The sequence below is a fragment of the Bos indicus genome, chromosome 1, assembly GCF_029378745.1.
Source record: "Bos indicus isolate NIAB-ARS_2022 breed Sahiwal x Tharparkar chromosome 1, NIAB-ARS_B.indTharparkar_mat_pri_1.0, whole genome shotgun sequence".
Taxonomy (NCBI): Eukaryota; Metazoa; Chordata; class Mammalia; order Artiodactyla; family Bovidae; genus Bos; species Bos indicus.
In genome coordinates, this window is record NC_091760.1 from 105,284,835 (window position 1) to 105,573,192 (window position 288,358).

Below are 288,358 nucleotides of genomic sequence, written 5' to 3' on the forward strand. Positions count from 1 at the left end.
CCAGGAGATTAGTGAAGGACAGGGAAGCCTGGCATGGGGCAGTGCATGGGGTTGCAAAGAGCCAGACAGAACTGAGCACAATAACAATGGACTGTAGCCATTATGTTCCTCTGTCCATGGAATTTTCCAGGTAAGAATACTGGAGTGGGCTGCCATTTCCTTGTCCAGGGGATCTTCCAGACCCAGGGATCAAACCTGCATTTCCTTCTTGGGAGGCAGATTCTTTACCACCTAGCCATCTAGGAAGCCAATTAAGAGCACACTGGTATCCAAATATAAGACTTAAATACACACAAAGGATCAGTTAAATAATTAGTTTTCCTCTTGAAAAAGATCACAAAAAGGATGACTTCGTATCAGATCCACTAAAAAGTATATTATCTTAGCAATTTTTTTTCTATCCAAATTTTATAACATTTAAACTCTTTGAAACAACTTTCTTTTTGTTTACAACATAGTCCTTGGAGTAGCCATAGAAAGGAAGCATCATATAGAGGAACAGATACTGATCTATTCTTGATAATATTTTCAACATTTTTGTGCATCAAAAACTAAACAGCATTTGATGAATTTCTAAACAGCCTAATTTTGCTTCGAGTACTGGAATTCGTAGGAGTTGTGACAAGGTTTATGTAGATTATTATAATAGTGATGATAGTCCTCTAATATTACCCTTTTGTTTAAAGATTTATCAGATAGTTTTATTTTTTATAATTAACTCTTTATTAAGCACTATTTATATGTCTATCATTCAACTGAGTGTTTAAAAAAACTCATTCAATCTTTAGTACAACTGAGGCTCAGAAAGGTAGAACCTGAGAGTTTACCAAAACTAAATAGCTAATTAGAGTTGGCTACATCTGTTACAATCATATTTTCAACTGAGCTATCAACAACAATGGCAAACAAATAAAAATATATGTTCTATATTTAATAAACAAAAAAGTTAAAAAGTGCTGAAGCATTTAAATAAATAGGGTACACTTATATGATGCTTGTTGGGAGAAATATCAATAACCTCAGATATGCAGATGACACCAGCCTTATGGCAGAAAGTGAAGAGGAACTCAAAAGCCTCTTGATGAAAGTGAAAGAGGAGAGTGAAAAAGTTGGCTTAAAGCTCAACATTCAGAAAATGAAAATCATGACATCTGCTCCCATCACTTCATGGGAAATAGATGGGGAAACAGTGTCAGACTTTATTTTTTGGGCTCCAAAATCACTGCAGATGGTGACTGCAGCCATGAAATTAAAAGAGGCTTACTCCTTGGAAGGAAAGTTATGACCAACCTAGATAGCATATTCAAAAGCAGAGATATTACTTTGCCAACAAAGGTCAGTCTAGTCAAGGCTACGGTTTTTTCAGTAGTCATATATGGATGTGAGAGTTGGACTGTGAAGAAAGCTGAGCACCGAAGAATTGATGCTTTTGAACTGTGGTGCTGGAGAACACTCTTGTGAGTTCCTTGGATTGCAAGGAGATCCAACCAGTCCATTCTAAAGGAGACCAGTCCTGGGTGTTCATTGGAAGGAATGATGCTAAAGCTGAAACTCTAATACTTTGGCCACCTCATGCGTAGACTTGACTCATTGGAAAAGACCCTGATGCTGGGAGGGATTGAGGGTAGGAGGAGAAGGGGACGACAGAGGATGAGATGGCTGGATGGCATCACTGACTCAATGGATGTGAATTTGAGTGAACTCCAGGAGTTAGTGATGGACAGGGAGGCCTGCTGCTGCTGCTAAGTCGCTTCAGTCGTGTCCGACTCTGTGCAACCCCATAGATGGCAGCCCACCAGGCTCTGCCATCCTTGGGATTTTCCAAACAAGAACTGGCATGCTGCAATTCATGGGGTCACAAAGAGTCAGACACGACTGAGAGATTGAACTGAACTAAACTGATATGATGCTTGTGTAGCTTAAGTTACAGAATATAAATACTAATAGTGGTTTTCTTCAATTTCTTCCTAACAGTTAAATGAAATGCTATACTAGGTCCTTCTGCTCAATATCTCCTATTCTGAACATTTAAGTGGCATTGTTCATCCCTGAGCCTCTCAACATTACTTTGCTCCATTATTAAAACTGCTTTCCATTGGGTTTGGTTACTTCCTTTCACACTGTCCAATGTCTACAACTAAGACTGTAGCCAGAGTGGTGATGTTAGTGATATTTAAGATCCCAGAAACAGCACTGGTAATATTCTCATCTCATCTGTGACATGCCCATATCCTTTGCCTCTTTCCCCTTCAACATTTGTACAATCTTTCTGGGGGGGTATGTTTGTGAGATTAGAGATGGAGAGTAGTATCTCATGAATGTGGAATCCATAGTCTGTAAGTCTTGTAAAAGAAAAAAAAATGATTTATGTGCAGAAGCACATACACTGCTGTATGTCTTTCCAATAGACATTCAACACACTACAGACTCCAAACAGTACAGCAGGTGAGGAAGGAGTCTGACGGGCATATGGACTTCAAGTCTCTATTTGACACAGGGCCCTTGATAGCTATGGCAAATCTGGTTGCAGCTTACTATTTCAATGAACAAAAATCATGTCTTTTTATAAATTTCAAAAATTCTACTTTTATTTTTCCATCTTCTTTGGGCTCATCAGTCATCCCTGAGGACAGGAGACTATGGGGGGCATTCAAGTCTACAGAGCTTCTAAAGGTTCTGACCACCCATTTGATCTTTTTTTGGTAGCCAGTTTTCTCTAATAGAAAAAAGTAAGAAAGCTGTCTTTCAGTCTCCCTTGCTTTCACTCGCTTTCCCTTGATTCACACACATACACACACGTACACACTCAGATATATATTTCTGATGCAGTTTCTACAAGGTGGGGGGAAGAACATGTGATTCATTTAATTCACTTCTATTCAAAAGGACCAACGATACAATGTATTGAATGTCTGACTGTGCCTAGGGTCACGAAGTAAAGAAATAGAAAATGAATGCCATTTCTAACATGCCCATGCTTATATGTTATAATTGATTGGTTTGGAATCCCTCTGCACCTTGATCCCAACCACTGCAAGGTAAAAAGTGTCTGCCCTTCTAAAATTTCTAACACAAAAAGGTGAAATCACTTAACTATACACTTGAAAGATGAGAGAAAAGATATGCTTGTCTAACATTGCCCATCTTGCCTCTGGATATAATTCCATTAAGGCAACTGGAACCAACATATGCTCTCCTTCTCTTTCCATTCAAATTGGGAAAACAAAAACCCAAAGCTTCAAAGTGAACTTAAAAAAAAAGAAAGCCTGGAACAGAAAGACTGCTGTCTACTGTAGAAGTGTGATGTGTGCTTTGAGTTTCCCTCAATAGTTGCAAGCTCCTCTCTTATCTGGGAAGACTGGGATGGCATCGCACCCTGAGAGTGCATGCCAGAGAAGCATCCTGTATGCATTTATTCACTCTCTCCTTCTGGGGCCACTATATGGGCATCAATTGTGTGCCTTGATATTCAAGATAGAAAGGTGAGTAAGCAAGATCTCTGCCTTCACACTGCTCACAGTACTGGGTAGGGGACCCCAGGAGCAGAAAGAGATTATGGTTTCTCCAATCAGGAGAAGGGGAGGTGAGTCATAAAAATAGGAGTCCCCTAAAGGTCATATGAGCTGAACCATGTAAGTAAGAGTCATCCAATTGGAAAGGTGGGCAGTGCTAGGCCAATAAACACAGTGAAACTTCATGTGCATAGTCTCAGAGGACAGAAATACTGGGTATATAGGTAACAAGCAATTGGGGTTGGTACAGTCATTCCAACATTAATCTTCACAAGATCATATATTTTGGTTTAATTTGTTTTTTCTTACTATGTTTTCTCACTGGTATATTACTCTTTATATACCAGGGGCCTTATAGTGACTCTTAGTTTACATTTGGCAATTTAATACTGTTACAATCAGTTCAGTCGCTAAGTTGTGTCTGACTCTTTGCAACCCCATGGAATGCAGCACGCCAGGCTTCCCTGCCCATCACCAGCTCCAAGAGCTTACTCTATCATATGTCCATCAAATCAGTGATGCCATTCAACCATCTCAATCTTTCTTGTCCCCTTCTCCCCTTGCCTTCAATCTTTCCCAGCATCAGGGTCTTTTCCAATGAATCAGTTCTTGGTACCAGCTGGCCAAAGTATTGGAGTTTCAGCTTTAGCCTCAGTCCTTCAAATGAATATTCAGGACTGATTTCCTTAAAGATTGACTGATTGGATCTCCTTGCTGTCCAAGGGGCTCAAGAGTCTTCTCTAACACCACAGTTCAAAAGCATCAATTGTTTGGCATTCAGCTTTCTTTATGCTCCAACTCTCACATCTATACATGACTACTGGAAAAATTATAGCTTTGACTAGATGGACCTTTGTCAATAAAATAATGTCACTACTTTTCAAAATGCTATGTAGATTGGCCATAGCTTTTCTTCAAAGGAGCAAGATTCTTTTAATTTCATTGCTGCAGTCACCACCTGCAGTGATTTTAGAGCTCCCCAAAATAAGGTCTGTCACTGTTTCCATTGTTTCCCCATCTAATTGCCTTAGGAAATCAGCCCTGAATACTAATTGGAAGGACTGATGTTGAAGCTGAAACTCCAACACTTTGGCCACCTGAAATGAAGAGCTGACTCATTAGAAAAGACCCTGATGCTGGGAAAGATTGAAGGTGGAAGGAGAAGGGGATGACAGAGGATGAGATGGTTGGATGGAATCCCTGATTCAATGGGCATGAGTTTGAGTAAGCTCCAGGAGTTGGTGATGGACAGGGAGGTCTGGCATGCTGGAGTCCATGTGGTTGCAAAGAGTTGGAGATGAATGAGAGACTGAAATGAACTGAAGTGAATTAATGGGACTGGATGCCACAATCTTAGTTTTCTGAATGTTGAGTTTTAAGCCAACTTTTTCACTTTCTTCATTCACTTTCATCAAGAGGCTCTTTAGTTCTTCTTCACTTTCTGCCATAAGGATAGTATCATCTACATATCTGAGGTTATTGATATTTCTCCTGGCAATCTTGATTTCAGCTTGTGCTTCATCCAGCCCAGCATTTTGCATGATGTACTCTGCATATAAGTTAAATAAGCTGGGTGACAACATATAGCCTTGACCCACTCCTTTCCCAGTTTGGAACCAGTTTCTTGTTCCATGTCCAGTTCTAACTTTCTTCTTGACCTGCATACACATTTCTCAGGAGACAGGTGAGGTGGTCTGGTAGTTCTATAATTTTAAGAATTTTCCACAGTCTGTTGTGATCCACACAGTCAAATGTTTCGACTAGTCTATAAAGCAGAAATAGATGTTTTTCTGGAGCTCTTTTGCTTTTTCTATGATCCACTGGATTTTGACAATTTGATCTCTGGTTCCTCTACCTTTTCTAAAACCAGCTTGAACATCTGGAAGTTCACAGCTCACATACTGTTGAAGCCTGGCTTGGAGAATTTTGAGTATTACTTTGCTAGCATGTGAGATGAGTGCCATTGTGTGGTAGTTTTAACATTCTTTCCATTGCTTTCTTTGGGATTGGAATGAAAACTGACCTTTTCCAGTCTTATGGCCATTGCTGAGATTTCCAAATTTGCTGGCATATTAAGTGCAGCCCTTTCACAGCATCATCTTTTAGGATGTGAAATAGCTCAACTGGAATTCCACCACCTCCCCTAGGTTTGTTAGTAGTGATGCTTCCTAAGGCCCAGTTGACTTCACATTCCAGGATGTCTGGCTCTAGGTGAGTGATCACACCATCGTGATTATCTGGGATATTAAGATCTTTTTAGTATAGTTCTTCTGTGTATTCTTGCCATCTCTTCTTAATATTTTCTGCCTCTGTTAGGTCCAAACCATTTCTGTCCTTTATTGTGCCCATATTTGCATGAAATGTTCCCTTGGTATTTCTAATTTTCTTAGAGAGATCTCTTGTCTTTCCCATTCTATTGTTTTCCTTTATTTCTTTGCATTGATCACTGAGGAAGGCTTTCTTATCTCTCCTTGCCGTTCTTTGGAACTCTGCATTCAAATGGGTATAACTTTCCTTTTCTCCTTTGCCTTTTGCTTTTCGTCTTTTCTCAGCTATTTGTAAGGCCTCCTCAGACAATCATTGTGCTTTTTCCATTTCTTTTTCTTGGGGATGGTCTTGATCACTGCCTCCTGTACAATGCCACAAACCTCTGTCAATAGTTCTAAAGGCATTTGATTTCACTATTTTTACTCTTTTTTCAGCCACAAGATTATGATTTCCCACATCACTACCTGCTCCATGAAGCTATAGTGATAAAATGTCTGCAAAGAATACAGGGTACACAGAGGCCCATAAAACTGTCATAACCTAATTTATATCAAGTCGAGTACTGAGAATAAATTTCTTCACAACAGTTTCTTCCCTCAAATGACTGGAAGTAACTTAGAAGAACTTCTGTCTAATACTTGTAAACATCTGGGCTTAGCAGATTTCTAGATAAACACTTAGAATCATTTCTCATGAAAATGATCTGATGCATTTCTGCAGGCAAGAAGAGCAGTTAACCTCAGTTCAAAGATCTACTTCTTAGGTTATAGCAACTTTGAAGAAAAGTTTTAATGCTAGATCTGTTAACAGAGTATGTATTCCTAGTAATTTTTCCTTTTGAAATTATAAAAAGTGAATTTTGTAACTTAAGATGTCTGAATCCTTTTTAAGGTTTAGAATTGACAAAACCAATCCACAGATGGATATGTTTTTCTTTGACCATTTGTTAAATGGTTTCCCTGTGAAATTCAACTCTCCTGTCTCTCTCTCTCTCTCTCTCTCTCTCTCTATGTGTATGTATATGTATGTATGTGTGTATATATGCGGGGAGCCGGTGAGGCATTCTGCTCATGACAAAGGTCATGAGGAAGGAGGCTCAGCATACGCAAAGGCGGGATCGAGCCTCAGGAGTCCGCCCGGATATTCTCGAGCATTTTCCCCCAAAAAACCAGAGTCTGCCTACTTTATTGCTTTGTGCTCTCACCTCTGACTTTACTGGGGGCTGTCCCCTACCACCATCTCGCTCTCTCTCTGTCAAAGAGTTAACTTACAGCTCCAATTAATAAAGTTCCTGGGCAATTAGGAGTGTTTAAATCCAAACCCCTCAGATGGCTCTCTAACTCGCCTGACAAGTTTACCCGGACTCCTGCAGCTATGCATACAATTGTTTACAGTCTCCTAGCCTCCAGAGGCACGGGAAGCTTAAGATATTCAAATAGCTTAGAGCCTCTCAGAGAGTTAAAAACTGTCAGAATAAACTAGTAAAGGATTTCATTGATGAGTCAATGCTTGTTGCCAAGTTTTCACATCCCCTGAATTGTATCCTTGAATGTGTATTAATTAATAGTTGGTATATAGTAAAAAATAAGTAGTGGCCTTGGTGTTAGTAACTTTAGACCCTTAAGGTAATAAATTCTTTTCTTTGTTGTAAGCCCATTACACATCCGCCCTATAGGAATGCAATTTTATCTTTGGAAGATGGTGCCAAACCTTAAAATAATTACTCTTAGAGAAAATAAGTCTTTGTTGATAAGTCCTTGTCAAGAGTCATAAAATGTTAGTAGGCCTTCTGGCCAGAAGATGATGTAAATCACTTAAACCATTTGTATACGATAAATTTGCAGGAAAGAAACCTTGGTTTTTGATAAGGATCAAAGACTGCTGACTTTGCATCCCCTATTATCCTCTATGTGTAACTTAGGGTATAAAAGCCCCTGTTGAAAATAAAGCTACGGGCCTTGTTCACCAACGCTTGGTCTCCCCATGTCATTCTTCCCTTTAACTTCCAGCTGAGTCTCCATCTGGAGCGTGGAACCCACCACGCTTACTAATTATGCCTGGGCTTCTAAGACCCACTCGAGAAGGTGTCTAGGGTGAGGCACCTTCCGCTATTCGAGAGGGCGCCTGCGGCCTACGTAAGTGGTGCAAACTTCTTGTCTTGAAGTTTTATTGGTCTCCCGCGTAAACCAAGCTACTCAGCTTCTTTTCTCCACTGAATTTTCCTACTGAGCTATCCTCATTCTATTGTTCTCTATATCTCTAATTAGCATATAAATAGTCGCCTAGGCCGTCTCTCCTTCGAATACCCTGGATCAACTGGGGCTGGTCCCCAGCATATATATATATATATATATATTTGTTTGTTTTAGGGAAAAAAAAAAAACAATGTTTTCCTGAAAAATAGATTATATTATCAGAGTTCTATTTTAGTACTGTCATTTGAACTGAAATATGGCTAGTAACATCTCCCTTCTTACTGTACACTTAGTATTCCTGCAAAGTTCTAAATAAAAGTCATGTTCAGCTCATACATTGTTTCTCTGACAGCCTTTCTTTCTGCTTCTCATTCTGAAATATACATGTATACGAAAATTCATATTTTCATATTTTTCCCCTAAGACAGAATCACTTTTTATGAAGCTCACTCTTAAAGGGGAACTTAACAATATCCTAGTGTCATAATCATAAAAGAATAGATTGTTTGTCAAGAAAGAAATAATATAAAATCTTCCACCAAATGAAAAGTGAATATAATCTTTCCCACCACATTTTCAAACACTTTCTTCATGCTTGCTATCAAATATGCAGCCAACTTATTCTCTAGATTGTTTTGCAATCCTAATTTCAACATTACCCCATGATATGATATCAACTACTCATCGAGTGAATAACATGATCAAAAGTACTAAAGAATGTGAAAAATAAAATTCAAATCTGTTTTAGATATTTATACTGTCAAGTAATTAAAGATTTGAAAAATAATCAGTTGAGCATTCATATATCAAGTATTAAATATAATTATCCTAGCCCTTTGCTAAGGTAAACAGGTAACAGCTGTCATCTCATTGTAAAAATTACTTCTAAAATGGACTTCTTAAATAAAAAATAATAATTTGTTGTAATAAGAATTACTTATGTACTACACTATTTCATGGTTTGTTTTCCAAATTGTTAAGTCTACTTCTTGGGCAAAATGTTAGTGTGAAAGCTGATGATTGACTCAAATCTTGATATTGCTAATATTTTGTGCCATAAAACACACTTCAAATTTCAGAAGTGTATTATTGGTCTTGCCAGATATGTATTTTGTAAGATGTTAATAGAAGTATACCTCCTCAATTCCAAAGCATCCCATAAAATTCAACTTCAAATAAATGACATAGATCATGACAAATACATGTGAGACTTTCTATTATATGTCACCTCTGGTGGCACAGACAGTAAAGAATATACTTGCAATACAAGAGACCTGGGTTCAATTCCTGGATCAGAAAGATCTCCTGGAGAAGGCTACCCATTCCAGTAATCCTGCCTGGAGAATTCCATGGAGAGAGGAGCCTGGAGGGCTATAGGTCAATGGGATTGCAAAGAGTCGGACATGAATAACTAACATTTCTATTGTACAATGTCAGGGATTAACTGAGGCTATTCATATCAACACCCAGATGATCTAGACCAGTGGTGGGTACCTGAACTAAAGGGTTAGAGGAAATTCACCTGTGGCTTCAATTTAAGGATATTGTGAGCACGTGTGTCACACCAAAATCTTTATACATCTCCAGCCAATTGGCAAATATATACCCAAAGACAGAGCCATGAAATAACTAGAGGTAGTTTCTAGCTAGAGGCTAAGGAAAGAAAAATAATGAATGAAAGATGTCTCTCTAAAAATGAATGCCTGTATATGAAAAGATGATCATCATTGCTAATTATTAGAGAAATTCAAATCAAAACCACAATAAGGTACCATTTCACACTCGTCCAAATAGCCATCATCAAAAAATCTACAAATAGCAAATGTCGTAGAAGATATGGAGAAAAAGGAAACCCTCCTCCTCTGTTAGTGGGAATGCAAATTAGTCCAGCCATTAGGGAAATCATACAGAAGTCTCTCGAAAAACAAAAAATAGAGTTGCCATATGATCCAGCAATCTTGTTCCTGAATGTATATTTGGAAAAACTATAATTTGAAAAGATACATGCACTCAAATGTTCATAGAGGGACTGTTTACAATAGCCAAGACATGGAAGTAACCTAAATGTCCATCAGCTGACAAACATAAAGATGTGGTATATTTATATAAGGTAAGCTATATATATGCTGCTGCTGCTAAGTCGCTTCAGTCGTGTCCTACTCGGTGCGACCCCAGAGAAGGAAGCCCACCAGGCTCCCCTGTCCCTGGGATTCTCCAGGCAAGAACACTGGAGTGGGTTGCCATTTCCTTCTCCAATGCATGAAAGTGAAAAGTGAAAGTGAAGTTGCTCAGTTGTGTCTGACTCATAGCGACCCCACGAACTGCAGTCTACCAGGCTCCTCCATCCATGGGATTTTCCAGGCAAGAGTATTGGAGTGGGTTGCCATTGCCTTCTCCAAGCTATATATATAGGGTTGAGTATTTATACTCAACCATAAAAAATGAAACAATTCTACATATATATGCATGCATGCTAAGTCATTTCAGTCTTGTTTGACTATACAATCTTATGGTTTATAGCCTGCCAGGGTCCTCTGTCAATGGGATTTTCCAGGCAAGAATACTGGAGTGTGTTGCCATGCCTTCCTCCAGGGTATCTTCTTGACTCAGGGATAGAACCTCTGTCTCTTATATCTACTGTATTGACAGGCAGGTTCTTTACCACTAGTGCCACCTGGGAAGCCTCCACATATATATGTATGTATGTATGTGTGTGTGTGCATAACTGAATGACTTTACAGTATAGTAGAAATTAACACTATGTTGTAAAACACATTTTTAAAAAATCAAAAAGAAAATAAAAATGAGTACGTATAGGAACTTAGACAAAATTACTTAGAAAACTACTTTCAGAAAAGTAACTTTAGAAAAACAGTTATAAAAAAATGCAAAATCAAAAATCCAGCTATTCTTAAAATAGAATACAAGGAAAAACTAGAAACCAGAAGGAAAAATAAAAAAAGATGAAGTGGAGATATGAGTATTAAATTACATTTCTGAATGTATTCAGTTCAGTTCAGTTGCTCAGTCGTGTCCGACTCTTCCCGACCCCATGAATTGCCTCCCTGTCCGTCACCAACTCCCGGGGTTCACTCAGACTCACGTCCATCGAGTCAGTGATGACATCCAGCCATCTCATCCTCTGTCGTCCCCTTCTCCTCCTGCCCCCAATCCCTTCCAGCATCAGTCTTTTCCAATGAGTCAACTCTTCGCATGAGGTGGCCAAAGGACTGGAGTTTCAGCTTTAGCATCATTCCCTCCAAAGAAATCCCAGGCCTGATCTCCTTCAGAATGGACTGGTTGGATCTCTTTGCAGTCCAAGGGACTCTCAAGAGTCTTCTCCAGCACCACAGTTCAAAAGCATCAATTCTTTGGTGCTCAGCTTTCTTCACAGTCCAACTCTCACATCCATACATGACCACAGGAAAAACCATAGCCTTGACTAGAAGGACCTTTGTTGGTAATGTCTCTGCTTTTGAATATGCTATCTAGGTTGGTCATAACTTTCCTTCCAAGGAGCAAGTGTCTTTTAATTTCATGACTGCAGTCACCATCTGCAGTGATTTTGGAGCCCAGAAAAATAAAGTCTGACACTGTTTCCACTGTTTCCCCATCTATTTGCCATGAAGTGATGGGACCAGATGCCATGATCTTCGTTTTCTGAATGTGGAGCTTTAAGCCAACTTTTTCACTCTCCACTTTCACTTTCAAGAGGCTTTGTAGTTCCTCTTCACTTTCTACCATAAGGGTGGCGTCATCTGCATATCTGAGGTGATTGATATTTCTCCTGGAAATCTTGATTCCAGCTTGTGTTTCTTGTAGTCCAGCGTTTCTCATGATGTACTCTGCATATAAGTTAAATAAGCAGGGTGACAATATGCAGCCTTGACATACTCCTTTTCCTATTTGGAACCAGTCTGTTGTTCCATGTCCAGTTCTAACTGTTGCTTCCTGACCTGCATACAGATTTCTCAAGAAGCAGGTCAGGTGGTCTGGTATTCCCATCTCCTTCAGAATTTTCCACAGTTTATTGTGATCCACACAGTCAAAGGCTTTGGCATAGTCAATAAAGCAGAAATAGATGTTTTTCTGGAACTCTCTTGCTTTTTCTATGATCCAGTGGATGTTTTAGCTGCCTTCAAAAAGCACATTTGATGTGAAGTTTCCATTAAACAAAAAAGCAATGTTCTTTAGAACAGTAATTCCAAAATACTAGTTTATATTAGAATTAGCTGGGGTCTTCTTAAAAGACAACTTTGTGTCACTTTCCCTGTGATTTTGACTTCTGATTTACTCATTTAGAGCTTTTTGAAGGGTAATTTTATTAATTTTTATTCTTCAATTAAAATCATTCCTTGGTGAAATGTATTTTAAAGGTAATATGGTAATGAAATTATTGATTTTTAAGAATGTCTTTAAGGCTGGACTTTGAGGACAAGTGGGCAACTTTGGATTTCCCCAGAGATAAATGAATGCATTTATTTTGACAAGTTCTGTTTTGATAAGGAGCTATAACACACAGCAAAGTAGGGAATCTCAAGTGTCATGTGAAGTTAAAAACTATTTACTGTCATCATTATAACTATCATCTTGTAGAAAATTTCTTAACAACAACAAAAATCAACAGATTAAAAGGAGATATAGACACACAAAAATATGCATATAGATATCCACACATATCGAGATACACTCATAAAGAAAAGTACATAAAACTTCAGAGACATAGTCTTGCATAAATTAGATCAAATTAATAGTCACTTGTGGTAAAAAAAAAAAAAGCATAAATGTGTAATTTGATGCAATTTAGGCATTACTTTCTGATTTTGGAAATAATCGGAATTATAAGATAAGATTTATAGGGTATCTACATATCTAATAGTGATATTTCATCTATTTTGAGGTAAATATAGTATTAATAACAAATATTCAAATCATAATCAAGCCATAGATACTCGGATAGTTCCATGAGAAATATTATCTTATGGTTATTTCAAAAAAGTCACATTTCACAGTATGTTTTGGTTTCATTTTCATTAATTTACATTATTTACTTATTAAGGGTCATGGTTGAACTTTATATCATCATGAAAAATAGGAAAAAGAAAACTAGAAAATAAAAAATTCTTAACCATAAGTATAAAGGGAGAAATACCTATAATCCACTTTCCCCTTCATGACTCATACAGGAGGAACTGTTTTGTCATATGTGAAAAATTAATATTTCCTAATCTATTTATTTCATCTATCTAAACCAGATTCATAAAAAGTGAAACAAAATATACCAACAAAACACAGGTAAACAACAAGAATTAAACACAGTAGCTTAAAATATCTGTGTGTATCTTGGCATTAAAGCTATCTGGTTATAGGATGGTTTGGTTTTATGGAATATTATTTGCAAAAAATAGAAATTCAGCTACATACATTTTAAAAGTAATTTCTTTCTTATTTATAGGTAATACTATAAGACACCCTATATCAAGATTGATTTAATTATTTACTGAATAAATAGATGAACCAATAAAAAGTACCAATAACAGGAATCTTTGAAAATGCTGTTTTAAAAATCATCACTATTGGACATATCTATTACTTAGTAAGCTTTAAATTACCATGTAAGATTAATTTTCAAAGTTTTCCTGAAGTCAATTACTTTTCTAAAACATTTCACACGTGAATATTTAATATTCTAGCCATACCAACTTGATAAGAGAATGTTGGCCTTTAAATATAAATGGATTTTGAAACAGGTTATCTATTCAGTTATTGACCCAAGCCACTTTTTTTTAAACTTTTTTGACTATATTTGAAAATACATCATGATTTCTAACACCAATGATTAGTATTTAGGACAGAATCATCCTAATCTTTACTTCCTGGGTAGTTCTTGAATTTATTTTCGAATAATAATAGTTGTACCATTTCTTTTGTGAGAATAATTACCTTAGATGTGTTTCTTTCAGCTTTCTTTCTAATCCTGCCAAATGACACCCTACAGTATCTCCCTCTGAAGTGGAGTGACAGACTGACAGGTGTTGTCAGCAAGAAGTCTGATGACTGAGAGACGTGTTTGTCTCCTAATAGATTCAATAAAGCATAAATGGGAGGGAAGGCAACAGTGACTGCAGCCTGGGGAAGCCTTTGGCAAACCCCTTCTGAAAGATGTGACATCTCCCACTACTCTGATTGAGGCACAGATACTTACACGCTGCACTGTTGACTTTCTAAAATATTCAGCCAAGATGCCTGATGGCATGTTATTATCTAGAAAACCATGATACATATCATAATGAAGTCCAAATTCATGGGATTTTTTTTTGTATTTTCAAAAAATGCTGTGGTCGAGTGTTGTTAGAAAAATGACATAAAAATGTATCTTAAGGGTCCCTTATCTCTTGTTTCCTCTGCAACTTAGAAACTACGCTCTGAGCATCTTCTCAGCAGCAAACATCTTCAGCCTGCTGTGAGTCGTTATACCCTCAGCAAGACTTCCTCCCACCTTCATTTAGTTCCCCTAAGAAAACACTGTGTGCTGTGTATTCATTTTTTGCAGCCCTTGGATCCTAAGCATAGCTAAACGGAAACTGACCAATTCTGCAATAAGCAACCTCTTCAATTAGTCATACTGTCACCTGTGATAATGTAAGTTCTTTGTGATTCTAATCATCAGGTGTCATTCATATAATGCCAGGTGCCTGGTAAAGCACTCTGTGTAATTTTTCATCCATCTGTCCAGTCTTAGAAATGACCTTCTACCACTTTCCTTTGTATACATGTTGTCTTTAAATAGGGCATTTGCATAACAAAAGAATGCCTCTGACTACATTAGGAAGTTGCATGGTGAGAGAAGAAACTGTACTACATTCTTTGTAATCCATGTGACATTGAAGGCTATTTCCATTCAGCCTCGGGCCACCAACACTTCAGTGTATTTATTTAAGGGCAGCAAATGCTGTTAACAAGCATACATCTCTCTTTTATCAACTACAAATTTATTAGCAGCAGAAAAAAAAAATCTATAATACAAATAGATATTTGTATTGCAAATACTTAAAAGAGTAACTAATGAGGCCATTTATTGTCCAAATTTGACTAATTATTATGCTGAGAAACAGTCTACAAGCCAGTATGTGCTTCGAAATTAAGCATTTTCAGTAAATACATCAAAGCAGTTGGAACCAAACTAACAGCACAAACTTCAGAAATATCTCTATTCATATTGATCCTAGCTTGAAAACTAACTACAAACATTTTAAAATAAATGACCCACAGGCAAATATAAAGAAATGAACAGCCTCCCAAGGAGAAGTATTCTAACTAGACTGACCATAAAATTAATCCTCCAAACCAAAATACTTCTGAAAATGGAAAAGGCTATTATTAGTAATTACATCAGGACCACATGCATAATGCTGGACGTTCCCAGGCAAAACAAGATGTATGCTCTCTGTGCCTCAACTTCCATTGCTCCAAAGGCCTTAAATAAACACTTAAGTCTTTATCTATTGCATAAAGCATATGTTTCCTTAAATGCTTCCATGATATTGCCCCATCCACCATTCCATTCTTCCACTACATTATTCTAACATGAATCCCCTGTCTGAGAATATTGATCTACATGTGTTAGCTGGCCAGGCTCTTCTGAAATTCTTTACCCGGGGCTATATGTTCTGCTTGGGGAGAATATCCTGCAACTTACTCTATCAAAGGTAAATCACTCTTGTAACACAAGGTTGAATTAATTATGTCTTTTGAGGGCAAATGGCAGAGAGATTTTAGGTCCCTTTATGTTAGGGAATGGAATAAACCTTCCATAAGCAAGTTGGCTCTGAGGAATGGTTCCTTCATCTCTCTCTATTTTTTTCCTAAATAGAATTTTGTCTACAACTCCTTTCTTAGTGACAGTTCAACTATGTCAGGATTATTGTATTGGTCTAGGTCCTGGAGAAGTGCTGAACTTGGTTAATTATCATATGTCCTAGGAGCCTGAGATTTCATACTACACCATTCTTAGAAGTGTGTCATTGGACTGTAGAAAACACCTGTGTTCACTGAAAGAACAAACCACCTGTGGCTAACAGTGGGATCTCTTAGGTGGATTCTTTACCATCTGAGCCACCAGGGAAGCCCAAGAATACTGGAATGGGTAGCCTATCCCTTCTCCAGGGGATCTTCCTGACCCAGGAATCGAACTGGGTTCTCCTGCATTGGAGGTGGATTTTTTTTTTTTTTTAAACCAGCTGAGCTTCCCAGGAAACCCTTTACTCTGAAAAAGAACATGGCAAGCTGGGTGAAGAGTACGGAGCACTTTGAACCTCCCTTTCTTTGTGAATCCTTCCAAGAATCTTGACAGGTAAAATTCAGTTTTTCCTACAGAATACTTTCATATAATTTTGTGTTTCTCCTCATCACTGAGATATATTAAATCAGAACACTTTTGTTTCAGTTTCTATCCCCCACTGGTTCATGAACTTTTTTCCCCATCTTTGCTGAGATATAATTGACATAACATACTGTATAAGTTTAAGGTATACAATGTGATTTGATATACATATATTACAAAATGATTAACATCACAGCATCATCTAACACCTTCATCACATCACATAATTACCATTCTTTTTTGTGGTGAGAAAATTAATGATCTGTTCTCTTAGCAACTTTCAAGTATGGAATATAGCATTATTAACAATAATTACCATGATATAGACTAGATCCATAGAACTTATTCATCTTCCATAGAACTGGAAACTTATACTTTTTGATTAATATTTCACAACTTCTACCCCCTCCCCCAGCTGCTGGTAACTACTACTCTTTTCTGAGTTTAGAATTTTGCATTTTATTGACTCTCTCTATAAATGAAATCATAGAATATTTATCTATCACTTGCCATTTCACTTAGCATAATGCCCTCAAAGTCTATCCAAGTTGTCACAAATAACATAATTTTCTTCTTTCTCCTGCTGAATAATATTCCTTTGTGTGTGTGGGGGGGGAGGGATGTGTGTGTGGGTGCCATATTTTATTTATTTATTCATTCATCCATAGATGGATGCATAGGTTGTTTCCATTACTTAGCTATCATGAATAATGTTATGATGAACATGGGAGTGCAGATATCACTTGGAGACCCTGTTTTCATTTCCTTTGAAAAGAAATATACTATATAAGTATACTAAATATACTATATACTCAGAAGTAGAATTGCTGAATGGATCATGAACTTCTAAACTTTCCATTCCTTATGGTACAAGTAACATGGCACTCAGTGTATGGTCAATAAATGTTAATTGTATTGAACTGACAAATTAGTAATTAATATTATTCAAAATAACGTTAAAAATACATCATAAACAAGAGAAATCAACAGCTCTTTTATTCTAAGATGATGAGAAATAAGTTACTATTCATCTCATTTCTCATTGCTTCTTGCCTCTGTCATTCTTTCTTTTTTTTTTTTTTTTAGCTAAAATCAGCATATACTTTATTTTATTTATTTTTTTTAATTTTATTTTATTTTTAAACTTTACAATATTGTATTGGTTTTGCCAAATATCGAAATGAATCCACCACAGGTATACATGTGTTCCCCATCCTGAACCCTCCTACCTCCTCCCTCCCTATACCATCTCTCTGGGTCGTCCCAGTGCACCAGCCCCAAACATCCAGTATCGTGCATCAAGCCTGGACTGGTGACTCGTTTCATACATGATAGTATACATGTTTAAATGCCATCCTCCCAAATCTTCCCACCCTCTCCCTCTCCCACAGAATCCATAAGAATGTTCTATACATCAGTGTCTCTTTTGCTGTCTCGTACACAGGGTTATTGTTACCATCTTTCTAAATTCCATATACATGTGTTAGTATACTGTATTGGTGTTTTTCTTTCTGGCTTACTTCACTCTGTATAATAGGCTCCAGTTTCATCCATCTCATTAGAACTGATTCAAATGAATTCTTTTTAATGGCTGAGGAATACTCCATTGTGTATATGTACCACAGCTTGCTTATCCATTCATCTGCTGATGGACATCTAGGTTGCTTCCATGTCCTGGCTATTATAAACAGTGCTGCGATGAACATTGGGGTACACATGTCTCTTTCAATTCTGGTTTCCTCAGTGTGTATGCCCAGCAGTGGGATTGCCGGATCATAAGGCAGTTCTATTTCCAGTTTTTTAAGGAGTCTCCACACTGTTCTCCATAGTGGCTGTACTAGTTTGCATTCCCACCAACAGTGTAAGAGGGTTCCCTTTTCTCCACACCCTCTCCAGCATTTATTATTTGTAGACTTTTGGATCGCAGCCATTCTGACTGGCATGAAATGGTACCTCATAGTGGTTTTGATTTGCATTTCTCTGATAATGAGTAATGTTGAACATCTTTTCATGTATTTGTTAGCCATCTGTATGTCTTCTTTGGAGAAATGTCTATTTAGCTCTTTGGCCCATTTTTTGATTGGATCATTTATTTTTCTGGAGTTGAGCTGTAGGAGTTGCTTGTATATTTTTGAGATCAGTTGTTTGTCAGTTGCTTCATTTGATATTATTTTCTCACATTCTGAAGGCTGTCTTTTCACCTTGCTTATAGTTTCCTTTGTTGTGCAGAAGCTTTTAAGTTTAATTAGGTCCCATTTGTTTATTTTTGCTTTTATTTCCAATATTCTGGGAGGTGGGTCATAGAGGATCCTGCTGTGATATATGTCGGAGAGTGTTTTGCCTATGTTCTCCTCTAGGAGTTTTATAGTTTCTGGTCTTACGTTTAGATCTTTAATCCATTTTGAGTTTATTTTTGTGTATGGTGTTAGAAGTGTTCTAGTTTCATTCTTTTACAAGTGGTTGACCAGATTTCCCAGCACCACTTGTTAAAGAGATTGTCTTTAATCCATTGTATATTCTTGCCTCCTTTGTCAAAGATAAGGTGTCCATATATGTATGGATTTATCTCTGGGCTTTCTATTTTGTTCCATTGATCTATATTTCTGTCTTTGTGCCAGTACTATACTGTCTTGATGACTGTGGCTTTGTAGTAGAGCCTGAAGTCAGGTAGGTTGATTCCTCCAGTTCCATTCTTCTTTCTCAAGATCGCTTTGGCTAATCGAGGTTTTTTGTATTTCCATACAAATTGTGAAATTATTTGTTCTAGCTCTGTGAAGAATAGCGTTGGTAGCTTGATAGGCATTGCATTGAATCTATAAATTGCTTTGGGTAGTATACGCATTTTCACTATATTGATTCTTCCAATCCATGAACATGGTATATTTCTCCATCTATTAGTGTGCTCTTTGATTTCTTTCACCAGCGTTTTATAGTTTTCTATATATAGGTCTTTAGTTTCTTTAGGTAGATATATTCCTAAGTATTTTATTCTTTCCGTTGCAATGGTGAATGGAATTGTTTCCTTAATTTCTCTTTCTGTTTTCTCATTATTAGTGTATAGGAATGCAAGGGATTTCTGTGTGTTGATTTTATATCCTGCAACTTTACTATAATCATTGATTAGTTCTAGTAATTTTCTGGTGGAGTCTTTAGGGTTTTCTATGTAGAGGATCATGTCATCTGCAAATAGTGAGAGTTTTACTTCTTCTTTTCCAATTTGGATTCCTTTTATTTCTTTTTCTGCTCTGATTGCTGTGGCCAAAACTTCCAAAACTATGTTGAATAGTAATGGTGAAAGTGGGCACCCTTGTCTTGTTTCTGACTTTAGAGGAAATGCTTTCAGTTTTTCACCATTGAGGATAATGTTTGCTGTGGGTTTGTCATATATAGCTTTTATTATGTTGAGGTATGTTCCTTCTATTCCTGCTTTCTGGAGAGTCCCAAACAGGATAAACCCAAGGCGAAACACCCCAAGACATATATTAATCAAATTAACAAAGATCAAACACAAAGAACAAATATTAAAAGCAGCAAGGGAAAAACAACAAATAACACACAAGGGAATTCCCATAAGGATAACAGCTGATCTTTCCATAGAAACTCTTCAAGCCAGGAGGGAATGGCAAGACATTCTTAAAGTGATGAAAGAAAATAACCTACAGCCCAGATTATTGTACCCAGCAAGGATCTCATTCAAATATGAAGGAGAAATCAAAAGCTTTACAGACAAGCAAAAGCTGAGAGAATTCAGCACCACCAATCCAGCTCTCCACCAAATACTAAAGGATATTCTCTAGACAAGAAACACAAAAATGGTGTATAAATTCGAACCCAAAACTATAAAGTAAATGGCAACAGGATCATATTTATCAGTAATTACCTTAAACGTAAATGGGTTGAATGCCCCAACCAAAAGACAAAGACTGGCTGAATGGATACAAAAACAAGACCCCTACATATGTTGTCTACAAGAGACCCACCTCAAAACAGGGGACACATACAGACTGAAAGTGAAGGGCTAGAAAAAGATTTTCCATGCAAATAGGGACCAAAAGAAAGCAGGAGTATCTATACTTATATCAGATAAAATAAACATTAAAACAAAGGCTGTGAAAAGAGACAAAGATGGTCACTACATAATGATCAAAGGATCAATCCAAGAAGAAGCTATAACAATTATAAATATATATGCACCCAACACGGGAGCACTGCAATATGTAAGACAAATGCTAACAAGTATGAAAGGAGAAATTAACAATAACACAATAATAGTGGGAGACTTTAATACCCAATCTCACACCTATGGATAGATCAACTAAACAGAAAATTAACAAGGAAACACAAACTTTAAATGATACAATAGACCAGTTAGACTTAATTGATATCTATAGGACATTTCATCCCAAAACAATGAATTTCACCTTTTTCTCAGGTGCACATGGAACCTTCTCCAGGATAGATCACATCCTGGGCCATAAATCTAGCCTTGGTAAATTCAAAAAAATAAAAATAATTCCAAGTATCTTTTCTGACGACAATGCAGTAAGATTAGATCTCAATTACAGAAGAAAAACTATTAAAAATTCCAACATTTTTAATGGAGGCTGAACAACACGCTGCTGAATAACCAACAAATCACAGGAGAAATCAAAAAAGAAATCAAAATTTGCATAGAAATGAATGAAAATGAAAAGACAACAACCCAAAACCTGTGGGACACTGTAAAAGCAGTCCTAAGGGGAAAGTTCATAGCAATACAGGCATACCTCAAGAAACAAGAAAAAAGTCAAATAAATAACCTAAATCTACACCTAAAGCAACTAGAAAAGGAAGAAATGAAGAACCCCAGGGTTAGTAGAAGAAAAGAAATCTTAAAAATTAGGGCAGAAATAAATGCAAAAGAAACAAAAGAGACCGTAGCAAAAATCAACAAAGCCAAAAGCTGGTTCTTTGAAAGGATAAATAAAATTGACAAACCATTAGCCAGATTCATCAAGAAACAAAGGGAGAAAAATCAAATCAATAAAATTAGAAATGAAAATGGAGAGATCACAACAGACAACACGGAAATACAAAGGATCATAAGAGAATACTATCAACAATTATATGCCAATAAAATGGACAATGTGGAAGAAATGGAAAAATTCTTAGAAAAGTACAACTTTCCAAAACTGGACCAGGAAGAAATAGAAAATCTTAACAGACCCATCACAAGCACGGAAATTGAAACTGTAATCAAAAATCTTCCAGCAAACAAAAGCCCAGGTCCAGACGGCTTCACAGCTGAATTCTACCAAAAATTTAGAGAAGAGCTAACACCTATCCTACTCAAACTCTTCCAGAAAATTGCAGAGGAAGGTAAACTTCCAAACCATCATCACCCTAATGCCAAAACCTGACAAAGATCCCACAAAAAAAGAAAACTACAGGCCAGTATCACTGATGAACATAGATGCAAAAATCGTTAACAAAATTCTAGCAATCAGAATCCAACAACACATTAAAAAGATCATACACCATGACCAAGTGGGCTTTATCCCAGGGATGCAAGGATTCTTCAATATCTGCAAATCAATCAATGTAATACACCACATTAACAAATTGAAAAATAAAACCATATGATTATCTTAATAGATGCAGAGAAAGCCTTTGACAAAATTCAACAACCATTTATGATAAAAACTCGCCTCTGTCATTCTTATGCTAGACAGAAAAACAGAAGCAATAGATGTGTATTAGGTAAAATTATACAAAAAGTACTAATGAAGGCACAAGGAAATATAATTATTGGTATCATAAATCATATATTCTTAAAGAATTATGTGTCAAATTAATTTTAAGCCTTATCCTAGTTTTGAGTAAAAAATCAATTTTATACAGTCAACATAATATAGAACTAGCAAACTGTCATAAAGAATTAAATATAAGATCAAGAAAATAGAGGTGTGTAAGAAGCAGAAACAAACAAAAATTCAATGTCTTATCAACCTTTATATCATTTTAAATACAAGTAAGGTTTATGTGCTTCCCAAGTGGCTCTAGTGGTACAGAACCTGCCAGCTAATGCAGGAAACATTAAGAGGACAAGGTTTATGTAATGTTATGGCATTATATATATGCTTATATATATATGCTTACATATATATATATATGCTTATATCCTAAGGAAAAAAAAAAAAAACTTTGCATGAAAGGACTACTACCACAATATAACTGAAAACCCAAGAAATGCCAAGCACTGAAAAATCATTATACAGATGTACAAGGGAAATACATTGAGGTCGGGTCTAATCTGGCTCTGAGAGTTAATCATAAAGAGTAATGGAATTCAATTGGCAGTTAATCAGAAGTCAAATTGTGTCTTTCAGTTCAGTTCAGTTGCTCAGTCGTGTCCAATTCTTTGCAACCCCATGAATTGCAGCACGCCAGGCCTCCCTGTCCATCACCAACTCCCAGAGTTCACTCAGACTCATGTCTATCGAGCCAGTGATGCCATCCAGCCATCTCATCCTCTGTCATCCCCTTTTCCTGCTGCCCCCAATCCCTCCCAGCATTAGAGTCTTTTCCAATGAGTCAATTCTTTGCATGAGGTGGCCAAAGTACTGGAGTTTCAGCTTCAGCATCATTCCTTCTAAAGAACACCCAGGGCTGATTTCCTTTAGAATGGACTGGTTGGATCTCCTTGCAGTCCAAGGGACTCTCAAGAGTCTTCTCCAGCACCATACTTCAAAAGCATCAAATCTTCAGTGCTAAGCTTTCTTCACAGTCCAACTCTCACATCATACATGACCACTGGAAAAACCATAACCTTGACTATACAGAACTTTGTTGGCAAAGTAATGTCTCTGCTTTTGAATATGCTATCTAGGTTGGTCATAACTTTCCTTCCCAGGAGTAAGTGTCTTTTAATTACATGGCTGCAGTTACCATTTGCAGTCATTTTGGAGCCACGAAAAATAAAATCTGACACTGTTTCCACTGTTTCCCCATCTATTTCCCATGAAGTGATGGGACCAGATGCCATGATCTTCATTTTCTGAATGTTGAGCTTTAAGCCAAATTTTTCACTCTCCTCTTTCACTTTCATTAAGAGGCTTTTTAGTTCCTCTTCACTTTCTGCCATAAGGGTTTAGCATTATATAATTATTCTTACAGCTGCTGGCATTGCTAATTCTAGTCCCTGAAAACAAAATGGAACGAAACTTTTTCCCACCAAAATTATGATGGGGCCTAAATTCTTTACCTACTCCATTAAGATAGGTAGATTTTGGAGACTACTGTGCACAGTTTAATGCAACTGGATGATCTCTTTGCCTTTATTCTGCAGGCCCTAAGAAATGCTTTCAGAAGGTGATCGAGTTTGTATCTTCCCAAGTGAAAATCTTATTGGTTACTTGAAAGTACCATTTGTTTGTACATCTCTCTATTAGGAAAATAAATTTTGGAACCAAAGTCATGCATGGAGTAGTGGAGGGGGTAGAATCATTATATACAATTAGTTAAAAGGGGGAGGGAGTAAGGAGGGAAAAAAGGAAGACACTGAACATAAGAAACTCCACCATGGAATGTTTTAGTACTAATAGAATACAGATGATTCAATATTCATATAATTTTTATTTTCACTATAAGCAGTTTGATATAAAACATATAAACGATGTCTTAAACATGTTGTGAATCCCTTTTCTCTTAGGTTCAAGAATGAGTTAAGATTTCCAGCTAGGGAAATTTTGTTGTGTTAAATCTCTAGCTTATGGTAAATAGGATTAATTTTTTCACTGAACTTCTGTCCTGCTCTAAGCTGAAAAGAGAAATAAACACATCAGTGAACAGGGATTGGTATGAGGGTTATAGTAGCATGATAAATGCAGAGAAATATTTTTTCTTTCAATTCATTGCAGATATTGGTTAGCAGTTTATCTGTACAAAAATAAAATGTGACCCCTATAAAACAGCCAAGGTCAGTGAGCATCCGTCATGGAAGTTAAATTTCCCTCAGGCCTATTCAGTCTTTTACAAGATTTTTTCCCTTCTTCCTAAGATGAATAAGACCTTTATAAAGGGTTGTAGGGTCCATTGAATCTCTCATTCAACTTCCCAGATTTTGTATATGCTTTCTTTCAAAGCTGTTATTGAAGAACAAAATTTAACATCCTAGATTTTTTTTGAAAACTAAGGCAATCTTATGGTGTAAAAAAAGTCTTGTTTACTGCAAATTTTATGTTTCAACTACTCATGTTGCAACTAAGTAATTTTTTGGTGCAACTAATGGGGTCAGAAAGAGTTGGCCACCACTGAGCTCATAGGGAACAACTTCATTGAGTCCATTATGTCTAAATCTCTCCTTGGAATACGAAGAGATACATGAAACATATTACATATTTGAAGATCCTTTCTTGCTTGAAATTTATATTTATCAATAAATTGTTGTTAAGCTTGGCTATTTATTATAGCTTGATAATTAATTATTAGGTCCTTGTATTTAACAAGATATTATAACTAATAGTTTAAAAACACAGCTTTTTATGAAACAGGAAGGAAGGGGGCAGTGCACAACCTTGAAAAGAATGACATAGTCCTGTGACACAGGACATAAACTGATTAGAATCAAATAGGTCCAAGAGGGCAAACAAATGAATTTCTCCTAGACTCTGAGCCTCAGTATATGCTCATCATAACATATCAGCAAGCTGAATGACACACTGCAGGCACCATGACAGTTCCAAGGTCAACCATTAAGGTCAAAAATGGCTAATGGCCCAATCCCCACTCCTTCCCCCAAATATTGGGAACACTCCTCCCACTCATTAGCCTATGAAATTACTCATTCCTATTAAAATTGACATCATACTCTGGTGCATCTCTTGCATTCTTTGATGGCCCACACTCGTGGAACTATCTAAATAAATCTACTTCTTATTTATAACATTTGTCTCTCACTGAATTCTTTCTGCAATGAGCCATCAATAACTTGAACTTCTTGAAGTCCTAAGATAAGTATGTGACATCTTTCTCTCTCTCTACTGTGTATTGAGTGGCTAGAACCAACTGGCACATAGAACATCTCCAAAAAATATTTGTAAATGGATGAAAAATACATCAATGAATGAATAATTGACTCAGACACTGAACCTATACTACACAAAACAGCAAAGGCTTATTTCCAGAATATAAAGAAAACTGAATTCCAAATGATTTCCAAATTCCTCAAACCCAAAATTTCACATTTGGTGTATAGTATTCTTGAGGCTATGTGTGCATGCTAAGTTACTTCAGTCGTGTCTGACTCTGTGATCCTATGGATTATAGCCCACCAGGCTCCTCTGTCCATGGGATTGTTGCCATGTCTTCCTCCAGGGGATTTCCCTAACCCAGGGACTGGGTCTCCTGCACTGGCTGGCAGGTTCTTTTAGCTCTGGGCCAACCACGTAAGTATAATTTGTTCTTTAAGGATACTGTGGCTTGGCTTTTCTAAGCCTCCTCATGAAGAGGATGAGCACTTTAGGTGAAAAATAAGGAGTTTTTGGTGTTCATCTTTCTAGAAGTATCTCTAGCAGCACTTAGAGCCAATCTGGAAACCCATGACATTCATTTGCAAACAGATTTCTTAACTGACAAAGGAGAATCTCTGCCCTCTGAACTCAGGTGCTTTATTCACCTCAGTGTCAATAGTAGGGAGCTGATTATCAGGCTTTCTGCTAATTATTGGTTCCATTAGGTAGTTAGAATAGGGAAAAGGAGTCCAAAATGGTGGTGGCTAAAAGACAAGGAAGAGAAACGCCCGTGAAAATAGAACAAAGGAAGGTCAAAGAAAGGTCAGAGGACTGGAGTGAGGACTTCAGGTAGAACAGCACTCCTGGCTGAGCCCAATTTGCATAGCGTAGGCCCAGGGGTAAGAAAATATATAAAAGGAGGAGCCAAGCACTCTCGCTCTCTCCCTCCCCTGCATGCGTGCGCTTTTACTCTTTCTCTACCCTCCTCCCCCCGCCCGCCCCCCCCCGCCCCCCCCCCCCCCCCCCCCCCCCCCCCCCCCCGCCCACAGCATGCATATGCATACGCTCTTTCTCTCTCTCTCCTGCGTGGGTACACTCTCTCTCTCTCTCTCCCCCTCCCCTGTGTGTGTACACTCTCTCTCTCTCTCTCTCCCCACGCTACCCATCCCCCCACCCCCAACTGCATGCTGGCACGCTCCTCCACTCTCTTCTCTTCTTCTAGGATGGATTCTCCTGCTATCTTCTAAATAAAATAGAACTGTAACACTGATTTATCTAAGAGGTATGACACAGTTTGTTCAAGACCTGAGAGCTGTGACATGCCGAGGGCTTTAATGTCCGTCGCTCCAAATCATTGTTGTGAGGAGACAAAGAACCAAGGAGCATACACTCGCCTGATATCTGTGGTGCTGTGACTCGGATTTAACCTGACTGAAATAACCTCAGCGCAGAAGAGGCCAAGCACAGCTGGAGCCCAACTCAGCGAAGCTCCCGCGGTAGAAGCGGAACACGAAGAACACCCAGCACTGGGGAAGGCCCATTGTGCTGCGAACTGGAACAGTGAAAAAAGAACTCAGCAGAAAGCTCATTCAGCTCAGCCTCATATTCCAGAAGACCTCCGGTTAAGGTAGGAGATCCTCGCTCCTATGGCTGGAGGGACATGCCTAACAAAATCTTAATTCCTTTACCATCTCTGGTTTCTTGTTTCCTTGAAACCCCACCACCACCACCACCACTGCGAACAGGCGTGTGGCAATGGGTGCAATTGAGGGACTCTGGAGAACTTACTCTTCAGTATGTCCCAAAGGCAGTATCTGCTGGGCCCCAGTAGCAGTTACCCAAGCTGGTGGGGGTTCTTCAGTCCTTACTCTTCTCTGTGCCAAGAATCAGGCCAATGAAAACTGTGAGCACAGGTGAGGAATTTAGCAGATCCTTGGCACGTTTTTCACACTGCTTTTTCCTCCTGTCCTTCAACTTTCTCCCAGGACTCGAGCCCAGCCAAAACTCAGAATGTCTGGCTTCAGGTACCTAATAAAGCTCAGGCCCTGAGGTCTCACTGCAAAAATTCATTGAGAGTCAAAGCTATAAGTAAGAGGTGGATTTGTTAGGATTCAGAGAAGCCCACTCTTGGGGGTGTGGGCCATTGCCAAGGGCAAGGGCTGGGGCCATGGAATACAGCCAGGTTAGGTTTTGTGAGTGCAATTGTGCGGTAGTTTGAGCATCCTTTGGCATTGCCTTTCTTTGGGATTGGAATAAAAACTGACCTTTTCCAGTCCTGTGGCCACTGCTGAGTTTTCCAAATTTGCTGGCATATTGAGTGCAGCACTTTCGCAGCATCATCTTTCAGGATTTGAAATAGCTCAACTGCAATTCCATCACCTCCACTAGCTTTGTTCATAGTGATGCTTTCTAAGGCCCACTTGACTTCACATTCCAGGATGTCTGGCTCTAGGTCAGTGATCACACCATCATGATTATCTCGGTTGTGAAGATCTTTTTTGTACAGTTCTTCTGTGTATTCTTGCCAGCTCTTAATATCTTCTGCTTCTGTTAGGTCCATACCATTTCTGTCCTTTATCGAGCCCATCTTTGCATGAAATGTTCCCTTGGTATCTCTAATTTTCTTGAAGAGATCTCTGCTGCTGCTGCTAAGTCGCTTCGGTTGTGTCTGACTCTGTGCGACCCCATAGACAGCAGCCCACCACGCTTCCCCATCCCTGGGATTCTCCAGGCAAGAACACTGGAGTGGGTTACCATTGCCTTCTCCAATGCATGAAAGTGAAAAAATAAAGTGAAGTCACTCAGTCGTGTCCAACTCCTAGCAACTCCATGGACTGCAGCCCACAAGGCCCCTCCATCCATGGGATTTTCCAGGCAAGAATACTGGAGTGGGTTGCCATTGCCTTCTCCGCAAGAGATCTCTAGTCTTTCCCATTCTGTTGTTTTCCTCTATTTCTTTGCATTGATCGCTGAAGAAGACTTTCTTATCTCTTCTTGCTATTCTTTGGAACTCTGCATTCAGATGCTTATATCTTTCCTTTTCTCCTTGCTTTTCACTTCTCGTCTTTTCACAGCTATTTGTAAGGCCTCCCCAGACAGCCATTTTCCTTTTTTGCATTTCTTTTCCATGGGGATGGTCTTGATCCCTGTCTCCTGTACAATGTCATGAACCTCAGTCCACAGTTCATCAGGCACTCTATCTATCAGATCTAGGCCCTTAAATCTATTTCTCACTTCCACTGTATAATCATAAGGGATTTGATTTAGGTCATACCTGAATGGTCTGGTGGTTTTGCATATTTTCTTCAATTTCAGTCTGAATTTGGCAATAAGGAGCTCATGATCTGAGCCACAGTCAGCTCCTGGTCTTGTTTTTGTTGACTGTATAGAGCTTCTCCATCTTTGGCTGCAAAGAATAGAATCAATCTGATTTTGGTATTGACCATCTGGTGATGTCCATGTGTAGAGTCTTCTCTTGTGTTGTTGGAAGAGGGTGTTTGTTATGACCAGTGCATTTTCTTGGCAAAACTCTGTTAGTCTTAGCCATGCTTCATTCCATATTCCAAGGCCAAATTTGCCTGTTACTCCAGGTGTTTCTTGAGTTCCTACTTTTGCATTCCAGTCCCCTATAATGAAAAGGACATCTTTTTTGGTTGTTTGTTCTAAAAGGTCTTGTAGGTCTTCATAGAACCATTCAAATTCAGCTTCTTCAGTGTTACTAGTTGGGGCATAGACTTGGATTTCTGTGATATTGAATGGTTTGCCTTGGAAACGAACAGAGATCATTCTGTCGTTTTTGAGATTGCATCCAAGTACTGCATTTCAGACTCTTTTGTTGATCATCATGGCTACTCCATTTCTTCTGAGGGATTCCTGCCTGCAGTAGTAGATATAATGGTCATCTGAGTTAAATTCACCCATTCCAGTCCATTTTAGTTTGCTGATTTCTAGACTGTCAACGTTCACTCTTGCCATCTCTTGTTTGACCGCTTCCAATTTGCCTTGATTCATGGACCTGACATTCCAGGTTCCTATGCATTATTGCTCTTTACAGCATCGGACTTTGCTTCTATCACCAGTCACATCCACAACTGGGTATTGTTTTTGCTTTGGCTCCATCCTTTCATTCTTTTTGGAGTTATTTCTCCACTGATCTCCAGTAGTATATTGGGCCCCTACTGACCTGGGGAGTTCCTCTTTCAGTATCCTATCATTTTGCCTTTTCGCACTGTTCATGGGGTTCTCAAGGCAAGAATATTGAAGTGGTTTGCCATTCCCTTCTCCAGTGGACCACATTCTGTCAGACCTCTCCACGATGACCCGCCCGTCTTGGATGGCCCCATGGGCATGGCTTAGTTTCATTGAGTTAGACAAGGCTGTGGTCCTAGTGTGATTAGATTGACTAGTTTTCTGTGAGTATGGTTTCAGTGTGTATGCCCTCTGATGCCCTCTTGCAATACCTACCGTCTTATTTGGACTTCTCTTACCTTGGACGTGGGGTGTCTCTTCACGGCTGTTCCAGCAAAGCGCAGTAGCTGCTCCTTAGGTTGGACGAGACGTATCTCCTCATCACCTCCCCTTCTGACCTTGAACGTGGAATAGCCCCTCTAGGCCCTCCTGCGCCTGCGCAGCCACTGCTCCTTGGAGGTGGGGTTGCTTCTCCCGGCCGCTGCCCCTGACTTTGGACGTGGAATAGCTCCTCTCAGCTGCTCCTGTGCCGTCTCAGCCTGGCACTCTTGGCCACTGCTCCTGACCTCAGACGTGGGGTAACTCCTCTTGGCCGCCTCCTCTCAGGCATGGGGTCCTCTCGGTTTCTGCCCCTGACCTCAGACGTGGGGTAGTTGCCTGCGCTAAATGCGCTGGTTGCAGCCTCCCACGCTAGGTTTTGTGAGCCTGGTGAATTCATATGTTAATGAGTGGGAACATCATCCCAGCCATTGGGGAACCACCCACTTCTCCCTCTTTTTACAGTGCCTTAGAGCTGTCCTGCCACCTTTGGGTGTGCCTATTGGCTTATAGATTGGGAATTAAGGTTTACTTGAATTTAACTTGTCACCTTGGACCCAACTGATTTTAATTGGTTTATATTATACCCTTGTGCTATGTCATTCTTTCAAAGGTTGTGCTCTGCCTCCTTCCCTCCTGTTTTATGCTCCTTTCCTCAGCCCCATCTGGGCCCACAATGTTGCCTCTACAATCTTCTGGAGGGATAACCAGAAAATAGCTGGCCTTGGGAGGGAAATACTGTATAATATCCAACCCCTCTAGATATTCAGCCCTTCATCTTCCATGTTCCCTACCACACGTACAGCATCAGTGTCTCTCAGTGTATCTGCTAGGGTGGGCGACATGCACACAATGCCTGCTAGAAGTCCGTAAGTTTGCATCCCTTCAAAGGCAATTATGTTTCCAGGGATAATGTTTGCCACTTTGGGAGTTAGCTTTGCAGGCCGTTTGGGCCCAAACCCCTACCACCCTTCTCCTAAAGTTACAAACATACCCCTGGATCAAATCTCCACTCCACTTTTATGGAACATTTGGTCTGTTGCCTCTAAACAAATTGCTTCTTAAGCCAATTACCAACTCCTACAGTCAGGACCCTGCCCCCTTGTAGGCAATGCTGCTCCACTCAGCCTATTATTAAAATACTTTAATGCCCCTAACAGGGTCAGATAACCCACTCCTTTGTCACTACTTCTGTTATTACCTAAAGTGAGTCTATGACAATGAAATGCTTACCAGGGGAGACACCCTAACCTGCTCTTAAAGAGGACTAGGGGAAGAAATCAGTGACTTACAATCCCTTGGAGTAAGAGGACAAGGCTTATGACTGTTTCATTGTTTCCCAGTCTCAGGGTACAGGCTTGGATTGTTTTACATCATGATATCTATTCCCATCTGCGGTGAACAAACTAGCAATGAGTTACAACCCCTTAATCCTACCCAGCACTGGTCATGCTGGAGACCTTGGGGACACCCAAACTCCAGTCTGGGGGGTCCCAGGAGGTCATCACACCTTGACCTGCCTAGGGATCTGGTCCTCAAAATGTTGTCACGCCTCAAACTGCTCAGGGGTCCACCAGTCTCAGGGGTCCCAGGAGGTCATCATGCCTCTACCTGCCCAGGGACCCAATTCTCGGGAGGCATCATGCCTCGACCTGCCCGGGGATTCAATCTCTAGGAGGCTGTCACACCTTAGCCTGCCTGGGGATCTGCATCCGGACCTGGGGACGCCTGGCTCTCAGGTTGCAACAGTACTGGGTAGAATAAGCTTCAAAAAGATTCACCCCTAAGGAAGTCCACCCATGGAAAAAGAAGGAAGCTTATTACTTGTGGGACTGTATCCAGTCTCAGCAATAACTCAGGAGCCCAATTGAGAACCCATTGCCTTTCTGGAAAGGCTAAAAGAGGCTCTCCGAAAGTTTACCAATCTGGACTTACAACTCTTAAGAGGGACAGGTGATTGTAAAGGATAAATTCCTGTCCCAATGTGCATCAGATATTAGAATTAAGTTACAACAGCTACAGCAACAGGACCCTGCTACCTCTTTAGATGAGATGGTCCAGACAGCCACCAATACTTTTTATAACAGAGAATAGGAGAAGGAGGCCAATGCCCAGGATAGGGAGAGAAGGAAAGAGACAAGGCATGCTCAGATTCCGGCCGCCCTCCAGAGAAGACCTGTGGCAAGCCCCGAGTCCTTGAAGGACAAGGTACGAGACAAATGTCTAATCTGTAGACAGGCATTGGGCCAAAGAGTGTCCAAACCATGACGCGTCTCCTAAAATGGCTTGCGACAAATGCCATCAATTGGGGCGTTGGGCGGCACTCTGCCCTTGGGACCCAGGCTCTTGGGTCCTCAAGGTCAAGTGCCAAGCCTTCCCTCACGATGATTCAGGAGGACTGAAGCGGCCCACTCCAGCCAGCCCGCCTGTCACAGATAACCATCATGGGGCTGGAGCCAAGGGTGCAACTGGATGTGGCAGGTAGGTCCGAGAATTTCTTGGTTGACACAGGGGCTACCTACTCTGTCTTGATCTCCTACTCTGGAGCCTTCTCCTCCCAAACCCTGTACCATTTGGGGTGCTACAGGAAAAGCAACTACTAAAGATTCACCCAAGCACTTCTTTGTTGCCAGGATGGACAAATATTTTCCCACCAGTTTCTGGTGGTCCCTGAATGTCCTACTCCCTTATTGGGAAGAGATATACTCACTAAATTGGGGACCACCCTTGTGATGGGAAGTTTTTCAGCCCCTAGAGCTCTACAGGTCCTGGTTACTACTGAAGAATCCATTACACCTTCTTCAATAGAGAGGAACCAAAAACTATGGGAGGACAAAATTAACCCCCAGGTGTGGGACCAGGGAATTCCTGAACTAGCCCACCAAGCTGAACTGGTCATCATTGTCCTCTGAGATCCCACTCGGTTTCCTAACCGGGAACAATATCCCCTCAGAAGAGAGGCTTGGGAGGGACTATAGCCTTTAATAAATAAATTCCTTGCTTGTGGACTATTGGTCCCCACCAGTTCGCCATGTAACACCCCAATCCTCTCAGTAAAGAAAAAGGACAGAACCTGGTGAATGGTTCAAGATCTCTGGATCATAAATGAAGCTGTAGTCCCCCTCCATTCCACACTACCCAATCCCTACATAATCTTGGGAGAAATACCACCCAGTGTCAAGTGGTTTACAGTCTTGGATCTCAAAGATGCATTTTTCTTTGCATACCACTGGCTAAAGAATCCCAATATCTTTTTGCCTTTGAGTGGGAGGCCCCAGGAGAAAAACACCAACAGATGACTTAGACAGTATTACTTCAGGGGTTCAGAGATAGCCCTCACCTGTTTGGACAGGCCCTTAGCCGGGATCTCCTAGATCTGGATCTGGGACCTAATGGGAAAATATTACAATACATAGATGACCTACTAATCTGCTCTCCAGATGGGAAAATGCCCCAAAACATGCAATTCAGGTTCTAAACGTTTTGGCAGAAAGGGGATACAAAGTCTCCCATGCTAAGGACAGGTGGTCGAGACAAAAGTCACTTACCTGGGAGTTCAGATTACACAGGGGTCTAGGAGGCTGTCCTCTGATCGGGTACAAGGAATCCTCCAGTTGCCCTCCCCCACGATTCAAAAACAATTGCGAGTTTTCCTGGGGCTAACTGGGTATTGTAGAATCTGGATACCCAGCTATGGTCTAATTGTCCAGCCCTTATATGAAAGCTTAAAGGGATGAGATGATTCAATCCCACTGATGTGGGGAACTCCTCAAAAGAAGGCAAAAGCTACATTAAAACAAGCCTTAACTCAGGCACCTGCCTTGAGGTTGCCAAACTCAGAAACAGCATTCCAACTTTATGTCCATGAAAGAGAGGGAGTAACCTTGGGAGTGTTAACTCAAAGGTTGGGATCTGAGCCCCAGCCTGTAGCTTACTTATCCAAGAGACTCGATCCAACCACTCGAGGCTGCCCCCACGCCCCCCCCCCCCCCGCCCCCCACCGCCTTCGAAATCTTGCAGCTATTGCAATCATGATAGAAAATGCTTTAAAGCTCTCCTTTGGAGGCAAACGAACTATTTTTACCAACCACCAAGTAAAACAACTTCTAAATTGGAGAGGCTATTTATGGATGTCTGATCAAAGAATCCTCAGATATCAAGTAATGCTGATGGAAATTCCAGGCCTCACTATATCCCCTTGTGAGGTTCTTAACCCAGCCACCCTGCCTACCCCTGAAGGCTCTCTCCCCTTTTGCTTTTGTCTAGAAACCTTGGACCACTGGACAAAACAAACCCCAAGAGGGATTGTCAGAAGATCCTCTGACCAATCCTGAGGAGATCTGGAACATTGATGGAAGCAGCTTTGTCTTAGATGGAAAAAGAAGAGCTGGATATGCAGTAGTCTCCGATTTTGAGGTCATAGAGGCTAAGCCTCTGCCACTAGCTACTTCAGCCCAATTAGCTGAGCTCATATCCCTGATTTGAGCTGTAGAGCTGGGAAAAGGAAAAAGAATAGCCATTTACACTGACTCCAAGTATGCCTTTCTGGTGCTACATGCACATGCTGCTATTTGGAAAGAAAGGGGCCACTTGACCACCCAAGGGTCCCCAATCAAATATGGTGATCAAATTCTTAGACTCTTGGAGGCTGTCCATCTGCCCACGGAGGTTTTAGTCTCCCACTGTAAAGGACATCAAAAAGGGAGCATGGAAGTGGCACGAGGAAACCAAGCAGCTGATCAGACAGCTAAGAAAGCAGCATTACAGAACCATGACCTAATAGGGGTTGCCACCTTAGTTCCACAGACTAATTTGCCAGAAACTCCTTCATATACTGAAGGTGAGAAGCTAAGAGTGAGGGCTTTCAAGAAGATCATATGGGGTGGTTCCAAAAGAAGGGACTCCTTTTTTCTGCCTGGGAATCTCCAATGGAAGTTGGTTAACTCCTTACATGCCACCACTAATTTAGGGGAAAAAGCCCTCCAAAAATTACTAGAAAGGTCATTCAGAGGAACAGGTTTCCAAACAACTATAAGGCAAGTAGTGTCCTCTTGTCCCACTTGCCAATTAAACAACCCCCAATGAGCTCGAAAACCCCAGCTGGCCCAGCCCATCCAACGATGTGGGACCTATCCAGGAGAGGACTGGCAGATGGACTTCACCCAGATGCCAGTTTCTCAAGGGTGTAAATACCTATTAGTCATGATAGATACATTCACAGGATAGATTGAAGGGTTTCCCACCTGGACTGAGAAGCCTAAGGAGGTGGTAAAAAAAACTACTCCATGAAATCCTTCCAAAGTTTGGTCTGCCCAGGTCATTACAAAGTGACAATGGAACATCATTTACTTCTAAGGTCACCAAGAGGTCTCTAAAGCATTGGGCATTACTTATTATCTCCATTGTGCCTGGAGCCATCTTCAGGAAAAGTAGAAAGAGCCAACCAATTCTTTAAATCAGCGATAAAAAAGATAACCCAGGAGACCTCCATGGGATAGAAGGAGGCTTTACCAATAGGTCTCCTCCGCACCCATATTGTCCCTAAGGAACAGGTTGGTCTTAGCCCTTACGAGATGCTATATGGGAGACCTTTTGTTTATGTCAATGACTCCTTCCTAGATCCAGAGGTTCAGACCCTCCAGTCTTATACCATGGCCATTGGGCAATTCCAACAGGATATACACTTGTGGGGTATGAACCAGGACCCAAAAGATTCTAAGGAGTCACCACTATATGCTCCAGGGACTCAAGGCCTAATTAAAGTCTGGAAAGATGGGTCCCCAAAGGCTCAACTCCAGCCCACATGGAAGGGCCCCTACCCTGTAATACTTTCTGCCCCCACAGCAGTCAAGGTACCAGGACATGACTCCTGGATTCACTACTCATGAGTCAAGCAGTGGAAGAAAACACAAGAGGACACTCAATACACCTATCAACAAGCTACAATATGCAGTGCCAGTTCAACAAAGGTATAAAACTACAGCTGAGCACGGAAAATATCACTCACCCTTACATGGACACCACTATAAGGACTCTGAGGCTTGAGACTAGCAAGAGGGGGAGGCCCAATACCCTTCGCCAACCCAGTTCAGCCGGAAGTAGCCAGAAAGACCTCAACACCCCTATTCCCAAATAATTGGGCCTCCCATCTCTTGAGAGGGGAACCATTCTCAAAGAAAAAATGAGAGTGAAGGATTGCATCAGCACGGGCGGGGGGGGTGGGGGCCGGGGGGGGTGGGGATGGGCGGTGGGGTAAAGAGAGAGAGACAGAAAGAGCGTATGCACGTGGGAGAGAGAGAGAGAGCGAGAGAGCACTTGGTTCCACGTTTTACATGTTTTATTCCCCCTGGGCCTGCCCTATGCAAATTGGGCTCAGCCAGGAGTGCTGTTTTACCTGAAGTCCTCACTCTGGTCCTCGGACCTTTCTTTGACCTTCCTTTGTTCTATTTTCATGGGCTTTTCTCTTCCTTGTCTTTTAGCCACCACCATTTTGGACTCCTTTTTCCTATTCTAACTACTTAACAGTTCCAAGATAACCAGGGTCCCAGAAAATATCCCCAAATCACAGAGAATGTGTAGTAACTTGAGTGGCTTTACCTACCCTCTGTTCCTGGAGCACCTAGGCTCTTGATTACCAATGGCAGAGATGCAAGAGACATAGGTTCAGTCCCTGGATTGGGAAGACCCCCTGGCATAGGAAATGCCAATTCACTCTAGTATTCTTGTCTGGAAAATTCCATGGACAGAGGAGCCTGGCGGGCTACAGTCCATTGTGTAAAAGGGTTGGATATGACTTAGCAACTGAGCACACATACACATATCTACCCTATGATAAACCACTCCCTGCCCAATGCCACATTCTACCCATCAGAGTATTTCTGAGATTACTCTTTATCAGTCAGTTGCCAGACACTAAATCCAATAGATCTTAGCCATGATCCAAAATACAAACTTCCCCAGTCATTTATCTTCTCCTGAAAGTTTATCTTCAAATAATCTATAGTTCCTTCTCCCCAACCTAATCTCATTTCTTCTAAATCTTTAATGTGCTCCCTAAAATGTTTGTCTCCTTGTAAGAAAAATGCTTTTTATTTGTTTTTTATAATTAAAAATATAAAATCCTGCCTTGACTATTTAACTGAGAATACCCCTTCACCTTCTTGCTGTAACTGGATCCTGGTCCCTTCCTAGGGCCACTGATTTTCCCAGGGCTTCCCAGAGTGGAGACATTCATACCACTTGACTCAGATTTCAAAGAAAGGGTCAGTGTTCTACTTTTCCTGAGTGCTTTTTCCAGACTCTTCCGACATAACACTTATATTAAAATCTTCCTCCACTGACAATGAGGACAGCCTGAACTCCACTTCCTCACTGTCACTAGTGACCTCTTAATCATTCCTTCTCTTTCAGAGAACTTTCAGCTCTAGCTCATGACATTTCTACTACAGCTCTATTACTCATTCAGAGATGACTCAAACAATGGCCTACTTCCTTAGCTTCTTAAATTTCTCAATTTATGACCCTGTGATTTCCTCTGTTCCCTTTTATCCACCCAATCTCATGATCACATTAAGCACTTCAGCTAAGTCTAAATTATTCCATTTCTGAAAAGTTATATTAAGAACTACCTCTTTTCAAAAATTGTCTGCTGTTTGTCTTTTGGTCACTCTTATAGTCACCCCAAAAGACCTGCTCTTCAACCTCACAGGGATCCCAGGTTTTCAGTCCCTCCATGTTCTCTCAGACTCTCAGAACCTTCCAAACTCCATCTAGTCTAATCAATTTCATGGTATGTTATTTCAAGCCAGCTGTTCCTTTCTTTGACACAGCTACCCAGTAAAATCCAGTTTTTAATTACTCATTTAAAACTGAAAAATGATCATTCTTTTGACCTATGCTTGGGTTGTGCAGCAATTATTATAAGGAAAAATAATTGCAGTGCTACAGATCAACATCCTGTAAGGTCATTGACAAGTTTAGCCAAATTCTTTAAACCGGGATAAAGAAACTCAGGATGCACAACTGCATTTCTGAGTGTAAGAAGCAAGACTTTCCAAGGAATAGTAATGAAAAAAAAAAAAAAAAATCAAAAATTTAAACAAAGAACTGGTTTTAAGGTAAGTCTTCAAACTTCATATAGTTTAACTTTGATCTTTTTGAGAAATCTTCTGTTTTCTTAATAGCCTTTCATCTCACTTACAAAAGAAATGTCTATCACTCAATGAATTCGATCATACCATTCTCTTTCCATGAGAATATTTTCCAGGCTCTGAAAAAAGGGGAACTCTCTTTAATGACTGACCACAATGCTATAAACATTTTCAATGTTCTTTCTTGTCTTCAGTAACTTTTGTTATGGTTTAACATGCAAAAGGGGCATTTTGGTCTGCTTTGGTAAGTCTGGAGTACATATATATGATAGTGGGTGGTGTAATACAATTTTTATTTTAAAATATTTCCTTTTCCTTCTTCAGACACTTTTCAATAAATACTATAAGGAAGTATTTATTGGTCCTGTCTTCCTCCAGACAATTTTTAATAAGTATTCTTGAGGGAGAATTCCTATAAATGTAACGAGAGTATCGATGAGAAACTCTGAATGCTAAAAATGTTTGTCCCCAATCCCTATATTTTAATACAATAAATTATTTTCAGATATTCTTAATTCTCACTTCTAAAACAACTCAATATCTAGAAGGAAACAACATCTAAACAGCCTAAGTATGGATTGGTGATGTAGATTCTTTAACAGTAACTGTTACCAAAAGAATATGTTTCCAAAAATACTGAATTTTTCAAAACACATTAAACCTTAAGGAAAAAATTACTATACAATTTTTTGCATATTAAATGTAGCTGAGACTTATTTTATCAAATCATATTATATGGAATAAATATTCCAATTATAGCCAATCCTCATTCTACTTCAACTAGTGAAATGGTTTTTACCTTCAGCAACAAATGTATAAATATGTGTGTGTATGTACACTAACTGCTGAACTAATTTATTTTTAGTTATATACATTGCTCACATATTAAAAAGGCTTGAAAATGAAGTCCCATGAAATTGTTATTTTGACTTTTTATATTTATAATTTAGTCTTGATTAATTATTCTCAAGAACTAAAAATCAAATATAGATAGGTATGTGTGCATATACATACACACACAACATCACACATACATCTTTGCCAAAAGAATCCTATGACCTTTTTGTTAATCTTTATTTGTATATTTGTAATTTTTACTATATTATGTTATGTTACATTGTTATTTTACTGAAGCAAACGAATGAGAAGTAACACTTATACTGATACCTAACTTGTTATCAAATCTCAGTTAAAATAACTAATTTAATTAAACATTTGAATTGATTGGTTTTAGTTTTATATTTTGCAAGATAGTCTATAATGTATTCATTATTGTTTTTTATACTAATCCTAAGAATGTTTATTAATATATCTACTTCAATTGAAAGTACAATTTCCAGAAATTGAGAAAGGATTTGTTAGTCAGAATATAAGCAAAATTTGTCAACTACTATTCCATAATACACAGACATCAGAGGAAAAATCTCTGAGATTCTTTCTATGCAAAGTACTTGGAGGAGTGTAAACCTATTTTTATTTAGCTATCCAAGCTACTTATATAACCAATTAACTGAACTCAGGCTTTCCACTTTGTACTGAATCACGTGTTGAGAATTAATATGTCAATGAATCTCTAAAACGTGTTAGAGAATAAGATTCCTCCAACAAGTTTCCTAGAAGAGAAGAAAAACAGAACTGGAAAAAAGAGTTAAATTCTAATGAAGTTAAAATAAATCAGATAGGGACTCTGGTAATTCAGGAAACAGCTCCAAGTTTATTTATGTAATGTGTTGATTTGTAAGCTATTTGATTTTCTCTAATTATTTTTGTTACAATAATTTATATATTATTTTAGAAAGGTTTTATGTTTTGGACTATATTAAGGAAAAACAAGAAAAAAGATTTGATTATATTTAACAAATGGGGCATAGGCCTGGTCATAGTGCCAAGCCAAACAGGATGAAAACCAGATTTTGATTTTTTGGACTGTCAACTCCAGAGATTCTTTCAATGAAACTTTTTCCAGGGAGTAAGTTGAATGCATATTGTGATTTGGTTTGGAAAAAATGGAGACATTTCTTTTTAGTTTCCATTTGATGGATAAGACATTTAAGGTATAAAATCCATACCCAGTGTTAAATATTTAGTAATTGTACTGAGTTTAAATAGTGCTCCCTCCAAAAACAATAATCCATGTACACATGGAACCAATGAATATGGTCTTATTTTTAAAAAGTGTTCTCAGATATGATCAAATTAAGATGAGGCTATATTGAATAAGAGCATTGTGTGTGTATGTGTTCAGTTGCTTAGTCATGTCCAATTCTTTTGGGATCCCATGGACTGTAGCCTGCCAGGCTTATTTGTCCCTGGGATTTCCCAGGTAAGAATATTGGACAGGGTTTTCACTTCCTCTTCCAGGAGAATTTTCCCGACCCAGGGATCAAATCCCCATCTCTCGCGTTGGCAGGCAGATCCTTTACCACTGCGGTTGCCTAATTAAATAATTGCTATTCCTATAAGAAAAAGGAAATTTTGAAACAGACATACACAGAGTGAAGGTGATGTGAAGATGTACAGGGAGACCATGAAGTGAAGATGAAGGCAGAGACTACAATGATACATCTACCAATGAAGAAACTTGGACAGCTGCTCTCAACCATCACAATCTAGGAAGTATCCTTCCCTAGAACTTTCAGAGACAGTGTGTCCCTGCCTTTACTTTCATTGCAAATGACCAGCCTCCAGAAATGGGGGCCAAGAAATTCCTCTATTTTTAAGCTATCCAGTTTGTAGTTCTTTGCTACAGCAACCTTAGGAAACTAATACAATAACCAGATATGTGTATTCTCAGTTTCTCAGTTGTGTCTGACTCTTTGTGGTTCCATGGACTGTAGTCTGCCACTTCCTCTGTCCATGGGATTTCCCAGGCAAGAATACTGAAGCAGTTTGCCATTTCCTGCTTCAGGGGATCCTCCTGGCCCAGGGATCAAACCTGTGTCTCCTGCACTGGCAGGTGGACTCTTTGCCACTAGCGCCACCCAGAAACCAAATACACAGTCATGTCTTTTGGTAAATACAAGGATTTGGTCTCCAACGTCCCTTTACACACCAAAATTAGTGGATGCTCAAGTCTTTTCTATTAAATAATGTATCTTGTTTACTTAAAATACCTAACATAATGTAAAAGCTATGTAAATAGTTGCCTTTGTGCAGCAAGGCAAATTCAAGGTTAGCTTTTGGGAAATTCCTGGAATTTTTTTCTGAATATTTTTGACTGAAGGTTGGTTGAGTCTTGCAGATGTGGATACTATAGATACAGAAGGCCAACTCAATACATTTACATTCATGATTTTTCCAATGGAATATGTTACTTCCTAAATTTTGGACTTTTGAAAAATGTCATAATTTAATATGGTGCTCTCCTTATCTTTAATAACTTTATAAAAATAATAGACTGCAGTTGGAAAGCAAGTTTGCAACATATCTCAGGTGGTATTGAAGGCAGGAGGACAAGGGGACAACAGAGGATGAGATGGTTGCATGGCATCACCGACTCCATGGACATGAGTTTGAGCAAGCACCTGGAGTTGATGATGCACAGGAAGGCTTGGCGTGCTGCAGTGCATGTGGTCGCAAAGAGTCCAACACAACTGAGGGACTGAACTGAAATGATTGAACTATGTACTCAGGTGGTATAATCTGAAGTGTTAGCCTGTTGAGCATAGGGCAAGAAAAGGAGAACAGAGATTATGCATCTGAGGACCAAGGGACACGGCCATAATAACACAGAATCTGTTTAATAGTGTCAGCATATAAGTTGAGCTCAATGCAAGTTAGTTACACTTTCCTCTTCTTTTCCATAAATGGCAGACCATTTTTATAAATAGATGAACCATATATAATAGTTTGATAAACTTTAGCTGTATTTTCCAGATAAAGTTAAGCCTTTTAAAGCTTTGTAGTAACACATTGCATTCACAGCATGTAAATTAATATCAATTATTTCTTCATTCTTTTTCACTTAATTCGTTTTAAAAGTCAACTATTGGCTTTTAAGGTCATGCATTTAATACTATAATTTAAGTATTTCATGGGGTTTACTTGTTTTCAATTTCAAAACATTTTAGCTATTAGAAAAAAAAAGCATAAAATTATAGATTTCAATGTGTTTTAACCAAAGCCTCATGAATCAAACATATTAAAAGATGAGAATCTCCTTATATAATTTCTGGATTAGTTATGATACAAGTGGGAAAATAAAACGAACATAACAAGTACAAATAAGAAAAATGAAGACCGATCATTATGAGAGAGGGGTACACATCCAGTTGAAAGGGGCCTCACAACTCATTTCCAGCTGAATGTGGCCCTATTAGAATATGATTCCAGGTATTCATAAGTTCTAATCATCTTTTCCAAGTAATCACTAGAATTCAAATATTTATGTAAATGTAACCAGTTTTATCATATTATAAAATAACAAATGCTTAGTCTCAGAAATTTCAAAATGCAGGAACTGTGACTTTTTTTGCATATGAATTTTAAATGTGACTTGAGAGAAGACTCATATCATATATATATATGTGTGTGTGTGTGTGTGTGTGTGTGTGTCTTTGTTACAAAACAAGTCCTTTATGTCCTGTGATGTATTGCACCAAAGTTAAAACTAAAAATTTCAATTCATTTGGACCTGTATTTTTGATCGACTTCTCTTTTTTGATACAAGATAAAATTTTCAAGTTCAAAATTTAGATAATCATACATATATTGGAAGATTATGAAATATTATGAAGAGTATTAAAGAAGACTTCTTGTACTAGTAACATTTCACTACCTTATCACTTAGTATCAATCTTACAATCTAGACTTGTGAACCAAAAGAAAGTGCTTAGCATGTTTAAAATTTTCCTCTATGTCTAACTCGTACATACTGAAGGAAACACGCTAAGACAGGATGTGTTCCTTTACTTGTGCTGGAGCCACATGTACAGTGAGATGGACTATGGTATAATTTGATATGATTTCATCAGTGCTGTCACTGGATTTGTTCTTTGGTTGGAAATAGAACATGAAGTGTACTTTCAATGTTGTCATCCTTGATGGTACCACTGGATAGAATGATCTACCTAGAAAGTGTTCAAAATGCTTACCAGTAGTATTATAAAACTCTACAGGTGATCGGAACACTAGTCCACATTTCTGTTTATATTGTGGTTACTCAGTGCTTTAGTTGTGACTAACACCTCTTTGTCAGTTATTACTATTTAATAACTTGCCCCTCAGTCAGCTCTATTGTATTAAAACAGGACACATATCCCAAGGGAGATTCTTTCCAAACAAAACACTGAGGGAAAAAAATAATACGATGTTTTTGTTGCTTTCATTTGAAAGTTATTTTTCCTCATTTTGTAGTGGAAAGTGGTGTTACACTTCCTGTTACTCACTTAGAAAATGTATTTCTCCACTTTGTTTTGGCTATGAATAATTTGGCCAACTGTTCTGTCTGGATCAGGTAAGAATTCCCCCAAAATACTAGTCCGCTTAGCTAAAAATCTTCTCAATTAACATGTGAATACTGATAACAGACATGAGACTCAATAGGCTGAAAACCAACTGGACCACATTATACAGCCAAAAACCAACTGGACACTCAGTCATGTCCAACTCTTTGTTACCTCATGGACTGTAGCCCATTGGGCTCGTCTCTCTTTGGGATTCTCCAGGTAAGAATACTGGAGTGGGTTGCCATTCCCTTCTCCAGGGGATCTTCCCAATCCAGAGATCGAACTTGAGTCTGCTGCATTGTAGACAGATTGTTTACTGCCTGAGCCAGGGGAGCTCTCATATTATACAGAGAAACTTTCAAATATTTTATGATAACAATAAAAATTGAGATACTGTCTCTATTTTGGGTAGAGATAGCATAGAGGATGAACACAGTACTAAATTAAGAGCCTAAGAGGCTGATTCAAGTTCAGAGAATATCACTAAAGACTGTTTTGACTTTGGGCTTAACTACTCTGAGACTTCACTGTTAAATTCTCTATGTTATAAAATTAAATCTGTACTGCTTAGACCACAGGCTTATGGAAAAATATGTGCAAGTAAGACAAAAGAGGTGAAGAAATTTTATAACAATAAGATGCTATCTAAACACAGTGAATCACTACTATTGAACAGTAGTCTTATTTCTCCTCATCCAAGCTCTCCTAATTGTGGCTCTTCTGGATACAATTATGTTTCTAGAGGTCTCATTTCACAGGCTGAATTCTCAAGAACTGAACCTGAACTTAGAAGCCAACAATGCCAACAATAAACTCTAAAGCAGAGGTTGAAGATACCTTGAAATCTGTATTTTGGGCAAAGACAGACACTGAAGAAGTAGCTGATTCATATTAAGTAGAACTAGAAACCAGAACTTCTATAAGAAGCATGAAGGATGAGTACAACATCTTCAGAAGTCAGAATGTCAGGATTTTCTAAAACCTACAATTTTAGCAGGAGGAAATATTTGTGGGATACTTTCAGTGGGGACATTGAGAAGCTGGGAACAACTGGACATACTCCAGTGTAAGATAAGAATAAGATTCTGGACAGAATTTGGCTTTCATGTCCCAACTTAACTTCTACAACATTCCAACATAATGAATTTAGGTCTACCGTTGATTGGTCCATTTAGAAACAAGTATAACTTTTGTTAGCTGGTATCAATTTTCATCTAATAAACTGCCATTTGGATTTATGATTCTGTCAATTCTAACCAATGATAAATGAGAGGAAAGCATCAGAAGCAGAGTTAATATTTTAAAGTCTTTATATTAATTTGTAATGTAATGGTATTGAAATAAAACACTGTGGTCTGTTATTTATTATTTTTCAATTCCATCTTCCACTTAACTGCACCCTAAAGTGAGCTGTGTGCACAGATAGAAAATAGAGTCTTAAATATATATATGTAAGAGGTCTTAAAATATTATTCATGTTTATTTAAATAAATGTTTTGTTAAATGAAACAAAAGAAAAACAATAGAATGTTTTGACCCATTCAGGCCATAATGTTGAATTTACTTAAAAATATAGTTTTAAACAGAATGGTTACTTTTTGAAATAATTGACATGACTTCTAAAAATTATGAAGCATTAAAAATAAATGCATATTTATACTAAAGAAATCGCAAGAAAAAAAAAAAAAAGACAATTCGTTGCAGCCATAGGTTATACTGAAATTATTCTCAGTCCAAATTCTGCTATGCTTTCAAGTTTCTTTCTTAGGGAGATTACATTCTTAAATTTCTTTTTTCATAAATGTTGATATACCATGGAGAACTCTGATTCTCATAGATTAAGATTTGGATTTTTTACACACAGTTATCCATTTGCCGGAGAAGGCAATGGCACCCCACTCCAGTACTCTTGCCTGGCAAATCCCATGGAAGGAGGAACCTGGTAGGCTGCAGTCCATTGGGTCGCTAAGAGTGGGACATGACTGAGTGACTTCACTTTCACTTTTCACTTCATGCATTGGAGAAGGAAATGGCAATCCACTCCAGTGTTCTTGCCTGGAGAATCCCAGGGACAGCGGAGCCTGGTGGGCTACTGTCTATGGGGTTGCACAGAGTCGGACACGACTGAAGCGACTTAGCATCCATTTGCCACTACATCACAAATTGAACAATTTATCTTTTTCACAAGATGAATTGTTTATTCTACTTTCATTACAAGATATATAGTCCCTAAATATAGTAAATCTATTTTTACTTCATCCTTCCTACTTATTATTCTTACATTAGAGAAGGAAATGGCAACCCACTCCAGTAATCTTGCCTGGAGAATTCCGTGGACAGAGGAGCCTGGGGGGCTGCTGTCCATGGGGTCGCACATACATTGGAGAAGGAAACGGCAACCCACTCCAGTGTTCTTGCCTTGAGAATCCCAGGGACAGAGGAGCCTTGTGGGCTGCCGTCTTTGGATCACACAGAGTCGGACAGGACTGAAGCGACTTAGCAGCAGCAGCAACAGTACTATAATTTTGAAAACTACCATAGAGCTCATCTAGCATCTAGACCAAAGCTATCCAACAGAAATAATATCTGACCTACATATGTACTTTTAAATGTTCTAGTAGCCTCATAAAAAAGGGTTAAAAGGAGCTCAGTTCAGTTCAGTTCAGTCGCTCAGTCGTGTCCGACTCTTTGCGACCCCATGAATCACAGCATGCCAGGCCTCTCTGTCCATCACCAACTGCCGGAGTTCACTCAAACTCATGTCCATCGAGTCGATGATGCCCTCCAGCCATCTCATCCTCTGTCATCCCCTTCTCCTCCTGCCCCCAATCCCTCCCAGCATCAGGGTCTTTTCCAATGAGTCAACTCTTCGCATGAGGTGGCCAAAGGACTGGAGTTTCAGCTTTAGCATCAGTCCTTCCAATGACCACTCAGGACTGATCTCCCTTAGGATGGACTGGTTGGACCTCCTTGCAGTCCAAGGGGCTTTCAAGAGTCTTCTCCAACACCACAGTTCAAAAGCATCAATTATTGGGAGCTCAGCTTTCTTCACAGTCCAACTCTCACATCCATACACGACCACTGGAAAAACCATAGCCTTGACTAGATGGACCTTTGTTGGCAAAGTAATAGCTCTTCTTTTTAATATGCTATCTAGGTTGGTCATAACTCACCTTCCAAGGAGTAAGCATCTTTTAAAAGGAGCTAGTGACATTAATTTTGGTTATATATTTCATTTAACTCAGTATATTCAAAATGTTTTCGCCTGTAATTAATTACATTTCAAAATGTAATCAAATACAAAAATAATCATTAGTGAAATAAATATTCAAGATCTAGCATGTATTTTACCCTTAAAACAGATCTTAATTCAGAGGAGCCCCCATTCTAGTGTTCGAGAGCCATATGTGACTAGTGGCTACTTTTCTGGACAGTGCAAATATAGACAAGTAAATCCAAAAGAAGAACCAGTAACAGTCTTGAAATAAGATTATCTTTCTGAAAGATATTATAAAGAGCCATGCAATAGAAGCATTTATGAGATTTTTGGTATCAGAACGGCATTCAAGACTTATTTGGGGAAATAACTTTGAATAGAGTCAAATATATAACCCTACTAGCTAACAACTCAATCATCTCCTAATATAGCTACTTTTATTTTTTTAAGCTTAATTCTTCTCAAATCAAGCCCAAAAGCATGTAACAAATTTCACAGTTATCTCAATTTGTAATTATCTACAAAGTTTTGTAAATATTGTTTAATAAAAAGGTAAATTGCAATTCTATATTCACTAGAGTGTCAGCCTTGAAATGCATTTTACTCACTATAGATTTTATTCATCATCATAGGTATCTTTAGCAGATTGATGTGATTAATTTTTTTCCTAAACGATTTCCTACTTGTCTGCCATGTCAGTCATTCCCACAAGCCTCCTACCCCCAATCCTTACTCAAATCAATTCAGTCTGCACAGGGAGTAATCCTTCTAAAATGTAGTCTCACCAAGTTACTCTTCTGCTTAAAATCCTCCAAAGAAATCTTGCCCACTCATGGTCAAAAATACATAACCCTTTCTGTGGTCTACATGAGCCAACAGAGATGACCCCATTCTTAGACCTTATCTTCTATCATTCCCTTGACCTCTTGTCACTCTGTTGGGACACACTGGCATTATCACTGTTTCTGAAACAGCTCTTCATGTCTCCTTCTAGGTAAATGTGCTACCATAGATAATTACATGACTGTCCCTCAACTCCTTCAGGTCTTTTCTTTCTGACCATATTATGGAAAATTGCAGTGTCATCTCCCATCACCACTCATCCTTATTCTCTATTTTATTTTTCCTCATATACTTATTTTGTAGCCACACATTCCGGGAAACAAACTCACTCAGAAGGACAATGCAGATGGTGGAGTGCAGTTTCTTACACCAGCAGGCCTAAGGCAGAGTCTCTTCTTAGCCAAGGACCCCAACCAGGTTTTGTGAAAACCTTATATAGCCTAAATGTACGTGTCCAAACCTGCCTCCCCAAATTCCCTGAAACTAGTCTTAACAAAGGAAAAGAAAGATATAATCGAAGTTAACCCATGATTCACATGCCTTAATCCTAGGTATTTAACAGTGGACAATTATCAATAGGCCTGTGGTCATACCCCAATAAGCATAATACAATTTATGAGTATATTCAGTTACACAGATAATTAGGGTATTCTTTTAGGCGACAGAGTCTAGATATGAGCCTTGGGGCTCTTCCATCCGGGGGGTCTACTTTTCCAGTTGGTATGTCATTTCTGTAGATACTGGGCATATACCTCAAAGTCCACAGTCTGGCCCAAGATGGAGTCCTGCTTTCAAAATGGAGCCTGTTCTGTCTGTTTCCTCCTTCACTTATCACTATCTAAAATAGGCTATTTTTAATATTATTAAATTGGTTGATGTTTCTTCTTTTCTAGAATGTCAGCTCCAGAAGGACACAGGTCATATCCTATGTGATTTTCTACTATATCCCCAGTACCTATACTGGTTCCTGCAACATAGTTCATGAAGTTAGTATTTGTTGAATTGATATCTTTACATTTGTGAATTACAATAAATCTTTAAAATAATATGGTATAAAATGTACAAACGTATTTTTTAAATTTTCCCACTATAATCTAATTATTTTGATGGTCTAAATGATAAAAAGAATAAATTTTATATATTATTTAGAGACACAATTTCCAGAAAACAATCAATTAAACAAAATTGTGCATGAGAAATGCAGTTTCTTAATCCTTTTAGCACTTTATTGGTGAGTGACAGTGTAGAATTTGAAAAAAATAAAATGAGTATACTGTGCATGTCCACAGCTTTAATGGAGAGTTTTAAAAAATCAAACAGATTAAAAATAAATTCAAACTGACCTTAAAGATTTCTGAATTTAAATGTCATGTTTTCTTCCATATTACTATAAAGCTAATGTCAAACAAAAAAGAAAACTCTATTTAACCTTCTTGAAATTCTCAAAGATTTTTTCCTTTGTTTTTTAACAAGCAAATGTTTATATTTTTGACAGTTAATCTAAACCATTACTGTCACACTGTCTTTCAAAGAACCTCTGAAGTTTTAGAGAAATGTGAATTTCTACTGCCTAATTGTTAAGATTCATTACTCTGTAGTTGTTTCAATAGATAATATAATAGAGCATATAACTTTGAGGACTGAAAAAATTAAAAATATATATAAGACAATACTATATAAAATTTAAAGCTGTGTTCACAAAAGGACTGAATTAAATGTATTCTTAATAATCTGATGGATTAAATTTATTTTAGATACAACTTATAGTAGTTTTTATTTGGAGATGCCCATTGATACCTATAACAACAATTAAAATGAGCTATAAGTTTTGAGAATTTACTATATGCTAATCACAATACTAAGGATGCACATTCCAAAAATTCTGAGAACATACTTTCTCCTTTTGTAATAGTCTATGAAAAGCCTCTTGATGAAAGTGAAAGTGGAGAGTGAAAAAGTTGGCTTAAAGCTCAACATTCAGAAAACGAAGATCATGGCATCCGGTCCCAACACTTCATGGGAAATAGATGGGGAAACAGTGGAAACAGTGTCAGACTTTATTTTTCTGGGCTCCAAAATCACTGCAGATGGTGACTGCAGCCATGAAATTAAAAGACGCTTACTCCTTGGAAGGAAAGTTATGACCAACCTAGATAGCATGTTCAAAAGCAGAGACATTACTTTGCCAACAAAGGTTCGTCTAGTCAAGGCTATGGTTTTCCCTGTGGTCATGTATGGATGTGAGAGTTGGACTGTGAAGAAGGCTGAGTGCCGAAGAATTGGTGCTTTTGAACTGTGGTGTTGGAGAAGACTCTTGAGAGTCCCTTGGACAGCAAGGAGATCCAACCAGTCCATTCTGAAGGAGATCAGCCCTGGGATTTCTTTGGAGGGAATGATGCTAAAGCTGAAACTCTGGTACTTTGGCCACCTCATGTGAAGAGTTGACTCATTGGAAAAGACTCTGATGCTGGGAGGGATTGGGGGCAGGAGGAGAAGGGGATGACAGAGGATGAGATGGCTGCATCGCATCACTGACTGGATGGACGTGAGTCTGAGTGAACTCCGGGAGCTGGTGATGGACGGGGAGGCCTGGGGTGCTGCGATTCATGGGGTCGCAGAGAGTCGGACACGACTGAGCGACTGATCTGATCTGATCTGATGTTTAATTAAATGAGAACACCATATAGCCAGTTTGCCAAATCTGAACTTGACATATCTAGTAAAAGTTAAAATGGCCACCAAAAGATATCCAGTCCCAAATAGCCCTGTTCTCTTATAAAGAAACAGAAACTGTGTACTAAGAGCTGTATTTAAAGATCTTGATATATAGAGATTATATTGGATTATCCAGGTTGGTCCTAAATCCATCCTAAGTGTCTTCATAAGAGAGAGGTGGAGGGACATTATGCATACATAAGCAGAAGGCAATATGAAGATATAGTCAGATTGGAGTGACTTGGCCATAAGTTAAGTCACCAGAATTTAGAAGAAGTAAGACATATAGTCTTCCCTAAGTCTCCAATCAAAATGTAGACTTGTTGACATCTTGTTTCAGCACAATGAAATTGTTGGTATACTTCTAGTTTCCAGAACTGTGAGGAAATTAATTTCTATTGTTTTAAATCAATCAGTTTATGGCAATTTATAATGGAAGCCATAGGAAATTAACACAGATTTTGTTAGTAGGAAGTAGGGTATTGCTGTAACAAATACCAAACACTGTGGATGGCTTTGTAATTGGATAGTGGGCAGAGATGAAATATGCACCATTAGAATTGATAAAATAAAAATAATACTGGTAACTTATTCAGTTAAAAAAAAGAAAACTATTTAACCTACTAGAAATTCTCAAAAAATACTTCCTATCTTTTTTAACAAGCAAATGTTTATATTTTTGACAGCTTAACTAAACCATAATTACCACACTGTCTTTCAATATTTTAAATATAGAATTAATAAATAATAAATAATATATAAGTATATTTATAATATATGAAATTATAGTTTAACATGCAAGGAAACTAAAATATTGATTCATTGATGAGGGTGGGACATATAAAATGGTCATCTACCTGAAAAACAATTTGGCAGTTTCCAAAAAGCTAAAATAGATTTATGACACACAACATGCATAAATACATATATACATACACTCCAGCAATTCCACTTTGACATATTTACCCCCCAAATTAAAATGATTATCTATGATGTTATGAGCCAAATGTGTCTCCTTGTTGAAGCCCTAACTTCCAACATAAAGTTACTAGGAGGTGGGGCCTTTGGGAGATAATTAAGTTTCTAACAAGTTTAGATGAGGCGATGAGAGTGGAGCTCTCATGATGGGGTGAGTACCCTTTAAAAGAAGTGGAAACACACCAGAGCTTCCTGTCTTCCCACACACTAGCACCAAGGAAAGGACATGAGAGCACATGGTGAAAATGTGGCTGTCAACAAACCAGGAAGAGAGTCCTAATGAAGAACCTACCAAAACTTCCAGCACTTTGAACTTAGACTTCTCAGCCCCAGAACTGTGAAAAGTAATGCCTGTGGTTTAAAAACCACCCAGTCTGCAGTGTTTTATTTTCGCAGTCTTGAGTTGACTAAGATACACACAAATCTTTATATAATAATGCTCACAACAGTTTTATTCCTAATAGACAAAAACCTACAATACCCTAAATGCCCATCATCAAGTGAAAGTGCCGGGGACCAGCCCCGGCTGATCCAGGGTATTTGAAGCGGGGACGGCGTCGGCGACCTATTTATTTAAATATTTTATCAAAGATATAAAGAGTAATAGGATGAGGATAGCTCAGTGAAGAAATTTAGTGGAGAAAAGAGGCTGAATAAAATTCCAAAGCAGGGAATTTACGTCACCTACGAAGGCCGCAGGCGTCCTCCCGTTCTCCCAAAGGAGAGGAGACACTAAAGCCTCCCAGGTTGGATCTTAGAAGCCCAGGCAAAATTAGTAGGCTTGACGAGCTTCCCCGCCTCAGAGGAAAAATTCAGCTAGAAGGTGAAAGAAAGAACGACATGGGGAGACCAAGTTTCGGTGAACAAGGCCCGCACTTTATTTTCCAAAGTAGTTTTTATACCTTAAATTGTGCATAGAGGATAATGGAGGAAGGGGTAGAGTCATGCAAGGACAGCAGTTCCTGGTTCTAATCAAAGCCAGGCTTTCAAACTTATCATATGCAAAAGTTCAGGTGATTTACATCATCTTCTGGCCAGGAGGCCTGTTAACATTTTAAGGAACTTATTTTTCTCTAAAGGTGATTATTCCAAAGTCAGGCACCAGCCTCCAAAAAAGCATTGGACAAAGCTGCATTCCTATAGGGCAAAGGTGAGGTGGGCTCAATCAAGAAAATAATTAACTCAAGGGTCCAAGGTTACAAACATTGAGCTACTACTTACATTTCTATACACCCATTACATCAATCAATACACTGCTAAGGACACAGTAGGTAAGGGGTATGGAGACTTAGCAGCAAACATTGGCTCAATAAGTGAAAAACCCTTCACCAATACAATTTCTAATCAATCTTTTAACTACTCAAAGGAATCTGTGTTTAGACAGTTTAGAACATCTCCTGCCTCTCACAGTTGGGAGGCTCTGAACAATCACATGTGGCCGGAAAAACCTATTCAGGCAGGCTAGAGGATTTCCAAAGGAGTTTGTAGGTTAAACACTGTCACATCCAGGAATTATTAACTGGAGCTGTAAGCTAACTCTTTTTTCAGAGAGAGGTAGTGGGGGACAGCCCCCCGTAAAGTCAGAGGTGTAGGTGAAAGCACAAAGCAGAAAGTAGGCAGACTCTGGTTTGGGGGGTAGATGCTCGAGAATTTTCAGGGAGACTCCTGAGGCTCGATCCCGCCTTTGCGTATGCCAAGCCTCCTTCCTCATGACCTTTGCCATGGGCGGAGCTTGCTCCCCACATGAAAGGGTGAATAAATTGTGCTATATCTATTCAGTGGAATACTTATTCATAAAATGAAAGAAAATACAGATACATACACAGCCTTGACAAGTGTCAAAATCATTATGCTGAGAGAGAAGCCAAACACAAAAAAATACCTACTATAGGATACAATTGATACGGAACTCTAGTAAAAACAAATAAATTTGCTAGGGATAGGAAACAGTTCAGTGGTTGCCTGGGTCCTAGGTAGGAGTGTGAGGTGGGAAAATTTTGACTGACTAGGTCTGACTAAGGATGGGAGCAAGATAATCTTTTCGGTCTGAGGGTTTCTTGAAGGTGGAAATGGTTACATGGGGGCTACGTGTGTGTTTAACATGTGCTTGTCGTATCTCATTAAGCTATATACCTGAAATGGATATACCTGTTTTATATAAATTATACCTCAACTAGGGAACAAAATCAACGTTAAAATGTTAGATACATCTATAGGAAATGGAAAAAAAAAAGTGTAAAATTTCAAATATAAAAGAATAAGAACAACTAGATAGATTAATAAATCATACATTGAAATGGTAACCAAAGATCACCTTACACACCAAAAAGATATCCAGGTATAGTTTTATTGGTGAATTTTCCTGAAAGCATAAGGCATAGAGAATTTCTATCTTATATAAGTTATTACAGATCATATCAATCGCTCAGTCGTGTCCGACTCTCTGTGACCCCATGAATCGCAGCACGCCAGGCCTCCCCGTCCATCACAAGCTCCCGGAGTTCACTCAGACTCACATCCATCCAGTCAGTGATGCCATGCAGCCATCTCATCCTCTGTCGTCCCCTTCTCCTCCTGCCCCCAATCCCTCCCAGCATCAGAGTCTTTTCCAATGAGTCAACTCTTCGCATGAGGTGGCCAAAGTACCGGAGTTTCAGCTTTAGCATCATTCCCTCCAAAGAAATCCCAGGGCTGATCTCCTTCAGAATGGACTGGTTGGATCTCCTTGCTGTCCAAGGGACTCTCAAGAGTCTTCTCCAACACCACAGTTCAAAAGCACCAATTCTTCAGCACTCAGCCTTCTTCACAGTCCAACTCTCACATCCATACATGACCACAGGAAAAACCATAGCCTTGACTAGACGAACCTTTGTTGGCAAAGTAATGTCTCTGCTTTTGAACATGCTATCTAGGTTGGTCATAACTTTCCTTCCAAGGAGTAAGCGTCTTTTAATTTCATGGCTGCAGTCACCATCTGCAGTGATTTTGGAGCCCAGAAAAATAAAGTCTGACACTGTTTCCACTGTTTCCCCATCTACTTCCCATGAAATGGTGGGACCGGATGCCATGATCTTCGTTTTCTGAATGTTGAGCTTTAAGCCAACTTTTTCACTCTCCACTTTCACTTTCATCAAGAGGCTTTTTAGTTCCTCTTCACTTTCTGCCATAAGGGTGGTGTCATCTGCATATCTGAGGTTATTGATACTTCTCCCGGCAATCTTGATTCCAGCTTGTGTTTCTTCCAGTCCAGCGTTTCTCATGATGTACTCTGCATAGAAGTTAAATAAACAGGGTGACAATATACAGCCTTGACAGACTCCTTTTCCTATTTGGAACCAGTCTGTTGTTCCATGTCCAGTTCTAACTGTTGCTTCCTGACCTGCATACAGGTTTCTCAAGAGGCAGATCAGGTGGTCTGGTATTCCCATCTCTTTCAGAATTTTCCACAGTTTATTGTGATCCACACAGTCAAAGGCTTTGGCAGAGTCAATAAAGCAGAAATAGATGCCTTTCTGGAACTCTCTTGCTTTTTCCATGATCCAGCAGATGTTGGCAATTTGATCTCTGGTTCCTCTGCCTTTTCTAAAACCAGCTTGAACATCAAGAAGTTCACGGTTCACATATTGCTGAAGCCTGGCTTGGAGAATTTTGAGCATTACTTTACTAGCGTGTGAGATGAGTACAATTGTGCGGTAGTTTGAGCATTCTTTGGCATTGCCTTTCTTTGGGATTGGAATGTAAACTGACCTTTTCCAGTCCTGTGGCCACTGCTGAGTTTTCCAAATTTGCTGGCATATTGAGTGCAGCACTTTCACAGCATCATCTTTCAGGATTTGGAATAGCTCAACTGGAATTCCATCACCTCCACTAGCTTTGTTCGTAGTGATGCTTTCTAAGGCCCACTTGACTTCACATTCCAGGATATCTGGCTCTAGGTCAGTGATCATGCCATCATGATTATCTGGGTCATGAAGATCTTTTTTGTACAGTTCTTCTGTGTATTCTTGCCAGCTCTTAATATATTCTGCTTCTGTTAGGTCCATACCATTTCTGTCCTTTATCGAGCCCATCTTTGCATGAAATGTCCCCTTGGTATCTAATTTTCTTGAAGAGATCTCTAGTCTTTCCCATTCTATTGTTTTCCTTTATTTCTTTGCATTGATCGCTGAAGAAGGCTTTCTTATCTCTTCTTGCTATTCTTTGGAACTCTGCATTCAGATATTTATATCTTTCCTTTTTTCCTTTGCTTTTTGCTTCTCCTTTTCACAGCTATTTGTAAAGCCTCCCCAGACAGCCATTTTCCTCTTTTGCATTTCTTTTCCATAGGGATGGTCTTGATCCCTGTCTCCTGTACAATGTCATGAACCTCATTCCATAGTTCATCAGGCACTGTATCTATCAGATCTAGTCCCTTAAATCTATTTCTCACTTCCACTGTATAATCATAAGGGATTTGATTTAGGTCATACCTGAATGGCTTAATGGTTTTCCCTACTTTCTTCAATTTAAATCTGAATTTGGCAATAAGGATTTCATCATCTGAGCCAAAATCAGCTCCTGGTCTTGTTTTTGTTGACTGTATAGAGCTTCTCCATCTTTGGCTGCAAAGAACATAATCAATCTGATTTCGGTGTTGACCATCTGGTGATGTCCATGTGTAGAGTCTTCTCTTGTGTTGTTGGAAGAGGGTGTTTGTTATGACCAGTGCATTTTCTTGGCCAAACTCTATTAGTCTTTGCCCTGCTTCATTCTGTATTTCAAAGCCAAATTTGCCTGTTACTCCAGGTGTTTCTTGACTTCCTACTTTTGCATTCCAGTCCCCTATAATGAAAAGGACATCTTTTTTGGGTGTTAGTTATACAAGGTCTTGTAGGTCTCCATAGAACCATTCAACTTCAGCTTCTTCAGCGTTACTGGTTGGGGCATAGACTTGGATTACTGTGATATTGAATGGTTTGCCTTGGAAACGAGCAGAGATCGTTCCGTCATTTTTGAGATTGCATCCAAGTACTGCATTTCGGACTCTTTTGTTGACCATGATGGCTACTCCATGTCTTCTGAGGGATTCCTGCCTGCAGTAGTAGATAAAATGGTCATCTGAGTTAAATTCACCCATTCCAATCCATTTCAGTTCGCTGATTCCTAGAATGTCGACATTCACTCTTGCCATCTCTTTTTTGACCACTTCCAATTTGCCTTGATTCATGGACCTGACATTCCAAATTCCTATGCAATATTGCTCTTTACAGCATCGGACCTTGCTTTTATCACCAGTCACATCCACAGCTGGGTACTCTTTTTGCTTTGGCTCCATCCCTTCATTCTTTCTGGAGTTATTTCTCCACTGATCTCCAGTGGCATATTGGGCACCTACTGACCTAGGGAGTTTCTCTTTCAGCATCCTATCATTTTGCCTTTTCATACTGGTAATGGGGTTCTCAAGGCAAGAACACTGAAGTGGTTTGCCATTCCCTTCTCCAGCGGTTATTTTATAAACCTACTGTTACTTTGATTAGCAAAGTGGATTTGGAAAGTATCAATATAAAGAAGAAAAATCCACAGGCCAACTTCACTTAGAATTGCAGAGGTAAATAGCCTAAAGAAAATATCAGCTGATTTCCATTATATATAACAATAATAAAAATAATAAAAACCAGGATCAAAAAGGGTACATTTGCTCACAAGTATGGGGCTTTTCAGTCCTCCCTGAGGGCTCAGAAGATAAAGGATCTGCCTGCAATGCGAGAAACAAAGGTTAGCATCATCCTGGGTCAGGATGATCCCCTGGAGAAGGGAATGGCTACCCACTTTAGTATTCTTGCGTGGAGAATACTGAGAAGTGAAAACAGAGGAGACTGGCGGGCTACAGCCCACTGGGTTACAAGGAGTCGGACACCACTGGTGACTAACACTTTTCACATGGGGCTTTCCAGTCACCTTGTAGATTTTGGTTCAGTTTTCCCAGAACAACCTTACCCTGATCCTCAGAACAATGAGGAAGAGCTAGTGTTCCTATAAGAAAGTCTCCCTTTATTCAGTAGGCTATCCATATCAAATATAGCTTGACACTTAAGCACTATGGCTGCTTACTATATGGGCAGGGCTGTCATGTTCTTCCATGCCTTTCTGGTGGCTACTCTCCAACTGTTATAAGTCAGTTTTATGAGAAAAGACAGCAAAAGACCTGCAAGCCCAGTTAGCTGTGATCCAACTTCTGCTTGACACACAGATTTTTCTTTTTCAGCCCATTTTTCTGTCAGTCATCAATGTTGGGATTGAAATAGGCTGTTCATTGTCCTTCTTGAAGCATGATCGATTCTCATCACTCAACACTGATAAAAATTACTGGGACTATCTGAGTTACCTCATTTCCTGCTTCACTGCAATGTGCTCATAACTTCTTTATATGTCTCACAAACTCCCTTTCAATTTGATGCAAAGCCTTTCAGTTTGTGTTTCTGTGAGCGTTTGCTATCTGTAATGCACTCAGGACCCTTTGTTAGTTACAAAATGCACAATATTATTATGTCCACTGTTTTTGCTTTTTTTTTTTTTTTTTTTCGGTATGTATTCAGGTGGGTGATGGCATAAATCTCTATTTATGAACTTTTTTTTTCAGTCACTATTGATAGATTTGTTGTTGTGTAATTGCATTCGTAACTTTTATTAGGCTATGGGTAGTGTTTTGCCTCTTATTTAAACTAACTGCTGTTTTTCATACATATACATAATAATATTAATCCACCATCAACAGGTATTTCAATTTAGAGTTTTTCCCACGTCAAAAAGATGAATGGAAGTTAATCATTTAATTCTTAATCAAGTGCAGGCATTTACTAAATAGATGAATTGAATTTAGATGTACAACCTATTTCCATGAAATAAATTAGGGTTATGAAAATGATCTGACCCTCATGACCATAGACCTCTTAGAACAAATCAGATATACACAATATTTTTAAAATACATTTCCTACTACTCTACTAAAAATCCAACTTCTTAAATCAGAATAAGATTGTTCAACTTGAGCATAGCTATCTGTAGTAATGGAAGGTCTCAGTTCCCAGAAAAACGGAAAAAGTTAATGTTGTGACTGACAGTATTTATCTTTTACCAGTTATGCAGAATGAATAGGGAACCACAGATTTACAAGAGAATAGCAACCCACTGCAGTACCCTTGCCTGGAGAATCCCATGGAGGGAGGAGCCTGGTAGGCTACAGTCCATGGGGTCGCAAAGAGTCGGACACAACTGAGCAACTTTGCTTCATTTACTTTAGAAATAGATCTATTTCTCCAAAGAAGACATACAAATGGCAAACAAACACATGAAAAGATGCTCAACGTTACTCATTATCAGAGAAATGCAAATCAAAACCACAATGAGGTATCATTTCACGCCAGTCAGAATGGCTGCCATCCAAATGTCTACAAGCAATAAATGCTGGAGAGGGTGTGGAGAAAAGGGAACCCTCTTATACTGTTAGTGGGAATGCAAACTAGTACAGCCACTATGTAAAACAGTGTGGAGATTCCTTAAAAACTGGAAATAGAACTTCCTTATGACCCAGCAATCCCACTGCTGGGCATACACACTGAGAAAACCAGAAGGGAAAGAGACATGTGTACCCCAATGTTCATCGCAGCACTGTTTATAATAGCCAGGACATGGAAGCAACCTAGATGTCCATCAGCAGATGAATGGATAAGAAAGCTATGGTACATATACACAATGGAGTATTCCTCAGCCATTAAAAAGAATAAATTTGAATCAGTTCTAATGAGGTGGATGAAATTGGAGCCTATTATACAGAGTGAAGTAAGCCAGAAAGAATAACACCAATACAGTATACTAACACATATATATGGAATTTAGAAAGATGGTAACAATAACCCTGTATACGAGACAGCAAAAGAGACACAGGTGTATAGAACAGTCTTTTGGACTCTGTGGGAGAGGGAGAGGGTGGGATGATTTGGGAGAATGGCAGTGAAATGTATAATATCATATATGAAACGAATCACCAGTCCAGGTTTGATGTACGATACTGGATGCTTGGGGCTGGTGCACTGAGACGATCCAGAGGGATAGTATGGGGAAGGAGGTGGGAGGGGGGTTCAGGATGGGGAACACGTGTATACCTGTGGCGGATTCATGTTGATGTATGTCAAAACCAATACAATATTGTAAAGTAATTAACCTCCAGTTAAAATAAATAAATTTATATTAAGAAAAAAACTTACCAAATTAAAAAAAAAAAAAGAAATAGATCTAATCTCATGCTTTCCTCTCTGGTCAGAGTGACCTAGTTTCAAACATCTCTGTAACTTACAATAGGTGAGGATTCACTTTAATCTCCCTAAACTCCAGTTGTTGCTGTTGTTGTTTTTTCATCTTTAAAAATGGTAACTTTAAAATCCAACTCACACCTTTGGGAGGATTAAATGTTATATAAAGAAATTAGCGCAATGTGTGGTTTATAGAAAGCACTGAAGATATAATGGCTATGATTACCTGTATTAAAACATTTATTTCAGAGTGTTATTTAAGAAAGATAAAGTTTAAGCTGAACTTCAGTTTTCAAAATTGTAAAATGGTAATAATAACTGCCTCATAGGTTTCTTGAGAGGATAATAAGAATTTGAAAATGAGATGAGAAAGCCATAGTCTATTAGAAAGCTAGCAGTAAATACAAAGAAAAATAGCTGGGTATAGATCTGAATACTTTCTCTCTCATTTGCACATCAAACTGCTGCTTCATTTTTGAAATAAAATATCTTTAGAAGTCAGTTATCTCACTTTTAGAATGAGAAGTCTGTAGTTAATTTTTTTTTGCTTCTAACTTGAAAGTTGTATAGACTATTCTGGAAAATTTTCTTTGATTTATCCCACTTGCTCTCTCACAGATTTACACACCCATATAAATCTCTATCATAGAGACTATGTTGCATAGCATATAACATTCTCATTTGTATAAAATATTTTCATATAACAATCTTTAATAGTCTCAGAAATGTATACAAATAGAAAACAAAATTGTAATCAAAAAGTACTTTGTAAAAGTCAGCCAATATTTTTAAAAGTGGTACGTCAATGTACAACTGCATTCCTTGTTAATGAAAGAGCACAATTTATATACTACATTACTGATAATAATCTAAAGAAAGTCATCTTTTCATTCCTTGAAACTCTTCAAACCAAAGGCATTTTAATGGTGATTTAAAAATTAATGGCAATATATATGAGGATTTTAAAAGTATTTAAACATTATCTATGCTTGAATACATCTTTATTTTCTGAAAATTATTTTGAATTACCAAATCCTGCCTTAAAAAATATTTAAGCCATTGGCAATTCGTATTTTCCTTTTTTATGTTTTCAAATTTTTGCTCTATTTTAATTGCCTAGAAATTCATTGTTTTAGGACTTCAAATACATGCCTATTAATTTTATAGCTATTATTATTTTTTATTATTCACATTTTATATATCTTTGTAAATAACACCATTCTATTTGAATTCAACAGTTAATAAAATCAAGGTTTTAGTCATATTTTTATAATAGTCTATTATATGTATGTTTACTACTTGAGGACAAATAGCAGACATAATATAAATATTATAATGATTAGCACTGCTACATAAACTCTAAACATATTAAATAAAACGTAAGCTGTGTTGAACAATAAAATATATGTGTAAGAATATAACAAAATATAATTTCTTACATGAATTAAGACCTTCTGAAGGAAATGATACAAGCATTGAGAACATTTATGGAAATCAAAACAATGAATAAATATTCACATTTAAATTTCAACCTTAATATTAACTTGAAATTCTATGATAATTTTTGTATCCTCTCAAATCATGGACCTATTGTTTTTATGCAGATATTCTAAACTCTAGAATACCTCCTTGTGTTGAATTGTTTTATTTCAATACATCAGAAATCTTTTTTATTTCATATAAAGTATATAGTTTATATCTTTTTTAGTGTATACTATTAGAGAATAAGACTTTATTCTGCATTAGAGATCAGAAACATGATGTAAAACTCACCAGTATTTAAAATATCAAAATTCCATAATCTTGTTATACCTTTGAGACAAAAGAGAGAAGAGCATGTATTTCTGATGGATTAAGGGAAAGAGTAAAGTGTTGAAGTACAGAAAGCTTAGATTTGAGCTTAGACATGCCCTGGATTAACTGGCCATATCATTTAATACACCTAAGTCCTAAGCCCTCTCTTTGGGACCCTGAACAAACAAATTGAATTTCTTTCAGAAAGTCATCCATGTTGGTCATTATCTTAACCTGGAACAACCAAATGACCAGTCAAGACTGTTGATTTCTCTTTAAATTCAAACTGAAGATGAGACAATGTGATCTGTTCCCTTTGATTTCCTATCATTCACAATCCAGTCAGTTAATAGAGGCAGTTAGTATGAGCATCCAATCACAAAGGTGGAAGAAAAGAAAATCGACACCTCCCTGAGTAGAACCTGTGACATAAGAGAGCAAAACTCTTTGACAGAAGACGGGACCAAGGATCAAATGTAACTACTTGAGAAATTCTATCCAAGTCAAGAGAGGGAAAATTGTCCCGGCTTTTTCTTTCCTCACATCCTCCAATGCTTTGCTACTGACTTCAATGGTACCAGCGAGAAAGTAGCCTGGGAAAGATAGTGTGCATTGCTCAGTATTTGAGGATACAGAGATCAGACACCAGGGAAGATAAGAATGGATTTGAGAGCAAACAGGCAAATGTTCAGCACAGGTTTTAACTATATCTCTGGCCTTTTCTCAGATGATAGTAAGCGTTTCCGGATGGAAAGGGTATAAACTACTGAAATAACACTGATAAAATCTCTCCTCTCAGTCACAAATTTACCTAGTACTTGATCTATTATCCCATGAGCACTGCTCCTCCAATTCCAAGTACTTGCTTGAATGGAATGCATAGAACATTTCAGAAATAAGAATAAAACAAGAAGCATTGATATCAATGATTCCTTTCTTCTATCTTGTTATTCCTTTAGCTTTCCCTTACAGGAGGAGAGGGTGTATCAAAGCTTAGCTTCCTTTGTCAGGAAGGGATTAATACAATGGCTCTATGTGGTAGCATTAGACATATCCAGACAAAGGCTATAAATAATCCATCATAATCAGGCAGCTTGGCACCAAGAAAGTTTTCAATCCATACCCTTACTGTTTAAGCAGATAAAACTTTACTTTTAGGTTTGTTTGGTTAGATTAGAAAGCAGTGTAAGTATATCAGATCCCTATGGCTGCTATAATACTATTCTACAAACTGGGTAGCTTTAAATGAAAGAAATGTATTCTCCCCTCATTTTATGGAACCAGAAGTCTGAAATCAAGGACATCATGCAGCACTGTCCTCCCTCAGAAGGCTTCAGGGGAGCATGTTTCCTTCCCTCTTTCAGTTCCTGGTCAGTTCAGTTCAGTTGCTCAGTCCGTGTGTCTAATTCTTTACGACCCCATGAATCGCAGCACACCAGGCCTCCCTGTCCATCACCAACTTCCAGAGTTCAATGAGACTCACGTCCATTGTGTCAGTGATGCCATCCAGCCATCTCATCCTCTGTCATCCCCTTCTCCTCCTGCTCCCAATCCCTCCCAGCATCAGTCTTTTCAAATGAGTCAACTCTTCGCATGAGGTGGCCAAAGTACTAGAGTTTCAGCTTTAGCATCATTCCTTCCAAAGAAATCCCAGGGTTGATCTCCTTCAGAATGGACTGGTTGGATCTCCTTGCTGTCCAAGGGACTCTCAAGAGTCTTCTCCAACACCACAGTTCAAAAGCATCAGTTCTTTGGCGCTCAGCTTTCTTCACAGTCCAACTCTCACATCCATACATGACCACTGGAAAAACCATAGACTTGACTAGATGGACCTTTGTTGGCAAAGTAATGTCTCTGCTTTTGAACATGCTATCTAGGTTGGTCATAACTTTTCTTCCAAGGAGTAAGTGTCTTTTAATGTCATGGCTGCAGTCACCATCTGCAGTGATTTTGCAGCCCAGAAAAATAAAGTCTGACACTGTTTCCACTGTTTCCCCATCTATTTCCCATGAAGTGATGGGACCAGATGCCATGATCTTCGTTTTCTGAATGTTGAGTTTTAAGCCAACTTTTTCACTCTCCACTTTCACTTTCTTCAAGAGGCTTTTTAGTTCCTCTTCACTTTCTGCTTTCATTCCAATCCCAAAGAAAGGCAATGCCAAAGAATACTCAAACTACCGCACAATTGCACTCATCTCACAGGCTAGTAAAGTAATGCTCAAAATTCTCCAAGCCAGGCTTCAGCGATACATGAACCATGAACTGCCAGAGTTTCAAGCTGGTTTTAAAAAAGGCAGAGGAACCAGAGATCAAATTGCCAACATCTGCCGGATCATTGAAAAAGCAAGGGAGTTCCAGAAAAACATCTATTTCTGCTTTATTGACTATGCCAAAGCCTTTGACTGTGTGGATCACAATAAACTGTGGAAAATTCTGAAAGAGATGGGAATACCAGAGCATCTGACCTGCTTCTTGAGAAACCTATATGCAGGTCAGGAAGCAACAGTTAGAACTCGACATGGAACAACAGACTGGTTCCAAATAGGAAAAGGAGTATGTCAAGGCTGTATACTGTCACCGGGCTTATTTAACTTATATGCAGAGTACATCATGAGAAATGCTGGGCTGGAAGAAACACAAGCTGGAATCAAGATTGCCAGGAGAAATATCAATAACCTCAGATATGCAGTTCCTGGTAGCTGTCAGCATTCCTTGTTTTTTTTTTTTTTTTTGCTTGGGACCACATTACTTTTTCTCTTCCTCTCTCTTTTCTCCTATCTCTTCCTCTCTCTTCACAGAGTCTTTTTCTTCTTCTGTTTCTATTCCTAACTGTATCAAACTTCACTATACCTTTCTTTAATAAGGGTACTTGCCATTGAATTTAGGTCCCACCCTGTTCTTGCCTGGAGAATCTCAGGGACTGGGGAGCCTGTTGGGCTGCCATCTATGGGGTTGCACAGAGTCGGACACAACTGAAGTGACTTAGCAGCTTATAGTCCAGGAATATCACATCTCAGGATCCTTAACTGAAACACATCAGCAGAGATCCTTTTTTCAAGTACGCTAACATTCAGAGAAGGCAATGACAACCCACTCCAGTACGCTTGCCTGGAAAATCCCATGGATGGAGGAGCCTGGTAGGCTGCAGTCCATGGGGTCGCTAAGAGTTGGACACGACAGAGAGACTTCACTTTCACTTTCCACTTTCACGCATTGGAGAAGGAAATGGCAACCCACCCCAGTGTTCTTGCCTGGAGAATCCCAGGGATGGGGGAGCCTGGTGGGCTGCCGTCTATGGGGTCGCACAGAGTCAGACACAACTGAAGCGATTTAGCAGTAGCAGCAATATTCATGAGTTTCAAGGAGTTAATTTGGGTACCTCCTGGGGGGTCTTCTTGTAAGTCTACCAGAATCAGGGATCAGGTCTTGCAGTGGAATGTAGATTCCACTGCTGGCTCAGCTTCAACATTTCTTTGCAGGAAAATGGGAGGAATAAAAGGAATCCTACCTTCTCTTCCTTATTGATTTTTAGTTTATGTGAATTGCCAGGCCCTTTTCAGAACAAAGGTAATTTAAAAAATCAGGACCGTGTGCTCATTAGGAATTAACGACAGAGACCCCAAAGGGATGACTAGTGCATCAAATTACAGTGCAACAAATTGGGCTCAGAAGTCCTTTCTTAAATGAGGAACACACACATATAATGCAGTGCATGCTTATATGTCTCGAAGAGCATGATGGCGTTGCCCATACACCTAAGAAAATGACACCATGAAAGGATGCACAGTGCATTTTTGGTGGTGGTGGTTTAGTGGCTAAGCCATGTCTGACTATTTGCAACTCCATGGACTATAACCTGCCAGGCTCCTCTGCCCATGGGATTTCCCAGGCAAGAATACTGGAAGGGGTTGCCATTCCCTCCTGCAGGGAATTTTCCTGACCCAGGAATAGAACCTGGGTCTCCTGCATGGCAAGTGGATTTTTACTGACTTAGCCACAAGGGAAATTCAATGCATTTTTACAAAACCTTAATTCTTTTAATGAACTTAAGTCCCCTCTTCCCTTGCCCGCTCATGAGGAAATTATTATTACTGGTACGTTGGAATCACCAATCCCAGGCTTTCTCTACTGTGCAAAACCCAGCCAAGAGCTGACTTCACTATTTCACCTTATTTGAAATTAAAGAATCACAAGTAAATCACATATTCACTCTAACCTACAAATAAAAACATGAGTCATTCTGAATGATAATTTTCTAGCTGAGCACAGACTATAAACTAACCTCTGAAAACATCTAGAATCATAGTAGATAGGAATCAGTACCACAATACAACATCTGAGCACTCCCTCTATAATCCATGTCGTGATTGCATTTTTATGTTAATACTCATAAGAATGAGGCATTGAAAATTTTTTGAGGCCTTACAATCTGGAGAACATCTCTGATATTACTTACGTATCTCTGTGTGTATATACAGAGATATACACATACACTTCTGGAACAATTCAGTAGTCACATATATCTCCTTGTTTTGAGGGGATATATTTGATATAGTTACATTTAAATAAAATTCATATCCATGAAGGGAGAGAGAAACTCATATGGTCTGAAAGGAAGGAGCTAGTCCAAATGAAGAGGTTTAAAACTATCCTTTACCCACCAAGAAATGAACAGACATGCAACCCTAACAAATTATCACAGTAAATTTCTTGGGGACTAATGGCAAAATGCCTGTGACAGGGAAATTATTGCCAGCATTTTCATTTAAAAAGTAAGAAAACTGAGAGAGTAATTATCCCCCAGTGAGTGTCAGAGCCATGACTTGAGCCCAGGGTCTGTATACAAGGATCCTACATTCAGGGTGTCATTGGGTTTTTTGAATATACGATTTTCATTTAAATTTTTATATGCTGTAAGATCACGAGCACAAAATGACTACACTTTTATTATCTCTTAATAAAAATAGCCTTTTTCCCAAATCACCTGGGCATCTAAGATTTTCAGATGCAGAATAAAGCAATGGCAAAACTTGAAGTGCTTGATTTGAGCACATAGTTCAGTTCAGTTCAGTCGCTCAGTCATGTCTGACTCTTTGTGACCCAATGGACTGCAGCACACCAGGCTTCCCTGTCCATTAAGAAAGATCAGTAGGGACTTAAGCGGCAACAACAGAATAAAGGGAATAACAGAGAAGAATTATTATATGCTTACCACATATTAGATACCAGGCCTAGCACCTTGCATGTATTATCTCATTTAATGCTTAAAATGACAATGCAGTGGTCACTAAAAACCCCATTTTCAGTTCAATTCAGTTCAGTTGCTCAGTCGTGTCCAAGTCTTTGTGACCCCATGAACTGCAGCATGTCAGACCTCCCTGGCCATCACCAACTCCTGGAGTTTACCCAAACTCATGTCCATTGAGTCGGTGATGCCATCCAACCATATCACCCTCTGTCGTCCCTTTCTCCTCCTGCCTTCAATCTTTCCCAGCATCAGGGTCTTTTCAAATGAGTCAGCTCTTCGCGTCAGGTGGCCAAAGCACTGGGGTTTCAAGCTTCAACATCAGTCTTTCCAATGAACACCCAGGACTGATCTCCTTTAGGATGGACTGGTTGGATCTCCTTGCCATCCAAAGGACTCTCAAGAGTCTTCTCCATGACTACAGTTCAAAAGCATCAATTCTTCTGTGCTCAGCTTTCTTCACAGTCCAACTCTCACATCCATACATGATGACTGGAAAAACCATAGCCTTTACTAGATGGACCTTTGTTGACAAAGTAATGTCTCTGCTTTTGAATATGCTGTCTAGGTTAGTCATAACTTTCCTTCCAAGGAGTAAGCGTCTTTTGTTTTTTTTTTTATTTTTTTTTTTTTTAATTTTTTTTTAAATTTTATTTTATTTTTAAACTTTACAATACTGTATTAGTTTTGCCAAATATCGAAATGAATCCGCCACAGGTAAAGGAAACTTTAAGTAATTCATCCAGCTTCAGACAGCTAGCAGAATAAGAGACCTGATAAAAGTCACTGGGTTAAGATGCTATCAGCTACCTGGGTTGACAACAGAGCAACAAAGGAAGTGATTCTGGGTGAGAAGAGCTTTCAAGACAATGGCAGCATTATCCCATGAGATTAGCAGGAGCTAAGCTGTTTGCATGAGTGGCTGCTGCTGCTGCTGCTAAGTTGCTTCAGTCGTGTCCGACTCTGTGTGACCCCATAGACGGCAAACCACCAGGCTCCCCCATCCCTGGGGTTCTCCAGGCAAGAACACTGGAGTGGGGTCAACTATTTTAAAGACCATTTGTTTGTTTTCAATGACTCATTTCAGATTTTCTGACTTGAACCATGTAAAGAAACAAAAGCGACATTAATTACAACTACATCATAAGTACTAGTGGTGTGAGGATGAGTCTTTTTTTAACTATATGTCACTGTTTTAGAGGATTATGATCTTTTCTATACAAAACAAGTACTATGTTCTAGGTGGAAGTTAATTGAGATCATACTTGGCTTATTCTGCATGATTTTTCCTCAATAAAATGTACATCCATTGTAAGTATGTTTATATGCAGGCTACATGCAACATAGAAAACAAATTCAATAAAATAAGTTGTAATTATATGAAGGTTATCCAAAAATTACTTGAATAAAATTGAAGACATGAAGGAAATTAATTCTCTCAGAAGTTTGAAAATAGTGAAAGTGAAAGTCATTCAGTTGTGTCTGACTCTTTGCGACTCCATGGATTGTAGCCTGCCAGGCTCCTCTGTCTATGGAATTCTCCAGGCCAGAAAACTGGAATGCCCAACCCAGGGATTGAGCCCAGGTCTCCAGGATTGCAGCTGGATTCTTTACTGACTCAGCCACCAGGGAAGTTTACTTAATATTTATTACAAAACATGCTTTATTATAAAATAAGAAAGCCTATATTTTCTTAGAAGTTTAGACTTCAAGGGTAACAGAAAAGAAACATTTCATTGTTTAGATCTGGGTCAGCGATGTATGGCCCATTGCCTGTTTTAAGATAGCCCATGAATGAAGAGTGGTTTTGAATTTTTAAAGTGATTGAAATAATCCCCAAAAGAAAATATTTCATGACACATGGACATTTTATGAGATTCAAATGTTAGTGTCCATAAATAAGAGTTTTATTGGATACAGCCACTTATTTTTCATTTCCCATAGCTGCTTTCATGTCATAATAGCAGAGTTGAGCAGCTGTGACAGATGATATGGCCTACAGCACCTAAAATACTTATTACTTGGCCTTTTATAGAAAATTGTCTCTAAACTCTAATTGAACCAAACAATTTCCCCAAACAAACAAAAAAGATTACAGCTACCCATCATAATTTTTATAGTCTTTCTATAAGCCCCATCCTTCACCATCTCTATTTCTGTCTGTCTCTATTTCTCTAGTATTTTTCCATAACCAGAACATTAATGATTTTAGGGAAAAGTTTAAACTCCTAAATCTAACACTAAACAAACTTTCTAGTTGTTGCTCCTATGACATTAACTAGCAGCTCCTGACAAGTTGTTCTGCCGCTCATTGTCCTCACAAATCTAATGGGTTCACCCTTCTATTTCTGCCCCTGAAAACTCACCCACTTTCCTCCATCTCTGATTCAAAATTCTTTTATTGAATCACTGTATTGCACTTTCAGGCAGAATGCATCTCTCATCCATTTTTTTTTTTCTTTTAGCTCTTTTCATAGATGACATTTTGCCATGTATCATGATTGTCTCAATTTTTTTTTTTTAACATGACGGACTCTAAATTTTAATGAATATTTTGGAATATTTCACTACTTTTAAGATAGATATTCCTACTCTGCATGTTACAACATCTATCATCTATAATTAGGGGTCATTTATTTTATAACTTGTGCTCTTTTACTAATCCTCACAGTGTTTTTCAAGTTGTAAGTGCTTGATTTCTTTTTATTGTACCTAGAATACTTGGAAACAAAAACAGTGATTTAGAAATCAATGCATATTTTTTAAAAATTGCTGAATCATATCTATGTCTCAAAGTATGTAAGTTCTTTGTTTTTAATTTATGAAAGGTCCACGAGAACCAGGAAATGGAAATTGGTAAGGAAGGAAGGGAGAGCAAGAAAGAGAGAGAGAGAGAATGGCATTTAAAAGCGATACCAGCAAATACCAACAAAGCCCCTCCCTGGTCTGACATCTGCCTTCTAGCCCCAGTCTCCTGATTTGTGCTGAATGAAACAGTAGAATCAGTGCTGTGACCATCTGTACCAATTAACTGAACACTAATGTTCTTGCTGTAGCTGATAGCTGAGACCTCTGCAGCGTGATAAAGTGCCTGGGAATTCTGTTTGCCATTTTCTGGAAAGGGGTAGGCAATATTGATCAAGGTTATAAGAGCTCATTCAATTCAAAGCAATAGAGAGACATTAAGACAACAAATACTTTCAACTAAAGAATAAAAGGGTTGGTGATGCATCAGATATGCATAATTATAAACAATCACTGCCTTCTTAATTGGATGACTGGGAAAAGCTCTTTAGCTGTAGGCATACTACTGCTAGGGTCAAAAATGTTCATTGTGTACACTAGTGTCTAATGAACAGTCTTCATACCCATAGCTCTGGCTATCTATAAAAGTACTCGACCTTTAACTTTTCAGTAATAAAAGCAAACCAGCCTTAATTTGTAGCATGATGAGAAGTGGAAAAGGAACATGCTAGTACTAAATAAGGAAGATAACTTTTTCCTTAAAACCTATGGCAAATTCAAAACAGCTAATTAAGGCACAAAAAAGGTCATTTTATTTCCTGAAGCTAGAAGTTTCTGAATTTATATCTAATACAGTTCAAGCAAAAGTATGGACTTAATTTTAATGTCAATGGATTGGGAGTTATGTATATTTGTACAAAGATAAATTTTATTTAACTCTATACAGGGCTGATTGACTATTATGTAAGCTGATAAAAATATAGCTTGGCATCATTGTAGCAACAACAGCCAATGGAGCACTTGCTTTTGGAAATTGGACCGAAGCTAGTGATCCAGGAAGAGCACTGGTATTTTCATGGTCCTGTAGAACTGGTCTTCATTTTTTTTTTTCTGAAATTATCTGGATACTCCTAGTCAATTTCACACAGTCCACTGAGCAGCACATAGTTGCCTATGTCAGCCATCCTACATGATTTTTATAGCAACTTTCTGTAACAAACAAAGTAGATTTTATCCATCAAATATCTATCATAGAGTAGGGAAAAATGCAACCTTCAAAATGGGATGAAGAAGGCATTTCTTCCAATGTACTGCTACACTTAAAAAAGAAAGAAAGAAAAAAAAAAAAAAAAAACTAGGTTAAGATTTAGCTTATTTCCCAGATAATACACTGCAGCAAAATCAGCAGGGAATCCATGCCTGCCAGGGGGTAGTTATAGTGACAGATACAGATACTGCAATCTGGTTTATTTCTAATTGTTCTGTCATTCAAAACATATTTGTGTGAAGATTAAGTAAAAAAGAGATGATACTTAAGTATGTGTAAGGGTGAGATAGAAAGTGAAAAGAAACCTTATCCCCCAGTTGACTGTTTTCTACCTTCTTTCCTTTGTGTCTCTGAATTTCAATATTGTGTTAAGTACAACCATGTTGTGCTATAATAATAGAGTCTTTCAAAATACCACAGACTAGAACATGAGTTGAGCCTCCATGTTTTATGATGCTATTTCCCCAGGCAGCCTGGCTTACTATACCTCGTCTTGCCTCAGCTTTAGCATTAGAAGGAAATATTAACAGTTCCATCATTGCCTGTGAGGTGAAATACATCTTTGAAGGCTCCATAAAGGCAGGAATGGAAATATTATAAAGAACTTCACCAGGGAATTAAAAAGGCATTCCACATTTATTTTTAGGTTTAAGAGTAAATGCCTAAGACTCTATTCAGATAGTAAGTTTCAACAAAACATTACATGCAGTGGCTTTATATATAATCTGACAAGGCATACTATTTTTCCTAATTTCAATTTGCAAAGCAAAAAAACATGCGATAAACACATATAAAAGCAAGAGAAGAATTGCCAAATCCAAAACTAAATTATTAGAGTACATCTTTCATTATTTTACATCCTACTGAATATAATTTTCTTAAATAGCATGTGTACTAAAATCCTTTGTGTCAGTTGCAAAACAGCATGGGCAGTTGGTCTGTAGCGCCAGAATTTTAAACCCATTAAAATTCGTACATATTTTTCAATTTTAGCAAAACTCCAAAGCTTCAAAATTAGAGCAAATATTTGCTACCATACTGTAACATCCATCAGGGTAAAAACATTTTTGTATTTGCCACTTTAGCCCTACCACAGAGCCTGTCAACTCCAGGACTAGGCCACCTCAGGTCAAACAGCTAAGCACACCCTGACCCATTAGCAGAAAGCTGGATTAAAGATGTATGAGCATGGCCCTGCCCACCAGAGAAAGACCCAGTATTTCCCACAGTACCTCCCACCAAGAAGCTTGCCCAAACTTCTTATCCTCATTCATCAGAGTGCAGACAGAAAAAGCAAGAACTACAATCCCACAGCCTCCAAAATGAAAACCACAGTCACAGAAAGCTAAGCAGAATGATCACATGGGTCACAGTCTTGTATCACTCAATGAAGCTATGAACCATGCCATGTAGAGCCACCCAAGATGGACAGATAATAGAGAGCTCTGACAAAATGCAGTCCATTGGAGAATAGAATGGCAAATCACTTCAATATTCTTCCCTTGAGAATTCCATGAACACTATGAAAAGTCAAAAAGATATGATACTGCAAGATGAAACCCCAGGTTGGTAGGTGTCCAATAAGCTACAAGGGAAGAGTGCATAAATAGCTCTAGAAAGAATACAGTAGCTGGGACAAAGTGGAAACAGCACCCTGTTGTGTATGTATCTGTTGGTGAAAGTAAATTCTGATGCTATAAAGAACAATATTGCACAGGAACCTTGAATATTATATCCATGAATCAAGGCAAATTGGACATGATCAAGTAGGAGATGACAAGATTGAACATACATTTTAGGAATCAGTGAACTAAAATGGATGGGGATGGACAAATTTAATTCAGATGACCATTGTATTTACTACTGTAGGCAAGAATCCTTTAGAATAGGTGGAGTAGCCATCACAATCAACAACAGTCCAAAATGCAGTACTTGGGTGAAATCTCAAAAATGACAGAATGATCTCAGTTCGTTTCCAAGGCAAACAATTTACCATCACAGTAATCCCAGTCTATGCCCCAAACAGTAATGCCAAAGAAGCTGAATAGTCCTATGAAGACCTACAAGACTTTCTAAAAGGGAAAGATATACTCAACCAAATGCAGATTTCCAGAGAAGAGCAAGGCGAGATAAGAAAGCCTTCTTAAGTGAATAATGCAGAGAAATAGAGGAAAACAATAAAATCGGAAAGACTAGAGATCTCTTTAAGAAAACTGAAGTTACTAAGGGGACATTTAATGCAAAGAGGGATACAATAAAGGACAGAAACCGCAAGGACCTAACACAAGCAGAAGAAATTAAAAAGTGGTCACAAGAATACACATAAAAACTGCACAAAAAAGTTCTTAATGATTTGGATAACCACGATGGTGTAGCCACTCACCTAGAGCCAGATATCCTGGAGTGTGAAGTCAAGTGACCTTAGGAAGTTTAGGAACCATTATGATGAACAAAGCAAGTGGAGGTGATGGAATTCCAGTTGAGCTACTTAAAATCCTAAAAGATAATGCTGTTAAAGTGCTGTAGTCAATATGCCAGCAAATTTGGAAAACTCAGCAGTGGCCACAGGACTGGAAAAAGTCGGTTTTCATTCCAATCCCAAAGAAGGGCAATGCCATAGAATATTCAAACTATCATACAATTGTACTCATTTCATATGCCAGCAACGTAATGTTCAAAATCCTTCAAGCTAGGTTTCAGCAGTACTTGAATCAAGAACCTCCAGGTGTACAATCCAGATTTAGAAAATGCAGAGGAATCAGAGATTAAATTGTCAATATCTAGTGGATCATAAAAAAAAATGGAATTAAAAAAAAAAAACTACTTCTTCATTGACTGCATTAAAGCCACAATTTCTTGTGGATGACAACAAATTGTGGAAAAGTCTTAAACAGATGGGAATACCAGACCACTTTACCTGCCTCCTGAAATACCTGTATGCAGAACATGAATCAACAGAACTGGACATGGAACAAGGGATTTGTTCAAAACTGGGAAAGCAGTATGTCAAGGCTGTACATTGTCATCCTGCTTATTTAACTTATACGTAAAGTATATCATGTGAAGTGCCAGGCTGGATGAATCACAAGCTGGAATCAAGATTCCTGGGATAAATATCAGTGACCTCAAATGTGAAGATGATACCACTCTACTGCAGCAGGTGAAGAGGAACTAAAGAGCCTCTTGATGAGGGTGAAGTGAAAAAGGGACAGTGAAAAAGCTGACTCAACACTCAGTAAACTAAGATTGTGGCATAGAGTCTCATCACTTCATGGCAAATAGATGGGGAAAAGTGAAGGCAGTGGTGGATTTTATTTTCTTGGGCTCCAAAATCATTGCAGATGGTGACTATAACCACAAAATTAAAAGATGCTTGTTTCTTGGAAGAAAAGCTATGATAAACCTAGACAGTGTAGTAAAAGCAAGACATCACTCTGCTGACAATGGTGTGCATAGTCAAAGCCATGGTTTTTCCAGTAGGTCTTGTACAGATATGAGAGTTGGACCATAAAAAAAGGTGAGTGCTGAAGAATTGATCCTTTCAAACTGTGGTGCTGGAGAAGACTCTTGAGAGTCCCTTGGATAGCAAAGACATCAAACCTGTCAATCCTAAAGGAATCCAATCCTAAATATTCTTTGGAAAAACTGATGCTAAAGATGAAATTCCATTGCATCAGTGATCTGTTGTGAAGAGCCAGCATATTGGAAAAGACCCTGATGCTGGGAAAGACTGAAAGCAGGAAGAGAAGAGGGCAATGGAGGATGAGATGGTTGGATGGCATCAGAGACTCAGTGGGCATGAATTTGAGAGACTTCTGAAAGATAGTAAAGGAGAAAGAATCCTGGTATGCTGCAGTCCAAGAATTTGCAGAGTCAGCCATGACTTAGTGAGTGAACAATGAACATCAACAAAGTACCAAAAACTGTTCATGATACAAAGCAAATGCTCAAAAATATTTTTAACTAAAAGAGAATCGTAAATATTTTCAGAAGTAAAAATGACAAAAACAGCATATTTAGAATTTCTGTGCTTACCAACTCATAATTTTTTTCCACTGAGTGAAAAATAAATCCTGGCAATTCCTTTTAAATGATTTTACTGTTGGTTATACTTTATAGAGGTCTTCCTTGGTGGCTCAGTGGTAAAGAACCTGCCTGCCAAGCAGGAGATGTGGGTTTGAACTTTGGGTCAGAAAGATCCCCTGGAGAAGGAAATGGCAACCTACCCTAGTACTCTTGCCTGGGAAATCCCATTGACAGAGGAGCCTGGCAGGCTACAATCCACAGGATCACAAAAGAGTCAGAAATGACTTATTGACTAACCAACAAAAAGAAATACTTTATAGTATTATAAATCTCCTTCTTACACTGAAGTCTTAACCCCTAGCACCTCAGCATATGACCCCATTCAGACATCAGGGTCTTTACAGGAACAATTGAGTTTAAATGTCATTATGAATGGTTTTAATCTAAATATGGCCAGTGTCCATATCAAATATGACATGTAGGGGGAATGCCATGTGAAAATGAAAGCAGAGATCACAGTGATGTTTCTACAATTCAAAGAACAATGAAAGATTGCCAGTTAACCACCATAAGTTAAGAATAGGTGGAAAACAGATTTTCCCTCACACTCCTCAGAAGGAACCAACTCCTTGATCTTGGACTTTTAGCCTCAGGCACTGAGACAATAAATTTTTGTTGTTTAAGGGACACAGTTTCTGGTATTTTATTATAGCATCTCTACCAAAATAACACATCTGTGTAAGTCTTGTATGGTATTTGTTTCATATCAGGAAATATAATAATTATTCACAATATGCCACAAATATTACACTATTATATTTAATGTGAAAACAAACTTTATTTAAAAACACTGTTAACCTTATCAAATAAGGTCTGTATATTACATTTTCTCCATATTCAATAGAGATTTTTTTTCAACCCTAGAAGTTTTTCCAATTACTTTTTTGATACATTTAATGAATAATATTTTGCAGCTTTCTATAAATATGAAATTATTCAATAAATTCACATGTGTAAGAGAAGACATGTTTTAAATACTTTTCAATTCTCTAATTATCTTTAGACATGAAGCTTTCTCATGAGTTTAATTTTTTACAATCCCCATGGGCTATTTTAGCCAAATACACAAAAGAATCTTTTCAAACTTGTAAATATTAATATAATAACTATATTTTCAGTACAATTCAGTCACTCAATCATGTCCCACTCTTTGCAACCCCATGGACTACAACACGCCAGGACTCCCTGTCCATCACCAGCTCCCAGAGTTTACTCAAATTCATGTCCACTGAGTCAGTGATGCCACCCAACCATCACATTCTCTGTCATCCCTTTCTCCTCTCACCTTCAATCTTTCCCAGCATCAGGATCTTTTCAAATAAGTTTCGCATCAGGTAGCCAAAGTATTGGAGTTTCACCTTCAGCATCAGTCCTTCCAATGAATATTCAGGACTGATTTCCTTTAGGATGGACTGGTTGGATCTCCTTGCAGTCTAAGGGACTCTCAAGAGTCTTCTCCACCACAGTTCAAAAGCATCAATTCTTCTGTGCTCAGCTTTCTTTATAGTCCAACTCTCACATCCACACATGACTACTGGAAAAACCATAGCCTTGACTAGATAGACCACTGTGGTCAAAGTAATGCCTCTGCTTTTTAATATGCTGTCTATGTTGGTCATAATTTTTATTCCAAGGAGTAAGCGTCTTTTTATTTCATGGCTGCAATCACCATCTGCAGTGATTTTGGAGCCCCCAAAAATAAACTCTGCCACTGTTTCCCCATCTATTTGCCAGGAAGTGATGGGACCAGATGCCATGATCTTAGTTTTCTGAATGTTGAGCTTTAGGCCGACTTTTTCACTCTCCTCTTTCACTTTCATCAAGAGACTCTAGTTGTCCCTCACTTTCTGTCATAAGGGTGCTGTCATCTGCATATCTGAGGTTATTGATATTCCACCTGGCAGTCTTGATTCCAGCTTGTGCTTCCTCCAGCCCAGCGTTTCTCATGATGTATTCTGCATATAAGTTAAATAGGCAGGGTGACAATATACAGCCTTGACGTACTCCTTTCCCTATTTGGAAACAGTCTGTTGTTGTAATTCACATTTATGAAGATTCTATGACATTAAAAAATGTTTTATAAATCCCTTAATCCTCTCAACAGCTCTATTGGACGATATCTCAGGAGATATTTTTTGGAAATTTAACTGAACGTCAAATTAACCAAGACCTGGAGGAATTGGATATTTGACTGTGTTATGGAAAAAAGTTCTGAAAGAAGATAAAATGCAATACACATATATAAAATAGATAAACAACAAGGACCTACTGCATGCACAACTATACTCAACATCATGTAATATCCCATAATAGAAAAAAACTAAAAAACCATATATATATATATATATATATACACACACACACCTGAATCACTTTGCTATACATCTGTAACACTGTAAATTTGTACTATTAAAAATTAAAAATAAAGTCTTTAAAAATTTTAATACAATGTTCTACTTTTGTGATGATTATATACTGCTATTCCATACAACATACTGTATATATATGATACATATATCATACTTGTAATCTATATAATATACTCTATATGTATGATAAGAAGATAATCACCCTTGTATTTTAAATCAAACCCCACCCTAAAGTCTTTAAATGAGACTTGGCAGAGATATGTGTCTTCATTTTCAGCTTTGCTTAAATTTTAAACTCTTCAAATTAACTACAACTGGAAAATGTTTGCTTACTTTGCTCAAAGTTCTCGCAAGCTCAGCATGATCTTACAGAACACAAACTCTCAGCTTTCTGCATTCTTTTCTCTCTGTATGCAATGCTTCAGTAATGATATTCAACCTTTTAAGATGTCTCTTTTTTAATTACTCATCTTTCTGTATGTGTGAGATATCTCACCCATGCTGAGTCATTCTTGCTCACAAATCTGTAGCTATGATTACTCAGGATGTAAAGTAAAATTCAGAGCATGTCACTTAATCTTGAGTTAGAGTATGTTTAAAATAAGTGATCATCAACTTATACAGTTGAAGTAAAGAATTAAATAGCATTCTTTCTGAAATTTTATTTTTAAATTATCTATTACCTTTGCAATTACTCTTGATTTGTTATGAATAACTTTGGAAAATATTTTGGGATCTAATTCAGATGACCTATCACAGTTAATAGTAAGTATGCATTATTCAAAATTATGTCCCTAAACATTTAATTTCCTCTTGTTATCCAAAGTTTGGAAACTATGCTCATACTTGGCTTATAAGTGTTATTAACACAACTGCAAAGCTGCTGTAAACAATGAGAATATAATCATTTTGGTAGTTCTTTGTTTAACATAAACTGTCTCTAGTAATGAACATCTGTATCTTCTCTTACTTCGACTGAAAGTGAAGTGAAGGTGTTAATTATTCAGTACTGTCTGACTCTTTGTGACCCCATGGACTATAGCTCACTAGGCTCATTTGTCCACGGAATGTTTTAGGCAAGAATCCGGAGTTGGTAGCCATTCCCTTCTCCAGGGGATCTTCCCAACCCAGGAATACAATCTAGGTCTCCAGCATTGCGGCAGATTATTTACTGTCTGAGCCACCAGGGAAACTCAATGAGAATGTAATTCTCTAAAGTAGATCTGAGTTGGAGCATGTTTTTGGACGACTTGCTACTATAACTGACTATACTGATGCAAACTGAAAACTCCAGAATGTTCAGATACATTCCTCTATGTTGGTAGAAAAAAAAAAAAAAATAGCTTTCCTCTTCAACCAAAAATGTATAATTAACAAATGCAGAAGTTCATGCTTAGTCACTGATGCCAGTGAAACTATGACTGGCTGTACAAATAGTTATTCTAATGATAAAGCAGTTTCTGTTGCGACCTTGTAACAATTTTATACTTCAAATGGCTACTAAATACCCGTATTTATTTTATGCTGAACATTATGATACAGAAAAGTTATCTATGAATGCAGAAAAGTTCTCTGGCTCAGGGGCTCTCCATGCTGCCTCACATAGCATTAGTGATTCTGGCTGTGGTGGACTGGTTACCTCATCACCATGTATGCATCACCCTTTGGATTGTTGTGAAGTTATCATGCCATTGTTTTCATTTTACCTGACACTGCATTGTAGAAAAACATGACAATCTCAGAACTTCCTTCTTTTTAATCACTTCCTTTGTTCCTTTCTAACATCATTAATGTCATTTATATGCAAGGAACTTATTTTATATTTAACATTAGTGAACATGAATAATATACTAGAGCTCAGCATATAACAGAATTACAAAGGAAAAACAAAATCACAAGCAAAAGTGAAGAAAAAAACCTCAGTTTATGTACCACAAGATAGAATTATTGTTTTTATCGATACTGGTAAATGAATACACATTTCTAAACTTTCCAATTGCAAACTCCTAGCACTGCCCTGAACAGATAATTTCTTGCAGTTTTAGTGAATACTGTAAATTTATCAAAGTAAAGAACACATTCTCCACTAAAAAAATAATGTTTAATTTGGAGTCCTTTGCTCTGGGAATATTTCCAATCCACTGTAAAGAGAATTTCTTGCCTTCAAAATGTAATACTGTTTTGATTTTTAGCAAGGTAGTTTCTCTCATATTAATGTTAATGAATTTGAGATCAGTTTCACACCTGGAAAATCAATAAAAAGCATAAGAGCAAAGAGCGTTAATTTGCACTAAAACTTACAGCTCAAAGTTACTACTTTTGAATTACTTTCTTATATGTCTTTCTAAGCACAAAGTGGGCAGTAGTCATATGTTCGCTAATCTGTGCATCCTTAATAAAAAACCATAACTTAGATCTCTGCTCATTAAATTTATCTTTTCAATTACATTGCATGAAATTGAATCAGCTTGGTTCAGTTGCTCAGTCATGGACGACCCTTTGTGACCCATGGACTGCAGCACACCAGGTTTCCCTGCCCATCGCCAACTCCCAGAACCTTGCTCAAACTCATGTCCATAGAGTCAGTGATGTGATCCAACCATCTCATCCTCTATCATTGCCTTCTCCTCCTGCCTTCATTAGGGTCTTTTCCAATGGGCCAGTTCTTTGCATCAGGTGGCCAAAGTATTGGAGTTTCAGCTTCAGCATCAGCCTTTCCAATGAATATTAAGGACAAATTTCCTCTAGGATTGACTGGTTTAATATTCTTGCAGTCCAAGGGACTCTCAAGAGTCTTTTCCAATACCATAGCTCAAAGGATCAATTCTTTAGTGCTTAGCTTTCTTGATGGTCCAACACTCACATTCATGCATGACTACTGGAAAAACCATAGCTTTGACTAGACTGACCTTTGTGGGCAAAGCAATGTCTCTGCTTTTTAATATACTGTCTGCTACTGCTGCTGTTAAGTCACCTCAGTTGTGTGCAACCCCATAGAAGGCAGCCCACCAGGCTGCCCCGTCCCTGGGATTCTCCAGGCAAGAACACTGGAGTGGGTTGCCATTTCCTTCTCCAATGCATGAAAGTGAAAAGTGAAAGTGAAGTCGCTCAGTCGTGTCCGACTCTTCGTGACCCCATGGACTGCAGCCCACCAGGCTCCTCCGTCCATGGGATTTTCCAGGCAAGAGTACTGGAGTGCGGTGCCATCGCCTTCTCCGAATATACTGTCTAGGTTGGTCATAGCTTTTGTTCTAAGGAGCAAGCATCTTTTAATTTAATGGCTACAGTCACCATCTGCAGTGATTTGAGAGCCCAAGAAATTAAAATCTGTCACTGTTTCCACTGTTATCCTATTTGCCATGAAGTGATGGGACTGGATGCCATGATCTTAGTTTTTTGAATGTTGAGTTTTAGGCCAACTTTTTCACTCTCCTCTTTCACTTTCATCAAAAGGCTCTTTAGTTCTTCACTTTCCGTCATAAGGGTGTTGTCATCTGTGTATCTGAGGTTATTGATATTTCTCCTGGCAATCTTGATTCCAGCTTGTGCTTCCTCCAGCTCAACGTTTCTCATGATGTACTCCGCATATAAGTTAAATAAGTGGGGTGAAATTTTACAGCCTTGACATATTACTTTACTGATTCTGAATCAGTCTGTTGTTCCATGTACAGTTCCAACTGTTGGTTTCTGACCTGCATACAGATTTCTCAAGAGGCAGGTCAGGTGGTCTGGTATTCCCATCTCTTTCAGAATTTTCACAGTTTATTGTGATCCACATAGTCAAAGTCTTTGGCATAGTCAATAAAGCAGAAGTAGATATTTGTCTGGAACTCTTGCTTTTTCAATGATCCAGCAGATGTTGGCAATTTGATCTCTCGTTCCTCTGCCTTTTCTAAAGCCAGCTTGAACATCTGGAAGTTCACAGTTCATGTACTGTTGAAGCCTGGCTTGGAGAATTTTGAGTATTACTTCGCTGACGTGTGAGATGAGTGCAATTGTGTGGTAATTTGAACATTCATTGGTATTGACCTTCTTTGGGACTGGAATGAAAACTGACCTTTTCCAGTCCTGTGGCCATTGCTGAGTTTTCCAAATTTGCTGGCATATGAGTGTAGTAGCACTTTCACAGCATCATCTTTTATCATTTGAAATAACTCAACTGAAATTTCTTCCCCTTCACTAGCTTTGCTCATAGTGATTCTCCCTAGGCCCATTTGACTTCACATTCCAGGATGTCTGGCTCTAGGTGAGTGATCATACCATGGTGGTTATCTGAGTCATTAAGTTTTTTTCTATAGTTCTTCTGTGTATTCTGGCCACCTCTTCTTAATATCTTCTGCTTCTACTAGGTCCATACTGTTTCTGTCCTTTATTGTGCCCATCTTTGCAAGAAATGTTCCCTTGGTATTCCTAATTTTCTTGAAGACAATGTATAAATGAATTCATTTGAATGAGTAAATGATTTTAAATCAGTTAAATGTCACATATTGATTCATCTTCACTTTATTTAGTGCCGCATCAGTTAAACTATAAAGATTATAATTGCACTTAGTTATATCATCCTTAATAAAAATACTTTTAAATAAATTGAATGATATTTAAGATGCACTAAAATTTTATAGTAAAAATGCTTTGTGCCTCTAGCAGATAGAAAATAAACTTTTATATGAATAATAAACTTGTACTTTGTCATCCAGGTTCACATTTCCTATAATAAAGTTTTTAAGTACATCACTTATAGACACTCTTGTAAAGTAATTAGCCTTCAATTAAAATAAATAAATTTAAATTTAAAAAGAAATTGTAAATTAAAATTTCTTACAAACAGATATTAATATTTAAGACAGAAGTCTTGATGAAAAATTTTAAACTGTTGACTTTTGGAAATATGAATGATAAAGCATAGATGGAAAGACTGGTTCATAAGGAAGTGCCTGGAGAATATAAAAATGGTGTGAATTCATTTCAGGTTTGGCGAGCTGCCTGCAACAGCATTGGAATCAGATACACGCAGATGGGGTTCAATTCCTGGGTCAGGAGTATCTCCTGGGCATAGCAACCCACTCCAGTATTCTTGCCTGGAGCCTGGGAGCCTACCTATAGGATTTGCAAAGAGTTGGGCAGGACTGAAGTGACTTAGCATGGATGAGGAAGAAAACAGGGAGGGGCACAGACAGTTTCAGCCCTTGCAGCTATTAAAAGATGATCACTAGAAATTTACAAAACTGAGTTTTGAAATACCATTATCTTCATTAGCATTTTAAATGGGAATCCACCATAACCACCCCGAGGAAGGAGTTCTCAGAAAGAAAGCAGGCAGTGGGCTGCACAATGTACTTTCACATAGAGTGGGAAGGAAAGGAAGGATGAGGTGACCTCTGGAAGTTGCTGGGTAAACTAAAATTCAGCTCAACCCTGAAAAACATGTTTTTTTACAGCTGGCATCTTGTTAGTTTAATTGAGTTCCTTCTTTATTCCAGATAAGCAACAGAGCTCTCTTTTTTCCCATCAGTGAGTTTCAGAATATCCAAGTTCCTTTTTATTGCTTATTAAATGTTTGTCAAATGAGGTGCTTGCTCAGGCCTGTTAATTGGTATGGTTTCCTATTTCCTGTCTTACTGACTTGGCCAGAAATGCAGCAAAATAAAGATCTGCTAATTAGTTGTGTGGGTCTGTTACAAGTTATTTCACAGTGCAAATGTGCACAGAAACATTGAAAATGCTTTTCATCTCTTTTCTTCCTTCTTTTTTAATATCTCAGTTTTAAAACCTATGCTTAAAAAAAAAAAAAAAAAAAAAACAAAACCCTATTGTTAATAGACACCAGTGGCAAAATCTAATACAACAATTTTATGAAGTTCTACCAAAACTGCAAGTGAGATTAAATACATACAGGATAATATTGAGGAGAATTTGTATGATCTAGAAAAGATAGTAATTTCAGCAGAATTATGCAAAGATACAAACTTTTAAAAACACAACAGCTATGTAAGATGACTTTAAAGTAATTCATTATTTGGAAAGTAAGAATGGAAATAAAAAGCACTCCCGTGATTTCCACAAACAATAATAATAATAATTGGAATAATATAATCTTAATAATGCATCTAATTCCCAATATTTTTCTGCAAAGATAGAGTGAAATTGATGATAATACACCAGAATAGTCTCCCATTCAAATACTAACCAGGGCCAACCCTGCTTAGCTTCTGAGATCACATGCATTGAGAACCGTGTGGCCGTAAACAGAATGGAATGTTACCCACTAATCCCTTAATTCCATTCTTTCTGGCCAGTATTTAAGGCTTCTCTGGGACAGAGGTTCCTAAAAGTCTGGTTTTGGGCAGCCAGTAAGACAATCACTGTGGGCATCAATGTGCTCAAGAATCATTTTTTTTTAATAAATAAAATTTTAATTTGAAATAGAACTATCTCTTGCATTCTCTTTCTATATTAAAAAATGCATGCAATCCTCCATACCTTTCTATAATTGGAACCTGGAATGAAAAATGCAACTTGAACAAAAATTGAGCACTTACTCTATGATAGGTACTGCCCCCTGAATATTATCATTTAATGTTTTACTATATTTATTAATTGGCTTCCCAGGTGGCTCAGTGATAAAGAATCCACCTGCCAATGCAGGAGACCCAGGAGATGAGGTTCAATTCCTGGGTGGGGAAGATCTCTGGAGGAGGAAAGGGCAACTCACCCCAATAATTCTTGGCTGGAAAACCCCATGGACAGAGAAGCCTGGTGGACTACAGTTCATGGGGTTGCAAAGAGTCAGACAAAATTTAGAGACTGAGCATGCACATATTTATTAATCACATTTTGCTGATATGAAAACAAACTCAGAAAAGATGAATAACTGTCTAAAGTCATGCAGTATACAGTGATATTTGAATCTATGGGCCTAATTCTGAGAGCTCATTTTACTGAGAACCTATTATATGACAGATGTTCTAAGAAATCTACATACTTAAACATACTAAACCTATACAATAATACAATGATGGAGGAAATATTTACTGCTTGTATTTCACAGATGAAGAATCTGAAGCACACGAAGGTGGTAACCTGCCCACCACTATCATTTTGTAAGATGGTAGAGCCAAGACATGAACATAGGCAGTCTGACTGAGGAATCATCTCTGAGTCTTCTTATTTTCCAGCCACTCATTATTTACTGCCTTAGTGGTTTTGTTCATACAAGGAATGCTATTGGCTCCTAATGATTAAGCACTGCTTCAGGTACTGTAGATACCAGGGGAAATAGACCAGAATTGAATGGCTGAAGTCTTTAGGAAAGCCTGTCCGTAAGAAGTTTTCGGGTCTTAGCCTTGCAGGACAAGGAGGGATTAACATGAACAAAGAGCTCAAGTATGAAGAGCTTTGGGATCTAAGAAAGTCCAGAACACATAAGGTATTAGAAGTAGGTCAAAGGGTCTGGACTGGCAGAGAGCAACAGATGTGCTAGATGAGGCTGGAGTGGTGAGTGGGGAGCTGTTACTCAAAAACACTATGTCATATCTGATAGTTTTTGAGAACTTGAAATCCAGAGAAACTCCATGGTGTTATGGGACAATATCATCCCAAACAGCCCATGTTGCCTATATACCTATCCGGCTCTAATTCAATGATTACTTTTACTGAACTAAGCTGTCCTTGGGGTCTAAAGGAAGGGGTGTGGAGGGTTCAAGCAAGATTTTCTGCCCTGACGGAACCAAGAAGGCAAGAACTAGTAAAGGATTTCCATTCCTTCTAGTCCCAGATCATGAAATGAGTCAAGAGACTTACAGTTGAGAAGCTGAATCAAAAATTAGTGTGAACTTGAGCAAGAACAAGAGAAAGAGAGAAAGAAGTTGACTGAATATTGTATATACAATTTGTGGGTTCCAGAAGAAGGGCCTCTGCTACAGTCTGCCTTTGAGAAACTAGGAAAATGTATGCCTATTTTAAATGAATGATTAGAAATAAGGCAACTCCCCTGGGCAGACAGCTTGGTAAGCAGATGGTGTCCTTTGTGTGGAACACTAAGTACCCCTTCTTTCAGGCGCATACAGGCCAGTGCTGTGCAGGCTGGGGGAGAAGAACACGAGCTGTATTTTGACCTGGATTTTTCTTTTTCCTTTATTAAACCTTATTATAAGTTGTAATCTTGCTCTGAGTGGAAAAGGAGCTAAATAACTATTAGCATCTTTGGGGTAAACTGGCTACAGGAAAACTGCAGAGAGCTGAAAAGTTCAGCAGATCCCACCTGAATCTAGAGTGCTACAGGGTGACAGCTTCTGCAGAGAGCTGAAAAGTTCAGCAGATTCCACCTGAATCTAGAGTACTACAGGGTGACAGCTTCTGCAGGAGGTACTCTGATAAGTCAGCTACTGAGGAATTTCATGTTAGAGAAGCAAGCAGACAGACAAACCATAAAGGCCTCCAAATGGAATGTAACTACATGAATAGACAGTTAACATCTTGAACAAAAAAATAATTATAGCATTAAATAATGCTTTATGAAAATTGAAAATATTGTTTCTGAATTGAAATATTCCAGAAATGAATTAAAGAAGAGAATGATCATGTTTGAGACCTAATTAATAGGCCCAGGGAGATTGAAAATCTGGGTTGAAACTTATGAAGGATAAGATTTTGCAGATAGAAATGAGGAATACATTAACAAAACTAAAAGCAGGGATCTTTCCAATCTTAAAGAAGGGCAATGCCAAAGAATGTTCAAACTATCACACAACTACACTCGTTTCACATGCTAGCAAAGTAATGCTCAAAATCCTCCAAGCTAGGCTTCAACAGTATATAAATCGTGAACTTCCAGATGTACAAATTGGACTTAGAAGGAAGAGAAACCAGAGATCAAATTGCCAATATCTGTTGGATCATAGAAAAAGGAAGAGTTCCAGAAAAACATATACATCTTCTTAACTGACTACACTTAGTCTTTGACTGTGTGGATCACAACAAACTCTGGAAAATTCTCAAAGAAATGGGAATACTAGACCACCTGACCCACCTCCTGAGAAATCTGTTTGCAGGTCAAGAAGCAACAGTTAGAAGTGGTCATGGAACAACAAACAGACTGGTTCCAAAGGAGTGGGTAAAGGCTGTATATTGTCACCATGCTTATGTAACTTATATGCAGAGTACATCATGAGAAATGCTGGACTGGAGGAAGCACAAACTGGAATCAAGATTGCCAGGAGAAATATCAACAACCTCAGATATGCAGACGATACCACCCTAATGGCAGAAAAAAGAACTAAAAAGCCTCTTGATGAAGGTTAAAGAGGAGAGTGAAAAAGCTGGCTTAAAGCTCAACATTCAGAAAACTAATATCATGGCATCCAGTCCCATCACTTCATGGCAAATAGATAGGGAAACAATGGAAACCATTGAAATGGAATGGAAACAATGGAACGCAAATAATGGAAAATAAACAGACTTTATTTTCTTAGTCTCCAAAATCACTGCATGTGGTGATTGAAGCCATGTTACTAGAAGACACTTACTCCTTGAAGAAAAGTATGACAAACCTAGACTGTGTATTAAAAGGCAGAGGCATTATTTGCTGACAAAGTTCCATATAGTGAAAGCTCTGGTTTATTTCAGTAGTCATGTATGGATGTGAAAGTTGGGCCATAAAGAAGGCTGAGCACCGAATAACTGGTGCTTTCCAACAGTGGTGTTGGAGACTGTAAGAAAGCAAACCAGTCAATAATAAAAGAAATCAATCGTGAATATTCATCGGAAAGACCAATGTTAAAGCTGAAGCTCCAATACTTTGACCACCTGACGTGAAGAGCTGACTCATTGGAAAAGATCCTAATGCTGGGAAAGATTGAAGGCAGGAGGAGAAGGGGACAACAGAGGACAAGATGGTTGGATGGCATCACTGACTCAATGGATGTGAGTTTGAGCAAGCTCAGGGAGATGGTGAAGGACAGGGAAGCCTGGCGTGCTGCAGTCCCTGGAGTCTCAAAGAGTTGGACACCAGTGAACGACAGAACAACAACAAAAAAGGAAGTGATGGAGGAGAAAAAATACTTTACCAAATAAACCAAGAATAGATTAAAAACACTGACTATGATAAAGATGGATATTCTACAGTGGTAAAATGCTCAATTTACAAATAAAATAAACAATGTAAGAAAAAAATAGCACCAAAATAACTGCCCAATATATTAATTCAAACACTATTACAAGTGCAATTAGAATATGATGACTATAAAATAATTGCAACATTTTAATAACTATCCCCAAAACTGTTAGAATTAGCTGCTAAAACTAACCAAGGATATAGAAGAAGTGAATACAATTTTTTAAAAAATCTATTTAATAAATCTACTAAATAATGAATACACATTAGCATGAATAATTACTAACATTTTTAAAGTATTAAATACTTAAAAATATTAAAATATATTTTAATATTCCAAAAATATAGAAATAATAACTTTTAACCTCAAACACTCAACTGCCTGAAAATTAAGAAACTTAATCTTAAATATATCTTGAGCCAAAGAATATTTTAAAAATGAAAACTACACTTTATATAGAAAACAATGAAGAGAAAATATTTCATCAAAACTAACAGAGGACAGCAAAATATACCTCAAAAATGTCTATAACAGTAAAGAACATTAAAGGCATCACCGACTCAATGGACATGAGTTTGAACAGACTCCAGGAGATAGTGAAGGACAGGGAAGCCTGGGATGCTCCAGTCCATGTGGTTGCAAAAAGTCAGCAACAGCAAAAAGTAAAGAAAAGAAATATTTAAACTTAAGAATTTTCGTAGAATCACAAAAGATCCTGAATAGCCAAAATAATCTTGAGAAAAAACAGAGCTGGAGTAATCACATTCCCTGACTTCAGACTCTACTACAAAGCTACAGTAATAAAAACAATATAGTACCAATACAAAAACAGACACATAGATGAAAGGAACCAAACAGAAAGCCCAGAAATGTACCCATACACTTAATGGCCAACTAATCTACAATGAATGAGGCAAGAATATACAAAGGAGAAAAAGAAGTCTCTTCATTAAGTGGTGCTGGGAAAACACTATAGCTATATGTAAAAGAATAAAATAAAAAAATTTCTATATCACCATATTAAAAAAAAAAAAACTAAAATGTATTATAGACTTTAATGTAAGTCCAAATACTATAAAACTCCTAGAGGAAACTAAAGGCAGAACACATTTGGACATAAATCACAGCAATATTGGATCTGTAAAAATGAAACCAAAAATAAACAAATAGGATCCAATCAAACTGAAAACCTTTGCATAGCAAAGGAAACTATAATCAAAACAAAATGACAACTCACAGAATGGGAGAATGTACTTATAAATGATATGATCAATAAAAGATTAATTTCCAAAATATACAGAAAGCTCATAAAACTCAATATAAAAATATAATAATAAAGTGGACAGAAAACCTAAATAGGCATTTCTCCAAAAAAGACATACAGGTGGCCAAGAATCACATGAAAAGATGCTCAGTATCACTAATTATTAGAGAAACATAAGCCAAAACTACAAAGAGATATTGCCTCATACCCGTCAGAATGGCCATCATCAAAAGTCTGCAAATAGTGTTGCAATGGAAACCCTGTATACAAGACAGCAAAAGAGACACTGATGTATATAACAGTCTTTTGGACTCTGTGGGAGAGGGAGAGGGTGGGATGATTTGAGAGAATGGCATTGAAATATGTATAATATCATATATCAAACGAGTCGCCAGTCCAGGTTCGATGCACGATACTGGAAGCTTGGGGCTGGTGCACTGGGACGACCCAGAGTGATGGTATGGGGAGGGAGGAGGGAGGAGGGTTCAGGATGGGGAACACATGTATACCTGTGGCAGATTCATTTTGATATATGGCAAAACCAATACAATATTGTAAAATAAAATAAAATTTAAAAACAGAAAGAAAACAGGGGTACTTGCATCTTTTTCAATTATGGTTTCCTCAGGGTATATGCCCAACAGTGGGATTGCTGGGTCATATGGTGGTTTTAGTCCTAGTTTTTTTAAGGACCCTCCATACTGTTCTCCATAGTGGCTGCATCAATTTGCATTCGTACCAACAGTATAAGGGAGTTCCCTTTTCTCCACAGCCTCTTCATCATTTCTTGCTTGTAGACTTTTTGATGATGCCCATTCTTACCAGTGTGAGATGATACCTTATTGTATTTTTGATTTGCATTTCTCTAAAAATGAGCGACATTGAGTACCTTTTCACGTGTTTATTAGCCATATCCATATCTTTAGATAAATATCTGTTTACAATAGTTAGGACATGGAAGCAACCTAGGCATTCATTGACAGATGAGTGCATAAGGAAGTTGTGGTACCTGTATACAATGGAATATTACTCAGCTATAAAAAGCAACACATCTGAGTCAGTTCTAATAAGCTGGATGAGCCTAGAGCCTATTATACAGAGTGAAGTAAGTCAGAAAGGAAAGACAAATATCATATATTAATGCATATATATGGAATCTATAAAGACAGTATTGACAATACTACTTGCAGGGCACCAAAGGAGACACAAACATAAAGAACAGACTTTTGGACACAGTGAGGGAAGAAGAGGGTGGGATGATTTGGAAGAATAGCATTGAAAAATATACATTACCATATGTACAAGTGATAGCCCTTGGGAGTTTGATTTATAATGCAGGGAACCCAAAGCTGGTGCTCTGTTACAACCTACAGAGTGGGATGCGAAGGGATGTGGAAGGGGAAAGAGGGAGGGGACACATGTATACCTATGGCTGATTCATGTTGATGTATGGCAAAAATCATCACAATATTGTTAAGTAACAATCCTCTATTTAAAAAGAAAAAAAAAAGTCTGCAAACAACAAATGCTGAAAAGGGTATAGAGAAAAGAGAACTCTCCTATATTGTTGATGGGAATGTGAATTGGTACAGACACTATGGAGAACAGTATGGAGGTTCCTTAAAAAACTAAAAATAGAGCTACCATGGTACCCAGCAGTCCCACTCCTAGGTATAGAAGACTAATTTGAAAACATCCAGGCACTTCAATGTTAATAGTAGCACTATATACAATAGCCAAGACATGGAAGCAATCTAAATGACCATCAATAGACAAAGAATGAAGATTATGTGGTACCTATATACAATGGAATATTGATCAGCCATAAAAAGAATTAAATAATGACATTTACAGAAACCTGGATAGACTTAGGGATTATCATACTAAGTAAAGGTAAAGGTAAATAGGTAAACAGGAAAGGTAAATAGGTAAAGGTAAGCAGTCAGATAAAGGTAAATATCATATGGTATCACTTATATGTTGTATATTAAAAAACATACAAATGAAATTATTTAGTCTTACAACCATAGAGAACAAACTTCTAGTTACCAAAGGAGAGAGGTCAGGGGGAAGGCTAAATTAGGAATTTGGAATTAACAGATACATACCCCTATATATATGAGTGGGCTTCCCTGGTGGCTCAGACGGTAAAGCGTCTGCCTACAATGCGGGAGACCTGGGATCGATCCCTGGGTCGGGAAGATCCCCTGGAGAAGGAAATGGCAACCCACTCCAGTATTCATGCCTGGAAAATCCCAAGAACCAAGGAGCCTGATGGGCTATAGTCCATGGGGTCACAAAGAGTTGGACATGACTGAGCGACTTCACTTCACCCATATATATAAGATGGTTAAGCAACAAGAACCTACTGTGTAACTCAGGAACTTATATTACAAATATTATAATAACCTAGGCTAGAAAACAATCTGAAAAAAATATATATGTATAACACTCTCTATGTTGTATAACTGAAACTAACATAACGTAAATCGACGATAATAAAAAAAAGACAGCAGTCTTTCAATGAAATAAAAAATATATATGCAAAAAGAAACCAAGAAAGTAGAAAATTAAAATAAAAAAAGTAACTAAAAGTAATGAAATATAAAATAAAATATTAAAAGAAAAAGCTGCTTCAGTAGATAGATAGGAAAACAAAGAATCCAAGAAAGCAGTGTTCAAAATTAGAAGTGGGAAAGAAGATGGCAACAATACATAATACATTCCAAGAGACTTACATCACATCATTCTTTTTTGTTTAATTACATTTATTTATTTTTAATGGAAGGATAATTTTTTTACAGTATTGTGCTGGTTTCTGCCACATATCAACATGAATCGACCATAGGTATAACGACAGTTTTCTCAGGGCTGAATTTTAGGGCTTATAATCATGCTAACCTTTCTCTGTTGACATCACTATAAGGGATTAATGGGGCACAGAGAAGACCCAGAGTCAAGGAGTAGCCCTGCATTTTAGCCTTTTAGGGGTTTTCACTGAATTCCACAAGCTTAGAAATCATTTTAACAAACTGAAAACTGGGTAACTGTATAAGGTCTTAAATTTAATTTTGAGAATGAGCACTTTATCTTTCTAATACCTTGTGATATGGCAAGTGCACTGCCTTTAAAAAAGTTGCTACTAATACCTTAATCTATCAAAATGTATGAGTTTTCTGAAATGCTTTCACAAGGATTATCTCCCTTCATCTTGACGACAGACCTCTGAGCCAGGCAACAGACTTAGAACCCTGATTCCTATTTTACACAAGAAGAAAACAGAGACCCACTAGAAACGTAAATCTGGAGACTTTTTCCACATCCCACACTTTACCTCACTTTCTTTTTCTCCCTTACATCAATCAAAATTATAAATAACTCTACACGATTTCTGGCTTCCCTGGTGACTTAGATGGTAAAAAATCTGCCTGCAATGCAAGAGACCTGTGTTCAACCCCTGGAGAAGGGAATGGCTACACATTCCAGCATTCTTGCCTAGAGAATCCCATGGACATAAGAGTCCATGGGGTCACAAAGAGTTGGACACAACTGAGCGACTAACATTTTCACCCTGAAATATATGATTCCTATTGGCAACCATCCAGGCCACTTATACCATGATCAATAATTATGCCATATGTATCTGACCATTTGTGTTCTGTATAGGTTATTTTGTTCTGTAAATGCAAGTTGCTTCCAAAACTACATTTTCATAACAGTGATAAATTTAATTTTTCTTCCACTCCTCTAATGAAACAATAACTTCTATTTTAACTTCATCTTTGTTTCACATTCTGCACTGTATACAGATACCTAGTATTTCTTGTTACCAATTTGCCACTTGAATTATTTCTTGCAAGCCAATTTATCACTTTTTTAGGCCATAATCTCTGTTTATCCATCCTGCTCTCAGTTCTTCATTACAATGAAAACATATAAGAGAGGATAAAAGAGAGACAGAGAGAGAGAAAGAAGAACAAAAGAAAGAAGGAAATAATACCCTAAAGTTTTTTTTCAGTCTTGCAGGTAGAAACAATTGTTCCATCCTATGGTTTAAAAACAGTTTTTGACATATCTTTACAATAGGACACATACTTCATAATTTTCATCTTTGGAGTTCTCTAAATATTTTATTAAAAACATAGTCACAACCCCAACCCAGGGCAGTCACAAAGTTTACAAGCCTTTGAACCATTATCCATATGTAATGAAGATGGGTTTTTCTAGGCTCCTGGCCAGGAGGAAATCATGAGCTGATGCAGATATGATCAGCTCACACCAAACACTGGTGAAAGGAAAGATCCCCCTCTGGGTATGGGGACAGCCCCATCTCTCACTCTATCATGTCCTCATGGAATGGCATGAAGGTGTTTAAAAATGCCCTAAAGTCTGAAGATGGAAGACAATCCACAGTGAACAGCTTGAGTAGGATGAGCATACCTGTGAGATCACTTCTGTGGGACAATCCATGGGTAACCAAAGGCAGCTGAAGATGTGTTACACCCACAGAAGTACATAAACACAGACTTCAATTTCACATACAAGTTTCTGATTAAGCACGACTTAGGTGGGACTGTAAACTGAAGAATATGTGAAGAGTGAAGGAAAAAAGCTTAGAAGATATAAAATAACAGGCAGTTTAAGGGAATAGAAAAAGATTCTAATTGCATAGAAAAAAAAGATATTTAGTGAGAAATAATTTCTACTAGATAAGGCAAAAATGATGGACCATGAAGGACTCTGAATGCTATGAACTAACGCTTCAGTGGGGAAGCTGACAAAATTGGAGTCATCCAGGCGTCTTGAGAAACCTATATGCAGGTCAGGAAGCAACTGTTAGAACTGGACGTGGAACAACAGACTGGTTCCAAATAGGAAAAGGAGTATGTCAAGGCTGTATATTGTCACCCTGCTTATTTAACTTATATGCAGAGTACATCGTGCGAAATGGCAGATGGATGAAGCACAAGCTGGAATCAAGATTGCCGGGAGAAATATCAATAACCTCAGATATGCAGATGACACTACCCTTATGACAGAAAGTGAAGAGGAACTAAAAAGCCTCTTGATGAGAGTAAAAGAGGAGAGTGAAAAAGTTGGCTTAAAGCTCAACATTCAGAACTAAGATCATGGCATCTGGTCCCATCACTTCATGGGAAATAGATGGGGAAACAGTGGAAACAGTGTTAGACTTTATTTTTGGGGGCTCCAAAATCACTGCAGGTGGTGATTGCAGCCATGAAATTAAAAGACGCTTACTCCTTGGAAGGAAAGTCATGACCAACCTAGATAGCATATTCAAAAGCAGAGACATTACTTTGCCAACAAAGGTCCATCTAGTCAAGGCCATGGTTTTTCCTGTGGTCATGTAGGGATGTGAGAGTTGGACTGTGAAGAAAGCTGAGCACCAAAGAACTGATGCTTTTGAATTGCGGTGTTGGAGAAGACTCTTGAGTGTCCCTTGGACTGCAAGGAGATCCTGCCAGTCCATTCTAAAGGAGATCAGCCCTGGGTCTTCTTTGGAAGGAATGATGCTAAAGCTGAAACTCCAGTATTTGACTACCTCACGCAAAGAATTGACTCATTAGAAAAGACTCTGATGCTGGGAGGGATTGGGGGCAGGAGGAGAAGGGGATGACAGAGGATGAGATGGCTGGATGGCATCATCGACTCAATGGATGTGAGTTTGAGTGAACTCCGGGAGTTGGTGATGGACAGGGAGGTCTGCTGTGCTGCAATTCATGGGGTCACAAAGAGTCAGACACGACTGAGTGACTGAACTGAACTGAATTTTATGAAGATTACTTGAAAATCAGTGTATATCATAGACTGGGGGGATAAGATGGATAGGAAGGGTAGTTATGAAGTTACTGTAATAAAGCTACCAAAAGAAGCTAAGAGAAATGGGTGTAATTACCAGAAGACTGTGGGCTTCCTTGGTGACTCAGATGGTAAAGAATCTACCTGCAATACGGGAGACCTGAGTTGGATTCCTGGGTTGGGAAGATCCCTTGGAGGAGGGAATGACAACCCACTCCAGTGTTCTTGCCTGGAGAATCCCCATGGACAGAGGAGCCTGACAGGCCATAGTCCTTGGGGTTGCAAAGAATCAGACACGACTGAGTCAACTAAGCACAGCACCAGAAGACAGCAAAGACAAAGAGGAGTGTAAGAAATTTCCAGAGGTGGATCCCTGTGGTTCTGTGGCAGCTCCATTCAATTACAATCAAACTTCTGGTATTGCAGGAGAAATTCCAGAAGACTGAGGAGTCTACCATTGGCTACAAAGATGCTTGTTATTGAATATTCTTAATGAAAAATCTATCATTATAGGAAAGCTGTCCATATTAGTGATATGCTCTCTAAATTTTTAAGCTTTGTAAAAGTCATGTGTTTATAGCTACAACCACCTATTACAGAATATATTTGTTAACAATAAATATTTTTAAAAGTTATCAAGTGCTACACATTCCCCTATTCTCTGATGACATAGCAGCAGTGAACAAAACAAAATTTGTGCCCTCATGTAGCTTATCATCTATAAGAGGGGAAACTATATATACACACACATATACATATATAAAATATATTAGGACGACCCAGAGGGATGGTATGGGGAGGGAGGAGGGAGGATGGTTCAGGATGGGGAACACATGTATACCTGTGGCAGATTCATTTTGATATTTGGCAAAACTAATACAATTATGTAAAGTTTAAAAATAAAATAAAATTAAAAAAAAATAAAAGTAATCTGTCCTCACAAATGGCTACCTAAGCTTCTTGTCAGAAAAATCAAATCTGTCAGCTAAATGACACAAGCTGTCATGTATTAAGTATGTATATCATGAGCCTACGATGTATTATATTTCATATTTCAAGGCTACTCAATGTTACTTGGAGAGGAGGGAAGAAGAAATATTAAAAAATAATTTAAAAAATGATTCTAAGATTTCAAAAACTAGTTTAAAATATGTTTAAACTTAATTAGAATGCTGAATTCTAAAGCTGACTTTACTTATCACTTACGCAAAGTGAAAATTCTTTCTTGAAAGTTAAAGTTGCTCAGTCATGTCTGACTCTTTTTTGTGACTCCATGGACTGTAGCCTGCCAAGCTCCTTTGTCTGTGGAATTCTCCAGGCCAGAAAACTGGAGTGGGTAGCTGTTCCCTTCTCCAGGGGATTTTCCCAACCCAGAAATCGAATCCAGGTCTCCTGAATTGCTGGCAGATTCTTTACCATCTGAGCCACCAGGAACGCCCAAGAATACTGGAGTGGGTAGCCCATTCCTTCTCCAGGGGATCTTCCCGACCCAGGAATCAAATCGGGGTGGATTCTTTACCAGCTGAGCTACCAGGGAAGCATATTTATGTAACATTCTTTTTTGGCCACACTTCACGGTATGTGGGATCTTAGTTCCCTGACCAGGGATCAGACTCATGCTCCCACAAAGTGGAAGTGAGGATTCTTAACCACTGAACTGACAGGGAGGTCCCTGTAATACTATTTTTTGCATTGATTGTTTATATTCTTTATGGTAAATGAAGTTGTTATAGTATACCAAATTCTTATTTTGTTCTTTCTGTTTGTATTCCTAATAACATGGTTCACTTTAATTTCTTTTATCTTCTTATGTTTTTTCAAGTATATTGCCAGAATTGTTCGCACTAACCTTGTCTAGTTTCACCTTTGACTTCATTATTTCTACACTAACTTTTTTTGGTTCTAAGCAATACATTTAAAAAATAATATGCACTCTTTTTCTATGCTTTCTTTAAAATAATAAAGGCTGTCACTGAAAAAAAAATATATTAGGAACATATATATCACATTGAATATCTGATAAATGTTATTATACATCATAATACATACAATGTATATAATATTTATTCAAAAAAGAAAAAATGTCCTTAATATATAAATAAAATATCAAATGATGGTAAGAGCCATAGGAAAAATAAAGCAGGGAAAGAGAATAGTGAGGGTTGGAGGAAACCTGCAATTTAAACAGGCTGACCAGAGAAGGCTTCTGAAACATGACCTTTGAGTGAGGTCTCAAAGGAGAGGGAGAAATGAACCATGTGGATACAGGGCTCAAGAGAGTTACAACAGAGGGAACAGCCAGCACAAAGAGCCTGAGACAGAAGTGGGTCTAGCATGTTCAAGCAAGTACAGAGGGGAGAATACAGCTGAAGGAAGGAAGGCAGGAGAAATATCAGTTGGAGTCATGGTTACAGACATCTTGGGTCCAAACTATATATAGGACACTGTAGGTCATTGTTAAGGATTGGGGTTCAGCTTTTACCCTGATAAAGAATCTCACTGCAGGGTTTTGAGCAGAAGAGTAACAGGATCTGACAAGTTTTAAAAGACTGAGTCCATCTGATACAGACATTGGACTGTTGGGAGTGGGGTACAGAGCAGGATGATCAGTTGGGAGGCTACCACACAGACAGGATGAAAACCAGAAGGCAGCAGTTTAGACCAGGCTAGTAATGGTGGACAGGCTCAGAGTGGTCAAGTTCTGTAACAATGTTGAATAATAGAAAAAAGACAAATACCTTTGTTCCAGTTATTCACGAACAAAACTCTTACAGTAATTCAAGTTTAAAGATGAATATTTGGGCCTTAAAGTGAATTTAAATTTTTAAAGTGATTTAAGCCAAATTGTTCAGACACTCCACCTTTCCCGGGCCCTGGTCAATAGTCCATAGTCTCCAAATTTTTTGAGCTGCTCCTAAAGCAAACACTAACAGTAACTAACCTTGACAGACTGATGTGTACACAACAATCAGTTAAATATCACCTTTATCCAGGAATATGCCAGCATTCATGTGCATATTCAAAGATTTTTCAGCTAGTTCATCCTGTACCCTTAGAATTCTCTTTTGCCCGCTTTTCACATTTAGTACAGGTTCATTTAATTATGTAAAGAAGATGACAACCTATCTTACATCTAAAGGAATAGTGTCTGTTCTAAAGTATTTTAAAATGCAAAACCAAATTTTAAATTTAAAATTAAGCTTGACGATGTCATTGATATGAACTGCACATCATGATTAATGAACTGTGAGAAAGCATAACTAAACAGACTAGTTCTGGACCACTTCCTAGGTTAACTAAGGAAAAGTTTGAGAAAATTGATATGCATGGGGCTAAAATTAAAGTATAATATTAATATATATATATTCTTACATAAAGTAAGAATCTAACAATATGTACAATAAAAAACAGTCAATGATTTATTGACTTCAGTTGTATACTTTACTCAAATGAACAAGACACACACACTAGTGATAGCAGCAAGGATTTCCAATAAAGTCATTATTTGTAATATTATTAAATTGATATTAATAGAAGTTTATATACTATATTATATTGTTATAAATTTGTTATTAATCACTGGTTTTCAATAAATTAAAAAGCAGTTGTTCAGTTGCAGTCCCAGTTGTTCAGTTGCAGTTGGAATAAGCACACCACCACGTCTTTTCTTCTTAATGCAACTATAAAACATGGGCAGGCTGCATGGAGTTACTATTTGAGGACTCTGAATATTAAATAGTAGCAGGTAGACTGGTGAAGAAAACAGCAATTTGAAATATTAAGGAGGCTGTGGTAAGCTTACCACTTTCCTTTTTCCCCAGTGTTCCAGCCTAAAGTCAGATAGTTCCAAACCTGGAAGTGGGCATGAGGGTACAGACAGAGAACTCTAGCAGAGTTTCCCTAGTGCTGGTTCGAAGGAATTCTTTAGCTGGGGCAGTAACACCTTCAAGACGACCCCATAGAAACCAAAAATTATTAGAGAATAGAATCTTCCTGTCCAATCAATGCAGCAGTGGTCCCAAGCATGGGCTGAATTACCTTTGCAAATCTCCCCTTACAATTCTGTCTTGGCCCCAGGTATTGGCACAACCATCGAAGTATATACCAGACTGGGATTAACTAAAACCTTAGCAAAATTAGCAAAAAGGGAAGCCCCAAGGAATCAGAAAATATCCAGGGAATCACAGAGGGCTCAGAAAAGCAAGCCCATAAAGCTATTTATGAAACTCCTGGGCTCCTTTCCCAGAGCTGTGCATGCATAAATCTGATCCTAGTCAGCAAATTAAGACTTTGAGAACTGAACTCAGAAAGCCTCTGGGCCCACACTGGTCACTGAGTGAATAACACTACATGGGCTGTAACTGAACTGACATCGAAACCACAGCCAAACTGAAGCTGACTGAGCTATTATTTTTTCCCCAACAACTATACAGTCAACACTGCTGCATACTCTGCTAAAATGAAAATGCTTTCTTACTGATGAATACCATAATCTAACAGTGTAGTTATTCTATAACATTTATTTATTTATTTTTTCAGTTTTTTTTTAAAATTTAATTTTATTTTATTTTTAAACTTTACATAATTGTATTAGTTTTGCCAAATATCAAAATGAATCCATCACAGGTATACATGTGCATTTATATTCAATAATATAAATCTGATATTGTTTGATATGCTTTACTCTGTGAATACAGTAATTAACAGTGTTCTCTTAATTGTGAAAATGTTCACTTTTCCTTATTTTTTAAATAACGGTGCATATTTATTAAAGCAATGCTAGAAAATGGATATATGGCAAATACAGAAAAAATGATCAAGATTTCTCACCCATTTGATTCCAGTCTTTTTCCAGTACAAAATTTTACTTAGTTTGTTTGTAATTTTAAAAATTGCTTTTATATCAAAGGTAATTTATAGGTATTTTCTGGTTGATGTTATTTTTAATTCAGATATAACACAGGCAGAGGATTGCTTATAGGTTGTTGTCATTTTAGTGATTCAGGAAAAGTGTTTTGGAAATATTTTTCACATTTGTGCATCTTTCTCTCTGTTTCCTTCTTTCTCTCCACAGATATATTGAAGTGCAATTGATATGCAAAGAGTTGCACAAAAATTCTAGAACTTGGTAAGCTTTGACCTATGCATACACCCTACAAACCCTTACCACAATTAGGATGGTGAACATATACATCAGCCCCCAAAGTTGTCCTTTTGTAAAACTAGCCCCCTGCCCCTCAGCCTCTGCCCTAGGTATTTAGTGATGTGCTTTTGGACCCTGAAGATTAGTTTTCACTTTCTGGAGTATAGGTATATTTCAAGATAAATTTAAAATATATATAATTTACTGTGACATATATTCTCAAGTTTGCAAATTATGACAGATATCATCAAATTACTGTACAACTCATCTTCAGCAGCAGGTACAAGAAAGTTTGTTTTTGTACATCCTTGCCAACACTGGATTTTATTGAACTTGTTGATCTTTTCTGTTTAAAAGGAAATAAAATGCCTTGCTATTGTTTTCACTTATTTTCATTGAATTAAGAGTGAAGATAAATTTTGTTTCATATTTATTGGTAATGGAAATCTCCTGTTCATGTCATTTGCTAGATTTGTATTGGGTTGCACATTTTTTGATTAATAAGAGAAATTTTTATTTTCAAAAATTAAGCTCCTTTCTCTTATAATTTAATTGTATTTAAAAACCATTTTGTTTTTTAACAACAGAATAAAAAATTTAATGTATAATAAAGCCGTCATGGGCTTCCCTGATGGGATGACTCAGCAGGTAAAGAAATCGCCTGCAAGCAGGAAACACAGGAGATGTGGGGTTCTATCCCTGGGTTGGGAAGATCCCCTGGAGAAAGAAATGGTGACCCACTCCAATATTCTTGCCTGAAAAATTCCATGGACAGAGGAGCCTGGTGGATTATAGTCCATGGGGTCACAAAGAGTCAGATGCAACTGAAGGACTAAGCAGAGCACAAAGGCATCATATCAATTTAGAGCAAACAAAAGATCAGATTGTTTTATGAGTAGTTTGACAGTATTGATAGGCATTCTGTAAACAAATGAACACAAAAAATTCGTTCCATAAATTCATGTGTGTGTGTGCTAATTTGCCTCAGTCTTGTCTGACTGTGACCCTGTGGACAAGTAGCCTTCCAGGCTCCTCTGTTCAAGAGATTCTCCAGGCAAGAATACCAGAATTTGTTGTCAGGCCCTCATCCAGTGGATCTTCTTGATCCAGGAATTGAACCCATGTCTCTTATGTCTCCTGCATTGGCAGGCGAGTTCTTTACCAATAGCGTAATAAAGTCAAGATGTATTGAGAAATGCAAAAAGGGAAATTACAAATATACCAGAAAAACACTGGTAAATGTGCTTGTAATCATAAAGTAGAAAGCTTACCTAAGATAATTCAAAACACAAATCATACATAAAGTATGTTTATATAAATACTGAACATTTCTCTTTATAAAAATTCTTGTTTTTTTTTAGTGGTCAAAACTTCATTGTTTATAAATTTGACTAGACCCAATTATACAAAAATTTATACCCACAGCACACAACTTTCCATAAATTTTATATTCTCTTTATTCTGTTTATATATTTAAATGCTGTCTTAATAATGATGCAATGATTTTTGTGATTAAATTAATGCTTGTAAAATGAAGAAATCACTCTAAGAATAAATTATAGACTCTGAAACAAATTATAATTTTAACCAAAATCATTCTTATAAAGCTTTTTTTTTTTTTACTGCTTTATTAGAACACTCTAACAAGGGTGATGATATTTGGCAAATTAAGAAGTGAGAAGGGTCAGCTCATATTTAAAGTGGAGGTAATGGATGAGCAGAGGAAGCAGAGATCAAATTGCCAACATCTGCTGGGCCATAGAAAAAGCAAGGGAATTGCAAAAAATCTACTTTTGCTTCATTGACTATGTTAAAGCCTCTGACTATGTGGATCAAAACAAGCTGTGAAATATTCTTGAAGAGATGGGGATATCAAACCACCTTACCTGCCTCCTGAGATACCTGTATGCCAGTCAAGAAACAACAGTTAAAAATGGACATAGAACAAAGGACTGGTTCAAAATTGAGAAAGAAGTACTTCAAGGCTGTACGTTGTCACCCTGCCTATTTAACTTATATTCAGAGTACATCATATGAAATGCTGAACTGGATGAATTAAAAGCTGGAATCAAGATTGCTGGGAGAAATATCATCAACCTCAGATATACAGATGATACCATTCTAATGGCAGAAAGTGAAGAGCAACTAAAGAGCCTCATGATGAAGGTGAAAGAGGAGCATGAAAAAGATGGCTTAAAATTCAACATTCAAAACACTAGCATTATGGCATCAGGTCCTATCAGTTCAGTTCAGTTCAGTGGCTCAGTTGTGTCTGACTCTTTGCAACCCCATGAATCGCGGCACACCAGGCCTCCCTATCCATCACCAACTCCCGGAGTTCATTCAGACTCACGTCCATCGAGTCAGTGATGCCATCCAGCCATCTCATCCTCTGTCATCCCTTCTCCTCCTGCCCCCAATCGCTCCCAGCATCAGAGTCTTTTCCAATGAGTCAACTCTTCGCATGAGGTGGCCAAAGTACTGGAGTTTCAGCTTCCTCACTTCATGGCAAATAGAATGGGAAAAAGTGAAAACAGTGCCAGATATCATTTTTTTGGGCCCCCAAAATCTCTGTGGATTGTGACTATAGTCACAAAACTAAAAGATGCTTGTTCCTTGGATTAAAAGCTATGACAAACCTAGACAGTGTATTAAAAAGCAGAGACATCACTTTCCTGGAAAAGGTCCATATAGTCAAAATTATAGTTTTTCCAGTAGTCATGTGTGGATCTGAGAGTTGGACCACAGAGAAGGCTGAGTGCAAAAGAGTTGATGCTTTTGAACTGTGGTGTTAGAGAAGACTCTTGAGAATCCCTTGAACAGCAAGGAGATTAAACCAGTCAATAACAAAGGAAATCAACTCTGATTATTCATTGGAAGGACTGCTGCTGAAGCTGAAGCTCCATTATTTTGGCCACCTGATGTGACGAGTCAACTCATTGGAAAAGTCTCTGATGCTGGGAAAGATTGAAGGCAGGAGGAGCAGGGAGCCACAGAGGATGAGACAGTTGGATGGCATCACTGACTCAATGGACATGAGTTTGAGCAAACTCTGGGAGATAGTGAAGGACAGGGAAGCTTAGTGTGTTTCAGTTCACAGAGTTGCAAAGAGTTGGACATGACTGAGCTACTGCGACAATGGATGAGCAAATACATGCAATCTGTTTTAAATTTCCCAACAGTAAGTTTACAATGTGGGACTTTTTATCTCAATTATATTTTCATAAGCAAATTAGCATATTACATTAAAATTTCATTTGTCATTTTCAAAAAAGTATACCTAGCAGTACTAAATTAATTTATTTTAAAAAATGTCAGTGTCTGAAACACCTGGCTGAGAAAAACTTATGAATATTTCAGGATTTTCTATTAATCACATATCTATTTTCATTATGTATTTCCTAAAAATAGTATTTCAAATGAACACAACTTGATACATTTGGCATGAAAAGTCTAGCTAATCAAACTCTCTAAATTCATTTTCATTACTTTTTTTTTTCTTTTTCATTACTTTTTAAAAAATGCCAACATTTCCTTTAGTGCGTAGTTAACAGGTGTTAAAATGTCTGAATTACTATAACAACTAACATTATAGCCTTTGGTCCTAATTTAATATTGAAGCCAAGAAAGTCAGGAAATATCTTCAATAATTATTTTGGGCCAAAGTAGAAAGACTAAGAGGTGATGTTCTTAGAATTGCTTGGGCAAGACAGGAGAAACTTCATGACAAAAGTGTTAGAGGCATCACATGTTCTATGGAGTTTGATTCTTCATAGTGTTTCAGGTTATGAGTGGAAGAAGGGAGAATGCATGTAGGTGGTGGGGGACTCAGCTTGTATAATTCATAAGGACCAAACTGATGGCCTTGGATGCAAAGCATTTTTCAATGCAAAGACCAGTATTTCTCAGTTAATAAAAAAAAAAAAAAATCATGTTCCCTGTTTTTTAGGGCTGAATAGTATTCCAACATATGTATATGACACATTTTCTTTATCCATTCATCTCTTGATGGACAGTTAGGTCATCTCTATGTCTTTGCTATTGTAAACAGTGCTGCAGTTAACCCAGAAGTCCTAATATCATTTTGAGATTATGATTTCAATTCTTTTGGATAAATATCCAAAAATGGGATTACCAGATCATACAGTAAGTCTACTTTTAATATTTTGAGGAACCTACATACTCTTAAATAGCAGCTGTATCCATTTTCCAATCCTACCAACAGTGTATAGGGTTCCAATTTTTCCTCATCTTCATCAATACTTTTGTCTTCTGTTTTGTTGTTGTTGTTGTTGTTTGTTTTGTTTTGTTTTGATAACCATCCTGAGGAAATTTTGCAACATGCAATAACATGGATGAATCTTCAATACACTCTAATAAGTGAAATAAACCAATGACATAAAGACAAATACTACATGACCATTTATATGAGGTATCGAAAGTAGTCAAATTCATAGAACTGAAAAGTAGAATAGCGGTTCTCAAGGGTTGCAAGGATGGAGAAAAAGAAAGTTACTAATTAATGGACATCAATTTCAACTGAGCAAGGCAAATAAATTTCAGGGATGTACTGTACAATATTGTACGTATAGTCAAAAATACTATATTGCACACTTACAAATTTGTTATGTGGGTAGATGTTATGAGTTTTTGCCACAATGAGATAAAATTAAACTAAATTTTTTTTAAATGTAAACATGGTTTCTCTAATTTTTCATCCAATAAGATAAAATTCAACTAAAATTTTAAAAAAATGTAAACACAATTTTTCTGATTTTTTCCTGCATATCTGCAACACCCAAAATGATTTTTTTCCAGTAGTTTGCATAAAGAATAGATATACTGAACACACTTCTTTATGTTCCTTACTACGAAGTCTTTCCTCCCTTGAATTCTTGTCTCAAGAATGAGACTCTTCATCTCTCAAAGTTAAGAATATTTGCTGCAAACTTTGGGGAGATCATCATTTGTTGAACAAGTATTAGTTTATTACTATGTATCTTTCAACCACAGATTGAACAGGAAGAGATATGAGCAGGTATGTGATAGGCATGTTTCTCTGGCAGAATTTGGTGGATAGACTACAAGGATCATTAGTTCTTACATACGTTCACACAGGAGAAATGTAAAACAATATAGAAAATACCAGTAATACAAATATGTGAGACACTATAGAATAGGTAGCTGTGATTGAGGACACAAAAATTGAAATTATTTTTCTGGGTATTCAAAACTTTATTAACACACATTTTGGTTCTAAAATCATGTTAGGCCTCCAAGAGCAGATGCGTTTCTGAGTACCACCATATCATACTCCCTGTGTTTCTGGGCTGTACACAAGGTAGTAATACTCAGTACAAGGAGAAGGAATACATGATTTTGATTTTGATTGACTTTTCCAATCAGGTCTCATGGCTGCCTTCTGGATAGATGGTGGTAAATCACAAGCCCCTATATCTCAGAATAACATTTTAAGTTTAGTTTGGCTTATTTGGTAATGTACCATCTTAAGTGCATGAAAATTTTATCTGTGCCCCTATCCTTCTTAACACTTATTTCACAGTGCTAAAACTCAGCAATGACATGAAAAGGGAGTCTAAGGGGAAGGATGGAGAGGGCTTCACCAGTTGGTTGTAGGAAAGGCTTTAGATTCAGATGTAAGTTTTCATTTCCCCAGTCTTCCATCTACTTCAAGAATGCCAGTCTCTACAGCTACTCCTTAAGGCTCTATGATTTTCTTTATTGTCTTTTTGTCTTTAAGGCTGACTCTGACATATGAAACCATCTGATCTCCAAGCGATAGACTGAGGTGATGAGACGTTCAGTCCCTTATCTGCACATATTACTTTTTTTCACAGCTTAGGAATTTACTGGGAAAATATTTGGTTTATGGACTAGAGTTTGGTTTATGTTAGCATTTCCATTATAAACCCTTTGGGGGGCTACTTAATATGACTATCAACTTTCTTAAAGCATGAAGTAAGCAAAGGCTCTGTATAGTCTTTGGTATATATGTTGGGAAAAAAAAAAGGTTTCTTATTTCATATAATCTTAAGTAGGTTGATCAATATTTCTTTTAGATTGCTTATTCACACAAGGAAAATACTATACTTTGAAGTATACATGGAAATAAAATGCATCAGGGCAACATTACAAATGTGTAGGTTAACTAAGAATGATGCCCCATTTTTAATTTCCCATAAACTCATACTAAAGTCATTTAAAGTATACTCCACTGACACATTTGCTTAAAATAAAGATGGATGTATATACAGGAAACTATTTCGCTACCTAATGTATTTACCCTAATTTCAGTGATTCTATATAATATGATATATTTATTGGTAGAAATACACCTTTAAAAAGAAACTTGGAGATCTGTCTTAACCCCTGTTGGCCTTGGTACGAGAGTGTACAAAATAGAATAAGAATGGTCCTTCATCAAAGAGCATTGCTATTATGTCATTTTACACAAGTTTTTTTTGTTTTTGTTTTTGTTTGTAGGAAGAAATGTATAAAAGTGATAACTGAAAATTAGTGAACTGCCTCTAGGTAAGGTGTTCTGATATTGGAAATCTGGGAATTGTAGGAATATACTGAATTTAGTTTATGTACATAATCTGATACAATGTTCTTTCTCAATCACTAACAGATAATATATTATTAATAGGTATTTTAAAGAGATTTACTATGGAGGAAATAAATTTATTCTTTTTAGTAATGCATGTCTTTTATTTTGCTTGTGCAATTTTTTTAGGAAGATATTTCTTCTGTTGTGGGTATGTGTGTTTTCAGTCATGTCTGACTAATAGGGACTTTCAAATGTCCTGGAACAATAAGATCATCAAATTTTGAGAACAGTTTGTATTCGTCTTTTTGATTGATACTTATTGTGAAACACCAAAAGGATTTCATAGCTGCCATGATAACCATGGGTTTTCTTAATTCAGTTTCTTGTTCTAAGCAGTTTAAAGCTTTCAATCTGGTATAGAAAAAAACCACTTTATTATGGCCCAGTCAGATATATTAGCATGGTCATAGAGCTCTAGAAGGAATTAAAACACAAGATAGAATTTTATAAAATATGAAATAGAGTTCTACACAATGATGCTATATTTAAAAATAAGGTAAATCTGAATAAAATATGAAATATATTTACAGAATATATTAGTTTTTAGTCTATGTTCTCTGATGTCTTATTCAAGTTTCCTTATAAATTTATAATTTTCTTTTAAGATATTTAAATAGTTCCTAATAAATAAGGCTTAAAGCACAAAAAAAGGACATATATTGTAAACCATATCTATGTGAGATAAATATTTTAGAAACTGAACTGTAAGACTTTTCACATTGCATTGCAGAGATGAGTAACCCGTGGTATCTGCAGTTACTTTGAGTGGCTTTATGGTGTGTTTCCAAATTATAGCATATAAAAAGGTTGAGGCACAAATTCAAGGACAATTCAAGCCTCTTGTCATCCTCATAAAGAGAGAGAAACAAGTTTCTTAGTTTTGTACTTAAGCTGGGGGCAGTGTGAAGATAAAGGAAAAAGAGAAGCAACAACAAAAACATTGAGAACAACAACAAAACTTTGCTCATCTTTGAGCCCAAGGTCACTGCCCCAAGACTTCTTTCTGGATATTGCTCTGATTCTCAGTTCAGTTCAGTCACTCAGTCATGTCTGACTCTTTGCGACCCCATGAATTGCAGCACGCCAGGCCTCCCTGTCCATCACCAACTCCCGGAGTTCACTCAAACTCATGTCCATCGAGTCAGTGATGCCATCCAGCCATCTCATCCTCTGTCATCCCCTTCTCCTCCTGCCCCCAATCCCTCCCAGCATCAGGGTCTTTTCCAATGAGTCAATTCTTCGCATGAGGTGGCCAAAGTATTGGACTTTCAGCTTCAGCATCAGTCCCTCCAATGAGCGCCCAGGACTGATCTCCTTTAGGGTGGACTGGTTGGATCTCCTTCTCAAACATCTCTAAATCTCTCCCAGCTCTGCTTCTTGGAACACTGTTAAGATGAGAGTGATAAGGAAGGTTCCTTCCCATTTCCAGTTCCCCTGCTTTTCTCAAGATAAGCCTTAGTTACAGCTACAAGAAATCAGGCATGATTCTTTGTAAGCTGTTAGTTGCTTAGTCATGACTGATTCCTTGTGACCCCATGGACTGTAGTCTTTCAAGCTCCTCTGTCCATGGAATTCTCCAGGCAAGAATATTAGAGTGAGTTGCCATTCCCTTCTCCATGGGATCTTCCCAAACCAAGGATAAAACCCTGGTCTCCTTCACTGCAGGCAGATTCTTAACTGTCTGAGCCACCAGGGGAGCCCTTCTTTGTAAGCTGCATGGATCTGTGTTCAGTGGTGAGAGAGGTGGAGACAAGCACTGAGTCACCTTTATTTCAAGCATTATATGTGAAAACCACTATCTGACCAAGTTGTTTCCAAAGCTCTGTACAGTTTGCCTTCCTCAAGGGATGGATGTGAAAATGAAAAAGCATTCTTCTTAGATAGTCACCAAAGTTGTAAATACATATGTGGGATTAGTGGTCCTAAAATTCAGAACAGTTGGGTAATAACAATGTAAGAGTTGGACCAAAGCTTGAGTATGAGCATTGATTAGTTAGGATGATGAAGAATAGAAAGTATCTAGGGACATCTTATGATATTTAAGAATCACAGCTATTCATAAATAAAACAAAATACTATGTTTTATCTTTGGAATAGTTTTTAGCATGATTGCTTTCTGTTTGTGCTGATACTTCTTCCACAGAACTAAGTACCATTTCTCCTCCGACCAGAGGAAGATGGTCTGTGTTCTACAGGATTCACTGTACCCAGAGGTGCATCTTCTATCCTTACTCTCAGTTAGTATGTGCCAACCACATATCTGACATCAGCTAAGGGCCTCCACTGCCCTGCATTTTCCATTTATCTCCCACCTTGACTTCCTTATGCCAATGAAAGGAAAAATAGACATTTGTACATAGATACTCTAGTCTTGTACAAACATAGGTCAAGGTCTTTAGAGAATCCAATGTCCACACTAAAAAGACAAATTAATGATATATGACCATATTTCTTATATCAAGACTAGTCTTATTAAGACAATCACTAGCCTAGATTACTTTTTGATCTTTTTTGTTATCATTTTTAATCTCAGGGTTGAACAGTTCTGAGGGCTAAATTAGTGTTTCAGGTGCTAAAAAGATCATCTAATCATAATCATACATTAAAAAACACTCATTCCCCTTGTTTTAGGATTTTTTCTTTATTTATAAAATAATAAGATATATCCAACCTATCTGTAATTACTTCCAAAGAAAATAAGCCTGTCAGCAAATTAGCCACCTTATCTTCACATTCTGAATTTTAGCATTCAGTGAACCAAGCTCCCATAACGAGGGAGGAGAGAGTCGGGCTGTGACTTGCATGTGTGGATGTGTTTGTATGTGTTCTGTGGCAGTCTTGCCACACTAAAATAAAAATGGCTTTCTCTTTCTATCTCTAATTTTTACCTCTGGCTAATAAGGGAACATTAAAAACAAATAAAATAACAAGGAAGAGGAAAGTCATGAAGGTGTTAATTATCCTTAAGGAAGAAACTATGACTTTAGGTTCTACTACCCATAATCAAGAAGTAGCCAAGGAATCATGTCCAGTTACTAATTAGCAACTTGTTTTTTTAAAAACAAAAGGTAAACCTTTTTGTCAAAGATTTCCCCTCGCAAATCTCTCCCAAAGACTCGCACTGTTCCTTCAGTACTTACAGTTTGCCTGATGTAAGTAAGAGCCAAAGAGGAAGAGAATATTCTGACTTCCATTTCCTGGGTAGATGTTACTGACAGCATGGTGCACCCCAGCTACCTGGTAGGAGGCAAAGCCTCAAGCCCATCTAAAGGAAATAAGAATTCATTAAACTTTATGTAACCTAGGTCCCATTCCACCAACATTTTTCAGCTACTTCCTATTTCACCTCTCTTCTTCCACAGCCTGATATAAACAATTGTTTGCCATTCAGTCGCTAAGCCATGTCCGACTCTCTGCGACCCCATGGACTGCAGCACACCAGGCTTCCCTGTCCTTCACTATCTCCTAGAGTTTGCTCAGATCCGCATCATTGAGTCAGTGATGGTATCTAGCCATCTCCTCCTCTGCCGCCGTCTTCTTTTGCCTTCTATCTTTCTCAGCATCAGGGTCTTTTCTAGTAAGCTGGATCTTTGTGTCAGGTGGCCGAAGTATTTTGGAGCTATAGCTTAAGCATCAGTCTTCCCACTGAATATTCAGGGTTGATTTCCTTTAGGACTGACTGTTTTGATCTCCTTGCAGTCCAAGGGGTAAACAATAGAGGCTGGAAATTATTAAGCAAGATAGCTGCCTCCTATCAGTTCAGTACCTATTAGTCCTAAAGGATCTCATCAGGTCATACAGCAGGCCCTGTCTATGAAGAGGGCTGCTACATTGGCCACATAGAATTTGCAGTCTCTTTTGAACCATAATGCTTTTGATAGCATTTCAATGGAAAGATCAGCCAACCAGCCCTCATACCTCAATGAAAACTTGGACACAGATTTAATAATGCTGATTTAGAAAAAAAAAAAATATGGGACAGATGAAGAAATTCAGTAATATTTAATTCTTTTAATGCTCATATTTTAAAAGCAATTACGTTTTTTGCTTGAATGTTTGGAAACAGAATACATTTGATAGCCATTTTGATATGACCAATTTAATACAGTAGAAAAGAAATGACCCTGTTAACACATTAGATTTAGACTCTGCTTCTTGTTCCTTAATCACCAAGGGCTTTGGTTTATAATTTATTCATAAGTTTCCATGATTGGATGTTACCTTTATAGTAAGACAAAATAAAGATACATGTTTGGATTGTGGTCTATGTTAGTCTCTGAGTATCACTTTTGTGTACCAAATTGTCAGTTTAAAAATGTTTCACAATATTAAATGTAATTAGTACAGTGAGAGCTAGCTGATAGCAATGTAATAAAAAACTGGGTGTCCTAGGCCTTTCAGATATAATAATGATCTTAAATGTGACTGTGTTTCAAATACCACTTTTCCATGGACCTTAAAGTTTGTGGGGAAAAAAAAAATGAGCAAACTTGAGATAAAGCAACCATGGATCCAGGTGAGTCCTGAGATAATGTTCATGTGCTTCTTATAACAGGTGATGGATACTGAGGTATGTGTAAGGGAGTGAAGTACTTACTCTTAGCTACATGAAGTTTACAATGGATTGGGCCTCATTCCTAGGGCCTCTAACTGTCTGCTTCATCTTTGGTCCAGATCCTAACACCTGCTCCAGGCTCAGAACATACCTCATCCCTCATCCTCATTGCAGGGTGAGGTCAGTTTAGTGATAGGATGAGGCTGAATGACTGTAAGCCAAGTCTAAACCAATCCTGTACCAAAATCGCACATCAAAGTGGCATGTCTAAAAGTTTCTAGCATCAAAATAGGTGCATAGGTCAAAAGAGCCCTATCAAAATGTCATCTACACATCTAACTCTTCACAACCCAATCACAAAAGACCAAGACTTCCTAAGATGACTGAGAATTCATGCCACTGAATGGTACCCAAGAATAACAGAGGATGCATGGATATTACTGGGGTGAGGAAGGGGAAAAAAGAACAAACAACACACAAGCAAGCTAAGAAAGCTAAAAATTGCTTCAATCTTTTTTTTCCCCTAAGAAAGACTCACCACAAAAGTGTTTAAATAGTCCTTTCTCCCAAAACTTCTGTTGAAACTTTCACAATGAGTTGCATTAGCTTCTCAACAAAATGGTAAGTGTTTTTTTCTATCTTAAGATATGGCTTCCCCTAAGTGGAAATTAAAATACATATCAAGCATAGAAATAAGGTGCTTAGTGAGGATGAAATGTAATACAATTTTCTGTTAAAGACCAAATCTCATTTAAGAAAGTCTTTCATAGAGATAATTTATTTTTATCAATAATAATATATTTTGTAAGTGGTTCACTTTGAAATAAGGATAACCAAGGACATTATTTTCCTGTCAGAAACAAGACATATTAGAACAGCTAATAGTTATTTTTCATTTATAATTTCTATATCTCAAGAATGAAGAATATTCTGACTTTGACATAGAGTTTAACTTTTTTTTTTTTTAACCTCTCCTAGCATGCCTTATTACATAAGGAGTAACTGGGTTCTTTGTATGAGAAACATTTTGAAGACTTTACTAACATATTTAATATCAACATGGATTCCTGCCAATATGTGTATATGGCACTATATGTAAGGCACTTTCTCTGCCCTTTTTAAATAATGATACAGGTTTCTGTCCCTCCACCCCGCTTGAAAATTCCTTGCCACATTCCAGCATGATTAAGCTCTGCCATCTCCTCCTTTCAAGGTCATCTAACATCCTCCTTATTTATTATCACTGGTAGTAAAGAATTCAGTCCCCCAAATAGGACAGTTATAATAACTGTAACTATTATATTTTTGGATGCTGTATATTTACTTTATATTCCCTATTTTTCTCAATCTCCAATGTCTTCTTTTTTAGTAGTTATTCATATTTCATGTTGATCTAAGTCGATCCTGTATTGACAGCTTATATTTAAGATTGTAGATAAAGAAATGATGCACTCATATTCAGTAATGAAGTGTTGGATATATTTGGGCCTGTTCCCTAATCTTGCTATCCCTTTAGTTCTGATATCTTATGATTCATCCCAGCTGGATCAGCAGTGGTGGGTAGCTGATCTCTAATAAAACTTCTAAATCTTAATACAGTTTCACTGATGGAGCACATGGATGGTAAAGCTGTGAAAATCCATATACAGACCATTTTTGTCTAAGGAAATTCTGCCAACTCAAGATCAGATGCTTTAGCTGGGCATTCATAATTGTAGGGGGAAAAAACAAAGAGATAAATATTGGTATTTGTTTTTCAAATCCTTGAGACAAACAACAGTTCTGCAAGAAAATTATTATACAGCTACTTTGTTCAGGCCTGGAGTATAAAAACAAATAAAAATAAAGAATATTATCACCGATTGTAATCTGCTTCCTAAAGCTAGTTACAGACTCTACATTATTTTAAGAGTCTTTTGCTTTTCATTTGTTTTCATTTCTGTTTTTCACTGCAGGACTTTTCATTCAAACAAGCAAAGCTGGAAGAGGATAAAATGCACTCTTGACAAAAACAGGTGCTAAAATATTAAATAGAGAACGTGTATCTCTGTAGCCACTGCGAGAAGAGACTTGAGAAAATACTTTCTTTTCTCTGTGATTCCTGAACTTAAATGAAGAGAAAACACTTCTTATAAAGTGGTCTCAAGTATGGTATTCACTGTTTAATAAAAGTATGGCATAGCAAATGAGATGATATAGGCAAAGAACCTCCTGTCAATGCAAGAGCCACAGAAGATTCAGGTTCAATCCCTGGGTCAGGAAGATCCCCTGTAGGAAGAAATGGCAACCTGCTCCAGTATTTTTGCCTGTAAAATCCCACGGACAGAGGAGCCTGGTAGGCTGCAGTCCATGGGTCGCTAGGAGTCGGACACGACTGAGCGACTTCACTTTCACTTTTCATTTTCATGCTTTGGAGGAGGAAATGGCAATCCACTTTAGTGTTCTTGCCTGGAGAATCCCAGAGATGGCGGGGCCTGGTGGGCTGCCACCTCTGGGGTCACACAGAGTCGGACACGACTGAAGCGACTTAGCAGCAGCAGCAGCAAGAATATTTATTTTCCTAATCAAGTTAGGGTTGTTAATATTAAAATTATATTTGGCTTTTTTCACACCACTTGGTTAAATTTTCTCCTTGTCTTATAAATGTGGACAGTAGAGTCCAGAAAGAGTAAGAAGGATTTTGCGCAGAAACTGAAACGGTCACTGGTAGGAACAGGACAAATATCCTTAATCCTGTGCTCATCCTAGACTTCTTCCTCTTCTAAACATTGCCACCTCAGCCCTGTCCACCAGCTTTCAGTTTTTGTGACATATTTTCATAAAAATATGATCTCTACTTCTTTCAAAATTTAATTTTAATTAATTAGCTGGTATAACTATGCAAAGAACAGTGGAGATATCAGGTACCACCTTCAGCTCTGTTTTATCAGTTTATCATTTTATTTAATATGTGCATTTCAATTTCACTTGAAACTTAAAGTATGGCAGGGACCTTTTGTAATCTTCTTCCTACTCTGTTCATAATTGTGTTTTGGAAGGCAGTTTTTCAATAGTTACATAAATACTTGGATGATCTTATCACATGGCTTATGAAATTTTAAAAGATCTTCTCTGACTACTGTGTAAAGTCTAAATTCCAAGCATTCAAAGCTTACTTATAACCTGACCCCAAACTAATAAACTACTTAATATTTATAACACTCAACCCAAACCCGAATTATCTATTTTTTTGTTATCTACTTCTTTTATGCACATAATGTATATTTTCTTACCTGTGAATTTGTTTGACCTGCTTCTGTGATTCTTCACTGGAGTAGAAGTCATAATGTTTTAAATGTTTATAGTGTGCCAGACACAGTGTTCAGAACTTTACATGCATTAGCTCACTTCATTTTCACAGTAACCTTAATAGATAGTGTATGTGCATGCTCAGTTGTGTTCAACTCTGTGTAACCCTATGGACTGTAGCCCACCAGGCTCCTCTGTCCACGGGTTTCCCAGGCAAGAATACTGGAGTGGGTTGCCATTTCCTTCTCTGGGGGATCTTCCTGATCCAGGGACTGAACGTGCATCTCTTGCATCTCCTGCATTGGCAGGCAGTTTCTTTACCACTGAGCCACCTGAGAAGCCCCTATCTATCATCAGTAGACAGTATTGAACTATCATTGTACCCATTGCATAAATGAGAAGACAGGCCCAGAAGAGTGTAGCAACCTGCTTAGAAGCATACAGTTAATCCTTGGTTGAACCAGGCTTCAACATAGAGCTGTCTGCCTCCTAAGCCAACATGTTCCTCTTCAGTTCTGGCTCAGGAGCCATACACTCTGGAGCCTATGCAAACATGCAAGGCCCACTTCAAACACTAGAGTGCCAACAGAGATCACACAACTTCTGACTTCATCAAGCTCGTACTAAGCGTCCTACTAACCCTGTGCATATCAACTACTGAACTTCATCATGTGACATACTCACCATTTCACATCCTCACAAACTTTTTTTGTACCTACAACTTATTTTCCCATCTAGATTGTAATCTTGCTGAAGAATTTCTATTTCCCTTTTGAAAATACAATGGATACCATGCAATACTTTATTTTCCCCTACATAACACAGGGTCTCATCAAATATAATGTCAGGATAAATGATTTTAGAAGTGCAAATTAGTGTGATTTTAAAACATAATTAGGAGTCATAACTACTTTGGGCCTCCACTTATTCTTCATATTCATAAATGATACAATAATACATTAAAAATATCTTGTTAGGATGAAATAGTAATTATGAGGCTTAATACTACATATTAAGTAAATATAATGTGAGAGACACTCATGAGATTTAGTTCTTATACCTGCTAGTAAGTTATTATGCTCACTTTTACAACAAGGGGATATAAGGGATTAGAAAGTATAATGGGATACTTCAGACTCTGGATGTGAGCAAGAGAGCTGGGACTCAAACTGATAACCAATGACTACAAATCCTGTACTCTTTTCACCATAATTTCTCAAGAAATAACCATATGTCAAAATGCTTTGTTCATTGAAAATAAAGTATGTCTTTGATCTAAAATATAATCAGGTATAAAAATACAATTTAGTTAATAGTTTTTTTAAAGAAGGAAAAAGATAACTATAACCATAAATACATACCTGCTTTTTAAAGATAAATACTGATGCTTAAATTATGAGAATTAAAAAAAAAATATTTGATCATTAAGAAAGTAAGTAGTTTTAGTTGCCCATTAAACATTGCTTCTTGAGAAGCAGAATTCTCATCATTTTTCTTTGACCCTCTTTCTATAGAGACTTCAGAAATAAACACATAAGTGACAGGAAATAGTTGTATATTTTCTAGCTCTGACACTGAAACAATACCATGTGTGTGTGCTGTACTTAGTCATTCAGTCATGTCTGACTCTTTGCAACCCCGTGGACTGTGGCCTGCCAGGTTCCTCTGTCCATGGGGATTCTCCAGGCAAGAATACTGGAGTGGGTTGCAAGGCCCTTCTCCAGTGGATCTTCCCAACCCAGGAATCAAACCCAGGGTCTCTCACATAGCAGGCAGTTTCTTTTACTGTCTGAGCCACCAGGGAAGCCCAAGAATACTGGAGTGGGTTAGTCTATCCCTGCTCCAGGGAATCTTACTGACTCAGGACTGACAATGAAACAATACTATGCTTATGGTTTAAATAATACATGGTATGATTTATATCTAATGTTTCTACATCCCTTGTAACCGTGGTGAAATGGGCTAAATCACTCTGGCATCCCGATTTATTTTCATATACTATTTACATAACACATACTGTAAATGCAGATTCGTCAGCCTTAATTCCAGTGTGTTACCTAAACAACTTTCTCATTTCTGAGGAGACGTCAGTTGTTTCTATAGAAATGCATATAATATGAATTAGATAAAAGCCATTTGAACAGTTTCACTATAACCTGACTTAATAGAGTTGGCAACATTACAGATGGAATGTATATACAACATTGATCACAAAGGGAATTTATATTATTAGTACGGGGAAAGAGAAATCAATGTTAATTAGCAGAAAAGCCATATATGAAATACCATATGAAATCAGGAAAATATATAGAGGTTATAAGACCTTGTACAGAAACAAAATAACTATTCAGGAACTGCAGAGATTGTATATTACTGCAACTTGGTGAGATAAGAATGCAGTAGGGGTTTTGGTAAGCATACTTCAGATTTCAGATAATATGATGCTGTCACCCCTTGTTGCCCTGGCAATAGGATCCTTACCACATAATACAGATGTTATTGTTATTGTTGTCGTTTAGTTGCTTAGTTGTGTCTGACTCTTTGCAGCCCCGTGGACTGTAGCCTGCTAGGTTCCCCTGTCCCTGGGATTTCCCAGGCAAGAATACTGGATTAGGGTGCCATTTCCTCCTTTAGGGAATCTACCCGACTCCAGGATCGAACCCAAGTCTCATGCATCTCTTGCATTACCTGATGTGTTCCTTACCACTGAGCCACCTGGGAAAACTCATATACAGGTGACCGATTAAAGCCCCCATATTCAAGCCCCAATGTAAATGAACCTTGAACAACTCAAGGGTTAGGGGTGCCAATGGCCACACAGTCGAAAATCCAAGTATCTCTTTACAGTGGTCCTCCCTGTCCCATGGTTCAGCATTCACAGGTGCAAACAACCTCAGATAGTACAGTATTATTTATTGAAAAAAAAAGTCCACATATAAGTGGACCTGTATAGTTCAAACCCATGTTGTCCGAGGGTTAACTAATATTTTTACAAGGAAAACCACTTGCAAATGAAATAAATAGTATTTAGAGACAAAACCACATGCTGTCTAGCCCTACCATGGGGAAGATCTAGAGATAAGTCTGAAATGGACTATGCCACAGGAAATGAGTGAGAATATGACAGTATTAGTTTGCATTATTTATGATAGATAAGAGAGTTAGGCTTAGCTATCTGCCAGAGTCTCTTGGTATGAAACTGTTGTTTCTCTTACAGTGGCCAAAGTCAGTGTAGATAATTAATCATGTACACATTATGTCCATCGTATATAGCAAATTTTACCAACTGACATCAATGCTTAGAATGAAATGTAGATTAGTAAGTCATAAAAATATAACATCCTTATGATATGTGCCAACTGGGATGTAATCAGTATCAGACACTTAACTAAAATTGCTCTCCTGCTTCTAATTATCACCCAGGAGAGTTGTGTGCACCAGAGAGAATTGGGTGTAGGAGGAGCAGGAAGCAGTCAATACTGAGGATTTTCACAAAATTAGGATATTTTGATCATGATTTTACTACACACACACACATATATATATATATAATCCTCATTTAATGCTTAGATTCACCATGGAACTAGATATATTTGGAGACAAGATATTTCTCCTAATTTAGAAATTTGCATTGTATAATTTGGATTATACATTTTAAAATGTAATATACTCTTCTGATTTAAAATGTTGAACTCATATTCATTAAATGTCATACAGTGACTAAAATGCACTATAAATCAGACATTTCAAGATATGAACAATCCAGCAAGAATTGTTACATATCTTTCACATGCCAAGGGAAATAAGCATGGGTTGGGAATTCAGATGTCACTGAAGTTGTTGTTTTACTTTTATTTTGGGAAGTTACTTTTACTTATTTTTTTTTCTTTAACTTTTTTTTTAAATTTTATTTTATTTAACTTTACAATATTGTATTGGTTTTGCCATATATCAAAATGAATCTGCCACAGGTATACATGTGTTCCTCATCCTGAACCCTCCTCCCTCCTCTCTCCCCATACCATCCCTCTGGGTCATCCCAGTGCACCAGCCCCAAGCATCCAGTATCATGCATTGAACCTGGACTGGCGACTTGTTTCATATATGATATTATACATATTTCAATGCCATTCTCCCAAATCATCCCACCCTCTCCCTCTCCCACAGAGTCCAAAAGACTGTTCTATACATCAGTGTCTCTTTTGCTGTCTCGTATACAGGTTTATTGTTACCATCTTTTTAAATTCCATATATATGCGTTAGTATACTGTATTGGTGTTTTTCTTTCTGGCTTACTTCACTCTGTATAATAAGCTAGATGTCCATCAGCAGATGAATGGATAAGAAAGCTGTGGTACATATACACAATGGAGTATTACTCAGCCATTAAAAAGAATACATTTGAATCAGTTCTAATGAGGTGGATGAAACTGGAGCCTATTATACAGAGTGAAGCAAGTTACTTTTAATTTTTTATCCATGCACAATGTCATCATTGTCTTACTTATCTCACTGCCCATTTCAATTTAAAAGAAAAATAGATGTTATGATGCTTCACATTTTGAAAATGTGTGTGGGGGTAGGGTATGGTTCTTGCCAGCATTCTGAGCCATCATGTGGTACATTTTCCCTTCCCCCCCCGAGCAGATGTACAGAAGTTAGGAAAGGAAGAATGGGAGGTATGTTTAACTGAATTCCAAAGTTAACTGTGTTTTGACATTTACTTTTATAAAGTAGCTAACAAGCTTCTGACGAAGAAGGTGTATGTGTGTGTATGTGTGTAAGTATGTGTGTAGCAAATAAATTGATAATACTTCTTGCCAAAATACTTAAATAGACCCACAAATATGTAAAGGTTCAAGTTGGAGAAGCAACACATTGAATCTTAGATACTGTGTCTTTGGTTTAGTCTTTCAGTCATGGTTGACTCTTTTGCAACCCCATGGACTGTAGCACACCAGGGTCCTCTGTAGATGGAATTTTCCAGGCAAGAATACTGGAATGGGTTTCCATTTGCTTCTCCAGAGGATCTTCCCAACCCAGGGATCAAATCCAGGTCTCCTGCATTGTAGGCAGATTATCAGCTGAGCATCAGGGAAGCCCATTGTGTCTTTAGTAGTTCCTATTCCCAATATGCAGTATGAAAGAAAACCACAAATACAGTCCTAAAATCCATGGCAGTACTCAGTTACAAAGTGCTCATCCTAGGGATTCAGAATGCTTACAATAGGCTTTTATATTACTATACAGGTTAACCCCAAATATACATAAGTAAATCTTCACAGAAAATTCTGAAGCATCTCAAACACATCCAAAGATGAAGAGAGATTACAAGATGCAGCTAGGCTTTCATTTGCTTGTTTCATATCAGTCTGTGTTTTTAGTTTAGTAAGTGAGGATCAGCATGAAAAGTCAAGCTACATGATCCAGACCCTCCTTCCCCAGTAATATTAATAATACCCAGATCTAAAATATGACAGAGATATTTCCAGTCAATATTGGCTTATGGAGACAGAGAGAGAGACTCTTCTATGAGTAAAAAAGTAGGTTCTTAAAAGTAGCCAGCACACTATTCAGTGTAGCAGTATGTATACTTATTTATTTTTTGTGACTATAAGATACTTGATTAACTTTTGAATTTTGTTGTTTAGTCACATTTACGTGTAGTAAAAACTCAAATCATTGGGAAATTTTGAGATGTCTATAATGTTTATTATGACTCAGCTAATTTTTGTTTTGAGTATATCATTAAATTTATGTTCATAATATGGAGAGAATAAAATCCCTGGTCAGTACAGAATACTAATTTATTCCAGTGATGTAGTTAAATAGCCAATCTATCCTACCAAAAATGCTAAGTGGTATGTTTTTACAAATCCCCTAGGGACTGGAAAGCTATAAACTCACTCAGTAAAAAATTCCTCTTTTTTATACATAATTTTCAATACAGCAGTGACTGTACCCAGTAAGGTCTGCCCCTAGCCATCCATCTCCAAGAGCTAAGCTCTTTCCTAGGTTTCTTTAAAACTCAAAAACTGAAAAGATAGCAGAAATTTATAATCCAAGCTTCCATAAGTTGCCTTTTCACTCTTTTCAATCATATTTCTTCAGACTCCAAGTGACCCACTGTAACCTAACCACTAAAACGAAGAAGGCTTATTCCTGCCTTTCCCCATTCATTAACACTTTTTTGAAGTTTTCTATTGTCATAATCCTGACAGCTTGCAAGGGTTCACAATAGTTATTCTTCTGACTTGGAGAACAATGTTGGCTTCCCTGAACCCACTTTTATCTTTAAGCTGTAGACTGAAAATTCTGTGAACTCTCCTATGATTTTTAAAGCCCTTAGAGTCATCACATGTCCTGAGAAAAAGTCTGAAAGACTTTTGTAGCTTAATATAAAGTTTATAAAACATATCTATATAATAAGCTTTACAGAGCTGGTGAAAAAGTGATGCTATTCTCTCAATATTTCATGACCTTTAGTTATGCAAATTTACTTGTTTTGTTTCTTGGTACATGACATGTCCGACTGTTATGGGATATACATGAATATGTGTTCATATGCAAAGTATATAATTTAAAGGTATATATATATATATACATATTCATGTATATAATGTGTAGTATGTCACTGATTTAGAACATTTTTATATCAATTTGACATACTTTTATTATTATCCCTCTATTTCAGGTAAGGAAACAACTTCATAGTTGTTAATATTTTGTCCAAGTTCACAAAAGTAGTAAATGATGAGAGAGTGAAACTGACTTGGAATGACTCCAAATGTGATACTTTTTCTAAAGCAATATTTTTATATTTCCTACAAAATCCCATAAGAATTTACTTGGATACTCCCAATCAATGTTGATTTTTAACCCATTTGATCATAGTATTTTCTAATACTAGGGCTCCATTCCAAGAACTATTATCTTATTTTTTCAAATATTACCTTATAAGGTCAATTTATTTCACTTCACTTCAATGTTTTATATAGCTGCTGGTTAAAATGGCCTTAATGTCACTGTCTGCCAATTTTAACAGCTGTGACTATTTTGACTGGGTTCCAGATTACTGATTATTCTTCTTATTATGGATCATACTTTCCTATTTCTCTGTAGGCCTAGTAATCTTTGACTGGAAACCAGGAACTGTGAGTTGCACATTCTTAGGTGTTGGATATTCTCCTGTTCTTATAAATATTTTTTAATTAATTTATTTTTTATTGAAGGATAATTGCTTTACAGAATTTTGTTTTCTGTCAAATATCAACATGAATCAGCCAAAGGTATACATATATATCCCGTCCGTTTTGAAGCTCCCTCACATCTCCCTTCCCATCCCAACTCTCTAGGTTGATACAGAGCCCCTGTTTGAATTTACTGAGCCATATAGCAAATTCCTGTTGGCTATATATTTTACATATGGTAAAGTAAGTTTCCATGTTACTCTTTGCATACAATCTCACCCTCTCCCCATGTCCATAAGTCTATTCTCTATGTCTGTTTCTCCATTGCTGCCTTGTAAATTCTTCAGTACCATTTTTCTAGATTCTGTGTATATGCGTTAGAATACAATATTTATCGTTCTCTTTCTGACTTACTTCACTCTGTCTAACAGGTTCAAGTTTCATCCACCTCATTAGAACTGGGTCAAATGTGTTCCTTTATATGACTGAGTAATATTCCATTGTGTATATGTACCAAAACTTCTTTATCCATTAATCTGTCAATGGACATCTACGTTGCTTCCATGTTCTAGCTATTGTAAACAGTGCGACAATGAACACTGGGATACATCTGTCTTTTTCAATTTTGGTTTCCTCAGGGTATATGCCTAGGAGTGGGATTGCTGGGTCATAACGGTGGTTTTATTCCTAGTTTTTTAAGGAATCTCCATATCATCTTAAACAGTAGCTGTATCAGTTTACATTCCCACCAACAGTGCAAAAATGTACCATTTTCTCTACAGTCTCTCAGGCATTTATTGTTTGTAGACTTTTTGATGATGGCCATTCTGATTGGTGTGAGGTGATATCTCATTGTAGTTTTGATTTGCATTTCTCTAATAATGAGGGATGTTGAGCATCTTTTCATGTGTTTGTTAGCCATCTGCATGTCTTCTTTGGAGAAATGTCTGTTTAGGTCTTTTTCCCACTTTTTGATTGGGTTGTTTGTTTTTCTGGTACTGAGTTTTATGAGCTACTTGAATATTTTGGAAATTAATCCTTTGTCAGTTGTTTCATTTGCTATTATTTTCTCCTGTTCTGAGGGTTGTCTTTTAGCCTTGCTTATAGTTTCCTTTGCTGTGCAAAAGCTTCTAAGTTTAATTAGGTCCCACTTGTTTAGTTTTGCTTTTATTTCCATTATTCTAGGAGGTGGGTCTTAGAGGATCTTGCTTTGATTTATGACATCGAGTGTTTTGCCTATGTTTTCCTCTAAGAGTTTTAAAGTTTCTGAGCTTACATTTAGGTCTTTAATCCATTTTGGGTTTATCTTTGTGTATGGTGTTAGGAAGTCTTCTAATTTCATTCTTTTACCTGTTTCAGTTTCAGTTCAGTCCCTCAGTCCTGTCCAACTCTTGGCGACTCCATGAGCCACAGCATGTCAGGCCTCCCTGTCTATCACCACACTTAGAGTACATCCAAACTCATGTTCATTGATTCAGTGATGCCATAAAACCATCTTATCCTCTGTTGTCCCCTTCTCCTCCTGCTCTCAATCTTTCTGAGCATCAGGGTCTTTTTAAATGAGTCAGCTCTTTGCATCACGTGGCCAAAGTATTGGAGTTTCAGCTTCAACAACAACCTTCCAATGAACACCCAGGACTGATCTCCTTTAGGATGGACTGGCGGGATCTCCTTGAAGTCCAGGGGACTCTCAAGAGTCTTCTCCAACACCATAGTCCAAAAGCATCAATTCTTCTGTGCTCAGTTTTCTTTATAGTCCAACTCTCACATCCATACATGACTACTGGAAAAACCATAGCCTTGACTAGATGGAACTTTGTTGACAAGGTAATGTCTTTGCTTTTTAATATGCTGTCTAGGTTGGTCATAACTTTCCTTCCAAGGAGTAAACGTCTTTTAATTTCATGGCTGCAGTTGTCATCTGCAGTGATTTTGGAGCCCCAAAAATAAAGTCAGCCATTGTTCCCACTGTTTCCTCATCTATATCCCATGAAGTGATGGTACTAGATGCCATGATCTTTATTTTCTGAATGTCGAGCTTTAAGCCAACTCTTTCACTTTCATCAAGAGGCTGTTTAGTTCTTCATCACTTTCTGCCATAAGGGTGGTGTCATCTGCAAATCTGAGGTTATTGATATTTCTCCCAGCAATCTTGATTTAAGCTTGTGCTTCTTCCAGCCCAGATTTTCTCATGATATACTCTGAATGAAAGTAAATAAGCAGGGTGACAATATACAGCCTTGACATACACCTTCTCCTATTTGAAACCAGTCTGTTGTTACATATCCAGTTCTAACTGTTGCTTCCTGACTTTCATACAGGTTTCTCAAGAGGCAGGTCAGGTGGTCTGGTATCTCCAGCTCTTTTAAGAATTTTCCACAGTTTATTGTGACCCACACAGTCAAAGGCTTTGGCATACTCAATAAAGCAGAAATATGTGTTTTTCTGGAACTATCTTGCTTTTTCCATGAACCAGCAGATGTTGGCTATTTGGTCTCTGGTTCCTCTGTCATTTCTAAAACCAGCTTGAACATCTGGAAGTTCATGGTTCACGTATTGCTGAAGCCTGGCTTGGAGAATTTTGAGCATTACTTTACTAGCATGTGAGATGAGTACAATTGTGCAGTAGTTTGAGCATTCTTTGGCATTGCCTTTCTTTGGGATTGGAATAAAAACAGATCTTTTCCAGTCCTGTGGCCACTGCTGAGTTTTACAAATTTGCTGGCATATTGAATGCAGCTCTTTCACAGCATCATCTTTTAGGATTTTAAATAGCTCAACTGGAATTCCATCACCTCCACTAGCTTTGTTTGTAGTGATGCTTCCTAAGACCCACTTGACTTCGCATTTCAGGATGTCTGGCTATAGGTGAGTGATCAAACCAATGTACTTACCTGGGTTGTGAAGATCTTTTTTGTAGAGTTCTTCTGTGTATTCTTGCCACCTCTTCTAAATACCCCCTGCTTCTGTTAGGTCCATACCATTTCTGTCCTTTATTGAGCCCATCTTCGCATGAAATGTTCCCTTGGTATCTCTAATTTTCCTCAAGAGATCTCTAGTCTTTCACATTCTATTATTTTCCTCTATTTCTTGCATCGATCGCTAAGGAAGGCTTTCTTATCTCTCCTTGCCATTCTTCAGAACTCTGCATTCAAATGGGTATATCTTTCCTTCTCTCCTTTGCTTTTCACTTCTCTTCTTTTCACAGCTATTTGTAAGACCTCCCCAGACAGCCATTTTGCTTTTTTTGCATTTCTTTTCCACTGGGATGGTCTTGATCCCTGTCTCCTGTACCATGTCATGAACCTCCATCCATAGTTCATCAGGCACTCTATCTATCAGATCTAGGCCCTTAAATCTATTTCTCACTTCCACTGTATAAGCATGAGGGATTTGATCTAGGTCATACCTGAATGTTCTACTGGTTTTGCCCACTTCCTTTAAGTCTGAATTTGGCAATGAGGAGTTCATGATCTGAGCCACAGTCAGCTCCTGGTCTTGTTTTTGCTGACTATATAGCGCTTCTCCATCTTTGGCTGCAAAGAATATACTCAATCTGATTTTGGTGTCAACCACCTGGTGATGTCCATGTGTAGAGTCTTCTCTGGTGTTGCTGGAAGAGGGTGTTTGCTATGACCATTGCATTCTCTTGGCAAAACTCTATTAGCCTTTTCCCTGTTTCATTCTGTACTCCAAGGCCAATTTTGCCTGTTACTCCAGGTGTTTCTTGACTTCCTCAGTTTTCCCAGCACCATTTATTGAAGAGACCATCCTTGCCCCATTGTATATTCTTGCCTCCTTTGTCAAAAATAGGTACCCGTAGGTGCATGGGCTTATTTCTGGACTTTATATCTTGTTCCATTGGTCTATATTTGGGGTTTTGTGCCAGTACCATACTGTCTTGATGACTCTAGCTTTGTAGTATAGTCTGAAGTCAGGAAGGTTGATTTCTCCAGTTCCATTCTTCTTTCTCAAGACTTCTTTGGCTATTCAGGGTCTTTTGTGTTTCCATATGAATTGTGAAACTTTTTGTTCTAGTTCTGTGAAAAATGCCATTGGTAATTTGATAGGGATCACATTGAATTTGTAGACTGTGCTTGGTAGTATAGTCATTTTCACAGTATTGATTCTTCCTACCCAGGAACATAGAATATCTCTTCATCTGTTTATATCATCTTTGACTTAGTTCATTAGTATCTTATAATTTTCTGTGTGCAGTTCTTTTGTCTCCTTAGGTAGGAAATTCTTTTTGTTGCAAAGGTGAATGGGATTTATTCCTTAATTTCTCTCTCTGATTTTTCATTGTTAGTATATAGACATGCAAGTGATTTCTGTGTATTGATTTTGTACCTTGCAACTTTCTAAATTCACTGTTAGTTCTAGTAATTTTCTGATACTATCTTTAGTAATTATCTGTTACTATTAGTATCATGTCATCAATGATATGCAAACAGTGAGAGTTTTACTTCTTTTCTTATCTGGATTCCTTTTATTTCCTTTTCTTCTCTGATTGCTATAGCTAGGATTTCCAGAGCTATGATGAATAACAGTGGTGAAAATGGACAGTGTTGTCTTGTTCCTGATCTTAGGGAGAATGCTTTCAGTTTTTCACCATTGAGAATAATGTTTGCTGTAGGTTTTTCATATATGGCTTTTAATATGTTGAGGCAGGTTCCTTCTGTGCCCATTTTTTTTAAGAGTTTTAGTCATAAATGAGGAGAAGGCAATGGCAACCCAACTCCAGTACTCTTGCCTGGAAAATCCCATGGATGGAGGAGCCTGGTAGGCTGCAGTCCATGGGGTCACACAGAGTTGGACACTACTGAAGTGACTTAGCAGCAGCACCAGCAGTCATAAATGGGTACTGAGTTTTGTCAAAGGCTTTTTCTGCATCTATTCAGATTATCATATGGTTTTTACCTTTTAATTTGTTAATATGGTGTATCACATTGATTTGTGTATACTGAAGAACTCTTACACCCTGGAATAAATCCAACTTGATCATGGTGTGTGAGTGTTTTGATATGTTACTGAACTGTTTGCTAACATTTTTTTTTTTTTTTGAGGATTTTTGCATCTATGTTCATCAGTGATATTGGCCTGTAGTTTTCTTTTTTTGTGTGTTGTCTTTCTCTGGTTTTGGTACCAGGGTGATGGTGGCTTTATAGAATGAGTTTGGTCGTGTTCCTTCCTCTGCAATTTTTTGAAAGAGTTTTAGAAGGATAGGTATTAGCTCTTCTCTAAATGTTTGATAGAATTCTCCTGTGAAGCCATCTGGTCCTGGACTTTTGTTTCTTAGCAGATTTTTGATCACAGCTTCAATTTCAGTGCTTGTAACTGGGTTGTTCATAATTTTTATTTCTTCCTGGTTAAGTCTTGAAGATTGAACTTTTCTAAGAATCTGTCCATTTCTTCCAGGTTATCCATTTTTTCCCATATAGTTGTTCATAGTAGTCTCATAACTCTTTGTATTTCTTCACTGCCTGTTGTTACCTCTCCTTTTTCATTCTAATTTTGTTGATTTGATTCTTCTCTCTTTTTTTCTTAATGAGCCTGGCTAAAGATTTGTCAGTGTTGTTTATCTTCTCAAAGAACCAGCTTTTAGTAATATTTTCTACTGTTTCTTTCATTCCTTTTCCATTTATTTCTGCTCAGATCTTTATGATTTATTTCCTTCTACTAATTTTGGTGTTTTGTTTTATTTTTATTTTTCCAAGTTGTTTTAGGTGTAAAGTTAGGTTGTCTATTCAATGTTTTTCTTGTTTCTTGAGGTAGGATTGTATTGCTATAAACTTCCCTCTTAGAATTGCTTTTGCTGCATCCCATAAATTTTGAGTTCTTGTGTTTTCACTGTCATTTGTTTCTAGAAATTTTTTGATTTCCCTTTTGATTTCTTCAGTAACCTGTTTGTTATTAAGAAATGTATTATTTAATCTTTATATGTTTATGTTTCTTACAGTTAGGAAAGCCAGGCAGCCATGGAAGCAAGGCAATATGGCTGAGTCATGTGTAGGGAGTGGAGCCATCACCATCTTATAAATATTCTGAAGCTATGTTCTGGGATGTAGTTAAGTTTCTTTGGGACAGTTTGACCCTCTCTAGCCTTGTTTTTATATGTTGGGTGGACTTCAGGCAGTAACTAGTCTAGAGCTAATTAATCCCAGTTCTCCAAGTACTTTTCTCTCTAATTACTTCAAATGGTTCTTTGCTTGTCTTTGGGCACTAGCTAGACTGGAAAATTACATCATTGCTGCGGTATTAGGTGGACTTCTTGAAAGGTAGTTTCTGAATATCCAGGAATAATTAGCTGTAGACTAGGTGAACAGAGTGTCAAACCATGCTTCCCTTAGCTGAACAGGAGTTCAACTTTTCCTATTTAATATTTATTCAGTGATTAAACCTATATTTTAAATTAGCCTAACCTTCTGCTAGGCACTTTCCCTTCCTATTCCTCCTTGAAATTCAGTTCCCTCACCTGTAATATAAGAAAAATAATAACATTCACCCACCCTGGATTATTGTGAAGAAAAAAATGAAATGATGCATATGAAGTTTCTATTTTTTTTTTTTTTCTTACATGCAGCACTCAAGACATTTTAATCACTTTTATTGACTACAGCTGAAATTCCTCTGTCTGACAGTAAGGTTTTTTGGATTTCTCTAGTGGGTCAGTGGTAAGGAATCTGCCTGCCAAAGCAGGAGACACAGGTTTGATTCCTGGGCTGGGAAGATCCCTTGGAGTAGGAAATGATAACCCAATCCAGTATTCTTGCCTGCAAAATCCCATGGACAGAGAAGACTGGCAGACTATAATCCACTGGGTCACAGAGTCAGACATGCCTTAGCACCTAAACAACAACAACATAACCTGATTTTATACCCTATTCCCCATCTACCCTATTAGTTTTGATCTCATTAAAAAACAATACTTTGCTCTCATTCTCTTCACTATCTTTACACAGATCTGTGACCTCTGAGCCTCTGTTTTATTTCTCCCATTATTCCTGGACCTTGAAAATCATCTTTTGACAACTTCCGTTCATTCAGATCCTTCTATCTCCTATAATCTAGCTCAAGTCATTCTCTCCAAACCCCTTCTGATTTTCCTGACTTGAATGATTTAAATTCTTACAATACAGTCCATAGGACATGATTTAGCAATTAATTTGGCAGAATTTTTCCCTGTTGATTTTTCACCATGAGATACTTGTCTTCAAATAAATTTATTCCTTAATGAGTTTTTAATTTTTTTGTTTTTTAAATATTTATTGGAGTATAGTTGATTTACAATGTTCTGTTTGCTTCTGCTATAAGCAAAGTGAATCAGTTATACATACACATATATTCACTCTTTTGTAGATCCTATTTCAGTATAGGTCATTACAAAGTACTGAGTAGAGTTCCTTGTGCTATAAAATGGGTTCCTAGTAGTTATGTATTTTATATACAGCAGTGTGTGTATGTTAATCCCAGTCTTCCAATTTACCTCTCTCCCTCTTCACCCTTGGTAAATGTAAGTTTGTTTTCTACATCTGTGATTCTGTTTCTGTTTTGTATAATAGAAAAGTTCATTTGTACTATTTTTCTCATAACTTCTCCTCTGCCTCTCACAGTTAACTGATCAATATTACTAATTTATTCACTAAGATTCTTTTAGAGAGAATGTTTATTATTATTTTGAGCTTCCTCCATTCTCTAAATAAGCATAGGAAATACTACATTTCAGTAATAGCTCTTTTGATTTGCCAACTATACATTTCATATCATGTATTTTATTGCCAATAGGCATAAAAGCATTTTACATAGATTAAAACTGCACATGTGCAATTATATGGGGCTTTTGCACTTAACACAGTCATTTTTCGTTATTCACAGATTTTGTATTTATAAATTAGCCTACTCACAAAAATTTACCTGTAACCCCAAAACCAATACTCACGGCACTTTCCCAGTCATTTTTGGACATACATAAAGCTGGTAAAAATATGCTTCACTAACACACATTTCCAACTGAGGCCAAACAAGGAGACACCCTTTTTTCTTGGTTCAGCTCTTAGTACTGAAAACAACTGTCCTTTGCCAGTCTGTCTACAGCAATGTTTTTGTATTTTTATACTCTCTGATGGTGATTTCCCTGTTTAAACTCACCCAGGAGTATAGTGTTTAAGTCTTGCCTAGTGTTCCTGAATGCAAGAATGCTATGCTGTACCCTATAAAGCAAATACATGTGTGAGATATTCATGTTCATTCAGACATGAGTTAAAAGCTGTCAGCCCTGAGCTCAGTGTTAATGAATCAATAATGCATATTAAATAAGATATCTGTAAACAGAGATACATATCAAAGAAGGTAATATACTGATGAGTTGATGAAAATATTGTGACCAGAGGATTGCCAGGCTCTGACCCTGTCTTTGGGTTTCCCAGGTGGTGCTAGTGGTAAAGAATCTGCCTGCAATAAAGAAGACATAAAAGACCTGGATTGGAAGATCCCCAGGAGGAAAGAATGGCAACCCACTCCAGTATTCTTACCTGGGAAATCATGTACAGAGGAACCTGGTGGGCTACAGTCCACGGGGTTGCAAAGTCATACACAACTGAAGTGACTTAGCATGCATACATGCAACCCTATTTTTCTCCCAGATTGATGGTTCAGTATTCACTGCATTCAGCATTTGCAGAGATCGTACGAGACATTACTACTGTAAATAATGAGAACTGACTATAATTAGTATCTTATTTCTACATTATTAATGGATGTATCACAAGAATTTTAAGTGTTCTCAGTAAAATAGAACTTGATATACAAATGAATATGTAAATTACTTTATTTTAAGTGTACATTGATAATTTAGAAAAAAAATTTGAAATGCTAAATGCTTCACTTTCTTCAATAATAGATAAGTTCTTGCCCTTACTCTCTAAATCTAGGACTTTAAAAACATCACATGACTTATTAAATCTGACAGATGACTTATAATTTGAACTGAACTAAGTTAAAAAGAATTATGTTTGTTCTGACAATAATCTTAAATGATATTTCACCATTGTCTATTACATAAGGGGTTAATATTCTCTGAAAGTAACACAAAAAGCTCAATTAAGTTATTTTTTAGGATAAAGAAGTCAGATTATACCTATTTTTCAAATGGAGGTAAACCAATTCCATTGATATGGATGTGTTTATTTTATATTATTTCAGATGATCTAGATGAAGAGAGGCTAAAATAGATTTTTTCCAATAGTTTTAAATCCTTACTTATTTTCTTTTAAATAGTAGAATAAAGTTACAAAAGAAGGCTCATATTTGAAATTCTAAATATGGAAATCATTAAAATAAATCATTTAGAAAATTAATTTATGTGTGCAATATATTCAACCTATTTATGAATGTATATATAATGTTAAATAATTAGGTAATATATGTAAAATATAATTTTTTTTGTAAAATATAAAATTTTATATATACTATCTGACAAATTCAATCAATTAAAAATATTCACTGAGAGCCAGTTTAGGAGCTAGCAAGTAAAATTGTATTAGTTATAGCCTAAGTCTCCAAGAGGCTTACAGTTGATTATAAAGAAAAAGAATCATAAGCAATAAGTTATAATAGACTGTGATATTTATAATCAGTACTGATTCCTTAATTATAATAAAAGCACCATACTCATGCTAGATGTTAATAGAAAAAAAAAAAATAAGCAAAAGTGTTTGATTTTTTTAAAACCAGGCAGAAAATTTTGTTCCATGTGAACACCATTGGTTATATGTATAGACCCATGGCTTCCCTATAAAGACCAAAGCTGCTTCCCCAGCAGATTAATTTTGGATAAATACAATTTGTCCAAATTTTTAACATTATCAAAGTCTTCAGGCTACAGTCCATGGGGTAGTTAAGAGTCGGACATGACTTCACTTTTCACTGGAGAAGGAAATGGCAACCCACTCCAATATTCTTGCCTGGAGAATCCCAGGGACAGAGGAGCCTGGTGGGCTGCTGTCTATGGGGGTCACACAGAGTCAGACACTGAAGCAACTTCACAGCTGCAGCAACTAGCTCGAAGTCTGTTTACATCTTTTAGTACACCAAAGTTGGCTAAATATTGCTTGTTGACTGGAAGGGTTCATTGAGGGAAACAAAGTCCCTTGAAACAAAAGAAAACCAAAGAAAAACGAGGGAAAAAAAAAAAAAAAAGCATAGCTAAGAAAAAAGAATGAATGTATCACCAGAAATACAGAAACAAAACACCATTTTAGCATGAATAAGATACTTCTTAAGGACTTCCCTGTAGCTCAGATGTTAAAGAATCTGCCTGCAATGCAGAAGACCCAGGTTTGTTTGCTAGGTCTGGAAGATCCTCTGGAGAAGAGAAAGGCAATCCACTCCAGTATTCTTGCCTGGAGAATCCCATGGACAGAGGAGTTCCAGAGTCGGACACGTCTGAGTGATTAACACTACTACTAAGATACTTTTTATCATACAATTTTTTGAAATTATAAAATGTCAGATGTAGAAACATGGATGAAGCATATGTCTGTAGATGGGCAGGCTATCAGTCATGTTGGTCCAAATCTTCATGTAACGTGTATAAGCATGTGAATGTAGCTGCATGTGTATATTGACATGAACTCTCAATGAACGTTCTGGAAAGCAAGTAAAGTATTAACCATTTTTAACTAAAATAAGGAATGAAAGCATAATTGTGGTACACAGAAGTCTAAATCATCTATGAATTTGACTATTTTGCTGAAAAGTTGGTACTTAGACATGTTAGCATATGTCATCCATTAAACAGGTAAATACAATAATTTTGCATACTTTTAGAGTGTTGAATATTGGTAAGACTGGAGAGTCTCTGAGAGTTTGACAAAAAAAAAAAAAACAAACTAGCACTACTCTTTCTGGAAACTGACACTTAAACCTACCTCTAGCATGTACATGGGTTCATAAGTACAATAAGGGACATTGTATACATGTGAGGTTCCATGGATCCCATATTTTAAAATTCTTTTTCTAAAAGACTATGTTAATGGAAAGTGGCCCCTTTCAGTAATAGGGAAGGCTCTCACTGAGGCAATGAGAACACTAGATCCTCCTAGAACTATACTACAGGGAAATCTATTTTGGCTCTAAGGAGAGAGAAACAAAGCAGAACAGGCAGAATGAAGAAACCATGCCTTGAACATGCTGATTATGCTTCCAAGGGAGTTTACCTCTCAAGTCATTCAGTTAATTGTGTGTTAACTGAGAGAGATATTTCAGTGGCTTCTACTGAGTATAATTAACAGTAAGAGAGAGATTCTAAATCAGGCTCTGAGAGAAAGAAAAAATAAACAAAAAACACCTGGAAGGAAAAAATGAAAATATAACATTTTTAAATAAAGAGAACTCTGGAAAGAAGGCTGATTTTATCAGAAAAAGAATTTATCCAGTCAAGGGAAATTAATGAAACCACAACCATGTGTAAAAGTATGTCAAAATACCAGTATACCAGTATGCATATTCTTTCTGAGACTTGAGGGAGAAGATACTTGATCCTTTGAAAAAGGATTTGGAAGGAAATGTACTATTCTGCAGAGCCAGTTTTGGCTCTAGACACATAATTGCAAAGAATATATTTAGCCTCCTAGAGTTAATGAACCATTAATGGAAAAAAAAAAAAGTAGCAAAGAAGTTAACTGACCTTCCAGATCCTGTCAGAATCGTGTCATGGAAGTCGCAGTGGAAGAGTAACAGAGAGGCAGAGACTAAATGACAATGACTAGAAAGACTGATTTTAATTAAATGTATCTTTGATAAACTGATTTGGAACAGATGTGCTTATTTATTAAACAACACTTTTAATTCTATTTGATTATTTGCTTTCTTCCTGTTGTCAATGTCCTGGTGTCCAGACATTTGAAATTTTGGCTAGGAGGAGAGAAAGGGTAATGTACTTATATATGGATATATGGATAAGGGTAGGGGTCTTTCTCACTTGCTACTCCCTCCATCACCCTTGTACACCTCCCTTCAAAACCCTCACACTGAGTGCTTCTTCTAGGGTATGATATGTCAGTACTGTCTCACTTGCCAAAGCTATCACTTGATAAGTAGTCTAAGTGTATCCCTATTTTGGTGTTGAATATTTCTAAATACAGGTATCTTTTAAGTTTATGCAAATATACACACAATAATTATATCATCATTTCATTATCTCATTTTATTTAAATTATTTTATGTCTATGTTTTATTATTTTTTTAATATTCTATAGAATTATACAATATAATAACATTATATATTATTGTTATAAGTACAAATAACAATGATTGGCTGATGGTTATATTAAAGTGAACCTCAATTATAGGGACCTTTAAATTATTTTTCACTCAAAACAGGCACTCAGTACTACGGACTGAGTGAATGTTTTTCCCTCAAATTTGTATATTGAAGCCCAAATGACCAAAGGAATGGTATTTGGACATGAAGTCTTTGAGAGGAAGTTGGGTCATAAGGGTGGATCCATCATATGGGATTGAAAGTGAAAGTTAGTTGCACAGTGTATCCAGCTCTTTGTAATTCCATGGACTGCAGCCTGTTCTGCTCCTCTATCCATGGAATTCTCCAAGCAAGAGTACTGGAGTTGGTTGCCATTTCCCACTAATCTACTTGGGATTAGTACCCTTAAAAGAAGGTACAGGAAAGACAATCTCTCTCTGTGTCATATGAAGATACATTAAGGCCTTCATCTGCAAACAAGGAAGAGATCTTTCACCAGAACCTGTCCATGTTGGTACCCTATAGGTTCAGAGGTCTAAAGACTTCCAGCCACCAAAAGAGATTACTGTTGTCTATAAGACCCCAGTCTATGTCATTCTGTTATAGCAGCTCAAACGAAGACACTAAGTCAGAGGTCAAGGAGTAAAAACACACTGGAGAGTCACTGAAATAACTTCCCATAGATCAACGTAGTTCTAGTATTTATTTCATTATTAGTCCCACCATTTATTATTTAAGAACGTTTTTAAGATCTTCTTTAAGATACTGTTGACTCTTAATTTAAACAATTCTAACTTTTTGATTTTTTTACAATTTTTTAAAATTATTGTCTTATTTAGCGTCAATTTTAGAGCCCAGCCTAAATATTTGTATTTAGTAATCACCAAACATCATTTAGAATGATGGGAAATTAGAATCATTAGAATGATTAGAATCATTTAGAATAGAATGGGAAAGACCAGAGATCTCTTCAAGAAAATTAGAGATACCAAGGGAATATTTCATGCAAAGATGGGCTCGATAAAGGACAGAAATGGTATGGACCTAACAGAAGCAGAAGATATTAAGAAGAGGTGGCAAGAATACACAGAAGAACTATACAAAAAAGATCTTCACACCCAGATAATCATGATGGTGTGATCACTCACTTGGAGTGAGATATCCTGGAATGAGAAATCAAATGGTCCTTAGGAAGCATCACTATGAAAAAGCTAGTGGAGGTGATGGAATTACAGTTGAGCTATTTAAAATCCTAAAAGATGATGCTGTGAAAGTGCTGCACTCGATTTGCCAGCAAATCTGTAAAACTCAGCAGTGGCCACAGGACTGGAAAAGGTCAGTTTTCATTCTAATCCCTAAGAAAGGCAATGCCAAAGAATGCTCAAACTACCACACAATTGCACTCATCTCACATGCTAGTAAAGTAATGCTTAAAATTCTCCAAGCCAGGCTTCAGCGATACGTGAACCATGAACTTCCAGATGTTCAAGCTGGTTTTAGAAAAGGCAGAGGAACCAGAGATCAAATTGCCAACATCCGTTGGATCATCGAAAAAGCAAGAGAGTTCCAGAAAAATATCTGTTTCTGTGTTATTGACTACTATGCCAAAGCCTTTGACTGTGTGGGTCACAATAAACTGTAGAAAATTCTTCAAGAGATGGGAATACCAGGCCACCTGACTTGCCTCTTGAGAAAACTATATGCATGTCAGGATGCAGCAGTTAGAACTGGACATGGAACAACAGACTGGTTCCAAATAGGAAAAGGAGTATGTCGAGGCTGTATATTGTCACCCTGTTTATTTAACTCATATGCAGAGTACATAATGAGAAAATCTGGGCTGGAAGAAGCACAAGCTGGAATGAAGATTGCTGGTAGAAATACCAATAATCTCAGATATGCAGATGATACCACCCTTATGGCAGAAAGTGAAGAAGAACTAAAGAGCCTCTTGATGAAAATGAAAGAGGAGAGTGACAAAGTCAGCTTAAAGCTCAACATTCAGAAAACAGAGATCATGGCATACAGTCCCATCACTTCATTGCAGTAGAAAACAGTGGAAACAGTGGCTGACTTTATTTTTGGGGACTCTAAAATTACTGCAGATGGTGACTACAGCCATGGCATTAAAAGACGCTTACTCCTTGGAAGAAAAGTTATGACCAACCTAGACAGCATATTAAAAAGCAGAGACATTATTTTGCCAACAAAGGTCCGTCTAGTCAAGGCTGTGGTTTTCCAGTAGTCATGTATGGATGTGAAAGTTGGACTATAAAGAAAGCTGAGTGCTGAAGAATTGATGCTTTTGAACTGTGGTGTTGGAGAAATCTTGAGAGTCCCTTGTACTGCAAGGAGATCCAACCAGTCAATCCTAAAAGGAAATCAGTCCTGTATGTTTATTGGAAGTACTGATGTTGAAGCTGAAACTCCAATTCTTTGGCAACCTGATGTGAAGAGCTGACTCTTTGGAAATGACCCTGATGCTGGGAAAGATTGAAGGCATGAGGAGAAGGGGACAACAGAGCATGAGATGGCTGGATGGCATCACCGACTCAATGGACATGAGTTTGAGTAAACTTCAGAAGTTGGTGATGGACAGGGAGGCCCTGTGTGCTGCAGTCCATGGGGTCTCAGAGTAAGACATGACTGAGCGACTGAACTGTACTGGACTGAAACATCGTTTGCTAAATTATTATTACAATGACTTATCTCATTCTTTGTATGCTATATGAAATGAATGGTACATCTTCTCATTCAAGGTTTGAACATTTATTTGGCAATTAGACCCACTCAAAGCCACTGGTAACTGATGTGTTGGGGAAACTAATAAAATCAGTAATCTCAAAGATGGTGTTAGTTTTATGTGAGCCATCAGGAAAGAGACAGAGATCAGCTACAGATACTAATCAGCTCCTCTCTGATATTTGAAACCAACAGCAGTCCGAGCTCCAAAAATATGGTCACTGTAAAAGTTTATTCCAAACCTCAGAGGGTACATATTTCTGTCCACATCTTGGGCGCCTCACCTCTTTGTTCACTTGTCAGAATTTCAACTACTTATCTCAGAACTCTCTCCTTCTCTTATGCCACATGTACTTTCCTTTCTCTTCTAATATTTTCTCTCCCTACCCTACCACTAACTTCCTTCAGAATATTTCTATTTGGGTTAATCAGGCCAGAAAACTCCCCCACATTTTTTTTCTTTGTGGAGCCAGATTTGAATATTCTCCAGGACCTCATACCCCATATCCCCATATAGCATTATTATTATTATTATTTTGGTACCCACTACTCCAATCTCAAGTTCCCAGTGTCTCAGCACATGAAGAGAAGGAGAAACAAACCAGACACATCAGAATTCTTCTCACAGTATCATTCTTCCTTTACAATCTTGTGAAAAATCCCTCAGTTTCTACTCCTACTATCCAGATATATTAACCTCTACTCAGTGTTAGCAGCCAGGTAACAAATTTTGCTATATTTCTTGGAACCTTTACTTTTGACTCCAAAGTCTTCAGTTCTATCCAAATTGTGTTCATTATTATCAGTCACCCATCACTGATAATGTCCCCTATTTGAACGTCCAAGTTTAAAGACACACGATATAAAAGATTAGGAGAATTCCTTTGTCATCCAATGGTGACCACTCCTGCACTCCCAATGCAGGGGACCTGGGTTTATCCCTAGTCAGGGAACTAGATCCCACATACCTCAACTAAGGCTTTGCATACCACAACTAAAGATTTCACATACCTCAACTAGAAAAAAGATCCCACATGCTGAAACTAAGACCCAGCACAGCCAAGTAAGTAAATGAAGAAATATTAGGGCTTCCCTTGTGGCTCAGCTGGTAAAGAATCTGCCTGCAATGTGGGAGACCTGGGTTCAATCCCTGGGTTGGAAAGATCCCCTGGAAAAGGGAAAGGCTACCCACTCCATATTCTGGCCTGGAGAATTCCATGGACTGTATAGTCCATGGGATTGTATGGATTTGGACACAACTGAGCGACTTTCTTTTATAAAAAAAAAATATATATATATATATATATATAAAAGGAGACACCTCAAAACTCCCATACATTGAAAGGAAAAGAATAAGTTGCCTACTAGTTTTCTCTAATGTTTTTCCTTACTCTTTCTAGTAACTTAATTCTTTTAATTATTCATTTGATTTTTTCTCTTAATATGTATTTTATCCGTGTTTTTATAAGGAATGGGATTCCCTGATGGTTCAGATGGTAAAGAATTTGCTTGCAATGCAAGAGACTCAGGTTTAATCCCTGGATTTGGAAGATCCCCTGACAGAGGAAATGGCAACCGACTCCAATATTCTTGGTGGTGGTTTAGTCACCAAGTCATGTCCAACTTTTGTGACCCCATGGATTGTAGCCCACCAGGCTCCTCTCTCCATGGAATTCCCATGCCTGGGAAACCCATGAACAGAGGAGCCTGGTGGGCCACAGTTTATGGTGTCCTAAAGAGTCAGGCATGACTGAGCAATTAACACTTAGAAGGAATAGTAAACCAAACTAGACCTAATGTTTCAAATTGTTTTTTCCTTTCTTCCCTTACTCCCTCCATTCCACCCTTCTCTCCTTTCCTTCTTTCCATCTATTTTCTCTAAATTACAGCAAAATAGAATTTTAGGCAATTAAGATTGCTTAATGACATAGAATAAAAGAAATGAAGCATCTATAGTGAAAATGGAAATTGAAGATTAAATAAAAACTGTAATAAAACAAAAGCTCCTCCACATATATAAATTGGGGTCAGAATTTGGTTTTGAACCTTCAGTGGTGAAAGCAAATGAAGAAGAACAATCTCAGTGACACCATAAGGTAATTAATTTACTCAGATTTACTCAAAAGAAATTCCTCTTTTGATGGTACTAAAGTCTGGGGAAATTTCTCTTGTGGGTCCTCATTATATTTAGTCCAGTGTGCTCAACAACATCCTGAAATAAAACTAGGATTTGAAATTGAACATGGCTCAATCTTAGAACATTGTTGGTGAAAACTCAGGGTAAAAAAGCCACAGTTGAAAGCAACACAGCCAGTATCCAATATAAAACCATAAAATACGAAAATCTATTTCAGTCAAGTTTGTTTTGGGATAAATGTCAAACTGGTTAGAGCATCAGTTTTACTTTCAGTATATGTATAAAACTCAGGCAACTTATGAAAAATAAGTTTTATAAAAAAAAAAAAAGAAAAAGAAGTTTTGTTTGTTTCCCACTGAAAGATGAGATATATGAGGCCCAGGATGAACAGTTTTTACCCTCTGGACAGAAACTTCATAAAAGCAGGATGATGAAGGAGGCTGAGCCCTGACCAGATAAGAGATAAAAGACCACATATTCCTCACTTGCAAAGTTAAGACCTCCTCAAATACGGATATGAAGAAGGAGTCATTGGAGGTCAAAGATGGAGAGGGTGTCACCTCATAATAAGTGATGTCAACTACCCATAGGCTTCTTCACTAGAATCCACCTTGGCTAAGGGATGCACACTCGCACACGGGAGGACCCTGAGATAAACCAAACTTGAACTCAGATTCAGGCAAAGCAAGGTGACTGGCCAAAGGAAACCCAGAAAGATTGCCTATAAAAGTGATTCAAACTACCATGAAGGTGCGACTCTCTCTCTGAGCCTGCCCACATGTCTATCTATCCACATGTACTGTACTTCTTTCCTCTTAATAAATACTTTACTTGTTTTAGTACTTTCCATCTATGTCTGGAAATCCATTTCTAAATGGCTGACCCACCAGGCACTTGCCACTGGCCATTAGTCCCCAGTGGTTAGGATTCAGTGCTCTCACTGCCACTGCCCAACCTTAGTTTCTGGCCAGGAACCAAAATCCTGCTTCAAGCCTCTGCAGGCCAAGGCTACCCAACATCACCACCAACACTCAAAGCAGTTATCCTTGAATCCCAATATGAATAATACTTATCTGAAGTAATAAATAAGCTGCTTATTCTTTAGGATATCTTCTACAAGGTTATTTCTCACATGCAGTTTTTAGATAAAAGTTTGCCTGCAGAGAGTATAAAATTATAGTCTCTATAAGAATCCAGAGAACCTACATTCTGAATTCCTGATTAATAATAATATTAAAAGAATAAAATTGTTCTCTTTTAATTTTTTTTAATACAATGAAGTATGTAATCAAAATAAATGCCTGAGAATAAGAAGATTCTATAGGCAGGAAAATTTTTACCTCACAAAATATTTTGAATCTATCCCCAAATAAAAGTAGATGGGTGATTCTAAAAAAAAAAAATCTGTTAATTAAAAAATAGATGAAGGGTGTGATAGAAGTGCCTACATTCAACAGCTGCTTTTTAAAAATGTTTAGCCTGGAAAATTTACAGAAAAGCTGTTACTACCCACTAGACCATTCAGGTATGACCTAAATCAAATCCCTTATGATTATACAGTGGAAGTGATAAATAGATTTAAGGGCCTAGATCTGATAGATAGAGTGCCTGATGAACTATGGAATGAGGTTCGTGGCATTGTACAGGAGACAGGGATCAAGACCATCCCCATGGAAAAGAAATGCAAAAAAGAAAAATGGCTGTCTGGGGAGGCCTTACAAATAGCTGTGAAAAGAAGAGAAGTGAAAAGCAAAGGAGAAAAGGAAAGATATAAGCATCTGAATGCAGAGTTCCAAAGAATAGCAAGAAGAGATAAGAAAGCCTTCCTCAGCAATCAATGCAAAGAAATAGAGGAAAACAACAGAATGGGAAAGACTAGAGATCTCTTCAAGAAAATCAGAGATACCAAGGGAACATTTCATGCAAAGATGGGCTCGATAAAGGACAGAAATGGTATGGACCTAACAGAAACAGAAGATATTAAGAAGAGGTGGCAAAAATACACAGAAGAACTGTACAAAAAAGATCTTCACAACCCAGATAATCATGATGGTGTGATCACTGACCTAGAGCCAGACATCCTGGAATGTGAAGTCAAGTGGGCCTTAGAAAGCATCACTATGAACAAAGCTAGTGGAGGTGATGGAATTCCAGTTGAGCTATTTCAAATCCTGAAAGATGATGCTCTGAAAGTGCTGCACTCAATAAGCCAGCAAATTTGGAAAACTCAGCAGTGGCCACAGACTGGAAAAGGTCAGTTTTCATTCCAATCCCAAAGAAAGGCAATGCCAAAGAATGCTCAAACTACTGCGTAATTGCACTCATCTCACACGCTAGTAAAGTAATGCTCAAAATTCTCCAAGCCAGGCTTCAGCAATACGTGAACCGTGAACTTCCAGATGTTCAACCTGGTTTTAGAAAAGGCAGAGGAACCAGAGATCAAATTGCCAACATCCGCTGGATCATGGAAAAAGCAAGAGAGTTTCAGTAAAACATCTATTTCTGCTTTATTGACTACGCCAAAGCCTTTGACTGTGTGGATCACAATAAACTGTGGAAAATTCTGAAAGAGATGGGAATACCAGACCACCTGACCTGCCTCTTGAGAAATCTGTATGAAGGTCAGGAAGCAACAGTTAGAACTGGACATGGAACAACAGACTGGATCCAAATAGGAAAAGGAGTACATCGAGGCTGTATATCATCACCCTGCTTATTTAACATATATGCAGAGTACATCATGAGAACGGCTGGACTGGAAGAAACACAAGCTGAAATCAAGATTGCCAGGAGAAGCATCAGTAACCTCAGATATGCAGATGATACTACCCTTTTGGCAGAAAGCGAAGAGGAACTCAAAAGCCTCTTGATGAAAGTGAAAGTGGAGAGTGAAAAAGTTGGCTTAAAGCTCAACATTCAGAAAACAAAGATCATGGCATCTGGTCCCATCACTTCATGGGAAATAGATGGGGAAACAGCGGAAACAGTGTCAGACTTTATTTTTCTGGGCTCCAAAGTCACTGCAGATGGTGATTGCAGCCATGAATTAAAAGACTCTTACTCCTTGGAAGAAAAGTTATGACCAACCTAGATAGCATATTCAAAAGCAGAGACATTACTTTGCCAACAAAGGTCCGTCTACTTAAGGCTATGGTTTTTCCTGTGGTCATGTATGGATGTGAGAGTTGGACTGTGAAGAAAGCTGAGCACTGAAGAATTGATGCTTTTGAACTGTGGTGTTGGAGAAGACTCTTGAGAGTCCCTTGGACTGCAAGGAGATCCAACCAGTCCATTCTGAAGGAGATCAGCCCTGGGATTTCTTTGGAAGGAATAATGCTGAAGCTGAAACTCCAGTACTTTGGCCACCTCATGCGAAGAGTTGACTCATTGGAAAAGACTCTGATGCTGGCAGGGATTGTGGGCAGGAGGAGAAGGGGATGACAGAGGATGCGATGGCTGGATGGCATCACTGACTTGATGGACGTGAGTCTGAGTGATCTCCAGGTGTTTGTGATGAACAGGGAGGCCTGGTGTGCTGCGATTCATGGGGTCACAAAGAGTTGGACAGGACTGAGTGACTGAACTGAATCACCTACAAAAAAGGAAGCCCAGGTGGCACAGTGGTAAAGAATCTTCTGCCAGTGCAGGAGACTCAAGAGACGCAGATTCAATCACTTGGTAGAGAAGATACCCTGGGGGAGGAAAGGGCAACCCACTCCAGTGCTCTTGCCTTGGAAATTCCATGGACAGAGGAGCCTAGCAGGTCCATAGAGTCACAAAGAGATGGACATAACTGAGCACTGCCTAGACATACAAAATCACCTACCAAAAGATATATGTATAATGTCTGATATATATATATATATATCAGTTCAGTTCAGTAGATCAGCTATGCCCGACTCTTTGTGACCCCATGGACTTCAGCACGCCAGGCTCCCATGACCATCACCAACTCCCATAGCTTGCTCAAACTCATGTCCATCGAGTCAGTGATGCCATCGAAATATTTCATCCTCTGCCATCCCCTTCTCTTCCTGTCTTCAATCTTTCCCAGCATCAGGGACTTTTCTAATGAGTCAGTTCTTCCCATCAGGTGGCCAAAGTATTGGAGTTTCAGTTTCAGTATCAATCCTTCCAATGAATATTTAGGACTGATTTCCTTTAGGATGGACTGGTTGAATCTCCTTGTAGTCCAAGGGACTCTCAAGAGTCTTCTCCAACACCACAGTTCAAAAGCATCAATTCTTCAGGGCTCAGCTTTATTTATGATCCAACTCTCACAACCATACATGACTACTGGAAAAACCATAGCCTTGACTACATGGACCTTTGTCAACAAAGTAATGCCTTTGCTTTTTAATATGCTGTCAAGATTGGTCTTAGCTTTTCTTCCAAGGGACAAGCATCTTTTAATTCCATGGCTGCAATCACCATCTACAATAATTTTGGAGCCCCCCCAAAATAAGGTCTGTCACTGTTTCCATTGTTTTCCCATCTATCTGCATGAAGTGATGGGATAGGATGCTATGATCTTAACTTTCTGAATGTTGAGTTTTAAGCCAAATTTTTGCTCTCCTCTTTCACTTTCATCAAGAGGCTCTTTAGTTTTTCTTCACTTTCTGTCATAAGGGGGGTGTCATCTGCATATCTGAGTTATTGAAATTTCTCCCATCAATCTTGATTCCAGCTTGTGCTTCTTCCAGTTCAGCATTTCTCATGATGTATCTGCATATAAATTAAATAAGCTTGGTGACAATATACAGCCTGATGTACTCCTTTCCCTATTTGGAACCAGTCTGTTGTTCCATGTCCAGTTCTAACTGTTGCTTCTTGACATGCGTACAGGTTTTTTTAGGAGGCAAGTCAGGTGGTCTGGAATTCCCATCTCTTTAAGAATTTTCCAGTCTGTTGTGATCCACACCGTCAAAGGCTTTGGCGTAGTCAATAAAGCAGCAGTAGATTTTTTTCTGGAACTCACTTTTTCTATGATTCAATGGATGATGGCAATTTGAACTCTGGTTCCTCTGGCTTTCTAAATGCAGCTTGAACATCTGGAATTTCACAGTTCACACACTGTTGAAGCCTAGTTTGGAGAATTTGAACATTACTTTGCCAGCATATGAGATGAGTGCAATTGTGCAGTAGTTCAAACCTTCTTTGGTATTGCCTTTCTTTGGGATTGAAATGAAAACTGACCTTTTCCAGTCCTCTGGCCACTGCTGAGTTTTGCAAATTTGATGGCATATTGAGTGCAGCAGTTTAGCAGCATATTCTTTTAGGATTTGAAATAGCTCAACTGGAATTCCATCACCTCCACAAGCTTTGTCTGTTGTGATCCATTGCTTTGACTAGATATATATTTATATATACATATATATATATATATACACACATATACAGTCATACATAATATACAATTCTCAAGCACTATAGCATTCTAATAAAAATTGCAAAAAGGAAATAATGCCTCATTCTTTCCTCATCTTTGAAATAAACTGGCCTACTTGTGCTGTTGTCTATAACAAATGCTGAAGCATTTCAGTTATAATCATCTCAGTTTTAAAGATGTTGTTAGTTATTACATACCAATCTACATTAACATTTCAACACCACTTTAAATGTGTTGTATGTTACTTTCTTTTCTTTTTCTTCTAAGCCACCTTTTGTACTTACTGTATGCAGGATTCATCTTACCTTCTGGTCATCTGAACAAATGCTGAATATGTTTAAATAGCACATGTACCCAGCTTGACTCCACCACCACTATAACAATCAAAACAGATATTTTAAAGAGGAGTTTATCTCTGATATCCATCACCACATCCAGATATCCCCAAGCTTAGTGACCAACCATAAGCATATATTATGTTCCTAGGAATTCAAAGAATGCATAATGGGGTTGGATTGTCACTGCTAACAAGCGTCCAGTCTTTAAAACTTCTAATGTATTTTTATTTTTGCTTTAGAGATATTGAAAAAGTATCTCTACTTTTTCAATAACTGAAACAGAACTGATAGAGTTGAGGCATCCTAAGAAAACTTCTTAATCACATTTGCCTTCTTACCTCACCAGAATTAACATCTACAGTTGATTTGGAGTCTATTGCTGCATATTATTAATTCTATTATTACACATATATGCAGCCATAAAAACATATTTTAAGGCTTTGCTATGTTTTGAACTTCATATACACAAAGACAGATTGAGCACTTGCACTGTTCAGATACTGTTCAAGACATTTCACATTTTAATTTAGGTAAAATAACAATGGTCCTATGACTAGAAAATATCACACACTCCACACTCCATTTCAGATGAGAAAAGTAAATGAGGCAAAGAGACATTTGCAAAGAACTGTGAAGGTCTGAAATTCTACCCTACTTACAAACAAACAAGTAAGCCTGCAAAAGATTCATGGGTACTTGTAGAAGACAGGAGACTCTTGGGTTAGATGAAAGACAATGTATTGCTCATAGTAGATGCAGTGTCCAGAGTATCGGCATGCTTTATATTGACTCCCAAATGCAGTTCCCACAGGGCTTCACAAGGAGGGTCAGACGATGTCTGCACAGGGTGCAGACTGCATTGTATAAAAGGCACAGCGAGCCTAGGGAAACTGGCATCATGTGCTATAAGCACACCTGCTCTTTTCTCCAGAAGAAGGCACTATCTTCATCTTTAAGGCTGTTCACTATACTAATAGCCTTGAAAAGATAATTTCAACTGAAGTGCTTCACTTACAAGAGGGGCAGAAATGCAAGAGACCCTGGAGAGTTGTCTCATGGCAAGATAAAGTAGTTTGCTCAGGGCACATAATTGTAAATGGTGTAACAATTTTGAAACAGAAGTGACTCATGACAGAACCCAACCTCTTCACTGGTAATTAAGTTGAATCAGTTCTAATGAGGTGGATAAAACTGGAGCCTATTATACAGCGTGAAGGAAGCCAGAAAGAAAAACACCAATACAGTATACGAACGCATATATATATATGGAATTTAGAAACTTGGTAACGATAACCCTGTATGCGAGACAGCAAAACAGACACTAATGTATAGAACAGTCTTTTGGACTCTGTGGGAGAGGGAGAGGGGGATGATTTGGGAGAATGGCATTGAAACATGTATAATATCATATAAGAAACGAATCACCAGTCCAGGTTTGATGCAAGATACAGGAAGCTTGGGGCTGGTGCACTGGGATGACCCAGAGCGGTGGTATGAGGAGGGAGGTGGGAGGGGGGTTCAGGATGGGGAACACGTGTACACCCGTGGTGGATTCATGTTGATGTATGGCAAAATCGATGCAATATTGTAAAGTAATTAGCCTCTAATTAAAATAAATAAATTTAAATTTTAAAAAAGGAAAAAAAATTGTGTTTTCCAAATACTGCCCAACATTGGTAGGTCTTTTTTCTAACCTGATAGAATTGAAACAGCAACCTGATTATTGACATTAGTGATGAATTTGAGCATATGTTTCTTGGCCCCTTTACTGATCACTGCCTTGTTGTGGCAAAAGGGCACATAACTCAATGAAGCTATGAACCATGCCATGTAGGGCCACCCAAGATAGATGGGTCTTAGAGGGGAGTTCTGAAAAAATGTGATCCACTAGAGGGGGGAATGGCAAATCTCAGTGTACTTGCCATAAGAAACCCATGAACTGTGTAAAAGGACAAAAAGATATGACACCGAAAGATGAGTCCCCCAGGTTGGAAGGTGTTAAATGGCAACCCACTCCAGTGTTCTTGCCTGGAGAATCCCAGGGACGGAGGAGCCTGGTGGGCTGCCATCTATGGGGTTGCACAGAGTTGGACATGACTGAAGTGACTTAGCAGTAGCAGCAGCAGGGAAGAGCTAAGGAGAACTACTAATAGCCCCAGAAAGAAAGTAGTGTCTGGGCCAAAGTGGAAACGATGCTCAGTTGTGTATGTGTCTGGTGATGAAAGTAAAATCTGATGCTGCAAAGAACAGTATTGCATAGGAATGTGGAATGTTAGGTCCATGAATCAAGGTAAATTGGATATGGTCAAGCAAGAGATGGTAAGAATAAACATCAACACCTTAGGAATCAGTGAACTAACATGGACAGGAATGGGCCCATTTAATTTAGATGACCATTATATCTACTACTGTGTGCAAAAATCCCTTAGAAGAAATGGAGTAGCCCTTATAATCAACAAAAGAACCTGAAATATAGTACTTGGGTGCAACCTTAAAAAAGACAGAATGATCTTGATTCATTTCCAAGGCAAGCCATTTAACATCATGATTATACAAAAGAAAAGTAATTGGAAAGTTAGATAAAACTAATTAGTTACCATATTGAGCTTTATGATTATTCTATGCACATGGCAATCCTTTAAAAAATGAAAAAAAAAATGAAGTTAAGTTTGTAGAAACCATACTCCAATATAAAAATAAGTGTAAGAGTTCTAGTGTGGTATGGACTGTAAATATCATGAGTTTTTTGATACTCAAGCCATTTAATCATTTCAACAAAAGAATCTGACTATATAACAGCAATTATACATCTAAAAAATTAAAAATTTATCCATCACAAACACTCTTAGCTTTTTCCCTCATATTTATCAGCTGGAGAGACAACATGGTACAGGCTAACCTTTTCATTTTGACTTGTTTTGACTTGATTCTTAATCTAACATTTCAGGAATGCATGTCACCCTTCCTTTTTCTTATAAGAAAGGAAAGATATAAGCATCTGAATGCAGACTTTCAAAGAATAGCAAGAAGAGATAAGAAAGCCTTCCTCAGCAATCAATGCAAAGAAATAGAGGAAAACAACAGAATGGGAAAGACTAGAGATCTCTTCAAGAAAATCAGAGATACCAAGGGAACATTTCATGCAAAGATGGGCTCGATAAAGGACAGAAATGGTATGGACCTAACAGAAACAGAAGATATTAAGAAGAGGTGGCAAAAATACACAGAAGAACTGTACAAAAAAGATCTTCACAACCCAGATAATCAGGATGGTGTGATCACTGACCTAGAGCCAGACATCCTGGAATGTGAAGTCAAGTGGGCCTTAGAAAGCATCACTATGAACAAAGCTAGTGGAGGTGATGGAATTCCAGTTGAGCTATTTCAAATCCTGAAAGGTGATGGTGTGAAAGTGCTGCACTCAATACGCCAGCAAATTTGGAAAACTCAGAAGTGGCCACAGGACTGGAAAAGGTCAGTTTTCATTCCAATCCCAAAGAAAGGCAATGCCAAAGAATGCTCAAACTACTATACAATTGCACTCATCTCACATGCTAGTAAAGTAATGCTCAAAATTCTCCAAGCCAGGCTTCAGCAATACGTGAACCGTAAATTTCCTGATGTTCAAGCTAGTTTTAGAAAAGGCAGAGGAACCAGAGATCAAATTGCCAACATCCGCTGGATCATCGAAAAAGCAAGAGAGTTCCAGTAAAACATCTATTTCTGCTTTATTGACTATGCCAAAGCCTTTGACTGTGTGGATCACAATAAACTGTGGAAAATTCTGAAAGAGATGGGAGTATCAGACCACCTGACCTGCCTCTTGAGAAATCTGTATGCAGGTCAAGAAGCAACAGTTAGAACTGGACATGGAACAACAGACTGGCTCCAAATAGGAAAAGGAGTACGTCAAGGCTGTATATTTTCACCCTGCTTATTTAACTTCTATGCAGAGTACATCATGAGAAACGCTGGGCTGGAAGAAACACAAGCTGGAATCAAGATTGCCAGGAGAAATATCAATAACCTCAGATATGCAGATGACACCACCTTTATGGCAGAAAGTGAAGAGGAACTCAAAAGCCTCTTGATGAAAGTGAAAGTGGAGAGTGAAAAAGTTGGCTTAAAGCTCAACATTCAGAAAACGAAGATCATGGCATCTGGTCCCATCACTTCATGGGAAATAGATGGGGAAACAGTGGAAACAGTGTCAGACTTTATTTTTCTGGGCTCCAAAATCACTGCAGATGGTGACTGCAGCCATGAAATTAAAAGACGCTTACTCCTTGGAAGGAAAGTTATGACCAACCTAGACAGCATATTCAAAAGCAGAGACATTATTTTGTCAACAAAGGTCCGTCTAGTCAAGGCTATGGTTTTTCCTGTGATCATGTATGGATGTGAGAGTTGGACTGTGAAGAAGGCTGAGCACCGAAGAATTGATGCTTTTGAAGTGTGGTGTTGGAGAAGACTCTTGAGAGTCCCTTGGACTGCAAGGAGATCCAACCAGTCCATTCTGAAGGAGATCAGCCCTGGGATTTCTTTGGAGGGAATGATGCTGAAGCTGAAACTCCAGTACTTTGGCAACCTCATGCAAAGAGTTGACTCATTGGAAAGACTTTGATGCTGGGAGGGATTGGAGGCAGGAGGAGAAGGGGACGACAGAGGATGAGATGGCTGGATCGCATCACTGACTCAATGGACGTGAGTCTGAGTGAACTCCGGGAGTTGGTGATGGACAGGGATGCCTGGTGTGCTGCGATTCATGGGGTCGCAAAGAGTCGGACACGACTGAGTGACTGAACTGAACTGAACTGAACCATCTATACTGAATATATTTGCTTCTAAAACAGTGGACACCAGGTAATTATTGAATGATTTGGCTATCTGTGATGTAACTTCATTCCCATACTTTTTGTCTATAGAATATCACACTAATACATGCACATGGACTGAAACATGCAAAACTTTCCTAGGATAAAATGAGGAATAATACTAGAAGAATATCATCAAGCAGTTGGAAGTTTTATTTCAAAAGATCCCCAAAGCACAAGATCTAAAGCAAAAATAAGGATTCAACTACATCAAAATGAAGGATTTCTGTCCAACCACAATGTTAAAAAATAGATTAAAAACAAGAGAAAATATTTGTAACATCTAAAACTGATTATACTAATATTGAAAAGGCACTGGTTCACACACACACAAACACACACAAATCAATTCCTTAAATAGATCAGATAATTACATGAAATTCAGTGGATAATAGGAGTAAGAGAGATACAGGAATTTCAAAGAAGACCTAACTGGAAATAAAGAGATGTTCAATTTCATGTGTCATCAGAGCAATACAAATTAAATGATAAAATACTTTGTGTTCATAAAGTTGTTGTTTAGTCACTAAGTCATGTCTGACTCTTTTGTGACCTCATGAACTTTAGCCTGTCTGGTTCCTCTGTCCATGGGATTTCCCAGGCAAGATTACAGGATTGGGTTGCCATTTCCTTCTCCAGGGGATCATCCTGACCCAGGGATCAAACCCAGGTCTCCTGCACTGGCAGGCAGATTCTTTACCATTGAACCACCAGGGGAGTCCATAAAGTAGAAAAGTAGTTAGCGTTGGCAACAATATGGAATACTGTTGGGTACATAAGAATTTCTGTACAATAACTGGGGTGTGAACTGGTACAGCTATTCTGCAAGGAAATCTGGAAAATTATACTGAAATGACATACATATATGTGCATCCTAGGACTTAGAGGTGTGTATTCTGGCTATACAACCCAAAAAGTTCTTACTAGAATTGGGATGGAAACTGCACTGTGAGGATTTGTTCCAGCAGGCCATCCAGAATGTGTTGCCTGAGATGTTTTAAACTAGGGTTCCTGCATGTCTGTGGCACTGACATGGTCAGGGCACAAAACATGTGGCTTAACAGTGTTGCTTTGTAACCATGAGGACATGTGGAGTAATTTGTACCAAGTTGGCAGTACTGTTACTGATCATAGTGAGACAGAATGATTTGAACACGGTTTCAGTGAAGCACTCCCCTGGAGAGCTCTGTGGGTGAGTTTGGTTAGATGATTTCCCTATTCATCTCTAATCAGATGGATTTACATTATCATGGTTTACACTTGTTGTTTTAAAGATCTCATGAGCACTATATTCTGTTTGTTCATATGCATTACAAAATATGTCCACATCAAGAACTTTCAGAGAATTTGTGCCACTGCACTCTCACACTGAATGCTGATATTTAGATTTCCCCTTCTTATATATGATGTAATTTTTTTTTTTTTTTGGCCTAGGTGTCCCCACAGAAACCGTTAATCCATAAAGATTAACAAGATATCAATCTGTGCTGAATACACTGTGATCAACCTTTTTTCAAGAGTATGAAGCAACTTTTCTTTTATAACCTTTAATACACTTTCAAATCTTTCCTTCAGGGACTCAGTTACATGTATTCCAATTTTCTTTTTCTTCCATATTTATTATTTTCCCCACTTCATTTTGTTCAATTTTTCTCATGTTTATTCTATATGTCCCTGTTCTCAACACTGCCCATTCTTCTTCACTCAGATTCAAAAGTGACTTTGTTCTTCTGTTTTTCCATTTTTTCTGACTTATTCCTGGACACTTTTCATGTCTTTCTAGGCTTTATCACCTCTTGTTTTAGTCCTTATTAATTGAAAATAAGGTCTTTGCTGATGTAATCTAGCTAGGTGAGATTATATGGAATTAAGGTAAGTCTAATACAAAATGGCTAACATCCTTGTAAGATGAGCAGAAAAAACCCAGAGTGAGATATACAGACAGAACATGTCATGACAGAGGCAGAAACTGGAGTGATGTATGCACAAGTAAAGGAACACCAAGGATTGCCAGCAACAGCAGAAGTTAAGAGAAAGCCTTGGGACAAATCATCCTCTATAGTCTTCAGACAGATTCTTCATGTCTAGCCTCAATCACTGTGAGATTATTAATTACTATGGTTTTAACTTATCCATTTTGGTAATTCTAGTGACAGTCCTAGTAAATTAATACAGAGGGCAGCATGATAACTTTGTTTAGAGAACTACCAGCTTGGTGTCACAAGTAATCAATTTTATGGAAATTTCTCAAAAATAAAAAATTAATATATAAATCATGTTATAAAAATGATTAAAAAGAAATCTATATTATTTATGTATATTAGACTGAATATAGTAACCAACATGTCTATAGAGATAGACACTTGTCTTTCATTCATTATCTCTAAATGGCTTTATATTTTATTTTACTGCACTCTGCCTAAAATATTTAAATGCAAATTTAGCTGCATAATTCCTTTAATTCAATGAAGGATGTAGAACAAAAGAAGAGTGGAAACTACTTTTTCTTGGATGATTAAAGTGAATCGGAGAATATCGATAAGCCATTTATTAAGAGAAACATTTATTGGGATTTTTGTCATATAAAATTTAAATCAGGTTTTATACACCACATGCTCTAGAGCTTGAAGTATAATTTACTTACTGTAACATCAAAAGCCAGTTGTGTTATAAATTGTCTGAATACAGAAAATGCCACTTTTCTGATCTTGATGATAGAACCCTTTTTGTGCATAACATTCTAAAATGAACACATTTCAAGCTATACAAATTACCTCCAGGTTTCCATAATGTATAGGAAGATTTTCAGTAGGTTTATTCTATATTCATGTACCAAATGCTGAGCAGTGTTGCCCCCTTTTAAAAATCTTGAAAAAGGTTTCTGCACTTACATGGTTTGCCAAGTATGCAATTATAATGAAACTGCCCTTATTTTAAAATCCAATTGATTACTTCACTGATTAAATTTGATAAACAAACATCAGGATTATATTTGTTTTCAGTCTTTGCATTAAATTGTCAGTATATTTAGACTTTGAAAGGAAGATTACTGCGGAACACCACTGCTGGAAACAAACAATTACCAACTTTAGCATTGTTTACAGTGTTTTTGGTGCTTATAAATATCTTAAGCAAAAACAAATCATTTCAACACACGTTCCTCTTCCCCACCCCCCCCAAAAAAACCTAAGTTGATTCTGAATTAGATAAGATTCTATATTCTGTAGTTACTCTCAAGGTAATGTCATTCTTTAAATATACCTTTCTGTAATCACTGATCAAGATTTAGAAAAAAGTATTTTAAAGAATGTTTGTTTCCCTTAAAAGTACAGTACAGGTTCAAAATCTTTAGAATTGGTCCCTAAGCATCTGTGTTTTTAAACTTCCACAGATTTCTGATGGGCAGCCAAGAACTGTGAGCCACTTTCCTAAAGGCAATAATACCGCCAAGGAATGCCCAGATAGCAATACAAAGTTTCCCTTGGTACCAAATATATTTATTTCTAGGTTTTGAATATAGAGGATATTATCTAAATCTATTTGACTTTTTTTTTTTTTTTAAGTTTTAGATAGTGTGTAACAGGAGTTCTAAAAACTGATCCAGATTTCTTAAACAGTGGGATACCTGTAGTGTGAAACCACTTTCAAGTATACTCTGCCTAATGCCCTGAACTGGGACTAACTCATACGACAAGTGGGAAAAGGAGTTTGCTGCTGCTAAGTCGATTCAGTCGTGTCCGACTCTGTGCGACCCCAGAGATGGCAGCCCAGCAGGCTCCCTCGTCCCTGGGATTCTCCAGGCAAGAACACTGGAGTGGGTTGCCATTTCCTTCTCCAATGCATTAAAGTGAAACGTGAAAGTGAAGTCGCTCAGTCGTGTCCGACTATTAGCGACCCCATGGACTGCAGCCTACCAGGCTCCTCCGTCCAGGGGATTTTCCAGGCAAGAGTACTGGAGTGGGGTGCCATTGTCTTCTCCCAGAAAAGGAGTTTAGGACATAGAAAAACTTTTAGAGCTCCCTGAAACTACAGAAGCTTTAATTAATATGCAAACAGTTGGTGAAAAGTGGTTTAACTAAGACCCATTAGGCCTTTTAAAAAATTAATTTATGTGAGTATAATGTTTGTGAAAATTTCAAATATACAGAAATAAATGGAATAAAGAATTATGATTTCCCTTCATTTTACCCTCCCAGAGATTACCAGTGTTTAATAATATATATCCTTTCATGCTTTTTAATTAAGTGTGACTGTGTAAAGGGTTTGCTTTGTACATAAATGGGATTATATTGAAATAAGTAGTGCCTGTTTTTAAGGCTAGGTTAAACTTGTGAATGATTATTTCAAATATATTGAATAAAATAAGACAAAAGCTATTTTTAATTACTTATTCTGTACTATGTCCTTAAAATATTTTTGATATAAAAAAATAAAGAATATTAAATGTTTTCTTAAGCAGACAACACGTTATTATAGAATCCTGTTCTAACTAAAGGGGGAGTTTTGAGAAATCTTACAGGGTTTCACATAGAATCCAAGAACAAGAAATCAAACTGGGTCTTCCATATGAAGAGGCTAGTGGAGCAGAGAAACCGTAACCACAAATATACAGTATATATTTCCTCTTTGTCCCCTCTCTTTTTACCTGAGGTTGAATGGTCTGTCATTTCTGCTTACCCTCCTTACTTTTACAGATTAGAGTTCTCTGCTGATTCAGCCATTCTCATGTTATTTTTTAATGGTCACCCCAAAATCGCCATCTCAGCTCCTGAGTCTACTTGACCTTCCAGGTCCTGTTTCCAGAAGTTGGAACTCGCTATCTAGACTCTAAATCAAAAATTTTAGTGGAGAGAAACTGGTAGGTCTGACTTGACTTAGACATGGATCTCTGATCCTACAAACTGTGGCCAAAGTATTGAATTTATGTGAAACACAGGGCTAAAAATTCCAGGGTTATGGGAAAGGCAGGGTCTTTAAGAAAGAGTTATAAAAACAAGAATGAGATAGTCAGTATTTCTAATACAAATTCCTAAAGCTTTATAGATTTCATATTATTTACTGCTTTTTAAGGCTCGTTAAGATATGCTACTTTATTTCTAAAATTTAGTTTTAAATTTAAGTATGAAAATCTAGTAAATGCTCCATAACTGTTGGAACTGATGACTATAGTTGCCCAACATAGGAAGAAAAATAAGAGATTTGAAATTAGAAAACCTGGAGACCAAGACCACTGGCACTCATTAGTCACAAGATCATGGCAAGGTTTGCAACCATTCTCAACCTAACATTTGTTATATTTAAAATGCAAGTAAAAATAAGAATATATACTTTAAGTGGTTAAAGTGAAGACAAAAGAAAAGTTCATGTATAACAAAGGGTCTCAAGAGTGAACGCACTGTTAATCCTGAATGTAACATTAAATTGGGCTTCCCAGGTGGCTCAATGGTAAAGAACCCACCTATCAAGCAGGAGACATGGGTTCAGTCCCTGGGTCAGGAAGATGTCCTGGAGAAGGGACTGGCAACCTACAAGTGCTAACACAGAATTATCACATTCTTGTCTGGAATATCCCATGGACAGAGAAGCCTGGTGGGCTATAGTCCATGGGGTTGCAAAAGAGTCAGACATGACTTAGTGACTACACAACAACAATAATGTTATATTACTTTGTTGTCAGCCCTATAACAGCTTATGCATAGCTCTACACTGGAATATTATAAGTGCCTTCATGTCAGTGGTCCATTGACCAAGGTCCATTTGTATCATAATTTTATTTCTACTACTGTTATAAACTGAACTAGTTCAGTTTATTTTAGTTGCAGGTAACAAAAACTGACTCTGGCTTAAATAAGCATGGAAATAAACTAGATTAAACTATAGAATCCAAGTCCAAACCAAGTATCAGAGTGAGCAGGATCCAAGGTAGCACAAGGACCTTGACATACCCAAGGAATGTCCACTAGAGAGTATGTGACATAAACACAATCATATCTCTTCTGAAGGTCCCTCAGTTCAAATAGTTCCAAACTACTTCAAGAGAAAATGGGGATACTCAGGTTGGCTAAAATGTCTAACTCTGAGTATGTCAGCATCTTATAGTGAAAATATAGTTCCTGAGGACCCACTTTATTATCGGTGGCAGATTCAAGATGACAAACTCAATATGACACACGACATCATCTCAAGAGAGATCTGCTATAGTTGAGAAGCAAGGATTTTTGTCATTCAATTATATAAATGGCATTTTCCTATGAGTATTCATCTTTATTCTATCTTGATGTGATATCTTAGAAAATTTGTTTGCACTAATGTGTTTATCCATATCCTTCTCCCTTAATTCTACATCTCTCTCATCTTTATGTCTCAGTATACCTACAGCTATCCCAACTCAAGTTCAAGCAACAAACTAGGCACTAAGAAATGTTTATAAAACCCAAATCCAAATTCCTGGGATAGGTGAGAGACTCTGACTTGACCCTCCCTAGGCCAGGTGTCTGCTCAGCCATGGTTGGGAGGCAAGTTAAAATGTCAGATACCTACTTTAAAAAAAAAAAAACAAAAACAAAAACATGGCTGCTGAAATGGTTTAAAAAGCGGTGGGCATATTGAGAAATGCAGGAGGTTAATTTTTCTTAAAGAAAAACAATGAGTTGGACAGGCACATAGAAGTTGCAGTTGACAAGCCCTAACCCCTCCAGTGAATTCCAGTGTAGTTTTTACAGACAGCTCTTGTATATTCTGAGAGCACTTTAAATTCAGTCTGTCCAAAAACTGAACTCATTACACCTTCAGTTAGACCTATGGTCTTTCATATTTCCATTGGAGATTGACATCATTTTTATTTTAGCTCTTCACAACTTAAAATACTACTACAATATTCTGATTGGTCTCTACCATCCAAATTACCATTTTCAATCAGTAAACAGGTAAGTCATTTTTACATCTATAGTGCCTTTCAATTTCCTTTGCTCCTTTATTTACTGAATTCCATCGCTCTGTTTCAGATTCTTCGAATCAAGGTCTCCCACATTGCATGCAGATTCTTTACCATCTGAACTACCAGGGAAACCTCTTATACATAAGCAGTATAATATAATATATGAAAAAAACAAACACAAAACACTTCTTTGTCCCTAGAATCTGTTCTTTAAATTCATCCTACAAACTAATGCCAGAAAAAGTTATTCCCCAAAGATCATTATCTAACTTCAATGCTTGGAAACTGCTCAGTTCAAAATTCCAAAGTCAATATTTAAAATAATACCTGGAATGTGTTCTTACCTAAGTTCTTTGAGCCTCTGTGTAGGAAAAATGTGAGCATTTAGAGCATTCTCTGTGCTGATGATTTGTTAATGCATATAGGACTTCTTCTACATAAACTGAACCTCTTCTTTTTATTTCCACCATAGTTTTGCTTATCTCATTGTTTCACCAAGATATTTCACTGTCTAGACTGGCCAAAATTTTATGCATCAACTTAGGGGGTTAAAAAAAAAAAAAAAACTCTTTTAAGATTTCTTTCCTTGTATCCTAATCACCACGAAATATGGAAAGAGTCTCTTCTTAATATAAGCAATCACTGCAAATTTTTTGTACCTCTCCTCCATTAAATATTGCATTCTCACATAGGTATATTTTTAATGGTTTTCATCATGCTTTCCTGTCCTGTGCATCAAGGAAGAGAAAGAAAAGGAATGAAAGAGATGAAGGAAGAAAGGAGTGAGAGAAGGAAGAAAGGAGGAAGGGAGCAGGATAAACTCCTTAAAGAAACTCCTTGAAGATCATGTCTTAGTCATTTATATCTCCTCCTTCAAGACCATCCAGATACACAGAGAGTATATGTAAAAGCAAGGGTTCTTGTAGTATCAAAATGGAATAGTGTCCTGGAAGCCCACAGGAACCTGCTTTGATCCTCTCTCATAAGGAATCCATACAAAAATGTGCAATAGCAAAACCAAATCCTCTCATTGCTTGGACTCCATATGGAATCCTTTGCTCATGTTGGGTTGACATATGGACCAATACGTTTGACTTCCTTCCTCTAAAACCTGACTCTAAAGATCATTCTGCTAATAGATTCACTTAGAGCACGAAAATGTGAAGACTAAAGCTGCATCAATGCCAACAATCCCTTTCCCCACAAGCAATCATAGAGCCAGGGTTTCACTCAAAAGCAAAATGATAACACATTAACACCTAAGGATCAAGTCAATAAGCATGATCCAATTTGGCCCCTTCAGTCTAATGAGTTATATTAGCAACTTCAAGCAGAGTAACACTGGGATACTCAACAAAGAGATGGAGGTCAGCTAAGGTTCAAAAGTGCTTCCTACCCCCACACCAGAGGACAGATTTCCCTTCCACTTCTGGCAGTAGCTTAATAAATATGAATAGCTAAAAATTAGTTTGGAATTTAGATTTATAATTTTTTTCCTAATGATTATCATCCCATATATCACCTATTGTGTATGAATATCATAAGAAATTTTTCAAGAATCAATTTTCTTCCCATAGTTTTTATCTTCAAGATACTGCATGACTTAGTCCTGGTTTCCTTAGAAACTGAACTTGCTATCAGAAATGTCAGCACAGAGAGCTCAGCTCAGTGTTCTGTGATGACCTAGAGGGATAGGATGGGGAGTAAGGGTGGGAGGCAGGCTCAAGAGGGAGAGGACTTATGTATACATATAGCTGATTCACTCTGTTGTATGGCAGAAACTAACACAACATTGTAAAGCAATCATACACTCAACTATATCTCTCTCTCTCTCTCTCTCTCTCTCTCTCTCTCTCTATATATATATATATATATAATGCAATGACACACAAGGAAAATCAAAGGTTTTAAGAAAACTGAAATTTTAAAAAATGGTAGTAGTGGGAAACGCAAGGGACTCATGAAATTCACTTCTTTTTCAGATAACTAAAAAATAATGCAAAAAAATTAAGCCAGTGGTTCACTAAGCTCTCTTTAAATGCCCTAATTCCCCAAGAGACAAATGACAGCTTTCAACTTGTTCTATTTCTACTTTTAAGTGTTGTATAAATTATATGAAAATAGAAGATTGCACTTTTTTTTCTAGTTATGGATGAGAAAATAGCACTTGCTTAAATAAATCCCCAGAGGCTTTCTTGGACCATTTCTCTATGAGAGAGGACAATTATTATACTTTTGGCAGCTATTGTCTCATGATGAGGGAATACATGTACAGTAATAATGAAACCATGTAAAGAGTGGAATAGAGATATTGCTTCAATATAGTCAATACTTACTTTCAGACATTAAGGGCCTGAAAAACAACTGCATAAAAAACATCTTTCAGAACCTGCCTTGTATAAGCACTATATTCTGTTTGATTACATGAAGTCTCATGCTAATCTATACTAGAATGGTGGTTAAAAAGATTTAGAAATATCCTCTTCAGATATCTACAAGGTAAATCCTATTTTTGAATATTATTACATTATTTTATAGTTTAACTAAAGTAGCAGTTTGTTACATTCTTCACGGTGAAAAAGTCTGCCAAAGCAATATCACCCTCAGCAAATGCTTTATTTCTCACACTCGAGTGGCCAAAAACTTGGCTGTAAGGAAACTTATAAAGTCACTTTGTTATATTTTAATCCTAGTTACACTGGTCTGCCAAGAGAATTAATGTATTCGTGAGGAAATAAAGCCTCCCTGAAAGCCTTGAAATTAAGTTTTTGTCCAAATGTTTACAAGCTAAATTCATAAGAGATAGTTAAATGCATTAAAGACAGCTGGTCAGAAAGAAAATGTAGGCTGCCTGCATATAAGACTGACTAAGTTGTTTTGATCCAAATCTTTATTTTTGGCAAACAACCACCTACACATTAAGAATAAAATAACAATCATCCAGTGAGGAAGCAAATAGCTTCTTACGTCTATCTCAGGAGGAAGTGGGCATGTGGAAGAAACATGAAAAGAAATTGTACTGTGGAACAGAGTAAACAACCACAGAGCAAAGGTCTTCACATAATTTGGAGACAGCCTTCTCCATTGCAATGAATCTAAAAGATCATAATTCCCTGCCCTGTATTCATACAGAGCATTTATTCTAGGAACACAGACTTTTATAAGAGCATTTTGTAGTAGCAATTTTATAGATGACATTAGAAGAGGGAGTTAGGAGAGTTACAGCTCCAGAAAGTGTACAGACTTCTGAAATGACAAGGAAAAGAAACAAGTGTAACAATCCACCACCACAACAAAAATAACACTTTCTCAGGCTTTCTGAGGAGAAGGCAATGGCACCCCACTCCAGTACTCTTGCCTGGAAAATCCCATGGACAGAGGAGGCTGGTAGGCTGTGGTCCATGAGGTCACTAAGAGTCAGACACGACTGAGCAACTTCACTTTCACTTTTTACTTTCATGTATTGGAGGAGGAAATGGCAACCCACTCCAGTGTTCTTGCCTGGAGAATCCCAGGGACAGAGGAGCCTGGTAGGAGGCCATCTATAGGGTCGCACAGAGTTGGACATGACTGAAGCAACTTAGCAGCAGCAGCAGCCTTTCTGAAGTGAATTTGGAGCCCCAAAAAATAAAGTCTGAAACTGTTTCCACTGTTTCTCCATCTATTTCCCATGAAGTGATGGGACCAGATGCCATGATCTTAATTTTCTGAATGTTGAGCTTCAGGCCAATTTTTTACTCTCCTCTTTCATTTTCATCAAGAGGCTTTTTATTTCCTCTTCACTTTCTGCTATAAGGGTGGTGTCATCTGCATATCTGAGGTTATTGATATTTCTCTCAGCAATCTTGATTCCAGCCTGTGTTTCTTCCAGCCCAGCGTTTATCATGATGTACTTTTTTGGGCTCCAAAATCACACAGATGGTGATTGCAGCCAGGAAATTAAAAGACGCTTACTCCTTGGAAGGAAAGTTATGACCAACCTAGATAGCATATTAAAAAGCAGAGATATTACTTTGCTAACAAAGATCGTCTAGTCAAGGCTATGGTTTTTCCAGTGCTCATGTATGGATGTGAGAGTTGGACTGTGAAGAAAGCTGAGCGCTGAAGAATTGATGCTTGTGAACTGTGGTGCTGGAGAAGACTCTTGCAAGTCCCTTGGACTGCAAGGAGATCCAACCAGTCCATCCTAAAGGAGTCCAGGGTTGGGTGTTCATTGGAAGGACTGATGCTGAAACTGAAACCAATTCTTTGGCCACCTCATGAAAAGAGCTGACTCATTGGAAAAGACCTTGATGCTGGGAGGGATTGGGGCAGGAGGAGAAGGGGACGACAGAGGATGAGATGACTGGATGGCATCACTGACTCGATGGATGTGATTCTGAGTGAATTCCGGGAGTTGGTGATGGACAGGGAGGCCTGGTGTGCTGCGATTCATGGGGTTGCAAAGAGTCGGACACGACTGAGCGACTGAACTGAACTGAACTGAAGTGAAATTAAAAGACGCTTATTCATTGGAAGAAAAGTTATGACCAACCTAGATAGCATATTGAAAAGCAGAAACATCACTTTGCCAACAAAGGTCCGTCTAGTCAAGGCTATGGTTTTTCCAGTGGTCATGTATGGATGTGAGAGTTGGACTGTGAAGAAAGCTGAACACCGAAGAATTGATGCTGTTGAACTGTGGTGTTGGAAAAGACTCTTGAGAGTCCCTTGGACTGCAAGGAGATCCAACCAGTCCATTCTGAAGGAGATTGGCCCTGGGATTTCTTTGAAGGGAATGATGCTAAAGCTGAAACTCCAGTACTTTGGCCACCTCATGCGAAGAGTTGACTCATTGGAAAAGACTGTGATGCTGGGAGGGATTGGGGGCAGGAGGAGAAGGGGACAACAGAGAATGAGATGGCTGGATGGCATCACTGACTTGATGGACGTGAGTCTGAGTGAACTCCTGGAGTTGGTGATGGACAGGGAGGCCTGGTGTGCTGTGATTCATGGGGTCGCAAAGAGTTGGACATGACTGAGCAACTGAACTGAACTGAACTGAGCTAGCCTTTCTGAGTTCCAAGACATTATAAGGAAGCATAAAAAAAAAATTAAGAGTATTAATATGATAATCTCATTAACACTCACTTTCACGACAAAAAAGGAATTGTGGGATACTTCAGAATTCTTATTTAGTCAATGTATTTATTAACCTCCGAGGAGTTACTGCACATCCGAGGTCAGGGGAAGAAGCCAGGAGGACCCCATGCCCAAGGGGCAGCAGTCAAGAGAAGTTATCCCACGTCCGAGTTCAGGGACAGAGGCCAAGAGTACCAGGCTGCGACGGTGCAGGAATGGCCAAGAGGAGCTACCCCACGTCCGAAGTCAGGGGCAGCAGCAGGGAGGAACAACCCTATGTCCAAGTAGCGGTGGCTGCGCTGGTACAGGAGGGCCTAGAGGATCTATTCCACGTGCAAGGTCAGGAGAGGCGGCGGTGAGGAGATACCCCTCGTCCAAGGTGAGGAGCAGTGGCTGCGCTTTGCTGGAGCAGCCGTGAAGAAATACCCCACGCCCAAGGTAAGAGAAACCCAAGTAAGACTGTAGGTGTTGCAAAAGGGCATCAGAGGGCAGACACACTGAAACCATAATCACAGAAAACTAGTCAATCTAATCACACTAGGACCACAGCCTTGTCTAACCCAATGAAACTAAGCCATACCCTGTGGGGCCACCCAAGATGGGCGGGTCATGGTGGAGAGGTCTGACAGAATGTGGTCCACTGGAGAAGGGAATGGCAAACCACTTCAGTATTCTTGCCGTAAGAACCCCATGAACAGTATGAAAAGGCAAAATGATAGGATACTGAAAGAGGAACTCTCCAGGTCAGTAGGTGCCCAATATGCTACTGGAGCTCAGTGGAGAAATAATGCCAGAAAGAATGAAGGGATGGAGCCAAAGCAAAAAAAAAATACCCAGTTGTGGATGTGACTGGTGATAGAAGCAAGGTCCGATGCTGTAAAGAGCAATATTGCATAGGAACCTGGAATGTCAGGTCCATGAATCAAAGCAAATTGGAAGTGGTCAGACAAGAAATGGCAAGAGTGAACGTCGATATTCTAGGAATCAGCGAACTAAAATGGACTGGAATGGGTGAATTTAATTCAGATGACCACTATATTTACTACTGTGGGCAGGAATCCCTTAGAAGAAATGGAATAGCCATCATGGTCAACAAAAGAGTCTGAAATGCAGTACTTGGATGCAATCTCAAAAACGACAGAATGATCTCTGTTCGTTTCCAAGGCAAATCATTCACTATCACAGTAATACAAGTCTATGCCCCAACCAGTAACGCTGAAGAAGCTGAAGTTGAATGGTTCTGTGAAGACCTACAAGACCTTTTAGAACTAACACCCAAAAAAGATGTCCTTTTCATTATAGGGGACTGGAATGCAAAAGTAGGAAGTCAAGAAACACCTGGAGTAACAGGCAAATTTGGCCTTGGAATATGGAATGAAGCAGGGCAAAGACTAATAGAGTTTTGCCAAGAAAATGCACTGGTCATAGCAAACACCCTCTTCCAACAACATAAGAGAAGACTCTACACATGGACATCACCAGATGGTCAACACCGAAATCAGATTGATTATATTCTTTGCAGCCAGAAACCCAGGTGGCAGACGCGGTCGGTGGTACGGCAGTTATTGCCAAGCATCTTTTGAACCAGAGTGACGAGGCGTGCGGGCAGGAGCAGCAGGCACCTGGGCCCCAGCCGTGCTGCCTCGTTACAATGACCAGCGTGGTTAAGACAGTGTACACCCTGCAGCCCTCCTTTGTGCTGAGCAGCGGTCTGCCCGCAGATGCACAAACTTGAGCCACTTTTAAGAGCCAGTTACCTGTTAAGTCCAAAGAGGTTGATGTTTCCAGACCACATTCAGGAGCTTCAGAGAATGATGTTACAAAATCATCAAACCGAGACATGAGAATGGGCAGGTGAAGGCTACAGACACCTCCAGGAGGAACCTCAGGAAGAGCTACAAACCATTGAGTAAACAGAAATCGGAAGAAGAGCTCAAGGATAAGAACCAGCTCTTAGAGGCTGTCAACAAGCAGTTGCATCAGAAATTGATTGAAACTCAGGGAGAGCTGAAGGACCTGACTCAAAAAGTAGAGCTGCTGGAGAAGTTTCAGGACAACAGTTTGGCAATTTTAGAAAGCAAAGGCCTCAACCCAGGCAGTGAGACCCTGGCGTCACAGCAAGACTCCACCGCAGATCACATGGACTCCATGCTGCTGTTACAAACTTTACAAGATGAACTGAAGCTTTTTAACGAAACAGCCAAAAAGCAGATGCAGGAGTTACAGGCCTTAAAGGTAAAGTTGAAGATGAAAGAAGAAGAGAGAGCCCAGTTCCTTGAACAACAGACCTTATGTAGCAGTCAAGTAAATGATTTCACAACAGCCCTTGAGGAAATGGAGCAGCTATTAGAAATATGATAAAAGCAGGTGGCCACATGGCTCTCTCTTGGAGATAGACTCTCAGAGGAAGCTACCTAGGACATCTGCTTCTTGGCCATGATCTTCTAGGACTCACCATCCCCAGAATGAAACAGTTTCTGCAGTAGGATTAAAGATAGTTGATGTTGGAATGGCAATTCCTCCCTTAAGCAAGCATTCATTCCCAGCCTTCTGATTGTCCAGCTCTCCTGAACCTCACAGTTCATAATTAGGGCCTACAGGAGAGGAGGCCTGAAAGCTTGGATCAGCCTCCTAGGATCAAAAAGCAGCACATCATTAGCATCAGGAGACTCTAAACCAGCCACAACCAGAGAAGCCAAAAGATGTGCAGGAAGAAACAGTGAAGCATACATGCTCCATGGGAGACATCACTGAAGAGTCACATGGTCCCTTCCTAACTTGGAACACATTCTGTCCCATCCTGACTGGGCTCTGTAACCTCACTGTAAATTTATGAACTGAAAGTTACCTGAAGTGGCTTAATAATGGGGTGAAGGTATAGATAGCAATAACAGGTATGAAACAATACACCTTGGAGCTTTTAATCTAAAAAATATATATATATATATTCTTTGCAGCCAAAGATGGAGAAGCTCTATACAGTCAACAAAACAAGACCAGGAGCTGACTGTGGCTCAGATCATGAGCTGCTTATTGCCAAATTCAGACTGAAATTGAAGAAAGTAGGGTTTACCACTAGACCATTCGGGTATGCCCTAAATCAAATCCCTTATGATTATACAGTGGAAATGAGAGATAGATTTAAGGGACTAGATCTGATAGATAGAGTGCCTGATGAACTATGGATGGAGGTTCATGACATTGTACAGGAGACAGGGATCAAAGCCATCTCCATGGAAAAGAAATGCAAAAAAGCAAAATGGCTGTCTAAGGAGGCCTTACAAATAGCTGTGAAAAGAAGAGAAGCAAAAAGCAAAGGAGAAAAGGAAAGATATAAGTATCTGAATGCAGAGTTCCAAAGAATAGCAAGAAAAGATAAGAAAGCCTTCCTCAATGATCAATGCAAAGAAATAGAGGAAAACAACAGAATGGGAAAGACTAGAGATCTCTTCAAGAAAATGGAGATACCAAGAGAATATTTCATGCAAAGATGGGCTCAATAAAGAACAGAAATGGAATGGACCTAACAGAAACAGAAGATATTAAGAAGAGGTAGTAGGAATACACAGAAAAACTGTACAAAAAAGATCTTCATGACCAAGATAACATGATGGTGTGATCACTCATCTAGAGCCAGACATCCTGGAATGTGAAGTCAAATGGGCCTTAGAAAGCATCACTACGAACAAAGCTAGTGGAGGTGATGGAATTCCAGTTGAGCTATTTCAAATCCTGAAAGATGATGCTGTGAAAGTGCTGCACTCAATATGCCAGCAAATTTGGAAAACTCAGCAGTGGCCACAGGACTGGAAAAGGTCAGTTTTCATTCCAATCCCAAAGAAAGGCAATGCCAAAGAATGCTCAAACTACTGCACAATTGCACTTATCTCACATGCTAGTAAAGTAATGCTCAAAATTCTCCAAGCCAGGCTTCAGCAGTACGTGAACCGTGAACTTCCTGATGTTCAAGCTGGTTTTAGAAAAGGTAGAGGAACCAGAGATCAAATTGCCAACATCCGCTGGATCATCGAAAAAGCAAGAGAGTTCCAGTAAAACATCTATTTCTGCTTTATTGACTATGCCAAAGCCTTTGACTGTGTGGATCACAATAAACTGTGGAAAATTCTGAAAGAGATGGGAATACCAGACCACCTGATCTGCCTCTTGAGAAATTTGTATGCAGGTCAGGAAGCAACAGTTAGAACTGGACATGGAACAACAGACTGGTTCCAAATAGGAAAAGGAGTATGTCAAGGCTGTATATTGTCACCCTGCTCATTTAATTTATATGCAGAGTACATCATGAGAAATGCTGGACTGGAAGAAACACAAGCTGGAATCAAGATTGCTGGGAGAAATATCAATAACCTCAGATATGCAGATGACACCACCCTTATGGCAGAAAGTGAAGAGGAACTAAAAAGCCTCTTGATGAAAGTGAAAGAGGAGAGTGAAAAAGTTGGCTTAAAGCTCAACATTCAGAAAACGAAGATCATGGCATCTGGTCCCATCACTTCATGGGAAATAGATATGGAAACAGTGGAAACAGTGTCAGACTTCATTTTTGGGGGCTCCAAAATCACTGCAGATGGTGATTGCAGCCATGAAATTAAAAGATGATTACCTCTTGGAAGAAAAGTTATGACCAACCTGGATAGCATATTGAAAAGCAGAGACATCACTTTGCCAACAAAGGTCTGTCTAGTCAAGGCTATGGTTTTTCCAGTGGTCATGTATGGATGTGAGAGTTGGACTGTGAAGAACGCTGAGCACTGAAGAATTGATGGTTTTGAACTGTGGTGTTGGAGAAGGCTCTTGAGAGTCCCTTGGACTGCAAAGACATCCAACCAGTCCATTCTGAAAGATATCAGCCCTGGGATTTCTTTGAAAGAAATGATGCTAAGGCTGAAACTCCAGCACTTTGGCCACCTCATGCGAAGAGTTGACTCATTGGAAAAGACTCTGATGCTGGGAGGGATTGGGGGCAGGAGGAGAAGGGGACGACAGAGGATGAGATGGCTGGATGGCATCACTGACTCGATGGACATGAGTCTGGGTGAACTCCGGGAGTTGGTGATGGACAGGAAGGCCTGGTGTGCTTCTATTCATTGGGTCGCAAAGAGTTGAACACGATTGAGCAACTGAACTGAACTGAACTGAAGTCTCAGGTACAGCAGATATAGCAATGAATAAGAGATTATTAAAAAACTGTCATCAGTCCTCTTAAAATCTAGGAAAGAAGATCAAATTACACAAATACCAGTAAACTGAAGTGACTTAGCATAGCATAGCATAGTAAGCAATCAACTATTTAGTTTACAACTGCAACAGCCACTGTGAAGGAGGACAGGAGGCTATCAAAATATATTAAAGTGGCTTCTGAGTGTTGGACTCCCCACTAATTCATCATGGATCATCTCTATTCTGGGTACTTCTTCCTTATTACCATACTCTCTCAAACCAAAAGTAGTTACTTACTGAGGACTTTTCATCTCATTTGATCCATATGACACTCTCAACAAGTTAGATGCTATCATTGCTATAGCAACACAAGGACAACAGGACTCAGAAAGGTTAAGCCTAATTGAGTCACCATAGAACATGAGCTGCTGCTGTCCATCTACTGCCCTGGAACCTAGTCTGAGAAAAATGATTGTGACATAAGCTGCTCCTTTGTTGTTTATTACCATGCTGACAGTATTTGAAATGTTTAGGTCTTAGGTCTAAAGCAGAGTTTTTTGTACACAAACACTGCGTTAGAGATCAGGGAAAATAAGCTATTTTTAAGCTTTTCTAAGGACCATGAATAGGATCAAGCTTCAGATATTGCAGGATATTCCAAAGAGACTAATATCCATTGAGAAGCAAATGGGAAGAAACTTATTTCTAACCCCCACTCCACCATCACCACCAGAATGCCAGTTTTGTTACCAGAGTTAGTATCAGATTATATGCAGTTAACAAGAAAGATAGAAAATTACTCTGAGAGGTTTTGTTTGGCTTCTCCATAGTTTCCTAAGAATATAGACAGATTAAGTCAGTTTTTCAGTAAATTGGACATAATGCAGTGAACTGCTTTCATGATGTGGACTCACACATTATAAACTAATGTTTTAGTTGGCATTGTGATAACCTCAAGTAAAAGAAACTGTTTCAGATTTGGGGAGTCATTCACTAAGTAGGAGAATCCTATTTGCTCAAGTGATGGCAATGCTGGTGTCTGAACTGGGATATCCAGCTGACCACAACTTTTTACCTGTTCAGGTATGTCATGCATTACAAGCTGAGGAAAACTGATTCTTTAACCTGGCTGCACAGGAGAGGATTTAGCAAGTACAGATGACTTGTTCTCCCTTTCAGATGTTGTGATTTATTTGACACAAATGGGGCCCAGACATTCGTTTTGTTTTTTGAAATCACTTCTTAAGGTGATTCTAATGACAGCCTGAGTTGAAAATCAATGAGCTCTATTGGCAAAATAAAAACAAGATTACCTCACCAAACTCGACTCTCACCTGGGGAGAGAAGAGGAGAACATTCTAGTTCTTCAAGGGGGTTGTGGCAGAGTTGATGGTGGTGCCAGTGATAGATCTACTGCATAACTGCTTGTGTGTTTGGAGCGAGACAACTTAGAATCACGTAGCTACACGGCTATAGGGAAATTAGATGCCTAGTCCATCCTCAGTGAATAAGAGAGTAGAAATGCATTTCTATGAAAAGAAAAACAATAACTGGAATACTTGAAGTTAGTAAGTCTGGTAGTGAGTTTCAGCAAAAAAATCACAAAGGCCAATCTGTTAAATATGAATATAAGATTTAAGAAGGCCAGTGGAGCAAGAGATTAGTGTGAGGGAAGGATGTGAAAAGCTATCTAATTAAATTGGTACTTTTACATTCTGTTCTGCTCTTTTAGTGCTCCTCAAATTAACTATCATTTACTAAGTCACAGAGATCATTATTCGAATGGCTTCATTTTTTTTTTCAAGTGTGGAAATGGGTATATTTCTTAACAACTCCAGAAATGGGTCTTTCTCTCAATGCTTGATTGTGAATGCCTGTGCTAGTAAATTATCACTGAAGAGGTTAAACAAAATAAAAGAATTAAATTCTTCCCAGTTTACCTCAAATCATTTAGCTCATTTTTTCATTTATTTTGTGCTGAGATTTTCTGCTGTGCAGTGTTTATTTACCTCTGGCCAGGATATTTAACCCAACACAATGCAGATTTTTCACAACTACAATTAGACTGACACAGTGCAGGTTTTCCATTTCTTTGGACTAATCTATGCTCCAGAATACAACACTGATTTCATCATTCATCCCACACAAATATTTATCTTCTTATAAAAAAGCTCTAGAATACCAATGAAATGGTATACTTCATTAAAAAAAAATTGCTGTATGACTCAAAAATTCAAACAGGAGCTCTTAGCAACCTAGAGGGTTGAGATCAGGGAGGTAGCTGGGAGGGAAGTTCAAGAGGGAGGGGACATGTGTAAATCTATGGCTGATTCATGCTGATGTTTGGCAGAAACCAACAAATTTCTGTAAAGCAATTATCCTTCAATTAAAAAATTAAATAAAATTAAAAAAATTAAATACCCATTATAGATAGATATCACCAATCCAAGTTGATAAAATGATGTGTTATTTGATTTATAAAAATAATTGTCAGTTCTCTAATTTACCAAGAATGTCCTAAACATGTAATCTACTTAAATCAAGTGCAGCCACAGAGTCTAAATAGAAAAAAAGATTGTTTATTATTTATTTGTGTACTCAAATAATACACACTCAAATTTGTGTTAAAAATTATACAAATTGCACATGTCAATATTCAGAAAGCCTTCAAAATCCAAAGACAAAACTAAGATAAATAGTAATATACAGGAAAAACAATTAAGACTACTTTAAGATTACATTGCTAGAAAATGAAGGAACTGGACTTAAGCCAATAAGTTAACTAGATAAAGATACATGAAAAATCCCAAAATATGTGGAGATAAGCAACACACATCCAAAAACATGTGAGTCAAAAAGGAAATGTCAAGAGAAATTTAAGAATAGTTTGAACTATTGAAATGAAAATGAACATACAACTTATCAAAAATTTTGCAGTGTAGTGAAAGCAGTGCTTTATAGCTGTAAAGGAAATTTATAGAACTGAGAAATAAACATGTAAAAATCAATCAGCTAGGCTTTCACTTTTAAAAAGACAGGGGGAAAAAAAGAGCAAATAAAACAGCAAATAAATTCAAAGTATCAGAGGACAAGAAATAATAAGAATTAGAGAAGAAATCAACAAAACTGAAAACAGGCAATCAATAGAGAAAATCGATAAAACAAAAACAAACAAAAACAGTTCTTTGAAAAGATCAATAAAATTGAGAAGTATCTATCCAGACTAACATAAGAAAGAAAAAGAGAAAGGACACAGATGACTAATAAACTAAATGAAAAAGGGAGGTCTGTACAGATACCATGGACATCAAGAGGGTATTATAGAAATACTATGAATAACTCTCTGCCCACAAATTTGATAGATAAAATTGACCAATTCCTTGAAAGACACAATCTGTCAAAACTCATACAATAACAAAGACAATATAAAAAGCTGTGCACCTATGAAAGAAATTGAATCAATAATTAACTTTTCCAAAACAGAAATGAAAGGCCCAGAAAGTTCACTGATTAATTATATCAAATATTTCAAGAAGAAATTACACCAATGCTCTAGTAATCTCTACCAGAAGATAGAAGTAGAGGGAATACTTCCTAACTTCTTCTCTGAGGCCAGGATTACCCTATTAAGAGGACCAGACAAATTTTACATTTACTACAGACCAATATTTCTCATGAATATAGATACTAAGTTCCTCAACCCAATATTAGCAGTTTGAATCTAACAATGTATAAAAATAATTAATTAATACCATGACCATGTTTATCCTGAGTATGCACAGCTTGTTTAACAACAATAGGCTAAAGAAGAAAAGACATGTGATCAAATCAATAGATGCAGAAAAAACAACCAAATTTTACTTATGTCAAAAATTCTCTGTAAGCAAGGGATAAATGTAAACTTCCTCAACTTGATAAAGAAAGTCTACAAAAAAACCTATAGCTAACGTCATACATATGGTGAGAAACACATAGCCTTCCCACTTAAATTAATAGAAGACAATATATCACCTCTAATCACAACTTTTCATCATTATTTGGGAAGTTCTAACTAGTACAATAAAATGGAAATAAAAGGTATACAAGTTGGGAAGGAAGAAATAAAACTGTTCACAGGTGACATAATTGTTAATATACAAAATCTGAATAAAATACCAAAAAAGCCCTCTTATAACTCAGTTCAGTTCAGTCGCTCAGTCGTGTCCTAGTCTGCGACCACATAAATCGCAGCACGACAGGCCTCCCTGTCCATCACCAACTACTGGAGTACACTCAGACTCACGTTCATCGAGTCAGTGATGCCATCCAGCCATCGCATCCTCTGTCATCCCCTTCTCCTCCTGCCCCTAATTCCTCCCAGCATCAGAGCCTTTTCCAGTGAGTCAACTCTTCGCATGAGATGGCCAAACTACTGGAGTTTCAGCTTTAACATCATTTTTTCCAAAGAAATCCCGGGGCTGATCTCCTTCAGAGTGGACTGGTTGGATCTCCTTGCAGCCAAAGGGACTCTCAAGAGTCTTCTCCAACACCACAGTTCAAAAGCATCAATTCTTTGGTGCTCAGCTTTCTTCACAGTCCAACTCTCACATCCATACATGACCACAGGAAAAACCATAGCCTTGACTAGACGGACCTTTGTTGGCAAAGTAATGTCTCTGCTTTTGAATATGCTATCTAGGTTGGTCATAACTTTGCTTCCAAGGAGTAAGCGTCTTTTAATTTCATGGCTGCAGTCACCATCTGCAGTGATTTTGGAGCCCCCAAAAAATAAATTCTGACACTGTTTCCACTGTTTCCATATCTATTTCCCATGACGTGATGGGACCAGATGCCATGATCTTCGTTTTCTGAATGTTGAGCTTTTAAGCCAACTTTTTCACTTTCCTCTTTCATTTTCATCAAGAGGCTTTTGAGTTCCTCTTCACTTTCTGCCATAAGGGTGGTGTCATCTGCATATCTGAGGTAATTGATATTTCTCCCAGCAATCTTGATTCCAGCTTGTGCTTCTTCCAGCCCAGCATTTCTCATGATGTACTCTGCATAGAAGTTAAATAAGCAGGGTGACAATATACAGCCTTGATGCACTCCTTTTCCTATTTGGAGCCAGTCTGTTGTTCCATGTCCAGTTCTAACTGTTGCTTCCTGACCTGCATACTAATTTCTCAAGAGGCAGGCCAGGTGGTCTGGTATTCCCATTTCTTTCAGAATTTCCCACAGTTTATTGTGATCCACACAGTCAAAGGCCTTGGCATAGTCAATGAAGCAGAAATAGATGTTTTTCTGGAACTCTCTTGCTTTTTCCATGATCCAGCGGATGTTGGCAATTTGATCTCTGGTTCCTCTGCCTTTTCTAAAACCAGCTTGAACATCAGGAAGTTCACGGTTCATGTATTGCTGAAGCCTGGCTTGGAGAATTTTGAGCATTACTTTACTAGCATGTGAGAAGAGTACAATTGTGTGGTAGTTTCAGCATTCTTTGGCATTGCCTTTCTTTGGGATTGGAATGAAAACTGACCTTTTCCAGTCCTGTGGCCACTGCTGAGTATTCCAAATATGCTGGCATATTGAGTGCAGCACTTTCACAGCATCATCTTTCAGGATTTGAAAGAGCTCAACTGGAATTCCATCACCTCCACTGGCTTTGTTCATAGTGATGCTTTATAAGGCCCACTGGACTTCACATTCCAGGATGTCTGGCTCTAGGTGAGTGAATCACACCATCATGATTATCTGGGTCATGAAGATCTTTTTTGTACAGTTCTTCTGTGTATTCTTGCCATCTCTTAATATCTTCTGCTTCTGTTAGGTCCATACCATTTCTGTCCTTTATCGAGCCCATCTTTGCATGAAATGTCCCCTTGGTATCTCTAATTTTCTTGAAGAGATCCCTAGTTTTTCCCATTCTGTTGTTTTCCTCTATTTCTTTGCATTGATCGTTGAGGAAGGCTTTTATCTCTTCTTGCTATTCTTTGGAACTCTGCATTCAGATGCTTGTATCTTTCCTTTTCTCCTTTGCTTTTTGCTTCTCTTCTTTTCACAGCTATTTGTAAGGCCTCCTCAGACAGCCATTTTGTTTTTTTGCATTTCTTTTCCATGGGGATGGTCTTGATCCCTGTCTCCTATACAATGTCATGAACCTCCATCCATAGTTCATCAGGCACTCTATCTATCAGATCTAGTCCCTTAAATCTATTTCTCACTTCTACTGTATAATCACAAGGGATTTGACCATTTCAGGTCATACCTGAATGGTCTAGTGGTTTTCCCTACTTTCTTCCATTTAAGCCTGAATTTGGCAATAAGTTGTTCATGATCTGAGCCACAGTCAGCTCCTGGTCTTGTTTTTTTGACTGTATAGAGCTTCTCCGTCTTTGGCTGCAAAGAATATAATCAATCTGATTCCGGTGTTGACCATCTGCTGATGTCCATGTGTAGAGTTTTCTCTTGTGTTGTTGGAAGAGGGTGTTTGCTATGACCAGTGCATTTTCTTGGCAAAACTCTATTAGTCTTTGCCCTGCTTCATTCCGTATTCCAAGGCCAAATTTGCCTGTTACTCCAGGTGTTTCTTGACTTCCTACTTTTGCATTCCAGTCCCCTATAATGAAAAGGACATCTTTTTTGGGTGTTAGTTCTAAAAAGAATACATTTGAATCAGTTCTAATGAGGTGGATGAAACTGGAGCCTATTATACAGAGTGAAGTAAGCCAGAAGGAAAAACACCAATACAGTATACTAACGCATATATATGGAATTTAGAAATATGCTAACAATAACCCTGTGTACGAGACAGCAAAAGTGACGCTGATGTATGGAACAGTCTTATGGAATCTGTGGGAGAGGGAGAGGGTGGGAAGATTTGGGAGAATGGCATTGAAACATGTAAAATATCATGTATGAAACAAGATGCCAGTCCAGGTTCAATGCACGATGCTGGATGCTTGGGGCTAGTGCACTGGGACGACCCAGAGGGATGGTATGGGGAGGGAGGAGGGTTCAGGATGGGGAGCACATGTATACCTGTGATGGATTCATTTTGATATTTGGCAAAACTAATACAATTATGTAAAGTTTAAAAGTAAAATAAAATTAAAAAATAAATAAATAAAAGGTCCTGTAGGTCTTCACACTGCTGCTGCTAAGTCGCTCAGTCGTGTCCGACTCTGTGGGACCCCATAGACGGCAGCCCACCAGGCTCCCCCATCCCTGGGATCCCCCAGGCAAGAGTACTGGAGTGGGTTGCCATTTCCTTCTCCAATGCGTGAAAGTGAAAGTGAAGTCGCTCAGTCATGTCCGACTCCTAGCGACCCCATGGACTGCAGCCCACCAGGCCCCTCCGTCCATGGGACTTTCCAGGCAAGAGTACTGGAGTCGGGTGCCATTGCCTTCTCCGTAGGTCTTCATAGAACTGTTCAATTTCAGCTTCTTCAGCGTTACTGGTTGGGGCATAGACTTGGATTACTGTGATATTGAATGGTTTGCCTTAGAAACGAACAGAGATCATTCTGTCGTTTTTGAGATTGCATCCAAGTACTGCATTTCAGATTCTTTTGTTGACCGTGATGGCTCCTCCATTTCCTCTACGGTATTCCCGCCTTCAGTAGTAGATATAATGGTCATCTGAGTTAAATTCACCCATTCCAGTCCATTTCAGTTCGCTGATTTCTAGAATGTCGACGTTCAGTCTTGCCATATCCTGTTTGACCACTTCTAATTTGCCTTGATTCATGGACCTGACATTCCAGGTTCCTATGCAATATTGCTCTTACAGCATCAGACCTTGCTTCTATCACCAGTCACATCCACAACGGGGTATTGTTTTTGCTTTAGCTCCATCCCTTCATTCTTCCTGGAGTTATTTCTCCACTGATCTCCAGTAGCATTTTGGGCACCTACTGACCTGGGGAGTTCCTCTTTCAGTATCCTATCATTTTGCCTTTTCATACTGTTCATGGGGTTCTCACGGCAAGAATACTGAAGTGGTTTGCCATTCCCCTCTCCAGTGGACCACATTCTGTCAGACCTCTCCACCATGACCCTGCCCATCTTGGGTGGTCCCACAGGCATATAGCTTAGTTTCATTGAGTTAGACAAGTTACCCCACATCCAAGGTAAGAGAAACCGAAGTAAGACAGTAGGTGTTGCAAGAGGACATCAGAGGGCAGACAAACTGAAACCATAATCACAGAAAACTAGTCAATCTAATCACACTAGGACCACAGGCTTGTCCTAGAACTAGTATGTCATCATAATAAAGCTGTAGAAGTTATTACACAAAACTCAATTGCTATGCTATATTTTTAAAACAAAGAAAAACCTAAATCTAACCTTAAATAAATGTTTTCAGGGATAGAAAAGATAAAAACATTTATTTTAATTTTATGCAAAAATTTAACAATAATTTTTATAAAAGTGGAAAATAATAAGCCAATCTCACTTATAAGAATAAATGCAAAATTCTAAAATACTAATAATAAACTGAATTTAAGCATGTACAATAACAATGTTTATTTTGTAGCTAAGTTGGCTTTATCTTGGAATTGTAACAATGATTTAACTTTAGAAAATCAATTAATGTGATTAATCATGTTAAGTAATTATGAGAGAAACCTCATAATCAGGCTTCCCAGCTGGCTCATTGATAAAGAATCCTGCATTGCAGGACATGCAGTTTCAACCCTTAGGTTGGAAAAATGCCCTTAAGAAGGAAATGGGAACCCACTCCAGTATTCTTGCCTGGGAAATTCCATGGATGGAGGAGTCTGGCTGGCTGCAGTACATAGAGTAGCAGAGAGTCAGACAGGAATTAGTGACTAGTAGCAGAAACCTCATAATTAGCTCAAGAGACTAAGGGTTGAAAAATCAGTGTCCATTTATATTTTTCCAATATTTTGAGCAAAATAAAAATTGAGGAGAATTTCTTTAAATAAAAAATGAACATCTCCTAAAATTTGATATATGCCATACTTATTGGTGAAATTTTAAAATTTATTTTAAAATCAGAAATATACAAAGATATTCCTTATCACTTCTTTCTCTCTACAATATACTAGCAACTTGACAAATGAGAGTGGATTTTTTAAAAAAGTCTGATGTTCAATAAATGATACTAGGGTAACTGGTTACCAAAATAAATAAATAAATAAGTAAAATAGGATTATTACCACCACAGACTCAAAAATTAAGTTTATATTGATAAGAGTAAACATAAAAAATAAAGGAAATAAGTATATAAATAATATTTCTCCAAAGTCATGCATAAAGTACCATAGAATATCTTAATGAACTTGAAGTAGAAATAGATTTGTTAAACAAGTCACAGAAAGCATGAGTCATAAAGGAAGATTAATAAACTTAGCTGCCTTGCCATTAAATATTTTTGTGTACATAAATGTTATACAAATAAAAGATGTCATGACAAGACAAGCCACATACTACTAGTGAGAAGAATATAAATTAAAACCACAATGAGATAACTTTTAATACTCTACAATTGGAAACCATTTAAACTGTACAATTCCTAAAATTTTTGAGGAGAATAATAATGGCAACCCTCATACACTGCTCACAGTACTGTGATGATGATGATGAAGTCGCTTTGTCGTGTCCGACTCTTTGTGACCCCGTGGACTGTAGCCTACCAGGCTTATCTTTCCATGGGATTCTCCAGGCAAGAATACTGGAATGGGTTACCATTTCCTTCTCCAGGGGATCTTACACACTGTTAAAATCACTTCAGAGATGATGGAGACAATTATCTAGTAAAGCAGAAGTTACTCATCATCTATGATCTACAAATTTCACTTCTAGTTGAACTTCATAGGCAAAACTTTTGTAGTGAAGTGAGGGTAGGCCTCATAGTAGCAGGGACACTTTTAGAAAATTGGAAATAATTTAAAGGTCCATCAGAATTATATTTATAGTAAAATGACTGGATAATATATATATAATAGTTAAAATGAACTAAAGATATATATATATATATATATATATATATATATATCTCAACACAAAAATCTCATTGATATTTTAAACAAATAAAGCATGTATAAATATACTTATCAAATTCTAAATATTGCAAAGCCATGTTATTAGTGACACATACATATAAAAGTTAAAGTAGAAAAGTCATCATAATAAACATGAACACTAAATCCATTTGGAAAAAGAAGAACTGATGGTATATTTATAAACACTTTTTAGTGAAGAAAGATTTTTAAATTTTATTCATTTTGCCTACTTCCAAGGATGTGTACAACTGTTATTAAAAATATATTTATGGCCTTTCTTGGCAGATCAGTGGTAAACAATCCATCTGTTAATGCAAGGGGTGGGTTTGATCCCTGGTCCAGGAGGATCCCACATACCGTGGAGCAGCTAAGCCCACGTGCCGCAACTACTGAGCCCACACACCCTAGAGTCTATGCCCCATGACAAAAGCAGCCACCACAAATACATTAGCTAATATATATTTAAAAATCCCACTGCATCCACTGTCATGCTCTGCATGGCTTTGCTAGTATTATAGGATTACTTCAAGTCCCTAGGTAAATTGAACAAGTTCACAAATTCATTGATCTTCCTGTTGTATAGCAGTAGTATCTTTCTCTCTTTGCTCTTTAATCTGAATTGTGTGTCTGCATTGTCCAAAAGGTTATGTTGGAAGCATTGCTATTCTACTTTTAGAGCTTCATTCTTAAGAAACTGGCAGCTTCAGCTTCCTGTCCCTAGGAGCTCTGAGCAGTTTTATAAGACATCTGACTAGGCCAAAGCTGCTATGCCAGAAAGAACACATATAGGCACTCTGCTGGACAGTTCCAGTTGGGCTAAGCCTTCCAACTGTCTCTGCCAAGAAACTAGATTTGTCAGTGAAGCCATCTGGGACCCTTCAGACCAGCCATTCACTGGCTAACTACACCAAGTGACCTCATTAAACTCCATGAAGAGGAAAATAATCACCTAATGTCTACCAGATTTCTGAGTCCCGGAATTATGCTAAAATAAAATAGTTGTTTTAAGTAATAAAATTTGGCAGTAGCTCAGTAGATAACTGGAAAAATCCCTTGAAAAATGCTTGTAAACTCTGGCTAAGTATTAACTCACCATGCTTAAGGCATAGAAAAACAGTTATTCCAGTGTCCTGTAAATAATCATTCTATGCCAAAAAGCCACAAAATACAAAAGCAAGGTACTGTTTTGAATTCTTTTAACAGAAATTACTTGCTGAAACATATTATTTTCCCCTCCATTATATTTTGCCTATATTCTATTCACACATCATTGACAACCATGCTAATTTCTCCTGTGTCTGCCATATGGGTCCCATGAAACCTTTCAGTTATTTGTATTTCTCTGCTTTACCTCACATATTTCTATTATTTACCATAGGCTGAGCTAACTTCATGAATCATTAAAGCATTCTGAAAACAAAAGGAGCAATGTTGAGGTTGATATATATGCCATGCTGAGGAAATAGCAGATTCAAAGCCCCTAAAAAGAAACAAGTTCAGGGTGAAAAAGAAATGAAACAGAATGCAAAACACCCATGGGTTTGTGGTAAAAGAAGGCAGAGGTGTAGGACAAAGTTGCATACTGAGCATGTTAAGATGCTTGCATTACATTAATAGCAATGGAGAATCTTTGGAGAGTTTCAAGCAGTAGCTGCTATTGACTTTAGTTTTATAACAATCCCTTGGTGAGGAGGGCAAATTTGAGAAGTGCTTTTCTACTTTCCCGCTGCGAGCCCATTTCTCAAGTTGAATTTAGTTCTCATTTTGCCCAATCTCATCTTTGTTGAACTCTATGATTAGCTCACCTTGTCTGTAAGCCTCTAATCATCTTCCTTATCCTTGCAAAGCTCTGTGCTCACACTGCTATTTTAGTATATTATGCTTGATTATAAATAAGGCTGAAATAGCTACACTCTGATGTTCATTTGATACCACTCTGAAATACTGCTTCAATATTCACCTCGTGTTATGTTCTAATTCTTCCTGCTAGGGATGAATGATTTTCCAAATCCCCAAATCTAACTATGTACAAGTTGATCTTTAATTTTTCTCCATATAATCTACATTTAGTTCCTAAAAACTATCATTTGTCCTTGTCAAGGATGAACATGTATTACCAGAGTTTTTCATCATTATCCTGAACTTACAGCAATTGGTGGGGATCATCCAGGTGCCAGGTGTCCTAACCTTCATATTAGAGACAAAGTGTACAGGAGGTCATTTTATTTAAGACATTAATGATATTTACTGATTTAAAAATAAAAATTTGACAACTAAAATGTAAGTTGTAAATTCAAGATGAGTAAGATATGCTTTGAAGTCTAAAAAAATGCTTTGTAATAAATGAATGGAACAAATTAAACTTTAAAGCTTTTGCATAGCAAAAAAACCAAAACAAACAAACAAAAAACCTATTAAGAAAAAACCTACAGAATGGGAGAAAATATTTGCAAATGATATGACTGAAAATGTTAATATCCAAAATATACTAACAGCTTATACAATTCAATATCATAAACAAACAACCCAATCAATTGGACAGAATATCTGAAAAGACATTTTTCCAAAGAAGGTACATGGGTAACTAACAGACACATGAAAAGATGCTTAACATCATTAGTTCTTAGATAAATACAAATCCAAACAACAATGAAATATCACCTTACACCTGTCACAATGGTTATCATCAAAAGTTTACAAATCACAAATATTGTGAAGGATGTGGAGAAAAGAGAATCCTTGTATACTGTTGGTGGCAATGTAAATTGGTGCCACCACTATGGAAAACAGTATAGAGGTTCCTCAAAAAATAAAAATAGAACTTTCAAAAATTCCACTCTTAGGTATATCTGAAAAAAATTAAGACAAAATTCAAAAAGGTACAGGCACCCCAATGTTCATAGCAGCACAAGTTACAATTCCTTAGATATGGGATAGATGAATGGATAAAGAAGATGGGGGATGTATTTACAGTGAAATATTGCTCAGCCATAAAAACAAAAATCTGCCATTTGCAGCAATGTGGATGGACGCAGTGAATATTACACTGAGTGAAATGTCAGACACATGAAAACAAATATTGTATGATATCATTTATATGTGGGATCTAAAAAAATAATACAAACAAATACATATGCAATAGAGAAACAGAGTCACAGGTGCAGAAAACAAATTAGTTATTACCAAACAGGAGAGGGGCAAGTTAGGGGCATGAGATTAAGAGATACAATGTACTATCTATAAATAAGATAAGCAATAAGGATGTATTCTGTAACATAGAAAATTATAGATATTATCTTGTGATAACTTTTAATGGATATAATCTGCAAAAATACTGAATCAATATGCTATATACTTGACACTAGCAGAATATTTTAAGTTAAATATATGTCAATTACAAAAAAAAAAGTTGTGTGTATATATGCATACATACAGCAACAAGCATTAATTTTAAAAATATATTTCTTTTTATGTAATTGAATAACTTTCTGGAATACATACACACAAACACACACACACACACACACACAATAAGGAAAATGTATTGAATCAATAAAGACATCTGCCTCCATTGACAAAATGATTGAAGGTGGTGTGATTATCTGGGAATTGCAATGGGTAAATAGGATATATCAATCTGCAGGGACCTAAAGCAAAGAAAGCACTGAGAACTGTTACAAGTAGTTCTGCATCTATACAAAGTGATATAATGTGACCTTATTTTATGAGATTATCAGTAGAAATTTGGCTCTAGAAGCTGGGAACAGCTCTCAGCTGATGACTGCCAAGATGAGGACCTCAGCCCTGCAAATACAGCAATTATATTCTGTTGACAACCTGAATGGGTGGGAAACAGATTCTTACAGACTCCAGAAAAGAAAACAATTCTACAGACACTTAAATTGTAGTCTGCTAAGACCCATTCCAAACTCCTGATCTAGGCACTATATAAGTACACTGGGAAAACAACATTACAGCACATGAAGTCATTTTAGGAGTTTATTTTCTACCTAGTAAATAATTATTTGAGAAAGAGAAGCAAAACTGTTATTAAAAAACTCTCTTATTTTAGTACTTTATTCAACTCATAGTCAGTATCTATAATGTATTATGTTCCAGATGAGAAGCTAAATCTTTGCCCTAAGGGAGTTTACTGTTGAATGCAAATTTCAGCTACTAAGATGGAATATTTGTGGCTTTCCTAGGGAATAATCAGTCATGCAGTTTGTTTCAAGTAGAGGGTACAGGGAAGATGTAAGAGATAAAATTTGATTGTTAATGACCAAGATAAGTATGTCTTTATCTAGGTAAGAAATATAGATGCTGTTGGTTTTTGGAAAACAGTTCTATTATGCTCAAATCTTACTTGGAAGATTAATCAGGAAGTTAATAAAAAAGATACACTGCCCAAATAAAAAGAAATTATAAGCATAAATCCCAGGAGTTTATTGAAATAGTTTAGGGCATTCTAGCAATAGGAGTGGAAAATGGATCCAATGACAAAATAGCATTCTGTCAAAATAGCATTAGACAAAATTAGTACTTGGTAACAAATCTGATGAAAGAGTGAAGAGAATAGATAACTAAAACATAATTTTCTGTTTATGGATATGAATGACTTAAATATTAGTAACACTTCCAACAGAAAATCAGAACTCACAAGTAGAAGCTGTTTTTTTTTTTTTTTTTTAAATGGTAACTTGTGCTTTGGGCTCATCATCAAATATCTCAATGAGAATGAAAAAAATTTACTCAAATATTTGGATATTTTCTTTTTTCTAAAATGTACACTTAGAGGGTTTTTATATATGATTATTTTATATGACATTTTTATAATATATTATAGTATAGGTATTTGACAGCATGGCCTTCATTAGCTTGAATTCACCTTGTAAATACCTAGCCTAGTAATTTTTCTTAACCATGACTGAGATACAAAAGGGGATTGCCAATTGAATCTGCAGATACTTTAACAAACATTAATACTTAACTTTTTTTAACAGTGAATATGTTTACACTGTCTAGGAAAAACTGTATCCTGAGATAATTTTAGCAATCTGAGAGCTACAAAGAATAAACCTACAAGTATTGGTATGCAGCAAAACATTCAGTTAACTCAGTGCCTCTAAATGCACAAGTGTCTGGTTGACCCCTAGACATACCATGCACGCATATTGGCCAGGCTGGTGAATTTGTTCATTGATAGTCCAAACATAGAGCTGTACCATTTTTTGTATTATTACAGTCAACTTGTACATACTAATAAGCCTGGGCATTGCTTTATCTGGTCACATATGAATAACATTCTCTAGCTTTTTAGAATTATTTTATAACTTTTTATAGGATATTTGAAATACAGAATATCAGAAAACTGAAAATATTTTCAGTTAAATTTATTCTTTTTTCCCTACTATTGTCATTTCTTTCTAATTCTAGAGTCAAAAATGGAATTTAAACTACTAATGTACAAGAAATAGAAAGGCAATATTTTCTTTAGCTAATCTGTTTTCAGTTTTGAAAGAACTGTCTCATGACAAAAAGAAGCATAAAGAAACAGCAGGTAATCTCTCAGACATTCTAAATTGCCCCTAAATTAGAACACTCTTATGATTGTTTTAATATATTATTTTATATTTGTTTGACCCCTGGGATGGATATTTACTTGAGTGCAACATAGATAACATCATCATCAACTAAAGTACCATCCTCAACAGGGGAAAGAAGTCAATGCCTTTCCTTTTATTAATCATTAAATTTTAGTCTAATTCTTCTGATGCTATTTGTTTATGTGAATATCTGCAAAGTAAAAACTCAACATTGAAATTCTAATACTCACTATTCATTAAGAGTTCAGAGTCACAATAGATTATAAAATATCCTTCAGATCTCTAGTTAATGACTCTGACTCAAGTTCTATCTAATAGTATTTAAATAATTAAATGGATGTAAAACTTTTAAAATTAAAAAATGCAACTATGTGAAGATATTGCCTACATTAATAGCTTGGTGCTAACTGAGAATAAAGCAGGTTGCCTTTAAGAACTTCTTAATTCATTCTTCAGTATATCTCAGATATATATCAAGGTTGAGAATATACAAAACACAGCTAGGGAAACACTGTGTAAAAATTAAAATTAAGTCTTATTCTATAGACATATTTTCAATTATAACTTACTTCAAAGAGAAGTCTTTATGATTCATAAAATAATTCAGCATAATTGAGATATAAATAATATTGTTTAATTTCCTATTAAGATAATGTTTCTTAACCTTCAGCTTGAGAACATAGTTTATTCATTGCCTTCTAATCTTGTGCCTATATTAAGCTAATGTGTAATATCAAGATCATCATTTTGCAGAAACTATATAAGAGAAATCAGTATGACATGAAGCTCAATGACATTCTAAGATAATTCTTATTGTCTTTCAGTCCATTATAATTAAGCTTTTTGTTTACTGGTGAAAAGGGGACTTTGCTAAGTTATATGAAGTATTCAAGTTAAAGGTGTGGTACAGGACATGAGCTCACAATGTGAGCAATATTAGGTAACAGTGAAAGAGGCAAGTAGCTGATGTAATTTAGTAACTCAGTTCAGCAAAAGCATCAAAAGCTTTAAAAATCTGTATAACATTAAACTTAGTCATTCTACTCACAAAAACTGATACTAGAAACTTAAATGTACAATAGAGTAAAATTTTAGCAAAAATGATTTTCATTGAAATGTTTCTTCAGTGAATAATTTTTAAAAATTAAATACATAACTGGAGTACAGATTAGATATGCATATTATATTCAAAAATTAAATAAGTATATAAAATTTAAAAGTATATCACATGGGACTATTCAAAACTATTAAGTTGGAAATAGCAGGTTGTTTACATTTAGATAGATAGATTGGTAGAAATACACAGACAGTGGCATAGTGGTAAGGAACCCGCCTGCAATGCAGCAGACCCAAGTTCAATCCCTGGGTTGGGAAGATCCCCTGGAGAAGGAAATGGCAACCCACTTCAGTGTTCTTGCCTGGGAAATCCCAAGGACAGAGGAGATTAGTAGGCTACAGTCCATGGGCTTGCAAACAGTCAGACACCAGCACACATGTGCACGCACGCACACACACACACACACACACACACACACACCTGACAGACAGTGGGGGACTTCTCTGGTTGCCCAGTGGCTAGGAATCTGTCTTCCAAGTCAGGGGATGTGGATTGATCCCTAGTCCAGGAAGATTCCACATGCCACAGGGCTACTAAGGCTGTGTACCACAACTACTGAACCCACCCTCTAGAGCTTGTACTCCATAACAAGAGAAGCCATCACAGTGAGAAGCACACAAACCACAACTATAGAGTGGTTCCCACTCGCGGTAACTAGAGAAAGACTACGTGTAGCAGTGAAGACACAATGCAGCCAATAATAATAATAATAATAATAAAATTGAAAACAAAATACTAACAATGAATAACTCTGGGTAGTGATAATAATATAATTTTTTCTTCTTGCTTGCTTTCTTTCATATCTGTGGCATCAAATGCTTTTTTTTTTCCACCAAGAGCATACATTTTAACTTTCAATAAGGAAAGACAATTCTCAAAAAAGGATTGAGTCAGCTTACATAAAATATCAAAAAACTAAAACAGGCTAAATTTTTCAATTAATTTTACTGAAATATTAATATTTTCTACATTATTCTAATTTAAAATAATAATACTTTAGATGCTCATAAAGACATGGACTTTGAGGAGTGATTGGCGCTTGGTTATATAAAAAATGGAAAATGCACTCTAAGTGGATGAGATTCTTCTATTAAATGACAGAGTTGAGGAGGACAGAGATTTGTTTAGGAAATATTGAGCAATATACTGGAGCATGATGGAAGTTCAGTCATACAGGTAGATTTCAGCCATTTATGAAGGGATTTAGATGCCTGACCAGAGATGTTAGGTTTTATCAGACAGGAAACAGTACCTGCCTACCTCAGCCACCTAAATTGGTATCCCTTTCCTCCCTGACTCCTTGCTCTCAGCTGTATTTACCCGCTTCTGCTCTCTGCCTAATCTCTTTCCTGCCTCAAGGCTTTATGCACCTGCTAGTTCTTGCCTGAAGAATCCCAGGGACAGAGGAGCCTGGTGGGCTGCCATCTATGGGGTCACACAGAGTCGGACACGACTGAAGCGACTTAGAAGCAGCAGCAGCAGCAGCAGCAGCAGCAGTGCCTGTCTGGAATCCCCTTCTCCTTGATTGTCATACAACTGGCTCATTTAGTCACTCAGATCATCACAGCTTGCAGTTCACCTTCAGGAATAAGCCTGACCTGACTATCCACCATGACTAGTCATACACTATGTATTGTTGTATTTTAATCCACTAAGAAGCATTTACTATTAAATATTTTTAATTATTTGACAAAAGGTATGGCAACCCACTCCAGTATTCTTGCCCAGAGAATCCCATGGACAGAGAAGCCTGGAACATAGGGTCGCAAAGAGTCAGACATGACTGAAGCGACTTAGCATGAGCACAGTTTTTAATTATTACCTCTCTCTTTTGAATGTAGTCTCTTGTAGGCACACAATTCATCATCTTTCCCAGGACCTAGGGAAATGTCTGTGAAATATTGTGGATAAAGGAATGATTAAACAAATACTGATCTGATATTGATAGACAGAACTGAGAGAGAGCACAATATGGAGGACAAAAGAGATTTTTTTTTCCCCCAAAAGAAGAACTCATCAAGGCAACAGCATCTAAAGTATTCTTATGAGTTTAGCTTATCTATCACAGGAAGATAATTAATATTATTCTCACTTACAGTGTATATCATTTCCTAGACTCTCTTAAATATATTGCAATATGACTAGTAATATTACATAGTAATATGACTATTACTAGTTTGACACTTGATTATATCTTTCTTTACTTAAATTGAAAATAAACAATCAAATACTGCTTATTTCCTGACACCTCATACATACACACACACACACACACACACACACACAGTACCACAAACAGAAACAAAGAGCAATTGCTCTTAAATATTCAGGGACAAAACGATACTAAACTGGTGAAGGTTAGTTACATATATTATTGTTGTTTAGTTGCTAAATCATGTCTGAGTCTTTTGCAACCCCATGAACTGAAGCCCGGCAGGCTCCTCTCTCCATAGGCTTTCCCAGGCAAAAAGACAGGAATGTGTTGCCATTTCCTTCTCCAGGGGATCTTCCCAGCCCAGAGATCAAACCCATGTCTCCTGTATTGACAAGTAGGTTCCTTACCACTAAGCCATCAGGGAAGCCCCAGTCATATATGACCAACACATAATATGAAATCTGAAAAAAAATGTATATTTTAGGATCAGCTCACATAAAACATTTACATGAAAAATTTAAAGCTTAATTTTCATAACATATTCAGAAGATAATTGCATCAATAATGAGTGGATTTAAAATCTTACATGACAGAATCTTACAGAAAAATTCATGAACCTACTTTGGATGATCAATGTCAGACAATGTCTAAGCACTTTCATTTTGAGTGTAAAGCATGAGCTTGGGCTCATGCTAGATATTTTTTGATACTCAAGCTATAAACCACCAATGGTATGCTTTTTCTATGTTGTATTTATTCACTGTGTGACAAAAGCAGAAGTCAGAACACTGAAGAATTATAATTTTATAGAAGAGTTTCTATCAAGCCTTCATTTTCTTTCTATTGTAGTATCTTAGTTTTCTAGATTTTGATTAGAATCCTTTCAATTCTAAAGGGACTTTCTCAAAGACATTGTTTTGACAAATTTTTATTATATGAAGATATAAAAAAGTAATGCACCTCTGGAAATACATAGAACTTTGTGCAAATGCTTATTAGGACCATATGTATACTTTGTATATACATATAGTTATCTGAGATGACCAAGTGCTTTTAGAACAAATTTATTAATCTAATTATACTATTTAGATTTAAATGCACTAAAAATTATCCTAAACAACCTCTTTGACTGTTAATCATATGTTCTAATTTTCCTGATATTGCACATATATGTACCTATGTATTATACATGGATGCAAAATAATACCAAAGTTTCAAAATGGTAAATAAAAACTCAATTTTAAAAAGTATATTTTCTATGAATTTGCCTATTCTAGGCACCTCATTCATCAAAACAAAAAGTATGACAGAGTCCACCATGGCTGGGAGGAGAAGGAAAGAGTTTATTATTTAGTGGTGCAGAGTTTCTACTTGGGACTATGAAAACTTTTGGAAATGAATAGGGTAATAGTTATGCAACATTGTGAATATATTTAACAGTGCTGAATTGCACATTTTAAATGATGAAATGATAAGTCTTATATTATGCATATTTCACCACAATAACCTTTTTTCTTTTTTTGTTCTTTTTTTTAATACAAATTTATTTAATTGGAGGCTAATTACTTTACAATATTGTATTGGTTTGCCATACATCAACATGAATCCGCCACGGGTATACACGTGTTCTCCATCCTGAACCCCCCTCCCTCCTCCCTCCCCGTACCATCCCGCTGGGTCATCCCAGAGCACCAGCCCCGAGCATCCTGTATCATGCATCAAACCTGGACTGGTGTTTTGTTTCACATATGATATTGTACATGTTTCAATGCCATTCTCCCAAATCATCCCACCCTCGCCCTCTCCCACAGAGTCCATAAGACTCTTCTATACATCTGTGTCTCTTTTGCTGTCTCGCATACATATTCCCTATATATGTGTTAGTATACTGTATTGGTGTTTTTCTTTCTAGCTTATTTCACTCTGTATAATAGGCTCCAGTTTCATCCACCTCATTACTGATTCAAATGTATTCTTTTTAATGGCTGAGTAATATTCCATTGTGTATATGTACCACAGCTTTCTTATCCATTCATCTGCTGATGGGCATCTAGGTTGTTTCCATGTCCTGGCTATTATAAACAGTGCTGCGATGAACATTGGGGTACACATGTTTCTTTCAATTCTGGTTTCCTCTGTGTGCATGCCCAGCAGTGGGATTGCTGGATCATAAGGCAGTTCTATTTCCATTTTTTTAAGGAATCTCCACACTGTTCATAGTGGCTGTACTAGTTTGCATTCCCACCAACAGTGTAAGAGGGTTCCCTTTTCTCCACACCCTCTCCAGCATTTATTGCTTGTAGACTTTTGGATCGCAGCCATTCTGACTAGCATGAAATGGTACCTCATAGTGGTTTTGATTTGCATTTCTCTGATAATGAGTGATGTTGAACATCTTTTCATGTGTTTGTTAGCCATCTGTATGTCTTCTTTGGAGAAATGTCTGTTTAGTTCTTTGGCCCATTTTTTGATTGGGTTGTTTATTTTTCTGGAATTGAGCTTTAGGAGTTGCTTGTATATTTTTGAGATTAATTCTTTGTCAGTTGCTTCATTTGCTATTAAACTTTGAAATGGGATAGGAGAGGACAGTGTGTTTTCTTGTAGTGGCAAATAAGATAAACCAAGAAGGCTGGATGTGAGTTGGCCTGACGGTATCAGAAAGGAAGGAACAAATGAGACTATCTGATCTTAAGCAGGGTCAGGACAGTAAAAAGAAGTGGTGAAATTAAGAGTGTTGGGGAGAATTCAAGGAATAGGACCTATCTGTGATTGGCTGAGGGAAGGTATGCCTGGTTAGAGAGAGGATGGTACCTTAGTCAGAGGGGAGAACTCCAAATGAAGACCTAATTTGGAGACTTGCTTATTTGTTCGCCTTTTAATCTTTTCAGTTTCTGATATGGCTGGGATATACAGTTGGTTGATCATTTAAATATGTTGACGATAAAGTGGGTTGGAGTATAATTGAATTCAGATGGAATTTTGCTCCTGTTTGCATTTCAGAAGATCAGCTTAGGACTTTGATTCTGTTACATAAGGAGCCTGTTAAACAAGAAGCTAGATGATACCTGAAGTCTCTTTTGCTTTCAAGTATGCCTTTCTACCCTTCTAGAATTTGCTCAGCATAAAATATACCAATTCTGTTCTTATGTAGCTTATAGACATGTAAGACAGGATAATGTTAGTCAAACAATGGTAAATCTCTTGAATGCTATTTCTTTCCCAACAAAACAACAGTGTCAGAAGCTAAGTTCTAAGGCAAAATCAATCATGAGGATAAACCTGTGATTCTGGATCTTATCAAGAGGGTAGAAATTGGTTTGCATATGTATAGATTGAAGAGGCCCACATACTCATCTCTCACCACAGTGAACCACAGAGAAGTGGCCACTCCCTTAAGAATAGCAACAGGTCACAAGGCAGAACAATTTTATGTGAAGCTTCCTCTTCTGATCTTATCACTGGGAAGGTGATTTCTATGCACTGAATGTTTGATTCCTCCAAAAGTTCATGTTGAGACTCTAATTCCCAATATGGAGGTATTTGGAGATATTTGGAGGTGGAGACTTTGGCGAGTAGAGTTATATTAGGTCATGAAGATTGGGCCCTAATGATAGAATTCATGTCCTTATAAAAAGAATGAATGAGATATGGGAGTTCTCTTTGTAGTATGTAAAAAGAAGCCATCTACAAGCCAGGAAGGCTCTCACCAGACTGAATGTGCCTAGCACTTTGATGTAGGACTTCACAGCCTCCAGAACTGTGAGGAATAAATGTTTATTGTGTTAAGCCATTCAATCTATGGTATTTTTTTATAGCAGCCTTAATGGACTAAGATGGTAACCAAAGAGCCTTAAGAAACAAAATAACTAGAAGAAATGCCTAGTATATATGCCTAGTATATTCATGCCTACTATATATATATATGTATGTGTATATATATATATATATATATATATATATATATATAGTGTGTGTGTGTGTGTGTGTGTGTGTGTGTGTGTGTGTATAATGGATTAAGATGGTAATTAAAGAGGCCTTAAGAAACAAAATAAGTAGAAGAAATGCATAGAATATTCATGACCTAGCATATATATATATATATATATATAATGTCTGATAAAACTGAGAAATTTAAACAGTCAAGTTGTAGTTATAGTAGCAGCAGTTCAAATATCATGCCTTAGCTGTCAAAAGATTTTGCAATTACCTGAATATGTGCACTGAAAGAAGGGCATGCCATTATATTTCATCATTGATGTAAACTAGTTAAAAAATAGAGATCTTTTAATTTTGTTTCCCAGAATGAAAAGTACATGCCACATGGCATGGTCAAATTAATTAATTAATAGTTAACAAACAAACTTGAGTTAAAGATTTCCACTTATAAAGTAAACAAGTTATGGGGATGCAATGTGCAACATGGTGACTATAGCTAATAATACTGTACTACATATCTGAAAGTTGCTAAAAAAATAGATCATAAAAGTCCTCATCATAAAAAAATAATTTTTGTAACTATGTAGGGTGACGAGTGTTAATTATTCTTACTGCAGTGATCATTTCACAATATATACAAATTCTCTAAACATTATGTTGTATGCTTGAATCTAAAGTTAATTTACATGCCAATTCTAAATCAATAAAAAAAATAAAGAATGCTATATGGTACGAAACTTGAGGACATTTGAAACACTGAAATCAGGATAAAATTTAGAGCAACTATTCAAATCTAGTGTTTATTTTTTCTAATAAATTTAGATTCATGCATTTGTTATATCAGCTTTTTTAAAAATTGATTAATAATAAGTATTTCACTTATCAACAGTTGGGTAAAATATCTTTTTTCCCTTTTGTAAGTAAAGCAGAAAGAATGTAATTATTAGGTAATGAGAAAGAAAACTGAGATTCTACTCTCTAGTAAAGAAGGCCAAAGGAAAAGGAAGTGAAATTTCTATACCAAAGTAAAAAAAAAGACAAAAAAGCTAATGGTAACTGAAGTGTCTAAATTTGTGGAAATTAAAAAAAAAAAAAAAAGTATTGAATGCTGTTTGTTATCTCTGGCAGCTTGTCTGAAAAATATTGCTGTAAATTCTAAAAAGGAAAAGGATTGCAAGTGGTGTAGGGGATGGAGTCAGACCCCCACACTCATCCTACATATGCTCCTCTATACAGCCTTCCAGCTGAATTTCTCAAATGCACTTTTGCCTCCAAGGTTTCAATGATACTCTGCTGATGATAGCAGTAGCTGAAGCACAGAGAGTAATAGAAAAGGAGATGCCATTTTCCTTGCTTCCGACTCCTAAAATGGCAGCAGGGAGAAACTGTGGTCCAACAGAGATGCCTGTGAGCCCCTAACATAGCAGAAATGTCCAAGACAATAAAAGCAGTAGGCCCCAGTGTTTGTTCACAAAGGACATAAGGTCCCAGCATCAACAGAAGCAAATACAGCTCTGTCCGTGCAATTGTGGGCTCCTGCCCTGTGTCTCCAAACCAGCAGGGGTAGAAAGCTCTGGGAGCCTCAGTGGCAAGTATATTGTGACTCTGAATAACACTGCTGCTGCTAAGTCGCTTCAGTCGTGTCCGACTCTGTGCCATGCCACCCCATAGACGGCAGCCCACCAGGCTCCCCCGTCCCTGGGATTCTCCAAACAAGAACACCGGAGTGGATTGCCATTTCCTTCTCCAATGCATGAAAGTGAAAAGTGAAAGTGAAGTCGCTCAGTCGTGCCAGACTCTTAGCGACCCCATGGACTGCAGCCTACCAGGCTCCTCCGCCCATGGGATTTTCCAGGCAAGAGTACTGGACTGGGTACTGGAGTGGCTACTCTTGCCTGGAAAACCCCATGGATGAAGGAGCCTGGTAGGCTGCAGTCCATGGAGTCGCTAAGAGTTGGACACGACTGAGAGATTTCATTTTCACTTTTCACTTTCATGCATTGGAGAAGGAAATGGCAACCCACTCCGGTGTTCTTGCCTGGAGCCTGGTGGGCTGCCGTCTCTGGGGTCGCACAGAGTCGGACACGACTGAGCGACTTCACTACCCTCTCCCTGTTACACTCCGCTTTACTAATCCTTTCTTTTTATTAAATGTCTGCATTTATCAATATGATTAACTTCCCAAAGTCCCTCAATTCAATGTGTCTGCTTCAGCTGGTAAGAATGGATTTAACAATTTTTGGTCAGTTGACTAGGACTTGGACTCAACAGTGATTCACATTAAATGAGCTCTAGATGCCAGAACTTCCTGATCATAATACAGATGAAAAAGCAAAAGGCATAAAGAGATACAAATATTGGAGTACATATTTGAACTATGTGCAATCTATCCACAAACCTCTCAATTATCCTAGTTTTGATAATTGCATTAATGAGGGGAAAGTTTCCACATTCTTAGAAAATTTCATAGTGTACCCTGCAGATCAGAAATGAAAGTGGGAGATGCTGCCATTGAAATAGGACTTTCTGGGCTGGCAGAGGCCACATGGCAGCACCTCAGCCACTGAGGCAGGGCAGAGTTACTATAATGAGCAGCAGATCCAGAGCACTGGTCAGAATATTTTGAACCACAGACATCTTTGGCTGTGATTTGTTGGTCACTAGAAATAAATTAGAAGCCAGCCTTTGAAACAGTTTTTCAATATATAATCACAGAGAAACATGAGAGCTTGTGAGCAGAGGTCTGATTTCATCACCACAATGGAGCCTCATCCTCTCACCAAGTTTCCATTCCAAAGCTAGATCACAGACCCAGAACCCTTTGAATGAAAGAGAAATCAGGTCCACTTAAAGAAGGACCCCATGATACCATGCCAAGAATGATGTATAAACATTCCTTAAAGTTTCTCTGATAGAATCCCTTTGGCCATTTATAAGCAAAACGTCAAAAGTGAAAGTCACTCAGTACTGTCTGACTCTTTGCGACCCCATGGACTATACAGTCCGTGGAATTCTCCAGGCCAGAATACTGGAGTGGGTAGCCTTTCCCTTCTCCAGGGGATCTTCTCAAGCCAGGGATTGAACCCAGGTCTTCTGCATTGCAGGCAGATTCTTTACCAGCTGAGCCACCAGGGAAATAAGTGAAGCTAGATGACAAAATGAAAAAAGGAAAAAGCACACACCATTCAGAGATTGACAAATTGAGACTGAGTTGATTTAATTAGGCTCCGAAAATACTATTGGGATAATTGGCTAAATTGAGACTTGTAGGAATTACATGATAAATTGTGTTATTGACTGCATCTATCTCTCAATGGATTTGCCAACCCAACTTTGGGTAATGTCCCCAGTTCCTGAAAGCAAAGTTAAAATAAGCACATAGTGGAATTTATCCATTCTAGATTAGAGAGGGAATGTAGACTCTACAGAATAGAACAGATTGTCAGTCATATGGAGAAACTAACACAGGCTAAATTACTGGGACCTGTGAGAGAAGATGTAAACTCATTTTGTTGGTTAAAAATCCAGAAGTGTACCTTGGAATGTAGCTGTAAGGAGAGCATGGGAGGTGTTCCCACAGGCAGCCTACTTCATTATTGGCCTTCAACATCAAAATATAACATACCCTCCGTAGACAAAGCTCCAAATAACTACCTTAAAAATATTTGGCAAAAGTGATAAATCTATTTTGCCAAAATCCTCTCTTAGGCAATATTTTATTTCCATTACCAGCTTGTTTTTTCCCCTGTTTTTCCTCGAGGTACATTTAATTTCCTTGAATAAACTCATTGTGGTCACTATGAAGACAATCCTGCCCCATTAACAAATGAAAATAGTATAAAAGGACATATGTCTTGTTAGCCGTGTTCCCTCAAAAGACTTCAGGGCTGAAGATGGAACCCAGAGTACTATTGTGATTAAATGAAAACCAGTCAGAGGAAACAAAACAATTTTAAAATGTCACTCAAGCCATCCCTGTTGGTTTTAATTACTCAGGAATTTAGTTGTATAAAGTTGTGGCATACGGTTTTCACATTTTGTAGGGCTGATGTAATAAGTATCAGTCAGCTATCAAGTAAAATACAGTATTCCAAATTTTCCAGTGATATTATAGGTGAGCAAAATTTGCTGCCCCAAAATAAGTCCCTTTGGCATGAGGATTACTTTACTCTGATGATCTTTAAGAAACAGAAGACTCTGGAAGTCTTTTTTTTTTTAAAAAACCTCTCCCTTAGCTGCCTAAAGATTTATATAAAGAATCTGCTTTGGGAATAGAGCTATCACCAGAGATAATTGCACAAATACCTGTGAGATGTAGAGGGTGGGGAACTCTGTGTCTCATTGCCTCTGCTGCTGCTGCTGCTGCTGCTAAGTTGCTTCGGTCGTGTCCGACTCTGTGTGACCCCATAGATGGCAGCCCACCAGGTTCCTCTGTCCCTGGGATTCTCCAGGCAAGAATACTGGAGTGGATTGCCATTTCCTTCTCAACATTGTCTCTGAAGGCCCCACAAACATTTATTTACCAAATATTTGCCTTTCTATCTCCACATTACTTGCCTTCCTCTCCTTTGAAGTCCTAAACCCCTATCCTCAACATTCTCTTTTGTCTTTAGCTGAATAGTCTTTAAGGTGAGTGCTTCACCCATCTTGATGACCTACTTAGTTTAAGTGAATCTTTCCCATGTATACATGTAACACATTAAACTTGTGTTTGATTTTCTTCTGTTAATCTGTTTATGTCAGTTTAATTCTTACACCAGCTAGAAGAAGCTAGTAGAGAAAAATTTCTTCCTCTCCAATGATACAAATAAATACTATAAATAATAAATTACTACATTTAGACTATTGCACTTAGTTATAATATGCTGTCTGAATTACACCAGATTTTAAAAAAAAATTATTGATTGTTTTAATACTAAATACATCTTATATATCATAAGGTTTTTATAATAAAACATTGACTACGTAATATTAAAAATTGAAAGAAAGTTTCTGTTGGATTTATGCAGAGTCTTCAAAGAATAAAATATTGAAATGAAAATTCAGAAAGAATATTATAAATTCAACCAACTAGGAAAAACATGAACTCCTTAAATAATGATGATAAAACATCTCAGAAAGTTTAAAATATATAGTATAAAGTGTGTGCATATAACTACTTCATTTTGGCTGATTTTTCTTGACAAAAGTCTAAACTAAAATACATTACTGCAGAAAATATTTAGACTTGAAAATAATAAAATGTTTAATAAACTATTTTAAACATGCAGTATCTACAGTCTAAGTGTCCAGCATCTTATAAACTTGTACTTATTAGAAAGGTTGTTAGCCTATCTAATCCTAGCAACTCTATGAGGTAAGTATTATTTTTGTATTTTTCAGCTATTAAACTTAAGCCTGAGAAAAATACAGTAGCTTAAATAACCTGCTAGAGACAGAATTTTCCGCTGAATGGACAATATATGGACTCAAGTTTCTTCAGAAAACAGTGCTGTTTATATGACGCTGTTGCTTCTTTTTTGAATCTTTATATTCCAAACATACATATATACATACACACAAAGTTAGCACAAGAAATTGTGTGTATTTCTATATACATTTTTAAATCTCCTTGAAATGTATCTCATACAGTGAATTACATTATTAACTATTCATATGCCAATAATATTTATTGACATGTGGATAGTTAATCATGGATACTTTTGCAGGGATATTTTCCTAGCACAGCTATTAATAAAATTTGTACACTAGCAAATTTAAATATTACACATTATGCTTGCATATTACAAATTACTCCTTTGTTAACCAGAGCTGTAAATATTCAATTAAAAATACTGTGTTGCCAACTTTTATTTTAATGTCTTCAAATACATTAATATATTCTGAAATATATTAGGGTATAAGAGTGAGTTCTATGATATTTTGTACATTACACTCCATTTCTTAAATAAAACCTCACTTTAAAACTTATGACTCATGTCATATATAATAAGTTAGCAATACAGATATAAATCAAGTGACTTTTATCAGTTTATCCCACACTGAAAGATAAAAGAAATCTTTTATTCTATATGTAAATATTTATGAGGCATCCAGAAATACTTTCTTCACATTCACTATACTTTTGATAACATTGCTTTAAATTTTCTACACAAGATAAATAAGGAATCACCACATATTACATAATATATTGGCTTAAATATATTTGTTTTTAGGTTTTTAAAGTTTGATTAGCCACTATAAAATGGAGCAAGAGCTTTTAATAAATCCATGAAATTAAGGTATTCCTCTATTGGTCCCAGTGCCACCACAATTTCTTGTTTTCTCTCCATAACACATTTTCTATTTTAACCATTTCTGGAAAAACACACAAGCCTACAAAAAAATTTCTGGTTGATGATGTGTAAATCAATTTGGAAACAGTTACGTGATGTAAATGAACTGAAAATAAACTGAAGGAACAAGAGACATTTAACAAAAGATATTCTCTGGAATTTCAAGCAACACATGCAATGGTCTAAAATGTTCAGGATCTGCCAAATTCATGTAAGAGATGACACTTGAATTGTCAGGTATTGCCTTATCCTGAATTCTTTCCTGACTGAGTCATTTAAGAATCTCTGTGTTTGCTCTTCATTCCCTTCTTCATCTTCTAAGGTATAGAAATAAACAGAATTGGCTAACATAAGTAGCCAACTCACCACAAGCAGAGTTGGCTTGCATGTAGAGTATTTTTATTATCTTATGAGAACAAATGTTTTGATCAGGAAATAGATCAACTGGAAATCTTTCCTTGAAACACTGCCAGGATGAGTTTAAAAAGAAACATGCCCTGCTCTGTACCCTCCAGTCATTGTCCTGTTTGGATTAGATTGTAAAATCTCTTAAAAGATTACATTATAAGAAATGCTTTATAATTTTAAAATGCATTTAAAATCACAGAAGTGATGTACTCTAAACATCACACACAGTATTATTACTTTACTAAAGACGTCATAAGAAATACCTTTTTAATATATTAAATAAATATTAAATTACCTCTTAGTAATAGGCCTATCAGATCTGAGTTGCTGCTCTGTTGTGTGTAAGCTGCTATTTATTGCTTTGATTGCTTTCCCAAAGATGATCGTCACATAAAGGATAATAACATGTGCCTTTAGTTATAAGCAGCAGACAAAAAATACTCATTATACTGCAAGAATACCTGTCATTACCCTCTCTTAGACTATTATGAGTGAATGGTCCCTAGTCACCAGAATACGTTTCTACTCTTCACCACCGTGACAGCTTCAAACTGCGCATTCTCAGTAGGTGTCACGATACAAGAAGCTTCTCATCACTGTGGCAGGATAATATTTACTGCTTCATGGCAGGTAATGAAAGAAGGATGTTTGGTCAAGACCTGCCCTTGCAGCTTGTCAGTTGTTCTATTTGAATATAGGATGCTTTGGATCAGGGCTTGGAGGACATAACTAACAAAAAAAATCAATGGCCAGTTGTTTTTGAAATGTCAGGGAGAACTAAAGAAATATCTGAAATGTCAAAATGCACTTGAAATAGGATATAATGAACCAAAGGCACTGAAGTAATTTAGGGGTTCATACACAAAAGCCCTGGAGCAGGGCGGTGGAAGTCCTTCAATAATTTGTAGGTCTGTATTCTATAAACTACTGCAATTGGTTTGGTTCTAAAAAAGTTCTTAAGGACACAGAAAGGTGTTGAAGAGTAGGAGCAGCAGTAATTTACAGTGGAATAATCAGTAGTCTGGAATAAGACAATTTTAAAAAGTGATTAAGACTGAAATGATAAAACTTCTAGAATAAAACATAGTCAATAAGATCCTTGACATTGATCTTGGCAATGAGTTTTTTTGTTGGTGGTGTTTTTTGGATTTGACACCCAAAGCAAAGACAACAAAAGCAAAAATAAGCAATGGGGCTACCCCAAATTAAAAAGCTCCACACAGCACACAAAATAATCCAAAAATTGAACAGGAAACTTGTTGAATAAGATAAAATATTTGTAAATATAAGGTCTGATAATGTGTTAATATCCAAAATATGTAAGGAAATCATACAACGTAATAGCCAACCTCCCCACCAAACAATTTCATTAAAAAATGGGCAGAGGATCTGAATAGATGTTTTTCTGAAGAAGATGTACAGATGGCCAAAAGGTTCATGAAAACATGATCTGATGATTAACATTAATCACCAGAGAAATGTAAATCAAAATCATAATGAAATATCATCTCACACCTATTATCCAAAAGACAAAAAATAACAAGTGCTGGCAAGAATGTGAAGGAAAAGAAACCCTGGTACACTCTTGATGGGAATGTAAACTTATACAGATACGATGGAAAACAGCATGGAGATTCCTTAAAAAATTAAAAATAGACCTACTGTATGATCCAGCAATTTTACTTCTGGGTATTTATTTGAAGAAAATGAAAACACTAACTCCCAAAGATATATGTACACCCATGTTTACTGTAGCATTATTTATAATAACCATGATATGGAAACAACCAAAGTCCCCACTGACAAATGAATGGACAAAGGTGTGTGTCTGTGTATACTCACACAATGGAACATTATTCAGCCATAAAAACTAATGAAATTTTGCCATTTGCAGCAACATGTCTGGGACACTTTATTAATTTATAAAGTGGGCCTCTCCATCTACTGGCTAGCTGTTTTAAAAATAAAAAGAAAATTTCCTTCTATTCTAAGTTCTTGGTAAAATGCATTTAGCTGAGTTGAATTAGAAGATTCATACATTAAATTCTGCTATGATATCTGTGATGGTAATTTTATGTCAAGTGAATTGCATCATAGGGTGCCTAGATATTTGTAAACATAATTCTGGATGATGTGTCTGTGATGGTATTTCTGAATAATATTAGCATTTGGATTGATTAACTCAGTAAAGCAGATGGCCTTCCCCAAGTGGGTCATTCAATACGCTGGGGCTTGAATAAAAAAAAGCGTGAGAAGAGGGAGTTCTGGGCCCTTCAGCTTCTGCCTGAATGACTGAGCTGGGACACTGCCTGTCTCTTGTCCACAGACTAGGATTTACATCATTAGTAACACTTGTCCTGAGGCCTTTAGGCTCAGATTAAATTACAATACTGTTTTCCAGGTCTCCAACTTGCAGATGGCATATCATGAGGCTTCTTATCCTCTACAATTACTTGAGCTTACTTTAAAATACACACACACACACACACACACACACACAATCTCCTATTGGATTTTATTTCTCTGGAAAACTCTTAATACAATATCATTAAACACAAAATACAGCAGTAGTATGGAGAAATTAAAGCCAGAGTGTACTGCTAAGACTCTATGAGAAAGACAGTCTGGTCTTGCACCACTGGGGATGTGGAAGGCTTCAAGTGTGAGAAAAGGTAGAGAATGGGCCTTTCAGACACAGGTGATAATATAACTGAATATAAGTCGTGTGTTTAGAGGACCCCAAATAGTCCAGTGTGTCAAAATGAAATAATATATAAAAAGGCTAGAGGGGTATATGATGGGAGTATACACTGAAGAAGAAGATAAAGTATCAGTCAATAAAGTTTTTAAAACTGCAATTGCAAAGAGTGTAAAAATAATTGCCATTCACTAGCTAACTACTATATTAGTATTATTTGCTATGGTGACTGGTATCTAAGGCTTCATTTAACCCTCAAATATGAGAGCACAAGCACTATTATCCCTGCTTTGCCAATGAAGAGACTGAAGACCGCATGAGTAAATGGTAAATCTGGGATATTAACTCAGGCTTATCTTGTTTTAAAACACAGCAAATTTCTATAATTATATATGAGTAATTTGAATCAGTCTAGTTGAAAAGTAACATTTTTACTCCATTTGCATTTTGTTTTGTATTTCACTACCCACTTACCCCAAGAGAGCTTCTCAAATAGCCTGGGAAGAAAACAATTCATGATTTAATTTTTGTGAACCCTTGAAACAATGAACAACAACAAAATGTCTTCAACATGAAGCCATATTACAAAAAAAAAAAAAAAAACTCGACTAAAATTTTAGAACTTTGGGAATAGGAAAGTGATCATTATGATTTTTAGTGTATAATCTCCAGCAGCAGTTTGCAAAGGAATGAAACATAGCTTTCATTTACTGCACCCAACACCAAGACACCTGAGTGTGACATGGACATGAAAGGTAGGTGAAGGGAAGGAACAGGAATATCCTTTGAGGACATGCCCACAAAACCTGTGCACATGGATTTGTGCTGTTGGTACACTGACACCTGGAGCACACACATCACCATTGCCTTCACCCAAGGAAGTGACAGGAGGATAAGCCATTCACTTTCACCACAGCAAAGAGAGACAGGAGCTGATGAAATAGGGCAATGAATGAAAACATTCTGAGTTCAGGAAGAGACACTGAGTTACAGAAATTTTTAAAATGCACATGGCTTCTACTATGGCAGCCCACTTTTTATAATTCAAGAAAAATAATAAAATTAGATTATGAAACTATCTCATGCAGCATGAGATTGGAAGTATCCATCAGAATGGAATAAGTTGTCCAAAGTCTTCTCAGTAAAAGTTCTCTTCTACTACTGGCTCAGGAAGAAAAGTCAAAGACTATGAGATTTGTAATTAAATGAAGGAAAGGACATCATTAAGAAACAGAAATAGTTTATTTTAGGGAATCATTTTTCTATTTATCTAACATCACAATTAAATTTAGATTGTCATCATATAAGTATAGATTCATTTGGTTTGATTATCTTCCATTATAATCTAGAAATCATATCAATATATACATTTTCACTGTATTTTTAATATTAACATTCAGTACTTAGCTTCTATGTTATATACAATTCACTCAATATGATTCTCAAATTATAATAACTATATTTCCATATCCCTCTTTTGATTTAGTGGACATGTGTTGTGTTTTTGTTTTTGTTTTCAGCCCAGCATCTCTATTCTTTGAGAAACTTTCCCCCCCTCCCCCACTTTTCTCTAATCCCAGAAGTGACCCTTCCTGTTACCTTGGATGAAAGTTCTATCCAACAGTGACCTAATTAGGACATTTTTTACCTCAGTGACATTTTTTTGCTCCACATGCAGAATCAGTATAACATTTTTGTTAGAATGAGACTGCTGTGCTCTAATCCTGGCTCTGGCACTTATTAAATATGCAACTTTAAACTTTCTGTGTCTCAACTCCCTCATGTGCAAAAAAAGAGAGATAATAATAGTACATCCCTCTCAGAATTTTTACAAAATTAATTGAGTTAATATTTTCAACATTTAGAAGAGTGCTTAGAATACAGTATGTGATATATAAATATTTGTTAAATAAATGTGCTTGTTTAAAATCATGAGGAATTATTCAGTGTTCTACTCAAGACTGATGTATGGACATGTGGAAAGAAACATGCTATTTTTCACTGTAGGGCATCACAATAAATAAAAAAGTGGTGTCTTATTCCATTAAGGCTGCTGCTGCTGCTAAGTCACTTCAGTCGTGTCCAATTCTGTGTGACCCTATAGACGGCAGCCCACCAAGCTCCACCGTCCCTGAGATTCTCCAGGCAAGAACACTGGAGTGGGTTGCCATTTCCTTCTCCAATGCATGAAAGTGAAAAGTGAAAGTGAAGTTGCTCAGTCGTGTCTGACTCTTAGTGACCCCATGGATTGCAGCCTACGAGGCTCCATGGGATTTTCCAGGCAAGAGTACTGGAGTGGGGTGCCATTGCCTTCTCCACCACTAAGGCTACTATAACAATATTCCACAAAGTAGGTGACTTAAAAACAGCACAAATATATCTGTCACATTTCTGAGGTCTGGAAATCAGATATCAGGGTGAGGACATGGTGAGGTTCTATGTCTGGTGAGGCCCACTTCCTGTTTCTTGGATGTTTTTTTGTCATGTTCTCACATGGAGGAAGGGGTGAGGAGCTTTCTCATACAATTTTTATAAGGGCACCAATCTCATGAATGAAGACTCTGCTCTGATGACCCAGTCATCTCCCAACAGCCTTAACCTCTTATTATCACCCTGTGTGCTAAGTCACTTCAGTTGTGTCCAGCTATCTGTGACCCTATGGACCCTCCTGTGTCCATAGGATCCTCCAGGCGAGAACACTGAAGTGGGTCGCCTTGCCCTCCTCCAGGTGATCTCACTGAGCCAAGGATCGAACCCATGTCTCTTAAGCCTCCTGCATTGGCAGGTAGGTTCTTTACCACTAGGGCAACCTGGAAAGCCTATTATGACTTTCAGGGTTTGGTAAATTCAACATGCTAACTTGGAAGAGACATAAACATTCAACCATACAGAGATAAGTTTAAGGAGTCAGCAAATTTCCTGGTTACCACATAGGGAAATTAAATGAAGTCAGCAAAATAACTAGCAACAGAACCAAACTTTGGAGACAGACAGAGCCCCAAACATCATGTGAGTCTTTTAGTCCAACTGGAACTAATGTCACTTAAGATTCCTCAGATACTGAAGCCAATAAATTCCTCTTTCTTTCTTTGCTAAAGTTTTTTTTTTTTTTTTTTCAACTGAGTTTCTGTTACTTGCCACTAAAAGACTCCTGACACATTTTACCTCATGTAAGATTTTAATATATTTTTAAGGGAACTTCAGAAAGTTTCCAAATAGGAAAAGGAGTACGTCAAGGCTGTATATTGTCACCCTGCTTATTTAACTTATATGCAGAGTACATCATGAGAAATGCTGGACTGGAAGAAACACAAGCTGGAATCAAGATTGCCGGGAGAAATAGCAATAACCTCAGATATGCAGATGACACCACCCTTATGCCAGAAAGTGAAGAGGAACTAAAAAGCTTCTTGATGAAAGTGAAAGTGGAGAGTGAAAAAGTTGGCTTAAAGCTCAACATTCAGAAAACAAAGACCATGGCATCCGGTCCCATCATTTCATGGGAAATAGATGGGGAAACAGTGGAAACAGTGTCAGACTTTATTTTGGGGGGGCTCCAAAATCATTGCAGATAGTGACTGCAGCCATGAAATTAAAAGACGCTTACTCCTTGGAAGGAAAGTCATGACCAACCTAGATAGCATATTCAAAAGCAGAGACATTACTTTGCCAACAAAGGTCCATCTAGTCAAGGCTATGGTTTTTCCTGTGGTCATGTATGGATGTGAGAGTTGGACTGTGAAGAAGGCTGAGCGCCGAAGAATTGATGGTTTTGAACTGTGGTGTTGGAGAAGACTCTTGAGAGTCCCTTGGACTGCAAGGAGATCCAACCAGTCCATTCTGAAGATCAGCCCTGGGATTTCTTTGGAAGGAATGATGCTAAAGCTGAAACTCCAGTACTTTGGCTACCTCATGCAAAGAGTTGACTCATTGGAAAAGACTCTGATGCTGGGAGGGATTGGGAGCAGGAGGAGAAGGGGACAACAGAGGATGAGATGGCTGGATGGCATCACTGACTCGATGCATGTGAATCTGGGTGAACTCCGGGAGTTCGTGATGGACAGGGAGGCCTGGCGTGCTGCAATTCATGGGGTTGCAAAGAGTTGGACACGACTGAGGGACTGAACTGAACTGAACTCAGCAAGTTTACATTTAAAGAATCATCTCAACTTGTAACTGTCAAAAGAGAAACATCTGGCTTTTAGCTGTTCAAATAAGTCCACCCCCTACCTACTAATATATATTCAGTATTTCATTTGGCTGAATATTATGCCACTTCAGTTTTTGAGAGCTAAATTTTATTTCTTCTTAAATATTTATTGAGCAGGAATTAATTTCTTTGCACTAATTAGTTTGCTACCACATCTTTTTGTCACCATAACTCCATTCACAATATCTTACATTAAAGAAGTACTGTCTAATGCCACTAGCAGTTTTATCACAGCAGACATGCCAAGAAAATGAGTGATTTGATAAGGCTACATAAAGGTTATCGAAAATAACTTGAAATAATCAGTGCTAGTAATATAAGTTTGTACTTGGGAAAGTGATCTTAGAATTATCTTAAAGAGATTTTTAAAAAATCTAGCTTCTGTGGATTACCTATTATAAAAAGAAGAAAGACATATTTAAAGTGTAAAAGATTTTAAGTCACAAAAATATAGGTTCAATTCTTGGCTCATAAGGTTCCAGTTGGTTTTGGAAATGTACTTAACCTCTCTAACATGTATATTTTTCATTCCTAAAACTAGAGAATATAATGTTCACTATTCAAATCTGTAACATGGACTGCATATTACATCAAATCATGCAGCATCATGCTAGATATTGCAAAAAAACAGTAACAAACACATGAACAAATTATATAAAGATTCTCAACACTTCTGCATCAGTCAATTACCAGTTGGACAAACATTATACTATAGACATTCTCAAGAAGAATTCATTTAAGGCAAGGAATTGGTTACTCAAAACACTGTGGAAAGGATAAGAGATTCAAAGATTAGTGAAAGATTTCAAGAGAAAAGGAAGTTTCAAGAATATCAATAAAGCACCACTGATAGCTCAGTTAATGCACCAAAGCAGGAATACCACTGCTAACCTATTTGACCCCTTTCTGTTACTAGAAAAATGATTCTGCTTCAAGACACTATATCCCCAATCAGTATAATTACCACAATATAAAGATTCTGTTAGAATAATTGCTTTAATTTCATCTGTTAAATCTACTTAATTACATCTGTTAATTAAATTGTAATAAAATGCATTTCCATCTACAATATGAAGTTTGACCCCTTAGATGAAATGAAATGTCATTGTGCAAGTACGCAAACTACAGGCCTCTAACTGGCTTAACTATGTTCCTCTTGATGATGCTCAAAATAAAATTTTACTTTTCTACTATTAACTAAAAGCTGTTAATAATATTAATCATGTCAAACACCAAGATAATCCATTTCCTCACTGTGTATGTGTTAATCACTCAGTCATGTTCGACTCTTTGCAACCCCATGGACTGAAGCTGCCAGGCTCATTTATCCATAAAATTCTCTAGGAAAGAATACTGGAGTGGGTAGAAATTCCCTTTTCCAAGGGATGTTCTCAACTCAGGGATTGAAGCCAAGTCTTCTGCACTGCAGCAGATTCTTTACTATCTGAGCCACCAGGGAAACCATTTCCTCACTGCTTCATCCTAACTAGTAATACAAGAATTTAGAATGATTTTGCTTAAGATTTTAATTTTGAATATATGAATTAACAAGGGTTCATGATTTTTTCTTCCACTCATTTATTTTCCTATATTGAGACCTGTTCTATTTTTTTCCCCTTTGTTAGATCTCATATTTAGAAAACTGAATATTTATATGATATATTCTCTGAATCCTTATATATCTTCACATATGTGTATATGCACATGTATGTACAGAATTAATGCCAAAGAATGCACAAACTACTGCACAATTGCACTCATCTCACATGCTAGTAAAGTAATGCTCAAAATTCACCAAGCCAGGCTTCAGCAATATGTGAACCTTGAACTTCCAGATGTTCGAGCTGGTTTTAGAAAAGGCAGAGGAACCAGAGATCAAATTGCTAACATCCACTGGATCATCGAGAAAGCAAGATAGTTCCAGAAGAACATTTATTTCTGCTTTATTGATTATGCCAAAGCCTTTGACAGTGTGGATCACAATACACTGTGGAAAATTCTGAAAAAGATGGGAATACCAGAACACCTGACCTGCCTCTTGAGAAATTTGTATGCAGGTCATGAAGCAACAGTTAGAACTGGACATGGAACAACAGACTGGTTCCAAGTAGGAAAAGGAGTTCGTCAAGGCTGTATATTGTCACCCTGCTTATTTAACATATATGCAAAGTACATCATGAGAAACACTGGGCTGGAGGAAGCACAAGCTGGAATCAAGATTGCCAGGAGAAATAGCAATAACCTCAGATATGCAGATGACACCACCTTTATGGCAGAAAGTGAAGCGAAAGAGCCTCTTGATGAAATTGAAAGAAGAGAGTGAAAAAGCTGGCTTAAAGCTCAACATTCAGAAAACTAAGATCATGGCATCCAGTCCTATCACTTCATGGCAAATAGATGGGGAAACAGTAGCTGATTTTATTTTTCTGGGCTGCAAAATCACTGCAGATGGTGATTGCAGCCGTGAAATTAAAAGATGCTTACTCCTTGGAAGGAAAGTTGTGACCAAACTAGACAGCATATTTAAAATCAGAGACATTACTTTGCCAACAAGGTCTGTCCAGTCAAGGCTGTGGTTTTTCCAGTGGTCATATATGGATGTGAGATTTGGACTCTAAAGAAACTGAGCACAGAAGAATTGATGCTTTTGAACTGTGGTGTTGGAGAAGACTTTTGAGAGTCCCTTGGACTGCAAAGAGATCCAACCAGTCCATCTTAAAGGAGATCAGTCCTGGGTCTTCTTTGGAAGGACTGATGTTGAAGCTGAAACTCCAATATTTTGGCCACCTAATGTGAAGGGCTAACTCATTGGAAAAGCCCCTGATGCTGGGAACGATTGAGAGCAGGAGAAAAAGGGGACGACAGAGGATGAGATGGTTGGATGGCATCACCGACTCAATGGACATGGGTTTGGGTTGACTCTGGGAGTTGGTGATGGACAGGGAGGCCTGGCATGCTGCCATTCATGGGGTCACAAAGAGTCAGACATGACTGAGAGACTGAACTGAACAGTGAAATGTTTTCTTGGCTGGTATTTGATTGTTATATTTTCAATAATCCAAATGTGATACAAATGTAAGCTCCAAGACTAGCTTTAATCATTTCTTCTCCCTTTTAAATTGTATTATTTTAGTGTGGAACTAGTATGATTTCTGTTATTTATATAATTTAATGTTACTTCAGGATATGGCTTTTTATTGCTTTTCTAATCAATCTTTCCTAAGCTTTAGTGTACATTTTCACCTGCTTTCCCCAGTCTGCTAAATTTTTATTTTATTATATTTAACTGTTGCCTCAAAATCAATTCTTTCAATTTCTCCTTCTATAGCAAGTTATTTCCAAATTAACCATTCTGGACCTTCAAATTCTCTCATCTTTCCCCTCACATTTCTGTCACTGTATTTTACCTCTGTGCTTTGAGATAATTACCCCACTTCTTCTCAAGGCCACATATTCAAATTTCAAGAGTAAATATACTCAGCATTTTATCTCCTGGGTTTTCTAATTTGAAAATCAAATTTTACATTCCAGAAAGCAATTTGTATATTATGTTCAAATCTCTTTCTGTCACTTAGGTTTTTTTTTTTTTTTTTTTTTTATGTTATCAGTTGCTTTTAGCAACATCATTTCATTAAATTATAACTGCTAAGATTATTTTGATAATATGTGAAATTATTATTCTCTTTCTCCCTCTTTCCCTCAACCCCACATTTTCTAGGAACCACAGGTGAGTGCTGTACTTCCTCTAATGATAGTCTGCCATTTTGTTTATTTTAGGGGTATAGGACCAACAATTGTGCTGGCCTACATGGTGATAGCATTGTTCAGTTCACTGAGTTGCTCAGTCATGTCTGACTCTTTGAGACCCCCCCACAGACTACAGCACTTGAGGCTTCCCTGTCCACCACTTTCCCGGAGCCTATTCAAATTCATGTCCATTGAGTTGGTGATGCCTCCAACCATCTCATTTTCTGTCATCACCTTCTCCTCCTGCCTTCAAACTTTCCTAGCATCAGGGCTTTTTCAAAAGAGTCAGTTCTTCCCAGAAGGTGGCCAAAGTATTGGAGTTTCAGCTTCAGCATCAGTCCTTCCAATGAATACTCAGGATTAATCTCCATTAAGATGGACTAGTTGGATCTCCTTAAAGTCCAAGGGAGTCTGAAGAGTCTTCTCCAACACCACAGTTCAAAAGCATCAATTCTTCAGTGCTTAGCTTTCTTTATAGTCCAACTCTCACATCCCTACATGACTACCAGAAAAACCATAGATTTGACTAGATGGACCTTTGTGGTCAAAGTAATGTCTATACTTTTCAACATGCAGTCTAGGTTGGTCATAACTTATTTTCCAAGGAGCAAGGCTCTTTTAATTTCATCGCTGGAGTCACCACCTGCAGTGATTTTGGAGCCCAGAAAAATAAAATCAGCCACTGTTTCCCCATCTATTTGCCATGAAGTGATGGGACCAAATGATGTGATCTTAGTTTTTTGAACGTTGAGTTTTAAGTCAGCTTTTTGACTCTCCTCTTTCACTTTCATCAAGAGGCTCTTTAGGTCTTCTTCGCTTTCTGCCTAAGGTTGGTGTCATCTGCCTATCTCAGGTTACTGATATTTCTTAGTATCATGAGTATTTGGCTTTCCTGGTGGTTCAAACAGTAAAGAATCCACCTGCAATACAGGAGACCCAAGTTAAATCCATGGGTCAGGAAGATGCCCTGGAGAAGAGAATGGTTACCCACTCTAGACATTCATGACATTGTACAGAAGGCAGTGATCCAGACCATTCTCAAGAAAAAGAATGGCAAAAAGGCAAAATTATTGTCTAAGGAGGCCTTACAAATAGCTTAGAAAAGAAAAGAAGCTAAAGGCAAAGGAGAAAAGGAAAGATATAAGCATCTGAATGCAGAGTTCCAAAGAATAGTAAGGAGAGATAAGAAAGCCTTCCTCTGTGATCAATGCAAAGACATAGAGGCAAACAATAGAATGGGAAAGACTAGAGAACTTTTCAAGAAAATTAGAGATACCAAGGGAATATTTCATGCAAAGATAGGCATGATAAAGGACAGAAATGGTATGGACCTAACAGAAGCAGAAGATATTAAGAAGAGGTGGCAAGAATACACAGAAGAACTATACAAAAAAGATCTTTATGACCCAGATAATCACAATGGTGTGATCACTCACCTAGAGCCAGACATCCTGAAATGCGAAGTCAAGTGGGCCTTAGGAAGCATCACTACAAACAAAGCTAGTGGAGGTGATGGAATTCCAGCTGAGCTATTTAAAGTCCTAAAATATATTGTTGAAGTGCTGCACTCAATATGCCAGAAAATCTGGAAAATTCAGCAGTGGCCACAGGACTAAAAAAGGTCAGTTTTCATTCCAATCCCAAAGAAAGGCAATGCAAAGGAAATTCAAACTACCACACAATTGCACTCATCACACACGCTAGCAAAGTAATGCTCCGAATTCTCCAAGCCAGGCTTCAACAGTACGTGAACCACGAACTTCCAGATGTTCAAGCTGGATTTAGAAAAGGCAGAGGAACCAGAGATCAAATTGCCAACATCAGCTGGATCACAGAGAAAGTAAGAGAGTTCCATAAAAATATCTATTACTCCTTTATTGACTACGCCAAAGCCTTTGACTGTGTGAATCAAAACAAATTGTGGAAAATTCTTCAAGAGTTGGGGATACCAGACCACCTGACCTGCCTCCTGAGAAATCTGTATGCAGGTCAAGAAGCAATAGTTAGAACCCAACATGTAACAATGGACTGGTTCCTAACTGGGCATGGAGTACGCGAAGCTGTATATTGTCATCCTGCTTATTAACTTATATGAAATTAACTTATTTCATATCATATGAAATGCCAGGCTGGATGAAACACAAGCTGGAATCAAGATTGCTGGGAGAAATATTAATAACCTCAAATATTCAGATGACACCACCCTTATGGCAGAAAGCAAAGAGGAACTGTAGAGCCTCTTGATGAACGTTAAAGAGGAGAGTGAAAAAGCTGGCTTAAAACTCAACATTCAAAAAACTAAGATCAAGGCATCTGGACCCATCACATCATGGCAAGTAGATGGGGAAACAATGAAAACAGTGAGAGACTTTATTTTCTTGGTTTCCAAAATCACTGCAGAAGGCGATATTAAAAGGTGCTTGCTCCTCAAGAAAAGCTATGACAAACCTAGACAACATATTAAAAAGCAGAGACCTTACATTGCCAACAAAGGTTCATATAACCAAAGCTATTGTTTTTTCAGTAGTCATGTACAGGTATAAGAATTGGACCATAAAGAAGGCTGCACACTGAAGAACTGATGCTTTCCCACAGTGGTGTTGGAGAATACTTTTGAGAGTCCCTTGGACTGCAAGATGATCAAACCGGTCAATTGTAAAGGAAATCAGTCCTGATTATTCATTGGAAAGACTGATTCTGAAGCTGAAGCTCCAGTACTTTGGCCACCCGATGTGAAGCGCCGACTCAGACTCTGAAGCTGGGAAAGACTGAAGGCAGGAGAAGAAGCCTATGACAGAGGATGAGATGATTGGATGGCATCACGGACTCGATGGACTTGAGTTTGAGCGAGTTCCAGGCGTTGGTGATGAACAGGGAAGCCTGCCTGCTGCACTCCATGGGGTCTCAAATAACTGGACACAACTGAGGGACTGAACTGAACTCCAGTATGCTTTCCTGGAGAATTCCATGGATAGAGGAGACTGGTGGACTATTCTTCACGGCAGTCTCTCCTGTTAGGTTGTGTAGCAGCCTGTCAGGCATCTTTTTAGGCTTCAGTCAACTTACAACCAAGAAAAGATCAGGTTATATCTTGGCACCTGATATTGATATCAAGAGATCCTCATCAGAACTGTTCATGATTCCATGTCCTTTTCTCTCATTATCCGCTTTTTCATAGGACAAGTTCTCTGCATGAATCCCTGATAAAATATGCTGATAGCAATCAGAAGAATAGTGGCTTATATGAGGGGCAGACTGATCTAAAGGAGACATGAGGTAAATTTCTGGCTTTAGGGAAACATTCTATATCTTGATTACAGGATATATGCATTTTCTCAACTCACAGAATTTAACACCTAATATCTGTGGGTACCACCATATGTAAATTATACCTCAAAAGAAAGTAAATAGTTCTTCAAAAGTACTAGAAGAAAATAGCAAATACACTATTATATGTTTAGTAAGATATATACCTAGCTGTCTTATGCATCTGTGTGTACGTACAGAGATGTCTTGAATGTTGTTTTTGACTTTTATGGGCACTTGCATTTTTAAAAATTTATTTTTGGTAATTGTATGTGTTTGTTATTGATTGAGAGAAACTACTGAGAAAGACAGACTTAAAAGAATGGAGTGATAATGTTAAAATCTACTTCTTTTCCAGTGTGGGGTGAACTGACAACTTTGCTGCATGTTTGCTGGTCTCTAGTCAATGAGTCATATAATTCAAGAACACCCTTCCACTGGCTTTCACAGCTTTCTTTTTATTATTTTTCTCGTCTGAATTTTTCTTCTTTTTTCTGGTATGCTAACATCTTCTCTGTCAGTTGGAAGGAAGGTGGCTTTTCAGATACACTCTTAAGAACTGCTTCTGAATTGTGCTGCCTCACATTTTTCCTGGCATTTTACAGAATTCATTAACAACTTGGCTGCCTTCTTATGTCAATCCGATTCATATTTATAGGCACAGCTTGTAGTCCTTTGGTAGATTAAATTGTATTTTAAACAAGAAAAATGTACGAAGGAAACAATTTCTGATTAAATGCTCTGAAAACCATTGAGCCAAGATGACTACTTATTCTAAACCTATTGACCTAAGCGTGTCCTGTTAGGATATTAGATAAAACAAGAACAACAAGAAAGCTTATAGTTTATTAGCTTATTTTGTTTTTGGTTTGTATTTATCTTGAATTTGTAAAGAATTATATATTATTGTGCTAAATGTGAATAAATGATACATTTGTGAAAGACAAGCTTCTATTTATAGTCACTAATCCTCTCTCAGGGGGCTTTCCCAGTAGCTCAGTGGTAAAGAATCCACCTGCAAGTCAGGAGCTGGAAGAGATGTGGGTTTGATCCCTAGGTTGGGAATATTCCCTGGAGAAGGAAATGGCAACACACTCCAGTATTCTTGCCTGGATAATCTCTTGGATAGAGGAGCCTGAGGGGTTAGAGTCCATGGGGTTGCAGAGAGTCAGACACACCTGAAGCAACTTGGCACACATGCATACAACCCTTTCTCAAAATGGTAAACAGCCAAAAGACTTTCAGAGATTCATATTTTTGGGAAGAATTACTTGAGGTTTTTTTTTCTAGATTGAAAATTATAAACAGTTAATAAAGTAATCTATTTTTATGTCAATATTTCCGTATTACAATCTCACTTTAACTACAAATTTTAATTGGAGACTTTTAGATTAAAAAAGCTGAGGAAGTGATTGGCAAATGATGCCTATAAGTTTTCAAATATTAATTCAAATATTTATCCACAATTTGCTCCCACCCATTGGAATGAAAGGAGAAAGCCTCACACACTACAAAATATCTCTCTAACTTCCATTAGTAAAATATTATTAGCCTGTGCAGATACTGTGTAGCATTACTGCCCAGAGGCTAAGATTATTAAAGCATTACTATAGAAAAGCTGATGCTATGTTTATGACAGAGAGTATACAGATGTCAAGTGTAGTGGTGTTGGGTCTAAAAAGATTTTGAAAACTGTGTTTTTCACTTCTCTATTAGCATTAAAATGTTACAAAGAGAAAAAGGAATCTGACAGCTACATTATGGATTTATGCAAATTACTTACAACAAACTAAACAAAATAGCAGACACCTTTGTACAAGAGGAAAATGTTCCAAAGCAGGTGCACTAGAATTCTTTCATGACTGTCAAAAACATTACCCTGTGAACTCATCCTCAAATTAGTTTAGAATAATTTCCTCCAAATATAGAAGTCTACATTCAGACTATCAACTTATAGTAGCCTTCTAAATGCCAAGAAATCTTTAATATACTGACCATCTGATTATAGCACACAATTAACTGAAAAGAAATTCCTTCCACAGTTTCAAGGATTTTTAGTATTAACAATTAACAGTGTTCAAGTTTCAATTGTTTTTTTTCCTTCAATCACTATTTGGCTATCTCACATTCTGTGTATTAAAAGAAAAGTTAATATCTATATCTATCTACCTCTAACTTATTGCCTTCCACTTTAGAATGTCCTCATGATATGATACAGAATAAATTAGACCTCACTGATTTCCATTATAATCATAGCTATTGTGTAATTGTCTGTCATTTGCTTTATTTTCTCTAGCAGGTAAGTAATGACAATATTTCCAATTGTTTTTTAATAAGTTCTGAATAAAGGGCAACCTACAGTTTATTGGGGTTATTTGCAACTTCTTAAATCAACTTTTAAAAGTTAATATAAACAAATTTAACTATTACATTCAAGATGAAAACACTTTGACAGGGAATTTTTATGATTATTATTATAATATAACAGAAGGTTTCAATTTTCTATCAAATATAGTTAATAAAATTTTCATTTAAAAATTCAACTTCTAAATATTAAAAACAAATCAAATCTTAGAAAATTAAGTACACAATTTTAAAAGGTCCTATTAATGTCCCTTAGTATATAAGATTATCTGTTCATGTAAATAAGCCCATAGAAACTTCTCACTATAAGTTTTGTAGAAAAAGTTATCATTTGCATTAATATAGAATAAAGTGGTACCATGCCAATTATTCTTCAGCAGTGAGAAATTCTGAGTAATGAATTAAGCTAGACACATGCAAACTACTTTGAATAAAAGTGCTACAGTATTTATTTCATCATTATTAACTGCAACTGGTATTTCACTGTATATTCAATTGTGGCTTTTTTTTGTAATAGTCATTGGCAAACAATGTGATTTAAATAAATATTCACAAAATACAACTTACAAATCACTAAGAAATATACTTTCAAATGTTCAACACCAGTAGTATCAAATATGTTAAATAAAGACAGAATATTAATTCAATGTTGTCTCATCAAAATAATAAATTATTGTAAATACCCATTTCCTGAAGTCAAACATTACAGTTGGTGAGTACGTACATTGTTAAAGATCTGGAAGACAGTATGGGCTGTCATGTAAAATACATCAAAACCCCTGGATGGGAAGGAGGTTTGGGGGAGAATGAATACATGTATATGTGTGGCTGGGTCCCTTTGCTGTTCACCTGAAACTATCATAGCATTGATAATTGTCTATACCTCAACAAAAAATAAAAAGTTTATTAAAAAAACAATAAATTAAAATAAAATATCATATGTAAAATAGATGGCAAGTGGGAATTTGTTGTGTGACACAGGGAGCTTAACACAGTGCTCTATGACAACTTAGTGGGGTGGGATGGAAAGGGAGATGGGTGGGAAGGAGAGGACATAGGTATACCTGTGACTGATTCATATTGATATGGGGCAGAGGCTAGCACAATATTTTAAAGGAATTATCCTCCAATAAAAAGAAAAAATAATAAATTTAAATATATATATATGTATATATATATATATATATAAAGTGAAAGTCTCTCAGTCATGTCTGACTCTTTGTGACCCTATGGACTGTATCAGTTCAGTTCAGTCACTCAGTCATGTCCAACTCTTTGATTGCAGCATGCCAGGCCTCCCTGTTCATCACCAACTCCCGGAGTTCACTCAAACTCACGTCCATCAAGTCAGTGATACCATGCAGCCATCTCATCCTCTGTAACCCTTCTCCTCCCACCCCCAATCCCTCCCAGCATCAGAGTCTTTTCCAATGAGTCAACTCTTCGCATGAGGTGGTCAAAATACTGGAGTTTCAGCTTTAGCATCATTCCTTCCAAAGAACACCCAGGACCTATCTCGTCCATGGAAATCTCCAGGCCAGAATACTGAAGTGGGTAGCCTTTCCCTTCTTTGGGGGATCTTCCCAAGCCAGGGATTGAACCCAGGTCTCCTGCATTGCAAGCAGATTCTTTACCAGCTGAGTCACAAGGGAAGCCCAAGAATACTGGAGTGGGTAGCTTATCCCTTCTCCAGTGGATCTTCCCTATCCAGGAATTGAACCAGGGTCTCCTGCATTGCAGGCAGATTCTTTACCAAATGAGCTAAGAAAACCTTTTACAAAGTACCTATGCAGCAATCTCATTCCTGGGGATTTATTCCAAGAAAATAAATACAATTTTTTTTTGTATTTTTGTTTACTACAGTAAAAATATGAAACTGCATTAAAAGTCCACCAACAGATTTATTAAATAAACAATGCCTAAATCTGGAAACAGTATGTGTATTAAATATTATAAGAGAATGATATTTCTCATTATTGAAAGATGTTCATATATTAAAAATTAAATAGAAAACAATCAATAACAAAATAAAACTGAGAAGAAAGAGTTAACCGACCAGGCTTAACTGTTATTCTTTGAAAGAATTACTTATAAAGTTGTCTCTTGGCTAGCATCTGGAAACTTAGATATTAAGAAGGTTCCCAACACCATTAACTGAGAAGAGCATTTCTGCATAGCTCAGCTATACCTGCTTTTCTTCTGGGAATCTGGAATTTGATTATATTCCAGGCAGAGGGTGCCTACTAGATCATCACCCAATAAAACCCTAGGCACTGAGTCTGTTATGAACTTACCTGGTTGTTGACATTTCACATGTGCTGTCACACTCATTTTTGATGGAATTAGACATGTCCTGTGTGACCCTTGAAGTTTGCAGCTAGTTTTCCTAGACTTGCCTATAAGCCTCTTCCCTTTGCTGATTTTGCTTTTTATTCTTTCATCAAAATAAATCATTATGACTATATGCCGAGACTGCAGACTCCTCCAAACCTGGGGGTGGTTGGTGACCCTCAACACTGTCTTGCTTGGAGAATCCCACGGACAGAGAAGCCTGACAGGCTATTGTCCATGGGGTCAAAAGAGTCAGACACGACTTAGTGATTATACCAATAAGAAAAGAAAGAAAGTGAAGTCGTTCAGTCGTGTCCGACTCTTTGCGACCCCATGGACTGTAGCCTACCAGGTTCTTCCATCCATAGGATTTTCCAGGTAAAAGTACTGGAGTCAGTTGCCATTTCCTTCTCCAGGGGATCTTCCGAATCCAGGGATCAAACCCAGGTCTCACGCATTGCAGGCAGACTCTTTACTGTCTGAGCTACAGCGGGCTTACTTGGTAATAACAGATACTTATAAATGAATTTATATGGGTGTCCCTCGGGGCTCAGATGGTAAAGAATCGGCCTGCAATGCAGGAGACCTGGGTTCAATCCCTGGGTTGGGAAGATCCCCTGGAGAAGGGAACGGCTATCCACTACAGTATTCTGGCCTGGAGAATTCCATGGACAGAGGAGCCTGGCGGACTATAGTCCATGAGGCAGCAAAGAGTTGGATATGACTGAGTGCCTTTCATTTTCACTATCATAAATGAATAAGAAAAAACAAACCAGCATGTTAAGAATATAAGCAGTAAACTATATGTGTTTATATATATATATATATATATATATATTTCTTTCTTAATATTAGTTATCAGTAGTGCTATCTTGTCTACAATGAGTTCTGTAATTAATGAAAAATAAATACCACAGTGACATAAATGATTGAATTATATTCCTTCTGTTCCTAAAATTAAGAAACCTAAGCAAATGCAATATTTACAAAAGTTATAATCAGAAGTGGTAAGACAGATTATTACCACTAAATGCACAGAAAGAATGTATACAATATTGATTTCCTCACTGCTTTCAAAAGCTTTTTATTTGCTAGGATATGTAAAAGTGTCCTACTGTTAGTTTGTTTCTCAGCACCTTCAGAAACCAAACATATTGAATTTTGCAAAAGCCAATCTATTTTTGTGTTTGACATTTAAAAAAAATTAATATGTGATATGGATTTGAACATTATAGGTTTAGTTTCCTCCTGCACTAATTTTCTCAACAAGAGTAATTTCAATTGAGGTCTGAAGTTTACTGATTTATTTACTTGTTATTTACTCATCTTAATGTACTTATAGGAGATAATTTGAGAAAATCTTTAGGGAAAAATTAACAAATGAATACAAAAGTGAAGAAATTTATAAAGACTGGTGAATTTGTTTCTAAAAGAAACTGCATGAATACAAAATCTTAAATAGTGCTTTAAATTTATTTACAACCAACTCTTAGTCTGATGAATATTAATTGCTAATTAATGTCACCTAACAATGAAATAGAATTTTTTCCACTTGAAGTGCATACACTTCTGTCGTAGAATCTAAGTTTTTGTTCTTTGGCCAAGAATTCATAAACTTCAAGGCACTTAAATATTTCACCTTCAAAGTATTTTATGTTTATAGATCAGAAATATAGAATCTTGGACTTCCCTGTAGAGCTCAGTGGTAAAAAATCTGCCTGTCAATGCAGGAAATACAGTTTCAATCCCTGATCCAAGAAGATCCCACATGCCCTAAAGAAACTAAACCCATGAGACACTACTGAAGCCCATATGCCCAAGACACCAAGCTCTGCAACCAGAGAAGCCACTGCACTGAGAAGCCTGCACACCACAGGCAGACGGTAGCCCCCACTCATTGCAACTACAGAAAAGCTCATTCATCATCAAAGACCCAGTACAGCCAAAAATAAATAAATAAAATTATTTTAAAAAAAAGAAATAGAGAACTTTGAAAATAGGTTTAAATTTATTATAATTTTGCATTTGGTACAAGAGAAGAGGATTATGTTCATGTTCAGAAATATGAAAACAGCGTGAATCTCAAAACTTTAAGAACTCAAGTGTCAAAAGTTCCCATTAATTTAGATCTCTTTTACTGTAAAATGGTACATGATACTTCATATGTCATAAAGCAGAAAGAGGAAATAGAAAACTCTAGTTAAGCATATTTTGCTGTTTCTAAAAAATGTTAAATAAAATCTGCTCATATGTATCCTTCCAATCTAGAGGCTCACATTCTCTTTCAAATATATTTGTATCAACCTTGAATGAACCATGTTGGTCACTCAGACTCTTATGTGACCCCATGGACTATATAAACCACCAGTGGCTCAGACTGTAAAGAATCGGCCTGCCATGCAGGAGACCCAAGTTAAATCCCTGGGTTGGGAAGATCTCCTGTAGAAAGGAATGGCTACCCACTCCAGTTTTCTTGCCTGGGAAATTCCATGGACAGAGGTGCCTGGCGGGCTAAGCAACAGTCCCAGGTCATAGGGTAGCAAAGAGCTGGACAAGACTGAGTGAGTAACACTTTCGCTTTCACTTTCAATAAATCATATTGCATTTCAAAGTGTAAGTTCTTGCCTGTTAAACTACAGTTCTGATCTGGTGTATAGCAAGAAGATTTTCATTGTTACTGTTATTTATTAGCACAGTGTGGAAAAATTGCAGAGAATGCTTTTGTTCTATGTTTTAAGGTGTCATTGAAGATTCCTACCCCTTCTTACTTAATGGAAATTTTCTGGGCCACTTTATTAAGGCCTCTGATGAAATCAAATGCTCTTCAGTGTTTGTTTATTAAGTTTGGCTGCCACTGTGGGAACAATTTAGATTGCTTGAAGAATGTGCCCAAATAATGAGACTGTTTGATAGCTGAGTGAGATTAAAAATCCTGTAAAAGTAAAAGGGAAATATATTTTTTATACCTTTAGGCTTTTCTTTCCTTTTTTTTTTTTTACATTTTGAACTGTTATATATTGAGTTATCATCTAGTCTTTAATTAGTTGGATTCTCATTTATATGAGTAAACCATAGAATAAAGAACAAAAGCCAAATTTCTAAGAAATATTTATGCCTTCATATCCTTGTTTTAATGGTGAAGTATTGAGCTTTATTCTAATACTAACTTACCAAATAGTTTTTGTTTCTTTAAAAAAATTCTCACCATATATAAATTTCAAAAAAATAATTTCATGACTTTTAGGTGATTTACTCATTTTTGCATACTAAGTCACTTCAGTCATCTCTGACTCTTTGCAACCTCATGGACTGTAACCCACCAGGCTCCTCCATCCATGTGATTCTCCAGGCAAGAATACTGGAATGGGTTGCCATGCCCTCCTCCAGGGGATCTTCCTGACCCAGGGCTCAAATCCATGTCTTTTAAGTATTCTGCATTGGCAGGTGGGTTCTTTACCAGTAGCACCACCCAAGAAGCCCCTTACTCATGTCTAACATCCTTTATTTTTCCATTGGTAACTGAGGATTTCACAATTAGGCCTTTCAGAGTTGTTATACATAACTTAGTCTGATGGTAAAGAAGGATTTAGAGGATCCCACTCACTTCTTCAGAAATCCACTCCCTCAAAAAGCCAGGAATGAACCAATGTAGGGCAAAGAACAATTTTCCAGACTTAATATTAAAGCCACGATAACATCGGATGATGAAGGATAACTAAAGAACTGGATGGAAGGATAACTGGACTTAACTTCTAGCCAAACTAATATTCTTTTATCAAGTCTTGTATTCTGAAAACATGTTTAAAGAGACCATAGGAATAAATAAACAGCTACTTGAGAATAATATTTACATATCAAGTTTCCTGGACCAATATAATAACTCCGCTTTTCATCTCTCTTTTCATCACTTCTCCATCAGTAATACCTGCTCTGCATAAGGGATACATGTTCTGGAATGGCTAAAGTTTTCTTTGGATAACTGTGTGTCTATGATGAGCAGATTCCTCATCACTGTCAAGACTGTCTTCAGAATCTATGCCAAGTTTTGGGAGGAACTGACATAGGCACAGCCATGTCAAAAAGTCAAGATAATTTTTTAGGTACTGCATTTTTTGATCTTGAGAAACACAGTAAGTGATTGATTCTCCCCAGTCCACAAATATTCTAAGTCAATTTAAAAGAAAATTGTTAGACCTGCTGATTAACACATGTTGCTTTTGAAACAAATATTATAAAATCTTAAGGACAGAACAATTTTTATGAAGAATTTATAAGGCAAATCTATATTACAAATCAGGGCTGTCAGTCCTTGAATAAAACTAAATTGTCTACATGAAACTGCAGCTTGTTTCTAAGCTGAATTTTGGAGAGACTACACTTTCGGGATACATGCCAAGATCTCTATTTGACTTTCCAAGGTAGATTATGGCATCAAAGTTTGTTGTCTTCCAAAAATGAAAAAAAAAAAAAATATATATATATATCAGTCAGTTCATTCGCTCAGTCATGTCCGACTCTGCGACCCCATGAATCACAGCACGCCAGGCCTCCCTGTCCATCACCAACTCCTGGAGTTCACTCAAACTCATGTCCATCGAGTCAGTGATGCCATCCAGCCATTTCATCCTCTGTCATCCCCTTCTCCTCCTGCCCCCAATCCCTCCACTGAACTGAATCAGTTCAGTTCAGTTCAGTCACTCAGTCATGTCCGACTCTTTGTGACCCCATGGATTGTGGCACGCCAAGCTTCCCTGTCCACTACCAATGCCCGGAGCTTGCTCAAACTCATGTCCATCAAATTGGTGATGCCATAAAACCATCTCATCCTCTATTGTCCGCTTCTCCTCCTACTTTCAATCTTTCCCAGCATCAGGATCTTTCCCAAGGAGTCAGTTCTTAGCATCAGATGGCCAAAGTATTGGAGTTTCAGCTTCAACATCAGTCCTTCCAATGCATATTCAGGACTGATTTTCTTTAGGATGGACTGGTTTGATCTCCTTGCAGTCCAAGGGACTCTCAAGAATCCTCTCCAACATCACAGTTCAAAAAAAAGAATACAAAATTATATATACACAGATTATAGCTGTGTATAAGATGAATTACATGTGGGTAGCTAGAAGGAAATGGACAAATGAAAACAGCTGTTGTAGTTCAGTGGAATTAAGGGTGAATTTTAACATTTTATTGAATGTTTTTTCAGGAGATAAGATTGGAAATTTTGAGAGTTTCAAATTGTCAGTTAATTCAGATTATTATTGTTCTGGGACTTTTGCAGCAAAGACTCCAGGATCTGAGCCTCTTCCCTCTCTATTTCACTAACCAAGAGAATTACCCCCTAGGAAAGAAGGCAACATCTATTTTCTTAGAAAAGTTATAAAAAGGAACATTCTCAGGGCATATGATACTGGAATGACCTTCTGCAGAAGTCTGTAGATTCCATTCTTAGAAATCTTTAAGAAAGTAGTTGTGGTTGATTACTAAAGATGCATCAAATCCAGTAACCTCTTTGCTGCTGCTGCTGCTGCTGGGTCGCTTCAGTCGTGTCTGACTCTGTGCGACCCCATAGATGGCGGCTCCCCGGGCTCCCCCGTCCCTGGGATTCTCCGGGCAAGAATATTGGAGTGGGTTGCCATTTCCTTCTCCAAGGCATGAAAGTGAGGAGTGGAGGGGAGGTCGCTCGGTCGTGTCCGACTCTTTGCGACCCTATGGACTGCAGCCTACCGGGCTCCTCTGTCTATGGGATTTTCCAGGCAAGAGTGCTGGAGTGGGTTGCCATTGCCTTCTCCAAGTTATCTCTTTACTGAGATAAATTCACATATTATAAAACTCAGCCTTTTTAAGCACACTTTTTAAGTAGTTGTTAGTGTATTTTTACTTTATTCTACTTTTTAAGTAGTTGTTAGTATATTTACAGATTTGCACAACCATCGACCACTATTACCTATTTTAAAAACATATTTTTTAGTACCCATTAAGCAGCCACACCCCCTTCTTCCCTCCTGCCAGCCCCTGGCAACCATCAGTCTATTTTCTGTTTCTATGGATTTGCCTATTCTAGACATTTCATATAAATATGTGTGATTCATGTCTGTCTTCTTTCACTTAGCATAGTGGATTTCAAAGTTCATGTATGTTATAGCCCATATCAGTGCTTCATTCCTTATTATAGTTGAATATTAATGTTCCATTGTATAGTACACCACATTTTGTTTATCCATTCACCAGCTGATACACATTTGGATTGTTGCCATTGTGTGTGTGAAACTGTTGTGAGTAATGCTGCTTTGAACATTTGTGTAAAAATTTTTGTGTGGACATTTGTTTTCAGGTTTTTTGGTTATACATGTAGGTATGGAATTGCTGGGTCTTATCACAAGTCTATGTTTAACTTTTTGAGGATCTCTTTTCTAAGTGGCCGCGCCATTTTACACTCTCACCAGCAATAAATGAGTTCCATGATGATCTTTCGACATCCCTTCCAGCTCTTAATGCAGTGCTTGAAGTGTGGTAAACATTGAATAGATGCCAGTTACTCTTACTGATAATGATGTCAGAGAAAACTGGAAATTGCCTTGTCTCTAAGTAAAATGAAGTCACTGTAATATTTTCCTCACTAGGCTATATTTTGGCTTTTTTTTTTTTTTTTAACTCTCAGTAATTGGTAATGGTATTTTCTTCCTTTAATTTTCCAGAGAGAGATTATAAATGTGTGTGTGAATTTTTTCCTTTTTGTTTGATAAACTACTTTGACATAGTTCTGAAGTCTATAAGTATTAAATAAATACATGTACTCATAAAAAAAAAAAAAGTATCAATTCTTTGGTGCTCAGCTTCCTTTACAGTCCAACTCTCACATCCGTATATGACTACTGGTAAAATATAGATTTGACTAGGCAGACCTTTGCTGTCAAAGTAATGTCTCTGCTTTTTATTATGCTCCCAGTGTGGTCATATCTTTTCTTCCAAGAAGCAAGTATCTTTTAATTTCATGACTGTAGTCACCATCTGCAGTGATTTTGGAGTCCCCAAAAATAAGTCTCTCACTGTTTCCATTGTTTCCCCATCTATTTGCCATGAAGTGATGAGACCAGATGCCATGATCTTAGTTTTTTGGAGCTTTAAACCAGCTTTTTCACTTTCCTCTTTCAATTTCATCAAAAGGCTCTTTAGTTCTTATTCACTTTTTGCCATAAGGGTGGTGTCATCTGTATATCTGAGGTTATTGATGTTTCTCCCAGAAATCTTGATTCCAGCTTGTTTCATCCAGCCCATTTTGTATGAGGTACTCTGCATATAAGTTAAATAAGCAGGGTGACAATATACAGCCTTGACGTACTCCTTTCCCAATTTGGAGCCAGTCTGCTATTACATGTCTGGTTCTGACTGTTGCTTCTTCAGCTGCATACAGATTTCTCAGGAGGCAGGTCAGGTGGTCTGGTATACCCATCTCTTGAAGAATTTCCCACAGTTTGTTGTTATCTACACAGTCAAAGGCTTTGGTGTAATCAATAAAGCAGAAGTAGATGTTTTTCTGGCATCTTGCGTTTTTGTTGATCCAACAGATGTTGGCAATTTGGCCTCTGGTTCCTCTTCCTTTTCTAAATCCAGCTTGCGTAACTGGAAGTTCACGGTTCACAAACTGTTGAAGCCTGGCTTGGAGAATTTTGAGCATTACTTTGCTAGCGTGTGAAATGAGTGCAATTGTGTGGTAGTTTGAATTTCCTTGCATTGCCTTTCTTTGGGATTAGAAGGAAAACTGACCTTTTCCAGTCCTGTGGCCATTGCTCAGTTTTCCAAATTTGCTGGCATATTGAGTGCATCACTTCCATAGCATCATCTTTTAGGATTTGAAATAGCTCAACTGGAATTCCATTCCCTCCACTAGCTTTGTTTGTAGCGACGCTTCCTAAGGCCCATTTGACTTCACCTTCCAGGATGTCCAGCTCTAGGTTAGTCAGCAAACCACCGTGGATATATGGGTCATGATGATCCTTTTTGTATAGTTCTATATATTCTTGCTGCCTCTTCTTAATATCTTCTGTTTCTATTAGTTCCATACCATATCTGTCCTTTATTGTACACGTCTTTGCATGAAATATTCTCTTGGTATCTCTAATTTTCTTGAATATATATATTCAAGAAATATATTTCATGTATATGAAAAAATATTCCTAAACAAGTTGAACCCTTCTGTCTAAACAAAGGAAGTGACTAGAACAGTCTGGCATTAGTATTCACATAATCAGAAAAACAAAACAAAATAAAACTGTGGCTATCCATTTGCATTGACAGCATAGGTATGTTTTTGACTGAACTGACAAGATTTTCTGTGGTCCTGACATATTAATTTAAATAATACTAACAACAGTTATTGGAGAAGGCAATGGCAACCCACTCCAGTATTCTTGGCTAGAGAATCCCAGGGATGGGGGAGCCTGGTGGGCTGCCGTCTATAGGGTCACACAGAGTCAGACACAACTGAAGTGACTTAGCAGCAGTAGCAGCAACAACAGTTATGACCAACCTAGATAGCATATTCAAAAGCAGAGACATTACTTTGCCAACAAAGGTCCGTCTAGTCAAGGCTATGGTTTTTCCAGTGGTCATGTATGGATGTGAGAGTTGGACTGTGAAGAAGGCTGAGTGCCGAAGAATTGATGCTTTTGAACTGTGGTGTTGGAGAAGACTCTTGAGAGTCCATTGGACTGCAAGGAGATCCAACCAGTCCATTCTGAAGGAGATCAGCCCTGGGATTTCTTTGGAGGGAATGATGCTAAAGCTGAAACTCCAGTACTTTGGCCACCTCATGCGAAGAGTTGACTCATTGGAAAAGACTCTGATGCTGGGAAGGATTGGGGGCAGGAGAAGAAGGGGACGACAGAGGATGAGATGACTGGATGGCATCACTGACTCGATGGACGTGAGTCTGAGTCAACTCCAGGAGTTTGTGATGGGCAGGGAGGCCTGGCGTGCTGTGATTCATGGGGTCACAAAGAGTCGGACACGACTGAGCGACTGAACTGAACTGAACAACAGTTATCATTATAAAATATACAAATCCAGAATATAAAGCTAGACAAGATCTAGCAACTCAAAATTCCCGTTAATTTAGAACCATAAACCTGGAAATCTTCCTTGACTTTTCCCTTTCTTTCCTCTCTCTGATTAATCTCTCTTCTATATCTATCTTGAATTTATGCACGTTTTCCCCACCCTTAATAGTATTACTTTGTTCTAGACTATCATAATCTTGTACCTCTTTTGCAGCTCACACAAATAATTTCTTTCCCTGATTTTGTATTTGTCATGATGTTTCACTTCCCTTACTACACTGGACTAACATTATCAAAAATGTTACCAGCCTTCTCCATCCCCTTATGATGTATAAAGCAACAAAGAATGTTATTTCCACAGTAACAGTGAGAAAAGTTGGGTAAATCACAAGATTATAACTTTGTTATGTCCAATCAGGCAACTGAGATCATAAGACAACTAGGTAATCTGAATTTCAAAGGGAAAGAACTCTCTAAGGAGAAATCAGACAATGAGGAGAGTTAATATATAAGAGGCTGAGAAGAAATTGAACCATTTGCTAATGATCAAAAGTGCATTAGCGTGTCAGTCTAGAATACCCTGGAGACCAAGACACGAGGGGAATTTTACACACTTGTAAGATCTTTTCCTTGGATTTCCATTGGGTGCTCAGGTAGAAGATTAGGGGCAATGGAACAAAGACCAGAGAGCCCACATTATTGATGCAGGCATGTAGGGGATAATTAGCCCACATCAAGGGCATGACTGGTGGCAAGAGATAAATTTCTAGGGGAGGTACACCAGATCTACTCCTCTTTTCCTTCCATAACAAAGCTAATTTTTCCAATCATGTTAGACTTCCTTCAATTACTTGCATGGCCTATGTTATGGCCTATGTTATGTCTTATTTTAAGGCATCTGAAGATGCCATTCACTCTACCTCATACATCTCTACCTACTCTTTCTCCTGGATAATTTGCTTGCTGATTCTTTAAATATTCACTTCATTTGGACATACTTTTCCTCAGTAAGTTTTAATTACCTCATTCCATCATTCCTATAAGAAGATGTAAATTCATCCTTTGGCTACTTCATCTCTCATATTCCTTTCTACACTTTGCATGTTTAGTTTTACTGACTTTTTCTTCCAGAGTCTAAGCTTCTTGAGAACAGGGAGCAACTCCAATGTGTGCAAATTTTTATTCATACCACCTAACACAGAAATATTGTTCAATACAGACTATTGATTGACTAAAATATCAATACAACTTTTGTGGGAAAATTGCTTGCAGATACTTCAATCTGACATACTTTGTGTTCTTGCTGACTCATATGTCTAGCCCTGATTATTTTCTTTTCTTCATTACTTCTGGGTTTTTGCAGATTAATATATACTCTGCCAAATAAGTGCACTCTGTAACAGAAATGTGCTATTTTTAAAATAAACAGCACCATAATAACTCCTTTGCAGACTTTAATTGCCCACCTAAATATCATGCAAATATAAAGCCTCATTATCAACATCAGTATCCTTGCTTCCTATTAAGACTTTTCATTTACAATGATATTAATAGCTTACATTGGAGGATACTAGCTAACAGTCAAGTGTTCAGGTTTGATGATATCTGTGACCAGAAAACACAAATATCAGAAGAAATGCAAGGTATTACATTTGGAAAATAAAGTATTATCAACACGAGGAACTGAAACAGCCAAATTTCATTTACCAACAGTTTTATCATAGTTAGTGAACTATATCCATAAAATGAAATAGATTCTTTCCCTGAGAGATTCCTCAAAAAGCACAAATATAGTCCATACTCAGTGCTTTTTAAAGACATAACAGAATCTTGGAATTGGTGTCTGGAAAGAATAGGTGTTATGTATTTTCATATTTTTATTGTGAAATGTAACCCATTTTAAGAGAAAAGTTACATATGTTATATATAAACTTCATATATTCCAATATCAATTTACTTATTTCTGTAAGAAAATAGTTTAGTGAAAAAATTGTGTCTTTTTCTACTTCTGCTGAAAGTTAAATCAATAAAATACAAATATTTTCCTCCTTTACTAGTTTAAAGATCACTGTTAATCTCTACTATATTTCTCTTTCTGTTGCTACTGCACAACTTGGTAAAAACAGAATATATCTACAATTCTAAATATCTTTTGCTTCCCTGGTGGCTCAGACAGTAAGGAATCTGCCTGCAATGTGGGAGACCCAGGTTCAATTCCTGGGTCAGAAAGATTCTCTAAAGAAGGAAACGGCTACCCACTCCAGTATTCTTTCCTGGAGAGTCCCATGGACAAAGCAGCCTGAGGGGCTACAGTCCATGGTGTCACAGAGAGTTGGACACGACTGAGCAAGTAACACTTTTAACTTTCACTTCAAGTGCCTTTTGCAGTAACCCTTTGATCATTCTCAGGTGATGTCCTTATGTTAGCTACTATATTTAGAGGCTCTGTGAAATGCAGTATCAAAATAATCATTTAGAGCTCAGTTTTAAGTTAGAAGAATCTTTATTACTCAGAAAGCTTTTCACTTCTTTAGTTTTTTAGGAGCTTTCTTAGTTTTTTAGGAGAAATTCTACTAATAACAAAAATTAAAGTCTATCAATAACGAAAGCAAAAGCTTGTCTTACAATAGATCAATCTTCCAATTCACTGAAATCTACACTTAGTAATTACAAGTTACTTCTAATATAATTGATTGCTTGAACTTTTCAGTATTTCATTTGTAACTAAGTTGACATAAACATTGCTACAGCCAAGATTGTTAATGGTAAAAGAGCAGCTGGTGATATAAAATTGGTCTTTTAAACATGTCTCTATAGCCTTCTCACTAGTCCTTGAATTCTGTTTTATTATGGGAGCACACATGTTTTTTAGTTTATTGCTATTTCATTTCACATTTATATTACAGCCTTGAGCTTGAAAGAATTATTGCACTGACATTTATGGAGAGTCAACTTACACTTTAAGTATTGAACAATATTATTTTCTCCAAAAGAATGTTTAGTTTCCTATCCCTCAAATTAATTATAGCTAGAGGACAATTAAGAGCACAGGGTCTTAATTGTCTGACAGAATGCGGTCCACTGGAGAAGGAAATGGCAAACCACTTCAGTATTCTTGCCTTGAGAAACCCATGAACAGTATGAAAAGGCAAAATGATAGGATACTGAAAGAGGAACTCCCCAGGTGGGTAGGTGCCCAATATGCTACTGGAGATCAGTGGAGAAATAACTCCAGAAAGAATGAAGGGATGGAGCCAAAGCAAAAACAATACTCAGTTGTGGATCTCTGTTCATTTCCAAGGCAAACCATTCAATATCACAGTAATCCAAGTCTATGTCCAAACAGTAACTCTGAAGAAGCTGAAGCTGACCGGTTCTAGGAAGACCTACAAGACCTTTTAGAACTAACACCCAAAAAAGATGTCCTTTTCATCATAGGAGACTGGAATGCAAAAGTAGGAAGTCAAGAAACACCTGGGGTAACAGGCAAATTTGGCCTTGGAATACAGAATAAAGCAGGGCAAAGGCTAATAGAGTTTTGCCAAGAGAACACACTGGTCATAGCAACCACCCTCTTCCAACAACACAAGAGAAGACTTTACATATGGATATCAGCAGATGGTCAACACCAAAATCAGACTGATTATATTCTTTGCACCCAAAGATGGAGAAGCTCAATATATTCAGCAAAAACAAGACCAGGAGCTGACTGTGGCTCAGATCATGAACATCTTATTGCCAAATTCAGACTTAAATTGAAGAAAGTAGGGAAAACCACTACACCATTCAGGTATGACCTAAATCAAATTCCTTATGATTATACAGTGTAAGTGAGAAATAGATTTAAAGGACTAGATCTAATAGATGGAGTGCCTGATGAACTATGGATGGAGGTTCGTGACATTGTACAGGAGACAGGGATCAAGACCATCTCCATGGAAAAGAAATGCAAAAAAGAAAAATGCCTGTCTGGGTAGGCCTTACAAATAGCTGTGAAAAGAAGAAAAGCTAAAGGCAAAGGAGAAAAGGAAAGATATAAACATCTGAATGCAGAATTCCGAAGAATAGCAAAGAGAGATAAGAAAGCCTTCCTCAGCAATCAATGCAAAGAAATAGAGGGAAACAACAGAATGGGAAAGACTAGAGGTCTCCTCGAGAAGGCAATGGCACCCCACTCCAGTACCCTTGCCTGGAAAATCCCATGGATGGAGGAGCCTGGTAGGCTGCAGTCCATGGCGTTGCTAGGAGTCGGACACGACTGAGCAACTTCGCTTTCACTTTTCACTTTCATGCATTGGAGAAGGAAATAGCAACCCACTCCAGTGTTCTTGCCTGGAGAATCCTAGGGATGGGGGAGCCTGGTGGGCTGCCGTCTCTGGGGTCACACAGAGTCGGACATGACTGAAACAACTTAGCAGCAGCAGCAGCAGAGATCTCTTCAAGAAAATTAGAGATACCAAGGGAACATTTCATGCAAAGATCGGCTCGATAAAGGACAGAAATTGTATGGACCTAACATAAGCAGAAGATATTAAAAAGAAGTGGCAAGAATACACAGAAGAACTCATAAAAAAGATCTTCACAACCCAGATAATCACGATGGTGTGATCACTCACTTAGAGCCAGACATCCTGGAATGTGAAGTCAAGTGGGCCTTAGAAAGCATCACTACGAACAAAGCTAGTGGAGGTGATGGAATTGCAGTTGAGCTATTCCAAATCCTGGAAGATGATGCTGTGAAAGTGCTGCACTCAATATGCCAGCAAATTTGGAAAACTCAGCAGTGGCCACAGGACTGGAAAAGGTCAGTTTTCATTCCAATCCCAAAGAAAGGCAATGCCAAAGAATGATCAAACTACCACACAATTGCACTCATCTCACATGCTAGTAAAGTAATGCTCAAAATTCTCCAAGCCAGGCTTCAGCAATACATGAACTATGAACTTCCAGATGTTCAAGCTGGTTTTAGATAAGGCAGAAGAACCAGAGATCAGATTGGCAACATCCACTGGATCATGGAGAAAGGAAAAGAGTTCTAGAAAAACATCTATTTCTGCTTTATTGACTATGCCAAAGCCTTTGACTGTGTGGATCACAATAAACTGTGGAAAATTCTGAAAGAGATGGGAATACCAGACCACCTGATCTGCCTCTTGAGAAACCTATATGCAGTTCAGGAAGCAACAGTTAGAACTGAACATGGAACAACAGACTGGTTCCAAATAGGAAAAAGAGTATGTCAAGGCTGCATATTGTCACCCTGCTAATTTAACTTATATGCAGAGTACATCATGAGAAACGCTGGACTGGAAGAAGCACAAGGTGGAATCAAGATTGCCGGGAGAAATATCAGTGACCTCAGATATGCAGATGACACCACCCTTATGGCAGAAAGTGAAGAGGAACTAAAAAGACTCTTGATGAGAGTAAAAGAGGAGAGTGAAAAAGTTGGCTCAAAGCTCAACATTCAGAAAACTAAGACCATGGCATCTGGTCCCATCATTTCATGGGAAATAGATGGGGAAACAGTGGAAACAGTGGAAGACTTTATTTTGGGGAGGGAGGGCGTCCAAAATCACTGCAGATGGTGATTGCAGCCATGAAATTAAAAGACGCTTACTCCTTGGAAGGAAAGTTATGACCAATCTAGATAGTATATTCAAAAGCAGAGACATTACTTTGCCAACAATGGTCTGTCTAGTCAAGGCTATGGTTTTTCCAGTGGTCATGTATGGATGTGAAAGTTGTACTGTGAAGAAAGCTGAGTGCCAAAAAATTGATGCTTTTGAACTGTGGGGTTGGAGAAGACTCTTGAGAGTCCCTTGGAATGCAAGGAGTTCCAACCAGTCCATCCTAAGGGAGATCAGTCCTGTATGTTCTTTGGAAGGACTGATGCTAAAGTTGAAACTGCAATACTTTGGCCACCTCATGCAAAGTGTTGACTCATTGGAAAAGACTCTGATGCTGGGAGGGATTAGGGGCAGGAGGAGAAGGGGATGATAGAGGATAAGATGGCTGGATGGCATCACCTACTCAATGGACATGAGTTTTGGGTGAACTCTGGGAGTTGGTGATGGACAGGGATTCCTGGCGTGCTGCAGTTCTTGGGGTCGCAGAGAGTCAGAAACGACTGAGCGACTGAACTTAACTGAACTGAGAGGGCAATTTTCAAGACATAAGACCTTATAGTTTTTTGGGGTTTTTTTAAGCTAACCACTTGCGGTTTTTTGTTTTTGTTTTTTTCCTACAAGAACCACATATTAATTTTATTCACTAAAAAATATTTACTTACATTTTTGCAACTTATGTAGCTTGAGAAACTTAGCATTCTGAAATAGTCTATTCTCAATTTATCCTAAGGTATTTGATAATAAATGTAGTTTAATGTCTTGATGGCATTTTCTCTTTAAAAATAAAAAAGATAAAGAGTAATTAAATTATATTATTAGCATTGGTTGAATTAAATGAAATACTAATCTAAAAGAAAAACAATGATAAACTTAGATCAGTTTTATAAAAATGTATTCAATTTTTACATAATAACAACAATATAGTGTTCTTATGACAATGATTTGCTTTTTTGTTTGGCTTTGTGCTATACTTTACTGTTCTCTGGAACTTGAATATAGGTTTATCTTTGACAGTTACAAGGAAAATGTTTCAAGATTGTTGTTTTTCAAAGATGTTTTACAAAATGTTCCTAGTTAAAAGAACAACCAAAAATGTAGTGGAAATGACAGCCTGATATTCTATGCACTTCTTCATATCTTCAATAACAGAATGAATCAGTCTGTTTACTAATGTAGATCATTTCTTTCCAAACTTCAAGGTCAGGTATATTTTTGTAAAGTAAAATATGTCTTATGCTGGATGACTTTAAATTAGAAGCAATAAAATCTTTAAGAAAAAAATGTGTTGATTGTTGAGAAAATGATCAACTAAAAAGAAAATATCAATGTAGACAAAATGTTAAGACTAAATAGGGTAAACGAAAATATGCAAAAGCATCTCCAATAATTGCCCATGAAAATCCTCATGATTGTGATTTGTAATACTGAGGCACATTATACTTCCCATAATGACACTTAGACACTTTAGGAGCCAATGCACTTAAAAGCAAAATGAAGCATTTAAGAGATATATTATTTGCTTTACTAGAAGGTATAAGTAAGATTGAAACATTTAGGAGTTTATGAAATTCTTTAAACAGGATCCATGATTATCCTTTTCTACCCTTACTACCCTTTTCTACCTCTTCAGTACCTCTCATACCTAAATTTCTGGTACTTTAAAATAACTGTGTATTTAAAAGTAATACGAGAGTCCTCCAGAGCAAATATCTATTCCTAAATCCAGAGACTTATTCTTTCTGAGACAAATGTGATTCACATAATTTATTCCATTTGTTTCATCATTTTATTAAAAATCTCTTTTTAAGTTTTCATGGCACAACTTGAGAAATACTATTATAACCTTCTCAAGATTATTTTCCCCTGTCATCACCCCTTCGTTATGTTCAAGCAGGATTGGTTCCTTTGGTTGCACTGACTTTTCCCATCAAATATAGTAAGATTCAACCTTGAGGATCTCTTCTGAGATTGGCCAGTTCAATGTAGATTTCTCAACTTGTCTGTATTATCCATGACTCATTTACGAGAAACGGATTGTTAACTTTCTCCATTCTATGGACCAGAGAATACATGCATCTTTAATGGCAGTATAGGACTATAAAACCTTTTTTGGTATATTTTGCGCTGTTTTCACTTTACTGTATTTGCTAACCTTCTTTACAATATAAATTACATGGTACTTTTACAAGGGTTATGAATTACCTCAGGAAAACAGATAACAGAATTCTAGCACATTAAAGACTCCTCCAAGTGTCAATTTTTCAGAGTAAAATTATTATTATATCATTTTTGAAAAAGAAATAACATACAAAGTGTGAAAATTATGTAAAAAACTGCAAAAGGAGATAAAGCAAAGAAATGAAGTATTTGTATTATAAATGTTAAACATTTTAATATTGCTCTAAACATAAGTAATCATTTTCTGAGTAGTCTTTCAATAGCACTATTGAACTTAGTACTTTAAATTCTTTGCCAAGGAGAGTACATTTATAATTTTTTAAAGTTTATTCAATTTTGATTTAATTTATTAAGTATCTACTCTATATGAGGAATTACATAATATAGTATTACATAAAACACATAAATAAGTAAATAAATATAACTATTATCTGGTATATTGAACAGCATTTCTAAATTATTTTTTAAAAGCTTTTCCTTAGAATGAAAATTCCATATTTTATCTCTTTAAAAAGCACTAATTCAGAGATAATTTTAATTATACTCTAATAAACAGGAACCAGTCATTTTTCTCTTTATATGACTATAATTCTTCAATGTTTAGAAAATGCAATATCTAAAAGTACCTAGACTTCTTAGATCCTTTATATATAACTGAAAATAAACATATAAAGAAAATGAAAAGATATAAAAACACTGAAGTGAATTTCTCAAATTTTAAATAATTTTAATATAAGGTAGGTTAAAAGTTATAGCAAACTCTACTTTTGAAAATAAATTTAAATAAACTTCAATTCTGAATTTAGATAATTTGCTACATAGGTTTAAATGAAGTGTTGTGGTGAGAGATTTATCTTTATTACAATAGCAATAATAATAATTTAAAAGATAGCAAAGATAAATTGTACAATTGATCTTTATTACAATAATATTATAATATTACAATTATGATAGGACAATGATTTCAAATTCAAACATGCTATAGTTCCAAGATTAAAGCAGATGGTATCATTAAAATTTGTTTGCAACCATTACAAACATATATTCATACTCCAAACAATTATTTTTCATATAAACTGGATAAAATAGTTTTTTTTCAATAATTTATAAGTAGCATATATGGCAAATTACTCAGAGGTAACCATTGTTATCCATATTCCTTGATTTTACTGAGAACAATGTATCAAGCTCCAGAAAATGTAAAGATTACTTTGAGACATTCACACTCATTTTTCCTGCTATTTTGGAATTACCCGCTGCTTGGGTACCCAGTGGACTCAGTTTTAGGCAATAAGACTAAAGCAGAAGTCTGACAAGAGATTTCTAGAAATGTTTCTCTTTCCTGCTAAATGGTAGCAACAGCTCTGACACTGACTTTTCTCCTCATGCCTGGAGATGGAACAGGCATCTTGAGGCAAGAAACAAAATGCCAGCCTATGATGATGATGTAATAGGAAGCCAGGAGAATGAATCCAAAGCTATTTATCAATGCCAGCAACCAACCAACCTCCTTGAAGTTTTCCTACTATAAAAAGTAAATGGGCTATCCACGCTGGCTTAGCGCTAAAGATTCCCCTTACAATGCTGGAGATGTGGGTTTGAATCCCTGGGGAAAAAAAGGCAACTCACTCCAGTATTCTTGCTGGAAAATCGCATAGATAGAAGAGCCTGGTGGACTACAGTCCATAGGGTCACAAACAGTGGAACACGACTGAGCACATATACATAAATAAGAAATAGATAAATGGCAAATGTGTGAGACACATCTTAAATAGTGGTTCCCAATACTTGTAAGTAGATTCAAATAAATATAATTTTTAGAATATATGAAAATGCAGTGTGTGTTAGTTTCTCAGTTGTGTCCAACTCTTTGTGACACCAAGGACTGTGAACCGCCAGGCTCCTCCGTCCATGGAATTCTCCAGGCAAGAATACTGGAGTGGGTTGCTGTTTCCTCCTCCAGGGGATTTTCCAGACCCAGGGATGGAACCCAGGTCTCCTGCATTGGGAGGGATTCTTTTCATCTGTACCACCAGGAAATCCCCAGTGATATTATGCAAAAGCAAATAAGTCTATAACCACAAAAGATAAAATCAGTGAGAATCTAATATCAATAAGCTGGGTAGAAAACAGGAATTTCAAGAGTGTTTTTATATGAAAGAATAAGAACATAAATGGTCCAAAATAAAAGTTTGTTTTTCATGAAACTATTGTCATCTTTGACAAGATTAAATCAATGCTTTGCTTTAACTTGAACAGATAGTTTTCAAACAAAGTACAGAGTCCTTTATATCACTAACATTTCTATGATAATGGCAATCTTGCATCTATAAATAAAACCACCCACTCACTCTTCCACCAAAAAGAAAAAAAAAAAAAAAAAGGTGCTGAAAAGAACTGAGAAGTAAATACAAAAAATAAACCCACTCAAGCTGTGAACCTTTATCTCATCATATTGTATTCTTCCCTTTAACTGCTATGAACTATAAGACCCCATAACTCACCTCCAATCCCAACCTCATTCCCTCTCCATCAATGTCTGTTATTCAAATCAATTCCTTTTTATAAGTTATTACCTATCAAAGTTATATTACTATTGCTTTTTCTCTTATTCTTTCTCTCTTTTTTTGGCTTACTGGTTTATTTCTCCTCCTCACTATTGAAATAAAAGCTACATCAAGATATAGTTGAGATCCTTATGAAAACTGAAAGACTTAGAAAAGTTCCCAAAATATTGGAGGCAATAAATAATGATGAATTAAGAAATGATGGAAGAAATGATAATGATAAATAAGCATAGTCCTCACACTATCCAAGTGTCTACTATAGAACTAGGATTGATGAATATGAAATAATTTTAAGAAAACACTCATATGTTCTTGCTGTCAGAATGCTGCAAATTCACTTGCAGTTCAATGAAGGATTTATACAGAATAATTAGAGTTTGTATTATAAATGTACAGCTTATTAGGACAATCACAATAGTTTTTTTTGTTATTATTCATGATATGCAAATATTGGGTTGGCAAAAAATTTTATTTGGGTTTTTCCCTAAGATCTAAGGAAAAACTTGAACAACCCTTTTGGCAAATCCAATATATAAGAATAAAGAACCAATGAAATTGTTGCTCACTGTTCATAGAATAAAGTCTTATTTTGAATTACTGAAAATAGTACACTAATGAAAATAATACAGAATATCTTCAACTTCTCCCAACTCTCAGCCATCTTCAGGCTTGTGCCATCAATTGCCAGTTTTCAACTAGAGATGAAACAACATTCTAAAACAATGATGGAAAAGAGACCTCATCTAATAGGTTTTTTGTTTTTTTTTTTTAACTTTACAATATTGTATTGGTTTTGCCATACATCAACATGCATCTGCCACGGGTGTACACATGTCCCCCATCCTGAACCCCTCTCCCACCTCCCTCCCTGTACCATCCCTCTGGATCATCCCAGTGCACCAGCCCCAAGCTTCCTGTATCCTGCATAAAACCTGGACTGGCGATTTGTTTCACGTATGATATTATACATGTTTTAATGCCATTCTCCCAAATCATCCCCCCCTCCCTCTCCCACAGAGTCCAAAAGACTGTTCTATACATCTGTGTCTCTTTCGCTGTCTTGCATACAGGGTTGTCATTACCATCTTTATAAATTCCATATATATGCCTTAGTACTCTGTATTGGTGTATTTCTTTCTGTCTTACTTCACTCTGTATAATAGGCTCCAGTTTCGTGCACCTCATTAGAACTGATTCAAATGTATTCTTTTTAATGGCTGAGTAATACTCCATTGTGTATATGTACCACAGCTTTCTTATCCATTCGTCTGCTGATGGACATCTAGGTTGCTTCCATGTCCTGGCTATTATAAACAGTGCTGCAATGAACATTGCAGTGCACATGTCTCTTTCAATTCTGGTTTCCTAGGTGTGTATGCCCAGCGGTGGGATTGCTGGGTCATATGGCAGTTCTATTTCCAGTTTTTAAAGGAATCTCCACACTGTTCTTTATAGTGGCTGTACTAGTTTGCATTCCCACCAACAGTGTAAGAGGGTTCCCTTTTCTCCACACCCTCTCCAGCATTTATTGCTTGTAGACTTTTGGATCCATTCTGACTGGTGTGAAATGGTACCTCATTGTGGTTTTGATTTGCATTTCTCTGATAATGAGTCATGTTGAGCATCTTTTCATGTATTTGTTAGCCATCTGTATGTCTTCTTTGGAGAAATGTCTATTTAGTTATTTGGCCCATTTTTTTATTGAGTCATTTATTTTTCTGGAGTTGAGCTGTAGGAGTTGCTTGTATATTTTTGAGATTAGTTGTTTGTCAGTTTGTCATTTGCTATTATTTTCTCCCATTCTGAAGGCTGTCTTTTCACCTTGCTTATAGTTTCTTTTGTTGTGCAGAAGCTTTTAATTTTAATTAGATCCCATTTGTTTATGTTTGCTTTTATTTCCAATATTCTAAAGGTAGGTCATAGAGGATCCTGCTGTGATGTGTGTCAGAGAGTGTTTTGCCTATGCTCTCCTCTAAGAGTTTTATAGTTTCTGGTCTTACGTTTAGATCTTTAATCCATTTTGAGTTTATTTTTGTGTATGGTACTAGAAACTCTTCTAGTTTCATTCTTTTACAAGTGGTTGACCAGTTTTCCCAGCACCACTTGTTAAAGAGATTGTCTTTTCTCCATTGTATATTCTTGCCTCCTTTGTCAAAGATAAGGTGTCCACATGTGCATGGATTTATCTCTGGGCTTTCTATTTTGTTCCATTGATCTATATTTCTGTCTTTGTGCCAGTACCATACTGTCTTGATGACTGTGGTTTTGTAGTAGAGCCTGAAGTCAGGCAGGTTGATTCCTCCGGTTCCATTCTTCTTTCTCAAGATTGCTTTGGCTATTCGAGGTTTTTTGTATTTCCATACAAATTGTGAAATTATTTGTTCTAGCTCTGTGAAGAATACCGTTGGTGGCTTGATAGGGATTGCCTTGAATCTGTAGATTGCTTTGGGTAGTATACTCATTTTCACTATATTGATTCTTCTGACCCATGAACACAGTATATTTCTCCATCTATTGGTGTCCTCTTTGATTTCTTTCACCAGTGTTTTATAGTTTTCTATATATAGGTCTTTTGTTTCTTTAGGTAGATATATTCCTATTTTATTCTTTTCGTTGCAATGGTGAATGGAATTGTTTCCTTAATTTCTCTTTCTATTTTCTAATTATTAATGTATAGGAATGCAAGGGATTTCTGTGTGTTGATTTTATATCCTGCAACTTTACTATAGTCATTGATTATCTCTAGTAATTTTCTGGTGGAGTCTTTAGGGTTTTCTATGTAGAGGATCATGTCATCTGCAGTGAGAGTTTTACTTCTTCTTTTCCAATTGGATTCCTTGTATTTCTTTTTCTGCTCTGATTTCTGTGGCCAAAACTTCCAAAACTATGTTGAATAGTAGTGGTGAGAGTGGGCACCCTTGTCTTGTTCCTGACTTTAGGGGAAATGCTTTCAATTTTTCACCATTGAGGATAATGTTTGCTGTGGGTTTGTCATATATAGCTTTTATTATGTTGAGGTATGTTCCTTCTATTCCTGCTTTCTGGAGAGATTTTTTTTAATCATAAATGGATGCTGAATTTTATCAAAGGCTTTCTCTGCATCTATTGAGATAATCATATGGCTTTTATTTTTCAATTTGTTAATGTGGTGTACTACATTGATTGATTTGCGGATATTGAAGAATCCTTGCATTCCTGGGATAAAGCCCACTTGGTCATGGTGTATGATCTTTTTAATGTGTTGTTGGATTCTGATTGCTAGAATTTTATTAAGGATTTTTGCATCTAAGTTCATCAGTGATATTGGCCTGTTATTTTCTTTTTTTGTGTGGCATCTTTGTCAGGTTTTGGTATTAGGGTGATGGTGGCCTCATAGAATGAGTTTGGAAGTTTACCTTCCTCTGCAATTTTCTGGAAGAGTTTGAGTAGGATAGGTGTCAGCTTTTCTCTAAACTTTTGGTAGAATTCAGCTGTGAGGCTGTCTGGACCTGGGCTTTTATTTGCTGGAAGATTTCTGATTACAGTTTCAATTTCTGTGCTTGTGATGGGTCTGTTAAGATTTTCTATTTCTTCCTGGTTCAGTTTTGGAAAGTTGTACTTTTCTAAGAATTTGTCCATTTCTTCCAAGTTGTCCATTTTATTGGCATATAATTGCTGATAGTAGTCTCTTATGATCCTTTGTATTTCTGTGTTGTCTGTTGTGATCTCTCCATTTTCATTTCTAATTTTATTGATTTGATTTTTCTCCCTTTGTTTCTTGATGAGTCTGGCTAATGGTTTGTCAACTTTATTTATCCTTTCAAAGAACCAGCTTTTGGCTTTGTTGATTTTTGCTATGGTCTCCTTTATTTCTTTTGCATTTATTTCTGCCCTAATTTTTAAGATTTCTTTCCTTCTACTAACCCTGGAGTTCTTCATTTCCTAGTTGCTTTAGGGGTAGAGTTAGGTTATTTATTTGACTTTTATTTAATTTTTTTTTTTTAAGGTATGCCTGTATTGCTATGAACTTTCCCCTTAGCACTGCTTTTACAGTGTCCCATAGGTTTTGCATTGTTGTGTTTTCATTTTCATTCATTTCTATGCATATTTTGATTTCTTTTTTGATTTCTTCTGTGATTTGTTGGTTATTCAGCAGCGTGTTGTTCAGCCTCCATATGCTGGAATTTTTAATATTCTTTCTCCTGTAATTGAGATCTAATCTTACTGCATTGTGGTCAGAAAAGATGCTTGGTATGATTTCAATTTTTTGAATTTACCAAGGCTAGATTTATGGCCCAGAATATGATCTACTCTGGAGAAGGTTCCATGTGCACTTGAGAAAAATGTGAAATTCATTGTTTTAGGGTGAAATGCCCTATAGATATCAATTAGGTCTAACTGGTCTATTGTATCGTTTAATGTTTGTGTTTCTTTGTTAATTTTCTGTTTAGTTGATCTATCCATAGGTGTGAGTGGGGTATTAAAGTCTCCCACTATTATTGTGTTATTGTTAATTTCCCCTTTCATACTTGTTAGCATTTGTCTTACATATTGTGGTGCTCCTATGTTGGGTGCATATATATTTATAATTGTTATATCTTCTTGGATTGATCCTTTGATCATTATGTAATGTCTTTCTTTGTCTCTTTTTACAGCCTTTGTTTTAAAGTCTATTTTATCTGATATGAGTATTGCTACTCCTGCTTTCTTTTGATCTCTATTTGCATGGAATATCTTTTTCCAGCCCTTTACTTTCAGTCTATATGTGTCCCCTGTTTTGAGGTGGGTCTCTCGTAGACAACATATATAGGGGTCTTGTTTTTGTATCCATTCAGCCAGTCTTTGTCTTTTGGTTGGGGCATTCAACCCATTTACGTTTAAGGTAATTATTGATAAGTATGATCCCATTGCCATTTACTTTATTGTTTTGGGTTCGAGTTTATACACCATTTTTGTGTCTCCTGTCTAGAGAATATCCTTAGTGTTTGTTGGAGAGCTGGTTTGGTGGTGCTGAATTCTCTCAGCTTTTGCTTGTCTGTAAAGCTTTTGATTTCTCCTTCATACTTGAATGAGATCCTTGCTGGGTACAGTAATCTGGGCTGTAGGTTATTTTCTTTCATCACTTTAAGTATGTCTTGCCATTACCTCCTGGCCTGAAGAGTTTCTATTGAAAGATCAGCTGTTATCCTTATGGGAATCCCCTTGTCTAATAGGCTTTTAAATTAAAGAGTTTTTAAGTTTCATTTTCTAATAATTTTACTATGTACAAAATTACAAAAGTGTGATAAAAATTCAAACGAGAGGATACACAATGAAAAATGTCTTTCTCTTACTTCAGAATATTTTCCTACTTGAGAGAGGCAACAGTCATCAACAGAGTCTTATGAATCCTTCTTTTGTTTTTTTTTCCTAAACACACACAAATAAATTATCAAAACATATATATAAGTTCTTATACATATTGAATCAGACTTAAGGCTTTTCTATTCCATTTTTTTGTGCTTACCCCATATAATGGTTAGCCACATATTCTGGAGCTCTAACTCACTGTGAAGTCTTCCACTCTGTGGCTAGATTGCCTATTGATTATCATGTTGGGTATACCCAGATTTTACTATGTCAGCAAAGTTTTAATGACGATGTACATGCATACATCTGTGAGCATCACAAAATACATACCAGAGAAATTTTCATATATCTTGAAAAAAAAACCATATTTGTTGTACCAGAGTATATTTTTCCCAAAAGGTATTTAAAAAAGAAAAAAAAAAATCTTCCTACAATCTTTCTAACCTTGTACTTGATAAAAAATATTTTATTGATGACAAGCTGAAAAGTGGGAAATGTTTTTTTCATTACTGTCTTAATTTTCACTATTTAAAATATGAAATAGCTCAGTATGGGTGACTCCAAACATTTTTTGGTCTACTTATAAACCCTTAGTATTTTTTTATTCCATGTTTTGGCAGTCTATATGTGCCTTTGTTTCTTTTCTTCCTTCTCCCACTCCTTCTCTTTCCTTCCTTTTCAGAGATTTAGTATTTACATTACTGATTTATAATAATTATTTTGGCAAATTAGTCTTTTATCATAATCAATATAAATTATATTTAATTATTCCCTTTTATTTCTTATTGAATGTTTTTGCTATGCAGAAGGATTTGCATTTTATGTAATAAAATTTATCACCTTATACCTCTTGACTTCCAGGTGTTCTATGTTAGATAATGTGGTGACATGATGTCTTGACAAGTTCATAGTTTTCAATTCTCTTTTCTCACTGCCATGTCCAAGACCTTACTCCTATTTATCTACCACGTAGACAAATAGGATCTTTTGAACAGAAATGGGAGAATGAAGATTAATGTTTAAGGTTTCCAACAACCCTCCACAAGAAAAACTGAGCTCTTCAGCATTAAAATGGAATAACCAAACTAGAAACTAGAGATCAGTCAGTCAGTTCAGCCACTCAGTCGTGTTCCACTCTTTGCAACCCCATGGATTGCAACATACCAGGCTTCCCTGTAAATCACCAACTCCCAGAGCCTACTCAAACTCATGTCCATCGCTTCAGTAATCCCATCCAACCATCTCAACCTCTATGATCCCCTTCTTCTCCCACCTTAAATCTCTCCCAGCATCAGGGTCTTTTCCAATGAGTCAGTTCTTTCACATCAGGTGGCTACAAACTAGAGATAGAGCTATGCAACTACAATAAATTGGAAAGGAAGTGAAAGGAGATGAGACATTGCCTTCCCCAAAGTGGTCTTAAGGAGACCCAGATGTTACAGCCTTCACAAAATTTAACTTAAAATAGATCACAGACCTAAATGTAAAATGCGAAACTATAAAATTCCTAGAAGACAACATAGGAGACAATCTAAGTGACTAAGTATGGGGGTGCCTTTTTACAACATCAAATACATGCCCTATGAAAGAAAAACACTGACAAGCTTAACTTAATTAAAACTAAGAACTTCTGCAAAAGACAATATTGAGAGAATTAGAAGGAAAAAACACAGACTGGAAGAAAATATTTACAAAAGACATACATGATAAAGGACTGTTATCTAAAGCATATTATAAAACTCTTAAAACTCAACAATAAGAAATCAAACAACCCAATTAAATAATAGACCTAAGACCTTCCCTGGTGGCTTAGAGGGTAAAGCATCTGCCTGCAATGTGGGAGACCTGGGTTCAATCCCTAAATCAGGAAGATCCCCTGGAGAAGGAAATGGCAACCCACTCCAGTACTCTTGCATGGAAAATCCCATGGACGGAGGAGCCTGGGAGGCTGCAATCCATGGAGTCGCAAAGAATTGGACACAACTGAGTGACTTAAGACTTTAACAGATACCTTGACTAAGAAGATACACAGATAGCAAATAAGAATGCAAGCAGATGTTGCACACCAGAATTCATCAGGGAAATGTAAATTAAAACAAAAACAATGTAATAGGTATGTAGTGTAGAAATACCACTACATATCTAATACAAATGGCCAAACTTCAGAGTACTAATAACACAAAATGTTGACAGAGGTGTGGAGCAATAAGAATTCTGATTCATGGCTGTAGGGAATGCAAAATGGTACAGCCACTTGGAGGATAGTTTGGCAGTTTCCTATAAAAACTAAATATAATCTTGCCACATGATCCAGCAATCATGCTCCTCACTATTTACCCAAAGGAAATGAAAACTTATATCCACATAAAAAGCTGCCCATGGAAGTTTGTAGCCACTTTGTGTTAAAATTTGGAAGCAAACAAGAGGTCAATGGACTGGAACAATGGACTGGTTCAAAATTGTGAAAGGAGTATGTCAAGGCTGTATATTGTCACCGTGCTTCTTTAACTTCTATGAAGAGTAAATCAGGTGAAATGCTAGGCTAGATGAAGCTCAAACTGGAATCAAGATTGCTGGTAGAAATATCAATAACCTCAGATACACAGATGACACCATCCTTATGGCAGAAAGTGAAGAGGAACTGAGGAGCTCTTGAAGAAATTGAAAGAGGAGAGTGAAAAAGCTGGCTTAAAACTCAACATTCAAAAAGCAAAGATTATGGCATCTGGTTCATCACTTCATGGAAAATAGATGGGGAATGAATGAAAACAGTGGCAGACTTTATTTTCTTGGGCTACAAAATCACTGTGGATGGTGAATGCACCCATGAAGTTAAAGTCACTTGCTTGCTCCTTGAAAGAAGAACTATAACAAACTTAGACCGTGTACTAAAAAGCAGAGATATCAATCACTTTGCCAACAAAGATTCGCAGAGTCAAAGCTATGGTTTTTCCAGAAGGCATGTACAGCTGTGAAAGTTGGACCATAAAGAAGACTGAACACTGAAGAATTGATGCTTTTGAACTGTGGTGTTGTAGAAGACTCTTGAGAGTCCCTTGGACAACAAGGAGGTCAAATCAGTCAATCTTGAAGGAAATCAACCCTGTATATTCATTGGAAGGACTGATGCTGAAGCTGAAGCTCCAATACTTTGGCCACCTGATGCGAAGAGCCGACTCATTGGAGAAGACTCTGATGCTGGGAAACATTTAAGGCAGGAGGAGAAGGAGACGACAGAGAATGAGATGGTCAGATGGCATCATCGATTCAATGGACATGAGTTTGGGCATATTCTGGGAGACAATGAAGGACAGGGACTCCTGGCACGCTGCAGTCTATTGGGTCACAAAGGTTGGCACATGACTTAGCAAATGAACAACAACAAAGGTCTCTCAGTAGGTGATGGCTAAGCTGTAGTACATTCAGACAATGGAATTATTTCAGTGCTAAAAAGTAATGCACTATCAAGCCATGCAAAAATGTAGAGGAACCTTAAATGCATATTGCTAAATGAAAGAAACCAATTTGAAAGTGCTACTTACTATATTATCCCAGCTATATGACATTCTGGAAGAGGCAAAACTATGGAGACAATAAAAAGACCAGTGGTTGCCAGGGGTTGGAGTGAGGGAGTATGGATAAACAGGTAGAAGGATTTTAAGAGCAATAAAAATATTTTGTATACTATTACAAAGATGAATATGTGTCATCATACATTTGTCAAAACCCATAAAATATACAGCATCAATAATGAATCCTAAAGTAAACTATGGACTTTGGGTGATTATGATTTGTCAATTTTTTTTACAATTCTTAGTAAAAAAAAAAAAAAAATATATATATATATATATATATATATATATATATAAATGTACCATGCTGGTGAGAAATGTTGATATTATTAGAGGTAATACTAGGGCAGGAAGTATACTAAAAACCTCTGTGCTTTTCTTTCAATTTTGTTTTGAACATAAAACTGCTCTAAAAAAACTAAGCCTTACAAAAAAGAAAAAAGATAACCAGAAGAGGAAGGCAAAATGGGAACTCAGAGAGATTGGGGCATGAGAAACTTGCAATCCATTCCTGCTGACTTTGAAGCTGAGGGGTCCAAGTGTAAGGGTTAAAAGCCAAGAAAAACAAAGAGACCCCTGGTGAAAGCCAGCAAAGAAATAAAGACTTCAGTCCTATGACTACAAACAACTTAACTTTCTAATGAGCTAAATGGATTTAGCAGTGGATCCCTTTTTACAGCCACCAGAAAAAAGCCCAGCCTAGCTAACACGGAAGCTTCATGAGACCCCAAACAGAAAATTCAGCCACATCATTCCAAATTTGTGATTTAAAAACTGAGAAAATAAGTAGGTATTGATATCACCATCACATTTGTGGTAATTTGTTATTTAGTAATATAAAACTAACACGCATTTCTTGCACACTAGTATAAAAATAAAATATACAATATATACACATACAATGTACACATAAATGATCCTTCCAATGCAATGATTTAACAGCTCTTTGAGTCTTTTCTTTCAATTTACCTTGATCTCCACTTCACCTTTGCCACTCAAATTCATGGCCATACCCTATGCGTTGTCATTATTAATACTTTTTTGTTTTGTTTTGTTTTAAATCTGCATATAAGTAGACCTGTACAGCTCAAATCTGTGCTGCTCCATGGTCAACTGTGCTCCACTTATAAAACCTTAAATTCCTTGAGTAGTAAGTATTACAATCACTCCTTAAAATATATCTTCAACTTATTTTCTCATCTTTTGCTTCTCTGTGCTCACTTAAATAAGAACCATGGGTTACAAGTGGTGTCTGCACCCAAGCATCTAGTCACTGCTGGAGACAAATACCACAGCATTGATGTTTTTAGATCCTGATCACTTGCCTCAAATAGTCCTTCACTGTTACCAATAATTCCATTGGATTTCTTATTCCAGCCACTTTCACTCTCAAAATCTTCTATTCTAGACCAATGGCCTTCTTTTCAAATTTTTTAAATTCTAAAGATGTTTTCAAAAAATAGAGTGCCCTACTCAAATATTTTTAAGATTGCATCTAAAAGTTTCCATCACAATTTTAAATATGTTTATATCTTATTCATAGGGAAGTAAAATATTAAATAATCTGTAAGGTAAACGAAGAATGTCATTAGTTGAAATAAACATTTTCTGTTTTTTTTTATAATAGATGCTACATCAGTTCAGTTCAGTCGCTCAGTCGTGTCCGACTCTGCGACCCCATGAATTGCAGCATGCCAGGCCTCCCTGTCCATCATCAACTCCCAGAGTTCACTCAGACTCATGTCCATCGAGTCAGTGATGCCATCCAGCCATCTCATCCTCTGTCGTCCTCTTCTCCTCCTGCCCCCAATCCCTCCTAGCATCAGAGTCTTTTCCAGTGAGTCAACTCTGCGCATGAGGTGGCCAAAGTACTGGAGTTTCAGCTTCAGCATCATTCCTTCCAAAGAAATCCCAGGGCTGATCTCCTTCAGAATGAACTGGTTGGATCTTCTGGCAGTCCAGGGGACTCTCAAGAGTCTTCCCCAACACCACAGTTCAAAAGCATCAATTATTTGGCACTCAGCCTTCTTCACAGTTCAACTCTCACATCCATACATGACCACAGGAAAAACCATAGCCTTGACTAGACAGACCTTTGTTGGCAAAGTAGTGTCTCTGCTTTTGAATATGCTATCTAGGTTGGACATAACTTTCCTTCCAAGGAGTAAGCATCTTTTAATTTCATGGCTGCAGTCACCATCTGTAGTGATTTTGGAGCCCCCCAAAATAAAGTCTGACACTGTTTCCACTGTTTCCCCATTTATTTCCCATGAAATGATGGGACCAGATGCCATGATCTTCGTTTTCTGAATGTTGAGTTTTAAGCCAACTTTTTGACTCTCTTTCACTTTCATCAAGAGGCTTTTTAGTTCCTCTTCACTTTCTGCCATAAGGGTGGTGTCATCTGCATATATGCTGCTGCTGCTGCTAAGTCACTTCAGTCCTGTCTGACTCTGTGCGACCCCATAGACGGCAGCCCACCAGGCTCCCCTGTCCCTGGGATTCTCCAGGTAAGAACACTGGAGTGGCTTGCCATTTCCTTCTCCAATACATGAAAGTGAAAAGTGAAAGTGAAGTCGCTCAGTCTTGTCTGACTCTTAGCGACCCCATGGACTGCAGCCTACCAGGCTCCTCCATCCATGGGATTTTCCAGGCAAGAGTACTGGAGTGGAGTGCCATCACTGAGGTTATTGATATTTCTCCTGGCAATCTTGATTCCAGCTTGTGCTTCTACCAGCCCAGCGTTTCTCATGATGTACTCTGCATGTAAGTTAAACAAGCAGGATGACAATATACAGTCTTGATGTACTCCTCTTCCTATTTGGAACCAGTCTGTTGCTCCATGGTCAGTTCTAAGTGTTGCTTCCTGACCTGCATATAGGTTTCTCAAGAGGCAGGTCAGGTGGTCTGGTATTCCCATCTCTTGAAGAATTTTCCACAGTTTATTGTGATCCACACAGATGCTACATATCTCGTTGAATAATGCACAGAAGCACTGAAAATATCATAAGAAATGTCACCTCTTGGTTTTATCAAATGCATCCCCTCTCCCAAAATTTGATGTCTCACAAAACATTCCTCAGTTCAGTTCAGTTGTTCAGTCATGTCCAACTCTTTGCAACCCCATGAACCACAACAAGCCAGGCCCCCCTGTTCATCACCAACTCCTGAAGTCCAGCCAAACCCATGTCCATCGAGTCGGTGATGCCATCCAACCATCTCATCCTCTGTCATCCCCTTCTCCTCCTGCCCTCAATCTTTCCCAGCATCAGGGTCTTTTCAAATGAGTTAGCTCTTCCCATCAGATGGCCAAAGTATTGGAGTTTCAGCTTCAACATCAGTCCTTCCAATGAACATCCAGGACTAATCTCATTTAGGATGGACTGGTTGGATCTCTTTGCAGTCCAAGGGACTCTCAAGAGTCTTCTCCAGCACTACAGTTCAAAAGCATCAATTATTAGGTGCTCAGCTTTCTTCACAGTCCAACTCTCACATCCATACGTGACCACTGGAAAAACCATAGCCTTGACTAGATGGACCTCTGTTGGTAAAGTAATGACTCTGATTTTTAATATGCTTTTCTGAGGTTATTGATATTTCTCCTGGAAATCTTGATTCAAGCTTGTGCTTCCTCCAGCCCAGCGTTTCTCATGATGTACTCTGCATATAAGTTAAACTACTAGGGTGACAATATACAGCCATGATATACTCCTTTTCCTATTTGGAACCAGCCTGTTGTTCCCTATCCAGTTTTTTTTTTTTTTTTAGAGGTTAAAGAGATATGTTTATTTATTTTTTTAAATTTTATTTTATTTTTAAACTTTACATAATTGTATTAGTTTTGCCAAATATCAAAATGAATCCGCCACAGGTATGCATGTGTTCCCCATCCTGAACCCTCCTCCCTCCTCCCTCCCCATACCATCCCTCTGGGTCAGTATCGTGCATCGAACCTGGATTGGCAACTCGTTTCTTACATAATATTTTAAACGTTTCAGTGCCATTCTCCCAAATCTTCCCACCCTCTCCCTCTCCCACAGAGTCCATAAGACTGTTCTATACATCAGTGTCTCTTTTGCTGTCTCGTACACTGGGTTATTGTTACCATCTTTCTAAATTCCATATATATGCGTTAGTATACTGTATTGGTGTTTTTCCTTCTGGCTTACTTCACTCTGTATAATAGGCTCCAGTTTCATCCACCTCATTAGAACTGATTCAAATGTATTCTTTTTAATGGCTGAGTAATACTCCATTGTGTATATGTACCACTGCTTTCTTATCCATTCATCTGCTGATGGACATCTAGGTTGCTTCCATGTCCTGGCTATTATAAACAGTGCTGCGATGAACATTGGGGTACACGTGTCTCTTTCCCTTCTGGTTTCCTCAGTGTGTGTATGCCCAGCAGTGGGATTGCTGGATCATAAGGCAGTTCTATTTCCAGTTTTTTAAGGAATCTGCACACTGTTCTCCATAGTGGCTGTACTAGTTTCCATTCCCACCAACAGTGTAAGAGGGTTCCCTTTTCTCCACACCTCTCCAGCATTTATTATTTGTAGACTTTTGGATCGCAGCCATTCTGACTGGTGTGAAATGGTACCTCATAGTGGTTTTGATTTGCATTTCTCTGATAATGAGTGATGTTGAGCATCTTTTCATGTGTTTGTTAGCCATCTGTATGTCTTCTTTGGAGAAATGTCTATTTAGTTCTTTGGCCCATTTTTTGATTGGGTCATTTATTTTTCTGGAGTTGAGCTGTAGGAGTTGCTTGTATATTTTTGAGATTAGTTGTTTGTCAGTTACTTCATTTGCTATTATTTTCTCCCATTCTGAAGGCTGTCTTTTCACCTTGCTAGTAGTTTCCTTTGATGTGCAGAAGCTTTTAAGGTTAATTAGGTCCCATTTGTTTATTTTTGCTTTTATTTCCAATATTCTGGGAGGTGGGTCATAGAGGATCCTGCTGTGATGTATGTCGGAGAGTGTTTTGCCTATGTTCTCCTCTAGGAGTTTTATAGTTTCTGGTCTTACATTTAGATCTTTAATCCGTTTTGAGTTTATTCTTGTGTATGGTGTTAGAAAGTGTTCTAGTTTCATTCTTTTACAAGTGGTTGACCAGATTTCCCAGCACCACTTGTTAAAGAGATTGTCTTTAATCCATTGTATATTCTTGTCTCCTTTGTCAAAGATAAGGTGTCCATATGTGCGTGGATTTATCTCTGGGCTTTCTATTTTGTTCCATTGATCTATATTTCTGTCTTTGTGCCAGTACCATACTGTCTTGATAACTGTGGCTTTGTAGTAGAGCCTGAAGTCAGATAGGTTGATTCCTCCAGTTCCATTCTTCTTTATCAAGATCACTTTGGCTATTCAAGGTTTTTTGTATTTCCATACAAATTGTGAAATTATTTGTTCTAGCTCTGTGAAGAATACTGTTGGTAGCTTATCATTGTTGATAGCAATCCCCTATCAGGGATTGCATTGAATCTATAAATTGCTTTGGGTAGTATACTCATTTTCACTATATTGATTCTTCCAATCCATGAACATGGTATATTTCTCCATCTATTAATGTCCTCTTTGATTCTAACTATTGCTTCATGACCTGCATACAGATTTCTCAAGAGGCAGGTCAGGTGGTCTGGTATTCCCATCTCTTTCAGAATTTTCCACAGTTCATTGTCACCCACACAGTCAAAGTATTTGGCATAGTCAATTTAGCAGAAACAGATGTTTTTCTAGAACTCTTTTCCTTTTTCCATGATCCAGTGGATGTTTGCAATTTGATCTCTGGTTCCTCTGCCTTTTCTAAAACCAGCTTGAACATCTGGAAGTTCACGATTCATGTATTACTGAAGCCTGGCTTGGAGAATGTTGAGCATTACTTTACTAGCTTGTGAGATGAGTGAAATTGTGTGGTAGTTTGAGCATTTTTTGGAATTGCCTTTCTTTGGGATTGGAATGAAAACTGATCATTTCCAGTCCTACGGCCACTGCTGAGTGTTCCAAATTTTCTGACATATTGAGTGTAGCACTTTCACAGCATCATCTTCCAGGATTTGAAATAGCTCAACCGGAATTCCATCACCTCCACTAGCTTTGTTAATAGTGATGCTTCCTAAGTCCCATTTGACTTCACATTTTAGGAGGTCTGGCTCTAGGTGAGTGATCACACCATCGTGATTATCTGGATCATGAAGATCTTTTTTTGTACAGTTTTTCTGTTTATTCTTGCCACCTCTTCTTAATATCTTCTGCTTCTATTAGTTCCCTACCATTTCTATCCTTTATTGAGCCTATCTTTGCATAAAATGTTCCCTTGGTAGCTCTAATTTTCTTGAAGAGATCTCTAGTCTTTCCCATTCTATTGTTTTCCTTTATTTCTTTGCATTGATCACTGAGGAAGGCTTTCTTATCTCTCCTTGCTATTCTTTGGAACTCTTCATTCAAATGGGTATATCTTTCCTTTTCCCCTTTGCTTTTCTCTTGCCTTCTTTTCACAGCTATTTGTCCTCAGACAGCCATTTTGCTTTTTTTGCATTTCTTTTTCTTGGGGATGATCTTGATTCCTGTCTCCTGTACAATTTCACAAACCTCCATCCATAGTTAATCAGGCACTCTATCAGATCTAGTTCCTTAAATGTATTTCTGACTTCCACTATATAGTCATAAGGGATTTGATTTAGGCCATACCTGAATGGTCTAGTGGTTTTCTTCACTTTCTTCAATTTCAGTCTGAATTTGGCAATAAGGAGTTCATGATCTGAGCCACAGTCAGCTCCCGGTCTTGCTTTTACTGAGTATAAATATTCATGCTGCTAAACTATCCTGGGTTGTTGTTCTAAATTCAGAAGATATCACCATAGGGCAAAACATCCTCATTTCTAATAATGTTAAACTTCATACCTATTCTCTCCAATAAGTCAAAACCTTATTTCCTGGCATCACTCAACTTCATCATCTAGGTAAGTAGCAATTCCATTTGTCTAGTTTTTCAAACCAAAATCCTAAGAGTCATCCTTGCTTTCCTTTTATCAAACTCTACATTAAATTTAACAACATGTCCTCTGAGTCTATCCTTAAAATATATCCAGAATTAGACTCTGTGGCCTTCCCTCTGCTGCTGCAAACCTTATTCAAGACATTATCTCTTGTCCAGACTTTTTCAGACCTTCATCATGGTCTCTATTCCTCTGTCATGGTCTACCTCCATCTACTCTTAATACAGCGCCAGAGTGAGGTCACTAAAATGTCAGTCAAATTATTTCACGTCTTTGTTGAAACTTTTTTTTATTTGACTTATAAGGCTCATATGCTCTATCACCTCCCTTTCCACCTCTATTCCCATTCTTAGCTTATTTCCTCATCTTCCTTCTCATTCTGCTCTAAGTCCAAGGTCGCGTTTGCTGCTGCTGCTGCTGCTAAGTCACTTCAGTTGTGTCCGACTCTGTGCGACCCCAGAGACTGCAGCCAACCAGGCTCCCCCGTCCCTGGAATTCTCCAGGCAAGAACACTGGAGTGGGTTGCCATTTCCTTCTCCAATGCATGAAAGTGAAAAGTCAAAGTGAAGTCGCTCAGTCATGTCTGACTCCTAGCAACCCCATGGACTGCAGCCTACCAGGCTCCTCCGTCCATGGGATTTGCAAGAGTACTGGAGTGGGGTGCCATTGCCTTCTCCATGCCAAGCACAATTCTGCCTTGGGCTTGGGGCTTTGCATTTGCCCTTTCTTCTGCTTGGGACTCCCCTCCTCCAAGATATTTACAAGGTTTCAAACTTTATCTACTATAGATTTTGTTCAAATGACACTGTAACTGTACAGGAAAAATACACCCCTGCATGCTCTCCTTTACATATATGCTCACAATATTTCATCAAATGTGTTGAAGTTTTCCCACATCTAGAAGTTCTCTGTGACATCAGCTAGCTGTTGTATGATTTAACACAATTCTGGTACAGTTACACAAGACTGCCCCTCCCTTACTTCAGATACCAGTTGCAAGTCCCAGGTTGTCACCTATACTTGTGCCCAGTTAGCTATAAATCAAGATTCCCTTGAGTTTGACAATTTGACAGAATTTCTCATGGAATTCAAGGAAAAACAAATATTTATCAGTTTGTTATAAAACTGATTAAGTATGTGATTAAGGATACAGATGACCATCCAAAAAGAAAAGATGCTGAGCATGAAGCATGGGAGAAGGGACACAGAAGTTTCATGTCCTCACCAGATAGCCCACACTCAGTACTTCCATGTGTTCAGCAATGCAGAAACTCTCCAAATCCTATACTTTGGGGATTTCTATGGAGGCTTCATCACACAGGCATACTTGATCATTAACTCCACTTCTAGCCTCTCTCCCTTCCTGGAGGATGGAAAGTAGTGCTGAAAGGTCCAAGCTTCTAGTCATGACTTAGTCTTTCTGGTCTTTTAGGAGCTATTTAGGGTTTGCCTGGTAGCTCAGCTGATAAAGAATCTGCCTGCAATGCAGGAGAACCTAGTTCAATTCCTGTGTCAGGAAGACCCTCTTGGAGAAGGGATAGGCTACCCACTCCAGTATTCTGGCCTGAAGAATTCCATGGACTGTATAGTTCATGAGGTTGCAAAGAGTGGGACATGACTAAGAGACTTTCACAGGAGCTGTTTAGGAACTGTCTTATTAGAACTAAAGATGCTCCTGTGACCCCAGAAATCTCATAGAATTTAGTAACTATGTGTCAGGAACTGGGGTCAAAGACTAAATATGAAAACAAAAGCGTCTCCTAGTTCCTAGTTCACTTATCTCTTAAGAAACTATGAGAGTTTTAGCTCTGCACCAAGAACTGAGGAGAGAGACCAACATGTTTGTGAATGTGTGTATTTCACAGTAACATATTTTAACATTTGGCAAAACCAGTCTCCCTATCCTTCTCTTCTTATATAATTGCATATGTTTTTTTATGCATATGAGCTTTAGAATACTATTGTTACTTTCACAGGTATCACAATGAGTCTCAAGACTAATTGATAAGTTAAAAATACAGTGCCCTCCAGTAAAAGAATAAAGCTTTACTCCTATATGTTCAAGTTATTTTATTATCCTTCAGTAAAATTTTATCGTTATAATCTCATAGATTTGGTTGATGCCTTGTTCAGTTTATTTTGAGGTATTTCACTTTTGCAGTTCTGTCACAAACTGGCTTATTTTTATTACTATATAATTTGTATTGCATACTATTGTATGCTCTGGCTAATAATAGCTAGGAAAACTTTTGTTTGCTTTGTTTTAGTTCTGCAGCTATTACCTTATGGATTTTTCTTATTGTAGTCACAAATTTTTGAGTTTTAAGGTAAAGAATTATATAATCTGTTATAGTATTTGCTGCTATTTAATATAAAATTTTAAATCTTGTTTCTTATTTCCTAACTTTATTGACTAGTACTTCAAGAAGAATGTTAAATAAAAAAAGTAGTAAGATTCTTCCTGCTAATTACTGATTATAGTGGGAATTCCTCCTGTGTTTCAAAACTAACTTGATTGTGACTGTGGCTGAGTACATAGTTTCCTTATGTTAAGGTTAATATATCATTCCTATTTGATTAAGAGACCTAGTATTACTATTAGATATGAATATAAAATTGTATATAATGACTTTTCAACAACAATGGCAGGAACACACATTTTTTTTTTCTACTTGAGCTTTTCATATGTTGAATTATATAAAGCTCCTAATATGAATCAATCTATACATTTAACCAACTTAATTTAATGGAACTATGTATTGCTTGGCAGAATTTTATATCAAAGTGTAAATCTTAATTTAACAGATAATTTTGAACTCAATTATATTTACTTCTTAATTTTTCTATTTTTAATTGTTTTATATGTTTTTATTAAATATTTTATTTAATAATCTCTGGTTTTGTTTTTTGTCCTTTTTTTCTTGCATGGAAGAATATTTCTAATCTGTTCTTAGTACATATAATGATTAATTCTATAATTTCCAACAAGTTATATAGCATTTTCTAAGCTCAACAAATGTTATAAAGTTAATTTCCATGTAAACTATTTGCCATATAAATATTTATTGAAAGCCCCTGATGAAGATGCCTCTTAATAAGGCACATTTCCTGGTTTTAGGCAGCCTCCCCCACCTAACACAGGGCTTGTTCAGTGGACTCAAAAGCAGAAGGTCTACATTCTCCAAGACATGGAGGCCATGCCTGGGCTCAGAAGCATGAATTAACCAGACCAAGTATGACTTGGTATGCAACCACTGCTGTCAGACTATTTTGTCAGTAAATTTAACATACTTTGGGTCACCATATTTTAGGCACTATAGACATTTTGGTGACATATGGGTTACATATATGGCTGCACATCACTGGAGCGACCGTGAGAGATACCCCAAGTCCGAGGGCAGAGAAGCCCCAGCAAGATGTTAGGCATTTGAGTGGTGGCTGCATGGTGCTGGAGTGGCTGTGAGGAGATACCCCACACCCAAAGGCAATGGAGAAGACCCAGAAAGATGGTAGGAGGGGTGAATTTGCATTTAGAATCAAACCCCATTCCCACCAGAGATGCTCAGAGAGCTCAAACTTACCTTAAGTGCACCAGGACCCAGAGACTCCACAGGGACTGAGACAGAACTGTGTTTGAGTGTCTCCTGTGGAGGTACGGGTCAGCAGTGGACTGCCACAGGAGCAGGAACTCTGGGTGCAACAGACTTGGGTTTGGTATAAGCCCTCTTGGAGGAAGTTGCCATTAACCCCACCATAAATCTGCCAGAACTTACACAGGACTGGGAAATAGACTCTTGTTGGGCATGAACAGAACCTTCTGGGCACCAGGACCCAGGAGAAAGGAGCAGTGACCTCATAAGATACTAACACGGGAGTGTCCAGGAGTCTCTGGCAGAGGCATGGGTCAGTGGTGGCCTGCTTCAGGGTTAGGGGCACTGAGTGTACCAGTACATGCATGGGACCTTTATAAGGAGGTCACCATTATCTTCATTACCTCCAGGATAGTTTGGCCCCAGGTAAATAATAGGGAGGGAGTTCAGTTCAGTTCAGTCACTCAGTCGTGTCCGACTCTTTGCAACCCCATGAATCGCAGCACGCCAGGCCTCCCTATCCATCACCAACTCCCGGAGTTCACTCAGACTCATGTCCATCTAGTCAGTGATGCCATCCAGCCATCTCATCCTCTGTCGTCCTCTTCTCCTCCTGCCTCCAATCCCTCCCAGCATCAGAGTCTTTTCCAATGAGTCAACTCTTCGCATGAGGTGGCCAAAGGACTGGAGTTTCAGCTTTAGCATCATTCCCTCCAAAGAAATCTCAGGGCTGATCTCCTTCAGAACGGACTGGTTGGGTCTCTTTGCAGTCCAAGGGACTCTCAAGAATCTTCTCCAACACCACAGTTCAAAAGCATCAATTCTTCGGCGCTCAGCCTTCTTCACAGTCCAACTCTCACATCCATACATGACCACAGGAAAAACCATAGCCTTGACTAGACGGACCTTTGTTGGCAAAGTAATGTCTCTGCTTTTGAATATGCTATCCAGGTTGGACATAACTTTCCTTCCAAGGAGTAAGCGTCTTTTAATTTCATGGCTGCAGTCACCATCTGTAGTGATTTTGGAGCCCCAAAACATAAAGTCTGACACTGTTTCCCCATCTATTTCCCATGAAGTGATGGGACCAGATGCCATGATCTTTGTTTTCTGAATGTTGAGCTTTAAGCCAACTTTTTGACTCTCCTCTTTCACTTTCATCAAGAGGCTTTTTAGTTCCTCTTCACTTTCTGCCATAAGGATGGTGTCATCTGCATATCTGAGGGTATTGATATTTCTCCCCACAATCTTGATTCCAGCTTGTGTTTCTTCCAGTTCAGCATTTCTCATGAGGTACTCTGCGAACACCCAGGTAAATAATAGGGAGGGAACACAGATTCACCCATCAACATAAAACTGGATTAAAGATTTATTGAGCATGGCCCTGCCAATCAGAACAAGACCCAGTCTCTCAATCAGTCTCTTCCGTCAGGAAGCTTCAATAAGCCTCACATCCTTCTTCATCAGAGGGCAGACAGACTGAAAAACACAATCACAGAAAACTAACCAATCTTATCACATGGACCACAGCCTTGTCTAACTCAAGGAAACCATGAGCCATGCCCTGTAGGGCAACCCAAGATGGGTGATTCATGGTGGAGAGTTCTGATGAAACGTGGCCCAATGGAGAACGGAATGGCAAACCACTTCAGTATTCTTGCCTTGAGAAGCCCATGAACAGTATGAAAAGGGAAAAAGATAGGAGACTGAAAGATGAACTCCTCAGGTCAGCAGATGCCCAATATGCTACTGGAGATCAGCGGAGAACGAACTCCAGAAAGAATGAAGAGATGGAGCCAAAGCAAAACAACACCCAGTTGTGGATGTGACTAGTGATAGAAGGAAAGTCTAATTCTGTAAAGAGCAATATTGCACAGGAACCTGGAATGTTAGGTCGATGAATCAAGACAAATTGGAAGAGGTCAAACAGGAGATGGTAAGAGTGAACATCAACATTTTAGGAATCAGCAAACTAAAATGGACTGGAATGGGTGAATTTAACTCAGATTACCATTATATCTACTACTGTGGGCAAGAATCTCTTTGAAAAAATGGAGTAGCCATCATAGTCAACAAAAGAGTCTGAAAAGCAGTATTTGGATGGAATCTCAAAAACGACAGAATGATATCTGTTCATTTCCAAGGCAAACCATTCAATATCATGGTAATCCAAGTCTATGCCCCAATGAGTAATGCTGAAGAAGCTGAAGTTGAACAGTTCTATGAAGACCTACAAGGCCTTCTAGATCTAACACTGAAAAGGGATGTTCTTTTAATGATAGAAGACTGAAATGCAAAAGTAGCAAGTCAAGAGATACTTTGAGCAACAGGGAAATTTGGCCTAGGAATACAGAATGAAGCAGGACAAAGGCTAATAGAGTTTTGCCAAGAGAACGCACTGGTCATAGCAAACACCCTTTTCCAACAACACAAGAGAAGACTCTACACATGGGCATCACCAGATGGTCAATACCGAAATCAGATTGATTATATTCTTTGCAGTCAAAGATGAAGAAGCTCTATACAGTCAGCAAAAACAAGACTGGGATCTGACTGTGGCTCAGACCATGAACTCCTTATTGCCAAATTCAGACTTAAATGGAAGCATGCAGGGAAAAACACTAGGCCATTCAAGTATGACCTAAGTCAAATCCCTTACGATTACACAATGGAAGTGAGAAATAGATTCAAAGGAATAGATCTGACAGACAGAGTACCTGAAGAACTATGGATGGAGGTTCATGTACAGAGAGAGGGATCAAGACCATCCCAAAGAAAAAGAAATGCGAAAAAGCAAAACTCTGAGGAGGCCTTACAAATAGCTGCGAATAGAAGAGAAGCCAAAAGCAAAGCAGAAAAGGGAAGATATGCCCATTTGAATTCAGAGTCCCCAAAAATCGCAAGGAGAGACAAGAAAGCCTTCCTCAGTGAACAGTGCAAAGAAAAAGAGTGAAAGAATAGAATGGGAAAGACTAGAGATATCTTCAGGAAAATTTTAGATACCAAGGCAATATTTCATGCAAACATGGGCACAGTAAAGGAGAGAAATGATACGGACCTAACAGAAGCAGAAGATATTAAGAAGAGGTGGCATGAATACACAGAAGAATTATACAAAATGATCTTCACTACAAAGGTAATCATGATGGTATGACCACTCACCTAGAGCCAGAAATCCTGGAAGGTGAAGTCAAGTGGGCCTTAGGAAGCATCACTATGAACAAAGATAGTGGAGGTGATGGAATTCCAGTTGAGCTATTTCAAATCCTTAGATGATGCTGTAAAAGTGCTGAAGTCAATATGTCAGCAAATTTGTAAAACTCAGAAGTGACCACAGGACTGGAAAAGGTCAGTTTACATTCCAATCCCAAAGAAAGGCAATGCCAAAGAATGCTCAAACTACTGCACAATTGCACTCATCTCACACGCTAGTAAAATAATGCTCAAAAATCTCCAAGCCAGGCTTCAGCAATACGTGAACTATGAACTTTCAGATGTTCAAGCTGGCTTTAGAAAAGGCAGAGGAACCAGAGATCAAATTGCCAACATCCGTTGGCTCATTGAAAAAACAAGAGAGTTCCAGAAAAACATCTATTTCTGCTTTATTGACTATGCCAAAGCCTTTGACTATGTGGATCACAATATACTGTGGAAAATTCTAAAAGAGATGGGAATACCAGACCACCTGACCTGCCTCTTGAGAAATTTGTATGCAGGTCATGAAGCAATAGTTAGAACTGGACATGGAACAACAGACTGGTTCCAAATAGGAAAAGGAGTACATCAAGACTGTATGTTGTCACCCTGCTTATTTAACTTATATGCAGAATACATCATGAGAAGTGCTGTCCGGATGAAGCACAAGCTGGAATCAAGATTGCCAGGAGAAATATAAGTAATCTCAGATATGCAGATGACACCACCCTTATGGCAGAAAGTGAAGAAGAACTAAAGAGCCTCTTGATGAAAGTGAAAGAGGAGAGCAAAAAGTTGGCTTAAAGCTCAACATTCAGAAAACTAAGATCATGGCATCCTATCCCATCACATCATGGGAAATAGATGGGGAAACAGTGGAAACAGTGACAGGCTTTATTTTGGGGGGTTCCAAAATCACTGCAGATGGTGACTGCAGCCATGAAATTAAAAGACACTTGCTCCTTGGAAGAAAAGATATGACCAACCTCTACAACATATTAAAAAGCAGAGACATTCTTTCACCAACAATGGTCCATCTAGTCAAAGCTATGGTTTTCCAGTAGTCATGTATGAATGTGAGAGCTGGTCTATGAAGAAAGCTGAGCACCAAAGAATTGATACTTTTGAACTGTGGTGTTGGAGAAGACTCTTGAGAGTCCCTTGGACTGCAAGGAGATCCTACCAGTCCATCCTAAAGGAAATCAGTCATGAATATTCATTGGAAGGACTGATGCTGAAGCTGAAACTCCAATACTTTGGCCACCTAATGGGAAGAACTGACTCATTTAAAAAGCCTCTGATGTAGAATAACAGAGGCAGAAGATAGGATTAATGAATTAGAAGATAGAATGGTAGAAATAAATGAATCTGAGAGGATAAAAGAAAAACGAATTAAAAGAAATGAGGACAATCTCAGAGACCTCCAGGACAATATTAAACGCTACAACATTCGAATCATAGGGGTTCCAGAAGAAAAAGACAAAAAGAAAGACCATGAGAAAATACTTGAGGAGATAATAGTTGAAAACTTCCCTAAAATGGGGAAGGAAATAATCACCCAAGTCCAAGAAACCCAGAGAGTCCCAAACAGGATAAACCCAAGGAGAAACACCCCAAGACACATATTAATCAAATTAACAAAGATCAAACATAAAGAACAAATATTAAAAGCAGCAAGGGAAAAACAACAAATAACACACAAGGGAATTCCCATAAGGATAACAGCTGATCTTTCAATAGGAACTCTTCAAGCCAGGAGGGAATGGCAAGACATACTTAAAATGATGAAAGAAAATAACCTACAGCCCAGATTATTGTACCCAGCAAGGATCTCATTCAAGTATGAAGGAGAAATCAAAAGTTTTTCAGACAAGCAAAAGCTGAGAGAATTCTGCACCACCAAACCAGCTCTCCAACAAATACTAAAGGATATTCTCTAGAGAGGAAACACAAAAATGGTGTATAAACTCGAACCCAAAACAATAAAGTAAATGGCAACGGGATCATACTTATTAGTAATTACCTTAAACGTAAATAGGTTGAATGCCCCAACCAAAAGACAAAGACTGGCTGAATGGATACAAAAACAAGACCCCTACATATGTGGTCTACAAGAGACTCACCTCAAAACAGGGGACACATACAGACTGAAAGTGAAGGGCTGGAAAAAGATTTTCCATGCAAATTGGGACCAAAAGAAAGCAGGAGTCACAATACTCGTATCAGATAAATTAGACTTTAAAACAAAGGCTGTGAAAAGAGACAAAGAAGGTCACTACATGATGATCAAAGGATCAATCCAAGAAGAAGATATAACAATTATATAATATATATCCACCCAACATGGGAGCACCGCAGTATGTAAGACAAATTCTAACAAGTATGAAAGGAGAAATTAACAATAACACAATAATAGTGGGAGACTTTAATACCCCACTCACACTTATGGATAGATCAACTAAACAGAAAATTAACAAGGAAAAAAAAAAACAAAAAAAACATGTATCTATAAAGTTCACTAAAGCAAAGCACAGTAAAATGAGGTATGGCAATAAAAGGCGTTAAATTTATCAAATAAAATAAATAAATAAATAAATAAAGTGCTGAAAAATTTTAAAAAAAAGGAACAGAAGAAATAACATAAGCAATAAAAAAAATAAATAAATAAAAAGCCTCTGATGCTGGGAAAGATTGAAATCAGGAGGTAAAGGGGATGACAGAGGATGAGATGGTTAAATGGCATCACCAACTCGATGGACATGAATTTGTGTGAACTCCAGGAGTTGGTGATTGATAGGGAAGTGGCATGCTTCAGTCCATTGGATCTCAGAGAGATGGACATGACTGAGGGACCATACTGAACTGATAGGTTACATGTCATCCCTCCCAAGGCAAATATATGTATGTATATATATATATATATATATATATATATATATACACACACACATATATTTTTCCCCTCATTGGAATATAGACTTAACCAGGATTTGGATTTGCTGCTCTTATTATGCACCTATACATAATATTCTCTCTCAACTCACTAGTGCTATGTTATCATGCAGAGTACTGCTTCTTTTCTTTTACAGTCCTTTTACAGAGACATACAACAGTTTATAAGCTGATGAAAATCAGTTACAAAGACAACTACTGATACCATGCGACATCTAATCTGAGAATACAATATACACATGGTGCTATTTTTTCACAAAAATGGAAGCCCTAAACTCACAAATCAAGAGCTTTCTCCATCTTATTATGCAAATCTGATGATTCATTCAATTAAAAAATGTTTTTCCCTACACAGACCTAGTGATTGCAGTACACAAGAGTGAAAAATTCTCTAAGAAAGTGCAAAACTACATGCATATGACATACAAGTGATTAATATTTTCTTTCCTTTTTCTTCTAATAGTGCTAGTAGTAGTTAACTTTGCAACGTAATTAATATATGGCTGAAAAGTACTGTTAGTGGGACAAACTTAAACTAGAACATAAATGGACATGACTCAGAGATCCTAAACTTGGAGATATTCACAGAAAACATTCATAATTTGAATTGGTTCCCATTAGAAATGGTTTCAGCAAATTTGGATTATATAAAGAAAAGTTGCAGTATGTTATATAGAGGTTTTTCTGTTGTTTTTTTTTAAGTAAAAATGTAGGGCAAGTATACATACACACACACATATGTGCATGGTTTTAGAACATATTGGGCAGGGCAAAAGGTGTAAATGCAATAGAAACTTGTTGTTATGTGTTCACTCAGCGTCCAAACAACCTTCCAAATAGTTGAACCTCCATCTCTTTGTATGATTGATGACAGGCAGGAATTCAAGAAAGCAAATGGTTTCTCTATGCCCTCCAGGTTTCCAAGATATGGAAACATGATCTAGAATCTTACCTTAAGAATGTAATGTACAGCCTGATATTAATCATGATGACAACTAAAAAGTCCACAGTATAGCAATGAGAAAGCTTTATTCCTGTAATGAAAGTAAGGGGTAACAAGTGTCCTGTAGTAGAGGCAGCAACAATAGCATCATAACAGTTGTTTCTTGGCTACAAAGACTGTTCTGGCTCATGTTCATTATCTGCACTGGGTACCCCTGAACTACCACAGATTGGTTAAGTTAACCACTTCTTCCCAACCAATTTCATTACTTGTGACCAAGATGTTGAGTTAAAAATAGTATTAAAGTGTTGCGGATATTACATTCATTATAGCCCACAGCCAAGAGAGAGAGAGAGAGAGAGAGAGAGTTAAGAGATAGAAATAGAGGTATAGATACAGAAAGAAAGAGAGGGAGAACACAAGAGAAAAAGGAGAAAGAAGGGGAAGAATAAAATCTATTCAATACATGCTTCTACCTCTAAATCCAAAGAAAAAATTCCTGCAGTGCTAAAAACACATTGGTTGAGAAGTATTAATACTAGCATTTCCTTTGTACTTTCTTAAGATCAAGGAAGAAAAATATAGAAAGAAAACAACATTTATGCATTTCTATAACACAAATGAAAAATAATCAGTAGTCAAAAAACCTAAAGGGGTTAAACCCCTCTATGAAAACACAATTATTCCCTTACTGGGTCAAAAAGGGAGACAGCATTAAAGATCACAAAGACAACAGATACTTTTACTGACTACATTCTTGGTTTGTAACCAATAAAATTTTAATACTTAGAAATCCATATGTTCCCTAAATAACTCCTGGATCAAAATTAAAATAAAAGTGAAACCATACACAAAATAATTAAAAGCAGATTCATACCAAAATCTATGTTATGTAATATAAGCTACAAGGAAAATCTATAGGCATAAATGATATAATTATTGAAAATGAAAAAAGATGAAAAGAAGAGAGAGAGGGAAGGTGGAAGGGAGGAAGAAAGTTAATTAGATTCATTTAATGTAAAGAAGTAGGATAAGAAAAAAAAATTATACCCCAAAAAAGACTGGAATAAAAATTTTAAATCAAGTGAGAATTTTTTTTTTTTAAAGAAAAAGAAAAAAAAATAACAAAAAGGGGAAAATGCTACTAAAACCTAAGGTTGAAAGTGTGAAAGTGTTGGTTGCTCAGTGGAGCAACCAGGCTCAGGGAGCCTGGTAGACTCCCCGATCCAAGGAATCCTCCAGGCAAAATTACTGGAGTGGGTAGCCATTCCCTTTTCCAGGGGATCTTCTCAACCCAGTGATTGAATCCAAATCTCCCACATTGCAGGCAGATTCTTTACTATCTGAGCCACCTCTAAGGTGTTTTATTTTTTTTTAATAAATAAAATGGATACTTTCTGTAAAGACTGATTAATGGTATAAGAATAAAAGTTGTACTTTAAAATAATATTATGAGAAAACTCAATATACAACTCAGAGAAAATAATGTTGAAATATTAAAAGAAATGGCTCATCTTCTAATGGAATATTTTGTACGGAAATGATGGTTTTTCAAGGTGAAAGAAAAAACCCCAACAGATACACGACCATGCATGCTGCTGCAGAATACATTCCTGGGGAGTAGACCTTGTGCAACTGTGTGCATGGTGGAAGAAGGGCAGGGTGGCCAAAGCCCTGCCTCATCTATAATGGAATCAACACCAAGGACAATGGAGACACTTCTGTGGATCCCATGGCTCATAAGAACATAGTATGTAATCACTGCTGAGGATAATGAGAAATCAGAGGAATTCTGTGTAGGAAAGCATCACGAAAATCGGTGTGCTTAATCTCTTCAAGATGATGACAACAGCAATGCAGGGTGGAGAGGAAAAGGCTCCAACTACAAAGAGGGAGCTCTCTTGCTGGGGAGGGCAAATGTGAAAATAGCGATGGGGAGTCAGGGACACAAAGGATTTGTGCTTTGCAGTGGATTACATATGGGAAGGTGTAATTAACGGATGTGAAGATTTCTAGAATTGGCTCCAGGTTTAGGTCATGTGCAGCTGGGGGGCGTGCAAAATAAGGAGAATAGAAAGAAAAGAATAGAGTTACAGCAGATTGAGAGAAGGGCCTACGAAATGAACAAAGGGACAAAGCCTGCTTGTGCTCTGTTGCTGGAAATTAAAGGAGGCCTTTCTGAGCTGTTTACCTACTGTAGTATTTTCACAGTGATGTGTCTCACAGTACAGGAATACAAAGACAAACTAAAGAAGCGGAACTTCAGTTCAGTTCAGTTGCTCAGCAGTGTCTGACTCTTTGTGACTCCATGGACTGCAGCACGTCAGGCTTTTCTGTCCATCACCAACTCCTGGCTGCTGCTAAGTCGCTTCAGTCGTGTCCAACTCTGTCCCAGGCAAGAACACTGGAGTGGGTTGCCATTTCCTTCTCCAATGCATGAAAGTGAAAAGTGAAAGTGAAGTCGCTCAGTCGTGTCTGACTCCCAGCGACCCCATGGACTTCAGCCTACCAGGCTCCTCCATCCATGGGATTTGCCAGGCAAGAGTACTGGACCAACTCCTGGAGCTTACTCAAATTCATGTCTATCGAGTTGGTGATGCCATCCAACCATCTCATCCTCTGTCGACCCCTTTTCCTCCCGCCTTCAATCTTTCCCAGCATCAGGGTCTTTTCAAATGAGTCAGTTCTTCCTATCAGGTGGCAAATCCATTGGAATTTCAGCCTAAGCATCAGACCTTCCAATGAATATTCATGACTGATTTCCTTTAGGATTGACTGGGTGGATCTCCTTGCAGTCCAAGGGACTCTCAAGAGTCTTCACCAACACAACAGTTCAAAAGCATCAATTCTTCGGCGCTCAGCTTTTTTTATAGTCCAACTCTCACATCCATACATGACTGCAGGAAAAACCATAGCTATGACTGGAAAAGGGAATGGCAAACCACTTCAGTATTCTTGCCTTGGGAACCCCATGAACAGCATGAAAAGTGGAACTTACCTACACAAAATATTCCAAAGCAAAATAGTTTAAAAATGCCAGTTTTTGCTGTGAAAAGTAACAGTTTATATTTGTTAGAATTAAGTTTATCTGAAAGCTACAGAAAACTAAAAATGAGAAATAACTTAAACAATGTAGAAATGTATTTACTTCCTGTATAACCAGAACAGTCTTCTGGTTTAGCAATTCCAGAATTACCCAGGATCACAGCTTCTTCTGTCTTGTACCATTAACCTTGATGTCTTTCACTTCATGGTCCAAACTAACTATTCCATAGCCAGACAACAGGAAGACACATCTTTGTAAGTACACCTTTCAAAAGTTGCCTAAACCAATTTCCCTTAAATCTCATTATTTTTCATGGATGGACACCTGATTCTGCTTTCCTAAAAGGGATAATATTGTTTATATTTGGGGCAGTCATGTGCCTATCTAAAGATGGAGGGTTCTGTTATGGTAGAAGAAATGAATATTGGATTTTGGGGGTACAATCAGTTAATTGAAATAAAAAAGTTTGGCATTTCAATATGTGCATAAATAATGCTATGCTTTGTTAATGCAATAGAAACTCCTCTGTAATGCTCTCTTTGCATGGAAGTGTTTAGATCTAGGTTTCTTGAGTTGACAGATTCACCTTATTCCTATAACATCTATTATTGGTTTTTAACCTTCATGACTTTTTATTTGATACAAACTGCCACAGAAGCTCATGCTTTTGGGTTTCCTTGGCATCTTTTAGTTTTTATCTATTAATAATAGATGCATCAAAATCTTTTATTGTCTGTTGTGCTATATTGCAAATCTGAACAAAGAAATTAAATGACACTCACACAAGTTCTTAGAGCATAAGCAGAAAATCTGTAATCAAAGATGTGCCAATGAAATAAAAGAGGACTTTGAAGAACAAGAGCATAAACCCAAGAAAGAGAAAAGAATAAATCAAGTGAAAGAGAAAAGAAAAAAAAAAAGGAATTTTCTCTGAAAGGAATAAAAAACACAAGAAATGACATATTGAAGAAGTCATAAAACATAAAAATGAGCCCGTAAATCCAAGTGATATAATTAGAATTTTAATGGTATCAAAGCCTTTCTAATCATAACAGTATTAATAGTAGTATATACTATAAAACATAAGTCTAGAAATATTGCTAGAAATAAGGCTATATCTAAAAATATGATGGTTAAATATTCTGTCAATCACTTAGGTTAACTGATTTGTTTTATTGCCCTAGACAATTTAGTGAAAACAGTTCAAGTAGATCGATCACTTACAAAAATTTGAATACTTTCAAATGATACCTTCCTTCAACTGGAGGTGAAATAAGAAGGAAAGATACTAAGAGTAGTTCTGTTATTCTTGGTTCTCCTAAACTGTCTTGCTTTTAAATACATTTTTTTCCTAAGTGCATGAAATTTAAAACAAACATTACCCAATGCATCCTGGCTTCTTATGGAACTGAGTGAAGGAATGATGAATTATCACCTATGTTTATTTCAAGGCAATAGTGATATAAGTTTAATTAGATTCTCCTCATGTAAGAATGAATGAAATATAACACATGAAATAGTTATGTCTAGAAAAACATACCACATCTGAATTTTTTTCAACATATACAATTTACAATTCAGGAAGTTCCTTGCACAGACAAAATAATTGCAATTCCTTCCTTTGAAAAGAAAATTATAAGTAAGACTTGAAACAACATTTAATTAAAATCAGAGATTTTCTGCAATAAAATTTCCAGGAAGAAAACATGTAATTCAGACATTCATTTTTAAAAACAGCTGCAGAAACCACTTTCAAAAATGAAGTTTCTTGGCTGGAGAGTGTGTGTGTGTGTGTGTGTGTGTGTGTGTGTGTGTGTGTACATGTATTCATGTGTGCATGCTGTTGCTTCAGTCATGTCCAACTCTTGTGAACATATGGACTGTAGCCTGCCAGGCTCCTCTGTCCATGGAATTCTCTAGGCAAGATTACTGGAGTGGGTTGCCATACCTTCCTTCAGGAGATCTTTCCAACCCAGGGATCAAACCCACATTTCCTATAGCTCCTGCACTGAAGGTGAATTCTTTACTGCTGAGCCACCAGGGAAGCCCATATATATGTTTATGTGTATACATACATACACACACACATACACACACAGAATCCGAAATGAAATAAGAAGGAGACAAGGGGAAGGACAGGAAAAGAATTATTAGGGTCAACAGACCCTGTTTTCTATTTTGTATAGCACAGAGTACCTAAACTCAATATCTCCACACTTGGCTCATATATTTGTTACTCATGAGAATTGTTTTGACTTTTGAGAAGTCTTTCATTTTGTACATTGACACTGTGAAAAATGTTTACAGAAATGCACATGCCAATAGTTCCAACACTAAGAGCTAAACAGCTCCTAAAGCAGTATTTTATAAATAACATATTTCATAGCTGTAAAAAATAGAAAGTAAGAAAAAGATGTACATGCTAGATGATGAAATAGGACAGAGAAACAGAATAAAATGCAAACTATACATTTTAAAAGCTGAGACTAAGATGAAGATATAGAGCAAAACTAGGTCATTTGTAGTGTTATGGATGAGCCTAGAATCTGTTATATAGAGTGAAGGAAGTCAGAAGGAAAAATAAATATTGTATATTATGCATATAAATGGAATCTAGAAAAAATGGAATTAATGAACCTATTTGCAGGGCAGGAATAGAGATGCAGATGTAGAGAATAAATTTGTGGATAAAAAGAGGGAAGGAGGAGAGATGAATTGAGAGTACCACTGACATATATACACTGCTGCTGCTGCTGCTGCTAAGTCGCTTCAGTTGTGTCCGACTGTGTGCAACCTCATCAGGCCCCGCCATCCCATCAGGCCCCACAGTCCCTGGGATTCTCCAGGCAAGAACACTGGAGTGGGTTACCATTTCCTCCTCCAATGCATGAAAGTGAAAAGTGAAAGTGAAGGCGCTCAAGTCGTGTCCGACTCTTAGGGACCCCATGGACTGCAGCCTACCAGGCTCCTCTGTCCATGGGATTTTCCAGGCAAGAGTACTGGAGTGGGGTGCCGTTGCCTTCTCCCATATATACACTGCTAAGTCGCTTTAGTCGTGTCCGACTCTGTGCAACCCCATAGACGGCAGCCCACCAGGCTCCCCCATCCCTGGGATTCTCCAGGCAAGAACACTGGAGTGGGTTGCTATTTCCTTCTCCAATGCATGAAAGGGAAAAGTGAAAGTGAAGTCGCTCAGTCGTGTCCGACTCTTCGTGACCCCATGGTCTGCAGCCTACCAGGCTCCTCCGTCCATGGGATTTTCCAGGCAAGAGTACTGGAGTGGGGTGCCATTGCCTTCTCCAATATATACACTACTATGTGTAAAATAGAGAGCTAGTGGGAAGTTGCTGTATAGATAGGGAGCTCAACTGAGTTCTCTGTGATAACCTAGAAGCGGGAGATGCGGGTGTGGGAGAGAGGCAATATATGTATACATATAGCTGATTCACTTCACTGTACAGCAGAAACTAACATATTATACTCTAATTTAAAACAATTTTTAAAAGATGAAGAAAATTTATTTTATGTTGAAATAGGCCATAAGAAATAAGTCATTTCAATAGCTTTAAACTTAAGTGTCAGTTTTCTGGTTTTTTTCCAATTGATATATATAAGCATTTACTTGGGAGGGCCTCAGGCGCTACTATCTTCATTTTCTGGATCTTTAAAAAATTCTCTTTATTTTTTTTTTTTTTTTTGGAGTAAGTCCTAAGCTTTGATTAATAGTAATAAAATTAAATTATTCTAAACAAAACATGTCTGTAAGCAATGGATAATAAAAACTTACATTTTGGGGGTAATAAAGAATCACGGCTCAATACTTTAAACAAGTAAGACATAATGGGCTTGTATTCACATTGTGATTAGTTAACTAGAAAAAATAATTTACTAATATGTTCTCATGTCACAAAATTACTCCCTGATTTTGATGATGTTTGTGGTATAATGGAGATTACTCAAGAACCTTTACATTCATGGATTTAACATTTATAATTTCAGCAATTCCCAAGGGATAGTGATTCATAGCCTGTACAATTTAAATTATTGCTGAAGTACCCATTTGTGTGTGTGTCTTAATTGTGAGCAAACATTGCTCTAAAACTAGAAATGTCCTGAGTTAAAATCATAATAGAGGAGCAACAGAATTTTTCCAGAGTCAACTCAATTTTATCTTTTTGTTTAACCTTAATTGTTTTAACCTTAAAGGGCCAATCTGGCAATGATGATTGTGATGTTACTTCACTTAACCAATAGATCTATGTAGCTGTATCATCTACACTAACATTTATTTATCCTTTTTTGATTCATGATTTAAGTAAACCATTTCACACATGTGACAAGCAAATTGCATATTGTACATTGCTAATATTTCAGTTTCAAGCAATCTCTGGTTCAACAAATTCCATAGATATATACAAATTGTGTATCCTTTAAAAGTTAGAGCAAAAAAAAAATTTACTTGCATATTTTACTTAAATTACACGTGTCAATAAATAAAACATTCCATTAAACTAGAAAAACAGCTACTGAGGCCAAACATGATATTTCATGTACTCCAGAGACTAAGCAGCCTCCAAATTTAATAAGATGCATTGACCCTGGAATCACATTGTCTGGGTTTGAATTCTGGCTCCTCCACTTACCCTTGTGACTTCAAGCAAGTTATTTACTCTCTCTCTGCTTGTGCCTTCTAGACTGTAACAGTAACGACCTCATAAGTTTGTTTTGTGAGAATTAAATCAGATAACACCTAGCAGAGTACTTGGCACATTCTAAGGGCTCAGTAAATTTTAACTTTGCTGATGCTGACTCTTAGGCTGGGGGTCTAATTTGAGAGAGTGGGTTAATCAGTTTCTTAAGAGAATTAATTTCCCAGACTATATCTTAGCACAGTATGAGGTTTTTTATTTTCTCAGTTACAATACAATCTCATTCATTCAACTGATAGGCATTTATTTTCCCCTTCCAATCTCATTCAGTCAGCAGGCATTTATTTTCCCCTTCCTATGAAAGTGAAAATGAAAGTCACTCAGTCATGTCCGACTCATTGCACCCCCATGGACTGTATAATCCATGGAATTCTCCAGGCCAGAATACTGGAGTTGGTAGCCTTTCCCTTCTCCAGGGGATCTTCCCAACCCAGGGATCGAACCCAGGCCTCCCACATTGTGGGCAGATTCTTTACCAGCTGAGCCACAAGTGAAGCCCAACGATACTGGAGTGGGTAGCCTTTCCCTTCTCCAGTGGATCTTCCTGACTCAGGAATCGAACAGGGGTCTCTTGCATTGCAGGCAGATTCTTTACTAACTGAGCTATGAGGGAAGCCCTATAAATGAGGTCCACAAAAAAAATATGTTTTAGAACAGTTATAGCCAGAAAAAGAGGAAAGAAACAGAGATAGATAGAAGAGAGTGAAATAGAAACAGTGATAGATAATAGGACATTAGATAGGTGTATTACTAGGTAAGTAGGTAGGTAGATAAAATGGATGGATGGATGACAGGAGAGAGAGGCGATGCACTGATGATATTGTTTATGTTTACATTTCAGTTAAAAGGTGACTGCAAATTTTATGAGGAAATGGCTCTGATATTTTTTTAAAGGCCAATTTAATAAAAATAATGATATACTTAAAATTTGCCCCCAAACTAAAATGCTTAATGTGGAAACTTGTCATGTATACCCAAGAAAACAGAACATACAGTTTACAAACCTATTTCAGTTTCCAATTTGGACAGTATTAACATATGGTATTAATTGCCTAATTATATTGGCTCTGTACTTTGAAATTTAAATAGATAAGATTTAATATATTATTCCTTCAACTATAGAAAATGAATCAATGTGGGAAATCTCTCTCCATGTCCCTCTCTCCTTTCCTCATTTCCTTCCTTTATACATTAATTACTTCTGTGTACAACCTCCCTTTTATAGTAGCCCATCAGCACCTGAAAAACAGTTTGAAGTCAGAGTCACTCAAAAAGTGACACTTCTTTATTCATAGGACTCTTGACTCTTTGAGAAGATTACAAGTAGTATTATTTTTAGCTTTAAAAATAGACTTGAGCACAGGGAACTTTACTCAATACTCTGTAATGACCTATATGGGAAGAGAATCTGAAAAAAGAGTGGCTATATGTACAACTGATTCACTTTGCTATACAGAAGAAACTAACAACATTGTTAGTTAGACTTCCGTAGTGGCTCAGGTGATAAAGAATCCACCTGAAATGCAGGAGACCTGATCCCTGGGTTGGAAAGATCTCCTGGAGAAGGGAATGGCTACCCACTCCAATAATTTTCCCCTGGAAATTTCCATGGACAGAGGAGCCTGGTGGGCTACAGTCCATGGGCTGCAAAGAGTTGGATACAACTGAGTGACTAACTCTTTCACTTTTCACTTTCAACAATATTGTAAATCAACTATACTCCAATAAAAATTTTAAAAAAATAGAATTGAAGATAAATATCCCATAGGAATCAAAGTACTAAAAATCAATATAAAAATTAGCCTTGAATAACTTATTACCAACTTTCTGTACAAAACAAAAACAAAAAATTAACTTCTTCAGAATCTGAAAGATGGTGTCATAAAATATTTGAGGAAGTATTTACCTTCCTAACCCTTTTCTCCAGTTATAATTTCTTTGTAAATTGGGGATAACCTAATAATAAAATCTGTTGCTTCAAAGTTTGTTCTTAGAACACTCTGTTTGCAATTCTATAATAGCAGTTACTGTTAATATGTTTTATAATTTATCAGTGTGCCCTTTGAACTCCCCCATAATCAGGCTGTCGATTCCTTAAAATATATTGACTGTATCTTATTCATGTTTGTGACTCCCATGCTTAGTCTTCCATTTCCTACATAATATGTGCTCAACACACTGGATGATTATTAGGGCATATGAGTAGATTTCACCAGTATTTAATTACCCAAATACCAATAATCACAAACAATTATAGGATCTTCTTGAGAAATACTCAAAAGAAATTTTGTGAAAATATTTCACATTGGAACAATTTTATACAAAATGGCCATACGATGTGATCAACTTACTTTCAAATAATGAAGATTAGACAGAAACATTCCACTTGGGTTTATATTTTCAATGCATATGAAAATTTCAGTCACACGGAATATGTTCTTTGCTAGGACATCTACCAGATCAGGATAAACAATTATTTTGCATCCATTTCACATATTTATTTGATAACTTTTTTCTTGAGTGCTAACTAGTTTGTGAAATACACATAGAGTTCAAGTATGAAAGTCACTCAGTCGTGTCTGACTCTTTATGACCCCATGGATTATATAGTCCACAAAATTCTCCAGGCCAGAGTACTGGAGTGGGTAGCCTTTCCCTTCTCCAAGGGATCTTCCCAACCCAGGGACTGAACCCAGGTCGCCTGCATTGCAGGCAGATTCTTTACCAGATGAGCCACAAGTGAAGCCCAAGAATACTGGAGTGGGTACCCTATCCCTTCTCCAGCGGATTTTTCTGACCCAGGAATCAAACTGGGATCTCCTGCATTACAGGTGGATTCTTCACCAACTGAGCTATCAGAGAAGCCCCAAACTCTTCCCAAATGGATTTTATAGTCAACAACATGAAACAGGAAATGAACACCTTCAAAGAAGTAGTCATATATTCACACAGGATGTAATGAGGACACAATAGAAAGAATCATCAGTTTTACCTGGATGTGAAAAAAATGTATTAGAAAAAGTATCATTTAAATAATTGTGGCAACTTTTGAAGTACATACTCCAGGCTATGTTAAATGTACACAGCATCTGCATCATCAGAATGACTAAGTTTCAAATATAAATGACTACAGTGAAAGTGAGTTTTGCCGGCCAAGAAGTCTAAGCATCATGAGAATCTGAGGGCAAAACAAAAAACCTGCTACCAAAATCCTGGGCCTATAGACCAAACTCTGCTTCATTTTGTTCTCCAAGTACCTATGAGCACATCTCCTATTTCCCAAATAACTCTAAGAATATCACTAGTTACAAAATTGTAGAATCATAGAAATTTATGTAATAGTAGAAACTGAGGTATGTAGTGATGAATTTTCTAGAATATTGTTAAATATCAATCAGTGGTGTGCTGGGGCCACATTATTGTTAAAATGTCAGGAATTTTGTGAGCTTTTGCTAAGTTAAATGAATAAGCAAAGGTATACATATATATAATTTTCTAATAATTTCACTACATTTTGCTATCATCTATGCTCTTCAGCTTATTTCTGCTATTGCATGCATAGGGTGGAAATTCTATATAACACTGGCCACTGTGGAAGGCTAAACGCTATGGAAACTATCAAATACTGCAAGTCAGGTCAGGACTCAATTTATTATTTTCCTTATGGTCTAGACTTCAGAAAGGGATGAATAAAATGTTATTTTAATGCAGATTAAAAGTAGGCATGCTTATAGCCACATTGTGAAGAGCACAAACAGTCAAGGAATAGACTTGCAGTACTCTGAAACTATTAACTGATTCAGCAAAGACATTGCTTAAGTCACTGAAGAACTAATGGAGTTCCTGCTGCTGCTGCTGCTGTGTCATTTCAGTCATGCCCGACTCTGTGCTACCCCCTAGACGACAGCCCACTAGGCTCCTCTGTCCCTGGGATTCTCCAGGCAAGAATACTGGAGTGGGTTGCCATTTACTTCTCCAATAATGGAGTTCCTACATAAGTTTTATTATTTCACTTTTGACTTAATTGTCAATTTAAATAAAAATATCAATTGATATTTATGTTAAAATTATACTCATTTCTCATTTACAACCATACTTTAGCTATATAGACAAGAGAACACCAAAATCATGGAAAGGATTATGAAAGAATCAATTGGTTATATAGAATTTACAACAAAGAGTATTTTAAATTTATTTGCAAACTATGAGCTACATATCCTTATATGTCTAAAATTTATAACTATATTTATACAAACATATATACATAAATTCTGTCTATATTCTCAAGTTTATCAAAATTGTTGAAAGAATACATTTAAGCCTAAAAATGCATGTACACAGGTTTTGTCCAGGGTCAGTTGAAGTGAATGGAATTGATGATAATTAAATTAGTTCTATAAACCTTACCCAAGTTTCCAGTTTCAATCTCTAGCCTGCCTCCCTTTTATTTGTTCACTTGTACTTCTTTTTCTGCCCCAATTATAACAATTGTTATTGGTCTGTATAATTTTTGGTTTAATGTTTGTCTTTCCACACACACACATAAGCCATTTGGAGTTGGTCTGTGTCTACCTTGTTCCCTCCCAAATACACAGTGTCAAATCACAGCACCTGAAACTGGCCATGGTGGGAGTATTTACATCACGATTCATTGAAAATTGTCATTAAATACTTGCCTTATAAACATGTAAGTGAATGAATAGAAGAATGAATACCCCATCAATTACCTTATATTATTGTTATTTGAGCCCTGGACACTGATTAGAGCATTCAGAAAAAGTCTGAACTTGTCACTAATGTGCATTAGAAGAGTAAATAAGTCACTCTCTGAGTTGAACTCTTCCATAGCATTTAAACACTCCAGGCAAGGTTTGCTCCCTCTTTCCTCTCCTCACCCCTCCATTAAGCTCTACCTAAATTGCTGCTGCTAAGTCACTTCAGTCGTGTCAGACTCTGTGCAACCCTATAGACGGCAGCTCACCAGGCTCCCCCGTCCCTGGGATTCTCCAGGCAAGAACACTGGAGTGGGTTGCCATTTCCTTCTTCAATGCATGAAAGTGAAAAGTGAAAGTGAAGTCGCTCAGTCGTATCTGACTCGTAGCGACCCCATGGACTGCAGCCCACCAGGCTCCTCCGTCCATGGGATTTTCCAGGCAAGAGTACTGGAGTGGGGTGCCATTGCCTTCTCCGTACCTAAATTGAGTAAATGCTAAAAGAATAGAGAGAGACGGGCATTTGGAATGCAGGAAATGTAAAACATTATGCAATTTATAAGTCACCAATACTTTAAAGGAGGGCACAGAAGTCCACTCTAGTCTTCTTGCAGGAGAATCTTATGGACAAGGAGCCTGGTAGGCTAAGGTCACAAACAGTAGAAAACTGACTGAAGTGACTTCAAAAGACCCCCAAAAAAACAACAAAAAATAAGCTCTTCTCTCCATTTTTCTTTTCCTAAACTCTCACTTCTGCATGTATAGACCAATAGCTTTGTTATGACGAGAAAAAAGAAAGGGGGGGGGGGGGCGGTGGGTTTTTATGGTTCTTTCAAGTTTTAGAACAATTAGTGTGTTTATTGGAGCTGTCTCCCTAATGACTTTCTTAGGTCTGAAGGGGGTTCTGGCTTAGACAACAGTTCAGAAACCAGTAAGATTTTCCTTTTGTCTTTCTCAGTTATCAATCAGTGATAGGCAGTACTGAATGTAACAATTGCCTTTTTAAGTGAGGATTATAATTTGAAACCACTTGTTTTTTACAAATTGTAGGACATTTAAGAATTGTTTTAAACACTTGTTGTTCAGTTGCTAAGTCATGTCCAAATCTTTGTGACCCCATGAACTGAGCAGGCCAGGCTTCCCTGTCCTTCTCTGTCTCCCAGAGTTTGCCCGAGCTCATTTCCATTTAGTCAGTGATGCTATCTAACCATCTCATCCACTGCCACCATCTTCTCCTTTAAAGAGGTTTGTAAATAGATGTAAAAAGATCCAGTAAAGAGATTTTTAAATAGATGAATAAAAACCAATTATGTCAAATTACAATAGTATGATTTGATATCAGATTTTAAACAGGACCTCTGGGCATTTAACCATGAGACATTTTCATGTTTGGATAAGCTGTTCATTACTTGAAAAACAAAAGCAAGCACATGGGTTTTTTAAAGTAAAGTTTTTCAATGAAAATTGCTAAGCACAATAATAGATACCCAAGGGAAAGTCATTATGTCATGAAGCAGACTTCTAGAAATCAAGATGTAAGTATTAAGGTGCATGAATGTGCATGCTCAGTCACGTCCGACTTTTTGTGACCCCATAGACCGTAACCCTCCAGGCTCCACTGTCCATGGAGTTTTCCATTCAAGAATACTGGAGTGAGTTGCCATTTCGTGCAGCAGGAGAATCTTCCTGACCCAGGGATCAAATTCGTATCTCTAGCATTAGCAGGAAGATTGTCGACCACAGTGCCACCTGAGAAGCCCAAGTGTTAATGTACTGGAGCTCTTAAAGAACTGTAAAGTGAAAGTCACTTAATTTACCAAATTCTTTTCTACTTCTTAGACCTTAAGTTTCTTCTTTCCCAGACCTAACACTGTAGAACCACAACATTCCAATTTCTAAATTGATAGGCACCCCACTCCAGTACTCTTGCCTGGAAAATCTCATGGACGGAGAAGCCTGGTAGGCTGCAGTCCATGGGGTTGCTAGGAGTCGGACACGACTGAGCGACTTCACTTTCACTTCTCACTTTCATGAATTGGAGAAGGAAATGGCAACCCATTCCAGTGTTCTTGCCTGGAGAATCCCAGGGATGGGGGAGCCTGGTGGGCTGCCATCTGTGGGGTTGCACAGAGTCGGACACGACTGAAGTGACTTAGCAGTAGCAGCAGCAGAGCTGAAAATAAGTGAATTCAAAGCCTCCTGTGTAAGAGTCATCATAGAAGATTCCTGAACAGTGAAAAATCATCTAGAAATAATATATATATATATATATATACACACACACAGACACACACACACATAAATATATATATATAACTAAAATAAATGAGGAAAGGGAGAGTTTATCACTGAGCAGTTTTGAGAGGAAACGTAGGGTTTCCTTATGCAGAGTCTTTAGGCATCCATGTAAGCGTAATGTCATCACTCCATTAAAAACAAGCAAAAAATTTAAAAAAAAACCTTAACTTTGTAATTACGTGTCCGTAAGTTCCAAAAGCATTTTTTTTCTTTCCAGAAATTTCCCATGAAAATGTCAACTCCCTGTGGAATGACCATTACTTCAACACTTTGTCCCTCAACTTCAAATGTGCCCTCCAAAGCTTTGTTAAACTCAGCTTCCCAAGGAACCACAACTAAATGAGCATTGTTGCACCTACTTATGATTCATGGCTTAAAGCATTCTCAGTTAACAAATTAGAATTGAGAAATTTTAGTATCTAGACATTACATGAGATACAAGTAGACAAAGCAAGTAAGAACTCATTGAATGGCAGAATATCATCTACTAGGAACTTCTACAGACCCAATGATTTGACCTACAGCCATCAACCCAGTGGGACACTTGAAGTAACCATCTATCATTGGATGCTCTGTGTGTAAAATCTTCCACTTCATAAATACATAAAAAAGGACATGTTGCTAGGATTAAAATATGCATACACTATGGGTGGGGCTCAAGCTTAAGAGGTTTTAGGTGGGAAAGAAAGTGAAGTCACTCAGTCATGTCCGACTCTTTGTGACCCCATGGACTGCAGCCTACCAGGCTCCTCCATCCATGGGATTCTCCAGGCAAGAATACTGGAGTGGATTGCCATTTCCTTCTCCAGGGGATCTTCCCGACCCAGGGATCGAACCCAGGTCACCCACACTGCAAGCAGATGCTTTAATAAAGTCTCCTTGAGTTAGTTTAACTCACAGCTAAAAAAATTTCCTTTAGCTTTTTCAACCTTGGATTTGTAGCTTCATGTTTTGAAACAGCTATTGAATTGAAGGCTATTGGAATTAATGAGGTTATAAGCAGTCAACACATGGCCTTTGTGAAATAAAAAGACGTTTATACTGCAAAAGTAATGGACTGTAGCTGAACTAGCCAGACCACCCAATTCATCTCATTAAGAAACACACTCTGGAATGCTGTCAGGAAGTATAATTAAAAAAAAAAAAAAAATGATGTGCCCCTCCCTCCAGCTACTCATATGACCAGCCATACTGTCTTTTCAAGGTCCTCAACATTTTAAAGTGGGTAGTTTATGTTTTTTAAAATAAATCAATAATCTGTTTCTCAGTTTTTGCTGAATTAGCCTTATATTATAATGCATATACATATTTGAAACATAAAGGTAAGTACAGTGTTGTTCAATGAGCTGAGATAAATGGAGTAGTTGATCTTTTCACTGTTTTGTGGTGATACATAGGTGTTTAGGGATAGATGTCAATTCTAGGAAAAGCTGATGTGGCTAAAATGAAAAATAGCATTAGTGAAATACAGAGCAAATGTGGTCAATAGCCTGCTATGGCAGTATTTTTCACACATCTTTTGACTACTTAGTTCAGTTAAATTCATGATCCATAAAGCATAGAGCAATAAAATCCATCCCTTGTTCTTCTGTTGAATAAAAGCATTGCTAATCATGCTTGAAAAGCCATTGCCTCTCTAAAGACACTGTAATTCCAGTTAGAAAACTAAAATTACTACAGATATTTTGACAAGCAGTTGATGAAAATGGCATTGTGAATCTTCTTCCAAAATTCTTCAAAGTAACTAATAAAAAAGATCATGTTTATTCATGCTCCTACTCTGATCAAATGCCAAAGGAAAATGTCCACAAAAATCAATTCATTTACAGAATTTCTCTTTCACCTATTTTGTTTTCTATGACTATGATGACCCATAGATGGGACAGGAGAAAATGCTAATTTTGGATTAGTGTTAGGAAGTTTCATATTTTTCTCTACAAGGTCACATAAAAATAAGTGAACTTGAACATAAACTGCTAATATATACTAAAAAAGCACTTTAATGCATCATAGTAAGTTATATTTAGAGTTTTATTTTTCCTAATTCATCTCCTTCCACACATAATTAAATTCCTGTGTGGATCACAAAAACAAATTTGTAAACACATAATTATTTATCATAAATTTGGGAGTCTTCATCTTTTAATTAAACTTTCTCAGATAGCTTTGTCTTATCTTAAAAAGCTATCATTGGAGTGTGACCAAAGAATATGAATGTAAGAAAATGATAGGGTACATTCCTAAGTACATTTAACACTTACGATAAAATTTTGAATATTCATTTAGGGGAAAATTGTTTTGGGGGCTTTAAATGAAAATGTGAGGAGAAAAAAAATTATTAAATTCTTCCCAGCTTAATGTAACTCCTCCAAAAATTAAAATGTAATATTTAAATGATTATTAATATTATTCACATTTTTATACAACTGATATTTGCTGTGGCTACTTATTTATATATGTAATGGATTCTCTTCAATGGAATTTCAAGTGTAAGTCACCACTAGAAATAAGTCAAGGATTGAAGGGCAGAGGCCAAGTATATGTAGGTGGTCATAGATTTTCCATTAAGTATCTCAAGCCACAGTTCACAAAGGTGAAGGTAGTTCCTCTTTGAGGGCCTTTATGGGGAGGTGTTGAGCAAAGAGAAGCATTTCTAACTCCAAGCTTGCCTTGATGGTAATAATAATGCAATTTGACATCACTGAGCACCAACTATTTGATAGATGCTATTTGAAATGTTTATTGACTCAAATGACTCCTCACAGCAACCCTACACTCAGTGTTAATATACTCATTTTAGAAATGAGAAAACAGAGTAGCTCATTTACCTCAAAACTAGTGAACTGTTTAGTAAAGTGAAAGAGTCAGGAGAGAGGGTCCCTGTTTTTGTCTACGCATGTCCGTTAATAGAAGTTGTGTGTCTGAGTTTGTCTGATGAGCTGATACCTTAGGCCACAAATTCAATTTTCATGAGCAGTGAGTGTCATCTTGGGAAAGCATTTGACCTAAAGAAGTGGGGACCCAGGTGGACCAGCCTGACTTGGGAGCACAGCCTTGGTGCTAAGGGGTAAGGAAGAAACAATTCTGATCACCTTAAGAAATCTGTCATTCAAATTTACCTCCTGATCCAGCCTGAATGAACACTGAAGCCTGTGGAAGGAGGATATAGTTATAGTAAAAACTGACAGAGTTGTCTCCCTAGAAACTCCTCAAGGCCCTGGGACACTGCAGTAGAAACAGTGCAACTAAAATCTACGGAAATCATCTAAGGCAGGAAATTCACTCATTTAACTTTTGTAACAGTGCTTCTCCATGAACCTTCATTTCAGTTCAGTTCAGCTGCACAGTCATGTCCGACTCCTTGAGATGCCATGAATCGCAGCAAGCCAGGCCTCCCTGTCCATCACCAACTCCCGGAGTTCTCTCAAACTCACGTCCATTGAGTGGTGATGCCATCCAACCATCTCATCCTCTGTCATCCCCTTCTCCTCCTGCCCCCAATATTTCCCAGCATCAGAGTCTTTTCCAATGAGTGAACTCTTCTCATGAGGTGGCCAAAGTATTGGAGTTTCAGCTTTAGCATCAGTCCTTCCAATGAACACCCAGGACGGATCTCCTTTAGGATGGACTGGTTGGATCTCCTTGCAGTCCAAGGGGCTCACAAGAGTCTTCTCCAACACCGCAATTCAAAAGCACCAATTCTTCGGTGCTCAGCCTTTTTCACAGTCCAACTCTCACATCCATACATGACCACTGGAAAAACCATAGCCTTGACTAGATGGACCTTTGTTGGCAAACTAATGTCTCTGCTTTTGAATATGCTATCTAGGTTGATCATAATTTTCCTTCCAAGGAATAAGCGTCTTTTACTTTCATGGCTGCAATCACTATCTGCAGTGATTTTAGAGCCCCAAAAAACTAAAGTCTGACACTGTTTCCACTGTTTCCTCCTCTATTTCTCATGAAGTGATGGGACCAGATGCCATGTCTTCATTTTCTGAATGTTGAGCTTTAAGCCAACTTTTTCACTCTCCTCTTTCACTTTCATCAAGAGGCTCTTTAGTTCTTCTTCACTTTCTGCCATAAGGGTGGTGTCATCTGCTTTTCTGAGGTTATTGATATTTCTCCGGGCAATCTTGATTCCAGCTTGTGCTTCTTCCAGCCCAGCGTTTCTCATGATGTACTCTGCATATAAGTTAAATAAACAGGGTGACAATATACAGCCTTGATGTACTCCTTTTCCTATTTGGAACCAGTCTGTTGTTCCATATCTGGTTCTAACTGTTGCTTCCTGACCTGCATATAGGTTTCTCATGAGGCAGGCCAGGTGGTCTGGTATTCCCATCTCTTTCAAAATTTTCCACTGTTTATTGTGATCCACACAGTCAAAGGCTTTGGCATAGTCAATAAAGCAGAAATAGATGTTTTTTTGGAACTCTCTTGCTTTTTCCATGATCCAGTGGATGTTGGCAATTTGACCTCTGGTTCCTCTGCCTTTTCTAAAACCAGCTTGAACATCAGGAAGTTCACAGTTCAAGTACTGTTGAAGCCTGGCTTGGAGAATTTTGAGCAGTGTGAGATGAGTGCAATTGTGCGGTAGTTTGAGCATTCTTTGGCAGTGCCTTTCTTTGGGATTGGAATGAAAACTGACCTTTTCCAGTCCTGTGGCCGCTGCTGAGTTTTCCAAATTTGCTGGCATATTGAGTGCAACACTTTCACAGCATTATCTTCCAGGATTTGAAATAGCTCAACTGGAATTCCATCACCTCCACTAGCTTTGTTCATAGTGATGCTTTCTAAGACCCACTTGACTTCACATTCCAGAATGTCTGGCTCTAGGTGAGTAGGTCTCTGAATTTCCCAAGTCTAAATTACCTGTGTGTTTCTTATGCCTATTGTATCCTAAGCAATGTTGAATACATCATTGCTAAAATTACCCCTCAATCCCCATTTCATTACTATCATCCAAAAGAAACATGGGAGAAAGTTATGTAAAAAAAATGTACAAAAAAGTATAAGACTGTTCCTTATACAGTTACAAAACCACTGAGCAACCTGATTCTCAAGTATTTATCCCAGATAAATGGAAAAGTATGTTCACACAAAAATATGTGTATGAATGCTTACAGTAGCTCTATTAATAAAGGCCACAAACTGGAACAACCCACATGTCCTTCTTGGGCAAATGAGAGTATACAAATTGGTGTAGGCAGTCAATGAAATATTACTCAGAAATTAAAACAAAAGAATGAATTAGTGGTAAACAAAAAATTTCAATGACTCTCAAAGGCATTATGCTGAATACAAGAAAGCAGTCTCAAAGGTTACATATTACATATGCTATTTAACTGACATCCTTAAATGCCACCATTGTGGAGAAGAAGAAGTTAGTGGTTGTCAAGGGTTATGGGGAAGAAGAAGCAAGTATAAGAGAATTTCTTGCAATGACCCAATTGTTCTACATCCTGATTGTGGTTATGTTACTCAAATATCAACATGTTAAAATTCATAGAACTGTACACCAACAGAAAAACTGTAAATTTTACTAAATGATATCTTTAAAAATGATGAATAAGCAAATAAAAATACTAGTCAATGACCTCAGCATATAGGCTGTGGTATCAATAAAATTATTTAATTTTAGATAAGAATTCAAAAAACAACTATAAGAGAATTGGCATCTGGTCCCATCACTTCATGGGAAATAGATGGGGAAACAGTGGAAATAGTGTCAGATTTTATTTTTTTGGGCTCCAAAATCACTGCAGATGGTGACTGCAGTCATGAAATTAAAAGACGCTTACTCCTTGGAAGGAAAGTTATGACCAACCTAGATAGCATATTCAAAAGCAGAGACATTACTTTGCCAACAAAGGTCTGTCTAGTCAAGCCTATGGTTTTTTCCAGTGGTCATGTATGGATGTGAGAGTTGGACTGTGAAGAAGGCTGAGTGCCGAAGAATTGATGCTTTTGAACTGTGGTGTTGGAGAAGACTCTTGAGAGTCCCTTGCACTGCAAGGAGATCCAACCAGTCCATTCTGAAGGTGATCAGCTCTGTGTGTTCTTTGGAGGGAATGATGCTAAAGCTGAAACTCCAGTACTTTGGCCACCTCATGCGAAGAGTTGACTCATTGGCAAAGACTCTGATGCTGGGAGGGATTGGGGGCAGGAGTAAAAGGGGACGACAGAGGATGAGATGGCTGGATGGCATCACCGACTTGATGAACGTGAGTCTGAGTGAACTCCGGGAGTTGGTGATGGACAGGGAGGCCTGGCTTGCTGCGAGTTGCAGAGTCAGACAGGACTGAGTGACTGAACTGAACTGAACTGGTAGGAGAATTAAAGAAAAATAATTACAAACTACACCTCTCAATATCAGTTATCAGCTGTGAGTCAACCTAATATTAAGAACAGAATAGAAAATAGATGTAATTGCTAAGGCTCTCTTAAGAGCAAACACCTTCTGTTTCAGTTCCAGAAATAATATATTCAGCTTGTCCTGCACCCTTAAGTCCTGAGTGGCACCAGAGACACCAAACAAAAAAAGTGAGGTTATTCACTTCAGTACACCTAGTTTAGTGGAGAATTCTAAATGAGTCACCTCAGTTGGGTTACTTGGACAGCATGTAGTTCAGTAGATTTTATACCTAGAATAACATTTTGCACTATTTGGCTCAATATCCTATTATGAGGCATATAGAACTCATCTGGCATTTTCACCCTTCTCTGGCATGGTAATTATCTATTTGTTTGCCTCTGCACCATAAAACTCTAAACAGCTTCAAAGCCAAAGACTGTACTCAATGTAAATCTTCATGCTTGGCCCTACTCTGTGCATTTCACATAGAAGGTATTCACACAGAAGTAACTACACAGGACTTCCCTTGGTGGTCCAGTGGTTAAGAATCTGCCTGACAATGTAGGGGACACAGCTTGATCTCTGGTCTGGGAAGATCCCATTTGCTATGGAGCAAGTGAGCCCATGTGCCATTAACTACTGCACCCACATGCTCTGGAGCCCATGCTCTGCAACAGGAGGAACTAATGAGAAGCCAATGCACCACAACTAGAGAAAACCCACACACAGCAGTGAAGACCCAGAGCAACCAAAAATAAATGAAACCAATCAAAAAAGAGAAATAACTACAGTATTTAAAGAGGCTTGGAAGAGAGCTTTATTTTAGGATTCCTTTCTTCCACTGAAAGCACACATTCTGCTTCTTATTCCTTTAACTCACCTTTCCTACATTCTAGAAGTCACATTATAAAAGCCATAAATTGTAAAAACAAGATTGATCTGTTGACAACCATTGAAAACTCACTTTGATGAATTTCATAACTCCCAAAAATTATTTTAGAAATTTTCATGTAATTATATCTGGACAAATACAGAGTAGGATGGGGTTCCTGTTAAAAGAATGTCAGAGAGGACCTCTAAGTCTTGTGTTTGCTTGATTTTATCACCATTCTAACTCTTAGAAGTTAAGATTCTTTTTCTCTTTTTAAAGATACTCAATTATGTCTCAAATTTGAATAAGATCATCTACACACACATTTATTTACTCTTGAAAATTTAAAGAACACATCAAAAATATTTCTTAATCTGAAACAGAGCTGAATTTGTTTGCCTGGGAAGGCAGCACACTTTCAGCTGGTGTCTCCACATAGGACTTGAAAGGATCAGAATAAGGACAAAGAAGCAGAAATACAAAAAATCTAGTAAGATTCTGAGTTCAAATGTCTTATTGGTTCTCAAGGCTGAGTGTAAATTCTTCTTTGCAACTGGTCATTGCACTGGTTCACTTTTTTAAAGTGCAGGGATCATTCCCTAAGATGCCCAGGTGGGCTACATAAAGCTCTATTGGGTTTGAGCCTTCCATTTTGTGACAGAGATCATGATTTGCTTGCCTAGTCTATCTTGTTCCTCATCTTCTTCTTCCTCCTCAATATCCCTGGTAGAAAATATGGATCATTCTTTAATTCACACAAAGAAGGCTTTTTACTGAGAGCTTATAGTGCAGTCATGTACTCCCAAATCTCTTAGTTGAATCGTAAGTGATCTGATTGGATTGACAAAATCATTTTCTCCTATAGTACTTTTGTTCCCAAGGGGACACCATTTTTAAAGTGCTTTCCTCGGTCATGTAGCACTAGCTGTGGTGTTCTCACTTGCTTTATCAAGTCTGTAGAAAAGACAGTGAATCAGGAGGCAGCTGGAACCTAGAATTATTGCTCTCTTGGGCAGAGGAGTAGGACTGTCATCTGTGCTGGATGAACTTTCAGAACAGGCCAGAAAGGAGATGAAAAACTAACGGTCCAAAATCCTTCACAATTCAGTTACTAACCAAGTCCTGTTTTATATTAAGGTTCATGGTAGTGGTTTTTATGTAGCTATCTTTGTCTCAGTTGAGAAAGTAATTTGACCAAAATTTCTATTTAATTTTCTATGGGGACTAAAAGCACACACAAATGAGATTTTTAACTGAAACAGGACCCCTGAGCTAGTGAATCATCCTTTAAATAAGGGTATACGCGCCCCCCCCCCCCACCCATCATCTTGACCCCCTAAGTATTTAAGATGGTATCATTCAGGCTAGGAAAGCTTGGCTTCCTGCAGTTCCATTCGGTGTCCCTCCTTTGGGCGTTACCATGAAGAAATCCACTGGCCAACCCCATGTATCTCTGGCATTAACACCTCAGTGGAGTGTAAATGGAAGGTAACTTATTCATAAATAAAAGTGGATTGATGAATCACACAGGCCAACAGGCAGTACTTATGAATGGCTCTGAACTGGAGTGGCTGAAAAATACTCTTCTGTCTTTCGCCTTACCTTCCTTCAAAGTTTTAAATCATCACTCTTTATCATTAACAAAATAAAAGTGAGTTCACCACAGAATAGACAGTAATTTGGTAATACAAAGGATTATCCAAATCACAAAAGGTGTGGAAACAAACATTATACAGACCCTGCCATTCTTCCATCCTCTCTGGGTCTTAAGGATCTTTGCCATGAAAACAGTTAACTAAGGCACAACAGCCATTCACTGTGGATGTGGTGTGCTTGCTCTGCCACTCACTGCTGGAGCTTCTGGCTCTGCTACACTTTAGAGAGAACTTCAGTTTTCCACCACAAGGTTTTGCTATCTGAGTTTACAAACAAAGCCTCTGCTTTCAGAGGCGTTTCTCACCACTGCTGGTACTAACCAGCTAACTTTGTAAGTTACAACTAACTTTGTAAGTTCACAAGGGCCAATTGGTTACAGATACTTTTGGTTTTTTTTTTTCTTGCCAAAAAGCATGGATGTGGTAATGAGCATCTCTTATTAGTCACTTCATTATTGTTTGAGGTTCATTTCACACAGCTCTATCCTCTTAAGTCATATTCACCATGCTTTTCATTTTCTGTGTTCTGAGGTTTTGACATCTTGGGGCCTTGCTGACCCAGAAGAGACTGTCCTTCCAGGGTTTAAAATTTACTAATTTTTAGACAGTGAAGTGCTGACTTGTGAGCGTACCTTTTTTATTTAAACTAGTCAACCTAGGACTAGTTTAAATAACCTAAGTGCCTTCCTTTATTAGGGTCTCTTAGTCCAAGCCATTATCTACCTGCTCTTATCATCCCAGAATCAGGAAACAGACAAGCAGCTCCTATGCTCCAGGGTCTGCTGAAATTATTCGAACCAGTCATTCCTAAAACTGCTCATCCTGCCTTGCTGTTTCCTTCTAAGGAAACTATAATAAGGCTCCTGTCCACAATTCTTCTCACTCCCTCTGCCTCCTGACTCATTTTGAAGTCTGCCTGTGTGGTTCCTTTACACTGTGGTTCCAGTTTCTAGGGAACTAACTATCCAAGTATAATAACCTTCTTCCTTTTTAATAGTCATTTCCACATCTGAGCATCTTACCATACCAAAAAAAGCAAGAAAGCCTTAAAAGACTGATTTAAATCTTTTATTTTTTTTCCTTTTAAAATCCTTAAATTTTTTTTTTAATTATTATTATTTTTTTTTTTTACTTTGCAATATTGTATTGGATTTGCCATACATCAACATGCATCTGCCATGGGTATAGAGGTTTTCCCCATCCTGAACCCCCCTCCCACCTCCCTCCCCATACCATCCCTCTGGGTCATCCCAGTGCACCAGCCCCAAGCTTCCTGTATCCTGCATCAAACCTGGACTGGCGATTCGTTTCTTATACGATATTATACATGTTTCAATGCCATTCTCCCAAATCATCCCCCCCTCCCTCTCCCACAGAGTCCAAAAGACTGTTCTATACATCTGTGTCTCTTTTGCTGTCTCGCATACAGGGTTGTTGTTACCATCTTTCTAAATTCCATATATATGCGTTAGTATACTTTATTGGTGTTTTTCTTTCTGGTTTACTTCACTCTGTATAATAGGCTCCAGTTTCAAATTGCTGAAAAATAGTTCTACAATTTTTAGTTGGTTTCTTCCACACAACAATGCAAATCAGCCATAAATATGTATGTATGTGCATATATAAATCGGAGAAGGCAATGGCACCCCACTCCAGTACTCTTGCCTGGAAAATCCCATGGACGGAGGAGCCTGGTAGGCTGCAGTCCATGGAGTCACTAAGAGTTGGACATGACTGAGCGACTTCACTTTCACTTTCATGCATTGAAGAAGGAAATGGCAACCTGCTCCAGTGTTATTGCCTGGAGAATCCCAGGGACGGTGGTGCCTGGTGGGCTGCCGTCTATGGGGTTGCACAGAGTTGGACACGACTGAAGCGACGCAGCAGCAGCATATATAAATATTTCCTCCCTCTTCAGCCTCCCTCCCCTCCCCACATCACTCCTCTAGGTCATCACAGACACCAGGTTGGGCTTCCTGTGTTATTTAGCAAATTCCCACTATCTATTTTACACATGATAGTGTATATATGCCAATGCTACTTTCTTAGTTGGTCCCACCCTCACTTCAAAAGATGATGGTCAGTCAAAACTTTTCCTAAGTGTAATTATTATTAAGTCAACCATTTAGATGAACTAATTTAAGGTGGCACTAGTGGTAAAGAAACTGCCTGCCAATGCATAAGACTTAAGAGACGTGGGTTCGATCCCTGAGTTGGGAAGATCCCCTGGAGGAGGGCATGATAACCCACTCCAGTATTCTTGCCTGGAGAATCCAATGGACAGAGGAGACAGGGGGGCTAGAGTCCATAGGGCTGCACAGAGTCAGACACAGCTGAAGTGACTTAGCATGCATGCATGCACAATTTAACTTAGCAACACCCGTATTTTAGTGAGATTCTTTGGCTTTTGTGAAAAAACCACCATATTCATAATTGCATCCCTGTTTTAAATGCACCCTGCTCTTTTGTTAACTTTTATTACTTCATCACTGATGCTTCAGTCTCCTAATCTGTAAAATCTAATCATTCTATCATTCAACACATATAAAGTGAAATGCATACTATCGAGTATATGTCAGTAAATGTATTACAGTTACAAAGATAAATTTATGTATATTCTCCAGAGATCTCAAAGAGCTGAAGAGGGAGGAAACTTACTTCTGAGTAACCACCCAAGTTTTATAGAGAAGGGAGTTTAAATAAATCTATCCCTTAAATATTGGAGAAGAGCAGACTGATATTCAAAAGGGCTACAAAGATATCAAAGCTTGAACCATCATTGGATTTACTTAAAATAGTGAAGATTTCAGAGTGTCTGCAATAGCTGTCCCTGGATACTATACAGGTAAGGTGTGATCAAATAATAAAGAATCTTAAACGACAAACTAAGGAATTTAGACTTTATCCTGAGGTTAAAAAAAAAAAAAAGCAGAAGAGTGTTACAACATTCTAGATTTCTACTTTAGAGTGATAATATTGTTAGCAATTTGAAGGACTGTTAGGAGAAATAGGCCAAAAGTAGTGATATTGGTTAGCAGGTTATCACTAGTGTCCAAATGGGAAATAGTGAGTGTCTATATCAGACAGGGGCAGAAAAAGTATGATTTCAAATGATAATTAGAAGATTGAATCTAAAAAAGAACCACGATAATCTACCACTGAGCCAACAGGGAAGCCCTAAAAAAGAACCACGATAATCTAATATGGGAAGAAAAGGGAAGTCTAGAAGGTTTCCAATTGCTTTTACATGAATAACTAGCAATACTATTACTTACAGAGAACAAAGAAAATGTCAATACACAACTCTACAATTCCATTATTTACATGCTGAACACATTATACAAAAAGACAAAAGAAATTTCAAGTATGCTGAAATTTCTGTTACAGACCAGAAAACTGCTAGAAGGAATTATAAAAAATAATTAATTTTAGAAAACAAAGTTATATATTGCATCTTCAATTTTATATAAAAATCATTATAATTGCACCTCAAAAATTGATTGTAACAAAAGATAAAACATATTCATTAAGCACTTTGAAATGCTTTTAGATTAGACCTATTTTTAAAGTCAAACTTTTAGATTAGCCCATGTTACATTTTTACTTATTAAAGTTTCAATAAAAATTATTGACTCACACTTAGTCAACATTATTTCACTAATACCTCCCACTATTCAACTACACTTTTAGAAACTAAGATTCATAGGCAGGTTTGATTGTCTCATATCAACAGTTAAAATAATTTTGAGTCACCAAATGTTAATATCATAAAGAATTCTAACCCACTGACTTTAATATATCTGAATGCCTTTATTGTGACAAAATTTTAAGTAAATTGGAGCATATAAATGAAAAGATTTCACAAATATCTGTAAAATAAAATATAAAATCCAGTGCTTAAAATCTGTTGTGAGTAATGTTTTACCCCAAGAAGCTCTAAAAAAAATCAAAGCTGTAACCTCAATACCACAGATAATACCATCATTATTATAGTACATCTTTAAATATTAGAAACAGACAATTTGTTTTAATATTATTATAAAGATTTTATAGATAAACAGTCCCAATTGCTTGTACTATAGTCAGAGAATATTTTTACAGAGAATGATCTTATGAGAAAAATAAATTATTCAGGAAACAAAATCCCAATGAGGAAAAGGATCTAAAATGTGAATGTGCCTGTTTGGCAAAAGGCACTGGGTCAATGTCAGAGAACAATTACACACAGCACACCTCCAAGCTCTGCATGCCTGGAAACAATTACACACAGCACACCTCCAAGCTCTGTATGCCTGGAAACAATGTCAAATGTAACTCAATATTATTAAGATTTAATATCAAGAAAAACAGACATATCATACATCATATGAGGCATAAATTTTGGATAAATCTACCCATTAACATCTTTTGGAAAGAAAAATGGACACACAAATTTCTAAAAAAGTGAGTAGACTGCTATCAAATATCAGTCCCGGTTTAAATAATGTCTGGAATGTGG

At 37.5% G+C, this 288,358-nt stretch overlaps 1 pseudogene; it reads left to right on the forward strand.

Annotated features, from left to right (window-relative positions):
* Positions 1 to 34,561: 34,561 nt before the first annotated feature.
* Positions 34,562 to 163,751, forward strand: LOC109562971 (small kinetochore-associated protein-like; annotated as a pseudogene).
* Positions 163,752 to 288,358: the final 124,607 nt, after the last annotated feature.